Here is a 288,358-nt window from a genome sequence, read left to right on the forward strand (position 1 = left end):
GAAAAATTGTGATTTGGAGTGCACTGGAAAGACCGGCGCGGAGGATTCTCATTGTCTCATCATTATGCCACTTAGAAGTATTTGGGGGAAATTTCACCAGTAATTTCATTGGAGGCAGTTTACAGAATGTTCATTAGGATGATCCCCAGTAGGAGGGATTGTCTTATGAGGAAAGGTTATACTGGTTGGGCGTCTACTCATTAGAATTTAGAAGAATGAGAGGTGATCGCCTTAAAATATGCAGAGAGCGATCTTACCGGCTCATAACACGATATTACCAGCTCTGTTCTGCCGGCATAACCAACCTCGTTCCTAGGTTGTTCATAACCTAATTTTAATATTATTAATAAACTCAGGACACAATCATCTGGGCTCACTTGCCTTAACGGTATTGACGGTGGAGCTCCTCACTGGCAGGGATCATGTATGGATCCCCCACCAATGTGGACGAGACGTATTACCTCACCAGTCAGTCTGGAAGCATTTGAAGCCCACCTGGGTGGAAGGGGGCAGGGGCAGGCACTGCCAGTCTGGCACTGCTAGTGTGGGACCATGGCAGTGCCCACTGGGCATCCTAACACTGCCCACTAGGCACCTAGCAGTGCCAAAGGGTGGGGTCTAAAGCAAGGGGCGAGGCTTAAGGGAAGAGCAACACCTGAAGGGTGCAGGGCCTGAAGGGGATGCGGTGAGGAACAACATATTCTGCATCAGAGATTGCCAAGATGGCAATCAGCTGGGCAGGGGAGGGTGACAATCTCCCACAGCACTGTGTACTTCTATTCACAGAGTGCTGTCGAAGCAGAGTCCTTGTGTATTTTTAAGGCTGAGATGGATAGATTTTTGATCATTAAGGGAATCAATGGTTGTGGGGAAAGGGCAAGAAAGTGGATGTGAGGAATATCAGATCAGCCATGACTGAATGGCGGACCAGAGTAGCAAGGCCAAATGGCTTACATCTGTTCATATTTCTCAGTCTTATGAAAACTATTTAAATGTCCCAAACCTTTTCACTGTATTTATGAATGAGGATTACCAAAATATGGCAACTAGTGTGAGGTGGTCCACTTTGGTAGGAAGAATGATAGGAAGGACTATTACTTACGGGGCGAAAAACTGCAGCAGGCGACGGTGCAGAGGGACCTCGGGGTCCTTGTGCATGAGTCGCAAAAACCCAGCTTGCAGGTGCAGCAGGTGGTCAGGAAGGCGAATGGGATGCTGGCCTTCATAGCGAGGGGGATTGAATATAAAAGTAGGGAGGTCTTGCTGCAGCTGTATAGGGCATTGGTGAGGCCGCAGCTGGAGTACTGTGTGCAGTTTTGGGCGCCGCACCTGCGCAAAGATATTTTGGCCTTGGAGGGAGTGCAGAGGAGGTTTACTAGGCTGATACCGGAGTTGAGGGGGTTGAGCTATGAGGAGAGGCTGAATAAACTGGGCTTGTACTCGTTAGAGTTTAGAAGAATGAGGGGAGATCTCATTGAGACGTATAAGATGATGAATGGGATGGACAGGATAGAGGTGGAGAGACTCTTCCCGCTCAAAAAAGACAGTAGGACTAGGGGGCACAGCCTCAAGATAAAAGGGGGGCGGTTTAGAACGGAGTTGAGGAGGAACTTCTTCACTCAAAGGGTGGTGAATCTCTGGAATTCTCTGCCCGTTGAAGTGGTGGAGGCTGCCTCGCTAAATATTTTTAAGACGCGGGTTGATGGGTTTTTGATAAGAGAGGGGATTAAGGGTTACGGGGAAAAAGCAGGAAAGTGGAACTGAGCAGCGACAGATCAGCCATGATCTTATTGAATGGCGGGGCAGGCTCGAAGGGCTAGATGGCCTACTCCTGCTCCTATTTCTTATGTTCTTATGTTCTAAAATGGGGGCACTAGCAGTAGGCTTGGCTTTCCTCGATAATCTTGTCCTATGAAGGAGGAATCCCAAAACAGATATGGTCCACATTTCTGAAGAGGCTCAGTTTGGAAGCCCAGACTATAATGCAAAGATCCATTTTAGTGTAAAAGATAGAAGTGGACTGATAATCCAATAGTGATTGCCACTCCTTGGAAGATTTAGCCCGTTGTTACACTATAGGAAAGATGTGAAGGCATTAGAGAAGGTACAGAAAAGATTTATGAGAATGCTTCCAGTGATGAGAGACTTTAGTTATGTGGGTAAATTGGAGAAGTCAGCCAGTTTTCCTTCGAGGAGGTTGAACGGAGTTTGACAGAGGTTTTCAAAAGCATGAGGGATATGGACAGAATGAAAGAAGATTGGTTCTGAGCTGTCAAAATCACATGCTGCCCTCTCCAATCATCTGGAATCAACTAGGTAGATAACCACCATCCACCAGCCCTCGGGATACATACAGAACAAGTTTGATACAGAGTAAAGTTTTCTCTACACTGTTCCCATTAAATACTCTCAGAGAGTACAGCAGGGGTTCGAAACAGAGTGAAACTCCACCTACACTGTCCCCATCAAAACCTCCCAGGGAAGTATAGCATGAGTTGGATAGAAAGTTAAGCTCCTTCTATACTGTTCCCATCAAACATTCCCAGGGAAGGTACAGCATAGATACGGTACCAAATAAAACTTACTCTACAGTGCCCAGGAACCACATCCAGGGCTGGTACAGGGTAAGATTCAGATTAAAGCTCCCTCTATACTTGCCCTATTTATAAAAAAACTACTCCATTCTTACAATTACAAAGCCAATGCTCAGAATGGACCAGGCAAACTCAGATTCATTGCTTGTTTGCTCCAAAAACCAAATTCAAATTCTAGTTGAATCCAAATCAAGGTCCCCATAAAGGAGATGAACAAGACCCAAGCTGACAAGATAAGGCATTGCACCCCATCTTGGGCTTGATTTGACATGTGATCTTAGCCCAAAGGCCCTCTTGGAAGTTTCAATCCTGACCTCAGTGGTGTGCACCAAACCATAAAGCAGAAACTTTTGAACAGAGTTACAATAGACTTATTAAACCATAATATAATGAACCATTGAGAATAGCATCTGAAGTTCGAATATTCTCTTCCTTTTGTAACACTTTGCAATATGTTTGAGCGCTCTCCACATGATACTGTGTTTGTATTTGTGGTTAGACTGTGTTATATCACAGCTAGACTACGCCACCAGCAATCAGCCACAAGGAACAAAAAAACACAACCAGATCCAGTTTATGTTATTCCAGATTTTGTTTTCCTTTATGAGTAAAATTGGTACAACATTAATATCTTAGTTGATCTTTAGCATGTGAGTAACTATTTCCCCTGCCAATCTTTGGCATGTTAGGATATGACAGTGATGCTAACAATGAGGACTTACCACTTAATCTGTGTGAAGGCCTCAAATGTGCAGGACGTATAGTGAACCCTCTCTGTGACACAGCCTTTCAGCCTGTTGCAAACAAATTTTAAAGAATTGGGAATGTCTTGGAAAAATTCTTAAACTTCGTGCATGGGAACGGGAATGGAAAAATTTGGAGAATGGGGGTTTACATCACCCCTTCGCAGCGCCAGCCACAGCTCAATTGGTAGCCCTGTAACTCAATAGGTTGTGATTTCAAGTAACACTCCAAAACTTGAGCACATATTGCTGGGTTGAGATTCCAGTGCTGTAATGGGAAGCACTGGACAGTCATCTAATGTTGTCCTTTGGACGAGACGTTAAACTGAGGCCTAGCCTATGTTCCCAGCTAGGCATGAGAGATTCCACCACTTTTTTTTCAAGAACACCAAGGAAGGTTTTCTGGTGTTCTGGCCAATCTTTATAACTATGCCAATAGTTAAAACTGTTTATCAGATTATTATTTCATTCTTGTTTGTGCAAGCTAGCTATGTGCAAACTGGCAGCTGCATTTCCTACACTACAACAGACACTAACTACTCTTTGAAAGTACTTCATTGGCTGTGAAGGGTTATGGAATATCCTGAATGGCGGTATAGGCTTTCTATTTCCATTGGTCAGAACCTATACCTTTGAGATATGTAGAAAATAGTTTTACAATTGGGATATTGTTATAACCAGTGTCTTCATTAGAGTTCTGGCAATTTATGCGTGTATTATTATCAGTGTTGGAAGAGTCTACTGGGAACTTTCATAGGTTTTATCAGGGAGTATGACGTGTTGTTGGAAAATGTGAACGTCAGAGGGTGTTCACAGTTGCAGACATCAATCCATTGCCCTGCCCAATTTGTCCTCAAGAGGTAATATTTGTGCCTGTCTCCTGGAACCATTGCAGTCTGTGTGCTGATAATGTTTTCACAATGGTAATAGGTGAAGAATTCCAGGACATTGGCCTAAAAGGAATGGGCTGAATTTTAACACACAAGGGCAGCACAGTGGTTAGCACTGCTGCCTTACAGCACCAGGGACCCATGTTCAATTCTGGCCTCGGGTTACTGTCTGTGTGGAATTTGCAGATTCTCCCTGCATCTGTGAGGTTTTCCTTCGGGTGTCCCAGCTCCCTCCCATAGTCCAAAGCTGTGCAGGTTATGTTGATTGGTCATGCTAAATTCACCGTAGTATCAGGTGGATTAGCAGAGTAAATGTGTGGGTTACGCAGATAGGACCTGGGTGGGATTGTGATCAGTGTAAACTTGATGGACCAAATGGCCTCCTTCTGCACAATAGGGATTCTATGAGAACGGAGCAAGTTATTTTCTGGTGAGTTGTTAAAATGTTAAAAGTCTGAAACATGACCCAGCCTGCCAACCTCCAATTTTAATGGAGGCGGGACAAGGAATAGGCCAATCCACTCCAAGGAGGCCTATTGGAAGTTTAAATATTTAAATGAGCTGGCAGCCTCTGATCTAATCTGCATCCAAGGCCATGGAAAAGCAGACAAGAACAGCTTCAAAAAGCTAAATACCTTTACAGTACTGCTTGTGGACCAGGAAGAGCAGGAGCCAGACGACAAGCCTTGGGATCAGTGGCTGGGTCATTCCCCCTTCTGGGTCATTAATTGAACCTGCAGGCTGCATCCTTCTCCAAAGTGCTTCCAGCCTAACTGGAAACAACCTCTGTCACTAAGGCTAATTTCCAATAGAAAACTCCATTTAAAATTCTACATGTGGGGAAATTTGGAACTTTGCCACTTTACTGCCTATGTACCTCACTTCTGTTCATATCCTAGTCTGTGGAGTAATGGCAATCATAGAACCCTACAGTGCAGAAAGAGGCCGTTCAGCCCATCGAGTCTGCACCAAACACAATCCCACCCAGGCCCTAACCCCATAACTCTACATATTTTACCCACTAACCTACGCATCTCAGGACACTAAGGGACAATTTTTAGCACGGCCAATCAACCTAACCTGCACATCTTTGGACTGTGGGAGGAAACCGGAGTACCTGGAGGAAACCCATGCAGACACGAGGAGAATGTGCAAACTCCACACAGACAGTGACCCAAGCTGGGAATCGAACCCAGGTCCCTAGAGCTGTGAAGCAGTAGTGCTAACCACTGTGCTACTGTGCCGCCCAATATATATCCAAGTCAGGGTGATGTGTGAGATGTGAAAGCTTGGAGATTATGGACTTTTCACAATTTTGCTCCTCTTGTCCTTCATGGTGACGTAGATCACAGTAACTTAAGCAAGTTATAGAGTCATTGAAACATTGAATGTTATAGTGCACAAGCAATGTCCCGACATGTGCATGTCAGCTCTCAAGAACAACACAGTAAGCTCCCACTTCCCTGCTTTTTCTCCATAGTCCTTCAAATTTATTTTCTTCATAAAACTATCCAATTCCCTATTAAAAACCACAATTGATTCTGCCTCCGTCACACTCTTAGACTATGCATTTCACATCCTAATAATTCACTGGGGTAGAGTTTTTCCTCATGTTGCCATTGCTTCTTTTACCAATCATCTTAAACCAGTGTCCTCTGGTTCTTCATCATTCTACCAATGAGAACAGTTTCTCCCTATCTACTCTGTCTAACCCTCTTCATGGTTTTGAAATCTCCCCTTAATTTTCTCTTCAATAAGGAAAACAACTCCAGCTTCTCCAATCTATTCACACAACTAAAGTTCCTCATCCCTGGAACCATTCTCATGAATATTTTCTGCACCCACTTTAATGCCCTCACATCTTTCCTAAAGTGTGGTGAATAAAATTTGACACATTACTTCAGCTGGCGTCAAAACAGTGTCCTTTATAGTTTTATCATAACTTTCTTTCTTTTGCATTCTATTTATAAAGCCTCGAATTCCATATACTTTATTAACCACTTTCTCAATCTGTCCTGCCACCTTCAATGATTTGTCCACATATATCACCACCCCGGATCCTCCTGCTCCTACAGTCCCTTTAGAATATCCTTCCTTGTGCTTCTCATTTCTTTCACCAAGGTTGTAGATATAAATAGGAAAGGATGGAAATAAATTTGCCCAAAGATCTCACAAACAGCAATGAGATAAATTCCTAATAATCAGATTTAGTGATGTCTGTTGAACACTAAAAGATGGCCAGCATGTCAACTCTTCTGCGAATAGTGCCATGGGTGTTACTACATCCAACTGAGAGAGCAAAAAGGACCTTGGTACTGGGGTGTCAAATCAAATTCTGTGCTCAACTCTCTGACGTGGACTGTAACCAGCAACTTTCACAGAGATGGGAATGTTACTACTGAGGCAAAGCTGACTTCTTCATCAGAGGGTGCCATATATCAAAGAGTCTAATAAAATGTGCAGTAGATCAGAGAATGCTGAGAATCAGTGGGTTCAGTGCACTGAAGAGTAAGGAAGATAAATTGGAAGGTGTAGTATAATAGAGGATGAGAAGGTATATCAAAGGGTTTGATATATTTGAGGGTATGGTATAGCAGAAAGTACAGTAACTTGAAAGATGAGGGAGGTATATTGGAGAGTATGGTGTACTGGAGAGTAAGGAAAGTACATTGGAGGGTACGATGTAATGGAGAGTGAGGAGGATATATTGGATGGTATGGTGTATTGGAGAATAAGGAGGGCAGATTGGATGGTGCAGTATATAGGAGGCTGAGGAGGGTATATTGGATGGCATAATGTATTGGACGGTGAGGAGGCTATATTGGACGGTCCAGTATTTGGATGGTGAGGAATGTATATTGGAAGGTGTGGTGTATTGGGGAGTGAGGTGGGTACATTGGAGGGTTGGTATATAGGAGGTTGAGGAGGGTACACTGGATGGTACAGTATTTGGAGGGTGAGGATGGTATATTGGATGGTATAGTATTTTGAAGGTGTGGAACACATATTGGGGGGTACAGTATCTTGAAGACTGATATTACAGCTTCTCTGACAAGGTGATCAAGGGAGTACTGAAAAGGAAATGTTTCATTAGGCTGAAGGGTTGCGTGTCAGACACAAAGTTTTACAATACTAACGTGCTTTGTAAAATCTAATTGAAATTGGATATTTTCAAATCACAGTTCGAAATACACAATGTTAACAGATAACTTGCTGCATGCCAAATGCTTTGTCTGCTTATAAAAGTCCTGGAACCTGTCCATATTTACACTCTGTGTTCAGCACAGCTGTCAGGCTTACATAGACCACCACATTTTGTCTCATATGTTAGTCATAATAGGTAAAAACAGAGGTATGGCAGACTTTAATGGGGATAGCCAGCCAACCAATGGGTAGGACATGGTGAATATGTCCTTCTGTCAGATACTAACTGGGCTTTGTGATCAGACAATAAAGCTTCTGTAGCGGCCTGACCTTCACCCCAGAGAAAGAGACTCATGACCACATTTAGAAAAGGATTAAGCAATCTGAAAAGCACATTCAGCCAACAACTTGTGTAATGTGTTAAGCTGAATATCATGTTGTTTCCTGCCTCTAATTCACTCCTTATAGTTTAACGCCCTTCAGCCTGTTCTGAAGGTAAATATTTTGAACCCAAAGTGTATTTACATTGTGGCCCATGATGCTTCTCACAGAGTTTTTTTTTCGAATGAGTCAATCAGGCTTTTCCACATTTCCCTTTTTTCTCTTTGCGTTGGAATTTCCGAAGTCTTCTTGTCCACACATCCCGCCACTGAATGACAAGGCTATTCTTATCAGCCACAAGGCCTCCGAGCCTCTCGGACACGCTGTCAGTGTTCCCCATCACTAGATACTTTTTGGTCATTTGGATCTTTGGGCACTTGCATGCCAAGTCTTTCATATTAATCCACAGGAACTGGTCTGCCCGTTTAATCTTCTCATCTCTGCTTCGATAGACTGACACGATATTCACGGTGAACTTTGCCCATTCACTCACTGTCTCCATATCTAGGACATTAACCTGAACCGCTGGAAAAGGATAACAGAGAAGTTAGTCTGCTTTCAGTTCAGACACACTCGGGAGTTTTAAGGCATCTGAGAATCATTAACATCTCTTCACTAGCGTCCAAAAAACGCTTCACAAAACTCTGGGTCTGTTTTCTGGCAAAAAAAATCTTTAGAAATAAGTAAGAATTCTTTTGAGATCCTTATTAATTTTCTATTTTTAAACTAACTGGCACCATCTGTCGAAAGCTTTCTTATTACATCTTGATCTGGTCTGCAGCTGCTGAATAGCCAGTTAGTAAAAGGTAGAAAGCACAAAACTAGGTCCCAGCTTTGATCTCAGCTGGTGTGTGATAAACAGTCCTAAACCAGGGATAGGGAAATATATCCCGTCGTTGTGAGGAATCACAGGCTCTCATTAATATCCCATCACTCTGAGATAGGATATTGATTTGGAAGCTAATTAGCTAATGGTTATCAGATCATACCCGTTTATTTATATTTGCACCATCAATTAATCTATCCTGTCACAAGTGCTGCTTGTACTAAGATGAAGAGTATTTAATTATGTTGTTTTACCATGTTTCTCTACTATGACTCTATTTGGCAAGTGCACTGATTTGTTATAATGCACTGTCTCTTCCCGTTCTGGACTCTAAAAACATCATGGGGTATGGGGAGAGCATGGGAGTGTGGCGGTGAGGTAGAAGATCAGCCATGATTGTATTGAATGGCAGAGCAGACTTGAAGGGCTGAACGACCCACTCCTGCTCCTAATTTCTATGTTGCTATAGTTATCATTACCGATAATGTTATTCTGTATTATTGTCCTTTCACTTTCAGTTCCTAAAGCTCCGCTCACCTGAACCTCCCCCGCCCCAAAAATTAGTTTGAAGTCCTCTCTACAGCCTTGGCTATACAACCGCTATCTAACCTCTTAAACTTCTCTTTGCCTTAGAAAGAAGAGCCCTTGCCTTTTGAGTCTTCCCTGATAGTGAGAAACTTTCAGTTCCAAATCATAGAAATTTGTATCAGGGAAGGAGGACATTCAGCCTATCATGTTTGGCCTGAGCTGACTCTTTGAAATGTAGTCATCGTTGGTTCCATGCCACAGCATTTTGTCCCTGATATTGACCCACTTGCCAGATGGAATAGTTTTTCTCTCCCTACTCTATCAAAACCTTTCATCAATTTAAACATCTATTATGTCAGATCTTAACGTTCTTTGTTTTAATGAGAACAGTCTTAGCTTTTTCAACATCCTCTTATAACTGAAATCCCTGGTAACATCCTGTTAAACCTCCCAAGTGTATCCTTTCTAAGCCATTGCATCTTAAATATGGTACCAGAATTATGTTATTCTATCACAGGATGTGGGCTTGGTGACTAGGCTAGCGTTTATCACCAATTCCTCATTGCATTTGAGAAATGGTGATAAGCCACCTTCGTAAAGCTTTGCAGTCCATGTGGTATAAATATAACCACGGTGCTGTTAGGGAGGGAGTTTCAGGATTGTAACTCAGTGTCAGGGAATAGCGATATGGTTCTAAGTCAGGATGATGTGTAGCTTGGAGGAGAACCTTTAGGGTGTAGTGTTCCCATGCATCTACTGCCCTTGACCTTCTAAACGATAGAGATCGAAGTTTGGGAGATGCTGTCAAAGGAGCTCTGGTAAGTTGCTGCAGTGCATCTTGTAGATGGTACATACCGCTGCCACTGTGCGTGGTGATGGTGGGAGTGAATGTTTAAGATAGTGAATGGGGTTCTAATCAAGTGGGCTGTGTTTTCCTGAATTGTCCACAATACTGCATCTGTGGCCTAATCAGTAATTTATGAAGTTTTAGCAGGCTGTCTTTGCTTTTATATTCTATTACTCAATTTATAAACCTGAGTGACATCAATGCATTTTGGCCATGTGTTAACTTGCCCCGCCACCTTTAAGAATTGGTAAAAAGTGACACCATTTACATAAATGAGTATTTAAATTGCTCGTTTATACTCTTCAAAATCATAGAAATCAGGGATTTTGAATAAGTATTTTTAAATCTTTATTCTCAGTGGAAGGCGATAAAAAGATCTCAATGGCAGTAGAAAATTTAAAGGCAAAAATGCAGGGCGGTGTGCATGGAGGGTGCAATGTCCTGGACCTGATAATCTGCATCCTGAGATCTTAAAAGAAGTGGTTGCATAGTTAGTGGATACAATGCTTGTATCCTTCCAAAATTTCCCAGATTATGAAAAGGTCCCAGGTTGAAAAGCTGTAAATGTAACATCACTATTAAAGAAGATGGAAACAAAAACAGGAAATTATAGGTTTCAATAGGCTACAATTAGCCTAACACCTGCCATTGGAAAAAGATGGGATCAATTTATAAGGAACTAGTAGTAGGACGTTTAGAAAATCATAATACAATTAAGCAGAATCAACATGTTTTATGAAATGGAAATTGTATCTGACAAACTTATTAGAAGAGATAACAAACATGGTGGATAAAGGGAAACAAGCAGATGCAGGATGACAGTTTCTGATCCCATCAGAGGCAGGTTTCATGATGGGTGGAGTGGAACATTCAGAGAGACCAGATTCCTTCTAGCAAAAAAAAGTCAGAATTTTCCCCTCACCAATTTCATGGCGGTATGAAGTGGGCAGCTTTCCTGTCGATCCATGTCAGCAGTACCATTTGCATGCATTAATTACCATGTCGTGAACACCCATTAAAAATGCAACTCACTGGAATCATTTTCCTCCTCCCAATTACTTGCCATGCCTGTGTGATATTGGACCAGTTTAAATCACAACCAGATATATGTGGTGTGCAGCCGCCCACCCACACTTCGCTTGTGAATTCAAGGCTGAAAGATTAATGACAGTCCTGTAGCTTTGTGGACCTCATAGTCAGGGTGACAGATTAAAGGCAGTGCTACGCATGACAAGCACATTGTGTTCTCAACGGAAATTAGGTACAGCTTGGTATGCAGGGCATGGACTTTGTCTAACAGTCCGTGGTGATGGGATATCGGTTTCAGCACTGGGTTGCAAGTGGGATGGTCATAGTCAGAAGAGGCATCTACATCCTGTAAATGGGGAAAACCTAATGAAAGATGGGATGGGTTGGGAGGGTACTCAAAACTGTCCAAAGTTGAGGGAAACAGGTCACCGCAGTATGTAATCATGCACACAGCCTCAAGATGGAGAAGGGTGAAGTCTACATTGACCATTGGGATATCAACAGTGATGTGTTCAGCAGGGAGGGTTCACAATAATGACAATGGGAGCCGCAGATATTGAATGGGGCTAGAGAATCAATATAGGGAGCTCTACCTGCACATTGTGAGGTTCCAGGAAGATTGGGGACCCAAACTCTGACAGAGGGAGGGTCAAAGCTGGTCTTAAAGTAAAAATGCAGTACTGCAGTAGTTGAGGCGTTATGATTGGCACAGGCTTGGAGGGCTGAAGGGCCTATTCCTGTGCTGTACTTTGTTCTTTCCCCATTTTGAGACCTCAAAATTATGACGCAAAACTAAAATCAAAACTAAAAAAGAATCTGCAAGGGAGGAGCCTGAGGCAGTGAAGGAGAAGTCCATGATTGGACTCGGGGCCCTAATAGAAGGTACCCTCACACTGCTTAGAGTAACAACATGGAAACAGAATCTGCGGTGATAACACTCAGGGAGAGTTCACTAAGAAGCTGCAAGTGGAGTCATTGACATTTAGAACATTTTAATGTGAGATTGCAGGAGTCATTTGTTCACAGTGAAAGTTGATCAATTTGAGCTAAGGTGCTTTCCGCAATTGGCATGGCTAACAAACCAAAGGGCATCCAGTCATTCCAATAATCAATACATCAGGTAAGACATAGTAAGAGCACATTAAGGAAAGTTGAAAATATTCTGCATGAACTCAAGCTTCTTCCGACCTTTCTGGTGTGAAGATGTCAAGTAGCTCGGGTGACATCTTAGTCAGCTGTAAGGTTGCACCTCAGTTGGAATGCTTGATCAGGGAAAGTTAAGTAGCACAGACACAGCTCTAGGGTATGACAGTAGTTTTCTGTCCACGAAATCCACTATAGTTGCCCATTGTCTTCAACCTGTTGAATTTCTTTGTCCATTGGGAAAAGGAGGGTTGAATAATGGAGCCTGTGCTCAATGCTGCCTTCTTGATGGCAGTGAACTGATTGAGGAGAAGAAGAAAGGCCCAGTGCTGCCTAACACTGCTTCAACAAAAGGCTTAACTTGAGGACCATGGTTCAGAGGAGCCCCAGCAAGACCCATAGGATCACAAGGTCAAAGCTATCCCACAGAGGCAACTTGCACAACCAAGGTTCTACTGAAGATACTGTTCCAATCTGGAGATGAGCAAGAACAATACCGTGTACAATTATGCTTGTCAAGAGATGTAGTGGGTCGTATCTGCCACATTCTGCAGGAGGAGCTAATACTGCTTGGACAGGGAGGACATCCCCTACTAGTGCCCCTGAAGATCATCACCATATTCAAGTGTTTTGTCAGCTAACATTCCAGGGATCCATAGGGGACCTTTGGAATCTAACATCCTGGCTGTCTTCTTCCAATGTGACTTCACATCATGATGAGCCTTACTGTAGATGGCATCCATCATCTCTTTAATGCATTTATACGTTGAGGACTGAGGGATATCACAAAGGTCCCCTATGGATCCCTGGAATGTTAGCTGACAAAACACTTGAATATGGTGATGATCTTCAGGGGCACTAGTAGGGGATGTCCCCCCTGTCCAAGCAGTGTTAGCTCCTAAGAGTTCTGTGGCAATCTCTGGCTTCCCTAGAGCACAGAGTGTAATTGATTGCACACATGTGGCTTTGAGAGCTGCAGTTGCTGATTTTCATTAACAGAAAGGAGTTTCACTCACTAAACATTCAGCTGGTGTACAATATCAGAAGCAGATCATGCACATTTGTGCCAGGCACCCTTGAGTTCCCATAACTCATACACCCTCTTTGCCACAAAAGGCTGTGGAAGCCAGGTCATTGAGTGTCTTTAAGAAGAGATTGATAGGTTCTTGATTAATAAGGGGATCAGTGGTTATGGGAAAAAGGCAGGAGATTGGGGATGAGAAAAATATCAGCCATGATTGAATGGTGGAGCAGAATCAATGGGCTGAATGGCTTAATTCTGCTCCTACGTCTTATGGTCTTATCCTGAGGCACTTCAAGATGCTCACAGGGCTGGCTGCTTAGTGCTAAGTGGAACCCAGTGAAATTATGGCTTTTGACAACCATATATCATGTTCAAAGTGCCTTGGAAGAAAGATACTACATGATGCATCATTCAACAAGATCCATCTTTAAGTAGACCACTGGCATCCTAAAGTTACGCTTCCGATGCTTAGTCCACTCAGACAGGCTCTGCAGTACTCTCAAGAAAGGGTGTCCTGTATCATCATGGTGTGTTACGCCTCTGCAGGACCTCACACCAGATGGAGACATAGAGGAGGCTGAGAACTTCTCCAAAGATAAAGAACTGGAAAAGCAGGGACCTAAAAAGTGCGATGATGGGGAACGTCCATGTGAGGATGTGATTGAAGCTGCAAGGCATGGAAGATATACCCATGACATACTAATAGCACAAGGCACCTGGAGGAGTAAAGTACTGGCAAGGGTACCCAAGGGCATTTCTCATATCTCATAATGGCATGCCAGTGATCTGAGAGGCCTTTACAACCACTAGCATCGGGAAAAGGGTTAGCATTGGATCTTGGGCCTCCAACCCTCATGTTTCACCAAGCCCATCTTTGGATAGGTCAGCAGCCAAAACTGTATATGTAACCATTCTGGGAAGTGAAAGGCAGCACACCCGCACAAAACCTGCATCAAATGGACTTGATAAGTTTGGGCTTGCTGCCACAAAGATGTGCACATGGGTGGAGAGACCATCGCGGCTGAAAATCTTCTATAAAAATGTCATATGGACTTAAAATGTTAATTCTGTTTCTCTCTCCACAGAATCTGCCAGACCTGCTGAGTTTTTCCAGCATTCTCTGTTTATATTTCAAATTTCCAGCATCCACAGTATTTTGCTTTTATATGGTTGCCGATCTTGTACTTTGGCACAAGCTAAGGAGATAGCTTTTTAATGATGATGAGACAACATGAGTGGTAATCCTTTAATGCAGTTGAACACACATAAGTCCATGGTGTCTTTTAATGAATATCACTTCCTAATGCAATTTGAGTCACTTTCAATAAAGAGGCTGACACATCTCTCTGACATCAGGCAAGGAGTGAGTAACTAATGTGAGTCAGCTATACTTCAGTTGAACATGAGGCTCACAAAGGAAAGCAATCACCGAGTGGGAGCTTGGGTCAGCCTTGTAATAAATAAGAGGCCACATAGACGCATACGCACAAAGCATTCAGATGATGAGACCATTGTTTTGAACAGCAAACGTATTTACAAAAGTGTATGATTGAGTAAACACCCGTGATCCAAAAGTAATGTCAAAGTTTTTTTAATCTTTCAAACCCTATCACTACATCTTGGTGGATCCCCAACATGCGCAAAGGTGGAGACAGCCTGTTCACTGCTTCAACTGATGTCTTTGAATTAGGCTGATGTCTTCTGGAGGGTTAAGGCCAAGAGGGCCCTGGCCTGCTTAGGATCTCCTGCTTTAAAACAGACGCACTCTTCTTGGTCTGAGAAGCCAAAAGTGATGGGGCCACAGGAAGGTGGAATTGGGATTGGCTGAACATTTGCAGATTCACCTGAGTGGATGACCCAGGGTGTCCAACTACTGGTCCTCCATCCTGTGGGTTCTGAAGGCCCCTGCCTGACTCCTTGTGGAGAAGGGGCATCTTGACGGAGGCCCCCTCTTGCCTAGCAACCGATGGATCCACCAACGCCTATAGTGATGGAGTGAAGCTCTGAACACAAGTCCAGCAGAGCCTGTTGGGCCAAGATTTCAAAAATGGATGCCACTGTCCCATAGAGATCTGAGGTTCTTGCATGTCAAATTCATGGCAACAGACACAACACAGACAGACTGGTCCATCCTTCACTCTAATCTATTGACTGCCTCTCATAGCTCTGCTTGAAGTTCCTCTGCCTGTCTTTGCATCTCTGGCTTATTTGTAACTGCAGCTTCCAGAGGTTCTTCATCTGACAAACTCAGTGGGTGGCTACACTCCAGTAATCCTTCAAGTGCCAGAGATTTGGGCTGTCATTGCTCTCGACTGCTGTGGGGACACGTCAGTGGGGTATTCTCCAGAATGTGACCCTGAGTCTAATCTTTGTCTATGTGTCTCTGCATTGGTGGAGGATGCAGGTGAACACTGTGACAGGTTATCTTCAAATGGCTGCTCAGCAGCTTCCTCAGAGATGGCCTGAAGGCTGGGACTTATGTTGCCTATCCTGGCTTGCTGGGGGAGGCTAATATTGCCTTCACCACAGGAAGGATCTCTATCCTTCCCTGTCAACTTGGCAGCATCCTCTTCAAATCTGGAGAGGTCCTGGATGTTGGTCATTTCTTTTCCAGTCTGGGATCTCTCTCGTTGTGGGCAAGGTTGGCCTGCACGAGGACAAATGGATGGGATGTGATGAGAAGGAATGAAGCAGAGGTTTGGAAGCATGCATGGCTACTGTGTGTACTGAGACTACTCCCATTATGGGCTGAAAATGTTATTTGTACAAGATAATAGATGGCATGCTGATGAATAGGCTTTCAATTCGTATATCATCCCCATCAATATTATGTCTGATTCCTGGGCTGTGATGTTTTGAGTGCATGATACCATTATGAGATGAGAGTTTGGAGTGAGATGAAGATTGATTTATGCCTGTGTTGCAGGTGAGATCACTCACTCTCTTCCTGCACTGGATGCATTGCCTGGTGGTTGCTCACAGAGCTGAGTTTTTTTTGTGGCCACTTCCCAGGCTGACAAGATGAGGTTGAGGGATCTTCTGGATCCATCCCTGCCAGTGTTTGTGGACATGTCTAATTAAAGCCTCCAGGGAGCCATGGATAAACCTTGACACACTCTTCTGGTTATTTAGGACCATCTCACAGCCGGATGAAGAAAGTAATGTGTGTGTTCAGGTGTAATTTAAATATGGCACCAGGACCTTGAGCTCTTTGGTGAAAGCAGGAAGATGAATCAGTATCCACCCCAGCATGTGATTCAGTGAGCTGCTTACCTATGCATAATGAATGAGGTTTCAAGCAACAGATTAAGCGTAAGAACACAACCTGGTGATCAGCAGGATACCAGCTTCTAATCCTGCATGCCACCACACTTGGTCAATGGAGCAGAAAATTCCACCCATGGGGAGGATTTTCTGCGTCTGTTGTCGAAGGGGGCAGAAGGGTGGGAACGGAAGAAGGGGTAGAGAATCAAGCAGGATTCTCAAAACACTTTTATGCTGGTGGGATTCCCCACTCAATTGTCCTACACCCCGCCACTGATGCAACAGGAATCCCAAGTTTACAAGTCACAATCCCTATTTGCATTAATTTAAATATGATTATCAGGCATTTACCTGATAGTCCCCCTTGTTTCATTGTCCACTCATTGCAGCATGAGGGCACATCAACATGAATCACGTCAAGTCCCCCATGACAAACCTGGTGAACTAAACCCGCAGAGGCGTCCAGCTGAGTACAGCCCCTAACATCATGATGTTGTGGGCCCAACCTCTTCTATTTTTTTGACTAAGTATTTGAGGGAGAGGCAGTGGCATAGCAGTATTGCCATTGGACACCAGAGACTCAGCGTCTTTGGGAACCTGGGTCAGAATCCAAACATGCAGATGGTGAAATTGAAATTCAATAAAAATCTGGAATTAAAGTCGAATGACAATCATAAAATCATTGTTGACTGTCATTAAAAGTCATCCATTTCACTAGTGTCCTTTAGGGAAGGAAATCTGCCATTCTTACCTGGACTGGTCCACATGTGACTCCAGATCCACAGAATGTGGTTGACTCTTAATTGCCTTTAGGAATGGTCAATAAATGCTGACTCAGTCAGAGCTGCTCTGTGCTTTTCCCACCCAAGATAACATTTTGAAAAAAATTCAAGCCATAATGCATTTAGATTTTCAAAGGTATTTGATATGGTGCCGCATAAAAGATTACTGCACAAGAGAATATGTTGTTGGGAACAAGATTTTAGCATGCGTAGAGGATTGTCTAGCTAACAGGAAACACAGAATTGGGTTATTTTCAGGTTGGAAACTGTAACAAGTGGAGTGTGCTGAAGCCTCCATTATTTATTATCTATATTGATAATTTGGATGAAGGAACCAAGTGTATTGCAGCTAAACTTGCTCACCATACAAAGACAGGTTGGAAAGCAAGTTGTGAGGAGGATGCAAAGAGTGCAAAGGGATATAGATAGGTTAAGTGAGTGACCAAAAACTTGGCAGACGCAATGTTAAGTCAGAGAATCTGAAGTTGTCTACTTCAGTGGGAAGAATAGTACTGTAAAGCAGAATATTATTTAAATGGTGAAAGATACAACATTGTGGTATTGAAGGATCTGGGTGCCCTTATACATGAATCACCAAATGTTAGCATGCAAATACAGCAAGTAGTTAAGCAGGTAAATTAAATGTTGACCTTTATTTTGAAGAGGTGGAGCATAAAAGTAGAGAAGCCTTGCAATATCTGTATAGGGCATAGGTGAGATCACATATTGAATATGCCTAAAACTGCACAACTCAGAGATATATTCAGAATAAATTACATACAGATAATCAAAGTTCAGGACAGCATTCAGAAGATAAAATAATCCAAATTGAGACCTGGATATGTTGCTTGAAAAAATGATAACAGATGGACACAAAAGTTAATGGAGTGACAACAGTGATGAGAAGACAGAAACATAGAATTTGACGAAATAACAAAACATCAAAACTACGAACAACATGGATAAAACAAGCAAGGAATAGAGTAAAATGGATAATGAGCTATATCCTATATTAGATGAGCACAGCTTAAATGACGATGATAATACATGCATTAGAGGCAATTCAGAGAGGGTCATGATGTTGATCCCAGAGTTGAAGGAGTTACCTTATGAGGAAAGACTTTGCAGTTTAAGCCTACATTTTCATTGGAGTTTAGAAAAATGAATGGTGATCTTATTGAAATATGTAAGATTCTGAAGGGTCTTGGCAAAGTAGATGCTGAGGGGATGTTCTCATAAGAAATCTCTAACTCGGCGGTAAAATTTAGGGTCTACCATTAAAGACAAAGTCGAGAAGGAGTTCTTTCCAGTGAACTGTGGATGCTGGGTAATTAAATATATTCAATGCTGAGTTTTGATCTACCAGGGAAGCAATGGTTGTGGGGGACAGGCAGAAAAATTGAGTTGAGTCCATGATCAGATTTAGCCATGATCGTATTGAAAGGAGGAGCAGTCCTGAGAGGCGGAATGGTTTATTTGGTCTATTCTTGTTCCTATTGCTAATGTCCTTAGTTTGTTATATAATGGATGGCTCATTTGCTGAGAAATGCCTTTAAGAACAAAGTGACTGGGGAGTATTTTGAAAGAGGGTTAATTTGTTTCCTTAGCATCACAGCATTAGGTCCCAAGAAATGTTCATATGACCTGGGATTGCCATGAGGGTGAGCAGCTAAGAAGCAAAGGGCAAACAGAAAACTTTCTGTTTCTGACAGTCTTTGAAAAGACCTTGGTATTAAAGTAGATCTCTGCGAATAAAGTCAAAATTGCATTAGTGTGTGTGTAATACGGTTGGAAAAGACAGAACACTTAACACAGGAGGAGCAAGAGATTGTGAATTGGGCATTACGCACTGCTGCTGTTGAAGTATGCTAGAGCTCTTCAGGCTGTTTAAAAAAGTCAGAGAAAATTCTATGTCTCTGGGGATTCTTTGTCATTGGAATGCTTATGATCTGAGTGAGAGAGGGTTCACAGTTATGGACCTTGTGAGTGGTAACCATGTCTGTGCACATTTGATAGATACAGCTGCTGATAAATGCAACTCAAGAGCCAAAATGATTGGATGGGAAGTGAGAAATCCTACAAAATGGAGGCTGAGTTGGAAAGACTGTGAGGTTATATATGGGCCCATATTTATGTGGGAAATTATGAGTAAGTAAGTCATATCTGTGTTGTATCGACTAGTTTAAAGTGAAATTTACCTCTTTTTAATGTTTGAATTATCTTGATCTTAGTTGATTTGTTACAGTAAAAGTTTATAAGAACATAAGAACATAAGAAATAGGAGCAGGAGTAGGCCATCTAGCCCTTCGAGCCTGCCCCGCCATTCAATAAGATCATGGCTGATCTGTCGTGGCTCAGTTCCACTTTCCCGCCCTCTCCCCATAACCCTTAATCCCCTCTCTTATCAAGAACCCATCAACCCGCTTCTTAAAAATATTTAGCGAGGCAGCCTCCACCACTTCAACGGGCAGAGAATTCCAGAGATTCACCACCCTTTGAGTGAAGAAGTTCCTCCTCAACTCCGTTCTAAACCACCTCCCCTTTATCTTGAGGCTGTGCCCCCTAGTCCTACTGTCTTTTTTGAGCGGGAAGAGTCTCTCCACCTCTATCCTATCCATCCCATTCATCATCTTATACGTCTCAATGAGATCTCCCCTCATTCTTCTAAACTCTAACGAGTACAAGCCTAGTTTATTCAGCCTCTCCTCATAGCTCAATCCCCTCAACTCCGGTATCAGCCTAGTAAACCTCCTCTGCACTCCCTCCAGGGCCAAAATATCCTTGCGCAGGTGCGGCGCCCAAAACTGCACACAGTACTCCAGCTGCGGCCTCACCAATGCCCTATACAGCTGCAGCAAGACCTCCCTACTTTTATATTCAATCCCCCTCGCTATGAAGGCCAGCATCCCATTCGCCTTCCTGACCACCTGCTGCACCTGCAAGCTGGGTTTTTGCGACTCATGCACAAGGACCCCGAGGTCCCTCTGCACCGTCGCCTGCTGCAGTTTTTCGCCACGTAAGTAATAGTCCTTCCTACCATTCTTCCTACCAATGTGGACCACCTCACACTTGCCAACATTAAATTCCATTTGCCATTTCCTGGCCCATTCGCCCAGCCTATCTAGATCCTTCTGCAGACTCTCCACACCCTCCGCACAATTTGCCTTTCCCCCAATCTTGGTGTCATCAGCAAATTTCGACACCCTGCACTCGGTTCCCTCCTCCAGATCATGTATGAAATGAAATCTTGTCCAGCGATTTTCTTTTCATTATTATCATGGGGATCCCTTTCTTTCTAAAACATTATCAATCTCTACAGGGATCTTAACAGCATGTCCTCCAAACTGTATTATATCACACAACATGGCATTGAATTCAATTTGTCATACTGCTACCCATTTCACCATCCTAATATCTTGAAACCTATAATTATTTTCATCATCATTTACTCTGTTGCCAAGTTTTTTTTAATCACTGAAAACGTTATAATACTACTCCTTACACTCAAGTCTAAGTCTTTGTAAAAATTGAAGAGTGAAGGTTCCAGAACTGACCCTTGCAGAACTCCATGACCTCCCAGTCATAAAACACCCATCCACCACGATGCTCTGTTTCCTGTCATTGAACCAACTCTATGTCCATACCAACACCATTGCCTTAATTCATTTTCCTATCATTACTGACAACCTTTTTTTGTTTTCTATAACATAAAAATCGGAACTATATATCATTCAAGTATGGTGAACATAAGAATATATATCAGCTGGAGCAGGCTATCTCACCCTTTCATTTGCTCTGCCATTCAATAAAATCATGGTTGATCTTTTACTTCAACTACATCTTCTCACACTGTTCCAATACCTCTTCATTCTTTTAGTACCCAAACATCTAAGGACCTCTGTCTCAAATATACGCACCAATGGAGCATCCACGGTTTGCTGGGGTAGAGAATTTCAAAGATTCACAGCCTTTAAGTGAAGAAATGACTCCTCAGCTCAATCCTAAATGGGTAACCCTTATTTTGAGACTGATCGTCCATGCTCTAGATTTCCCATTCAGGAGAAAAGTTTTCTCAGCATAAATTTACTTGCAAATTTATGTATAAATGAGATAACATCTCATTCTTCTAAACCTCAAGATGTACATGCCCAGTCTACTCAATTTCCCCTGATCTTTGGAACCAGTCAAGTGCACTGTTGCTCTTCCTCTAGGGCAACATATTCTTCCTTTTGTAAGGAGATTATGGGTGGGATTTTCCGGCTGTGCTTGCCCCAAGGCTGGAAATTCCCATCCAAGGTCATCAGACCTTTGCATGGTTTGCCCTGCCCATTACAATTCCCAAGGGGGACAGGAGAGGGAAATCCTGCTCTAAAGCTGTGCATAATACTTCAGGTGTGGTCTCACTAATGCTTGGGATAACAGTAGTAAAACAGCTATACTCTTATACTCCATACCCTTTGTAACAATATCTAACATACCATTTGCTTTACTAATTGCTTTCTGTTCCTGCATGTTAACCTTCTGTGATTCAAGTGCAAGAATATTCACTTTCCTCTGAATTCAAACATTTCCCAGTCTCTTATTATTATATATGGTTTTTAATTTTCCTACCAAAGTGGATAATTCCACACATCACCATGGTATATTCCATCTGTCAGGCTCTCACTCATTCACACAACTTGCCCCTTTGCAGCCTCTACATTCTCCTCAGCACTTACTTTGAATACGTTACACAAAGTCTCCTCATCTAAGTTATTAACATAGATTATAAGTAGCTGAGGCCCAAGTGATGACTCTTGTGGTTCTTCACTCATTACAGTCTGCCAACCTAAAAATGTCTCCTTTATATATATTCTGTTTTCTGTCTCTTAACTATTCCTCAGTCCAACCACAAGTATCATAATCTCTTGTGTGACACCTCATTGAATGTTTTTTGAAAATCCAGATTCATTGATTCCTTTTATCCATCTTACCAGTTACTTCCTTAACAAACAAAATTTCCCTTTCATAAATCCATGTTGATTCCACTTAATCATATTTTGGACAATAACTTCTGATTTGCCTGGGGTGTGGTATTCACGGGGTATTCCAAAAAAGCACTGTGGAACTATTGTTTAAACCTCCATGGGACCCCAAACACCCAGGGGAACCCCACCCTCTCCCCCAAACCCCAGTTTACAGAGTTAGTGCTATAAAAAAGGGGCTGTCAGTTCCTTATGTGCAATGTACAGCCCTCAATGCTATGCCCTGGGGACATGCTGCACAGTCCATATCTCACCCAGTCTGAGTTGGAAGATAGGACGAGATAGGATTGCCTGGATTTCAAAATAAGCACTTTCGAGTGGGGTGGTCATAGGAACTTACAACCTTTTGATTTTATGAGTCCCTAATAATAGATTTTACTATTTTGCCTACTACTATTCTTTATTTAATATTGTTCCCTGTTTAACCAAGTTCAGAAATAAGATTAATATAACTTTGCTAATTTTCAGTTCTATCCAACCAGAAATAAACCCCAGTGTTTTGTTTGCATTTTATGGCTTTATTATCCTGCATCACTATTTTTAGTATTTTGCACATCTGTACCCCCAGATCCCTCTTGTCCTCTTGCCCACTTAGACTATGAACAATAGTCTAAGAACAATGTAGCCTCTTTATTCCTTCTACCAAAATTCCCCACCTCATACTTGTCTGTATTGAAGTTCATTTGCAAACTATTCTGCAAGTTTAATAAAATGCTCTGTGAGTCAGAAAGTCCTTTACAACACAGAAGGAAGCCATTCAGGCAAATCAAGTTCATGCCAGCTCACAATTCAGTCAATCCCATTGCTTCACTCTATCTGCACTGCCCTGCAAGTTTATTTCCCTCAACTTCCCGAAATGATTCCCCTTCAGTATGGGTAAAATGGGGGGTGCTTGATGATGAATTTGGAGGAGAGGTTTGGAAAATAAATGCAGGGACAAATGAGTTAGTTTGCTAACAAGTTCCCATCTCTGTCTGTTTTTCCCAGGAGCTGGCTGGGTTTGATGCTGACAACCTGCATAACTGCAATGAGAAGCCAATTTAGATAGTTAAGGGATTACTAACAGGTAGTTAAGATATCAATTTTCAGTGATTTTCAAGGCAATTTTGGCAGTGTTGCACAGGTATTGTATTTTGTTGCAGTCTTCCTCTGCTTTAAATATTCCTACCCCAGGCCAATTTTGAAATGTACTTCCCATTCATGAGTCCAACTTATTTATGGAAGTGGTGAATAACAGTTGTCCCAGCACTGATGCTTTTGGAATTCCACTTTCTATCTTTTGCCTGTCTAAGGAACTATCGTTAACCCCATTATCTATTTTTTCATTTGTAGTCAGCTTGCTAATCATTCTAATACTTGTCTCCTGACTTCACATGTTCTGATCTTAGTCATGAGTCTACTGTCTGGTAACAACAAAGGCCTTTTGAAAAGACAAATAGATTATATCTACTACATTACCCTTATCTAGTCTGCAGCTTTTTCTTCAAGGAGTTTATTAAAGCTAGTCAAAATGATCCTCATTAGTTTTTATTATATTTTTGATTTCCAGGTATGTTTATAATTGGCATTCATCACTGGGAGCTGCAAGGTCTGATCAATATACATCATTGGACAATGGCAGGATTAGTGTTATAATGTTACTCAATGCAAGCCTTAATTTGAGCATTACTGACATGTAACAGTTTATAAAATTATATGTAGCTTACCATAGTCTTTCTTGCAGTATTTTTTCATGTTGATCTTCAGGTTTCCTTTCACAGGTTTGCAGTAGGATTCACAGTCTGGGAAGGAGGTAAAGGAATATGTATATCAGGATGATGCAATGAACTAGGCCTCATCTTCCATGTGTTAGTGACATGCCTTAGACTCCTGTAGCCCCACATCCCATGATCTTGAATCTTTGCTCCATTTTCTTTACTCTGATATTACAAAGTGTTTAAAATCCTCCTGATGATCCATTAAAAGCAGATTAAAAGATGCAGCTCTCCACACCTTGTGTTACAGCCAACAAATAATCATTTATTTCCAATTATTCTTCAGAGATTTTTTTTTAAAAATGCTATTATTATTTCCCTCCCAAAAAGAACTTGCAGTTTTACTGGCACACACTGCGTCCTATAAATGCACCTTTTGTTAGAGGCAGCTGCACTGAGCCTGAAGGTATTTGTGTGGCTTATTCACATTACAGGCAATGCACAGTTTGCCAAGCTTTGTTCAGCATTAATTACTGGACCTTTCACTCATAATTTGTCATTAATAAGCTCAATGCTGCCTGGTGAAAAGAGAGCGAGTGATTGATACCTGGACAGTTCCCTTCTTTCACTGCTTGTAAGTCTGCAGGCTTCTGATGTGGTGTGAGGTGCCGTTGTTACATCTTTCAGCTGAACCCAATTAGGGTTCTTGTGCTGTGACGCTGGAATGAGAGCCCTGGTATTGGCAATGCTGTGTGAAGCACTTTATCTTCCAAAGCTTCCTTTCCCTTTTTAATATCGGTCTCCACAGTTATAGGCAATAGGGGTCCAATGCCATGGTGCGGCACACATTCCTTGGTCCTCACTGTATTTTCTATTCTTTATATCTAAATCTGATAATAAATGTTTCAGGCTATCTGATTCTCTTTCTCCAGCACCATCAATGCACTCTCATTTTTCGGCAGAGAAACTTGACTTGTAATCAGGTTTCCACTGATTCCCACCCTCTCACCCAGTAATAATGAAAGGAATTGCGATGAATATAATTTCAATGCAATCAGCTTGCACTAAACTGAACAGTGGAAATAACTAACACCCAGGAAGCCATCAGAGGTTATTACCATTTGTTTCTGAGCTGAAATAAAAGAAAGATACAGTAAGAACTCTCAAAACACCAGGTTAAAGTCCAACAAGAAGCAATGCTCCTTCATCAGACTCACCTGATGAAGGAGCAGTGTTCCAAAAGCTCGTGATTCCAAATAAACCTGTTGGGCTTTAACCTGGTATTGTGAGTTCTGACGTGCCCAACCCAGTCCAATACCAGCATCTCCACATCATAAAAGAAAGATAAACACAGCATAATGATTTCCAACACCATAAATTATTCAAATAGTTAAAAAAATAGAATCAGGGTTATTATTGGATCAATAATATGTCCAAAATAGAAATGTAGGTCTGAAGCAACCTGACTGTTGCATAATAGTTTATTAAAATTATTCATTCACAGAATGTGGGCATCACTGGTAGGACAGCATTTACAGGCTATTTGCCCTTGAAAAGATGGTGGTGAGCTGCCTTCATGAACTGCTGCAGTCCATGTGTTGTGTGTACACAGTGCTAATTGATCCAGTAATAGTAAAGGTTAAGTGCTTTTGTTCCAAGTCAGGATAGTATGTGACTTAGAGGGGAACTTGCAGGTTGAGGTGTTCCCATGCATCTGCTGCCTTTATTGTTCTAGATAGTAGTGGTTATGGTTTGGAAGATGCTGTCGAAGCAACATTGTTGAGTTGTTGCAGTGCATCTTGTAGGTAGTACACACTGTAGCTGGGGCTGCTGGTGGAGACAGTATATTTTTAAGGTGGTAGATATGCTGCCTTCAAGAGACTTGTTTTGGTGTCAAGCTTTTTGAGTGTTATTGAAGCTGTACTCATCCAAGCAAATGGGGAGCATTCATTCACATTCCTAACCTGTGTCTTGTAATAGGTGGACAGGCTTTGTGGAGTCAGGAGGAGGGGTACTTACTGTTAAATCCCCAGCCTCTGAACCGCTCTTGTAGCCACAATATTTATATGACTAGTCCAGTTCAGTTTTTGGTTGATGGTAAACCCAAGATGTTGAGGGATTTAACAATAAAAATGCTGTTGAATCTTTCCTGTTAGAGATGGTTATTGCTTACCACTTGTGTGGCACAACTGTTACTTGCAACTTATCAGCTCAAGCCTGAATGTTGCTGAAGTCTTGTTCATGTGGGAATGGCCTGCTTCACTACCTTAAGAGTTATAAATGAAACTGAACTCAATGAATAGTGAACATCTGCACTTCTGGCTTTTGATGGAAGTAAGGTAATTGATGAGGCCGCTGAAAATGGCTGGGCTTAGTACACCACCCTGAGAAACTCCTGTAGTGATGTCCTGGGGCTGAGATGATCAGTCTCCGAAAACCACAACCATCTTCCTGCCAGGTATGACTCCTGCATATGAAGAATGTTCCCACTGATTCACACTGACTTTAAATTTACACAGGGTTTTGCGTGCCACATGCAGCCAAATGCTGCCTTGATGTCAAGGGCAGTCACTCCTCACTTCTGGGAGTCAGCTCTTTTGTCCGTCTTTGGATTAAAGCTGCAATGAGGTCTGCAGCCAAGTGCCCTTGGTGGGACCCAAAAAAGAGCGCTAGTGAACAGGTTATTGCTAAGTAAGCGCCACTTAATAGCACTTTTGCAGACATCTTACATCACTTTGCAGATGATTAAGACTAGACTGATGCAGCAATAATTGGCTGGACTGGATTTATATTGGTCAGTTTTTAATTTATGAAATCTAAACACAATTTGGCTCCAACTGAGAGTCCAATTCAGAGTCAACATCTTCACAGGCAACAGGAGTCTCAGCCAGAGTCCAAGATAGGGAGAGAGAGATAGACCATGTTAAATGTGGCATTGACTGAATGCCTAAACAGACCTCATCCAATACAGGAAGATTCTGGCTATGAATTCAGAGTGATTATCAATGGTTTATAGAATTTCTACTAGTTGCACATATTACTACCAGCTACATATAAACTAGCATGAATGAATGAATTACTGTAGATTTTGAGGAAAATTTTGAATGTTTAAGTTTTAAGTTTAAATTTATTAGTATCACAATTGGCTTACAGTAATACTGCAATGAAGTTACTGTGAAAATTCCCTAGTCACCGCACTCCGGCACCTGTTCGGGTACACTGAGGGAGAACTTAGCATGGCCAATGCACCAAACCAACATGTCTTTCGGACTGTGGGAGGAAACTGGAGCACCCAGAGGAAACACATGCAAACACAGGGAGAACATGCAAACTCCATACAAGACAGCGACCCAAGCCGGGAATCAAACCTGGGTCTCTGGCACTGTGAGGCAGCTGTGCTAACCACTTGCCACTATGCCACCCCAGTTAATAGTATTATCATTAGATATCAGCAGTATTTCAGGAAGTTACTATTAGCTTCTGGTGGAATCAATTTTCTTCCAACCTCTGGTTTCCAGGTTTATTTATTTCTGATAAAATATCTTTAACCCATATCAATGTCCTAGTTGAAGAGACAGAGAGAATCCAAGTTTGCTGATTATACAAAACCAGTGCGAGTGTAAATTGAGAGAAAGACTACAAAGAGAGAAAGGCAGCTTACATGAATGGGCAACAAAGTGGCAAATGGAGTGTATTGTAGGGAAATGTGAGGTTATCCACTTAGGTAGGAAAAATGCGAAAGAAGAATACTTTTACTCACAGGTTCACAGAATTATAGATTACTAAAGTGCAGAAGAAAGCCATTCCGCCCATCAAGTCTGCACCAACCACAATCCCACCCAGGCCCTATCCAGGAAGGCGAATGGGATGCTGGCCTTCATAGCGAGGGGGATTGAATATAAAAGTAGGGAGGTCTTGCTGCAGCTGTATAGGGCATTGGTGAGGCCGCAGCTGGAGTACTGTGTGCAGTTTTGGGCGCCGCACCTGCGCAAGGATATTTTGGCCCTGGAGGGAGTGCAGAGGAGGTTTACTAGGCTGATACCGGAGTTGAGGGGATTGAGCTATGAGGAGAGGCTGAATAAACTAGGCTTGTACTCGTTAGAGTTTAGAAGAATGAGGGGAGATCTCATTGAGACGTATAAGATGATGAATGGGATGGATAGGATAGAGGTGGAGAGACTCTTCCCGCTCAAAAAAGACAGTAGGACTAGGGGGCACAGCCTCAAGATAAAGGGGAGGCGGTTTAGAACGGAGTTGAGGAGGAACTTCTTCACTCAAAGGGTGGTGAATCTCTGGAATTCTCTGCCCGTTGAAGTGGTGGAGGCTGCCTCGCTAAATATTTTTAAGAAGTGGGTTGATGGGTTCTTGATAAGAGAGGGGATTAAGGGTTATGGGGAGAGGGCGGGAAAGTGGAACTGAGCCACAACAGATCAGCCATGATCTTATTGAATGGCGGGGCAGGCTCGAAGGGCTAGATGGCCTACTCCTGCTCCTATTTCTTATGTTCTTATGTTCTTATAACCTCTTTGGAGTGTGTGAGGAAACCAGAGCACCCGGAGGAAACCCATGTAGACATGGGGCAAATGTGCAAACTCCACTGATAGTGACCCAAGCTAGGAATCGAACCTGGGTCCCTGGCACTATAAGACAGGTTCTTCTACCTTTGTGCATGAATTACAAAAACTAACATCATGGTACAACAGGTAATTAGGAAAGTAAATGATATGTCAGTTTTCATTACAAAGGGATTGTAGTATGAATAAAGGAGTTAAAATTGGATAAGACTGATAAGCAAACACAGAGATCATGATAAGAGATTATCAAATGCCCTCATTAAGTGATAGAGGCAGCAGCCAAACTTCATGCAAGGTTCCAAGGTTAAGCGAGCTGAGCATGCTGCTTAGTAAAGCTGCACTTCTTAAGCTTGGATTGCATTCTGGCTGCAGAGGTGGGAAGTGCCTAGGAGAAACTTTGCAATCAGGAAGAAAGGTGAGAATTTGAACAGCAGGTCAGAGTTCTCTGATTCTCTGTCTTCCAGCTTCTTGGATGCAGCGCTGGTGGCCTTAGTGATAAAATGGAAAGGAAGAAAAAACGAATCTTTCCACAAGTGGCCAAGAAACTGCCAAGGCCGACACTGAAAAGGTGGAGTCACTACCCACTGCACCACAAGACCATCTTCCGCATACTTCTGGCTACTTCAGCTATGCAGCCAGAATGCACCCTTACTTTGAGAGGCCGAAACTCACTCAGCTGTGTCCACAGAGTTTGTGAGATGCCTACATGACTTTGCTAGAGCATTGGGTAATTGTTCAACACAATCTCTGTGTCCTCTTATGGGTGCTATAAATTATTTGGCCAGTAGAGACTGAGGTCATTCAATGGTGTGGATAGGAACAACCAGATTGATGGCATGTTCCTGCTTTATGTATCTTGTTAAATCCCACCTCAATCTCATCTTGATATCTGGTATGAAGGACAAGTTGCAGATGACGTGATCATTGCCTCTTGTTTTCCACTCAACTTCCCTCTCTCACCAGAACCTTTCTCTTCCCCATTTTTGCTTTCTGATAGTGATGCCACCTGACCAGCCTTTTTTAAAAGTCTTTACTGGGATTTGGGTGTCGCCGACTGGCCCAGTATTTATTGCTCATTATCCTAATTGTCTTTGAGGGGTCAATATAACAGTCAACGACATTGCTGTGGATCTGGAGTCACATGTAGGCCAGACCAGGTAAAGATGGTATATTTCCTTCTGGGATGTGTTTTTGCGATAATCAACAATGGTTTCATGGTTACAAGTAGACTTTTAATTCAATTCAAATTTCACCATCTGTCTTTGCAAAATTTGAACCTGGGTCCCCAGAGCATTACCCTGAGTCTCTGGATTACTAGTCCAGTGGCAGTACTACTACGCCACTGTCTCCCCTTGCAATGAAGTGTGCAAGCAAGAGAAGATAGCTGAAGGAACACTGTCAGTTGATGCCACCAACTCAGATACTGGAACTGTGCGCACTTTGGTGGGTAGTATAGAGGTGTGATCAGCATGGTCTGAGTCAACAGCAGTAAGGCTGCGGGAAAGGATTGAGCACCTTGGTCCTTGGGAGGCAAAGTTACAGGCAAGTTCTGCTGCAGCAAAATCAGATGAAGACTTTGATGGGTACAGGCAATACTTGATGCACTGACATGTCTGCCAGTTTGCTGACACTCGAGGAACATGGAGGAACCTAACTCAACTTGACACAAAATTTTATGTGAAGCTTGGAACCCAACGTTACCAATATGGAAGTGGTGGCCAATTGAATGGCAATAGAAGACCTAGTCTAGATGCAGTGTTTGGTGCCTATGTCTCAGCTTCCACTGCAGCACAGGCAGAAGCAATCTAATATCTGAGTGCTGCAGTAGAAATTCAGAATGAGATCATGAAATCTCAGCTTGGTGCCATCCAGATCAGACTTCTGCCATTATGGCTGCAAATACCATTTTTCAAGGGAGTGTTCAAAGTCTCACAGCAGTCCAGGAATCTTTGCTCATACTGATTACTTGGATTGCTGTGATGGTTTCCCTGGGAATGCCAGTGATTCTATAGAGTACAAACATGCTGTCATCACTCAGGGTTTCTGCCCCACCACCAGGATTATATCCTTGCAGTTCCCTGTCAGGTAGCCAGCCCAGACCACAGCAGTCCATGCTGAGCTGGTGTAGTCTGATTCCAGGCCTACCAAGATCAGTATTAGTCGAGGGTGTCTGAAAAGCCATCTGCCCTCTCTGTGATTGAAAGTCAATGGGCACGAATCTCCCAGTGTGCTGTGCTGCTGGGAGACTCAAGCAGAGGCCACGTAACGGACTTCCCACTGGGTATCATGGCATCCGCATCTCTCAGGCCGCCATTATTCCGGTGCTGTAAGAAATCAGTGCAGAGCTGTATAAATTATGCTAATGGTCATTAGCATAGCACTAGCGGGCCCGGCACTGAATCCTCTTCCCCCATTGCCAGGAGTGTTTCACTCCATTGGGGTTTACAACAGCTTTCCCCTAGCAGGGAGCTGGCAGCCTGACCCTGCCCAGGAGGTGGGAGTTAAGGGGGGTGCTCCCTGGGCATTGTCAGATTAGCAGTGCCAGCCTGGCCTCCTGGCATTACCCAAAGGGCAAAATGGAGATGCCCGGGGGAACCCTGGCATAGCCCACCAGGCATTAAGCAATGCCAAAGAAGGCGGAGCCTCTGGGAAGGAGATTGGTGGAGGTGGTGGTCCCGCTCCCAGTCTGCACTCAGCAGTGACAGAGAGAGAGAAGTCAGTGATTGGGACTGTCCATTGGGGTGGAGTGAGGAGGGGTGGGGTTTGGCCTGCTGGAAGAGTTGAAGCTGCAGTGGAGCAGAGGGGAATTGGGAGATCGGGATTGTTGGGGTTAGGTGAGGTGGTTGAGGCTGGTCTGGACACATCCAGGGTGGGACCAGCTACCGGGGTGGGGGGCTCTGCAAGGCAGTGATCCAGGGTTGTGCTGGCCAGTGATCAGGAGGCTGGCAATGCGGGCTACTGCGCATCTTCTCATTTCTGCTCTAACAGATCAGCGCATGCGCAGTGGCCAGCTCAGTGCTAAGCTAATGGCCTCTCCAGCGGAAATGGGCCCTACCTCCAGCTTTTTAATGAGATTCACACTACTGCACACTGCAATGCATGGAATGTGGGAGATTCATTTTAAAACTCCTGCTGAAAAAAACCAGTGGGATTTACTCAAGTTTTTACACAAATTCGGCACTCAAAATTTTTTTGGGAGACTCCCACCCAACTGCTTTCCACCTGCCGTGCTGTAGCCACTGGGTCAGCAATGTTTAAGAACATTAGGAGAGGCAAAGAAACCTGCAAAACAAGTTCCAAGGAAATGTGTAAGAGTGATTTGTTGAATATTATATGTATGGTGGCACAGTGGTCAGCACTGCTGCCTCACAGCGCAAGGGGCCGAGATTCAATTCTGCCCTTGGGTGTCTGTCTGCATGGATTTTCCACATTCCCCCTGTGTCTGTGTGGGTTTCCTCTGAGTGCTCCAGTTTCCTCCCTCAGTCCAAAGATGTGCAGGTTAGGAGGATTGGTCATGGTAAATGCATGGGGTTACAGGGATAGGACAGGGGAGAGTGCATGGGTGGAATACCCTTGCGACGAATTAGTGCAAACCTGATGGGCCAAATGGCCTCCTTCTAAACTGTAGGGATTTTATGGTTCTAACACTGGAAATTTTCCCAGATGTTTGCTGTAATCAGGAAAGTGCTGCTTTAGGGAGTGGTTGACTGAAGGACTATTGCAGTTATTAGAGAAAATTGGACAAGTAGTAAAACCAGAAAATATAGGAGTCTGGGTCAAGAAAAGAATGCAGAGCTGGTTTTGACGCTTGAACAAAGAGGCAAAACAGGCACATTGGGCCATGTAGCGACCTTCTGTGCTGTAAACCTCTATGGTTCAATAGTTGTATCAGACATACCAACTGTGAGTCAGGATCTAAGGACTTTCCTACGCCAGGACAGGCTCCACCCAGTTATTCATTTCCTTTGTGTCCAGCAGGTGTTTTATTTCTGCAAATGTGCTACAAATTTTGTTCATACCCCAGGGAAATGTTACCCAATGTCTGAGTATATTTTGGCATTGACCATTGTTATTACTGAAGGGTATGTCATGCCTACATTCCTGAGGTACACCTGCTCACCATATCTGCCCGGAAAAAGCTCTGTGAATGATGGCTTTGTGTTTTGTAGCCAAACTCACACTGTTTGCAAAACACTCGCACAAAATCAGCTTTTTTTTTCCTTTATGCTCAGCAAGTTTGTTGATTTCTCCGCGTTTAAAAAGATAACCAGCTTACAAGATTTTCAAATATTTAATCTTTCTGTAGGGGAGGGTGAGTGATGTCAGAGCTAAGGATTGAACATTTTGCAATTAGTGTCTCTATCAAACATTCTGTAGGTAGGTACAGCACATCCCCATTAAAAAACTCCAGAACAAGTGCAGCTTGGGTTAGATATGGACTAACTCTCCCTCTGCACTGTCCCCATCAAACACTCCCAGGGCAAGTGCAACATGGGTTAGATTCAGAGCAAAACTCCCTCTAAACTGTCCCTATCAAACACTCCCAGGGCAAGTACAACACTAGGTACAACACAGAGTAAAGCTTCCTGAGCTGGTCTCATGGACAGAATGATTTTGGACAAAGCAGAAAAGGGAGACAGATGGGACTGGGGGAAACATCAATAATGAACAAGGGAGACGGGGGAAGCAGAGGTGGAAGATGAACAGATATTTGTAGCCTTGGTGATGAACAAGTCCATGAGTTCCTGACATTTTTCACTAGAGAATGAGAAGGCAGGCTAGAGTCAGTTATGGAGGAATGAACCTGCCACTTGTTCTGCACAATAATCCTCAAATAGCCATTAGTTTTGGTAGCAGAGAATGAGGTCTGATGGAATTTGCAGTGGGCAAGGACGTCTGTCATTGATTGCTAAGCTAGTTGCATGCCAAGCTGGCAGCCCCTGAACTTCAAGGAGTTGAAACGGACATTGTACTAAATTAAATGGATTGGAGATAGTGCAAGTTCTACTGTGGACGAGGACATCGAAAGTAGGTTTGATGAAGTTGTTGAGTTGATCAAATTCAGCAGTTTTGAGGTGATTAGGTGAACAAAGTTTAGACAATTGGGTGTTAAAGTGTGGGGTTGGAAGCAAATTAAGAAGAGAATTTATCCAAAGAAGTGAAAGGAAACATGATTGAAGAAATTGTTGGCAGCGAAGAAAATGAAAAAAAATTTAGATATAGCCTACTAAGAAATCAAGTGAATCATGATTTGGTCCAACAACTTTGGGCATTTTATGAAACATTAACGTGAATTACATCCCAATCTGATGTTGCAATCTGTTACACAAATGTAAATGGACTAAGGATTGAAAATATGGTGACTGTATTCTTTATATATTAGACAGGATTTAGAGGTGAATGGTGGGATACAGTAAGGAGATGAGATTGATGGATATGGGTGAGAAGGTGGGGTAAGTAGCAATCAGGGTCTGAGCTCTTTTCTTGCCGGTATGTGAAAAGTTTGGACAGAATTCATCCCTTCAAATAACTGGTATATAGTAAACAACATTCGCTAACAGACATTCCGTTTTATCGGGTGAGGGGAGTCCAACACCTGATCATCAGCATGACCCTGGAACCTCTGAAATTGGCAGCAAATAGATCTTTGAGCTGAGGTATATCATTTATAACCAGCCTTTCTCTCTCACAATCAGGGATGCCTGTGTCACCCTGCATCTTCTCCAGAAGGCAGAGGGTGTCAAGACTACCACTGTCATTAGCCAGCCAGTACAGCACAGTCATCAGTTCTCAAACACTAGAAAGTATCCTGACTCTCATTTTGCTCTTGATTTCTCTTCTTTCTCCACAGAACGGATCTGTCCATTATGATTCCAGGTCATGGAAAGTCTGCAATGGTTTTTTAAAAAAATTACTCAAGGGCTACGGGCTCCCCTGGCTAGGCCAGCATTCATTGCCCAACACAACGTGCCTTTGAGAAGATAATAGTGAACTACCTTCTTAACAGGCCGAAGGGCCTGTTTCCCGTGCTGGGTTGTTCTTTGTTCTTTGTTCTTAAACTGTTGTTGTCCTTGTGGTGTAGGTACATCCAGAGTGCTCTGAGGGAGAATCCCAGGATTTTGACCCAGCAACAGTGAAGGAACAATGATATATTTACAGCTAGAATGGTGAGTTGGGAGCTTCCAGGTGGAGGTGTTCCCACGGCTTTGTCCTTCTAGATGACAGTGCTTGTGGGTTTGGAAGGTGCTGTCTAAACAGCCATGGTGAATTCCTGCAGTGCATCTTCTAGATGGCAGACACTGCTGCTGCTATGCATCAGTGGTAGAGGAAGTGAATGTTTATGGAAGGGGCTGCCAATTAAGTGGGCTCCTTTGTCTTAAAGGAAACAATTAAGAGTAACAGCATCCATGGACCAAGTGTGGGTCAATATAAGACAATGGAAGAAAAGACTGAAGCACATCCAAATGTCAGTCAAACATCCAAACAATCAAAAGAACAAGAAGCAACTGGCCTGCCTCTCTTCCAACAAAATAGTAAACAAGATGTGTAAGGGTTATAAAGCCATCTGAACCTCTATCTACAAGGGTGGCATGGTGACACAGTGGTTCGCACTGCTACCTCACTGCGCTAGGGACCTGGATTTGATTCCAGCTTTGGGTGACTGTCTATGTGGAGTTTACACAATCTCCCTGTTTCTGTATGGGTTTCCTCTGAGTGTTCCGGTTTCCATCCACATTCCAAAGATGTGTAGGTTATGGGGTGTATGGTGTGTCAGGGAGGGGTAGTATCTCTGGTGGGGGAACATGTTGCTTCCTTTCAGGGCAGTTTGTCCACCCTTTGGCCCCACCTGGCACTCAGCTCTCACCTGTGGCTCCCCGTAGCTGTTTGCATGTGACAGCAGCCACATCCCAGGCAACAGCTTCAACAAGCTGGCTAAACCAGGTGAGGGTAGCCGACGGGTCTCAACCCTTGGTGAAATAGGGAGATGCCTATCCCAGCGTGTGAAGACAGACTCCGGCAGATTGAGCGGACGAGACCAATGGAAGGTCCAACAGTCAAGAAGGCAGTCTCTGCAAACATCATGGTATGCAAAGAGCAGGACAAGACACAGAAGACGTCCTGGTCATCCACTGCACCTAGTCCCATCTCCAGCTGTCTTGACTCTTGTCTTGCCACTGGATCTAGATGGGAATTGGGAAGAAAGAACGAGGCTGACGTTGCGCAGCTCTCCCTCACTTTAATCCAAATCAGGTGCCAGTCTCGACACCATCATCATCAGTATCCTGTTCAATCCTTGAAGTCCTGTGGCGATGGGCGAGCAACAAAGCAGCAGGTGTGGATACACTGGGAGCTGTAATCACGGACCTGCACACAGGCGGCTCAGGTCTAATGGTCATTTTCCGCTGACCGAAGCAGCAGTGGAACTTGGCGTCTACCTGAACGACTGAGCACTCCTCAACAGGAACGCACTGCTCACCTCCGTAGAATGAGGAAGGGGCTAGAAAAGATGCCCTAAACATTGCCTGCTTTACTACACCCTGGCCAGTTTACCGCGACTTGCGGGAATCCCATCTTGCAGTCAAACAAACAAAATAAAACACAAGGTGACACCGCTCACCATTGGCACTTGGAACATGTGCACAGTTTCGGACAACCCTACAGCTGACAGACCAGAGATAAGGACAGCCTTAGTTGCCAGAGAGCTTGCAAGATACAACACTGACATTGCGGCCCTGAGTGAAACTCGTCTTGCCAACATAGGTCAGTTAACTGAAACTGGAGGTGGATACACTTTTTTCTGGAGTGATCACAGCAGCGATGAGCTTCGTGATGCTGGAATTGGATTCACCATCAGGAGTCACCTTGTTTGGAAACTTGATAGTCTAACTAAGGGTGTGAATGACCGGCTTATGACATTACAGCTTTCGCTACAGAACATAAGTCAAGCCACCCTGATCAGCGCCTATGCCCCCACAATGAACAAGCTGGGTGCTTGCTGATCTTGCTTGGCGATTTCAATGCAAGAGTAGGGTGTGACTCTGCAATCTGGCAGGGAGTCATTGGGAGGCATGGAGTGGGCAAGTGTAACAGTAATGGCCTACTCTTAATGAAGACCTGTGCAGCACACAACCTCCTCATCACCAACACAACCTTCCGTCTGCCTACCAGTAACAAGACCTCCTGGATGCACCCCTGCTCTAAGCATTGGCATCTTATCAACTACGTCATTGTCAGGAGAAAAGACAGGCAGGATGTCAGAGTGACCAAGGCCATGTGTGGTGCTGACTGCTGGACAGAATCACAGGCTCATTATCTCCAAAATGAGGCTCCACATCAGACCCAAGAGGTGACCACAAGGAAGCAAGGTTGTGAAAAGAATCAACGTGGCCAAGCTAAAAAACATCAGCATAGCTTCAGCACTAGCTGAAGACTTAGAGATCAAGCTTGCTGGCATACATCTCGCAGGCAGCGCTGAGGACGACTGGGAACGCTTCAGGACGACTGGGAAGATGCTCGGGCTCTCTACCCACAAGCAGCATGACTGGTTTGATAAGAATGATGAGGAGATACAGGCTCTACTTGTTGAAAAGCACCGTTTTCATCCGGCCTGACAGGATGACCCATCATCAGCTGCCAATAAAAATGCTTTCACTAGTGCTCGCAGGGCATTCTAGAATAAACTGTGTAAAATGCAGTATGCCTAGCTGAGCTCCAAGACAGATGAAATACAGAGATACGCTGACAGAAACGGCTTGAAACGGTTCTGTGAAGCCCTCAACACTCTCTATACACCTCAATCTCTCAGGAGATCCCCCCTTCTGAGTACAGATGGTACAGCTCTCATTACAGAGAGGGCTCAGATCGTGCAGAGATGGGCTGACCACTTCGAAGCTGTCCTCAACCGACTGTCATCTATTAATGACAAAGGAATAGACAGATTTCCCCAGGTCGATATCAACAGCGCCATGGATGACCCACCAGTAGTGCTGAAGTCACAAAAGCTGTCAGCCAGCTATCGAGTGGCAAAGCCCCAGGGGAAGATGCCATACCTGCAGAGACCTACAAAGCTGTTGGTCCTGTACTTATTGAGAAGCTCACCAAGTTGTTCCAGTCCTTTTGGAAGCAAGGATCCATTCCTCAGGAACTTAAAGATGCTTCCATCATACACCTCTACAAGAGGAAGGGCAATCGGCAAGTATGCGACAACCATCGAGGAGTCTTGCTGCTCTCCATCACAGGAAAAACCCTCGCAAGAGTCCTGCTCACACTGTGGCTTCTGGAGATGTCACAGGATTATTGACATGATCTTTGCTGCGTGCCAACTTCAGGAGAAGTGGCAGGAGCAGAATCGCGAGCTCTACACAACCTTTGTTGACCTCGCGAAAGCCTTTGACACTGTATGCCAACAAGGCCTGTGGAGGATCATGTCAAAGTTCGGCTGCCCCACCAAATTCATTCAGATTTATGCCAGTTCCATGATGGCCAGAGTACTGGATGGCGGGGAATCTTCTGAGGCATTCCAATCACCAATGGCATCAAACAGGGCTGTGTGCTCGCACCCACACTGTTTAGCATGATATTTACTGCCATGCTGAATGACGCCTTCCAGGACAGTGTTGCTGGAATCAGCCTCAAGTACAGAGTGGATGGGAAGCTCTTCAACCTGAGCAGACTTCAAGCTATTACCAAAGTGAAGGAGACTGTTCTAAAAGACTTCCTCTCTGCCGATGACCAACCTGTATACTGACTCAGAGCCAGAGATGCAAGTCAGTATGGACAAATTTTCCATGGCTTGTGACAACTTTGGACTCACCATCAACATTAAAAATTCATGCACCAGCCTGCTCCTCATGCGCCGTACACAGAACCCATAATCACAATCAAAGGGCAGAAACTACAGGCAGTGGACCAGTTCACTTATCTTGGCAGCACTCTCTCCCAAGCAGTGACTATTGATACAGAACTTAACTGCAGAATAGCAAAGGCAAGTTCTGCCTTTGGCAGACTGCGCTCCACTGTATGGGAACGTCGAGGAATCAGCCCGGCAACAAAACCGAAAGTGTACAGTGCCGTGGTACTCACTACCCTCCTGTATGCCTGTGAAATGTGGACTGTGTATCAAAGGCATGCAAGACAGCTCAATCAGTTCCACATGACTTGTCTTCACAGAATATTACGCATCAGATGGCAAGACAAAGTACCAGACACTGAAGTTCTCTCTAGAGCAAGTCTACCATCAGTCCACACACTGCTGGTGAGAGCGCAGACCCGGCGGGCAGGTCGTGTCATCTGTATGTCAGACAAGCGCATACCTAAGCACCTACTTTTTGGGGAACTCTCTGCTGGAAGGCACTTGCATGGAGGGCAGAAGAAACGTTTGAAAGACACACTCAAGGCCTCCCTGAAGTCGCTTGACATAGACACGACCACCTGAGAAACGCTGGCACAAAACTGCCCTACCTGGCGCTGCCTAATCCACAAAGGCTGTCAAGCTTACGAAGCAAGGTGTATTGCTGAAGCACAACTTAAGCACGAGCTGCGCAAGTCCAGAGCCACCAGCGCAATAACTACAGTACACAAGTCTGTCCAATATGTGCCAAGACATTCCGTGCCTGAAATGGCCTGATCAGTCATCTTCAGACACACTACAACCAGCTTCGAAATGACTAATGGTGTCGAGGTCCTCATCGATGACGATGGACGAGCAACAGGTTAGGTGGATTAGCCATGCTAAATGCACAGGGTTATGGGAACATAGTGGTGAGGGCCTAGGTAAGGTGCTCTTTTGGAGAGTTGGTGCAGACTCGTTGAACCAAATGGCCTTCTGCACTACCTATGGATTCTATGGTTCTACAAGAACTTGAAAGGGGGAGATAGTGAGAATGTTCTTAATGCTTATACGGTAAAAGCAATAATTTGAAATAGCATTAATATTGTAACAATGAACTAAACGTGGAAGACTTATAACAGCTTAAGGACTAATGTAACTCTATATCCATGGGGGAGGTGCAGTATAAGTGTCACTGAGTACAGTATTGCCCGATGTAACAAGGCACATGACCCAGACCTAGGGTCAGTGGGTATTGGCAAAAGACATGTTAAGATCTAGATATGGAGATATCTCCTTGTTGAAAACTTTACTGTATATATGTATATAGTTACAAGTAGTAACAAGGCTATCTATTAACATACAGAAGACTTCCTTAGCAGAAATGGTCTGTAACCAACACCATCACAACCCTCACCATTTTTGTAAGTCAGTGCCTTGCTGGGGCATAGTTTCATTCCACGAATGCCAACACCTTTGACCTATTCTTCTGGAAGGAGTCTATTTAATTGTTGATAATATCACCATCAGTAGCTGTGCTCACCTATTAAAAACACACTCATATTTCCCAGTTTATTTCCTCTCTAGCCCAAGAGGTATTTGAATGGATCAAAGTGCAGGCTCACTTTAGTGCTTTTATACCAGTTCTATTCTGCATACTAATACTATAAACTGGAGATGGAATAAGACAAACACACACTCAGAACTTCAATATTGTGTAAAATTATATGTAGAGATCTTGTTTCCTATGATTTTTGGATGCAGGGGTCCCAATTTGTGAATGGCCCATGCCTGATCCCATTAAGACAAGCAATCCACAAATTTTATATGCCTTTCTTATTTGCCTGATTATGCTATTCAGTCAAATAGAACCCATATGATTGGTTGGCTGGATGTTCAACAGGTGGCCCAACAGCTGGTGACGTGAACACATGTCCCAGCAGACCTGTCTCTCATGAAGGCAGCCTGGCCTTGTAAAGGCAACCTTTGCCTCTTAATGGCTGCCTGGCTCTCTAAAAGGCAGCCTGGTTAATGTGGAACCTCACTCATTAGAAGGAAGCTGCAGTTGGTTGCCAACACCGTCAAAGGCTGGAAGCAGAAACCGAATAAGTGAAGTACCAGTGAACGATCAGGGATTCAAGAATGTGACGATGGAGGCCTTGGTGATGGAGCTTAATCGGAGGAGAGGTGGTTTTTTGGCACAAAATTGGATGGAAAGCTGTCAGGGACCATCCTCCGAAGAGAATGAGAGAGGTGGCCAAGGAGGTCAATTCTTGGAATCTGGCAACACAGACTTTGCAGGTGTTACCTACAATCTATAATTTTAAGTTGTGTATACGTGTGTTAAGAAAGGTAGAAGATGGTTTCCATTTCATTTAGGTTTTGTTTATGAACCTTGGTGCCTGGGAGTCTGGTTAAGCTTGTGACTGGGGTTGCAGGTCTTTTCTACACATCCATTTTTAGTGAGGTCTTACAACTCCTGATGTGAAAGAGATGGGTTGAAAGGAGTTGAAAATCCAGTTCTACTGAAAACATATAGGAAAGTTTCACTGTTGCATAGCAACACTGATCCAATGACACAGAAAAGACAAGAGTTGAGAGGGTGTTCAGTATATAGTCAGAAAGAGGACACGGGGGTTTGAAGCTCTCTGAGAGGTAAAGTGCAAGGTTAGCGGGACAGTTAACTGAATAATACTGGAACTCAGTAAATTGATTGGTTCAGTTGGAGGTGCTATTGGAAGACTGAGTTTAGGGACCTCATTTGTTTGCCCTGCAATTGAAGAAAGAGTGAACTTAGAGTATGATTTTTAGTTAGCTTGGGGAGTGATATGAATTGGGTGAGAGGCATCAAGTGAATGCTCAGGAATTCACTGGAAGGAAACTGCAACTCTGTCAGTCCCCAGCAAGCAGCCTGTGTGTCATGCTAGTGGTAACTCTTCACTGATTTAGGTGTCTATAGAGATATTGCTGGAGTAAAGGAATAGTAGGAATGTGAATCATCTTCTTGTATTGAGACATTTCCAAACATTTTGTTTGGAATAATATTGTTCACTTGTCTTGTTTTAATAAATATTTTATTAGTTGTATTAAAAATTCATCAGCAGACTCCTGTGAACTTGCTCAGTAACTTTCCTCCATGGTCTCTAAATCACCATCCATAGCTCCAGGACTACAACATGCATGTATGTTGCCACAGCAACTTGGACTCCTTAGGGTTAGGGGCTGGGGCATTTGACTGGATAGCCTGTAAGGATCAGATTGGTGCCAATAGCATGGGGATCAATCACTGTTCTGGCTGCGTGGATTTGGGATCTGGCACCTTGCCCCATCCGTGGTGGAGATTATGGCATTGTGGGCCAGACCTGCCTTTGAGAAAAAACTGAAGAAGTAGATAGGGCATCTGCAATATTTCTAATAACTTCCTTTTGAAGCTCTCAGATAGAAACCATTTGGTCCTGGAGATTTATCACACTTTTGTGTCATTATTTTCTTAACTACTGTTATTTTTATTATGTTAATTCAGGTGATCCCCTGCCCTTACTTAATATTAGTTTCCTTATAATGGCCTGTTCCATCAGCAACTGGAGAATTGGCATATCAACAAATCAACTCCAGTTGCAAAATCCAGCAACTCGCCACAACACCGCTTTAAGAAAGCCCCAAAGTGCTTCCCCAAACTTTGCAATAGCAGAAGGAAGTTAAAAGCACTTCAACTTCAAGTTGGATACCTCTCACTTTAAATAGCATGAGTTGGTGGGCATGGAGGAGTTTCTCTTCCAGCTGAGAATGTGAATGAGAACACAGGTCTTCACCGGCCTGTGTGTTCCAAGTTTCTAAACCGTGTGTCAAACAGGTAGAATGAAAGATTCTGATATATGCAAGGCACTCGTATGCTAGCTGTCTTCCCAGCAGGCAATGCCATCCACGTCAGAACAGAAGGAGAGGAAGTGCCAAACATGCCATTTTTGAGTTTGGGGCTTATGTAGCAACACAATCAGCACTGATAAAGAATGCGATTTCAGAGTCCTTAAATTCACAATTTCAAATTTGTAGTTTGAAATCTTTGTAACCACCTGGAAAAATCACTTGGAAAATAAATCAAGATGGTGTCAAGAGGTGAGAAAAGGAATATAGAATTGTGGTTCACAGAGTCACCCAGTGGCCAATATGTGAACTTCAATACGGATCAATCTACTATCCAGATGTGGTGAGTCCAATTCTCACTATGACAAGTTGACAATTTGAATTCAATAAATCTGGTAATTTATGGACTGGCACTTGCGCTGCCACCTTCAAAGCTTTGTGAATTTGCACCCCTGGGGAGTCCACTTTGTGCTTCTCTCCAGTCAGGGAAGCATCTGTGTACCACAGCTCTCTAACTTCCATCCCTTCCTTAATTACACACCCAAGTATAACTGTCTATTTAATGCCTTCTGCTTCTACCTTTGTAGGAAGATTTTGAAATCCAGAGAGAGTGTAAAGTGTACCTTCACCATACTGATGCCATAGTGTAAGGAGGGAATTCAGATACTGAGACTATTTCCATTAATACAGCAAAGATTTAATTAAAGTTTTAATATCGTGAAGGATTTTGATAGAAAGAACAATTAGAAGAATTTTCCAGGTATGTCCTGGAGAAAGTAGGAAAAATCCAGTCTGGTCAATGACCACCCCATCAGTCTACTCTCAATCATCAACAAAATGATGGCAGATGTAATCAGCAGTTCTACCAAGCAGTGCTTAAACTGCAATAAACTGCTCACTAATACCTAGCCTGGGTTCTATGAGGGTCACTCAGTACTGGCCCTCATTACAGCCTTCATCCAAACATGGGCAAGAGAGTTGAATTCCAGAAGTGAAGCCAAGAGAGACTGCCCTTGGCATCAAGGCAATATTTGGCTGAACCTGACATTCAGGATCCCTGAAATCAATTGGAATTGGGGTGAAAACTCTCCAGTGCAAGGAGTCATGCATAGCACAAAGCAAGTGGTTGCTACAGGCAAACTATCTCTGTCCCAGATCAGGGTTGCAGGAGGTCTTCAGGTTTGTTTTTATGGGCCCAGATATCTTCATTTGCTTCATTAGTGACTTTCCCCTCCATCATAAGCGCAGAAACAGGGTGTATACTGATGATTGCACAATATTCAGCTCCTCAGGTACTGAAGCAATCTGTTCTTGCATGCAACAACTGGATAACATTGTGCTACACTAGTTCCAGGCAAATAACTTTCGTCCTTAGCATTAACGTATTACCATCACTGCACCATTGAGCAGAAACTTAACTGGATTAACCACATGAATACAGTGGTCACAAGAGCAGGTCAGAATCTGGGAATTCTGCAGTGATTCTCCTAAGTTTGTCCACCAACTACAAAGTGCAAATCAAGATTTTGATTGAATATTCTTCACCGACTTGAATGGATGAATATTCTTCATTTACTTAGACGGGTGCAGCTCAAACAACACTCAAGCAGCTCAACACTACCCAGGACAAAGCAGCATTTTTGATCGGAACCCCATCCACCACATTAAACATTTACTCCTTCCACCACCAGCACACAGTGGCAGCAAAGTGTACCATCTACAAGTTCCTTTAATGACACCTCCCATGCACAAATATAAATAAAATCTTGTGGATTGCGGAAGCATGAAGTAGAACGTAGAACATTACAGCGCAGTACAGGCCCTTCGGCCCTCGATGTTGCGCCAACCAGTGGATCCAATCTAATGACCCTCTAACCTAAACTATTCCACTGTTATCCATATGCCTATCCACTGACCATTTGAACGCCCTTAAAGTTGGTGAGTCCACAACTGCTGCAGGCAGGGCATTCCACGACCTTACTACCCTCTGAGTAAAGAACCTACCTCTGACATCCGTCCTATAATTACTACCCCTTAAGTTAAAGCTATGTCCCCTCGTGTTAGCCATCACCATCCAAGGAAAAAGGCTCTCACTATCCACTCTATCTAACCCTCTGATCATCTTGTATGCCTCAATTAGGTCACCTCTTAACCACCTTCTTTCTAACGAAAATAACCTCAAATCCTTCAGCCTTTCCTCATAAGACCTTCCCACCATACCAGGCAACATACTGGTAAACCTCCTCTGTGCCCTTTCCAATGCCTCCACATCCTTCTTATAATGTGGTGACCAGAACTGTACGCAATACTCCAAGTGCGGCCGCACCAGAGTTTTGTACAGTTGCAACATGACCTCACGGCTCCAAGATTCAATCCCTCTACCAATAAAAGCTAACACACCGTATGCCTTCTTAACAACCTTATCAACCTGGGTGCCAACTTTCAGGGATCTATGCACATGTACACCGAGATCTCTCTGCTCATCGACACTGCCAAGAGTCCTTCCATTAGCCCTATATTCTGTACTCCTGTTACTCTTACCAAAGTGAATCATCTCACACTTTTTCGTATTAAACTCCATTTGCCACCTCTCAGCCCAGCTCTGTAGCTTATCTATGTCCCTCTGCAAACTGTAACATCCATCCTCATTCTCTACAACTCCAGGTTGAATACTTCCCATCAACCACCACCATCTGTCTTCTATCAGCTAGCCAATGCCTGATCCAAACTGCTAAATCACCCTCAATCCCACGCATCTGCATTTTCTGCAGTAGCCTACCATGGGGAACCTTATCAAACGCTTTGCTAAAATCCATATACACCACATCAACTGCCTTACCCTTATCTACCTCTTTGGTCACCTTTTCAAAAAACTTGATAAGGTTTGTGAGGCACGACCTACCCTTCACAAAACCGTGTTGACTATCCCTAATCAATTTATTTCTCTCTAGGTTATTATAAATCCTATCCCTTATAATTCTTTCCAAAACTTTGCCCACAACAGAAGTAAGGCTCACCGGTCTATAATTCCCAGGATGGTCTCTATTCCCCTTCTTGAACAAGGGGACAACATTTGCTATCCTCCAGTCTTCCAGCACTATACCTGTAGCCAATGACGACATGAAGATCAAAGCCAAAGGCTCTGCAATCTCCTCCCTAGCCTCCCAGAGAATCCTAGGGTAAATCCCATCCGGCCCAGGGGACTTACCTATTTTCACACTCTCAAGAATTGCTAACACCTCCTCCTTATGTACCTCAACTCCGAATAGTCTAAAAGCCTGTATCTCAGTATTCTCCTCGACTACATTGACTTTTTCCTGCGTGAATACTGACGAAAAATATTCATTTAGTGCCTCTCCTACCTCTTCAGGCTCCACGCACAACTTCCCACTACTTTGTCTGACTGGCCCTAATCTTGCCCTGACCTATCTTTTATTCTTGACATACCTACAGAAAGCTTTAGGGTTCTCCTTGATCCTATCCGCCAAAGTCTTCTCATGTCCTCTTCTAGCTCTTCTTAACACCCTCTTTAGCTCCTTCCTGGCCAATTTGTAACTCTCCAGTGCCCTAACTGAGCCTTCATGTCTCATTTTTACATAAGCCTCCTTCTTCCTCTTCACCAGAGATTCAACTTCTTTAGTACACCACAGTTCCCTCACTCGACCACTTCCTCCCTGCCTAAGAGGTACATATTTATCAAGGACTCGCAGTAGCTATTCCTTGAATAAGCTCCACGTTTCAGTTGTTCCCAGCCCCTGCAGTTTCCTACTCCAACCTACGTATCCTAAATCTCACCTAATAGCCTCATAATTACCTTTCCCCCAGCTATAACTTCTGCCCTTCGGTATATACCTATCCCTTTCCATCACTAAGGTAAACATAACCAAATTGTGGTCACTATCACCAAAGTGCTCACCTACCTCCAAGTCTAGCACCTGGTCTGGTTCATTACCCAGTACCAAATCCAATGTAGCTTCACCTCTTGTTGGCCTATCTACATACTGTGTCAGGAAACCTTCCTGCACACATTGGACAAAAACTGAACCCTCTAACATGCTTTTCCAATCGATATTTGTAAAGTTAAAGTCCCCCATAACAACGACCCTGTTACTTTCACACCTATGCAGGATCATCTTTGCAATCCTTTCCTCTACATCTCTGGAACTTTTTGGAGGCCTATAAAAAACTCCCAGCAGGGTGACCTCTCCTTTCTTGTTTCTAATCTCAGCCCATACTACCTCAATAGACAGGTCCACATCAAACCTCCTTTCTGCCACCAAAATACAGTCCTTGACTAACAATGCCACGCCTCCCCCTCTTCTACCACCTTCTCTGCTCTGACTGAAACATCTGAACCCCAGAACCTGCAACAACCATTCCTGTCCCTGCTCTATCCATGTCTCTGAAATGGCCACAACATCGAAGTCCCAGGCACCAATCCAGGCTGCAAGTTCATCCACCTTATTGCGTATGCTCCTCGCATTAAAGTATACACACTTCAACCCACCCTCCCGCCTGACAATACTCTGCTGTGACCTAGAAACCTTATCCATGACCTCCCTATTCTCATCCTCCTGTACATTGGAGCTACAATTCAGGCTCCTGTCCCCCCTCTGAATCAGTTTAAACCCACCTGAACAGCATTGGCAAATTCTCCCCCCAAGATATTAGTACCCCTCTGGTTCAGGTGCAGGCCATCCCTTTTGTAGAGGTCCCACCTACCCCAGAATGAGCCCCAACTGTCCAAGTATCTGAAACTCTCCCTCCTGCACCATCCCTTTAGCCACAAGTTCAAATGTTCTCTCTCTCTATTCTTCTCCAAGCTATCCTGCAGCACAGGTAACAAACCAGAGATAACAACTCTGTTTGTTTTAGCCCTAAGCTTCCACCCTAACTCCCTGAATTTCTGCCTTACATCCCCGTCCCTTTTCCTACCTATGTCATGGGTGCCTACGTGAACCACAACTTGGGGCTGGTTCCCCTCCCCCTTAAGGTTCTCGAACACTTGAACAGAGACATCAGGGCCCTGGCACCTGGGAGGCAACATACCAACCACGAGTCTCGCTCATTCCCACAGACTCTCCTATCTGTCCCCCTAACTATGGAATCCCCAATCACTAATCCTGTTCTTTTTTTCCCCCTTCCCACCTGAGCATCAAGGACAGGCTCTACTCCAGAGACCTGTACCCCATGGCTTACCCTGGTTGAGTCTTCATCCCCAACAGCATCCAAAACAGAGTGCTTATTTTGGAGAGGAACGGCCTCAGGGCTCGCTGTTCTGACCGCTTCTTACCCCTTCTAGCAGTCACCCATGTATCACTTTTAGGAGTAACTATCTCCCTGTAACTTTTGTCAATAGCTGCCTCTGCTTCCCGAATGGTTCTTAGTTCCTCCAGTTCCAGCTCCAGGTCCCTAACACGGTCCTCAAAGAGCTGGAAATGGATGCACTTCCTGCAGGTGTAATCAGCCGGGACACTACCGGTGTCCCTCACCTCAAACATCCCACAGGAGGAACATCGCACTGCCTGCACTGCCATCCCTTTTATGTCCCTTACCAAGAAACAACAAAAAAAAACTTACCTGCTCTCACTCCGAGTCACTCTCCTTTTTTTTAGGTTAGAGGAGGGGGCAGGGTGGGATACTCTACACATGTAGAGTATAGTGTGGAGTGTCCATTATTGAGTCATTGACCTTACCTAATCCAGCAATATTGTTGTATTGGTAGGAAGGAAGAGACAGAAAGTAAAATAAGACAAGACAAGGGAATGAGAGATAATATGGAGAGAAAGAATAAAGGAGAGTAAATGTGGAGAGACAGAGAAAGAATGGGACAGTAGTAATGTAGCAAGGGAGCAACAAAGAGAAAGAGCTTTAAGTACCCAGTGACAGATGAAATGGGCTCTGCCACTAAGTGTGTGCTCAGCAACTACCCGCTGCCTGAAACAACTTCTCCCTTCTCTCTCCCCATTTTCTAAGTCACTCTGAGTGGAACTTTTTTGTTCTTTCTATAAAAATCCTTCTCGATATTAAAACTTTAATTAAATCTTTGCTGCATTAATGGAAGTAGTCTCAGTATCTGAATTCCCTCCTTATACTGTGGCATCAGTATGGTGAAGCTACACTTTACACTCTCTCTGGATTTCAAAATCTTCCTACGATGGAGCCCAAACTTGCACAAGGAATCTAACTGCAAGGGGACAATGGACTGTAAAATAAAAATTGAGAAAGAAACAGGGAAAAAACAGGTAGAGAGAGTTGCAGAGAACGTGCGTAAGGGGGAGATTTGAAAGTGGGGAGAGGCAGAGAGATAGGCGGAGAGAAAAGGAGTGGTAGCGAAGGGCAGGATGAAAGGGGACAGAAAGGAAGAGAGCAACAGAAAACACAGTGAAGTGTTAGTTCCACATGGGGCATCACTGACAAATGAACTAAAATACTATTGTTCAACAATTTATAATCTGCATAATTTATTCAGGTGCAAAGATTGGGGTTAATTTGCACGCTGCCAAGAATTGCCTGAGTCACAGTTCCAAAAACAGCATATTTTAATACTTTATCTGAGCTATGTCTCTCTGGCTCACAGCCACCATAAACAGATGTAAAACTGGGAGGTTGAAAAGGAATCAGAGCCGATCCGTGCACTCTGCTTTAGTGGAAGAGTACGGGAGCCCCTGCAAACACAGCTACACCTGGTTGCAATATTCAGGCATGCAAAAACATCATGGCCGTGAAATTGGGCTCTCTAGCACTCTTCATGCTGGCCATTTCTGGTGCATCCTGTATAGTGTCTCATGCTGCGTAGGATGCAACCACTGGGGTGCAGTGATGCCCAGGTAGGGTGAGGAGAGGTCAACAAGAACATAGGCACAGGGACAGACCATTTAACCCCTCAAGCATTTTATTTATATTTGTTTATGGGATGTAGGCATTGCTGGCAGAGTCAACATTTATTGCCCATCCAAAATAACACTTGAGAAACTGGTCGTGAACTGCCTCCTTGAACTGCTGCAGACCATGTAGTGCTCTGCAGTTCAATTAGATCCTGGCTGAACTAATTTGTCTTGATACATACAGATAACAAAAGCTGATTAAGCTAGTTTTAAAGTTTACAACTTATCTAGAATTAATTACATAGAATATATAGCATTGAAACAGGCCATTCAGCCCAACCAATCCATGCAAGCATTTGTGCCATTTATGGAAGAGAGATTCCAACTTCTATCATCATAATGGACTTGAAATGTTTCTCCCTCCTGAGTTTTTCCAGTACTTTCAGTTTTTTTTATTTGTAGGAGTGTTTCCTAAAATACCTTTAGAGATACACAAGGGCAGTCAGAATAAAAATGGAAACTTTCATCAGCTGTACCTTCCTTCAGGCTCTGTGATGCCAGGAGCCTGTATCTGTTGAGAGTGAGAGAAAAGGGTGGTCAGAAACAATATGGGCCCCTTGTAACTGATAACAGTGATATGGTCATTGAAAATAAGGAAATGGCCGTGATAAATAATCACATTGCATCAGTATTTACAATAGAGGAAGGGATCAGAGTTTCAGACATCCCAAAGAAACTTAAATAATCAATGGTAGGAACTCAACAATATTAACATAAGCTAGATAATAGAAATGGAGCAATTAGTGGAACCAAAAAGAAACGAATCCCAAGGACCAGATTATTCTATTCCAGGGTTTACATGCAGAACTTGCTATTCCTCTAGCCAAGCTCTTCCAGTATACTTACAACACTGACATCACAACAACAATGTCAAAAATTGCCCAGGCATGTCCTGTACGCAAAAAGGAGGATAAATCCAACCCAGCCAATTAATGCCCAGTCAGTCTACTCTCATCAGCAAAGTGATGGAAGGTGTTATCAACAATGCTATCAAACAGCACCTGCTGAGCAATAACCTGCTCAGTGACACCCAGTTTGGGTTTTGCCAGGTTCACTCAGCTCCTGACCCCATTACAGCCTTGGTTCAAACATGAACAAAAGAGCTGATTTCCAGAGGTGAGGTGAGAGTGATAGCCCTTGACATCAAGGATGCATTCAACCGAGTGGGGCATCAAAGAGCCCTAGCAAAAGTGGAATCAATGGGTATCAGGGGGCAAACTTTCCGCTGGTTGGAGTCATACCTGGCACATGGAAAGATGGTTGTGGTTGTGGAAGGTCAGCCATCTCAACTCCAGGACATCTCTACAGGAGTCCCTCAGGGTAGTGTTCTAGGCCCAACCATCTTCAGCTGCTTTATTACCAACCTTCCTTTCATCATAAGGCCAGAAGTGGGAATGTTCACTGATAATTGCACAATGTCCAGCACCATTTGCAACTCCTCAGAAACTGAAGCAGTCCATGTTCAAGTGCAACAAGATCTTGACAATATCCCGGTCTGGGCTGACAAGTGGCAAGTAACATTGTGTCACACAAATGCCAGGCAGTGACCATTATCAATAAGAGACGCTCTAACCACCATCCTTTGACATTCAATGGTGTTGCCATCTGTGAATCCCCCACTGTCAACTCCTTGGGGGGTCACCATTAACCAGAAACTCAACAATGGCAGATGCAGTATAACATTAACCCAGTGGCTATAAGAGCAGGTCAGAGCTAGGAATACGGTGGCAAGTAACTCGCATCTTGATTTCTGAAAGCCTGTCCATCATGTATAAGGCACAAGTCAGGAATGTGATGGAATACTCCCCACTTGCCTGGATGGGTGCAGCTCCAACAACATTCAAGAAGCTTGACACCATCCAGGACAAAGCAGCCCACATCCACAAAGATCCACTCCCTCCACCACCGACATTCAGTAGCAGCAGTGTGTAATATCTACAAGATGCACTGCAGCAATTCACCAAAGATCCTTAGACAGCATCTACCAAACCCACAACCATTTCCATCTAGAAGGACAAGGGCAGCAGATACATGGGGCACCACCACCTGCAAGTTCCTCTCCAAGGCATTCACCATACTGATTTGGAAATATATTGCTGTTCCTTCACAACCACTAGGTCTAAGTCCTGGAATTCTCTTCCAAATGTCATTGTGGGTCAACCCACAGCACATGGACTATAGCGATTCAAGAAGACAGCTCACCACCACCTTTAGAAAGCAGTGGCAGCACCAGACAGAGTCAGCATGGATTTATGAAGGGGAAACCATGCTTGACAAATCTGTTGGAATTCTTTGAAGATATAACTAGTAGAGTTGACAAGATGGAACCAGGTGATATGATATATCTGGACTTTCAGAAAGCATTTGACAAAGTCCAGCACAAGAGATTATCATGCAAGATTAAATCACATGGGATTGGAGGAAGTGTATTGAGGTGGATAGAAAACGGGTTGGCAGAGAGGAAACAAACAGTAGGAATTAATGGATGCTTTTCAAATTGCCAGCGGAGTGCCACAGGGAGCAGTGCTGGAACCCCAGCTATTCACAATATATATTAATGATTTGGATGAGGGAGCAAAATGTACCATCTCAAAGCTTGCAGATGATACTAAGTTGGGTGGGAGGATGAACTGTGACAAGGATGCAGAGATCCTTCAGCATGATTTGGACAGGTTGGGTCAATGGGCTAATCACTGGCAGATGCAGTATAACTTGGATAAGTGTGAGGTCATCCACTTTGGAAGGAAAAACAAGAAGGCAGATTACTACCTGAATGGCTGTGAATTGGGAGAGGGGATTTTGCAGTGGAACCTGGGTGTCCTTGTACACCAGTCACTGAAGGTAAGCATGCAAGTGCAGCAGGCGGTAAAGAAGATAAGTGGCATGTTGGCCTTCATTGAGAGTGGTTTTGAATATAGGAGCAGGAATGTGTCGTTGCAATTGTACAGAGTCTTGGTAGGTATTGTTGCTCTTCTTTACTAAGGAAGAACAGATTCATAGAACCCTACAGTGCAGAAAGAGGCCCTTTGGCCCATTGAGTCTGCACCAAACACAATCCCACCCAGGCCCTACCCCCATATCCCTACATATTATACCCATTAATCCCTCTAACCTACGCATCCCTGGACACTAAGGGGCAATTTCTTAGCATGGCCAATCAACCTAACCCGTACATCTTTGGACTGTGGGAGGAAACCAGAGCACCCGGAGGAAACCCACACAGACACGAGGAGAATGTGCAAACTCCACACAGACAGTGACCCAAACCAGGAATCAGACCCAGGACCCTGGAGCTGTGAAGCAGCAGTGCTAACCACTGTGCTACCGTGCCGCCCTGTTCTTGCTCCTGAGGGAGTGCAGTGAAGGTTTACCAAGCTGATTCCAGGAACGGTGGGACTGATGCATGAGGAGAGATTGACAAGATTAGGATTGTTTTCTCTGGAGTTCAGACGAATGAGGGGGTTCTGATAGAGACTTATAAAATTCTAACAGGACTAGATAGGGTAGATGCAGGAAGGATGTTCCCAATGGTGGGGGAGTTCACAACCAGAGGGTCACAGTCTGAGGATTTAGGGTAGGCCATTTAGAACAGAGATGAGGAGACATTTCTTTACCCAAAGAGTGGTGAACCTGTGGAACTCATTACCATTGAATATATTCAAGAGGCGGCTGATATAGCACTTGGGGCAAATGCAATCAAAGGTTATGGGGAGAAAGCAGAATTAGGCTATTGAGTTGGATGATCAGTCATGATTGTAATCAATGATGGAGCAGGCGCGAAGGGCTAAATGGCCTCCTCCTGCTTCTATCTTCTATGTTTATGATAGGGTGGCACGGTAACACAGTGGTTATCACGAGGGACCAGGGTTCGATTCCCGGCTTGGGCTATTGTCTGTGTGGAGTTTGCACGCTCTCCTCATGTCTGCGTGGATTTCCTCCAGGTGGTCCATTTCCTCCCACCTTCTGAAAGACATGCTGGTGAGATGCATTGACCCTAACAAGCACCAGACTAGGGGATTTTCACAGTAACTTCATTGCAGTGTTAATGTAAGCCTTACTTGTGATTAACAAATAAGCTTTACTTTACTTTCCATGTTTCTCAAGGGCAACCAGGGATGGGCAATAAATACTGGCCAGCCAGTCCATGTTCCATGAACGAAGAAAGAACAGTAGACAAGATACCGCAGCTGCTCGAACTATAATCTTTGGCATTCCTACTGGCTCCTACTGGGATATGGTTCCCTAGCTCCCACTGGGATGAAATTCTGTGTGTGCTGACTCAGGTATAGTTCGCTGTGCATAACTTCTATTGGAATGCATTTTCGAGTGTGCCTCTCTCCCAGTGGGATACCTTTCCATATGTGTTGGCTTCCACAGGTAGACAGCCGGAGTTGTCAACAATTTTGGGGGTATCGATACATAAGAACATAAGAAATAGGAGCAGGAGTAGGCCATCTAGCCCTTCGAGCCTGCCCTGCCATTCAACAAGATCATGGCTGATCTGAAGTGGATCAGTTCCACTTTCCCGCTTTCTCCCCATAACCCTTAATTCCCTTGTCTATCAGAAACCTATCTACCTGGGACATAAATATATTCAGCGAGGTAGCCTCCACCACTTCAATGGGCAGAGAATTCCAGAGACTCACCACCCTTTGAGTGAAGAAGTTCCTCAAGTGCGAGGTGGTCCACTTTGGTAGGAATAATGGTAGGAAGGATTATTACTTACGTGGCGAAAAACTGCAGCAGGCGACGGTGCAGAGGGACCTCAGGGTCCTTGTGCATGAGTCGCAAAAACCCAGCTTGCAGATGCAGCAGGTGGTCAGGAAGGCGAATGGGATGCTGGCCTTCATAGCGAGGGGGATTGAATATAAAAGTAGGGAGGTCTTGCTGCGGCTGTATAGGGCATTGGTGAGGCTGCAGCTGGAGTACTGTGTGCAGTTTTGGGTGCCGTACTTATGCAAGGATATTTTGGCCTTGGAGGGAGTGCAGAGGAGGTTTACTAGGCTGCTGCCAGAGTTGAGGGGGTTGAGCTATGAGGAGAGGCTGAATAAATTAGGCTTGTACTCGTTAGAGTTTAGAAGAATGAGGGGAGATCTCATTGAGACGTATAAGATGATGAATGGGATGGATAGGATAGAGGTGGAGAGACTCTTCCCGCTCAGAAAGGATAGTAGGACTAGGGGGCACAGCCTCAAGATAAAGGGGGGGGCGGTTTAGAACGGAGTTGAGGAGGAACTTCTTCACTCAAAGGGTGGTGAATCTCTGGAATTCTCTGCCCGTTGAAGTGGTGGAGGCTACCTCGCTAAATATTTTTAAGACGCGGGTTGATGGGTTTTTGATAAGAGAGGGGATTAAGGGTTATGGGGAGAGGGCGGGAATGTGGAACTGAGCCACGACAGATCAGCCATGATCTTATTGAATGGCAGGGCAGGCTCGAAGGGCTAGATGGCCTACTCCTGCTCCTATTTCTTATGTTCTTATGTCCTCAACTCCGATCTAAACTGCTCCCCCTCCCTTATTTTGAGGCTGTGCCCTCTAGTTCTGTTTTCCTTTCTAAGCGGGAAGAATCTCTCTACCTCTACCCTATCTAGCCCCTTCATTATCTTATATGTCTCTATAAGATTCCCCTCAGTCTTCTAAACTCTAACAAGTACAGACCCAGTCTATTCATTCTCTCCTCATAGGCTAATCCCCTCATCTCCCATATCAGCCTAGTGAACCTTCTCTGCACTTCCTCCAAGGCCAATATATCCTTTCGCAAATGCGGCAACCAAAACTGCACACAGTACTCCAGTTGCGGCCTTACCAGTGCCCTGTACAGTTGCAGCAAGACCTCCCTGCTTTTATATTCTATCCCCCTCACTATAAAGGCCAACATTCCATTCGCCTTCTTGATCACCTGCTGCACCTGCAGATAATGTCTAGTTTCCTCAAGTGAATCTGGACAGTTTCAACTATTTTGTCTTTGATGAAAACTGTTGAAATTGGTGCCCAAGTATTGAAACTCACATAAACTTTACATAAGTATTTACTGAGGTGTAGTACATCTGGCTTCATTTTCCAATTCTTCCCTCACAATGACTAAGGCTACTTGTAGACACAGCTATCCATCTTAAATTAGCTTAGCCAATGTTGCCCAGTGGAAGAATAAATTTCATCCTGAGAGTAATATGGCACAATGTTGGGGTGCAACATCCTGTTGAACAGCAGCAGTTACCCACTGGGCTGTATCTGCTGGGCTCCCTCAGAATGTCAATCAGTGAACAAGACATTTAGTTGCATCTACCAGTTGAGTCTGTTCTGACAAGAAGTTCCTGTTTCTGTTTTTTCACGAATGGCTGACACAGTCTTAACTATCTGAGCGAAACAGAGCGAAATGGTGGCATAGTGATTGGCACTGTCTCAAAATGCCAGAGATCCAAGTTCAATTCTGGCCTCGGGTGACTGTCTGTGAAGAGTTTGCATGTTCTCCCAGTGTCTACGTGGGTTTCCTTCAGGTGCTCCTGTTTCCTCCCACACTCCAAAGGTGTGTAGATTAAGTGGATTGGCTTTGTTAAATTGCCCCTTAGTATCCAAAGGTCAATAGGTTAGGGGGATTAGAAGGATAAATATGTGGGATTACGAGGATGGGGTCTGGGTGGGATGCTCTGTCAGAAAGTCAGTGCAGATGTGATGGGCTGAATGGCTTGCTTCTGCACAGTAGGAATTCTATGATTCTGCTCTGAAGATCACCGCTGCTCAATTCATAAATAAAGGCTTTTCAGAGGCTCTCTTTCATTTCATGCATAACTTTGCCAAAAAGGAATTTGCAGATTGTCTGAAGTGGTCCATCACTAAGTCCCAAATGTTGAGATTGGTGTGTCTGGGTCCTGCCAAAAACAGCACAGGCAACGCAGAAGGAAACTGCTGATTCATGGTGAATTCTCTGATACCTTGCTCACAACATGCCTCACAGGCCAATGGCATGCTTTGGGAAATTTTAATATGTTGCAGCAAGAAATGTCCTAAAATGTCAGCAACTTCATTTCAGTAAGTTCCCATAATTCATGCTGACTGTTGTGATTAAAAACTGAAGACATGATTTCCAAATCTTGCAAAATTCCAATCAGCACATTGTTCATTCCACAGAAAGAGAGGCTTGCATTTCTATAGCATTTTTCACATCCTCAGAAAATCTCAAAACTCTTTATAGCCAATGAAATACTTTTGAAGTGTAGTCACAACAGCAGCAGCCAATTTCCCCATAGCAAGGTCCATGAACAACAATAAGATAAATGACCAGCTCACGGCTATAAAATTCAATTGCCCCTGCAAATACTTCCTGGGATTGTGATAGGCAATATGCAAAATCCATTTGAGGGATAGCAGGCAGCAAACAAACTTGTCACAGCCTGCTAATTAAAACATGTGCAGTCCAGTGCTGAACATTCTGGTGAGTAACTGCATGTCTCAGGAGGGGGCTCAGGTATATGCAGGGAGGGCTGCCACCATTTCAAGTTAGTGTAAACTACTTAAAACCACCCTGCACTCTTAAAAGCAAGGTGAATTCTGGTTGCACCAATGCACTGAAGTAGTTAAATTGAAGTTTATGAGCAAGAAGAACCTTGAAAGATGCGCATCAGTGTGTGCCAAGGTTCTCTGTTGCAACTGGAGGAGGTGGACAGGAGGAAAGAAGTGCTTTTCCCTCAAAGAGCCAGAAACCCTCAAGGAACGTATTAAAAAGTGCAAGGTTTGGAGCAAGTAAATGGTGTAGTCATTGCCAGCAGTCTGGTCAAGAAGACTTTAATGTATTGCCGAAAGAAATTTAATGATCTCACATGAATGGCAAAGGTCAGTGAATTCATCTTTAAAAGCCATTTCTTTACAAATGAGCCATTGGCCTCACCCACTGCTCAATATATTACACCCTCCTTGCTAACCTGAAAAAATTGTCCATCAAGCATGACACATACTTCACATTCATTGCCTCACTGAGCACTGCTGAAAATTTCGTACCTTGCACATACTCCCAATTATTCAATCATGGCAGGCTCATCTCTCAAACAAGTTATAAGAACATAAGAAATAGGAGCAGGAGTAGGCCATCTAGCCCTTCGAGCCTGCCCCACCATTCAATAAGATCATGGCTGACCTGAAGTGGATCAGTTCCACTTTCCTGCTTTCTCCCCATAACCCTTAATTCCCTTGTCTATCAGAAATCTATCTATCCATGACTTAAATATATTCGATGAGATAGCCTCCACCACTTCAATGGGCAGAGAGTTCCAGAGATTCACCGCCCTTTGAGTGAAGAAGTTCCTCCTCAACTCCATTCTAAACTGTCCCCCCCTTATTTTGAGGCTGTGCCCTCTAGTTCTATTTTCCTTTCTAAGCGGAAAGAATCTCTCTACCTCAACCCTATTTAACCCCTTCATTATCTTGGAAGTCTCTATAAGATCCCCCCTCAGCCTTCTAAACTAACGAGTACAGGCCCAGTCTATTCAATCTCTCTTCATAATCTAATTCCCTCATCTCCGGTATCAGCCTGGTGAACCCTCTCTGTACTCCCTCCAAGGCCAATATATCCTTTCTCAAATGCGGCGACCAAAACTGCACACAGTACTCCAGTTGCGGCCTCACCAGTGCCCTGTACAGTTGCAGCAAGACTTCCCTGCTTTTATATTCTATCCCCCTCGCTATAAAGGCCAACATTCCATTCGCCTTCTTGATCACCTGCTGCACCTGTAGACTGAGTTTTTGCGATTCGTGCACAAGGAACCCCAGATCCCTCTGCACCAAAGCATGCTGCAGCTTTTCACCCTTTAAATAATAATTCCTCCTACTATTATTTCTACCAAAATGGATAACTTCACATTTGCTAACGTTATGCTCCATCTGCTAGGTCCTCGCCCACTCACTGAGCCTATCCAGATCTCTCTGCAGACTTACCGCGCCCTCCACGCAATTCGCTTTTCTACTCATCTTTGTGTCATCAGCAAATTTTGTTACCCTACACTCGGCCCCCTCCTCCAGATTGTCTATGTATATGGTAAACAGTTGAGGCCCCAGCACTGATCCCTGCGGCACTCCACTAGTCACCAACTGCCAACCAGAAAAGCATCCATTGATTCCAACTCCCTGTTTCCTGTTAGATAACCAATCCTCAATCCACGCTAACACTCTACCCCCAACTCCGTGTACTCTGCAGCAACCTTTTGTGAGGCACCTTATCGAACGCCTTCTGGAAATCTAAAAACACCGTATCCACCGGTTCCCCTCTGTCTACCGCACTAGTCACATCTTCATAGAAATCCAGTAAATTCGTTAAACACGACTTCCCCTTCACGAATCCATGCTGCGTCTGCTTAATCAAACCGTTGTTTTCTAGGTGTCTTGCTATTTCTTCTTTATTGATGGATTCTAGCATTTTTCCAACTACGGGCGTTAAGCTAACAGGCCTATAATTCCCTGCCTTTTGTCTGCTACCTCACATTTGCTGACATAGAATCAGAGTCAGCGAATCCCTACAGTGCAGATGACGACCATTCGGCCTATTGGGTCTGCACCAACCACAAACTCACCCATGCTCTATCCCTGTAACCCTTCATATTTACCCTGCTAATTCCTCTGACATTAGGATTAATTTAGTACGGCCAATCAACCCAACCCACATATCTTCGAACATATTTCAATCTTTCTTGCTAGATAAGTTGGCATACAACCAGAGGCAGCAGCAACTAGCCAGAGGGAGACATGCACAACTGCCTGTATCCACCTTCATGGAGGAGACAGTGGTAACAGAGACTGTGACCTGTGGCAGGGCTGAGACTCAGCCCTTATCACAAACTACACCATTTACTTGTTCCAAACCTTGCACCTTTTAGTAAGTTCTTTGAGGGTTTCCTGGCTCTCTGAGGGAAGAGCACCTCTTTCCTCCTGTCCACTTCCTCTAGTTGCATCAGAGAACCTTGGCACTCACTGATGTGCATCTTTCAAGGTTCTTCATGCTCATAAACTTCACTTATCTCAAAGTCCAACTTCCCCTGTCCCACAAACTATTTTATCTTGTTGGTGATGGTCATTGCCTGATACTTGTGTGGCATGAATGTTACTTGCCCCTGCCCAAGCCTGAATGTTATCCAGGTTTTGCTGCATATGGACATGGACAACTTTTGTATCTTAGGAGTTATGAATGGTTCTGAACACTGTGCAATTACCCAGACATCCCCAATTCTAACCTTCTGATGGAAGAATGACTATTGATAAAGCAGTTGAAGATGTGGTGGGTCTAAGACACTGCTCAAAGGTACTCTTATAGAGTCATAGAGTCATAAAGTGTAGAAAAAGCCCTTCAGCCCATCAAGTCTGTACTGACAATAACTACCACTAAAGTCGCACTAATCCCATTTTCCAGTACCTGTACCATATCTTTGAATGCTATATTTCAAGCGATCATCCAAATACTATTTAAAGGTTGTAAGCTTTCCAGCCCCCACTACTTTCCAAGGCAGCGCTTTTCAGATTCTCACCACCCTCAGTGAAATTTTTTTCATAAGTTCCCTCTGAAACTCCTGCCCCTCACCCTAAAACTATGCCCCCTCATGATTGATCCCTCAACCAAAGCAAACAGATGCTTCCTATTCACCCTGTCCATATCTCTCATAATCTTATACACCTCAATCATGCCCCCCTCAGCCTTCTCTGCTCTGAAGAAACAATCCAAGTCTCTCTTTATAGCTCAAATGCTCCATCCCTGGCAACATTCTAGTGAATCGCCTGTGCACCCCCTCTCATGCAATCATATCCTTCCTACAGTGAGGTGGCCAGAACTGCAGACAGTACTCCAGCTGTGGCCTAACCAATGTTCTGTATGGCTCCAACAAACCATCTTGTTCTTGTACTCTATGCCACGACTAATAAAAGCAAGTGTCCCGTATGTCGTCTTAACTACTCTTACACCTGTTCTGCCACCTTCAGGGAGCTGTGAATAAGTACCCCAAGATCCATCTGCTCCTCTGAGTTATCTAGTGTCCTACTATTCATTAAATATTACCTTGTCTTGTTACTTCTTCCAAAATGCATCACGTCGCACTTGCCATCTGCCACTGCTCTGCCCAAAAACCAAGCTATCCATATCTTCCTGCAACCTACAACGTTCTTCTTCACTATTAACCACACTACCAATCTTGATGTCAGCTGCAAACTTGCTTATCATTCCCCCCCATGTTCTCATCTATATCGTTTATGTATATAACAAAAAATAAGGAACCCATCACTGGACCTTGTGGTACTCCAGTGGACACCAGCCTCCAGTCACTCAAACGGCCTTCTACCACCACCCTTTGTGTCCTCTTACTATGAACATATTTATATGTAGCCCTTTGTACTTGCAGCTGATGAGAAAGCACACATTGGGTGTCAACCAAGCCCCATCGCAGCTCATCCTACAGCATAGTGCATAAGTAAGTGACCACTTCTCCGGAGAACTCTTTTACCAGATTAGACGTTTCTTGGTCTAGCCAGCTGCTGGTGCATTACCCTGCAGCTCTATGGCATGCCCATTCAGAGGCTTGTCTTTTTTCTCTTCCTGCTGTTGTTATTGTGGAGCCTCTGGAGCCTGGACCTCCTTGTATCTGTGCTTCTCCCCTTCCACATGATGTCCACAAAGACTGGGTGGATCATAGTCGTAGAAGAATACAGCATAGAAAAAGACCCTCCAGCCCATCACAACTGCAACAATCAAAAACAAACCATCTACCTATTCTAATCACATTTTCCAGCACCCCGCAGATACTTCAATCACTTGTCCAGCTTCATTACCTAAAATTAAGTGCAGGACCACCCCCACTCTTGTAGGGCATTCTATGTGCTGGCTTAAAAGATTCTCCTGGACGCATTTAAGAATTATACTCCCTGTAAACACTATCGCTATCCTCTTAATTTTACACTATTCTAAAATTTGCCTACATGTCTGCTCTTCTATTACTCTCAGATTGTTAGGGGTCTTATAGAAGACTCTCAGCAATGTGATTGCTCCTTTTTGATTTTTAAATTCTACCCATGTGACTTCATTTGAAGAGCCTTCTAAGATGCCGTCCCTCTTTACTGCTATAATTGATTCCCTGATCAAAGTCATGACACCCTCTCCTCTTTTGCCTCCTTCTCTGTCTTGTCTGAAGATCTAATATCCTGGAATATTGAACTGTTAATCCTGCCCCTCTTTCAACTATATCTCAGTGACAGCAATGACATCATACTCCCATATTTAACCTGTGTCCTTAAGTCAACTACCTTGTTTGTCAGACTTCTTGCATTACAACAAATACCATCCAAAGTTGCCAAACTCCCTTGTGCCTTAACTGGCCTATAACATCTATGCCTTCCTGACTCATTTGCTTGCCGTCTTCTTATTTTGGCTGTGCATCTCCTCCGACAAACCTTCTTTCAAGGTCCCATCCTCTCTCCCTCCCCTCCCCGCCTTCCCAAACAGCAAATCTCCCTGCAAGGACGTTGGTCCCATTTCAGTTCAGATGCAACCCACCTGCCTTGTACAGGTTGCACTGTTCCCAAAAATATTGCCAATGTCCCAAAATTCTAAAGCCCTCCCTCCTCCACCATCTCTCCAGCCACACATTCACCTAGACTAACATCCTATTTCTATACTCATTAGCATGTGGCACCAGAAGTAATCCACAGATTACTAACTCCTGGGTCCTGTTTTCTAATCTACTTCCTAGATCCCCAAATTCTGCTTGCAGGACCTCAAGCTTTTTTCCATCAATATCATGGGTACCAAAATAACCACGATTTCTGTCCTCTACTTTCAGATTGCCCTGCAGCTGCTCAATGACGTCCCCGACCCTAGCACCAGATAGGCAACATACCATCCTGGAGTCACTTTTACGGCTGCAGAAACGCCTGTCTGTTCTCCTTACAATTGAATCCCCGACCACAATAGCCCTGCCATTCTTCTTCCTCTCCTCTTGTGTAGCATACCCACCCATAGTACCATGAAGCTAGCTGCCACGGCTTTTCACCTGTACAGTCATCTCCCCCAACAGTATGTCTGTTAGGAAGGGGAACACCCATAGAGGATTCCTGCACTACCTGCCTTCTTCTACTCTGTCTGGTGGTCACCCATGTCCTTTCTGCCTGTTCAATCTTCACCTGCTGTATGACCACCTCACTAAATGTGCTATCCACAACTTGCTCAATATCGCGGATGCTCCACAGTAAATCTACCTCAGCTCCAAAATGTGGTTAGCCAGCAGCTGCAGTTGGACACATTTCCTGCACATGCGCTCACCAGGGACAAGTGAAGCTTCCATGATTTGCCACAAAGCACAGGAGAAGAACATTACAGGTGTGAGCTCTCATGCCATGACTACCCTTAAGCCCCTTATTTACTCCCTTTTTAATTAAAAAAGGCTAATATAACTTATCTCCCTTAAGCTAATTTTACTTCTACTCTACTTTGCTTACTAATATTACTTTATTATAATGACCCTGACTTCCATTTATTTGTGTTGTTTCTCAGTTAATCCCTTCTTCAAAAAAAAAACTTTATAAATCATGGCTGCTTCACTACACTGCTGATTGTAAGGACACTGTTCCCAGACTGATTCACTACAACACTGGCTGCAAGGACATCATTCCGAGACTGGTTCACCACAACACTGACAGCAAGAACACCATTCCCAGACTGTTTCACTACAACGCTGACAGCAGGGACACCATTCCCACCCTGCTTCACTACAACACTGACAGCAAGGATATCGTTCCCAGACTGCTTCACTACAACACTGACTGCAAGGACATGGTGTACTGGCATGATGTACTGGCATTCATCAATCGAGGAACTGAATTTCGGAGTCGGGAGATAATGTTGCAGCTGTATAAGACCCTGGTCAGACCCCTGATGGAGTACTGTGCTAAGTTCTGGTCGCCTCATTACAGAAAGGATTTGGAAGCCATAGAAAGGGTGCAGAGGAGATTTACAAGGATGTTGCCTGGATTGGGCGGCAGGCCTTATGAGGACAGGTTGAAATAGCTCGATCTTTTCTCCTTGGAGAGACGAAGAATGAGGGGTGACCTGATATTTGCAGGCTCTCTACCTTAGACTTTGTTTGCAAGGAGTTTGATTCAACAAATTATTGGTCAAAAAGGGTGTTAAGCATTATAGGGCAGGTAAGAAAATGGAGTTAAAGCCACAATCACATCAGCCATGAGGTAATTGAAAGATGGAACAGGTTTGATGGCCTGAGTGGTTTACTCCTGTTCCCATTTCTTATCAAATTGTGATATAAATGGTTTCAAAGATGAAGAATTACAGTTGCACAGAAGGATTGGAGAAGCTGGGGTTGTTTTCCTTCCAGCAAAGCTAAAATGAGATTTAATAGAGGTATTCGATATTATGAAGGTTTTAGACAGACTAAGTAAGGAGAAATTGTTTCCAGTACCTGAAGATTGATAACCAGTGGGTACAGACTTAAGGTGATTTGCAAACAATCAGAGAAGATATCAGAGCAAATGTATTTTCTCAATGTGATGTTATGGTCTGAAATGCACTGTCTAGTAGATAAGTGGAAATAGATTGAGTCATGACATTAAAAAAATTAGATAAATACTTGTAATATCTGAAGAGAAAATAATGGTGTATTACTGCAGTGTATCCATGGGATTGACAACATTGTGGATGGCATATTTATAGATATGGTTACCCTGCAGCTTAAGAATACCCAAGCAGAGAGGGAATGGATGACCCCAATCAGGCAAGTTGTGGAGGAGTTTCCTGAATGTATCCCATTCTGCAACAAATATTAAGTTTTGAATACTGATGAGAGAGATGGTTCATCTGAAAACTGTAGCGAGATCCAAGTAATTGGCACTATGGGTTGCTCAGCTGTGCAGGGCAGAATATAAGGAAGGCTAGAAGTGCATTACTGATTGATGATTCAATAGGGGAATTGACAGCCTTTTCTGAGGTCACAGATGTGAACCTAGAATGATGTTCATGGTCAAGGACGTCACTGAACAGCTGCAGAGTACCCTAATGCTGGAAGGATGAACAGCCAGCAATCACAGTAAACAGTGGTACGAACAACATAGGCAAAAAGAAGGATGTGGTTCTGCAGTCAGAATTTAGGAAGCTATGTAGAAAATTAGCAAGTAAAACCTCAGATGTAGTAACCTCTGATTACTCCCAGTGCCACATGCAAGTGGGTATAAAAATAGTAGGATAAAGCAGCTGAAAGTATGGCTGGAGAGTAGGTGCAGGGAGGAGGGCTTTGGGATATTGAGACCAGATCTGGGGAAATGAGATTTAGAACACAAGAACATAAGAACATAAGAAATAGGAGCAGGAGTGGGCCATCTAGCCCTTCGAGCCTGCCCCGCCATTCAATAAGATCATGGCTGATCTGAAGTGGCTCAGTTCCACTTTCCTGCTTTCTTCCCATCACCCTTAATTCCCTTGTCTGCCAAAAACCTATCTACCCATGTCTTAAATATATTTAGCGAGGTAGCCTCCACCACTTCAATGGGCAGAGAATTCCAGAGATTCACCACCCTTTGAGTGAAGAAGTTCCTCCTCAACTCCGTTCTAAACTGCACCCCCCTTATCTTGAGGCTGTGCCCTCTAGTCCTGCTGTCTTTTCTAAGCGGGAAGAATCTCTCTACCTCTATCTTATCCATCCCTTTCATGATCTTATATGTCTCTATAAGATCCCCCCTCATCCTTCTAAACTCCAATGAGTACAGACCAAGTCTATTCAGTCTCTCTTCATAGTCTAACCCCCTCATCTCCGATATCAGCCTAGTGAACCTCCTCTGCACTCCCTCCAAGGCCAAAATATCCTTGCGCAAGTGCGGCGACCAAAACTGCACACAGTACTCCAGCTGCGGCCTCACCAGTGCCCTGTACAGTTGCAGCAAGACCTCCCTGCTTTTATATTCTATCCCCCTCGCTATAAAGGCCAGCATCCCATTTGCCTTCTTGATCACCTGCTGCACCTGCAGACTGGGTTTTTGCAACTCATGCACAAGGACCCCCAGGTCCCTCTGCACCGTAGTATGCTGCAGCTTTTCGCCCTTTAAATAGTAATCCCTCCTACTATTATTCCTGCCAAAGTGGATAACCTCACACTTGCTAACATTGTACTCCATCTGCCAGGTCCTCGCCCACTCACTCAGCCTATCCAAATCCCTCTGCAGACTTTCCACACCCTCTGCACAATTTGCTTCTCCACTCATCTTTGTGCACAGGCCAGATAGTTTGCACCTATATAGAACTGGAAGTGAATTATTTGTTGCTGCTACTGGGAAGGGTTTTGTTCCTCTACATCCTTCCCAATAGTTGGTGCCCTTTAGACTATACAATAGCATACCATTGAATCCACACAATGCAGAAGGAGGCCATTTGGCAAATCGAGTCTGCACCAATTCTTCAAATAGCGACTTACCCAGACCAACACCCCTAACCTTTCCCTGTCTTGTACCCGTAACCCCGCGCATTCACCATGGCCCATTTAATCCACTTAACCGACACATCTGTGGACTGTGGAAGGTAACCAGAGACCCACACAATGCGATACAATTACTTTGCTCAACATCATTTATAGGGCACAAACTAGTGGGAGGATGTAAGGAAATTACAGAGAGGTGAAAAATTATTGAATAGCTGTAATGGGGGACTTTAATTATCCAAGTATCGGCTCCTATAGGAGTAGTGTAAAGGTCAGAGTGGAGCAGGAAAATTTTCTACAGCAGTATGTTTCCAGTCCAATGAGAAAGGAGGCACTGATAGGTCTGATTATTGGGAATGGGCTGGGGCAAGTAGATTGTGTCATTTGGAGGACATTTAGAGAAAAGTGGTCATTGTATCATGAGATTTAGGTTAACTACGGGAAAGTACAAAGAATATCCAGAGTATGAAAAATTAACTGAGGAAAGCTAACTCCAATGGAGTAAGAATGAATCTGGACTGTATAAATTGGAGTCAAAGATTGGCAGAAAATCGGTAGCTGAATAAGAAAGAAGAGATAATTCTGGCACAGTCAAGGATATTCCTTTGAAAGGGGAAGGTTGAACAAACAAAGCCAGGGTTCCCTGGATGACAAAAGAGATATAAAGTAAGAAGAAAAGTTGTATTTCTGACAGATGTCAGGCAGAAAACATAATTGAGAACCAAGCTGAATATAGAAGATTCAGAGGGGTGGTGAAAAAGCAAATAAGAGAAGCAAAGAGGGAGCATGAAAAGAGATGGACAGATAACATAAAAGGGAGTTGCAAAGTCTTCCACAGATATATAAACAGTAAAATGATAGTAGAAGGTGAAGAGCCAATAAAAAGTGAAAAGGGGGTTTGTATATATGCATGGAGGCAGAGGGCAGAGCTGCAGTATTAAATTAATACTTTGCATCTATCTTTACCAAGGAAGAAAACATTACCCAGGCCACAGCGAAAGAGGAATAATTCAGATACAAGAAGGATTTAAAATTGACAAGGAAGAGGTATTGGATAGGCTGTCTATATTTAAAGTGGATACGGTACCAGGATGGAATTAGAGGCACCCAATGATACTGAGGGAATTGAGAATGGAAATTGTGGACATAATTGGACGGGTAGCACAGCAGCACAGTGGTTAGCACTGCTACTTCACAGCTCTAGGGACCTGGATTGGATTCCCGGCTTGGGTCACTGTCTGTGTGGAGTTTGCACAATCTTCTCGGGTCTGCGTGGGTTTCCTCTGGGTGCTCCAGTTTCCTCCCACAGTCCATAGATGTGCAGATTAGGTTGATTGCCATGCTAAAAAAAAAATTGCCCTTAGTGTCCTGAGAGGTGTAGGTTAGGGGTATTAGTGGGTAAATATGTAAGGATATGGGGCTGGTGCCTGGGTGGGATTGTGGTCAGTGCAGACTCAATGGGCCGAATGGCCTATTTCTGTACTGTAGGGTTTTTATGATTTCTATGAATTCTTCAGTACTTCTTTGACTCAGGGAGGTGCTAGAGGACTAGAGAATTGCAAATGTTACAACCCTTATTCAAAAAGGGGTGTGAAGATAAGCCCAGCAACTGCAGGCCAGTTAGTTTAACTTCAGTGATGTGGAAACTTCTAGAAACTTCAGTCCCATTGCAGTGAATGAAATTTTGGCTGAGCACTAAATTCTCCATTCTCGCTAGCAGTGGTGGAGGGACAAATGGGATCGGAGAACATGGCCATTGTTTTTCTCTCTCCACAGATGCTGCCAGATATGCTGAGTTTTTCCAGTATTTTCTGTTTTTATTTTATATGTTTACAATACCACCAATTTTTATATCATTAGAAAACATGGATGTATATCTCTCTACTGTGTTGTTTCAGGAATTATTAAATATACTGAAAAATGAGAGACCAACCCAGATCTTTATGGGACATCACTGGTTACTTCCTTCTTACTACAAGACCAAAAGATATAGGAGCAGAATTAGGCTGCCTGGCCCATCAAGACCGCTCCGCCATTCAGTCATGGCTGATATTTTTCTCGTCCCCATTCTTCTGCCTTTTTCCTATAACCCCTCATCCCCTTATGAATCAAGAACCTATCTATCTCTGTCTTAAAGGCACTCAATAACCTGGCCTCCACAGCCTTCTGTGGCCTTCAGCCTCTCTAGCTGAAGAAATTCCTCCTCATTTCTGTTTTAAAGGATCATCTCTTTATCCTAAGGTTGTGTCCCCTGGTTCTAGTTTTTCCTACAAGTGGAAACATCCTCACCATGTCCACTATATCCAGGCCTCGCAGAATCCTGTAAGTTTTGGTAAAATCCCCCTTCATCCTTTTAAACTCCAACGAGTACAGACCCAGAGTCCTCAACCGTACCTCATACGACAAGCTCTTCATTCCAGGGATCATTCTTGTGAACCTACTCTGGACCCTTTCCAAGGGCAACATATCCTTCCTTAGACATTGGGCCCAAAACTGCTCACAATACTCCAAATGGGGTCTGACCAGAGCCTTATACAGCCTCAGAAGTACATCCCTACTCTTTGTATTCTAGCCCTCTCGACATGAATGCTAACATTGTATTTCCTTCCTAACTGCTGACTGAACCTGCCCACTAACTTTAAGAGAATCTTGATCAATGACTCCTAAGTCCCTTTCTGTTTCTGATTTCCTAAGCATTTTCCCATTTAGAAAATAGTCTATGCCCCTATTCCTCCTTCCAAAGTGCATAATCTTTTCCACATTGTATTCCATCGCCATTTCTTTGCCCACTCTCCTAACCTGTCCAAGTCCCTCTGCAACCCTCCTGCTTCCTCAATACTACCTGTCCCTCTACATATCTTTGTATCATGGGCAAATTTAACAACAGTGCTTTCAGTTCCTTCTTCCAAATCATTAATGTATATTGTGAAAAGTTGTAGTCCCAGCACTGATCCCTGAGGCACACCACTACTCACCAGCTGCCATCCTGAGAAAGACCCCTTTATCCCCACTCTCTGCCTTCTGCTAGTCAACCAATACTCTATCCATGCCAGGGTCTTACCCTTAACACCATGGGCACCTAACTTATTTAATAGTCTCCTATGTGGCATCATGTCAAAGGCCTTCTGGAAAACTAAATAAATCATGTCCACTGGCTCTCCTTTATCTAACTTCCTTGTTACCTCCTCAAAGAACTCTAACAGATTTGTCAGACATGACCTCTCTGTCTTCTATTATGTAACTATCAATCTAAGCTATTCCATAATTAGCCTTCAATTCCATGAGTTTTAATTTATTTAATAGTCACTTTTAAGCAAACTTTCTCAAAATCCTATACCTGGTATGAATTATATTTTCCTGTATTTGGGTTATTTAAATATGACATTTCTTTGCTTAATCCATTTGTCATCATTCCCAACATTTGCTTTGCCAAGTGTACAACGGCACCCAAAATTACTCAAAATGTCTTCCTGACAACTGATATTAAATTTACTGGTCTTTAGTTAAAAATTTGTCCTGACACTTTGTAGTTAATGCAGCATTGTTAGCTACTTTCCAACTCTGAGGAACCTCTTACCAGTTTAGCAGACTTTCATTTATCATATTCCTATCTTTATTAGAACATGAAGGTACATATAATTTTGTAGCCATTTATCTGCTATTATTGGCTGCTATTTTTCTCTTTCTCTGCTATTCCTGGAATATATCCGTCTCAGGCACCCTTCCCTCCTTTTCCTGAGCTGTTCCCTGACATGTTCTCAGTAACCTCACATTCAGTGTTTATCTTGGCTACCTTCATTACTGTTTTCATCTACTTTTGCTTACTTTATAATTGGCTGAATTCTCCTACCCACCAGGACTTTGAATGTTTTAAAAGCTTTTTTCCTTATCCCTAATGCTACACTTTATATCCCTACTGAATCACGTTGGCTTTAATGTGTTTTGATTTCCAATTGTATGTTTAGTATTACCTCCTCACATATTTCACGGAAATACGAGGAGGCCATTCAGCCTCTCAAAACTGTTCATTCACTCAATGAGATCATGGCTGATCTGTGTCTCAATACATAATCCCACTCAATACACAGTCTCACACTGTGCATAAGTCTACACAGGACACAATCCCATACAGTACACCGTCATACAAAGTATACTGTCCTACACAGTATACTGTCCTACACAGTAACCAGTAACAATATAAGTTCCATAGGGCACACTGTTCCACACAATCCCACCCAAAACACTGTCCCACACAATTACACACAGGACATGACCCTACAGAGTACACAATCCCACACACAACACAGTGCTGCATAATAACACACCAGCCTGAATTTTTAGGATGGTGAGCACCCACCATCCTAACACTCAGCAGGAAACACATTGTATCAGCTCCGATAGGCCCTGCTGCCATTTTTGGTCAATTGAGCATTGACTGGCAACAGATAGGACTTCCGTCTGCTTTTGGACTGAAGTCCTGCCCTGGAGAGCTGTCAGCTAATCAAATTGGCCATCAGCTCTCCAGCCTTTCCAAGCACAGTGCTGCAGTGGCCAGAAGTGGTACTGCAGCACCTTGCCAAAGCCTAAGTTCCACGACTGCACTTCAGGTAAATACCAAGAGTCCTGGGGTTGGAGGGTTGGGGATGCCCTCAGAGATTGGAGGGGGGTGCAGGGAGGTGGGAGGACCCAGGGAGGAGGGAGATGGGAGGGCCCAGGGAGGAGGGAGGTGGAAGGAAAGGGCCAGAGCTCCCTGGGGGAGGCACCCCAGATCTGAAGAGGGCTTTCAGATTGAGATGCTCCCCCATCATCCCGAGCTGAAGAAAGTTTACTTTTTCTATTCGGCACCCTGAGACAATCTAAAAATTATGGCTAGGCAGGCAAAGGCCCTCAAGTGGCCATTAAGTGGATACTTAAGGGCCTTAACAGGGGTATGAATGGACTTCCCAGCCAAAGCACAGTCCACCCTGACATGAAATTGTGTGTGGTCAGAGCAGGAACCCAGAGGGAATCCCATTTGTGCTATTTTATGCTCTCCCCTGCCTCCTCCTGCACCCCCCCGCCCCCCCCGCCAACCCCGCCCCCGTCAACCCCCCCACCCCCCAAGCCTTAGAACTCGCCTGGATGGAGCATAAAATTCTGGTCACAAAGGCCCACATGCTGACACATAGTATTTTGTCATACCACATGGTGTGAGACAGTACCACACAATGAAAACATTGTACATTATATTGGTGTCACATGGTAGATCAATAATGCCATTTTAACACAAAAATTTCCCCAGTGTGCTGAAGTTTCCTAATGGAACAATTTGTACTGTTTATCTCTCCTCACTCTTACCAAACCTTTTCTTGTGGCAGCTCTATATGCAGATTACCTGTCTGTGGGTGGGAACTGAATGAACTTTTGTGCTTCTGCATACCAGGCTGTGCACTTGCTGCTCACACTGGGAAGGCTCCTTGAATTCCCTTTCCGCCTGTTATAGAGAGGCCTGGTCAGCAGTCAGACCAGAATTGTAACCAATTGATTTTCTAATCAAAACAGTAACACAGCAGGCATGTCAGCAGCACATGCTGACTGACACAAGGACCTGTTTACTCTCCCTTCCTCATTTTTGGGAAAACATTCTCACAGCTGGTGACTCCATGCCCTGAACAAACAACTTTCTCCAGTCAGATTTAATCCGTGTTGTGTTCAAGTATAGCAAAAATAATGGTCTGCAGTAATTCTGGGGTCCTCATGTTGGATTTGGCTACAGTTCAGCCTGTAGCTGTAAAACAACTGCAAACAGTTGGTGTACACAGTAACAAAACCACACAAAACCACACATTAACACACAGCAACACCAAGAATTACACAGTACCACAAAGTAACACACAGAACCACACAGATTCAAACAGTAACACACAGTAACAGACAAAATCAGATTCACACAGTAACAGACCACACAATAAGGCAAAGAACCACACAGTAACTCAGAATCACACAGTAACACATAGAAACATGCAGTAAAACACAGAGAACTACATAATAATACACACAACCACATAGTCACGCATAAAATCACACTGCCACACACATAACTATATGGTAACACATAGTAACACAAAGAACCACGCAGAAGAGAACCACAGGGAAGATTTAAACTAGCTTGGCACCATTTCTTTGCCCACTGGGGAGTGGCCAGTGAAAAAGGGGCAGGACTTAATGGGACAGAACCTAATGGGGTGGGAGAGATCCTTGGGGGTGGGAGGGTCCTGATGCCACTCTGCATTCAGCAGTGACAGAGAGGGGGGAGGGGTGCCAGTGATTGGGTCTGGCCATCAGGGCAGCGAGGTGGGTTGGGATTTGGGGAGGCAGGGGAAGATCAGGACTGTGGGGGGAGTGGGGAGATTAATGCGGGTGAAGGAGTTGGCGAATGAGGGGGTCGAGATTGGCCCGGACATGTCCAGGGAGCCAGCAACTGGGCCGTCGGTAGGTCGGAAGAGCAGCAATGTGCGGGTCGCGGGGCTGGCCAGCAATCAAGCCCCACCAGTCTGTTCTTCATCAAACTGATTTGGAAGTGTCACTGACAGTACTCTCAAGTGACACTTACTCAATGATAACTTGCTCACTGACACTCAGTCTGCTGTGCCACTTGGCTCCTGACCTCATTACAGCACTGATCCTAACATGGACAAAAAAGCTGAAAGGGAACTCAGATAGGAGAGAAGCAAAGCTAGTTCTGGTGCTTGTGATGATTGTCCCTTTAAAGTCGACACAGCAGAAGATGGTCGCCTGACTTGGGGTACCAATTCAGACTGAGAATGGGTAATCACCCAGTAAGTGGAGCTCGGTCTCTTAGGCAGAAGACATAGAACACTACAGCACAAACAGGCCCTTCGGCCCACAAGTTGCGCCGATCATATCCATTCCTACAAGGCCATAGAACTATCTGTAACTCCCAATCCCATTAAATCCCATGTACTCATCCAGAAGTCTTTTAAAAGACCCCAGCAAGTTCGCCTCTACCAACACCGACGGCAGCCGATTCCACTCACTCACCACCCTCTGAGTGAAAAATTTACCCCTGACAGCTCCTCTGTACTTGCTTCCCAGCACCTTAAATCTGTGTCCTCTCGTAGTGACCATTTCAGCCCTGGGAAATAGCCTCCAAGAATCCACCCTATCTATTCCTCTCAACATTTTATAAACTTCTATCAGGTCGCCTCTCAACCTTCGTCTCTCCAGGGAGAAGAGACCTAACTCCCTCAACCCATCTTCATAAGGCATGCCTCCCAATCCAGGCAACATCCTTGTAATTCTCCTCTGCACCCTCTCAATAGCTTCCACATCCTTCCTGAAGTGAGGCGACCAGAACTGCGCACAGTACTCCAAGTGCGGTCTGACAAGGGTCTTATAAAGTTGCAGCATTACCTCCCGGCTCCTAAATTCAGTCCCTCAATTAATGAAGGCCAGTACACCATACGCCTTCTTGACCACATCCTCTACCTGTGAGGCCGATTTGAGCATCCTTTGGACCCGGACCCCAAGATACTTCTGCTCTTCAACACTGCTAAGAGTCCTACCCTTGATATTATACTCCTTCATCTCATTGGACCTGCCAAAATGGATCATTACACATTTATCTGCGTTAAAGTCCATCTGCCACTTTTCTGCCTAGTCTTGCATCCTATCTATGTCACGCTGCAGCTTCTGACATCCCTCCAAACTATCCACAACATCACCAACCTTCGTATCATCGGCGAACTTACTAACCCATCCCTCCACTTCCTCATCCAGGTCCTTTATGAAAATGACAAACAGCAAGGGTCCTAGAACAGATCCCTGGGGCACTCCACCGGTGACCGACCTCCATGCAGAAAAAGACTTGTCCACAACCACTCTCTGCCTTCTGCAGGCAAGCCAGTTCTGGATCCACAAAGCCAAAGCCCCTTGGATCCCACATTCTCTCACCTTCTCAGGAAGTCTTGCACGGGGGACCTTATGAAATGCTTTGCTGAAGTCCATATAAACCACATCCACCGCTCTTCCGTCGTCAATGTGTTCAGTCACATTTTCAAAGAACTCAACTAGGCTCGTAAGGCACGACCTGCCCTTGACAAAGCCGTGCTGACTATTTCTGATCATACTAAACTTCTCGAAATGCTCGTAAATCCTGTCCCTCAGAATCCTCTCCATCAACTTACCGACCACTGAGGTTAGCCTCACCGGTCGGTAATTTCCCGGGCTATCCCTGTTCCCTTTCTTGAAAATAGGAACCACATCCGCAATCCTCCAATCCTCCGGAACCTCTCCCATCTCCATCGATGATGCAAAGATCATCGCCAGGGGCTCTGCAATCACTTCCCTCACCTCTCACAGTAACCTGGGGTACATCCCATCCGGACCCAGCGACTTATCTATCTTGATAGAACTTAAAAGTTCCAACACATCCTCTTTCTTAACGTCCACATACTCAATCTTTTCAGTCCGCCACAAACCTGTAGTACAACCTCCCAGATTACTTTCCACCGTGAATACCGAGGCAAAGTACTCATTAAGCACCTTTGCCATTTCTTCCGATTCCACACAGACTTTTCCCCCTTCACCTTTTATAGATCCTATCTCTTCCCTTCTCATCCTTTTACTCTTCACATATTTGTAGAACGCCTTGGGATTCTCCTTAATCTTACTCGCCAAGGCCTTCTCATGACCCCTTCTGGCTCTCCTAATTTCCTTTCTACAAGCCTTATACTCCTCTAGATCCTTAACATCTCCTAGCTCTCCGAACCTTTTGTACGCCTTTCTTTTCTTCCTGACTAGGTTCATCACAACCTTTGTGCACCACGGTTCCCGCGACCTACCAAAACCTCTTGTCTCATCGGAATGTTGTTGTGCAGAGCTCCAGACAAACATTCCTTGAAAATCTGCCACCTTCCTTCAGTACTTTTCCACAAGAAGACCTCCTTCCAGTTTACTCGTCCAATTGTCTGCCTGATGTCTTCGTATTTCTACATCTAGAAAACATATAGGGACTGGGGCAACTTGGGGGCTGCTGGTCTCTGTACAGTTTTTCCTTGCTAATGAATACCATTTGTGTTCCTGATGAAATCTTTAGCATGCATCATTACACTAGTAATGGTAGAAAGAAAAATAATAAGCAAAACTGGAAAACAGTAGCAACAAAGGCTAAAAGTAACTAAGATCAATGTTTGGAAAAATGTCAAAAAGGCAGAATTAAATTCACTTGGGTGGTGGGGGGGAGGGGGGGGGGGTGATACTCCCAGCCCACTCTGCTGCTGGGAGACTCAAGTGGAGGCCGTTTAGCGGGTTCTCCGCTGGGCGCCATGGCCTCAATGAGTCTCTGGTAGTCAGATTTCCAGCATCGTCAGCTCTGCACCAATTTCTGGCTGTATGATGTATTCAAATCAGGATTGCCATCTCATTAGTGGGCCCGGGACTGAAGTCCCCAGGCCCGTTACAGTCTCTGCCTCCATCAGATGTGTTTCATTTCAGCAGGGTTTACAACAGCTCCCCACTTGCGGGGAGCTGGCAACTGGACCCCACTGGACTGAAGGGAGGCCATCGAGGCCCCACAGGAGATTGGGGATGAGCGGAGTACCCACTAGTCACTGCCAACTGGCAGTGCCAGTCTGACCCCTTGGTACTGCCCAAGGGACAAAGTGGCAATGTCCCGGGAGCATCTTGGCACTGCCCACCGGGGAGTGGGCAGTGAAAAAGGGGCAGGGCTTAATGGGACAGAACCTAATGGGGCGGGAGAGATCCTTGGGGGTGGGAGGGTCCTGCTGCCACTTTGCATTCAGCAGTGACAGAGAGAGGGGGGCCAGCGATCGGGTCTGGCCATCAGGGCAGCGAGGTGAGTTGGGACTTGCGGGGACAGGGGGAGATCAGGACTGTGGGGCGAGTGGGGAGATTAATGCGGGTGAAGGAGTTGGGGAATGAGGGGGTCGAGATTGGCCAGGACATGTCTAGGGAGCCTGCAATTGGGCCGTGGGCAGGTCGGAAGAGCAGCAATGTGCGGGTTGCGGGGCTGGCCAGCAATCAAGCCTCACCAGTCTGTTCTTCATCATCAGCAAACTGATTTGAAAGTGTCATTGAGTAAGTGTCACTTGAGAGTACTGTCAATGACAACTTGCTCACTGACACTCAGTCTGCTGTGCCGCTTGGCTCCTGACCTCATTACAGCACTGATCCTAACATGGACAAAAAAACTGAACTCAAAAAATGAGGTGAGAGTAACTGTCCTTGATATTAAGGTAGCATTTGGCATCAAGGAGCCCTAGCAAAATTGAAGTCAACGGGAATCTGGGAGAAAAGTCTCCACTGGTTGGATTCATCCTGAGTACAAAGGAAGGTGGTTGTGGCTGTTGGAAGCCAATCACCTCAGCCCCAGGACATCATTGCAGGAATTCCTTAGGCCCAACAAATTTAATTAAATCATCTCAGATTCAGAGAATCTAATTATCTCCCTTTGACATTTAATGACATTGCTGTCACTGAGTAACTTACCTCCTGAATCCCCAAATCCTGTCAACCATCTACAAGGCACAAGTCAGGAGTATAATGGAACACTCTTCACTTGCCTGGATAAGTGTAGCTCCAATATCACTCAAGAAGCATGACGCAATCCAGCACAAAGCAGCTGACTTGACTGACACCCCATCTGCCAGTTTCAAAAATTCACTACCTCCAATACTGGTACAAATTGGCAACAGTGCATACAATCTACACTGCAGCAACACACCGAGGCTCCTTCGACAGTACTTTCCAAACCCATGATGTCTACAACTCTACCACCTAGAAGGACAGGACATGGAAAACCACCATTTTCAAGTTTCCCCTCCAAATCACACACCACCTTGACTTGGGACTATATTATTGTCACTGAGTCAAAATCCTGGAACTCCCTAACAGCAGTGTGGGTGTTCCTACAATACATAGACAGCAGCAGTTCAAGAGAGTAGCTCACCACCATCTTCTCAAGGGTAATTAGGGATTAGAATAACAAAAAAATCCCAACAAGGTAGAAGTAAATCTATAAGGCTTAACTGCCTTTACGGACATGAGGATGCAGGGGTGCCAGTCCTGCAAACTAAATGTTCAAAGTGTTCAACATTTCAGAAGGATAAACAAAAAGGAAAAAAGGAGGTGATAGTACGATTAGTAAAATATGAGATCAGTGCATTGGTGAGAGAGGATGTTAGATTGGAATAACAAAATGCGGAATTTGTATGTGTGGAGCTAGGAAACAGCTCTGCATTGCAATGAGGTTGGAGGGAAGTACTGCCGGCACTCTGCAGCTCCGATCTGTGGCAGGGAGGGGGCATAAGAGATCTGAGCTGGGGGGTGGTGGGGGTTGCATTTTCAGGTGATGTGGAGCTTGCAATCGGCCACAGGCCCCCACAATTGCAAGGGGCGGAGGGACGGGGGTGGTGGTCGCAGTTGGTTCAGGCTGCCTGGAGCAGCAATGGCCTGACAGCTCTCTCTCTCTGTCCATCAGACCCCTGCTGTTGGAACTGTGCATGTGCAGAATCAGAGTTGTGCACATGTACATTAGCTTCCTCTACACGCTGTCTGGCGAATTAAGCCCAGCCTGCTGTCTGCAGCAGCTAGAAGCAGTCTACATCATTTTTTCAATGTTTAAGTACATCAGATTGGACATGAAAACTTGCCCAAAAAGTGGATCAAGAACTCTCCCATTTTCACGCTAGCTGGACATTTAGAATCATTTTTGTAAAATTCTGGCTACGGTAACAGAAGCCCACAGTTACATACAGAAAACCACATGGAACCAAAATGAACCACACAGAACCACACAGTCTCACAAATAATATAGTGAGGCTTGTGATCATCTCTATTAGATTCATGTTTATGCACTCAATGTTGCTGCCATCTTATCTTTCTTTAAAGGAAACCTCTGCATTTCATTTTGCTGTAAGACTGGAACCATCTGCTTTTCACTCACCTGCAGGCTCCTCTGTGCTACTTGCTACCCATCGTGGAGACACAGTTGGAATTTCTGTGAAAACAAAAATTGAGAGATGCGTGTGATAGGCAACATGGAGAAAATGCACAGCAATCTCTTAAACTCCTGACCAATCTTATTTTGAAACTTATTGGTCATTCAGAGCTGACCCCAATACCCAATTACACCCTTCCTTCCATGGTGTCTGAATCTTGGCTTGTGGTCAAACTGGATTAGAGAGTGAATGGTCAATTGAAAGGGATGGAGTGAGGAATGGAGTAAGTGGCCAGAGAGCTGAGTTCTTGGTGAAATAAAAATAAAAAATTCTGGAAATACTTATCAGATCAGGTGGAATCTGTGTAGAGAAAAACAGAATTAATTTTAGGTTGATGGCCTTTCATTGGAACTGGAAAAGTTAGAGGTGTGACAGGTTTTAAACAAAGCCAGGGGAGCGATGGAGGTTGAAACACAAAAGGAAAGGGTGAAGACAAGGGAGATTAAATGACAAAAGAGATGATGGTGCAAGGCAAAAGAAGATGGTAATGGGACAAGTAACAAACTAGAAGGTAGGTCTAGAGGAGATCAAAATACAGATCCTGCTGAAAAATGGGAGGACAGGTTTCAATCTGAAATTGTGGAACCCAATGTTGAGTCTGGAAATTGTAAAGTGCCCACTTAAACAATGAAATACTGTTTCTCGAGTTTGCATTGAGCTTCTTTGGAACACTGCAGGAGGCTGAGAACAGAAAGAACAGAGTAAGAGTAAGGTGGAGAATTGAAATGACAAGTGATAGGAAGCACAGGGTCATGCTTGTGGATTGAATTGAGATTCTCAGCAAAGCGGTCACCTGGTCTGTGTTTGGTCTCCCCAGTGGAGAGGAAACCACATTGCAAATAGTGAATATTGTACACTAAACTGAAAAAAGTACAATTATATCACTGTTTGCATAGAAGGAATGTTTGGGACCTTGAACATTGAGAAAGTAAAAAGGCGGGTGTTGCATTTACTGTGCTTGCATGGAAATGTACCGTAGAAAAAGGAGGGAATATTGGGAGTGTCTGAGGAGTGGATCAGGTGGCATGGAGAGAATGGACTTTCAGAATGCTGAAAGGGAAGTGAAGAGGAAAATGTATTTGATGGTGCTTCACACTGGAAGTGGTGGAAATGGCAGAGAATGATCCATAAAATGAGGAAGTTGGAAGATGAGAACAAAGGGAAACCTATTATTATACTAGGAGTGAGGGGGAATAAGTGAGAACAGAAATTTAGGAAAAAGCGTGGAGCTTCCAGTTCTGAGAAAAGATTATCAACCTGAAACATTAACTGTATCACCACAGAAGCTGCAAGAATTATTGAGTATTTCCAACATTTTTGATTTTATATTCATTTTTCCAGCATCTAAAGAATTTTCATTTTGTTCTGCATTTCCTGATGGGAATAATAATGATGGCTTCAATTCTTGCTGATGTCCAGATGAAGAGACCTGTGATTCCTTCCTAACACAGCGGTGATAGGAGCACTGAAGGTCAGTGTCACACAGCGAAGGTGCCACACCACCTATGCACAATTGCCACCAGGTAGTTGTGGAAAGGGAATGGATGGATCTTCAGAAAAGCTCCAAAGATGATGGGAGGAGTATTAGGGAAAATAAACCATTGTTGAAGATGCATTCATGGCATTCAGCTAGTTAGGAATGGAACCATGCAAATTCTCGCCCACAAAGGAAAGAAGTTATAGGATGATCAGTAAAACTACACCTTCTACTATAACATTTTATAAGGTACCTCAAACATTGTGCCCTCTCCAGCTTCCAAATGTGCTATCATAACCCCCTTTAAAAATAAATCATAAACCCCTCTGTCCTACTGTCCATTCACACCTCCCTTTTCTCTCCAGATTCCAGGAACATACTGCCCTTTTTCCCTGCAATTTCATATTTGAATCTGTCTGGTCTAGGATGATATGGTGAATGGGACTTGCTGCCAGTTAAGACATGGTTAGGACAGAGTTTTGACTGACCTCAAGTGTACAGAGGTAGAATCTTGAAGACCAGCCAGGAGTGTGTTGGAATAGTCAAACTGAAGGGTAACCAAGGCATAAATGAGGTTTGAACAGAAGATGAGTTGAGGTAGCAAAGGGTCTGGGTGATGTTAGAGTTGGAAATTGGTTGAAAGTTCAACTTTAGCTCAACTATGATACCAAGGCCGTGAACAGTCTGGTGTAGCCACAGATAGTTGCCAGGGAGAGGGATGGAATTGGTAGCTAGGAACAGAGTTTATACCCACCAACTCAGATAGAGACAGAGGCAAGCTTAGCAGTGGGAGCTGCATGTGATGAGTCACCAGTAATGTGTCTACTGCAGTCAGGGTGTGGGTCAGTGCACATTGGTGCCAGCGCAATGGAGGATGAGGTTACACACAGAGAATGTGATGAGGATGTCAATGGGCCAGCACGTAGGAGAAGGCTGATGGGTAGACAGATACAAATGTTTGTTGCATAAGCAGGTCTGATAGAAAGATGAAAGGTTTTTGACCTGAAATTTTAACTCTCTTTCTTCCTCCACACATGTTGCCAGACCTGTTGAGTATTTTTTAATGTTTTCTGTTTTTATTTCAGATTTCTATCATTTGAACTAATATGTTCTTGAGTTTGATGGAAGGTCAGAGATCACTGTCATGGAGCAGAGAGAAGTCTGGCTATGATTTGGCACAGGGCTTCACACAAAGTATGGAGTTCATCCTTTCCAGCATAGAATTCCTGGCCAACTCCGAGATCCAACCATGATATAGCATCTGATGATCAATGTCTCAGCTTCCACTGCAATACAGACAGGAACCAGATGACTTCTGAGTATTGCAGTGGAAGCTCAGACTGCTGTCATGTATCATCACTGTGGATACCAATATGGAAAGGGTGTCACCACAATCCAGCAATTTAACTTTCCATAATTGCTGATGTTAGAAGTGACAGTGGCTCCATGGGGCACAACTTTACTGTCTACTCTCAGAATGATATCCTCCAGCCACTATCACTCTGCCAGTATTATTGCCTGCAAGCCAGCCATCTTAGATCTCTACCCCCATGCTGAGATGATACAACCTAAATCCAGGCCTTCAAAGACCACATTGTCCAAGGCCCCATGCAGTCTCCCTACTGAATGTCAACAGCTGCCCACCAGTCAATGCTTCAACCATGGGGGTGCACTGCTTAGGGATATTAGAACAGGTCGGGGGTCGTGGGGGAGGGGGGGGGGTGAGGGTGGGGGAGGGTCAGACAGAGAGAGAGGGGAGGAGAGGGGTGTGGAAGGAGGGGTGGCGATGGTGGTGGAGTGGTGTGGCCATGGGAGGCTGCTTAGGTATACTAGGTCAGGCAAGGGCACATGGAAGATGGACACAGAGGAAATCCACAGGTTAAGGTGACTTATAACTTTGGATTAGAAAGGTTATTTTGTGGTGGCTTTTATTTTATTAGTGTGTTTAAGCAGATGAAGTGATGGTCAATAACGGAGGGAAAATAAGTTCTGAGATTATTGCTAAATAGGGAATAGAGGTCATGTTTGCTGATATCACAGTTAGAATCATTGAATCCCTACAGTACAGAAAGAGGCCATTCAGCATCAACCACATCCCACCCAGACTCTATGCCCATAACCCCATGCAATTACCCTAACTAGTTCCCCTGACACTAGAGGGCAATTTAGCATGGCCAATCCACTTAACCTGCACATCTTTGGATTGTGGGAGGAATGATGTGGATATGCCGGCGTTGGACTGGGGTAAACACAGTAAAAAGTCTGACAACACCAGGTTTAAGTCCAACCGATTTATTTGATCGAAACTCACTAGCTTTCAAAGTTTCCCTCTTCTTCAGGTGAATGGAGAGTTCTGGCCTCAGACAGAGCATATAAAGCACAGACAGTTTACAGATTACTGATCAGAATGCAAATCTTTACACCTAACCTGCTGTTCAAGTCCTAAAGTGGCTGACAATGTGAGTGGAAGGAGCACTGATCACAAGTTAAAGAGATGTGTATTGTCTCCAGACAGTATAGTAAGTGAGGTTTTGCAAACCCAGGCAAGTCACGGGGGTTACAGATAGTGCGACATGAACCCAAGATCCCTGTTGAGACCATCCTCATGTGTGCGGAACTTGGCTATCAGTCTCTGCTCAGCGACTCTGCGCTGTCGTGTGTCGTGAAGGCCGCCTTGGAGAATGCTTATCCGAAGGTCAGAGGCTGAATGCCCGTGACCACTGAAGTGTTCGCCAACAGGAAGGGAACAGTCTTGCCTGGTGATTGTCGAGCGATGTTCATCCATCCGTTGTCATAGCGTCTGCATGGTCTCCCCAACGTACCATGCTTCGGGACATCCTTTCTTGCAACGTATCAGGTAGACAACGTTGGCTGAGTACTGCGGATTCTCCAAGGCGGCCTTCATGACACACGACAGTGCAGAGTCGCTGAGCAGAGACTGATAGCCAAGTTCCGCACACATGAGGACGGTCTCAACAGGGAACTTGGGTTCATGTCACACTATCTGTAACCCCCATGACTTGCCTGGGTTTGCAAAACCTCACTTACTGTACTGTCTGGAGACAATACACATCTCTTTAACCTGTGATCAGTGCTCCTTCCACTCACATTGTCGGCCACTTTAGGACTTGAACAGGTTAGGTGTAAAGATTCGCATTCTAATCAGTAATCTGTAAACTGTCTGTGCTTTATATGCTCTGTCTGAGGCCAGAACTCTCCATTCACCTGAAGAAGAGGGAAACCTCAAAAGCTTGTGAGTTTACTATCAAATAAATCGGTTGGACTTAAACCTGGTGTTGTCAGACTTTTTACTTGTGGGAGGAAACCAGAGTGCCCAAAGGAAACCCATGCAGACACGGGGAGAACATGCAGAATCTGCACAGACAGTCACACAAACCAGGAATCAAACCAGGTCCCTGGCGCCATGAGGCAGCACTGCTAACCACTGTGCTGCCTGTAATGAGCCAATCACAGGAACCCCAAAGAGAAGGAGATTTGTTGTTTGTCTCCTCCTTCTCCTTGCTTCCCTCCCTCCTTTTCCTCTTTTCAGCTGGTTGCCATGCAACTGGTAATTTGTATTTTATTGTTTTTTGGGTCTAAATGAATTGTATCCTTATGCAATTTCTTTTGCTGAGCATTAACCTCTTGACCAAGCCATTATTGTAAATGAGAATTGGTTTGCAATTCACTCACTTAGCTAAATGAAGGTTAAATAAAATAATTAAAAATGCCCTCATGTTGGCAAGGCTGGGCAGCATACTACAGACCACAAAAAATCTTGACATGTGCTCTACCAAGTGCTGCAGGGCTCGTCTAGACTGGATCATTAGGGGATGCATTGTTTAAGCCACCCAATGGTCCGCTCTATCACATTGCATGGCTTTTCCTATGTGCATGCTGCCCACGGATGCATAGGATAGAGTCGTGTGCTATGAGGTCAGCAGATAGTCCTTGTCATCCAACAGCTACCCTCTAGTTTGTCAAGTGGCTCATTTTAAAATGGGGCAGGCAAGTGCCACAGGATGAAGGCATCACGTGTTGCCAGAATGCTGAGCACTGAGCCGTTGTATGGATATTGAGGGAGTAGAATTTGTTTTGCTTCAGGTACCACTCACAGCTGACATGCAGCACCTGCAAATCAACATTTGTGCAGTCAGTGGCACCCTGCACCATGAGGAAACCTGCAGTCCTCACAATGCTATGTGCTCACACTGCTCTTCTCTTGGGAGAATGAAATGCATTCAGGCATCTTTGTTATATATTTAATTAGCTGCATGATTGTTTTAAGAGATGGTCACATGATTTGATGGTGATATCATTAGGGTGTTTCACAGGCTGCTGTTTAGTTTCAGTTTCTGTTCTGTGCAGAGAACATCTCTTTCAATGAATCTGTTGTGTGTTACTTTGAATCCACATGTGCAAACCACACATTTTCATTTTTTAAAACCCAGAAACGCGTAACATAGCCAGGACATTACATAATGGAAATTGGCAATGAGGATGAGATTTGGTTTCAGTGAGAACATTGAGAAAAGATCCTAAGTAGAAGTAAAACCATTGTGCACCCTCACACTTTGAATACTAGAAGGCTAGGGAAGAAAATACGGGCTTAATGATTGAAGTGCCAGTGCAGGAAGACCAATTAAGAAATAAGTTCTCTGCGTAGTTTTAAAACCAATGGTTATTCTGATCAGAGAAGGATAAGATTCCAGGCAGTATCTAGCATAATTAAAAAGAAGGGCTGTTTTGCTATACATCTGAGGTCATTTGAATAAAAATACATCAAGTCAATGGTCTCCAGGGTAAAAACAAGAGTACAGGGAAGACAGTTAAGAAAATATATACTGAGCAGTCTCGAGTCACTACAGCCTGCAAGAGAAATGGCAGGTCAATTAGGATCCATGTGCCCTTTCGATTAAGAAAATGAATCATGAAGTTCCAGAGCATTTTCAGTACTTCGTATAGACAAATAAAAATGCAGATGTGTTGCTTTTATCAGCTTTCCTCAGTCCAGTGGGAAGTAAAAGCCTAAATATGCCCCAGTGCTTTGTTCATCTAGCACAGTCAGGAACCAAAATATGATGACAAATTGATAGATATCCTTGAAGGCCACTACTTTCCAAAGCTATTTATCATTGTGGAATAGTTCAAGTTCCACCGAAGGGATCAAGTGGAAGGTAAAAGCTTGCTTAGTTTATGGCAACCTTAAAAAGATTGGACATTGTGAGTTTGGCGAGTCATTAGAAGATGATCATCTATGTGTGGTCTCCAAAATGAGGCTATCCAAAAAAATTGCTTACTGCACATCTTTGGCTTTAAAGATAGCAGTAGAAATTGCAGCGTCAATGAAACTGGCTGCCAAAGAGACTTCAGAATTTGGTGCAGGAATGAAAGTCCACAAGTTGGAAACCGCTGATAAGAAGTCAAAACAGCAACACGCATGTCACAGACGTGCCAAAATGGGCCATTCAGCGAGTGAATGCTGGACCAAGGATAGTCAATGCAGTAATTGTAACAAAAGAGGTCACATTGCAAAAGTTTATTGGGCTAGACAGCTTGCCCTGAGAAGAATATTCAAAGGGAGAATCTGGGTATCTTCAAGAAGAGGAACAAGTTGCATTCTACAAAAATAATTGGCAACATGGAAAAAAAGATATTGGTGCTGCTGTATCTTTAATTCTTGAGACTACTTATCAACAAAAGCTGAAGCTGCTTCTTTTAAAACCATGTGCACAGGACATGCACAGAAGAGATTGTGCCATTAAAAGGTCAACATACAGTTGAGTAGACAGACAATGAAGTTGTCTCTTCATGTGTTTGTGATAATTTTACAGCTCTATTTGGGAGATCATGATTGGAGAGAATAAAGCTTAACTGGAATGCCGTCAACAGATTGGTCAATGTCAAAACAGACCTACAACACTTTCTGGATGAATACAAGGGTGTAATCAAAGAGGCACTTGGCTCAATTAAGGGAGTTCAAGAGACTCAACACAAAGCCTAATAGTCAACTAAAACGTCTTAAAGCAAGTGCAGCCCCATATGCAATTTGTCCCAAGGTCAAAGAAGAATGAATATGACTTGTGAACACTGGTGCATTAGAGCCAGTTACAATGAATGAGTAGGCTACCCTTATAGTACCTATCATGAAATTAGATGATTCAGGTCATTTTTGTAGTGATTTTAAAACAACCCTAAATCCTGTGTGGATCAATATTTGCTTCCTTTAATTGAAGATTTGTTTGTGTTATCAGGTGGGCAGAAATTCAGCAAGATGGATTTTCATGAGCATATTTATAGATGAATGTAACAGCTGAATATCAACCATTGCTTATCAACAATACTCATAAAAGGTTGCTTCATTATAAAAGATTGCCTTTTGAAATAATATTGGTCCATAATATAGGACCATACCGGTCCTATTCCAAAGATCAATTGATCAGATATTAAGTGGTCTCTCTGGTGTACAATGTTACATGGATGATATTCTAATTACAAGGTACAATAAACAGGGGCACTTGAATAGTTGAGAAACAACATTGGAATACCTTCACAAACAAGGACTATGTATCAAGTGTGACATTTTCCAGCCACCAATCTAATATTTGGATCATATTACCTACGTACATCGAGCACCGAAAAGACGGATGCTATTTCAAAAGTAACACCAACTAGTTTTGCGAATATTCTTTATTTTTCACTGTTGGATTATTTGCCTGTGATAGCTTCTTAGGTTCAGAATGTGATGATGTTGTACAATTGATATGGATACATACTTTTTTTGTGTCTTTAAGTGGAATGTTTAAAAATTCAGTTTTATGCTACAGGCAGTTGGTATGTCTGGAGGAATGCAACTGAGAAGCTGAGAGAGTAGGATAATTACTCACTTTAGCCTTGCAAGTGGTAATGTGAACTTTTGTTTACCTAAATTCCACTGGGGTTCCTGCTTAGAGTGATTGATAGGGTCATGTGATGATGTGATTTATGTGCAGTTGTTCACTGTTGTATGAGGAATGTGAAAGCAGAGTAATACTTAGACAAGGACGATGGTAGAATGTCGAGGTTCAACGGGATCTAGGTTTTCTAGTAAATGAGCCATAAAAGGTTAGTATGCAGGTACAGCAAGTAATTAAGAATGTTACTATAATGCTATCCTTCATTACAAGTGGGATTGAACATAAAAGTAAACATGTAATACTTCAGTTAAAAAGGGCATTGATGAGACCATACCTTGAATACTATACAGTTTTGGTCTTCTTACTTAATTTCTATTCCAATGTTCTTCTTGTACCTAGTGGTACATTAAGGCAGACTTTCATCTGTTTCCATAGCTGGTTATTCCTGGAACAGGTCACAACACCAGAGGCCTATAGCTTGAGGGGCACCACTCTGCATTAAGCGTGGCTGAAGTCTCTTCCACTCTCACTGCCAGCCATCGGAATGTTGGAAGATTTTCAAATTGATACTCAACCTGTTTGGCCATGTTACGAATGCACCTTCCTGGGTGGGACTTGAATCCGGAGCTTCTGGCTCAGAATCAGCAATGCAACCCATTGCACCACAAGACCTCCCTCCTTCTTTAAGGAAAGATGTAAATGCATTGGAGGCAGTTTAGAGGAAATTTACTTGATGGCAGAACAGGCTCATGAGGCTAAATGCTCCTATTTCAAATGTTTGTGTGTTCACAACCATCAGATATCCCAAACAGCCTTGCAGCCAATCAAGTGTAATTACTATTGTAATGTAGGAAATCCAGCAGCAAATTTGCATTTGGAAGGTCCCACAGACAGCAAAATACATGATTAGATAATCTGTTTCTGTGATGTCGATATTGGTCAGAAAACTGGGGAGAACTTTTCTTTGAAATAGTGGCTATGGGATCTTTTACATCCACCTGAGAGAACAAATAGGATCTTCATTTAAGGTCTTATCCAAAAGAATAGCATCTTTGACAGTGCAGCACTCCCTTAGTTTTGCACCGGTGCACCAGCCTTGATTGTGTTGAAGTCCTAGAGTGGGTTTGAACGTGAGGCCCCAGAACATATGGGCCAGGATTCTCCCAAAAATAAACTAAGTGCCCAACGGGTAGGAAAATTGGAGAATTTCCCACCCGTTTTTTATGCATATTTAGTGGAATGAATCTCTGGCACTCTACGCATCACAAAGGGCCCCAGAGAGATTCACTACGGTAAGGGGGGATGGGCCACATCTCACTTATGAGGCTGGCAGCATAGTGCATGCGCATTGGCACACTCCATCGCCTCCCGATCGATGGCCCACATGATTTCATCCCAGGCCTCCTCCACCCTCCAAATGCAGACAACCCGATGCCACCCCACCTCCCCCCGCAGATCGCCGGCCCACCCACCCTCCCAACCCCTCTGGGCCTGTCCCGATCTCCCCCCCCCACCCCCCGACAACCATGGCCAGCCTGATCCTCCCCCCCCACCCCACACACAACATATTCTGCTCTAACTCCATTTTCAAGTTTGCTGACAATATCACTGTAGTGGGTCAAATCTCAAACAATGACAAGAAAAAGTACAGGAAAGTGATAAGGGTGCAACGACAATTACCTGTCCTGCAATGTCAGTAAAATGAAGGAGATATTTGCCCCAATCACCTCCCCCTTCCCAAAATCACCGATCCCTAATGCAGAGTACACAGCAGGCTTTCCAACCACTGCCAATCAGCCCTGCCCACTGCCGGAAGTTGGTGGGCAGTGCCAAGGTATCAGGCTGGCACCTCACTGCCCCCAATCTCCTGTGTATGCTTCAATGGCCTCTGTCCCCACAAGCAGTGAGAGCATTTCTGGTCCCCATCGTAGGGGAACAGTTGTAAACCCTACTGTTTGGAACCTCTCCCAGCCTCCCCTTTCTCTACATGGATACAAGGAGGTGCCATTATTGACTGAGGAGGAGGAGAAGGTATGCTCCCTAGGTGTCCTGAAATCATTCTTTCAGGGCACTCGCAGGGTGACCAGGTGCTCCTCACCCCCTCTGCTGATGACTCCAGAGCCTCCAATTTGGCTATCAGATAGGAGACAGAGGGTGGTGGTGGATGGTAAATATTCATCATGGAGTGCAGTTACGAGTGGTGTGCCTCAGGGATCTGTTTTGGGGCCACTGTTGTTTGTAATTTTTATTAATGATCTGGATGAGGGTATAGTTGGGTGGATTAGTAAATTTGCTGATGACACCAAAGTTGGAGGTGTGGTAGATTGTGAGGAAGGGTGTCATAGTCTGCAGGGAGACTTAGATAGGTTGCAGAGCTGGGCCGAGAGGTGGCGGATGGAATTTAATGCGGAGAAGTGTGAGGTAATTCACTTTGGTAGGAGCAACAGATGTGTCGAGTATAGGGCTAACGGGAGGACTTTGAATAGTGTGGATGAACAGAGGGATCTAGGTGTGTGTGTACATAGATCCCTGAAAGTTGGGAATCAAGTAGATAAGGTTGTCAAGAAGGCGTACGGTGTCTTGGCGTTTATTGGTAGGGGGATTGAATTTAGGAGTCGCAGTGTAATGTTGCAACTGTACACTACTCTAGTGCGGCCGCACTTGGAGTACTGTGTGCAGTTCTGGTCCCCGCATTACAAGAAGGATGTGGAGGCGTTGGAGAGGGTGCAGAGGAGGTTTACTAGGATGTTGCCTGGTATGGTGGGGAGGTCCTATGAGGAGAGACTGAGGGATCTAGGGTTGTTTTCGTTGGGAAGAAGGCGGCTAAGAGGGGATCTTATTGAAACATATAAGATGATTAGGGGTTTAGATAGGGTGGATAGCGATAGCCTTTTTCCTCGGATGGAGAAAGCTAGCACGAGGGGGCATGACTTTAAATTAAGGGGGGGTAGCTACAGGACGGATGTCAGGGGTAGGTTCTTTACCCAGCGGGTGGTGAGGGATTGGAATGCCCTGCCTGCTGCAGTTGTAGATGCGTCTAGTTTGGGGGCGTTTAAGAGATCTCTGGATAGGTTTATGGACGAAAAGGGATTGGTATAGGCTAGTGGGTCATTGTTTTTGTAACTGGTCGGCGCAACATCGTGGGCCGAAGGGCCTGTTCTGCGCTGTAATGTTCTATGTTCTATGTTCTATGTTCTAATAGATGATGCTTCCTTTGAAGAGCATATTGTACAGTCATGCTTCATGTCGCATTTTCTGTACCTATAAAGACTTGATTATTTGTAAAGACTTGCATTCCAACCATTATCTTGGAATTGAGTCTCTGTCTATATATGCCGTGTTTGTGAACCCACTACTCCATTCACCTGATGAAGGAGCTGTGCTCCGAAAGCTCATGATACCAAATAAACCTGCTGGACTTTGACCTATGAGACTTCTTATTGTGTCCACCTCAATCCAACACTGGCATCTCTACATCATGCATCATGATTGAGTTGTTACTGAAAGAAGACGATTGAAGGATGTCTCATTTGTGTCGGCAAGAATGAGGAGGTGTGTTAAAAATCAGTCTTTATTGGATGGTAATATGCATGGCTTGATTTGTATTTTCAGGGCAGTATGACACGGCTGCACATGCACATCTGCTTACTTTCCCATAAATGGCATACCAAAGAGATTGACCAAGGTCACTGATGAGCATGAGAAGTCACATGCTACTCCTGTAATCATGGTGCTGTCAATATGATTTGATTTATTGTTAGATATACTGGGATGCAGTGAAAAGTATTATTTCTTGCTGCTTTATAGACAAAACATGAAGTACATTGCGGAAAAGGAAAAGGATAGAGAGTGTTGCAGTCACAGGCAGGGTGAAGACAAAGATCAGCTTAATATATGATAGGGCCAAGGTTTGATTACAGCAAGGAAGAATCTGTTGGTACATGTTTTCAGACTTTTGTGTCTTTTTCCCAGAAGAAGGTGGAAGAGAGTATATCCAGGGTGCATGGGACCTTGATTATGCTGACTGTTTTCCCGAGGCATCAGAAAGTGTAGATGGAGTCAATGGATGGGAGGCTGGTTTGCATGATGGACTGGGCTACGTTCATAACCCTTTGTAGTTTCTTGTGGTTTTGGTCAGAGCAGGAGCCATACCAAGCTGTGATACATCTGGACAGGATGGTGTCTGTGGTGCATCTGCAAAAATTGGTGAGAGTCATAGTGGATATGTCGAATTTCCTTAGCCTTCTGAGAAAGTAAAGGCATTGGTGGGCTTTCTTAACTATAGCATTGGCATGGAAGGTCTAGGGCAGATTGTTAGTGATCTGAACACCTAGCTCTGATGTAGATAGGGACATGTCCTCCACTACATTTCCTGTAAGTAGGAAACTACAACTATCTCCTTCATTTTACTGACATTGATGGAGAGATAATTGTTGTTGCACCCTTATCAGGTTCCTGTAATCTTTCTTGTCATTGTTTGAGATTTGACCAACTACAGTGGTGTCATCACCAAATTTGAAAATGGAGTTAGAGCAGAATTTGGCCACACAGTCTTAAGTGTATAAAGAGTATAGTAAGGGGCTGAGGACACAGCCTTGTGCAGCACCGGTACTGAGAAATAATCATGGAGGAGGTGTCATTACCCATTCTCATCGATTATGGTCCATGGCTTAGGAAATTGAGAATCCAGTTGCAGAGGGAGGAGCAGAGCCTGAGGTCACAGATTTGGAGATGAGTTTTGTTGCGATTATGATGTTGAACACTGAGCTGAAGTCAATAAATAGGAGCCTGACGTAAGCGTCCTTTTTGTCTAGATGTACCAGGATTATGTGTAGGGCCAGAGAGATGGCATTTGCTGTGGACCTGTTACAGTGATAAACAAACTGTGGTGGGTGCAGGCAAGCTGGAAGACCGGAGTAATGTGTGCAAGGGCAATATGGACAATAAGCAGGGATATAGCTCATAGATTAACTGACTTAAGTATCAATTCAAAGCTGGTATCCTAAGGGGAGTCATCACTTTTCCTCCTGTATGAGAACAAGCTATTCCACTTGTCTTCATGGGAATAGAGGATGCGTATACTGAGGTAGTTCCGAATGGAGGCTAGCAAGGTGTGCACACATTCGAAGCAAGCAGAAGTTTACAGGTAAGGAAGTGATTGTCATGTAGATGCCTCATTCCTGGGCAAAATTAATGAAGATAAGGCACTAGCAGGTCTCTCCATGGCTTTGGTAAATGGAAAGCTGCCATGATATCTTTGTCCTCTTCCTCATATTTTTCTCTGTCATTGTCATCTGTGGAGATTAGCAGATCCTCCATGTCTTTGATTAACAATTATTTACCCCTTTGCAACGCAATGTTGTGCATGAAACAGCAGACAATGACAATCCTGGACATCCTCTGTACTGCACTGCTCCAAAAAGTGGCTAAGACATCAGAAGCAAATTTTCAGCAATCCTATGGTTTCTTCTATGACTGCTCTTGTTGAGCCAAGTGCAACAATGTAGTGTTCCTCAATGGTGCTGTGGGAACAACGCCCAGGTATCATGGGCCACATCTAAGGGGATAATCCTTGTCACCCAAGATCCAACTCTGCATTTGTGCAGGGGGCTCAATTGACTAAGGCAGCTGGGAGTCCATTAAAACATATGTGTTGTGAGAGCTCCCTGGGAAATGAACACCCACCTTTTCTGGTGGTCACAGACAACTTGAATGTTGAGGGAGTGAAACCCCTTTCAATTGACAAATGCAGCAAGCTGTTCCCAGAGAACCACTGTTGCAGAAATTTGGGGCTGAAGTCACCTGCTTCAGATGATGAGGAGGAATTTCTTCAGCCAGAGAGTGGTGAATCTGTGGAATTCATTCCGCAGAAGGCTGTGGAGGCCAGGTCATTGAATGTCTTTAAGTCAGAGATAGACAGGTTCTTGATTAATAAGGGGATCAGAGGTTATGGGAAAAGACAGGAGAATGGGGATGAGAAAAATATCAGTCATGATTGAATGGCGGAGCATACTCGATGGGCTGAGTGGCCTAATTTTGCTCCTATGTCTTAGGGTCTTGGAGTGACTGGCATGGGGTTCCCTCCAAAGCCATGGGGCTACAGATTTTGGGAAAGGAACATACACAGTTCAATGACCTCCCAGGGAAGCATTAGACCTCTCCAGCATTTCCTGTCAAACATCTGGAGGTAGTTGGTGTGCATTCAGAAGTGCCAATGCTCTTTGGCAATGAATCCCTGATTGCATTTCTCCAATGCTGGCTGATGGCCTTGTGGCCTAAGTTGTTCTGTGACCAAGGCCAACTGCTGGTGAATCCTCTCCTCCACAGCCCAAGGTTCCAAAAATATTGGATATATGAGACCTACAGCGAATCAACAAAATGAACTGTGTAAAGAAGGCATGCAATAATATGAAAACCTCTGTTGTCATGGCCTTCACCCGCAGAGCAGCGGCAGCTGATTAATGGGAATGCATGATGCTCCCAAGAGCATCAGAACTCCTCGCATCCCACAGTTGCCTCTTCCCACACAGCCTGATCCCCTGCAAGCTCAAACCTTCTTAGCAGCAATGATGATGGAACTAATACTGTGATCCTGCAGTTGCAACCCCTCCACCTCCATCCTTGCTCCATCACCCTCTAGTTTCCTTTGATCTCGCTTGACCCTCCCAACCTCACCCTCAACTTTCCTGCCATGATTTTGGAGCCTCCATCCATCATCCCTGACCCTGCAGTATCTGTCGTCCTTCCTAAGATACCACTGACCTGCCTGCCCTGCAGCTGGATCTGTCCTCTCTGACTGTTGAGCTGCCATATTATGGAATAGCTGCCTCCCTTGGACACAATGGACCAGACCATGCAACGCTGCCCTACAGGTCAGATCTTAGCTCCTTCTGCCACCTCCTTCCCCTCCACCCCCACACATGCTAGTGACTTGCTGTGCTGCCATTTGAAACTCCAACCACCACCACCCTAATGCCTACCCAAACTACTGTGCTGTTTGAGGATCTGAATACTATTGCCATCTCTCTGACATCTCCTCCTTGTCACTGCTATACTGTCCAGCTTCACCTGCTCCCTTCCCCTACACTGTTGAGTTAGACAAACACCAAACCTCACCTCGGATCCAAAGATTGAACAAAGTCACCTGATGCACAATACCTTTAAGCTATTGAAAAACAGGAGGCAGACGATTCCCATGTGCCACAGATTTAATCTTAAGGTAGGGCTTTTCATTTAATGACTATACATGATTAGCAAATGCATGGTCAATAGGTTCTGGGCATTGGATGGAGTGATGCCTGTTCCACTAACAGCATTTCTCACACTCAACCTGATAGCAGAAAACATTGAATTTGGTGTCAAAAGTGATCTGGAGTCAGGAGAAGCAGCAGCGCTACCTCAAACCTTGCAATCTCCCAATCAGTGCCCCTCCAAACTTCACAAAACTCCAAACACTCCCATACAAACTCCACAGTACTCCAATCAACATCCCCAAACTCCACAGTAGCCCCATCGATTACAGCTTCTCAACTCTGCGATCTGGACCCCATCTCTGTGTGGGCAGCTGTGAACTATAGCCCATGCCATACTGAATGTTCAATAAATATTAATGAGGCACAATATGAACTTGTCAGTTTGGTTGGAGTTGTGTCCATAATAACACTTCACCAAAAATATAAGGGCTGATGAATTTCTGCCTCTGAGTGACTATTAGAGTCTGTGATAACACATAGCTAGAGGCAAGTGGGGTTGTGGGAGGAGATTATATGGGTGGGTAGAGTCAATGATAGGGGAGAGTACACATGGGCTATGGGAGGGGTAGCAGTCCAATCTTTGCTCCAGCCTCTGGTACACAGTAAAAAGGTTAAGGATGAGTCATGCTAACACAGTGTGTGGATGGTGCTGCTTAATTAGTCTATCATACGGAGATTAATGTCCCTCTCACAGCAACCAATGAGTTAGCAAGTGTAAGTAATACTTTGACATTTCAGCTTTGAATCTCAGCCAGTCAAGAAAGGAATATATCCAAGTTATTGTCGGAAAGTTTTGACAAAATACAAAGTGCAGCTGGTGTGCAGATCTGAGCCAAGCCTGGAAGCTGTTAAGCAGCCTCTAGTATACAATATGAAATGTAATGAAAGTGCAAGGAATTTTGGGAATGTTGGAACCTTTTGAAAAGGAATGCCGTGCTGCTTTGATTTTTTGATGACTTTGAATCACAGTCAAGGCTGGCCAACAGTAAAGGGATTTTGTCTGTTGGAATTAGCTGGACTCTTTTGGGAAGCACACTGGAGTGAGTGACTGTCAGCAAGCTCTTTAAAACAAACATGAATAACAGAGGGGAAAATGAAAAAATGCAGAAGCAGAGCCATTTTGTGAAAAGGCTGTTTGCAAACACACTCTGGATATAGTACGGAGGTGGGTGCAAATTACCACCGAGTCATGTGAAGTTACAGAATTGTAGCAGGATGAATAATAATTGAAACAAATATATTAATTAGAAAGTTAATGGAGATAATACCTGAATCATTGAATAATTATGTGATCTGAGCACCTCAGTACTTCAGGAACCTGAAGGGGGAGAGAATAATTGCACAGGATAACACTCTTCATCACTGCTCCAACATGAAGAACGAGATAAAACTGAGACGCAGGTGATTTCATTTCTCTTCACTCTCCCATCAAAAACTCTCAGGGAAGTACAGTGCAAGTTACATATTACAGTAAAGCTCCTTCCGATGATGTCCCATCAACACCCCAAGGACATGAAGAGAATGATTAGATACAGTGTAGAGATCCCTCAAAATATAGAATTGCACTGTATTGAAAGATACCTTTCGAACTATTATGGTACACATCTGTACCAATGATGTAGGAAGGAAGAGTGAGGAGATCCTGAAGAGTGAGTATAGAGAGCTTGGTAGGAAGTTAAAAAGCAGGACCCCAAGGGTAGTAATCTCAGGATTGCTACCTGTGCCACGTGCCAGTGAGGGTAAGATGAGGATGCTCAGGCGGATGAACAGGTGGCTGAGGAACTGGTGTAGGGGGCAGGGTTTCAGATTTCTAGATCACTGGGACCTCTTCTGGGACAGATGGGACCTGTACAAGAGAGACAGGTTGCACCTGAACAACAAGGGGACCAATATACTTGCAGGGAGGTTTGCTAGTGTTATTGGGGAGGGTTTAAACCAGATTTGCAGGGGGATGGGAACCAGAGTGCCAGAGCAGATAGTGGAGCGAGAGTGAAAATAAATTATGTTAATAGTTCATACAAAATCACAAATAGAATGGTTGTGTGTGGTGGTAATAATCTGAGGTGTGTTTATTTCAATGCCAGGAGTATTGTGGGGAAGGCAGAAGATTTGAGAGCATGGATTGACACATGGAATTATAACATTATAGCCATTAGTGAAACCTGGCTACAGGAGGGGCAGGACTGGCAGCTCAATGTTCCAGGTTTCCAATGTTTCAGACGTGACAGAGGTAAAGGGATAGAGGGTGGGGGGGGGGGGGGGTGTTATTGCTAGTCAGGGAAGATGTTGCAGCAGTGCTCAGGCAGGACAGATTAGAGGGCTTGTCTACCAAGCCCATATGGGTGGAGCTGAGAAACAGGAAAGGTATGACCTCATTAATGGGGTTGTATTATAGACCACCCAATAGTAAGTGAGAATTGGAGGAGCAAATCTGCAGAGAGAAAGTAGACAACTGCCGGAAACATAAGGTTGTAATAGTAGGGGATTTTAATTTTCCACATATAGATTGGGACTCCCATACTTGTTAAAGGTCTAGGTGGGTTGGAGTTTATCAAATGTGTTCAGGGAAATTTTTTAAATCAACATACAGAGGTACCAACTAGAGAGGATGCAATAGTAGATCTCCTATTAGAAAATGAGTTAGGACAAGTGACAGAAGTGTGTGTAGGCAAACACTTTGGCTCCAGTGATCATAATGCCATTAGTTTCAACTTGATCATGGATAAAGATAGATCTGGTCCTCGGGTTGAGGTTCTAAACTGGAAAAGGCCAAATTTGAAGAAATGAGAAAGGATCTAAAAATTGGGACAAGTTGTTCTCTGGCAAGGATGTGATTGGTAAGTGGGAGGCCTTCAAAGGAGAAATTTTGAGAGTGCAGAGTTTGTATGTTCCTGTCAGGATTAAAGGCAAAGTGAATAGGAATAAGGAACCTTGGTTCTTGAGGGATATTGTAACTCTGATAAAGAAGAGAAAGACGTATGACATGTATAGGCAACAGGGAACAATTACGATGCTTGAGGAGTATAAAAAGTGCAAGAAACTACTTAAGAAGGAAATCAGGAGGGCTAAAAGAAGACATGAGGTTGCTTTGGCAGTCAAGGTGAAGGATAATCCTAAGAGCTTCTACAGGTATATTAAGAGCAAAAGGATAGTAAGGGATAAAACTGGTCCTCTTGAAGATCAAAGTGGTCGGCTTTGTATGGAACCAAAAGAAATGGGGGAGATATTAAATGGGTTTTTTGCATCCGTATTTACTAAGAAACCTGGCATGGAATCTATGGAAATAAGGCAAACAAGTAGGGAGATCATGGAACCTATACAGATTAAAGGGGAGGAGGTGCTTGCTGTCTTGAGGCAAATCAGAGTAGATAAATCCCCAGGGCCGGACAGGGTATTCCCTCAGACCCTGAAGGAGACTAGTGTTAAAATTGCAGGGGCCCTGGCAGATATATTTAAAATGTCAGTGTCCACAGGTGAGGTACCAGATAATTGGAGGATAGCTCATGTTGTTCTGTTGTTTTAAAAAGGCTCAAAAAGTAATCCGGGAAATTATAGGCCGGTAAATTTGATGTCAGTAGTAGGTAAATTATTGGAAGGAGTACTAAGAGATAGGATCTACAAATACTTGGATAGACAGGGGCTTATTAGGGAGAGTCAACGTGGCTTTGTGCATGGTAGGTCATGTTTAACCAATCTATTAGAGTTTTTCAGGGCGGTTACCAGAAAAGTGGATGAAGGGAAGGCAGTGAACGTTGTCTACATGGACTTCAGTAAGGCCTTTGACAAGGTCCTGCATGGGAGGTAATTAGGAAGGTTCAGTCGCTAGGTATACATGGAGACTTGGTAAACTGGATTAGACATTGGCTCAATGGAAGAAGCCAGAGTGGTAGTGGAGGATTGCTTCTCTGAGTGGAGGCCTGTGACTAGTTGTGTGCCACAGGGATCATTGTTGGGTCCATTGTTGTTTGTCATCTATATCAATGATCTGGATGATAATGTGGTAAATTGGATCAGCAAATTTGCAGATGATACAAAGATTGGAGGTGTAGTAGACAGTGAGGAAGGTTTTCAAAGCTTGCAGAGGGATTTGGACCAGCTACAAAAATGGGCTGAAAAATGGCAGATGGAGTTTAATGCAGACAAATGTGAGGTTTTGCACTTTGGAAGGACAAATCAAGGTAGAACATACAAGGTAAATGGTAGGACAATGAAGAGTGTAGTAGAATAGAGGGATCTGGGAATACAGATACATAATTCCCTAAAAGTGGTGTCACAGGTAGATAGGGTCGTAAAAAGTGCTTTTGGTACATTGGCCTATATAAATCAAAGTATTGAGTATAAGAGTTGGAATGTTATGATGAGGTTGTATAAGACATTGGTGAGGTTGAATTTAGAGTATTGTGTGCAGTTTTGGTCACCTAATTACAGGAAGGATATTAATAAGGTTGAAAGAATGTAGAGAAGGTTTACAAGGATGTTGCCAGGACTTGAGAAACTGAGTTACAGAGAAAGGTTGAATAGGTTAGGACTTTATTCCCTGGAGCATAGAAGAATGAGGGGAGATTTGATAGAGGTGTATAAAATCATGACGGGTATAGATAGAGGGAAAGCAGGCTTTTTCCACTGAGACTAGGGGAGAAAAAATCAAGGGGACATGGGTTAAGGGTGAAGGGGAAAAGTTTAAAGGGAATATTAACAGGGGTTCTTCACACAGAGAGTGGTGAGAGTGTGAAATGAACTGCCTGATGAAGTGGTGAATGCGGGCTCACTTTTATCATTTAAGAAATACTTGGACAGGTACATGGATGAGAGGGGTGTGGAGGGATATGGTCCAGGTGCAGGTCAGTGGGACTAGGCAGAAAAATGATTCGGTACAGCCAAGAAGGGCGAAAAGGCCTGTTTCTGTGCTGTATTGTTCTATGGTTCTATTGGGTGCAAACTTTCTGATCAGTTTCACTTTGCTGCTCTTTGGTTATTGTAGTATAAAACTGCCCCTTTAAATAGTCCCTGATCTATTATATTGCTGAATGTTAGAGGAGGCTGAAATAGCTATGCGTATACTGATTCATAATTAACATACTCTGGCCTGCACTGCAACAACATGCTGGAAACAACAACAACAACATGCTGGAAACAACAACAACAACTTATATTTACATAGCACCTTTAACGTTAGCATCCCAGGATTATTATAAAACAAAATCTGACACTGAGATACATAAGGAGATTATGGCGTGGAACTTATTGGGGTTTTAAGATGTAACCAGTCTGAGCTACAACTCATGCTTTCTGTAGTCATGTGACCATGTCATAAGTCTGCCTTTGGAAGTAGACCTGAAGTCTATATAATTGTAACATGGTATCAGAAGTGGGATTCAAACCCATGCCTCCAGTTATAAGGAGCAGTGAAGATACTGAGAACCCAGGAATGCAGTAAGGTTCAAAATCAGGAAAGTGGAAATCTGCAAAAAAGTTGCTAAAAAACAAGGACAAAGAAAATCACTGTCTACAGAGAAAAAGGACAAGGAAAAGCAGACAGGAGCTGCAAGTAAATCATTGTGCGAGTGAAAATGACTGCAGTAATGTTCCACTCCCACCTCCGACCAAATGAAAAATCTTGCATAGCAAAAGTGACAGTTTTTCCAGTTGTGACTATGAGATTGCAATAGAGTAATTAACAAACCTGAAAAGGTAAGAGTAGGTACACTTTTAACACTGTTGGGGAGGGTTTGCTACACCTTATATCTAACAAACAAGCAAAGAAAAAGACGACAGATTTGAAAGCCTTGAATGCATATTGTGAAACCCTGAGTGAATGTTATAAGTGTACATAATGTATGGAACACCAGAATTCAGAGTGAAAACAAGACCATTGAGTGACATTTGACCCCATCCCACTTGCCTAGGACCCGAACAACTGCAGCCCTTCTCCAGCCCATCCCCTCAGTCCTACCAATGTCAGAAACAGTACTTGGCGGAGGGGTTTTTCCATTTTTTTTGAGCAAAGCTAGAAATGCTGAGGGGTTGGGGAAGTCGGTGCCAGGGGTAGGGGGCTGTAGGAACAGCCCTAAATAAATCAACATAAAGATGGGCTTACATTCCCACACGACATGTTCCTGAGGAACCATCAGCGTGGGCTCCTCTGGAGCCTATTCAGGTGCACTAAAATCTCCGGATTTGAGTGCAGATGGGCTCCCCAGAAGTTGTAGTTCTGTTGGAGCCCTGAATAGCTGCAAAGCTCTCAGCACTGGGGGGATTTGAAAACAAAGATTAGAATTGTAAAATCAATATGTTACTTAACCGAGAACCAAAGTTATGTAGGTCAGTGAGCACATGGGTGATAGGGGAATGGGACTTGGTACAAGTTAGAACACTGACATTGGAGTTTTAGATGATCCCAAGTTTACAGAGGGCACAATGTGGAAGACTAGCCAGAAGTGTGTTGGGATAGTCAGGTTTAGAGATAATGAAAATATGAATGAAAGTTTCATCAGCAGCTGAGCTGAGACAAGAGGGAGGCAGCAATATCACAAAGGTGGAAATAGGTTATCTTAGCGCTAGCATGAATCTGAGGTAGGAGGCTCATCACAACCAAGGAGACAGTGGGATTGAATGAGACAGCGACACTGGGGCCTGGGATTAACAATTCCAAACTCCCTCCAGAAACACACATGCCAGCTCTCACAAATCGTAAATAAAATTAAACCTTTCTCAGAATTTCATGAGGAAATCTGCATGCATTGCGAAACTGGAGTGATTTCTTATACAAATGTTTCTGCACATGTGCAACACCATTATACAATAAATTGTTGACCCCCAACTACCAAAGAGAGGACCACATCAAAATAAATTATTCCCACCCTCAACCCCAGCTACCTCTCTGCCCAAGTGTTGTATTCACACAGCTTCATCACCGATAAAGCCCAACTTCATCCAATCATTAAATCAGCCTGAATTTGTTTCCAGAATCACACTCTTCACAAGACAAAACATCAAATATCTTACAATCCATCATCTCCAACTTTCTGTCCCTTTGTGTGTCTCGCTGTCATTGTGCTTCATTCTTGACATGGACTGAATTTTTATAGGATTTCTCATTCCCTGGCCATCAGCCAGACTGCCTCAAACCTGACTGTCCCTTTCATTGATATTACGTTGGGAGTAGTCTTAAATGTTTCTGAGTGGGACCTCCTGCCAAATCTGGGAAAACGTCCTGCCTTAGAGAGCTGCCAACCAATCTGATTGGCCAGCAGCTCTGTAGTCGCAGCAACGCCAGCTTTGAACAGTGGTAACTGCTCATACAACAGGCAGGCCTCAAGAAAGAGATGACAGAGCCGGACTGACAGACAAGTCCAGAACATCACTAGGGATTGGTTAGCAAAGTGGGGGGTGGTGTGAAATGAGAAACAGGTCTGAGAGGCAAGAGGAGAGTGTTAAAAATGGAGATCAATCTTGGACCTCTGATGGCCACAGGAGACTTATAAATAGGTACATCCTCCACCCCATATCTCCTTCCCCCACATCCCCATCCTCTCCCCACCCCCGACTTCCTGCCCAGTGAAAGCTATAGAGCTACACACTTTGCTCCACCTTCCCTTTCTGCATGTAAAATAGAGGCCAAGGTGATATGAGTCCTTTATCTGGCCATTAACTGGCTACTCAAAGGACTCAGTAGGCCCTGGGATAAGCATGGCTGTAAAATACCTTCCACGCATGCCATAATATGGGAAACAGGTGGTGGGTGATTGGGAAGACAGTGAGAAGGCCACCTCCTTCATTTGATGAGCCCTCCCATCTTCAAATAGACAGACAGGGGTTCATTAAATCCAATTCCATGTGTCCTGCTCTCTCCCACTCTTGCTATGTGTATGCGCATCTCGCTCTCTCAGTCAGTCTTGTTTTTTATTTGCTTCGTTCTCTCTCTCTCTCTTTCTGTTTGTTTTTTTCCGTCTCTCTCTGGTCTGCCTCCAAATTTTTATCTTTGCCTCTCCTTTCATTTCTATCATTGAGATTGCTATGATTGGTGGTCCTCTAGTTTGGTCTCTTACTCCACATTACCTATTATCCTCACTATTGAAATGAACCAGATTATGAAAGAAAACTGAGAAAGAAGTAAGTAAGAAAAGACATGCCACCAACTTTGACAAAAACTTCTTAAAATTGGGTATGATTACTATTAATTTATACAATCAAAATAGAATACCCATCAGAAACTTGCCTCATTCATTGGTTCCACAAATCAGAGATACTAGGCTAATATACCTAATGCCTCTATCTTTTGAAAAAGAATGGACAACTGATAAAAGGAAGGATTTTTCAATGATTTTTGTAAAACTCTTGACTTCCACCACCTAGAAAGACAATGTCAGAAGATGTTATAGAAGATTGTTCGTTGGAGCGAGTGGAGAGAAGGTTAAAGAGAGTAAAGGTAAGCGATTGACTTTGTAAAGTTTTTCGCGGGCTTTTTAACGGAAATCCAGCTTTAAAAGTTAAACAGGAAGTGGGCCGCGGGGTCTTCCGGGAAGGGATTTCAACCACGCAAAAGTATAAAAGGAGGGCTGCAGTAGACTGCGGGCAGCGGAGTGAGAAGGGAGCAGAGTGTGAGCTGTAAGGGCTTTAGTTCACAGGGCTTAGGCGAAGCAAGGTAAGTTTAAACTCTTTACTGGGTCTAGAATACACTAGGTGACTGAGATGGAGGGACATGTGATGTGCTGTTTCTGCATGATGTGGGAGCTGGTGGACCCCAAGGTCATTCCCAGTGAGCATGTCTGCAGTAAGTGTTGGTTGCTTGAAGAGCTCCAGCTCAAAGTAGACGAGCTGAACTCCAAGCTTCAGACAATGAGACAAATCAGGGAAGGGGAGTGTAACCTGGATAATGTGTTATAACAGAAAGTCACACCCCCTAAACTGACAAAATCTGAGGGTCAGGCACAAGAGGGGGTAGCTGAGGGGAGGATGGAGTGGGGTGAGGGAAGGAAGGAGGGGGGTGGCGGGAGGAAGGAAGGGGTTGGGGGGAGGAAAGAGGGAGGAAGGAGGGGGGGGTAGGAGGAGGAAGGAGAGGGGGACCCAACAGCCTCAGCCACTGAATCTGCACAACAGGTTTGAGGTTCTTGCTCCCAGTGTGGACAAGAATGAGGACTGCAAGGTGGACAAGCAAACTGCCCACGGTACAGTGGTGCAGGGAGAGGCCAAAGCAGAAGGAGTAAAGAGAAATGTAGTGGGAATTGGGGATAGCATAGTTAGGGGCATAGACACTGTCCTTTGTGACAAGGATAAAGAATCCCGAAGGGTGTGTTGCCTACCTGGTGCTAGGGTCCAGGATGTCTCAACTGGGCTGCAGAGGAACCTGGAGTGGGAGGATGTGAATCCAGTCGTTGTGATTCACGTAGGTGCCAACGACATAGGCAAAATAGGAACTAAGGATCTACCGAGGGAGTATGATAATCTGGGAACCAAATTAAAAAGCAGAACCAACAAGGTGGTTATCTCTGGATTACTACCTGAACCACGCGCAGATTGGCACAGGGTAAATAGGATTAAGGGCGTGAATGCATGGCTCAAGGATTGGTGTGGGAGGAATGGGTTCGAATTTATGGGGCACTGGCACCAGTATTGGGGCAGATGGGACCTGTTCAGATGGGATGGTCTTCGTCTGAATCATGCTGGGACCAGAGTCCTGGCGAATCGTATAACTAGGACTGTAGATAGGGCTTTAAACTAATTAGTGGGGGGGAGGGTGCAGGGGTGGGGGAAATTACAAAATCTAAAGTAAAGGAGAGGGTACGTGTGCAGGTTAATGTTGAGGATGTTCCGCTAATTAAAGGAGTAGGGGGCACAAGAGAGGTTAGTAGCGTTTCTACAAATATGGTGCAGATAAAGGTTGGTATAAAGACACTTTACCTGAATGCATGAAGCATTCAGAACAAAGTGAACGAGCTGATGGCCTAAATCAGCACAAATGGGTATGATCTCGTGGCCATTACGGAAACGTGGTTGCAGGGTGACTGGGACTGGGAACTGAATATCCAGGGGTATCAAACATTTAGGAAGGATGGTCAGGAGGAAAAAGGAGGTGGGGTAGCTCTGTTAACAAAGGATAATTTCAGGGCAGTAGTAAGAGAAGATATAGGGTCCAAAGAGCAAAACGTGGAATCGTTGTGGGTGGAGATAAGGAATAGTAAGGGAAGAAAGACATTGGTAGGTGTGGTCTATAGGCCCCCAAATAATAACTTTGAGGTGGGGCGGGCTATAAACAAGCAAATGATTGATGCGTGCAGAAACGGAACAGCAATAATTGTGGGGGATTTTAATATGCATATTGATTGGTTGACCCAAGTCGGACATGGTGGACTTGAGGAAGAGTTCTTGGAATGCTGTTGGGATAGTTTCCTTGAACAGTATGTAACAGAACCTACGAGGGAGCAAGCTATCTTAGATCTGGTACTGTGTAACGAGGCAGGTAGAATTAGGGATCTTCTTGTGAGAGATCCTCTTGGGACGAGTGATCATAGTATGGTTGAATTTCTGATGCAGATGGAGGATGAGAAAGTAGGGTCCCGAACCTGTGTCCTCTGTTCGAACAGAGGGGAGTATGATAAGATGAGGACAGAATTGGCTAATGTAGATTGGGGGCGCAGATTGGTTGGTAGGACGGCTGAGGAACAGTGGAGGATTTTTAAGGAGATTTTTTTGGTACTCAGCAGAAATATATTCCGATGATAGAGAAGGGGTGACCAGCCGTGGTTATCGAAGGAAATAAAGGAGAGTATTAAATTAAAAGCTGATGCGTTCAGAGCAGCTAAAAATAGTGGGCAGTTAGAAGATTGGGAAAGTTTTAAAAAACAACAAAGAATGACTAAGAAAGCGATAAAGAAAGGAAAGATAGAGTATGAGGCTAAACTAGCTCTAAATATAAAAAATGATAGTAAAAGTTTTTACAAATATATAAAGAAGAGGAGAGTGGCTAGAGTAAATGTTGGACCCTTGGAGAACGAGAGGGGGGATTTAGCGGTGGGTAACGAGGAAATGGCTGAGGCTTTAAATAAGTTTTTTGTGTCGGTCTTCACAGAGGAGGACACAAATAGTTTGCTGAATATTGAAGATAGAAGGAGGGTAGGAGATGAAGTCCTTTATGCAATTACTGTCACTAGAGAGGTAGTGCTTGATAGACTAATGGGACTGAAGGTAGACAAGTCCCTGGGACCAGATGGAATGCATCCCAGGGTTCTGAAAGAAATGGCAGAAGTGATAGCGGATGCCTTAGTAATTATTTATCAAAATTCGCTGGACTCTGGGGAAGTGCCGGAAGATTGGAATGTTACGCCGCTGTTTAAAAAGGGTAGCAGACAAAAGGCAGGGAATTATAGGCCGGTTAGCTTAACATCCGTAGTTGGTAAAATGCTAGAATCTATCATTAAAGAAGAAATAGCACGACACCTAGAAAAGAACAGTTTGATCAAATAGACACAGCACGGATTCGTGAAGGGGAAGTTGTGTTTAACAAATTTATTGGATTTCTATGAGGATGTGACTAGTGTGGTAGACAGAGGGGAACTGGTGGAAATGGTGTTTTTAGATTTCCAGAAGGTGTTTGATAAGGTGCCTCACAAAAGTTTGCTGCAAAAGGCTAGGGTGCATGGAGTTGGGGGTAAGGTGTAAGTGTGGATTGAGGATTGGTTGTCCAACAGGAAGCAGAGGGTTGGAATCAATGGGTGCTTTTCTGGTTGGCAGTTGGTGACTAGTGGGGTGCCGCAGAGATCGGTGCTGGGGCATCAACTGTTTACCATTTACATAGACGATCTGGAGAAGAGGGCTGAGTGTAAGGTAACGAAATTTGCTGATGACACGAAGATGAGTGGAAAAGCAAATGGCGTGGAAGGTGCGGAAAGTCTGCAGAGAGATCTGGTTAGGCTCAGTGAGTGGGCGAGGACCTGGCAGATGGAGTACAACGTTAGCAAATGTGAGGTTATCCACTTTGGTAGAAATAATAGTAGGAGGGATTATTATTTAAAGGGTGAAAAGCTGCAGCATGCTACGGTGCAGAGGGACCTGGAGGTCCTTGTGCATGAATCACAAAAACCCAGTCTGCAGGTGCAGCAGGTGATCAGGAAGGCGAATGGAATGTTGGCCTTTATAGCGAGGGGGATAGAATATAAAAGCAGGGAAGTCTTGCTGCAAATGTGCAGGACACTGGTGAGGACGCAGCTGGAGTACTGTGTGCAGTTTTGGTCCCCGCATTTGAGAAAGGATATATTGGCCTTGGAGGGAGTACAGAGAAGGTTCACCAGGCTGATACCGGAGATGAGGGGGTTAGCTTATGAAGAGAGATTGAATAGACTGGGTCTGTACTCGTTAGAGTTTAAAAGGCTGAGGGGGGATCTTATAGAGACTTACAAGATAATGAAGGGGCTAGATAGGGTAGAGGTAGAGAGATTCTTCCTGCTTAGAAAGGATAGCAGAACTAGAGGGCACAGCCTCAAAATAAGGGGAGGGGAGCAGTTTAGAACGGAGTTGAGGAGGAACTTCTTCACTCAAAGGGTGGTGAATCTCTGGAATTCTCTGCCTATTGAAGTGGTGGAGGCTACCTCGCTGAACGTCATGGGTAGATAGATTTCTGATAGACAAGGGAATTAAGGGTTATGGGGAAAAAGCGGGAAAGTGGAACTGATCCACTTCAGATCAGCCATGATCTTATTGAATGGCGGGGCAGGCTCGAAGGGCTAGATGGCCTACTCCTGCTCCTATATCTTACGTTCTTATGTTTGGGAACACCAGCACCTGCCAGTTCCCTCCAAATCACACATCACCCTTGTTATAATGTAACCAAGGATAACATTGGACAGAATGGTCATAATGGTTATAATTGGTTATAATGTGACAAAGGTAACATGCTGTGAGGGTCATCTGACCAGCTGACCTGGTAGACAATGTAACCAATGGCAAGTGATGTGATGGTTAGTTGACCAGGTGATCCAGTATAAATAGAAAACAGATGGGAATCGTGGGAATTTTGCATGGTCCAGGGCATAGCTTGGGGGTTGGTATAATGAAGTTTCTTCATTAAATCTTTTTCTTTGATTTACTTTGTGAAGTTAGTTCTTTTATTGCTTGCAACTGAAGTATCCTTACTGCCGGATGAACAACCCTGTCTTGGAACAATATTGTCATTCTTTCACTGACACTAGGTCAAAATTGTGGAACTCCCTGCCTAATACTACTGAACATGTACCTATATCTAATGGACTGCAGCAGTTCAGAAAGATGGCTCACCATCACCTTCTCAAAGGCAATTAGAGATGGGAATTAATGTTGGATTTGCTACCAATCCCAACATTCCAAAAACAAATTCTTAAAACCATGATTGGGAGTAATAAAGATATTATTCTGCATTGCTAAAATATTATCTCTGTATGAATGTAGTGGTAACCCTGAAAGATTCTTTCTCCATTAGCATTAATACTCCATTAGTCCACCTGACAAAAATGAACCATTTTCTCTGTTTTTTTCTCTTCTATCTCCTTCTGACTATTTAAGGGTCTAAAATATTTTCCCTGCAGTGTGACTGGCTTTTTGTTGTTCCTCAGTTCAACCCATATGGACTAATTTGATGTTCCTTCTAACATATATCTCCTCATAGCTCTAATTTTTTTTTGATATTATGACCCTTTGTTTTATCCCATTTGCTACCACTTCAGAAAATTTCATAGCCAGGAATGTTTAGTTGTCTTTCCTGTTCTTCTTTAAGCTGTGTTTCATCACAGGTACAATATCATTCTTCCAAGTATCCATCTTGCCCTCACCTCATCTGTTTTATTCATGATTCTCTTTATATTAAAGAATATATCATTAATCACTAAACTCATTTGTTATTTATTTTCTGACTTTTGGTTTCTCCATCTTCCACGTTTGTTTACAAATGTTGTGCCTTCTATTTCCAGCTTTCCTTTTCTCTTCCTCTTCTGCATGATGTTCATGCTCCCATTCCCCTGGAAAACTAATTTAATGCACCCCTCCTCTGCTCCACAACAACATGTTGCACCCCTACCATTAATTATTGGTCCTGGCTCTGTCATGATAATCCATTCAGCTTGTACACTTCCCCAGGATTCACCTCAATGTCAAAGGAATCTCAAGCTCTCCCTCCAGTACAAGCTCTTTTTTTGTTTTGCAAAAATATTCTGCTAAAGTACTTTGACAGACTGCTCAGGAAACCATCCGACAGGATTCACCATCTCCTTATCCCATAGGAGCTCTAGGATGTTACATGCAGACTACTACCTGATGGATTAGTGGTCAAAGATGTCTCTTTGCATAGATTTTTTGGCACAGTCCAATTATTTGGAGCATTCCACGGTAGCATGACCAAACCCATCCTTCGCAACACCAGGGACAGGTAGAATCTCAGCACAGTGACATTTGGAGTAGAATTTTCCTGTCCCATACCCCACAGGAATTGTAGTGGGCGGAACACGGACCGTGCAAAGGTCCATTGACCTCGGGTGGGATTTTCAGTCCTTGGGGCGAGCATGGCCAGAAAATCCCATAGTTGACATTTGCATACTAAGGAACTACGCACACACAAAGGTAGCCATCAGGATTAGGGCAATGTTGGGCTTTTTTTCCCTCTTTATCTAAAGGTGTGTACTTTTCATCTCTGTGAATACAATCCATTTTCAACCTCTAGATGAAGCGGAAAATGGCTTGGGTCATTACCACAGAGCAGGAGTGAGGAATGAGTCAGACCTGTGCCACGTGCAGTAACAACCAAGAGTGCCTCATACCTGATGACCAGGTTCTTATCTGCAATGGAGAGGGAACACCGCACCCATATGCCGAGTTTTTATTTCATTACACATACTTGCTTCTTCCAGTTTCTAACACATGGCCTGGTATCTCCAAATCATATACCCAGCACCTTCAAGCCATTGATCTGACAGTGAAGGGACAAGGGATTGGTCAGCCCATTTTCCAAAGAACATGGCCTCACTTTTGCAGCAACTTGCCTTGGTAGTAGACCAGTTTGAACTAGTTAATCAGCCTACACACTGACAGCAGACCTGAGCAGAAAATGCGACGTCATCCATTGACAAGGAGGCTTTGACTTGATTGCATCTACTGCCTGGGATCACCTTTCTAGCTACACATGCATCTGCTCCATTGTCCTATTTCCATACTCAGTAGTGGGGATGGCACTGGCAGTAATCGGGAATTACTACCATTAAGGTCTCGTTAATCTCTCTTTCTACATATGTTGTTGATACTAATATGGACTAAAACCTCTGGCTATTCATCCACCGTCTCAGAATGTCCTGTGTTAATTTGGTCAGCTGAGGTCAGCTTCTGGCCAGTAGTGATCCCCAAGGTGTTGATGGTGGAATCTCAATTATGGTGTTACCATTAATGGTCAAAAGGAAATGACTGGGTTTTCTTTTGTTCATGCTCATCATTATCTTACATGTGGTGAGTATTAGCTGGCACTTGATAACTCTGGATAATATCCAGACTGTACAATAGATTGTACTAGATGTTTGATTATTGGAGGAGTTCTGAATAGAATTGAGCACTATGGAACTGATAGTGAAAAGTGTGACTCCTAACCATGTGATGCAGGATAGGTCATGAGTAAAGCAACTGAAGATGGCTGGAGCAAGGATGCTTGCTTAAGAAACTCCTAGTGTGATGCTGGAGATTTACATGTTTGTCCTCCAACAACAACAGCCACTTTCTTTGGTTACAGGTACGACTTCAAATAATGAGGGATTTTCCTTTCACACCACCACCGTCACCTCCCCCCCCCCCCCCCCCCACCACCACCACCACCACCACCACTTCCAATACTGTCCCACTTTTTCATTCAGTTTTTCAAGAGTTCTATGGTGCTATACTTGGTCAAATGCTGCCATGATGTCAAGGACAGTGAACCTCACCTCTCCTCTGGAATTCAGCCCCTGTATTCTTATCTGGATCAAGGCTGCGCTGAGGTCTTCAGCTGAGCAGTTCTGATGAAATCCAAACTTAACAGCAGTAGGCAGATCATAGATGATTAGGAGCAGCTTGTTTATATTATGGATGATTTCTTTAATCAATTTCATCACAGGCAGCATGGTGACACAGTGGTTAGTCCTGCTACCTTACAGTGCAAGGGATCCGGCTTGGATCCCTGTCTGTGTGGAGTTTGCATGTTCTCCCTGTGCCTGCATGGGTTTCCTCCAGGTGCTCCAAGTTTCCTCCCACAGTTCAAAAGACATGCTGGTTAGGTGCACTGGCTATGCTAAATTCTCCCTCAGTGAACCCGAACAGGAGTCGGATTGTCGCAACTCGGGGATTTTCACAGTAACTTCATTGCAGTGTTAATGTAAGCATTCTTGTGACACTAACAAAATAAACTTTAAACTTTGCTAATGCTTTTGAAAAAGCTGATATGATAATAGTGCACTGGATTAAACATATGGAAAAGCTATACCTGGGCAATCATTCACATTGTTATGTAGATGGAAGTGGTATAACTGTACTGAAACAGCTTAGCAAAGTGAGCAGCTAGCTCTGAAGCCCAGATCTTCAGTTTGAGGCAAAATGTTGTCAGGGCTTGTGAGCTGCTTCTGAATGCCACATGGAGTAAATTGGATTTTTCGAAAACTAAAACCATGAGGATGCTGAATGGGATCATCCAATTGACACTTTTGGCTGAAGATACTTACAAACAATCCAGCCTTGAATCTCAACCATTCTCAATGGGAAGTAGTAGGACAAGCAAGCATTACTCTGATTCATTGGTTGTGACATCAGTTACTCTGTCTACAGCTGCTGCTGTGAGTGTTTAGCTACAAGTAGCCATGTGTAGTAGCTTCTTCCGTTTGAACCTCCTTTGAAGTTTTCCCCTGCTGCTCTTTCCCCTGCCACTCATCTGATGAGTGCTCTGAAAGTTTGTGATAGCGAATAAATCTGTTGGACTTTAATCTGGTGTTGTGAGACTTCTTACTGTGCCCACCCCCATCCAATGCCAGCATCTCCACATCATGCCTGCTGCTCTTGACACATCTTCGTGTGTCCATCAATGGATAAGGGAGGTAATTATTGAGGGAATTATGTTGGACCATGAGGTTACAGATCATGATGATTCGTACTTCTCTTACTGTCAGGCCCACAGTATCTCATATACACACAGTAACGTTACATTGGTCCAGAGTCATACTAAACACAGTAATAGTTCTACATTACGTATTGGAAAGTATAAAATTAATGAGTATATTTGGAAATTGCAAGGAGCTGGATATTGTGAGCAGTGTTACAGTGATATTGTGTAGTGTGTCAGCTTGATGCTGTGTATCAGTCAGACATAAAATGGAGTGTTAGTTGGATGTAGCCAAATTCAATACATTGTTCACAAAGTTATTGTCTACTTTCTAGAAATAGTCCATAGGATTAAGACAAGGCAATGTGGGAATTTTTTCTCTGACCTGCTCCTCACTTGAAGTGAACCAATGACTGTCCAGGCTTGACTAGGCACCAGCTGCAATGCAATACCTATGGTAATGGCAGCAAAATGAAACAAATGGAGACTTACTGATACAAGGAGCAACTGGAGATCGGCTCTGCTGGTAGCCTTTAGCACAGCGGTTGCATGTGATGCCGGTCACACCATCCTTGCACGGACACTGTCCTGTTGTTTGATTGCAGGTTTTGCCAGCAGCACCAACAGGATGGCAATCACAAGCTGCAGAAGTAAAGAAGTGGTTACCAATCATTCAAAGTGTTGCATAAATATAATCAGTCCTTTGGTAGTACACTACATGAATATTGCTGAAAAAAGAGACATGCTGTCAAAGCTTTTCATCTTGCACTCATCAACATAGTTTACTTGAAATTATCAACAGTAACAGGGGAACAACAATTTATATTGCATGAGAAGAATGTGCTGATTGGTTGGCAAATGGACTCTGATTGGTGGAGCATAACCATGAAAATGCAGCATGGAACAACTTTGTTCAAATTCAAACCTGACAGGTTGACTCTGATTGGTCAAAATATTGCCCTGGGGAATGAACCAGACAATGAGTGCTCCCTAAGCTTTTGTTTAGTTAAAAAAACACCTAATATGGATATGTTCCTACTGCCTGCAAAGGATAGAACCCCGTGTGTGAACGTATGTGGCTTCTAGCATGCATAAGTGACTGACTGACGATCTTAAACTGGTCACCAGTGTAGTTACCAGCACAATCAGAATTATTCTGCAGGTGTTGTCCAATCTCAGCATTACACCTAATGTTGGACATTGAGTTTTGCAAGCACGGGCCAATTGGATACAGTTAGTACTTTGCCTGTTTCAGACAGCAAAGGGACGCTGTGTTTGATGTGATTCATAAACTGTTGAGACATATGGCCTATATGCATGGCATCACACTGGCACTGAAATACATAAACTGCATTGCTCATTTGTGTGAAAGGCAGAACACCTTTTTGGTTTAATGGCAGCATTCTGCTGGTGGAGAATATCACTTGTGTTGTCACTGCATAATACCAGCGTGCAATAGCTAGCTTCACCTGTTACTCACATTTTTGAGACGCTTATATATTTCCCCTTGGTTCTTCCTCCAAAACATTTCACTTCACATTTCTCTGCATTAAGTTTCATTTGCCATGTGTCTGCGCATTCCACCATCCTATCTGTATCTTCTATCTCTGTCCTCCTCACAGTTCACAATACACTCAACTTTTATGTCATCTGCAAATTTTGGACTTTAATTCTGTACGCCCAAATCTAGGTTTTTTACATTGATCAAGAAAAGCAGTGATCCCAGTACTGGCACTGTATTCGTACTCCAGATAAATAAGTTTAGCACCATGTTTCAAGCTTACCCAGAGCTCCATGTGAGACACTTTGACAGAAAGCAACCTGTCATGGGTCATATTCCCTCTCCAAGGTGCTGAACGACAATCAGAACAGATTGACGCCTTCTGTCCCTCTGTCCTTTATGTTTAACATCTTTACCAATCTCCTCAAGAAAAAAACCCTTGACTCACTGTCCTTGCAAACTACTTTTCCAAAGTCCCTTTTCTCTCCAAAGTCCTTGAATATGCTGTTGCTTCCCAAATCCGTTACCACATTTCCTAGAACTCCATGTTTGGAATCTTCAAATTAAGTTTTTGCAGTTGCCATAATAGTGAAATGGCTATTATTGACGCTACAAATGACATGCTATATAATTATGACAAAGGGTAAACTTTCCCTCAAAATTTGACTTGTCAGCACCTTTGAACTCAGTTGACTGCCAACATCTCGCCACTGCCTTCCAGCTGGGTGGTACTGCTCTCACCTGGTTCCATTCGTATCTACCTAATCATAGCCAGAGAATCAATTATATTGGCTTATATCTTTCCTGCTTCCACACTTTTATCTCTGCCATCTCCCAAGGATCTATCGTTGGCTCCATCCTATTTCTTATTTACATGCTGCACCATGGCAACATCATTCAAAGCGCAGCTCTAGCTTTTTACATGTATAATGACACCCAGTTCTACCTCACCATCACTTTTATGAGCAGAAATTTCCTCTAATTAAATATTGAAGTAATTGTTTTCCATCTTCATCCCCAAATTCTAATTAATCTATAATTAACTGCATTCTTCTAATTAAATACTGAAGTCATAATTTTCCATCCCAAACTCCTGTTGCTGACTCCATCCATTTCCCCAATAACAGTCTGAAATAACAGTCTGTTCACAATTTTTGTGTTACATTTGATCCCAAGATGAGCTTCTGACCTCATTGCCATACTATCACTAAAACTCCCTATTTCCATAACATCACTTGACCTCATTCCCATCTCAACTCAACTGCTGCTGCAACCCTAATCATACTTTCATTACCTCTAGATTTGGCAATTCCAGTGAACTCCTGACTGATTCCCATATTCTACTCTCTGTAAATGTGCAGTCACCCGAACTCTGCTACCTTGTCTTAACTCATGTCAAGTTCCTTTCTCTATCACTTCTGCACTCAATGATCTGCACTGGCTCCTGCTCAAATAACATCTTGTTTTCAAATTCTTCCATGGCATTGTTCCTTACTATCTCTGTAACCTGCTCTAGCCTTACAACCCTCCAAGATATCTGTGCTCCTCTAATTTTGGCCTCCCACTCATCCCCAATTTTAATTGTTCTGCCATGCTTTCAGTTATCTCAGCTCTGGAAGTCCCTCCCAATACCTCTTGGCCTCTTACCTCACTTTCCTCCTTTAAGACACTCCTTAAAATCTACCTCCTTGATGAAAATTTTTGGTCATCTGACATAACATCTCTTTACGTGGGTCAGTGTCATACTTTGTTTTATGATGCTCCTATGAAATGACTTGGGATATTTCATTATTTTAAAGGAAACTGTAAAGATAATGAGGCTGTACCAACGACACATGGACTGCAGCAATTCAAAAAGGCAGCAAACCACCATGTTCACAAGGGCAATTAGGGATGATTAATAAATGCTGGTCCAACCAGCAATATCCATATCCCATGAACAAACATTGAAAAGGTGCTGTATTAATATAAGTTATTATTGTTGTTTCCATCATTGCCATTATTTTCCCACACAGCTATGTGTGTTTGCAGCTCACTAACCTTATTCACAACACTTTGTGCATTTACATGTCTGCCATATAACCTGTAATTGTACTCCTCCAACTTCCTATTGGTCTGTTTCCACCTATATCTATAAACATAATGGTAGGAATTTATGGCCTCGCTCATCCCAAAACCATAAAATCCCACCTGAGGTCAATGGATCTTGCCATTGTCCACCCCTTGACAGCTCTGATTCCTGTGGTGGGTGGGGTAGTAAAAGTCCAGCCAATATTTAGTATCTACTTTCTTCTCTAGCATTAATCAACTCTCTCAGTCCTTTATACACCTTAGCCCACTTTTTTACCTCTATAAGCTGATATTCACCCCAATCAATTTAGCTTAAACCCTCCCCAACCATACTTGGGAACCGAACCCTCCCATCCCACTGGTGAAGACATTGATCCCAATTCGATTGAGATGTAACCTGTCCCTTTTGAATCAATTCTCCTGCTCCAGAAACTGGTCCCAATGCCTAAGAATTGGAAACCCTCCCTCCTATACAATATCTTAAACCATGCACTGATCCTCCTTATTTTTCTGTTTCTACTCTCCTTGGCATGTAGCACTGAGAGTAAACCAGAATATAGACTTATCAGGCCCTGCAGTATGACTGGAAGCCTTTAAGAAGCAAAAGGAAAGAGGGCTGAATTTTCACAAAAATAGATTAAGTTTTTACTTATAGAAAGAGATGCAAGTTTTTTCTGGATATTATAACTGGAAAAACTATTAGATTCACAAAATTATGTCAGATTCCACAGGGAGCCATAACTGTATGCAGAAACACGGGCCACGATTCTCCCATCCGTGCCCGCCACTTTTTTGGCAGATCCAGCCCGGAGATGCACATCCGCGGCCTTGAATGGGGATTTGCATATGCACAGGGAACGCATGCATATCTCCCAGAGCTGCTGAGCAGTCTCCCGCCAGACCACGCTGGAAACTGGTGGGAAGGCAGGTAAGTAATTTAAATCTTTCTTTAATCTATTTTAAAAATATGTTAATCATTGGGAACTTTCATATCCCAATTCAATCTCCCACCCCGCCAGGAGTACTCCATTCCAGCTGGGTTCAGACTAGCTCCCCACGTTCAGGAGTGAAGGGGGGGGGGGGCAATAGGGCACCCCCCAGGGGGTCTGGCAGTGGGGTGGTGCCACCTGGGCATGAGCACCCTGGTGGTGGCAGCCTGGCCCCCTCTGCATTGCCCAAGGGGCAAAGTGCCCATGCCCAGGGATACCTTAGCGCTGCCCATTGGGCACTGGGCAGTGCCAAGGGAAGGCTTATTGTGGATGAAGCCTGGGTGTGATCTCAGGGAGAGGAAGGGGAGGGCTTGCCTCCAGGCGGGTCTGACCCTGCAGGAGGTTAAAGGTGGGGGGGGGGGTGGGGGGGGTGGTGGTGGACTGCCAGGGTGAGGGGGATGGGGGAAATAGCCATTGCGGGGTGGGGTGGGCTGGATATCGGAGCATTCCAGGGTAGGGGGTGGGTCAGGGCTGGCCTGAGAATTGCTGTGGGAACCGCGATCGAGCCGTGGGGGGGGCTGGGGGGGCAGCACCGCGTGGGTCCCCAGCTGGCCAGTGATTGGGCTGGCTAGCAACCGGCTGCCAGCAAATGGGAGATTGACAGTTTGGGGCCACTGCGCATGCGCAGAATTCCAGAACTGTCAAACTCTGGAGCAAATAGGCCCCACCCACCTGGGTTTTTAATGACATTCATGACTGGGCCCTCTACATTGCACAGAGTGTGGAGATTCAGGTGAGAAGTTGACCTGTCAGAACTGGCACAATCTAGAACAGTTTTGCTGCCACTTCAGCACTTTTGGGAGAATTACACCCATGATGTTTGGCCCCAAAATTGTTTTGTTTTGACTGCCAGGTTATGGATAGAGGCTGGATAGAACCAAACAATCCATCATCCATGCAGGTACATGTCTCCAAATAGATCAATGCCCTTGCCAACCTCATCACTTCTGTAAAAGTTTGATCAGCCTTTTATTTTTCAAGAGACACACATTGCACTGATGAACATGTGATCCAATTTCTGATTGGCTAATTACATAAGATTGTCTTTGAATAAGGTTTGAAAGTCAGCTGTAGACTGCCATAAAATGATGGGGTTGAAGGAAACTGCAGGATTAGGGCAGCTGACTCTGGCAGGAACAACTAATATCTCATTTTCCAGATGAGTGCACTGTTATATGATTATCTGATGAATGTAAAGCAATGTAAAACCAGCCAATTTATGTTTACTGAGCTTTTATATGCTCTAAGCATATAAATTTCTGTCCTTTTCTAGCTTTCACACTCGGAATTTTCAATATTGAGCTTTTAAACATGTACATTACACCTACCGTCACCCATTGTAATATTGGAAGTTACAAGTGAATAATTGGGTGAATTTGTTAAACAGAGTGCTGGGATGTGGGTAGATTAGATAGTGTATTATTATGAAACTAAAATTTAACCTAGTTTTTTTCTCAAAGGAAACATGGGGTCAATTAAGGATCAAAAAAAGAGATATTCTTGGGCATGTCTGAGGTACTAAATAAGTACTTACATCTGTTTTCACTAAAAAAGAGAATTCTTCCAATGTCACAGTAAAGGATGATAATAGCAAAGAACTTGGATGAGTTAAAATTAGATAAAGATGAGGGATTCAAAGATTGACAGTGCTCAAAAGTTGAAATGTTACTCGATCTGAATGGGATGCTAAGGGAAGGTGCAGGGGCTCTGGGCAAAGTCTGCTCATTTTTCTTGGATATGAAAAACCAAAGGACTGGATGGTTGTGAATTTTATGCCCCTATATATCGAGGAAAAGAGTCATAAACTCAACAAGTACTGATTAGTCTACCTAACTTCAGTGATGGGGAAGTTTTTGAATACGCTTGAAACTGATACTTGGCACTTGGAAATGTTTGTGCTAATAAATAAAAGTCAGCATAGAGATGTTTCAGCTAAGTCATGATTGACTAGCATGATTTGTAGCAGAGAGGGTTAATGAGGGTAGTGTGATTGTGTATAGGGGCAGATGGAATTCTCCCAGGTTTCTGCGTTGCTCTAGCAGTGTAACGGGTCAGGAAACATCAGCAGAGGCCATTTAGGGGCTTTCTAGTGGGTGCCTGGGCCTCCACGCATCTCTGCAGCAAAGTATCAGTCATCAGTCAGAGTCATCAGTTCTGTGCCGGAAATCGATACAGAGCTGATTTAAATATTGAAATCCCTATCTGCATCCAATTAGCAGGCCCTGGACTGAAGGCTCCGTGCCCACTACCGTTTCTTCCTCCCACCCCCACCAGGAGTGGTTATCTCCAGCAGGGTTTACCACTGCTCCCCACTAATAGAAAACAGGTGGCCGAGCCCACTGGAGGAAACAAGGAAGCGGAGGCCCCCCCCCAGGAGATCAGAGGTAAGTGGGGGGGGGGGGGGGTTAGTGCTTGGCCCCAGCACTGCCCAAGAGGCAAACAAGCAATGCCCAAGGGACACCTTGGCACTGCCCAGTGGGCATAGGGCAGTGCCAAAGAGCAGGGCCTATTGGAAGGGCAGGGCCTAGTTGGGGGTGGTGGATATCGGTGGAGGTTGGGGATCCCGTTGCCACTCTGCCAGAGAATTGCTGGGCGAGGGAGGGAAAGGTGTGTACAGGGTTGGCCAACTGGGTGGGGGCTGTTGGGTGGTCAGGGCTGCTGGGGTGGGGGTGGGAAGGATGAGTGGGGGGAGTGGGTCAAGAGAATCAGGGCTGGCAGGGGTGGGAGTGCAGGACATCGGGGCTGGACCAAAAAGATCTGGGAAGCCAACAATTGGGGGTGATGCAGTTGGAGCAGCAATAGGAGGTCAGAGGGCTGGCCAGTGATAAAGCTGACCAGCAATCAGGAGGCCAGCAATGCGGAGCCACTGTGCATGTCTCAATTTCGGCTCCGACAGATCGATGATTGTGCAGTGGCCCGCTCAGCGCTATGATGTCAGCCTCTCCAGTGGGAATAGGCTCCACTCCCTGCAGCACTTTGCACTGCTCAAAGTGTCAGGGATTCATTCTGAAAATCACACTAAAACAATTGGCGGGTGTTCCTCCAGTTTTCACACAAATTGAGCATTTAGAATTTTCTTAGGAGAATTACCCCCATGGACTTTCAAAAGGGATTTGATAAAATACCACAGGAGTGATACTCCCACCCTGCTGACTGCTTTTTGCTTTTTCACAAGCTCCCTGCTGGGCACCACGACCTCCGTGCATTTCCAGCAACCGGATTTCTGGTAGTGTCAGCTCCACACCGGAAATCGGCACAGAGCTGCATAATGAAAACAAATACTAATGTGCATGTATTTTAAATAATATTAGCAAACCTGGGATGGAAACCTCTGGGCCCACTAGCCTCTCCCCCACACTGCCAGGACTGGTTCACTCCAGCAGGGTTTACTATAGCTCCCCACTTGCGGGGGGCTGACAGCCCAATTTCACTGGAGTGAGAGGAGGGCAATTGAGGTCCCCAGAGAGTCCGGCACTAGGCAGTTGTCCCTGGAAATTGCCACCTTGCAGTGCCAGCCTGGGCCCCCTGGTACTTTGCCAGGCAATAACCATCTCCAAAAAAAGAGAATATAACAATCGCCCTTTGGCATTAAATGGCATTATCATTGCTGAATCCCCCAGTATTGTAACCTGGAGATTACTATTAACTTGGAACTGAACTGGGCTAGCCATATAAATGTGGCTACAAGAGTAGGCCAAAGGCTTGGAATCCTGTGGCAAATAGCTCATTTCCTCACTTCCCAAAGCCGGTCCACTACCTACATAATGCAAGTCAGGAGTGTAATGGAATATTCTCCACTCACTTGCATGAATGCAGCTCTAAAACACCCAATAAGCTCAACACCATCCAAGCCAAAACAGCCCACTTGTTTGATACCTCTTCCACAAATATTCACTCCCTCTACCATCGATGAACAGTAGAAACAGTAGGTACCATCTACAAGATGCACTGAAGGAACTCATCTAGGCCCTTAGGGAGCACCTTCCAAATCCACTGCCACCCAGAATGACAAGAGAAGCAGATACCTGAGAACACCACTTCCTGGAAGTTTCCCTCCAAGTCACTCACCATCCTAACTTAGGACTATATCACTGTCACTGGGTCAAAAATCTAGAACTCCCTCCCTAAAAACACTGTATGCATACTTCCACCTCAATGTAATCATAAATGAATATTAAAAAAGCCAATTCTGGGCAACACACTGCAGAAAGGATGGCAAAGTTTTAGAGTATTGGAGAGGAAGTTAACTAGAATAGTCCCAGGAATAGTGGACTTCAGTATTATTTTGTTTATTCTTTTCATGAGATATGGGCATCACTGGCTCTGCCGGCATTTATTGCCCATCCCTAATTCCCTTCAGAAGGTGAGCCATCCTTTGGAACTGCTGCAATCCAGATGGTGTAGGTATACCCACAATGCTGATGGATAGGGAGTTTCAGGATTTTGACCCAACGATAGTGAAGTTAAATGGGGAAATTGAGTTTTGTTCTCCTTAGAGCAGAGAAGGTTAAAGGGAGATTTAACAGAGCTGTTCAAAATCATTTTCAAACGTGAATTGGATAAATTCTTGATAAGAAAAAGAATTACAACACTTGAAGCAAAGTGCTGGGTTGTGGGACTAATTGGATAACTCTTTCAACTTGTCGGTATAGACATGATGGGCTATTCCTGCTCCATGATAATAGCAGAGAAGCTGAAGCCAATAGGAGTTAGCCCAGGTGCCCTTGACAATCTCTTCTTCTAGAATTTACCAAAACTATTCAATGTCAAACAGAAACCCTTGTTTAACGTTTCTCCAAAGTAAATGAAGATACATTCCAATGCTATGGTTTCCACCTGCATTGCACTTGTGCACTCCTTTGGAAAGATGAGTGTAAAAATGGATATAATGATTGTCAATAAACTGAAATTTGGTTCCTGGATGCTATGGAACTTTATTCCAGTTGTTATTTTTGTGAATGGCCTCAATATAAATTCACACAGTTGCTAAGATGCAAAATATTGAAATAATCCTAAAGATAACAATCAGGCCTTGTTAAAAGCAAGTGGCATAAAGACTTTCACCTGTCCATGGAACAATGTTCAGCTTTCTTTAATTAGTCACAGTGTGAAGGTTCAAGTCCTGTTACTGACAGCAACATCACTGCAAAGATATTACAAGAATGACCTGGCAGCACCATGATTGGCTAATTGAACCAGGCAGCTGTCTAAAAGACATACATTCACAAAACTACTTTGAATTCCTTCAGTTCTCAGCCAGCCAGGCTGCATTGTGTGTAGCTGTTCGAGTGGCTGATCGGCTGCACGCGTTAGGCCTGCAACTACTCATTGTAGTAACATCACTCGAAACAGGAAGAGTTACATCACAGTGAGCATGCAGTGTGGACAGATGGATCACTGCTTCTACAGACCTGAGTCTAAGCCACAGCTGGATATCTGCGTTTGCTGCAAATGACAGCTGCTACATATTAAAGATGAATTATCACTGTATCAATGAGAGTTTTACTTCACTCTGCTGGGAATACTTTGAGATCTTGGGCACAAGGGCAAGATTGCTCTCAAGCGTAAATTCTTTATAATTATTTTAAGCTTCAGTTTTTAAAGTTTAGATTAATACCATCAGCAGTTGACATCACTGAGCTCCCTGCCATGAGTCCACCTGCAGACACAGACTTGTCAGACACTTTACAAGCAGTTTTAGCCTCCAATTTCACTTGGCCTCCAACACCAGCACACATACACTATTTCAGTCTTGGTTTAGCGCCATCTGCTCAGAATTGTGTGGCAGAAGGTGTACGTACTTAGCCCTGGGGACAAGGTTCCATCTGTGGGATTGATATGGTCTCCAGCCACCCTGTGTCATAGCTAACCAGAAAACCAATCAATGTGTGGGATGGGGGAGGAGAGAATTGAACCTGTATATTTGCTCCAAAGCTGTATGTTTACTCATGCTGCACCGCACAACACCACACACTAAGCTCCTATTAAAGTGAATTGAATCAAAATGATAGGAAGAATATTTAATCAAACTCTGTCAAGCCAGACTTTGAACTGGCTTGTACAATTAGATTCCATTAACACATTGGCCCAGGAAATGTGTGTGATGATGTGCTGAGAGACACACAGCCTGGACTTTTACTGTTAACTCCATCATTGTTCACAGGGTCAGGGAGAAGTAACATGAATTGCATGGCCTTGACTGTGTCAGGTTGGTAATGCATCTGAGGTGTCTGGTTTCCCTAATGATGCAGGGAGTTCAACCAGCCCTTGCAGGAAAACTAGAATTTCTCTTACAAAGGATATTAAAATAATTTTGTGATTCTAATCTTTAAGGTTTAGGTCTCAAGTGTTGGTCAACCATTTAGTTAGTTAGTTAGAAGGTATGCCTGGCTTTTCCACATTTACCATTAGTGACCATAGTTTCCTAATCACACCTGCTGTTCCTGCATCCAGATATGTAAGGCCATTCACAATCTCACACTTGACAGTCTACCTGAATCTCAGTCTAGTTTTGGCACATTCCCATTGCGTGTCCAGCAGATAACCGTCAGGCTGATCACAAACTGATCTTAATTATTTTGCAACTGGCATCTGAGCTTCATTCTGTGGTACTTTTGGAGAATTCAGTACTTGATTGAAATACCATGGAGAGATTAAGTTCACTGCATTCATATCTCAAGGGACTCAGGAGGTGAAGATGCCCATTGGAATTTGTAAGATTCTGAAATGAATTGTCAAAACTGATCCAGGCAAATTGCTCTTCATGATGAGAGATTCAAATATCCTGTAATGCAAGTTTAAAGAGAACTAAAGTTTCAGAGTCCTGTGCAGTGTGATAGGAAACTCAGGTAAACAGGCGAAAAAATTGACAGCTGCAGACAATACCCTGTGAGACTGGTGGAGACTGACCAATTATTGGACACTGACCAACAAGTGGAAATTGATGATAAATAACAAAGGAGACAAGAGCTATTCTGGGTAATTATAGAGCAGCTAGTTGAAAATCTCTGATTGGAAACATTTCGGAAAACTTCAGTAAGAATAAAATTGCCAGCTATCTAAATAAAGAGAAAGTAATTGGATGGCAGCAGTAAAACAGACAATCAACATAGCTGAGAATTATTGGAGGAGGTACAGATGGTTGTTGCAGTGCATGAGGTGTGCATGGACCAGAGGAAAGCCTTTAACAAGGTACCAGATGGGAGATTACTAGAGATGATTAAGCAACAGGAAATTAGGGTGAGGATAGAAACTATATTAAACATTTGTTGGAAGGAAAATAGTGGACAGCAGTCGTTAGGCAGTTTCCTGGTTTGGGTCAGAAGTCAATTGTAGGGCCAAACTCGGGATGGCAGCAGGTTCTTTTCTATTAGTGGACTGTCAGACTTTTACACCAATTTGAATGTATCATTGTCACTTTTTTCTGATTACCATATGTTTAAAATTTTATTCCTATATCTCTTTAAAGTCAAATTCTCAAAATGCATTGATGAAATCTGAAGTTGTTTTGTCTGACTGTTGGTATATGCCATCAATAGATTACATGTTGGTGTGACTTATTCTATACAGACATTTTCAGCCATTCACCACCTGATGTTTGGGCAGGGAGTCCATTCATTCAGTACGTTAAGGTTATAGTTGGATCAGGAACAAAGTACATGACTGGGATGTAAGGATCACTGACAAGGTCAGCATTTTCTGCCTATCCCTAATTATCCCTGAATGGAGAGGCTTGCCACACCATTTCAGAGGGAAGCTAAGAATCAATGATATTGAAGTGGCTCTGGAGTCACACACAGTCCAAACTAGTGAGGAATGCCAGATTTCTTCTAAGGACATTGTTAAATCCGATGAGTTTTTATGACAATTACAATGGATTCATGATCACTCGCTTTTCAATTCCAGATTGAGTGGCTTAATAAGAACTAGGAGCAGGAGTAAGCCATCTGGCCCTTTGAGCCTACTCTGCCAATCAATAAGATCATGGCTGATCTATTCATGGACTCAGCTCACTTACCTGCCTGTTCACCGTAACCCTTAATTCCTTTACCGTTCAAAAATGTATATATCCTTGCCTTAAAAACATTCAATGAGGTAGCCTCAACTGCTTCACTGAGCAGGGAATTCCAGAGATTCCACATTTTTTTTGAGGAATTGACGAAGATGATTGATGAGGGTAGAGCAGTGGATGTTGTCTACATGGACTTCAGTAAGGCCTTTGACAAGATCCCTTATGGTAGACTGGTGTAGAAGGTGAAGTCGAATGGGATCACAGGTGAGCTGGCAAGGTGGATACAAAACTGGCTCCGTCAAAGAAGACAGAGGATAGCAGTGAAAGGGTGCATTTCTGAATGGAGGACTATGACATGTGGCATTCCTCAGGGATCAGTGCTGGGACCTTTGCTGTTTGTAATATATATAAACGATTTGGAGGAAAATGTAACTGATTTGATTAGTAAGTTTGTGAACAACACAAAGGTTGGCGGACTTGCGGACAGTAATGAGGACCATCAGAGGATACAGCAGGATATAAATCAGTTAGAGATTTGGGCGGAGAGATGGCAGATGGAGTTTAATCCGGCCAAATGTGAGGTAATGCATTTTGAATGGTCTAATACAGATAGGAAAGATATAGTAAATGACAGAACTCTTAAGGGTATTGATAGGCAAAGGGATTTGGGTGTACAGGTACACAGGTCACTGAAAGTAACAATGTAGATGGAGAAGGCAGTCAAGAAGGCATACAGCATGCTTGCCTTCACTGGCCGGGGCATTGTGTCTAAAAATTGGTAAGTCAAGTTGCAGCTTTATCGAACATTAGTTAGGCCACACTTGGAATATAGTGTTGAATTCTAGTCACCACACTACCAGAAGGATGTGGAAGCTTTGGAGAGGGTATAGAACAGATTTACCAGGATGTTGCCTGGTATGGAGGGCATTAACTACGAGGAGAGGTTGGAGAAATTTTGCTTATTCTCATTGGAACGATGGAGGTTGAGGGGCGACCTGATAGTAGTCTACAAGATTATAAGAGGCATGGACAGAGTGGATAGTCAGAATCTTTTTCCCAGGATGGAAGAGTCAATTACTAGGGGGCACAGGTTTAAGATGCATGGTTTAAAGGAGATGTGTAAGGCAAATCTTTTACACAGAAGGTGGTGGGTGCCTGGAACTCATTGCTGGGGGAGGTAGTGGAAGCGGATACTGTGGTGACTTTTAAGGAGTGTCTTGACAAATACATGAATAGGATTGGAATAGAGGAATATGGTCCCTGGAAGGGTAGGAGGTTTTAATTAAGTCGGGCAGCATGGTCAGCGCAGACTTGAAAGGCCGAAGGGCCTGTTGCTGTGCTGTAACTTTCTTTGTTTTTTGTTCTAGATTCACAACCCTTTGGGTGAAGAAGTTCCTCCTTAACTCCGTCCTAAACCTGCTCACCCTTGTTTTGAGGTCATGCCCCCTAGTTCTAGTTTCAAACCAGCCCTGAGCCATGTTTGGATCCTGATCTGGATCTCTCTTTAGATCACTTGGTGTAAGCTGGTCTTATATGTTGCTCGATTCAATCTGCCTCTGACTGGAAATAGGTTTTGTGTTTGCCTCATGGGTCCTTTCCTAGGATAGCTTTTGCTTGGCCAAGTCTCTCTGATCACCTTCTCAGGCTAGGTCCAATCCAGCTTGACATCCTCTGGTTGAACACCCCACCCCCTCCCAAGCTGCTGAAACAGGGTTTCCATCATGTGCCTCTCCCTCATTGACTCGTAAACTAATCCCACATCCCAGATTTACAGTTTGGAACTGTATTGGCAATGAGTGTAACAAATTCTGTCAGTCTTTCCAATGTAATCTTGTACAATAAGGCTGAAATCTCAGGGGATTTTTTTTGCTTACATACTTTTTAAATTCCCCTCATTTAGCTGGAACAGAGCATTTGAAGGAAACCCCCAGACTTGGACTTTACAGCTGCTTCTTTCTGTGCAGCTGCCTCACAAGCCTTTATTCTCATTTCTATTTTCCATCAGAACTTTGTCAGGAGATGACACAAAAAATGTATTAGAGGCAATGGTGGAATAGTGGTAATTTCACTGAATTAGTCATCTGGAGGCCCAGGTTAACATCATGGTCACAAGAGTTCAAGTTCTAGTACAGAGACAGACTCAGATCAGGATCCAGAGACAAGCTCAGATAGAGTGAGATCAGGATCCAAAGACAGATTCGGATCAGAGTGAAATCAGGATCCAGAGACAGACTCAGATCAGAGTGAGATCAGGATCAAGACCCAGACCAGCCCTGTGATCAGCATCCAAGCACAGCTCTGGGGCATTTATTAAACTAGACAAGTTAGTTGGAAAATCAAGGAGCTGGTTGTTCTAGGGTCTGTGGATTTGGTTTCATGTCTCACACTCCATTAAACTTTCTGAGCTGCTCCAATAAAACATTAAAACATTCCTGCAGCATTATCTAAGAGAGCCTTCTTTAAATACAGCACCTACAAGTCTGGAAGAACAACTCTCATTTTATTTGTATTTGTAAGATGGAGGAGGGTGGATAAGAGATTTACTAGATTGATACTGGAATGAGGAACTTCAGTTACTTGGAAAGTCTGGGATTGTTCTCCTTAAGGCAGAGGAACTTAAGAGGTGATTAAGCAGAGATGTTTGATATCATGGAAAATTTTGATAAACTGGAAAAAACTATTTCCAATGGCAGGAGGCTCAGTGTCCAAGGGACACAGGTTTAAGGTAATTGATAAAAAGCCCAGTGGGGAGATGAGGAGAACTATTTTTACACAGCAAGTCATTGTGCATCATTACTCTGCTAGCTCCAAGGATCTATTCCAGCCTCCTCGCATTTCTCATCTACATGTTAACCCTCAGTAACATCATACAAAATCACAACATTAGTTTTCACATGTACACTGATGATACCCAGCTCCATCTCACCACCACCTCTTGCCACTCCTCCACTGTCTCTGAATTATCAGCTTGCCCATTTGGTACACAGTACCGGATGAGTAGAAATTCTCTCCAATGAAGTACTGGGAAGCAGAAGCCAATGGAGTGAATTTTCCCATTCCATGTGCTATGGGAGTCACAGCGCGCAAGGGGCAGGCCATGGAAAAGTCCATTGACCTCGGGTGGGATTTTCTAATTTTGGGGCAAGCGCAGCCCAAAAATCTCACCCAATATTTTTGGTCCCCACTCCAAACTCCATTCCCCCGCTTCCGACTGCATTCACCTCCCTAGCTATATTAAGAGGCAAAGCCAGTCTGTTCACAATCTTGGTGTCATATTTGATCCCAAATTGAGCTGCCGAATACATATCCACACTGTCAATAGGACCACCCATTTCCAGCTCAGTAACATTGTCCAACCCCACTGTCTCAGCCATCCACTACTCAAACCACTGTTCATGCCTTTATTAGCTCCAGACTTTTCCACATCTGGCTGGTTTTCCACATTCTACCTCCATAAATCTGACATCATCCAAACTGTGCTGTCCATGTATTCACTCGCACCAAATCCTGTTCATCTGTCACCTCAGCTGTGCTGATTTACATTGGCTCCCATTACGCAATATCTCAATTTTAAATTCTCATCCATGTTTTCAAACCTCCCCATAGCTTCACCCCCCCCATCTCTGTAACCTATCCAGTCCTCAAAACACTCTGAGATATCTGTGTTCCTCTAATTTTGTCTTCTTGACTATCTCTGATTTTAATTGCTGCATCAAAAAGGTAGCTCACCACCATCTTTCCAAGAGTAATTAGGGATAGTCTGGTCTAGACAATGACATCCATATTCCCATGAATGGATAAAGGAAAAAAAAACATTGGTGGCTTTGCTTTCAGTTGTCTGGACCCTCAGATGTGGAATTTCTTCCCTAAACTTCCCCACCTTGCTTTCCTCCTCAAAACTTTGACCATGATTTTGGTCATCTGACCTGACATGACCTTTATTGGCTCAATTGAACTTTCCTTTAGAGCTCTCCCATGAAATGCCTTGGGTTGTTTTGTTACTTAAAAGGCATTATATAAATACAATTATTGTTGTTGTTCTGATCTGGAACAGAGCATCTGAAGATGCTAGTAACAGGTTCAATAATAACTTTCAAAAGGGAAACGGACAAATACTTGAGAAAACTTTGTGGAACAATGGGAAGGAACAGGTGAACTGGAACTCATTGGATAGCTCATTCAAAGAATTAGCATGGGCAACTGTGGCTGAATGGTCTCCTTCTGTGCTGTATAATTGCATGAAGGCAGAAGATTTCAACGAATGCCGTTGAAAACTGGAAGATTCAAATTTGTGACCATTTAAATATCTATCCAAATGTTGTTATTTCTCAGTAATTTCAGCACACAGCAGGTACATACACACTGCATCATCATGGTAACTGGTATACACACATGCACACACTGCATTACCAGAATAACTGGGACACAAAAACACAAACACAAATATACACTGCATCACTATGGCAATGAGTACGCACACGCTACATCACCATAGTACTCGTCCTTGGGTTACCCGTGTGAGCGGGTATTGAGCAAATGTCTGCTTGTCTGTTCGTCTAGACAACTCAGTGTCTGGGCATCTGAGTGATTCAATGTCTGGGTGCCACGGACGACTCAGTGTCTGGGTAGCTCGGTGTCTGAGTGACGGAATGCCTAGGTGTCTGAGTGACTGAGTGTCTGGGTGACTGAATGTCTGAGTATCTGGGTGACTGAATGTCTGAGTTCTGGGTGTCTGGGTGACTAAGCGTCTGGACGACCGAGAAGCAACTGTGAAACTGGACAACTGAGTCTCTGGGTGTCTGACATGTGCAGGAATTTAGTTTGTTTCCTCTTGGAGTTCTGTGAACATCCAAGTGTAAAATAGGTGATAAGTAACTTAACGTGACATTAATACCATTGGTTTGGAAGGAGACAGATGCTAGCTGATTCAGAGTTGGGCAAACCTCACAAATTTTCTTAGAGCTGATATCCTCTCAGTATAAAATGCAAAGATTGGGGCCTGTTCTGGGATCAATCAGAATTATTCACTTTGGTCCATTTCTCTGACTGAAATCGTAGAACTTTCAGCTATGGAAAAAGTACAAATTTAAGAAGAAACTCAAATGGGTGCCACAAATAATATCAAGAAACTGAAACAAACTTGAAACAATTCCAGTTTGTTGGATCGATGTTTGCAACCTAGAATCTTTCCACACGTTCCATTTCAAACTCCTCATCTCAGATGTCAGTTTGTTCTCTTTAATCAGCATTACAAATAAACACAAGTGCATGGGACTCCTTGTTGTTGTTTGCCCACCCAGGCTGTGTTCCAGATATTAAACAAAGTGAACACCACTCTGCCTCAAAGTTACAGGATTTTATTCAAGCAGCATTAATGTCTGGAGCAGAATTTCTCACTGTTTGGTTTGCTGGTAAACTCCATCTGTTCTGTCAGATTCCACTACACAACCATTACCAAATCTCACACACTTTAAATTTTTCTTGTATTTGTTCCGTTGTTCCCCTATTCGGAATCTCACTTGGAGAGCGATACCAGTTACCAATCCTATCTCACAATGAAAAATAAACCCAGGCTTTCCTGACCACCAAGGCCAGGAGGCCCATTATACACAACGGCAGGTGATACGCAACAACAGCAGCTTATATTTATATAGCACCTTTAACATGGTAAAAAAACACTGAAAATAGATTTTAAAGGGATCTTTTGTTAGAGGTAAGTAAGGTAGCAAGACAGAGAGGGTTAGGGCGGGAACTTCAGAGCTGAAGAATCTGGGCAATTGAGGGCAAAGCCATCAATGGCGAGATGAAGGAAGTCATGAATAACCCTGGATTCCAAAGCACTCTTTCTTCCATGCATTTAACCTTCTAATCTGTTTCTCAACAGTGAGGCAGGTCAAGGATTGAGGCAATGGAAAGCTGGACTGATGCCAACTCCAGTAGATTGTGGAGCTTTGAAAAAGCTCAGCATTACTGACCTGCCTGACCCCACACATTTCAAACCAAGTTCAAACCCCCTCAGTTCCACTGACCACCAACAGGTTCCCCTGATCCCATCTCAACCAGCCCGACCTCCCTTAACCCCTAGTGCCCCTCCTCAACTGATCACCAGCCCCACAAACAACACCGCAGATGGTATTAGTGGGCTACACAGTGCGGTGTATCTGAAGTTAATGAGCTTCACGTAGATGCAGATGGAGCTAATGTAATTGATAAAGAATTTGGCACCTGGAACAGGAGAAACAAGAGAGGTGATAATCTCTGAGGGTTCACTGCCAATCAGCAATCATTGTACAATAAAGGGCAGGAGTCAGCAGTCAAGGATAACTCAGAGATTCATTTAATTCCCAACGTCTGGAAGTTGGCTGATTCTGTGGCTATTTAGTGAGAATGCGAGGAATGGTAAAATTCACAGCCTTAGGCCAATACACCATAACAAACCTTTAAAAGTGGAGAACACAGGTGAAGGGCTGGACTTAGACTATAGCACACAGCACATAGCAAGGAGATTGCAGCACGTACACTGCAGCACACAGACCGTAGCACACAGACCGCAGCACACAACAAACAGGCAGCACACAACAAACAGCACACAGACCATAGCACACAATAAACAGACAGCACACAGACCGCAGTGTGCAGCAAACAGACAGGACACAGACTGCAGACCACAGCACACAACAACAGATAGCACACAGACTGCAGACCACAACATGCAGACTGCAGCATGCAGCAAACAAACAGCACACAGACCGCAGCACAGAGTGCAGCACACAGACCAGAGCACGCAGAGCGCAGCACACAGAGTGCAGCACACAGACCAGAGCACGCAGAGCGCAGCACAGTGTGCAGCATGCAGCAAACAGACAGCACACTGACCGCAAACTGCAGCATGCAGAGCGCAGCACGCAGACCGCAGCACAAAGATCACAGACAACACACAGACCACAGCATATAGACAACAGACCGCATTGCTGACCTGCAGACTGCAGCACACAGACCACAGACTGCAGCACACAAACCGCAGCATGCATTCCGCAGCACACAAACTGCAGCATGCATTCCGCAGCACACATATCGCAGCACACAGACTGCAGCATGCATTCTGCAGTATGCATATCACAATACAACAGACTACAGCACACAGCCCGCAGCACGCATACCACAGCACGCAGTGCAAGGCATACTGAACACAGCAGACACAGACCATGGCACACACGGCTCAGCATCACACAGCAAGCAGACAGCAGTACACAGAACACAGCACACAGTTACACAATTTAGATACTGTGACTAAATGTTTGAGTTAGAGACTGGATGAGGAGTGTGAATTTTAATACAGTGTGGAAGAAGGAGCAGGATAAAACTACAGGAAATGCTACTAATTGAAACCAAAGAGAAATGTTTTGAAGAAACAGAGTGGAGTGAAGTTCATGGAATTAACAACTCAGGGAACCTGATTTGAGGCAGTTGGGAATTTCAAATCTGGAAATTGACCATAAGGAATTACCCTAAAATCCCAAATACTTCCTTGTAACAACCACATATTTATAACGCCTTTAACCTAGTTAAAATGTCCCAAGATTCTTCACAGAAATGATTATCAAACAAAATTTGACACTGACCAGGTATGGAGATATTAGAACAAAGCTTGGTCAAATAGGCAGGTTTTAAGAATTGTCTTAAAGGAGGAAGGTGAGGTCAAGAGGTAAAGAGATTTACAGAAGGAATTCTAGCTCTTAGCGCCCAAGTAACTGAAGGCACAGCCTTCAATAGTGAATGATTAAAACTGGAGATGAGTAAGATGCCAGGTTTAGAGGAAGTTACAGATATATGAGAGGGGCCAGCACAGTATTCAAGGATGTAAAAATCAGGTGAGTAGCAGCTGAAAAGCTTCCCCAGTAAAACACAAGCAAAAACAATGAAAAAGTCACTCACGGAAGAAATAAACATGGGTATAAAAAGATAGCAAGAAGAAAGAGAAAGAGAGAATGTGTGTGTGCAAGTAAAAGAGAGAAAAAAAATCTGAAGAGTATCCTGACCCCAGCAATAAATTGTCAGGAATGAGTGATCGAGTAATGACGCAGGACACCATTTCTAAACACTTTTCCTCTCAGTTTCTGATCTCCAGCTGTGCATACCTATAGCCCAATGCCATTTAGATTCAACAGATATCCTGCACTTCGCACATACTAGCTCGCAAGTCTCAAAATTTCTTCCAAGTTTTCCAAATTTTTCTAAATCCTTGAGCCAATCTATTTTACTTCAGGACAATACAGGATCCTGGTAGAGTACTGCAAAACCCCAGCACGTACTGGCAAGTATATATTGGTGCAGCTGGTGTGAAGATGGGAACTGCAGAGTGTAGCTTCACAGTCATCTCCCACCCTGCAATCAGATTAACGGCTGTTACAGGAACCCCAGTGTTATTAATTTCAGCACATCCATCTGCCGAGTAGCTGCACTGGGTACATAGTGACTGGCTAGCTAGGAATGAGTTACAGGCTGGAATCTAATCAAGGGGTTCAGGGGTTTGCATATAGCAGACACCCAGCAGTGAATTAAGTGCTTGAATTTAATAAATGGATTTGAAGGAGTGTACATATAGAATATCTTGGGGGTTAATAACGGGCTGGAATCTAAACAAGGGGTTCAGGGGAATGGAGTTTATAGATAGAATAACTGATGTTAGGGACTACGATGTTGTGGCCATTAGGGAGACATGGTTAGAACAGGGACAGGAATGGTTGTTCCGGGGTATAGATGTTTCAGTAAGAGTAGAGAAGATGGTAAAAGAGGTGGAGGAGTAGCATTGTTAATCAAGGATAGTTTAATGGCTGCTGAAAGGCATTTTGAGGGGAATCTGCCTACTGAGGTAATACGGGCTGAAGGTAGAAATAGGAAAGGAGCGGTCACGTTGTTAGGAGTCTTCTATAGGCCCCCAAAGAGTAATAGAAATGTGGAGGAGGAAATGACAAAGCAGATTATGGATAGGTGCGGAGGTCACAGGGTAGTTATCATGGGTGACTTTACCTTTCCAAATATTGATTGGAACCTTTATACGTCAAATAGTTTGGATAGGGCACTTTTTGTGCAGTGTGTGCAGGAGGGGTTCCTGACACAATATGTGGATAAGGCGACAAGAGGTGGGGTCACATTGTACTGGGTACTGGGAAATGAACTGGGCCAAGTGTTAGATTTGTTTGTGGGAGAGCATTTTGGAGATAGTGACCACAATTCAGTGTCTTTCATTATTGCAATGGAGAGGCATAAGGTCACATGGCAAAGGCAATGTTTATAATTGGGGTAGGGGTAATTATGATGCGATTAGGCAAGAATTAGGGGGCATAAGATAGGAACAGAAACTGTCATGGAAAGGCACAAATAAAAAGTGGAGCTTGTTCAAGGAATAAATTCTGCGTATCCTTGATAGTTATGTCCCCATCAGGCAGGGAGGAAATGGCCGAGTGAGGGAACCATGGTTCACAAAGGAAATTGAATGTCTTGTCAAGATGAAAAAGGGAGCGTATGTAAGGATGAGAAAACAAGGTTCAGTTGGATTGCTTGAGGGTTACAAGGTAGCAAGGAATGAGTTAAAAAAAGGGCTTAGGAGAGGGCATGAGAAGTCCTTGGTGGGTTGGATCAAGGAAAACTCCAAGGCTTTTTACTCTTATGTGAGATATAAAAGAATGATCAGGATGAGGTTAGGGCCAGTCAAGGATAGTAGTGGGAACCTGTGCATGGAGTCAGAAGAGATAGGTGAGGTGTCGAATGAATGCTTTTCTTCAGTGTTCACTAAGGAGAGGGGCCATGTTTTTGAGGATGAGAGTGTGATACAGGCTGATAGGAGGTAGATGTTCTGAGGGAAGACGTATTAGCAATTTTGAAAAACCTGAGGGTCGATAAATCCCCTGGACCAGATGGGATACATCCTAAGATACTTTGGGAGGCAAGGGTTGTGATTGCGGAGCCTTTAGCTTTGATCTTTGGGTCCTCACTGTCCACAGGGATTGTGCCAGAGGACTGGAGAGTGGCAACTATTCCTCTCTTCAAGAAAGGAGGTAGGGATAACCCTGGTAATTATAAGCCAGTTAACCTTACTTCGGTGGTCAGTAAGTTAATGGAAAAGGTCCTGAGGAATAGGATTTATGACTATTTGGAAAGATGCAGCTCAATCCAGGATAGTCAGCACGGATTCATGAAGGGTAAGTCTTGCCTCACAAATTTGATTGAATTCTTTGAGGAGGTAACTAAGTATGTAGATGAAGACAGAGCAGTTGAAGTTGTATACATAGATTTTAGTAAGGCGCTTGATAAGGTTCCCCATGGTAGGTTCATGAAGAAAGTAAGGAGGTGTGGGATAGAAGGAAATTTGGCCGATCGGATAAGTAACTGGCTATCTCATAGAAGACAGAGGATGGTGGTGGAGGGAAAATTTTCAGACTGGAGGCCAGTTACCAGCGGTGTACCACAGAGGTCAGTGCTGGGTCCTCTTCCAAGTCATTGATAAAAATCACAAATAGCAGACGGGGCTGAAGGGGGTGTTTGTAAATTTGCTGATGACACCAAGATTGGTGGAGTAGTGGATGAGGTGGAGGGCTCTTCTAAGCTGCAAAGAGACATTGATAGGATGCAGAGCTGGGCAGAAAAGTAGCAGATGGAGTTTAACCCTGATAAGTGCGAGGTGATTCATTTTGGTAGGACAAACTTGAATGCGGATTACATGGTCAACGGCCGGGTTCTGAGGGATGTGGAGGAAAAGAGAGATCTTGGGGTTCATATCCACAGATCTCTAAAGGTTGCCACTCAAGTGAATGGAGCCGTGAAGAAGGCTTATAGTGTGTTAGCGTTTATTAACAGGGGGTTTGAGTTTAAGAGCCATGGGGTTATGCTGCAACTATACAGGACCTTGGTGAAACCATATTTGGAATATTGTGTGCAGTTCTGGTCAGCTTGCTATAAGAAGGATGTGGAAGCATTGGAGAGAGTGCAAAGGAGATTTACCAGGATGCTGCCTAGTTTGGAGGGTAGGACTTATGAGGAAAAGTTGAGGGAACTGGGGCTTTTCTCTTTAGAGTGGAGGAGGATGAGAGGCGGCTTAATAGAAGTTTACGAGATGATGAGGGGGATAGGTAGCGTGGACGTTCAGAGACTATTTCCTCGGGTGGATGTAGCTGTTACTAGGGGATGTAACTATAAGATTCATGGTGGGAGATATAGGAGGGATGTCCGAGGTAGGTCCTTTACTCAGAGTGTGTTTGGGGTGTGGAATGCACTGCCTGCTGTGATAGTGGAGTCAGACACTTTAGGAACTTTCAAGTGGTTATTGGATAGCACATGGAGCACACCAGAATGATAGAGAGTGGGATAGCTTGATCTTGGGATTTGGAAATATAGAACATAGAACAGTATAGCACAGTACAGGCCTTTAGGCCCTCAATGTTGTGCCAAGCTATGCCCAAACCCAAGATCAAGCTATCCCACTCCCTATCATTCTGGTGTGCTCCATGTGCCTATCCAATAACTGCTTGAAAGTTCCTAAAGTGTCCGACTTCACTATCACAGCAGGCAGTCCATTCCACACCTCAGCCACTCTCTGAGTGAAGAATCTACCTCAGTCATCCCTCCTATATCTCCCACTATGAACCTTATAGTTATGACCCCTAGTAACACCTACATCCACCCTAGGAAATAATCTCTGCACGTCCACTCTATTTATCCCCCTCGTCATCTTATAAACCTCTATTAAATTGCCTCTCATCTTCCTCCGCTGTAAAGAGAAAAGCCCCAGCTCCCTCAACCTTTCCTCATAAGACCTGCCCTCCAAACCAGGCAGCATCCTGGTAAATCTCCTCTGCACTGTCTTCAATGCTCCCACATTCTTCTTATAGTGAGGTGACCAGAACTTCACACAATATTCCAAATGTGGTCTCACCAACGTCCAGTATAGTTGCAGTATAATCCCGTGGCTCTTAAACTTTAACCGCCTGTTAATAAACGCTAACACACTATAAGCCTTCTTCACGACTCTATCCACTTGAGTGACAACCTTCAGAGATCTGTGGATATGAACCCCAAGATCTCTCTGTTCCTCCACATTCCTCAGAACCCTGCTGTCGACCCTGTAATCCGCTTTCAAGTTTGTCCTACCAAAATGAATCACCTCGCACTTATCAAGGTTAAACTCCATCTGCCATTTTTCTGCCCAGCTCTGCATCCTATCAATGTCTCTTTGCAGCCTGCAATAGCCATAGCTCAGCGCAACATCGAGGGCTGAAGGGCCTGTACTGTGCTGTACTGTTCTATGTTCCATGTCTGGGGGTGTGTTACAGCTGAAATCTAATTGAGGGATGCAGGGTTTATGGGTTTACTTGTAGAATAACAGATATCTGCAAGTGAGCTATAGGCTGGAATCTAATTGGAAGTTCACTTGGTGGTGTTGTTCATTGGAAATGCAGTGCAGTCCAGGAAATGTATAATTCTGAGATCCATTTCATTTTTTATTGTATGTATATGCTGCATTTGTGCAGCAGAAAAACTCAGCATTCCAGTTCATATAAGAAGGTACGTAAAACTTTTATGTGACAGCTATAAGGAAATCAAAGAAACTTCGATATAACACTTCAAAAGAGAGTACTGAAATTAAAAGCTGATATCATCCTGGTTATCAGAGGTTCTTTGTCAGGACTGGTCTGTGCTCAGTTACTGGCTGGGATTTTCCAGCCCCACTCATTGCTGGATCTTCTGGTCCTGCCAAGGGGCTTTTGGCTGGCCCGCTACATCCCTCATGGTGAATCCCACTATGCAAGGCCAGAAAATCATAACCACAGAGTAGACTTTTCCACCCATCCCATTGGCATATTTTGCAGAGTTACAGACAGCACAGGATTGACTGGCAGCGGGATTTTCTGGTCCTGCCAGTGTCAATGGGGTTTCCTGTTGTTTATACTCTCCACCACCGGACAACCCATAGCAAGGCACTGCAGTTGGCTGGACTGAAAGATCCTGCCGGCGAGAACAGGTGGTAAGTCCAACCTACGGTTTGAACACTCCGATAACACATCACATTTCAAAGTGAGTTGAACATTGCTTAAGATTGCTGGACTGGGTGAGCTGGTCATGTCCTGCTCAATGATATGAAGGAAAGGAGTGTAAATGACATTTTCCCATGGTTTTAGACAACCTGACTTGAGCCAGTCCATTTGATTGACATTGTGAAAGGATCTACGTGAGAGTGTTTTTGATATCTATTAATTAGTAATTGTTTGATCCTTTAAGTGGATTTGATTTAATAAAAATAAAGCTATTAATGATTCCCAAGGCTATTTTTTAGAATGCTTCCAAGAGGTGCTTTGCAGCTTTTGTGAAATGACAGCTGTAAGGATATCAAAGCAACTTTGAAATAATACTTCAAAAGAGAGTACTGAAATTAAAAGCTGCAAGATTGAGAAATATTCAGTGATGAACCTATGTAATATTTACCAAGGGTAAGGGACCCGTGTCCAATACCGGTCTTGGGTCACTGTCTGTGTGGAGTTTGCACATTCTCCCCCGTGTCTGCATGGGTTTCCTCCGGGTGCTCCAGTTTCCTCCCACAGCCCAAAGATGTGTGGGTTAGGTTGATTGGTCATGCTAAATTGACCCTAGTGTCAGGAGGATTAGCAGGGTAAATATGTGGCGTTGCAGGAATAGGGCCTGGGTGAGATCGTGGTTGGTGCAGACTCGATGGGCCAAACTCCTTCTGCACTGTAGGGATTCTATGATTCTATGATATTGCACTGTCAGTTACTAGCATATATCTGAAAGTAAAGTAACTTGGCACAGATAACAGGAGCGAGATTTATTAAATCAGGCTTAGGCAGCAAGTACAAATAGGAAATAATGGTTCGTTACATGTGTCAAAAATGACAGGTCTCACTCAAGAATACACTGGAAGAGGTGTGTTTGTTTAATGGAAATGTTCAGGGCAACAATGGCATATTAAATATAAACTGTAAACTTAACCTGGCTAACTGAGTTTCATTCTGATATTGTAATGAATAAAACTCATAATTGCTAAATTATGATGCTTTAGATTATTAAACAATAAACTCGGAGTAAACTTTTTATTTTTTATTAACCTTTGTGTCTAATTTTACCTGCAATGACTAACAAGTAGGAATTAGTTGCACTCCAGTTAGCACAGTACTATGTTCCTGTTGTGCTGAGGTTGGCTTGTATAATGATTAACATAATTTAGACCAGGTTATATAGCTTCAATCTAAAGGTGAGAATTAATTATATTCATAAACATAGGGATTTCAACCCAATTTTGTAATATGTGCTTGTTAGAAGGGGAGTGGGGACCAGTACTAACTCCTTTTTTTTTGATTTAGTGTTTATTTACAGCCAGGAGGCTGATAATGGACTTAAAAGTTCAAATGACATAGTCCCTTTCCCTAAGTGACTTTGAAAATAGTGATCCATAATGCCACAAAATGGTTTCTTCCAGTCTTATTGCACTCAGCACAGAAGAAGCAATGAGACACACTGTGGAATGTAACTAGCACCCTGACATTTTAATCAGCAATAAGGCATGGTCCCCAATTCTTTGAGTCTTCTTACGTTGCTTATTAGAGAGATTTGCCCAGAAACCAAGCCTGAGCAATACAGGAATTTTACAGTCCTGATTGTGTGATTTCTTAAAACTGCAAAACCAGGATTGAAAAATTCCACGCTATCTGTTTGTCTTGGGGTGAGTGATCATTGTATGGTGGAGTTTCTGGTGCAGATGGAGGAGGAGAAAGTGGGTTCCTGGACACGCGTCCTTTGTTTGAACAGAGGGGAGTACGGAAGGATGAGAGAAGAATTGGCGAATGTTGACTGGGGGAGCGCGTTGGAAGGTGGGTCTGCTGAGGAACAGTGGAGGATCTTTAAGGAGATCTTTCTTGGTGCTCAGCAGAAATTTATTCTGATGCTTAAAAAGGACCGTAGGAGGAGAGGTAATAAGCCGTGGATAACGAAGGAGGTGAAGGAAAGTGTTAAATTAAAAGTGGAGGCATTTAGAGTAGCTAAGAGTAGTGGGCGAGAAGAGGATTGGGAGAGGTTTAAATGTCAACAGAGATTGACAAAGAAGTTGATAAAGAAGGGTAGGAGAAACTATGAAGCTGGGCTAGCGCTTAATATAAAAAAGGATAGCAAGAGTTTTTATAAATATATAAAAAGGAAGAGACTGGCTAGGGTGAACGTTGGACCCTTAGAGGATGAGAGGGGGGACTTAGTGGTAGGGGATGGGGAAATGGCTGAGGTCTTGAATAACTTTTTTGTTTCGGTCTTCACGGAGGAAGACGTGAATAATTTGCCGGGTGTTAGCGATGGAAAGGTGGTAGGACTGGAGGGTCTCAATGACATTATTGTTACTAGAGAGGCGGTGCTCAACAGACTGGAGGGACTGATTGTGGACAAGTCCCCAGGACCAGATGGAATGCATCCGAGGGTTCTGAAAGAAATGGCGGAGGTGATAGTGGATGCCTTGGTGGTTATTTTCCAAACGTCGCTGGATTCCGGGGAAGTGCCGGAAGATTGGAAAGCGGCTAATGTTACGCCGTTATTTAAGAAGGGTGCCAGGCAAAAGGCAGGGAATTATAGGCCGGTTAGTTTAACGTCTGTTGTAGGTAAAATGTTAGAATCCATCATCAAGGAGGAAATAGCAAGGCATCTTGAGGGGAATTGCTTGATAGAGCAGACACAGCATGGTTTCGTTAGGGGGAGGTCGTGTCTGACAAATTTACTGGAGTTCTATGAGGATGTGTCTAGGGCGGTGGATAGAGGAGAGCCGGTGGATGTGGTCTTTCTTGATTTTCAGAAGGCGTTTGACAAGGTACCTCACAAGAGGTTATTGCAGAAGGTAAGGGGGCATGGAGTTGGGGGTAGGGTGTTAGCGTGGATAGAGGATTGGTTGTCAAATAGGAGGCAGAGAGTGGGGGTTAATGGGTGCTATTCGGATTGGCGGTTGGTGACTAGTGGAGTGCCCCAGGGGTCGGTGCTGGGGCCTCAGCTATTTACCATTTATACAGATGATCTGGAGGAGGGAACCGAGTGTATGGTGTCGAAATTTGCTGATGACACCAAGATTGGTGGAACGGCAAATTGTGCGGCAGGTGTGGAAAGTCTGCAGAAGGATCTAGATAGGCTGGGCGAATGGGCCAGGAAATGGCAAATGGAATTTAATGTTGGTAAGTGCGAGGTGGTCCACTTTGGTAGGAATAATGGTAGGAAGGACTATTACTTACGTGGCGAAAAACTGCAGCAGGCAACGGTGCAGAGGGACCTCGGGGTCCTTGTGCATGAGTCGCAAAAACCCAGCCTGCAGGTGCAGCAGGTGGTCAGGAAGGCTAATGGGATGCTGGCCTTCATAGCGAGGGGGATTGAATATAAAAGTAGGGAGGTCTTGCTGCGGCTGTATAGGGCATTGGTGAGGCCGCAGCTGGAGTACTGTGAGCAGTTTTGGTCGCCGCACTTACGCAAGGATATTTTGGCCTTGGAGGGAGTGCAGAGGAGGTTTACTAGGCTGAAACCGGAGTTGAGGGGGCTGAGCTATGAGGAGAGGCTGAATAAACTAGGCTTGTACTCGTTAGAGTTTAGAAGAATGAGGGGAGATCTCATTGAGACATATAAGATGATGAATGGGATGGATAGGATAGAGGTGGAGAGACTCTTCCCGCTCAGAAAGGACAGTAGGACTAGGGGGCACAGCCTCAAGATAAAGGGGGGGCGGTTTAGAACGGAGTTGAGGAGGAACTTCTTCACTCAAAGGGTGGTGAATCTCTGGAATTCTCTGCCCGTTGAGGTGGTGGAGGCTGCCTCGCTAAATATTTTTAAGACGCGGGTTGATGGGTTTTTGATAAGCGAGGGGATTAAGGGTTATGGGGAGAGGGCGGGAATGTGGAACTGAGCCACGACAGATCAGCCATGATCTTATTGAATGGCGGGCAGGCTCGAAGGGCTAGATGGCCTACTCCTGCTCCTATTCCTTATGTTCTTATGTTCATTCCTTTACAATGCATAAGTATCTACCAATTTGTATTAATATACCTTTCAGAGTGAAAGTTTATGTCAAACAAATCCCGTCTGTGTTTGTCTGTCTGCCTATGTGTCACAGAATCATAAAATCCCACAGTGCAGAAGGAGGCCACTTGGCTCATCAGGTCTGCACCGACCACAATCCCACCTAGGCCCCATCCCCCGTAACCCCATGCATTTACCCAAGGTAGTCCCCCTGACACTAAGGGGCAATTTAGCATAGCCAATCTACTTAGCCTGCACATCTTTGGGCTGTAGGAGGAAACCTGGCACCCGGAGGAAATCCACGCAGACATGGGGAGAATATGCAAACTCCACACAGACAGTGACCCAAGCCAGAAATCAAACCAGGTCCCTGGCGCTGTGAGGCAGCAGTGGTAACCACTGTGCCACTGTGTCACCCATCTGTCCATCAGTGTCTATCAATCCTTGTGCCTCCGAGTCCACTCACACATGTGTAGGCCCATATGATTGCAGCCTGGACATAGTCCTTTGGTTGGATAGAAAGTCCTGACATACCTCTGCATGCCTTTCGGTGAGTAATGACTTTGGTGAGGTCTCGGTAAAATCCTTCCTTACAGTAATGGCAATGTCGACCTGCAGTGTTGTGCCGACAATTTAGGCAAACACCTCCACTCTTTCGGCCAGAAAGTTTGTACAGCTCCATGTTGAATCGACATCTCCGGGCGTGCAGGTTGCAGCTACAAGCTAAAGAAGAAAAAATAAGGCTTGTGTCAAAATCACTTTGAGACATATGGAGGCGATTTGGACTTTATTCAATCTCGTAGTATCCGGCAATACATATCAAGAGAGATGATCTAATGTCAGCCAAAATTACTCCTAATGTCTAACTAAAGAAAAAGGATGAACTCAAATTTATATAGTACCTTTCACATCCTCAGAATATCAAAGTGATTCACAGCCAACGAAGTACATTGAAGTTTAGTCACTATTATAATGTAGGGAAACATGGCAGCCAATTTACACAGAGCAAGATCCCCCAGAAAGCAATGGGAAGGTAATCTGTTTCAGATGGCGTTAGTTGGGGGATAAATATTGGTCAGGGCAAATCTTAATAAAAAAGAACACTGCAATATTGGCAGACCTATACTAAAGAAGTGTTGCACTGGTGAATGGCAGTATTGAGGGTGTGCTGCACAGTTGGAGGGGCAGTACTGAAGGTGCATTACACTGGTGGACAAGTAATATTGCATTGTCAGGCAGGTAGTAATGAAAGAGCATTGAATTGACTAAATAGCAATACTGAGGAAATACTGAAAGGTCAGCGGGAGTGCTACACTCAGGGAGGTATTGCTGAGGGAGTGCCATCCTATGTGTGACAAATATGTTATTTTTAAGTTTGTTTTATTTTGGGACTCTGTTAATTTAAGGTAAAATAGCAGTGACAGAGGTCATGTGACCTGCTCTAAATGCTGCTCAATAACAAACCTGGATGACCTGGTTGCTATGGGAGGCCCAAATGGTCTTACTGGGAAGAAGGTGCAAGATAATGTCATAGATATTTGCAATGAATGAGGGTCTCCAAAACGCACTGGAAGGCGTTAGGAATGCTTAGCTTTATAAATGGTTATACTTTTACTGTATACTTAATTCCAAGATGAAATGAAGTTCGGAGTTTAGAAGATAGTTAATTGGCATTTTTACCTCGCTACAAGCCCATATGATTATGTGGAAATGGGCCTTGAAAGGGAACAGGCCATAGGAAACGGTGGGAGCGCATGCTCGAATTGAAGAGACCAAATTTGTGAGAATTTAAACAAAGTTGGACAATTGACTAAACTTTGGTCTTCAGGGTAACCCTTTGTGTAAGTAAGCTCAGAGTACCACAGTGGTTAGCACTGCTGCCTCATAGCACCAGGGGCCCGGGTTCAAATCTGACCTCGGGTAACTATGTGGTGTTTGTATGTTCTCCCCATGTCTGCGTGGGTTTCCTCCGAGCGCAGGGTAGATTGATTGGCCACGCTAAACTGCATCTTGGTGTCAGGGAGATGAGTGGGTAAAATGCTTGGGGTTATGGTGAGATTGTTGTCAGTGCAGGCTCAATGGGCCGCATGGCTCCTTCTGCACTGTAGGGATTCTATGATTCAGAGAGTAGACATCATCTGGCTGGAAAAGTGAAAAAGGAAGCACGCCAGCGGGAGCTAAGAATAACTTTGGACTGATTCCTGGAGAATGAATTCCACATAAGGAACAAGGTATAATCATGGGGAACAATTTTGGTTGTTTTAAAAGTTAAATGGGGGAATCTTTTTCTGCAATTTACAGTATAAGTTGCCTATTGAATAGTGTTTACACGACAAAAAAGTCATACAGACTTGAAATGTTAACTCTGTTTCTTTCCCCATAGATTTGCCAGACCTGCTGAGCTTTTCCATCATTTTCTGTTTTTATTTCAGATTTCCAGCATCCACAGTACTTTGCTTTTATCTTAGTGCTTATACAATGTGGCTTTTAGTTTGTTTAATATAGCAAAAGTCTTAAAACTTTAACTCTTATTGTGTGATATTTTCAGTCAGTCATTGGAATTCAAATACCTTTTTTAAAAGTTATCTGTCTGTACAGGGATCATCACATGTAAGAGAGATTGTGCTGAAGGAGCACTCCACAGTCAGAGGGGTAATACTTAGAGAGTTTTACACTGTAGAACAGGCAGTGCTGAGGAACTGCTGCAATGTTGGAGGTGCTGGCATTCAAATTAGAAGTTAAACAGAAGCTCTGTGCTCTCAGATGGACATAAAAGATAATTTTTCATTATTTTGCAATCAAGTTAAGGTTGTTAGCTCTGATGACTGAGTCAATAGTTATCCCTCAACCACCATCTCTTAAAAACAGATAATTTAGTTGATATCAGCTTGGGGACCTAGCTGTATGAAATTATCTGCTGTGTTTCCTACAATAAAAAAAATTACACTTCAAAAGTACTTAGTTGACTGTTATCGCTTTGAGACATTCTGAGGTAATGAAAGGTGTGATAGAATTCACACAATCAACATGGTTACTGCACAGAAAGAGTTCATTCAGCTTGTGTCTGTGCTGGCTCTCTGAAAGAGCAATTGCCCCCTCCCTTGACTTTTCCTTGTAGCCTGGCATTTTTTTCTCTTCAGATAATATTCCCTTTTGAAAGCCATGATTGAATCTACTTCCATCACACTCTGAGGTAGTGCATTCCAGTTTCTAACCACTTGCTACATCAAAAGGTTATTCCCCATGTCGCCATTGCTTCTTTTCCCAATTACCTTAAAGTGATGACCTCTGGTTCTCAATTCGTTCACCAATGGGAACAATTTCTTCCTATCTACTCTGTCTGCACCCTTCATGGTTTTGAACATCTTTAATGAATTTCTTCACAACTTCTCTCCTCCTGGGAGAAAAGCTCAAATTTGTCCCATCTATCTATGCAGCTGAAGCTCCCTGGAACTATTCATGTGAATCTCTTTTGCAGCCTCTCAAATGCCTTTCCACCCTTCTTAAGATATAATGCCCAGAACTGGACATAAAGTTGAGGCTGAACCAGTACTTTACAAAGGTGGTCAGAACTTCCTTGCTATTTATGAAGCCCAGGGTCTGGTAATGCTTTATTAACAGCTCTCTCATCTACAATCACTTGTACATGTATAGCCCAGGTTCCTCTACTACTGCACCCCTTTACATTGTATCCCTTTTTTTTATCTTGCCTTTTTCCATTGTTCCTATCAAAATTGATCACTTCAGCCACGATACTCACATCCTGTGAATGAACAAATTTAAAAAACTGCTCGATACAGTGTGAATATATTGATCAATATATTATTCGATATAATGCTCTATATACTGCTCAACATACTGCTCAAATGCTGCTCATATGGTACTTAATATACAATTTATTATATTGTTTGATATACTGCTTTATATATTTCCAAATGTACAGCTCAATATACAGTTCAATAAACAGCTGAATAAACTACTGAATATGATTTGATTTATTATTGTCACATGTATTGGTATATACTGAAGAAAGTTGTTTCTTACACTCAATACAGACAAATCATACCATTCATAGCGAAGGAAATGAGAAATGAGAGAGTACAGAATGTAGTGTTACAGTCATAGGTAGGGTGTAGAGAAAGATCAACTTAAGGTAGAGGCATTGGTGGGATTTCTTAGCAATGGTGGGGGCATGGGGGGGAACAAGGACAGGTTGTTGGTGATCTGGACACCTAAATACTGGAAGCTCAACAATTTCTACTTCATTCCCACTGATGTAGACAGGGGCATGTTCTCCATATTTTGCTTGCTATAATGTTAAAAGTACTGCTTGATATATTGTGTGAAAGACTGCTCAATATAGTATGATATACTAATAGAGCTCAATATATTTCACCATTCACTATTGGATATAATGCTTGATAGACTGCTCGAATATACTGTTCAATATGCTACTCAATACTTAAGCCTAATATACAGCTTAATATATTACTCAATATACCACTCAGTATATTGCTCAATATTCTTATTAATATATTTCTCAATAAGCTGCTGATTATACTGCTCACTATACTGTTCAATATACTCCTCAATACACCCTTCAATGGACTGATCAATATAAGAACATAAGAAATAGGAGCAGGAGTAGGCCATCAAGCCCTTCGAGCCTCCCCCGCCATTCAATAAGATCATGGCTGATCTGAAGTGGCTCAGTTCCACTTTCCCGCTTTCTCCCCATAACCCTTAATCCCCTTGCCTACCAAAAACCTGTCCACCCGTGTCTTAAATATATTTAGCGAGGTAGCCTCCACCACTTCAACGGGCAGAGAATTCCAGAGATTCACCACCCTTTGAGTGAAGAAGTTCCTCCTCAACTCCGTTCTAAACTGCTCCCCCCCCCTTATCTTGAGGCTGTGCCCTCTAGTCCTACTGTCCTTTCTGAGCGGGAAGAACCTCTCAACCTCTACCCTATCCATCCCCTTCATCATCTTATACGTCTCTATAAGATCCCCCCTCATCCTTCTAAACTCCAACGAGTACAAGCCCAGTCTATTCAGCCTCTCTTCATGTATAATGCTCCATATACTGATTTATATATTTGCCAAAATAGTGCACAATATACTGCTCTATTTACTGCACAATATGTGCTTTGTGATTTGATACAGGCTCAATATATAGCTGAATATTCTCCTCAATATATGCGTCAATATGTTGCACTGTTTTCTGTTCAATAGACTGCTCAATATCGTGCTCACTTTCTGATCAATATACTATCATATGCTGCTCAATCTACTGTTCAAAATACTGTTCAATACACTGTTCAATATCAACTTCAATATCCTGTCCAATACACTGCCCAATATACTGTTCAACATACTGTTCAACATACTGCCCAATACACTGCTCAATATATTGTTCAATATATTGCCCAATATACTGAACAGTATATTGAACAGTATATTCAACAGTGTATTGGGCAGAGTATTGAAATATGTTTGAACCGTATATTGAACAGTATGTTGTGCAAACATATTTCAATACACTGCCCAATACACTGTTGAATATACTGCTCAATATACTGTTGAATATACTGCGCAATACACTGTTCAATGTATTGCCCAATATACTGCTCAATATGCTGCCCAATATACTGCTCAATATGCTGCCCAATATACTGCTCAATATGCTGCCCAATACACTGCCCAATACACTGCTCAATAGTCTGTTCAATATAAACTGTTCAATAGACTGCCCAATATACTGTTCAACGGACAGCCCAATACAGTGATCAATATATTGCTTGATATACTGTTCACTATACTGTTGAATACACTGCTCAATACAGTATTCAATATACTCTTCAATACACTGATCAATACACTGATCAATACACTGTTCTGTATACTGCCCAATACACTGATCAATATACTGCCCAATACACTGTTCAATATCCTGATCAATACACTGTTCAATACACTGTTCAATACACTGTTCAATACACTGATCAATATACTGCCCAATATACTGATCAATATCCTGTTCAATATACTGATCAATACACTATTCAAATACACTGTTTACTATACCGCTCAATACACTGCTCAATATACTGTCCAGTATTGTTCTATGTGTTGATCAATGTGTTGCTCAAATAAATTGTTTTATATGAGGCTCAATTTACTAATCGATACATTGTTCAATACACTGCCAAAAATGTACAGTTCAATATATTGTTTGACATACTGCCCAATTTTTTGCTCAATTCACTCTTAAATGTACAGCTAGATATAATGATCAATATACTGCCCAATGTACTTCTCAATATACAGCTGAATATACCATTCAATATGCTGCATAGTAAATACAGCTCAATTTACTGCTCAATTTACTGCTCATGTATTGATGTACTGCTCAATACCCTGCTACTATGCAACTTGGTATAACGCCTGAAATACTGCTCAATGTACTGCTACATACTCTGCTCAGTGTAGTATATATTACAACAGCCCAAATAGTGTTTTATATATTGCTCAGAGTGTTTCTGGTTGATGCATCAAGCTTGTTAGCATGGTGGGTGGTGCAGAGTGGCCAATCTGCTTGTCACCTTTTGCTTTCAGCCCTCATTGCTAGCTAGCAGTATAACTATTGAAAAAGAGAACCAAGTGCGTAAGCCTTTCTTGCCAATACGTATCCTCTTTATCAGCAAGTGCCTCCCCATGCAACATAGATCAACTGGATCCCTCACAGACCCAGGCTAAACTACAGGGGACTTGGAGGAGGCCTGCATCCCAATGCATGGCATACAGATTCACCAGCATGATTATCTCTTTTGTGCCCATAAATGAGGCCCCATGCTTTGGGTAAATAGTCCTACTACCTTGTGGATGTCTCAGGAGAGAAGAAGGCTAAGGAAGTAAACCCTGACAGAAAATCCAAAATGGAATCCCATTGGCAGTTTCATCTGTCATCCATCAGATAATTTTCCAACAGCTCCTTCAGTAGAGCTAGTACCAAATGGTACAATTTTCATTCTTTCCTTTGGACAATACTCACAATGTTGAAGAGGGGACCTGATGCTGAGCAAAACAAAGCCTCCATAATCATTGCCCAGACATGCGCCCTGGAGAAGACATGCCAGCTTTGTGGGTAATATTGTCATAACATGGGGAGAAACAGTTACCGGTTATAAGTTCTTGCCTGATTTGCAGAGAACACAACTGCCAGGGGTTATTACCAGCTGTGGGAGAGATCATTGTACGTCATTGGATAGCTACTGCGCCCTAAAGCTGGGCAGCCTCAGTCAGCCTTGGCCTGCATGTTCATTGGCTGTTTGGAGCTTAGAGAGTCATTGCTGAACAGGCGGGTTGCTAATCTATGCACCAGACAAGACACGCTCAACAAAGAAGACATTCGTCTTTTACATTACAAGTTGGAATGTAAGGCTCATGCATCCTTGCCTTACCTGACATCTGAAGATTGATGATGCATACAAAACAGTTATGATCGACAAAGAACTTATAAGTCTCAATGCACTGTGATAAACAAGGCTCCTCCAAAATGGATCCTTTAAAGAAAAACATTACATATTTTGGTCGGGGAATATGCAAAAGGCAATATGCGAGAATGGAATAGGTTTCAGAGGAAAAAAAGATTATACCATTAACGATTGAAATCCCCCCACAGAAGGCTCAGAGAGACTTCTTACACTTTGCTTGTCAACAAGTGTGGGATTAGTTAACCTCATGTGTACCAATACCCCAGCATTCAACTCCACCCCAGATGATGAGGGTCAATTCTATAAGGCACTAGACGCTGCCATCAGCAGAATTCCCAGATCCAAAGGACTGTACTTTCTAGGGGACTTTAACACAACGGTATGTATCGAGTATACAGTTTGATCAATGTGGTAGGGAAACAGCAAGATGAACAAAAATAGATCAAGGTTACTGGAGTTACGCTGTTAACCATGGACTCTGTGTGATCAACAGCTACTTCAAAACCAAGCTGTGCCACAAAGTACCCTAGAGACAGCCAACATCACACCATGTGGCACCAGCCACAGGCCACCCTCAACAATGTCCCCATCATTCTTGGCTATCACATCTAGGTGGCACTGACCACTTCCTGGTACATAGTAAGGTTAGGCTTCATCCAAGGAAACTATACACTCTAAAAAGATTGTCCTCAGATCAACACTTACAATACGACTGACCCAGAAAGGACCCAAGGGTTCCTTAATATTCATAATCAGGCTCTTGTGAACAACAAAGTTCAAGAGCAGAGTGTTGTGTCAAAATGTGATCATCTGCATAATACCATGCAAAACTCTTGCACTCACTGCATATGGGAAAAGAGATCAGAGGAATGCTAAGGTTTGAAGCTTATTGCTTCAAATGTATCTTATTGGCCTGAAATGGAGCCAGTTACTGCAATCAAGGGAAGAGTCTTCATGAAGCACAGGCAAATCAGTAGCAAACAAAATCTAGATGCTCCCGAGCTGCCAGAATCAAGTCCCAACAGACCGCTCATCACTGTACCAATCAACACTGATTGAAACTCTACAACAGCAATCTGCTGTTGAATCCAGGGATGCTAGAGGGATTTATGAAGGAATCAAGAAACAACTGGCCCAGCAGCAACCAAATCAACCCCCTTGAACCCAAAGATAAAAACAGATGGAAAGGTAGGTGGAGCACTGTCTCAAACTCTGCAACAGAGAGACTACGGTCACTGTAGAAACTCTCAGTGCCATTCCAGTCTTGCCTGCCATGGAGGAGTTGGACTGTGAGCCCACCTTAGTAGAGTTCAATCAAACAATGGCACTTCACCTGGAACCACCAAAAACTAGGCTGATTCAAAGTCAGCAACATGTAAGCAATATGTAAACTTAGAGTGGAAAACTAGCACAGAAATAGAATGTTCTGTGTGTACCAAGCTTGTGTTCTCAGCACCCTCCTTTACAGTGGTGAAGCTTGGATAACTTATGCGAGGCAAGAAAAATGGCTGAATGCTTCAACCTCAGCTGCCTCAAATGAATATTGGACTCTCCTGGCAAGACAGAGTGTCAAATGTGGGAGCACATCAGTTTGCAAGGAATCCCAGCATGGTTTTCCCTCTAGAATCAGCGGCAACTACATTGACTGTGTCAAGTGATCTGAGTGGGTGCAACTTTCGCATCTCTGATGGAAGGAAAAATTACTGTCTCAAGACAGGTATGATGTAAAAACAGTGACCCCAGAAAGAATGGGGGTCACAGTGACTTCAACAATTACCAAGGCTTCTTCTTGCAAAGTATTGTGGGGGAGATCTTTTCTTGTGATGCAGACCTTGTGAACACAAATTTACGCTGAGTCTCAGAGCTGGCTGATCGATAATTGAAATGATTTTCTCACTTAGTTACAGAAGAGCCATGCACAGTATTGAACACTCTACACTACCTTCATAGACCTTGCCAAGGCCTTCAACCTCATCAACAGAAGCAGACTCTTTAAACTGCTGTGATAATAGGCTGCCTACCTGCAATCATGGGCATCATTTCTTTTCTGCACGAGAACATGTAGAATGTCATCAGTTATAATGGAACAGCATCGGAAGCTTTCAAGATCAGCAATGGGGTAAAGCAGAGCTGCAGCCTAGTGTTCCTTTGGCATATTTTTCTCGATGCTGCTATTGTGCACTTTTGGCAACTCAAATTAGGTTGTCCATTTGTATGCCACAGTTGATATCAAGCTGTTCAACTTGCCAAGACCAAAGTGCGTAATGTGCTAGTCTGTGAGTTGCTGTTTGCTGTGCTGGCATCCCGCTCTGAAGTCCACTTTCAACAGCTTGTAGATTGGTTCTCCTGGGCCTGCAAGGATAATCTGTATCAGGAAGAACGAAGTTATGGGCAAGAACGTCGAGTCTCTACCTTCATCAGCATTGACAACTTCACTGTGGAGTTCATCAACAGTTTCATATACCCTGGATCAACAATCACCAGTAACCTGACTTTTGATACTGAAATTAGCATGAGGACTGACAAGACCACATGTCAAATGAGAAGATGAGTATGAACCAACAGTAATCTAATCGAAAATAGAATGTTCTGTGTGTACCAAGCTTGTGTTCTCAGCACCCTCCTTTACAGTGGTGAAGCTTGGATAACTTACGCAAGGCAAGAAAAATGGCTGAATGGCCTCAGCTGCCTCAAATGAATATTGGACTCTCCTGGCAAGACAGAGTGTCAAATGTGGGAGCACATCAGTTTGCAAGAAATCCCAGCATGGTTTTCCCTCTAGAATCAGTGGCAACTACATTGACTGTGTCAAGTGATCTGAGTGGGTAGCCGCATCCACAAAGACATGCGCTATGGTGAGCTTGCTATCAGCACGAGACCAACAGAACATCCATGTCTGTGATACAAGAATATCTGCAAGCAAGACATCAAGTTGTATCGATGTACAGAACATCTTCACTGCTGATCACAGTGCCTGCAGACTAGCAGTCAGGAAGGGCGTGGAGAAAGCTGAGAACAAAAAAACTCACCAAATGGTGGGAAAGAGAGCCCGCTGAAAGGAAAAAACATCTGGCAACTTCAGGCCAAAGCAATTCATCCGTGGCTGTTGAATCAGCCTGTGCAGCCACAACAAACAGAAGTGATATACACCCCAGGCGAGTCTGTTGTCTCCCAAAACAGTTGGGTGCCATCACACTGCTCAATATACTGTGCGATATATGGCTCAATATACTGCTCATTGTACTATTCATCATATGTTGCAATATACCACTCAATTTACTGCTCAGTATGCTACACTGTTCACTATATGGCTTATTATAATGCTCAATATACTACTTGATAGACTGCTCAAGCTGTTGTTCAATACATTGCTCAATTTGCCTCTCAAAATTTGCTGTTAGCTTAATGCTGAACGTGCTGTTTGATATACTGCACAGTATACTGATCCATCTACACTGCATATATTGCACCATATACTGAACCATGTATTGCTCCATATGCTCTCCATGTGCAGCTTGAAATACTGTTCAATGTACCATTCAATATATTGCTCATTATATTGTTGAATATATGGCTCTTTATACAGCTCAATATACTTCTTGATATACTGCTCAATAAATTGCTCAATATACTGCTCGATATCCTGCCCAATATACTGTTTAGTATACTGCTCTATATATTGTTCAACATACTGCTCAATACATTCTTCAAATATATTACTCAATATATTCCTTAATAAACTGCTTAATATATTGCTTAATCTCAAACTCTCCAAATTAGTGATTGTTTCGAGGAAACTGAGTCATTCTGTCTGCCAATCATTGCTTCCCAAGCTCGTCATGACCTCAAGGCAATCAGGAGAGCTGTGCTGAAACTCAATGCCTTCATTCTAATCTGTTCAACAGATGTTGCTGCTCCTCATACTGGGGAAAACACTCCATTGGTGACACACTGAGCATGTGCAGTTTGGGTCAACAGCACAGGCACGCATGGAGTAAGGAATGAGTGCAAGGCCCAGGTCATTGTTCAGAAATTATATCCAGATGTTGTGTTTGGAATCCAGCTTTGCTGCACCAGCTTTGGGCTGTAGACTACACAGGGGCCAGAACCCATACTGACAAAACTAATCGACTCCTGATTTCTGTTATTGGAGCTCACACAACAATACAGACAATCCCAGCTGCAGTCAGAGCTGAAGAAGCTTCCAGAAAGAGTCGGAGGCAGGCGAGGAAGAAATAAAAAGAGGTGGCCAATTTGTCCAACAGATTAGAATCGAGGCCCCTATCTCAGTCTCTGCTCTACATTTATGATCAAGGTGACGAGATTTGGATTGTGGGAAGAGGGACAAACTAACTCAACCTTTCAGCACTGCCACTCCTGCCAGTGATCGACATCATTTCTACTCAGTAATCCAGCAAGCCTAACTGCTTGGTGATCTAGTAATGGCAGCTGCCTGGTGAACCACTGCTCTCTGATGCCCAGTAATCCAGTGATGATTGTTGCTTGCTTAATGATTCAGTGATCTTACCTACCCAATGATTTAGCAATCACTGCTGCCTGTTGAGATAGTCATCTCTGCTGCCCAGTAATTCAACAATTGGTGTTGTCTGTTGATCAGAGATCGGTGCTGCCTGATAATCAGCAACTGAGTGATTCAGAACATAAGGAGGCTATTTGGCCTATTGAGTCTGTGCCAGCTCTCTGTAGAGCAATCCAGTCAGTCTTGCTCTATTCCCAAAGACATGCAAATTTATTTTCCTCAGATTCCCATCTAATTTCCATTTCAAATCACTGATTGTTTCTGCTTCCATAGCCCTCACAGGCAATGTGTTCCAGGTCATTTGCCATTTGCTATGTAAAAAAAAATCATCCTCACACCAGAACTGGACACAATCCATTAGTGTGGTCTAAACAGCATTGTATGTGTTCAGCATAGGTTCCCTGTTTTTCTACTCAATACCCCTATTCCTGAAGATCAAGATCCCATATACTTTCTTAATTACTCTCTCAACAAGTAATTAGGGATGGGCAATAAATGCTGACCTTGCCCACAGTGATGCTCACAGCCCTAAAAAGTCGTGCCACCTTCCAAGATACATGAACTCCCAGGTCCTTCTGCCCCTGTATATTTTTTAAAACTGTGCCATAAAGGCCATATTGCATTTCCCTGTTCCTTCTGCCAAAATGCATCAGCTCACAACTTTGTATTAAATTCCATCTGCCACTTGTTTGCTTATTCTGCTAATCTATCTATGTCTTGTTGCAGGCAATTGGTATCAATCATACTCACTGTACACCACACCTCCAAGTTTGATATCATCAGCAAATTTTGAAATTTTGCTCTGTATTCCAATATTCAAGTCATCTGTGTAGATCAAAAAGCACAGTGCTCCTAGCACTGAGCCTTGGGAAACACCATTGTCTATTATCTTCCTGTCTGAAAAATAACCATCTACCATGACTCATTGTTTTCTCTTCTAAGCCATTTTTTATCCAAGCTGATGCTAACCCTTTTATTCTTTGTGGCATTGGTATTCCCTATCAGTGTATTATTGTCTGTGGAAATGTTTACTGCCAGTGGTTGTGTTACTGTATGCAAGTGACTGTATAACTGTTGACGAACCTAAGAGGCAAGATGAGAAGTAGACCATTTGGCTCCTCGAGTCTGCTCCACCATTAAATGTAATCATGGCTTCTTCCTCAACTTGATATTCCTTCCCACTGCAGTTCTCTTGATTTCCTGAGAAACCAAAAACCTGTGCATTCCAATCCTGAATATACTCAATGATGGAGCATCTGCAACCCACAATTCCAAAGATCTACAACCCTTCAAACAAATAAATATCTCCACCTATCAGTATTAAATAAGCAATCCCTCACCCTGAGACAGTGCCTGGACCAGCCCCTTCCCTCAACCTGGGATTTAGCCACAGGAAACAACCTCTCAGCGACGATTCTGTCAAACTATTTCAGAATCTTGTAGGTTCAATGAGATCACCTCTCATTCTTTTAAATCATCAGAATAAATAAGATGAACCAGTGGATGTAGTCTACTTGGATTTTCAGAAAACTTTTGATGAAGTCCCACATAAGAGGATGGTGTGCAAAATTAAAGCACATGGATTGGGCCTAATATATTGGCATGGATTGAGAATTTGATAGCAGACAGGGGAATATGAAAGTGGCAGATGATGATTAGTGGGGTCCCTCAGAGATCAGAGTTTGAGCCCCAGATATTGACAATAAACACAATGAGGGAACATAAGAACATAAGAAATAGGAGCAGGAGTAGGCCATCTAGCCCTTCGAGCCTGCCCCGCCATTCAATAAGATCATGGCTGATCTGTTGTGGCTCAGTTCCACTTTCCCGCCCTCTCCCCATAACCCTTAATCCCCTCTCTTATCAAAAACCCATCAACCCGCTTCTTAAAAATACTTAGCGAGGCAGCCTCCACCACTTCAACGGGCAGAGAATTCCAGAGATTCACCACCCTTTGAGTGAAGAAGTTCCTCCTCAACTCCGTTCTAAACCGCCTCCCCTTTATCTTGAGGCTGTGCCCCCTAGTCCTACTGTCTTTTTTGAGCGGGAAGAGTCTCTCCACCTCTATCCTATCCATCCCATTCATCATCTTATACGTCTCAATGAGATCTCCCCTCATTCTTCTAAACTCTAGCGAGTACAAGCCTAGTTTATTCAGCCTCTCCTCATAGCTCAACCCCCTCAACTCCGGTATCAGCCTAGTAAACCTCCTCTGCACTCCCTCCAGGGCCAAAATATCCTTGCGCAGGTGCGGCGCCCAAAACTGCACACAGTACTCCAGCTGCGGCCTCACCAATGCCCTATACAGCTGCAGCAAGACCTCCCTACTTTTATATTCAATCCCCCTCGCTATGAAGGCCAGCATCCCATTCGCCTTCCTGACCACCTGCTGCACCTGCAAGCTGGGTTTTTGCGACTCATGCACAAGGACCCCGAGGTCCCTCTGCACCGTCACCTGCTGCAGTTTTTCGCCTCGTAAGTAATAGTCCTTCCTACCATTCTTCCTACCAAAGTGGACCACCTCACACTTGCCAACATTAAATTCCATTTGCCATTTCCTGGCCCATTCGCCCAGCCTATCTAGATCCTTCTGCAGACTCTCCACACCCTCTGCACAATTTGCCTTTCCCCCAATCTTGGTGTCATCAGCAAATTTCGACACCCTGCACTCGGTTCCCTCCTCCAGATCATCTATATAAATGGTAAATAGCTGAGGCCCCAGCACCGACCCCTGGGGCACCCCACTAGTCACCAACCGCCAATCCGAATAGCACCCATTGACCCCCACTCTCTGCCTCCTATTTGACAACCAATCCTCTATCCACGCTAACACCCTACCCCCAACTCCATGTCCCCTGACCTTCTGCAATAACCTCTTGTGAGGTACCTTGTCAAACGCCTTCTGAAAATCCAGAAAGACCACATCCACCGGCTCTCCTCTATCCACTGCCCTAGACACATCCTCATAGAACTCCAGTAAATTTGTCAGACACGACTTCCCTTTAATGAAACCGTGTTGCGTCCGCCCTATCAAGCAATTCTCTTCAAGATGCCTCGCAATTTCCTCCTTAATGACAGATACTAACATTTTACCTACCACAGACGTTAAACTAACCGGCCTATAATTCCCCGCCTTTTGCCTGGCACCCTTCTTAAACAACGGCGTAACATTAGCCGTTTTCCAATCTTCCGGCACTTCCCCGGAATCCAGCGACGTCTGGAAAATAACCACCAAGGCATCCACTATCACCTCCGCCATTTCTTTCAGAACCCTCGGATGCATTCCATCCGGTCCTGGGGACTTGTCCACAATCAGCCCCTCCAGTCTGTCGAGCACCACCTCTCTAGTAACCCAAAGGTGATTGAGCCAAATTGGGTGAGTGGGCAAATACATTTGCAAACGCAATATAACATGGATAAATATGAAGTTATTCACTTCAGATGGAGAAACAAAATTTGCTAATTATTATTTAATTGATGATAGCTTGGAAGTGTCTTTGTACACTGATCACTTAAAGCAAGCATACAGTTAGGAAGACAAATGGTATGCTGGCCTTCATTGCAAGAACACTTCAGTAAAGGAGCAAGGATGTTCTACTGCATCAGTACAGGGCCTTAGTGAGACCAAAACTGGAGTATTGTATGTAGTTTTGGTCTCCTTTTCTAAGAAAGGATGTATTACCATATAGGGAATGCAATGAAGGGTCACCAGACCAATTCCTGGGAAGGCATGATTGTCATACGAGGAGAAATTGGGTTCTTTGGGCTTGTATTCACTGGAATTTTGAAGGATGAGAGGATATCTAATTGAAACGTATAAAATTCTGACAGGAAAGGACAGAGACGATGCCAGCATGATGTTCCTCTGACTGAGAGGTCTACAACAAGTCGTCACAGTCTAAGGATATTGGGAAGGTCATTTAGGACTTAAATGAGGAGAAACTCCTTAACTTATGGTGGTGAACCTGCAGAATTCCCTACCTCACAGGCCGTGGAGGCTAAGTCATTGAATATTTCTAAGTAGGAGGTAGATAGATTTCTACATTCTAAAGGTATCAAGGGGTATGTGGAGTGTGCGGGAGTACGGTATTGAGATAAAGGATCTGCCATGAGCATATTGAATGGCAGAGCAGGCTCAAAAGGCCGAATCGCCTACTACTCCTATTTCCTGTTTCAATGTAACTACACAGAATTTAGACCATCGGAGGCATTTTACAGTCTCGCTCATCCCAAAACCGTAAAATCCCACCCAAGGTCAATGGATCTTTCAATGCTCCACCCCTCACCCATTCCAATCCCTATGGTGGGCGGGCCACTAAAATTCTGGCCCATATTTACACATCCTCTCATGATAGAGAAAGCTTCCCCTCACAGGGACCAATCTAGTGAACCTTCCTTTATCACTTCCTATGCAATTATATAATGAGAAATGGAGCCCAAAACTGATTCGACCTCTGCCCTAAAAATGAGTACATGATTGTGCTACTGTAAGAGTTAATCACTTTGGAAACGTGACTCTTCATGAAAGTCTGACTCTCTGCAGAGGAATGGCTCCCCGTGGGAGTTTGACTCTCTGTGGCAGAGTGACTCCCTGTGCAAATGTGACTCCATGTGGGGGTGTGACTCCATGAGAGGGTGTGACTCCACGTGGCGGTACGCAGACAGGTTTCTCTCTGTGGCTGGGTTACTCTCAATGAACGTGGGTATTCTATTCCAGGAGATGGTTACACTCTGGGGTATGTTATTCCATGTGCAAATGTTACTCTCTGTGGCGGTATAACTGTCTATGGCAGTGCTACTCTATGTGACTGTTACTCTGTTGTTGTGTTGGTTTCTGGAAAGGTCCTATTCTGGGTGGGTTACTCCATGTGGGCGCGTTACTCTATTTAAATAATGTGTCATTTTAAGAAATAAATATACCTATGTTTGTGTTCAGGAAGATAAAAATAGTTTCAGTTTCATTTAGGTTTTGTTCATGATCCTTGGTGCCTGGGTGTTTGGACAGATTTGTGACCAAATGCTTTCAGGTTTTTTGGGGTTAATTTTGCATATATACATTTTAATGCGGTTTTACAACCGTGGCAGTTAAAGAGATGGGTTGAAAGTTCAGTGATTCTGAAAACTAAATACAAAGTAGAAAAGCTTTATTGTTGCCTAGCAACACTTATCCAGTAACACTAACACAGAAAATACAGAGTAGAGAAGGGTTCAGTGTGCATGTGTCAGAGAGATAAGACAGGGACTTACAGCTCTTTGAGAAGAAATTATGCAAGGCTGTGGGACAGAAGTTAACTGAATGATCAGTTATAAGACTCAGTGAAGTGATCAGTTTGATGGGAGTGCTACTGGAAAACTGAGTTTATGTTCCGCACTTGAAGAAAGAATGAATTTAGAATACAGTTTTGGATGCCTCAGGGAGAGACACAAGTTGGTGAGAAGCATCAAGTGAATGTTTAGAAAATCACTGGAAGAAAACTGTTTGCAACTGTACCAAGTGAAAAACCTTTGTGTCAAGCTAATGATAATGCTCAACAGGGTTAGGTGTCTGTAAAGGTATTTCTGGGGTAAAATAATAGTGAGAATTTAAATTGTCTTCTTGTGTTTGTATTGAGAACTTTCCAACCTTTTGCCTGGTGGAATGTAATTCCCTTTTCTTGATTTAGTAAATATTTTATTATTTGTATTAAAAGTTCACAGGAGACTCCGATGAATTTGTTCAGTAACTTTCCTTCACAGATTCTAAAGAAAATTTAGGAACTATCTCGTCAAGTTTCACTTTGAGATCTGATTTGTCCAATATTAACAGCAGCTAGGATCATTACCCGGGAAGTATTAAGTCTTTATGCAAGTGCTACTCTATGACTGTGTTACTCTTGAAGGAATGTTACTCTCTGTGAATATGTTACTCTATTTAGGAATATTACTCTATGTGTATATTCCTGTCTGTGAAAGTGTTATTCCCTACGCATGTGTTTGTTCACTCTATCCAGGTCTTTCAGTATTCTGCAAGTTTCAATGAGATCACCCCTCATCCTTAACTAAACTCAACAAGCACAGATCCTAGAGTCCTCAAATGCTCCTCAGACATCAAGTTTTTCATTCCCAGGATGATTCTCGTGAATCTCCTCGAGACCCCCTCCAAGGGCAGCACACCCTCCTTTAGATACGGGGCCTGAAATTGCTCACACAATATTCCAAATGTTCTGATCAGAGCCTTATAAAGTCTCAGCAGGATATCCCTGATTTTGTATTCTAGTCCTCTCAAAATAAATGTTAACATTGCATTTGCCTTCCTACCTATTAACTCAACTTGCAAGTTAACCTTAAGAGAACCTTAAACTAAGATTCCCAAGTCCCTTGGAGCTTCCAATTTCTGAATTCTCTCCCTATTTAGAAAAGTCTATGTCTCCATTCTTCCTACCAAAGTGCATACCCTCACACTTTCCCATATTGCATTCCATCTGCCACTTCTTCGTCCACTCTTCTAATCTATTCAAGTTCTTCTGTAGCCTCCCTGCCTCCTCAGTTATACCTGTTCTTCCACCTATCTTTGTACCATCTAGAAACTTATCCACAATGCCCCAGTTCTTTCACCTAGATCATTGATGTATAAAGTGAAAAGTTGTGGTCCCAACACTAACCCCTGCGGAACTCCACTTGTCACTAGCTACCATTCTGAAAAGGACCCCTTTATCCCCACTCTCTTCCTTCTGCCAGTCAGCCAATCTTTTATCCATGTTCATGCCTTGCCTCTAACACCATGGGCTCTTATCTTACTCAGCAGCCTCCTGTGCAGCACCTTGTCAAAGGCCTTCTGGAAATCCAAGCTCTTCTTTGTTCAACCTGCCCGTTATCTCCTCAAAGAATTCTAACAGATTTGTCAGGCATGCCCTCCCCTTGATGAAGCCATGCTGACTTCACCCGATTTAACCTTGCACTTCCAAGTATTCCAAAATCTCATCCTTAATAGTGGACTCAAAAATCTTACTAACGACCGAGGTCAGGCTAACTGGCCTGTAATTTCCTATCTTTTGCCTCCCTTCCTTCTTAAACAGGGATGTTACACTAGCCATTTTCCAGTCCTCTGGGACCCTGTCTGACTCCAGTGATTCCTGAAAGATCACCACTTCTGCCTCCACTATCTCTTCAGCTACCTTCTTCAGAACTTTGGAGTCCATCTAATCCAGGTGATTTATCCACCTTCAGACCTTGTAGCTTCCTAGCACCTTCTCCTTAGTAATGGCCACCATACTCACTTCTGCCCCTTGACTCTCCTGAAATGTTAGAATGTTACTGGTGTCTTCCACTGAGAAGACTGACACAAAGAACCTATTTAGTTCCTGTGCCATTTCTTTGTTCCCATTACTACTTCTCTAGCATCATTTTGCAGCAGTCCAGTGTCTTCTCTTGTCTCTCTCGTCTCTCTCCTACCCTTTATATATCTAATAAAACTCTTGCAATCTTCTTTTACATTACTGGCTGCTTAGCCTCATATTTCATCTTCTCTCCCCTTATTGTTTCTTTAGTTGTCCTCTGTTGGTTTTTAAAGGCTTCCCAATGCCCAGGCTTCCCACGAATCTTTGTCATATTTATGCTTTTTCTTTTGGTTTTATGCCATTCCCGACTTCCCTCGTTAGCCATGTTTTCCTCGATCCCCCATTAATATGCTTCTTTCTTGGATGAAATTCTGCTGTGTCTCCCGAATTACTCTCAGAAACTTCTGCTGTTGCTGCTCCACCGTCTTTCCTGCTGGGCTCATCTCTCAGTCAACTCTGGCCAGCTCCTCCCACATGCACCTGTTGTTACCTTTATTCAACTGTAATATGGTTTCACCCTCACAAACTGCAGAGTGAGTTCTATCATATTATTCTCACTGCTTCCTAAGGGTTCTTTCACCTTAAACTCCTTCATCAAGACTGCCACATTACACACCACCAAATCCAGAATTGCCTGTCACAGAGGGTGATGCACATGGGGCTATGGTGGCATATATGGAATGGAGAGTGGTGTATATAGAGTGAAGGGTCTTGTATATGGATTGGATTGAAGAGTGATGTTTATGGAGTGAAGAGCAATGTATGTATAGTGAAGGCAAAGTATATGTAGCAAAGCTTCTGTATTCGAGATGCAGCAAATAACAAACTGGAACAAAAGCAACAGTGATGAACAGAGACAACGTCATGGTGTAGGAATTTTCGCACAGCAGAGCATCCTCAGAAGTAGCCAATGTTGACCCACTGACAGTGCAGCACTCTCTCAGTCCTGTCCCTCTGACAATGCAGTACTCCCTCAGTACTGACCCTCTGACAGTGTAGCACTCCCTCCATACTGATTTTCTGATAGTCCTCGGTACTGTAAGAAGTTTCCACCTGAATTCTATGATTATATTATCTAGTTTTTGCAGTGAGGTTCAAACCTCTGGGACTTGCACTGAGCCAGGCTGACACTACAGTTGTAATGGGTCTGAAATTCAGTCTAGGGTGAAATAAAACCTGAGGCCAACTAATACTGGAGTCAATCTCAGAGTGCAGCATCCCAGTGCGGAATTCCAAGAAGAGATGTGCAATCCAAAGTGGTAGGCTTCAGTTTGAATGATCTGAACTTTATCACTTTGGGGCCCCAATGCTGTGGTAAAAAGTGGGCTCCAAGCCCAGCATTAGGACCATTTAACTGGCTGCTTCCAACCTTGCCATCAAATTAAAGATGAAAATGGGCTCTCCATGCTGCTGCCTCTGTCAACTTTCAGCAGTGTCACCGGGAGGGTAAAGTGCTGCTGAGGAAGGACAGTGACCTCAAGTGTCCAACAGGTAAATAACTTAAAAATAAATAATTAAAGGGGTCGCGAGTCAGAGATGGAAAACTTCCAGGGAATCACTGGGGTTCAGCCCAACTACATTCCCTGTGGCTCCATTTATGTTACTTTAAGATTTCAGTTCCATCAGAAGATTGTTTCCCAGTTTGGGGCAGGAGCCACTCTGTTGTTGATTAAATGCTACAGCCCCATGAAATGGCCATTATGAAGCATGTAAATCAGCTGTCTGTCTCCTTGAAGTAGGGAGCCAACCTGTCTCGCCACCTGCTGCTGGGAAACGTCCCCAGCTGTGGGACCGTTCCAATGCCGTTCCCCACTGTTTTAACACGTTAGAGAGGTCCATGGAAATGGATTTCAGGGCAGGTACCCTGTGTGAAGTCAACTGTGCTGAACATTACAAAGCAAGGATCAGGAAAGATAGTATATGACAATTATGGTCATAAGGAATGCCACTGATGACCAACCTCTGTCTCTGTGCTGAGGGAATCTGGAATAAAAAGAGAAGTGAATAGAAGTGAGTTGCAATGTCATGTTCAGGCATTTTATAGAGGAAAGGATAAATGAAAGGTGTTAACTGAAGGACTCATCCAAATCAACATCAGGAGCCACATCAGTAAGAGCACAAGACCCAATCAGTGATTATGTAGAACAACATAGAATATACAGCATAGAGACAGGGCACTTGACCCAATCAGTCTGTGCTGGAGTTTAAACACTAGGTTAAAGAGACTTCTTACTGTGTTTACCCGAGTCTAACATCGGCATCTCCACATCATCAGTTTTCTATCTCTGACTCTGGACCTCTTTAATTATTTATTTTTAAACACTACACAGTCTTTGCCCCCATTGCATCAACCACTGCTCTGCCTTTCAGCATATCTTTCTATCCCCTGTACTCGTTTCAAAACATTTAAGCTATTTCCTTCAACTACTCCCTGTGGCAGCAAGTTTCACATTCTAATCCACTCTCTGAAGAAATTTCTCCTCATTTTCCTAGCAGATTACAGTGCCTGGTTTTAGATTTTCTCGCAAGGGGAAATGTTGTCTCCATATCTCCCACATTCAAGCCTTTTATAACTTGCAGGGCTCAGATTTCCCCTGAATAAGAAACCCCAACCTGTTCAATCTTTTCTGAAACCTCTAATCTGTCACCTCTGACACCATCTGAGTAAAACTCTCTTTTTTACATTCTTCAGTCCTTCTTTCCTTCTCTTAAATATAAAGATTAGAACTGTGCATAGCAATAAATATCATCCAATCAAGGTCCTTCTACAAGATAACTTCACTACTTTCAAATTCTAAATCCTGATTTTTTTTTGTCAGCATTTACTTTGCTGATCTGTGAAGCTGCTTTAAATGATTTGTTCACTTGGATCCCTCTGCTCTTCTGCCCATTCAGTTTCACATTTTCAAAGATGTTCCTGTTTTTCTAACAAAAGTGCATCACTTCACATAAGCAACAATTTATGCTTATCTAGCCCTTTAACATGATGAAACTCCCCAAGGTTCTTCGCAGGAGCATTATAGAAAAGTATGACAGTGACAGGGGGAGGCGGTGGTGGAGTGGATTATCACTAGTTATATAGAGACCCAGGGTAATGCTCTGGGGGTCCAGGAGATGGTGAAATTTGAATTCAAGAAAAGTCTGATTCACATAAGCCCTTAAGGGAAGGAAATCTTCCAGTTTGAGTTGGTCTGGCCTACATGTGACTCAAGATCCACAGCAATGTGAGTGATTCTTAAAATGGCTCAGCAAACTGCTTAGTTCAAGGGAGAATTAAGAATGGATGATACATGCTGACCCAGCCAGCGATGCCCACATCCAGTGAATAATAAAACAGCCACATTAGGACATATTAGATCAGAGGACCAAAAGCTTGGAAGGCAAAGAGTTATAGGGAGAGAATTCCAGAGCTTGGAGTCTAGGTCATTGAAATATAGAAACATAAAAGATAGGAGCAGAAGGAGGCCATTTAGCCCTTCAAGCCTGCTCTGCAATTCAACACGATCATGGCTGATAGTCCAACTGTGAAGGTACAGTCGCCAACTAAGTTAAAATTGTGAATGCAGAATGCCAGAATCAGAAAAGTGCAGATATTTTAGATGGTGTAGAACAGGAGGGGATTACAGAGATAGGGAGAGAATGAGAATTTTTAAATTAAGATGCTTCTTGACTGGTAGTGTAGTCGGCAAGCACAGGGAAATGGAATTTGTTGCAATTAGAGACACAGGCTGAAGAGTTTTGGAGGACCTCAAGTTTAAGGAGGATATAATGTAGGACAGCAGACAAGAGTGCATTGGAATACTAAGTATAACACTAATAAAAACTTGAAGTAAAGTTTCAAGAGCAGATGAGCTGAGTCGGGGTAGTGTTGGGTGATGCCATGGAATTGGGGATAGATGGTCTCAGTGATGGCAAGAATATGAGGTCAGAAGCTCATCACTCGGTAAAATACGACACCAAGATTGCGATATACTGGCTTAATCTTCGACAGATGCCAAAGAAAGGAATAGTGACAGTAGTTTGGGAATGGATCAAATGGAGACCAAAAATAATGGCTTCTGTCTTTTCAATATTTAAACTTGTGTCATACAATCTTTGTACTCCCTTTTCTCCCAAAGGGAACAATTAAATAATTTAGTAACAATGGTATAATTACACTGTGCCTACCATATCAAATTTTAATTACGATTGCTGCAATGTAACACTTTTATGCTGCGTCTTCCTGGAGCGTTACTGATAAACAAATCCACTATCATACCTGACACAGCACATCTATGGCATAATTCAAAGGATGTTATAACCATATGGCTTTGTAGGTTGGTTTAGTCCTGTAGCCTAACAAGAACACTGCAGCAAATCCAGCAATAATTTCATTCAGACATCACTGGACAGCTACTGTTGGAAAACAGAACTCATGTATAGTGATGATCCAAGATGGTGAGGGAGAAGTACATTCTTGTAAAGTAAATTAGATCTTTACTCTATATCTAACCATGTGTTGTACCTGCTGTGGGAGCATTTGATGGGACAGTCTGGATGGGGGCTTTATTCTGTACTGTGTTGTACATGCTGTGGAAGTGTTTGATGGGATATCATAGATGGGAGTTTTATTCTGTATCATTGTGCTATCAGCTGTGGGAGCATTTGATGGGACAGTCTGGATGGAAGCTTCATTTCTGTACCTAGCCTTGTTGTACCTGCTGTGACAGTGTTTGATGGCACAGTGTAGATGGGAACATTATTCTGTATCTATTCTGTGCTGTATCTTAATTTAGTTCAGTGGGTATTGCTGGCTAGGCCATCAGTTATTGTCCATTTCTAGTTATTCTTGAAAAAGTGGTAATGTGCTGCCTTTTTGAACATTGCAGTTCCTGAGGTAAGCTACATCCACAGCACTATTCCAAAGGGAGTTCCAGGATTTTGAACCAGCAACAGTGAAGGAACAGTGATACATTTCCAAATCAGGATGGTGAGTGGCTTGTAGGGGAACTTCCAGATGATGGTGTTCCCAGGTATTCGCTGCTCTTGTCCTTCTACATGGTAGCAGACGTGGGTTTGGAAAATGCTGCCTAAGGAGTCTTGGTGAGTTCCTGCAGTGTATCTTGCAGATGGCACACACTGCTGCTACTATTTATTGGTGGTGGAGGAAGTGAATGTTAAGGGATACCAATCGAGAGAGCTGCTTTGTCCTGGATGGTGCTGAGCCTCTCGAGTGTTGTTGGAGCTGCATTCATTAAGGCTAGGAGAGAATATTCCGTAACACTCCTGATTTGTGCCTTGTAGATGGCAGACAGTCTTTGGGGAGTCATAAGGTGAGTTGCTCACCACAGGATTCTGAGCCTCAGAGCTGCTCCTGTTGCCACAGTACCATGTTTATCGCACTTGTGTCGCATGAATGTTGTTTGCCACATGTCACTGCAAGGCTGGATATTGTCCAGGTTTTGCTGTGTTTGAGCATGAACTGCTTCAGTATCTGCAGAGTTATGAATGGTGTTGAACCTTGTGCAGTCAAAAGCAAACATCCCCACCTCTGATCTTATGATGGAACAAAGGTCATTGATGATACAGCTGAAGATGTTTGGGTTTGGGACACCTGCTGTGGGAGTGTTTGATGGGAGCTTTATGCTGTATCTAACCTGTGCTGTAACTGCTCTAGGAGTGTTTGATGGGGACAGTGCAGAGAGAATTTATGAGCAGAAAACTTAGGTAAAAATGTAATAGATTTGTTAATTTCACATCAAGCTGTCAATTGAACCATTTGCAATATTGTTTAAGGAACCCAAGTGGCAAACTACTATAACTAACGACTGCATCACTCAGGAAATTTTTTCACAGCAACCATTGGTTTCCACTTTACAATGTTATATGAAGCCCAGTTGATGATTATCATCTGTTAAAGTGCATATTGAGCTGGCCCAACAGGAGGCTTTCTATGGTGAGAAATGAAATGAAGGGCCTCTCTTAAAACTGTCGGTTGTTAAAGTGGATTTATTTGAAGATTTTATGACTTTCCTGAGAAAATCATTACTGTCTGAATCTAGAATTCAGACCGATTTTGTCAAATCTATTTTATAAGGTTCTGTGCCTGTTTGGTTTTACCTTGGCTGCTAACCTTGTTCCTTTTGCACGCAAGCATCTGCTACAAACTGTTCCTGCTGTACAACAAAGCTCAACTTTACTTAATTTCAAACGAAGTAGCTAGGAAAGGCATTTCCTTGGATTTTCCCAACGATATCCTAGGGACACCTCACTGTGCCATGACTCAGTAAGAATCCCATGGTTCCTTTGGCAAAAGCTAGCATGCAAATTCAGCAGATAATAGGGAAGGCAAATGGAATGTTGGCCTTTATTTCAAAGCGAATGGAGCATAAAAATAAGGAACAACTGCTAAAACTATACAAGGCACTAGTTATATGACACCTGGAATACTGCGAAGCGTTTTGGTTTGCTTGTCTAAGGAAAGATATACTGGCATTGGAAGCAATCCAGAGAAGATTCACTAGGTTGATGAAGGGTTTTTTTTATGAGGAGCAGTTGTAGGTAGGGCCTGTAATCATTGGAGTTGAGAAGAATGAGGGGCAACCTCGACACTTACGATTCTCAAGGGGTTTGACAGGATAGATGCTGAGAGGTTGTTTCCTTTTGTGGTCTAGGGACCAGAGGTCATTATCTCAGAGTATGGGGTTGCCTACTTAAGACAGAGATGAGGACGATTTTCTTCTCTCAGAGGGTAGGGAGTCGATGAAATTCTTTACCACAGAGGGCTATAGAGGTTAGGTTGTTTAATATGTTCAAGGCTAAAATAGATAGATTTTTAATCAGTAAGGGAATCAGGGTTACGAGGATAAGGTGGGAAAGTGGAATTGAGAATTATCACATCAGATTAGTCATTATCTCATTGATTTGCGGAGCAGACTCAATGGGCTAAATGGCCTACTTCTGCTCCTAGATCTTGTGGTCTTAAGTGCTTGGACTCGGAATCCAGGGAACCTGAGTTCAAATTCCAAATACAAATAAATTAAGCTGAAAATCAAAAGTGATCATGAAGATGTGAAAATAAAATCTAATCTGATTCACATGTTCTTTTGGGGAAGATATCTGCTGTTATTGCCATCACATGGCCTGCATGTCACCCCAGACCCATAGCAATGTGGTTGATTCTTAACTGCCCTCTGAACTGTCCTAGTGAGCCACCATGATACAGCATAATGCAAATAAAACAGGATAGACCTTCCAGCTGTGATCTTGGCATAAAATTTAAACAAAATACACTAACATTGAGGGAAATGTGCCACACAGAAAGTCAAGTAACAAACTGACACAGTCATACTGGAACAAGCTGCCAGAGGTAGTAGTAGAGGCAGGTACAATTTTGTATTTTAAAAAGCATTTAGAAAGTTACATGGGTAACATACCCTAAAAATGAGGTGCCAACCTGATGAAGCTATGACACGATACTGCTCACATGCTAAACAACAGAATCAACATGCTGTAGCCAGAGCTAAGCAATTCCACAAGCAACAGATTAGATCAAAGCTCTGCAGTCCTGCCACACCCAGTCATGAATGGTGGTGGACAATTAAACAACAAACCATACAACGAACTCAATACTCTCAGTCCCAGGACATTGCCGCAGGAGTTTCTCAGAGCAGTGGCCTAGGCCCAATTGTCTTTACAGCTTCATCCATGTCCTTCTCTCCAATGTATGTTGGTCTCCAAAATAGATATGTTCGCTAATAATTGCATCATATTCAGTTCCATTCGTAACTCATCAGATACTAAAGTAATCCATATCCATATATGGACTATATCCAGGACAATATTCAGGCTTGGGCTGATATGTGGCAAGTAATATTCTCATCACACAAGTGCCAGGCAATGACCATTTCTAATAAGAGAGAACCTAATCATCTCCCCTTGACATTCAATGGCATTACAATGGCACTACCAGCATCCTGGTGGTTGCAATTGACCAGAAACTGAACTGAACCACTCACACAAATACTGGGGCAGCACGGGCAGGTCAGGGGCTGGGAATTTTGCAATAAGTCACTCAACACCGACGTCCCCAGAATCTTTCTACATCTGCAAGTCACAAGTCATGAGTGTAATGGAATACTCTCCACTTGACTCGATGAGTATAGCTTCAACAACACTCAAGTTCCACATTATCCAACCCATTCCACCATTTTAAACATTCGCTCCTTTCACCGCCAATTCATAGCAGCAATGTTCCATCTACAAGATGCACTGCAGCAACTTGCCTAGCCACCTTCAACTTCAATTTCAAATCTGCAACCCCCACCACCTTGGAGGACAAGGACAGCAGATGAATGAGAACATCACCATCTGCAAGTTCCCCTTCAAGTCACACACCATCCTGACTTGGAGCTACAGTGTCATTCCATTCCTATCACAAGGACAAAAACCTGGAAATCTTCCCTTAATCACACTTCGAGTGTACTTGTACCAGAGGAACTACAATGGTTCCAAAAAGTGGCTTATATAAATACGAACGTACAAATTAAGAACAAGTATAGGTTATTCGGCCCACAGAGCCTGCTCCATGGTTCAATAAGATAATGGCTGACCTGATTGTGGTCTCTCATGACTTAGCAGACCAACCATGATGTAATTAAATGGTGGAGCAAGCTTGAGGGGTCAAATGGCTTACTGCTGCTCCCATATTCCTATGAGGTGAAAAAGCAGAAAGAACTCAAAACAATAACAATCACTAGAGAAAAATAATAGATTGTGAATTGTTGAGGTCCTAGCACTGACCTCTATGGCACTCCACTCATTCCATCTTGCTAACCTAAAAATAATCCATTTATGCCATCACTGTCTTTCCTATTAACTAACCAGTTGTCAATCTATGTTAATATGTTACCCCTATACCTTGAGCTCCTATTTTGTGTAGTAACCTTTAACGTGGTGTCTTGTCAAGTACCTTCTGGAAATCTAAGTAGACCACATTCACACGTTTCCCTGTATCCATGTTCCTTGTTACTTCCTTAAAGAATTCTAATAAATTAGTCAAACACAATTTCCCTTTCACAAAACCATATTAATTTGGCCTGATGGCATTGCAATTTTCTGACTGCCCAGCTATAACTGCCTTAATTTCTGGCATTTTCCCTAAGACAGATGTTAAGCTAACTGACTGTTCTTTCCTGCTTTCTGTCTCTTTCCTATCTTGAATACAGGATTCTATTTCTAATCTGATGAGATGCATCCAGACTTATCCAATCTGATGAGGCCTAACCAGCAGTGAGGAAATTTTGGAAAATTAAAACTAATACATCCAGTATCTCAGCAGCTACTTCTTTTAAGACCCTATGATGAAGTTCATCATGTCCTGGGGACTTGTCAACTTTTAGTTCTCACAATTTTCTGAGTACTCTTTGGTGATTGTAACTGTTTTAAGTTCCTTCCGCTTTTTCACCTCTTAGGAACATGGGAGCAGCAGTAAGCCATTTGGCCTCTCAAGCCTGCTCCATCATTCAACTAGATCATAGCTGGTCTTCTAAATCAATGCTCTCTTCCCACATTATCCCCGTATCCCTTGATGTCTTTGTACAAAATCCACACAGATACGGAGGGAACGTGCATTGCCCATTCACTTAGCCTGTCTACATCCCCTTGAAGCCTCTTTGCATTGTCTTCTCAGCTCATATTCCAATAAGTTCTCTGTCATTGGCAAACCTCGAAATGTTACCATTGGTTCCCATATCCAAGTCATTGATACAGGTTATGAATAGCTAGGCCCAAGCACTACTCCTTGAGATTCCCCACGAGTCACAGCGTGCCAATCTGAGAATGATCTGTTTATCCCTACTCTGTTTTATGTCATTGATTAATCATCATTCCATGCCAATCCCATGTGCTCTAATAATTAACCTCTTGTGTGGGATCTTCTTGAAAGCCTTCTGAAAATTCAAATACACCACATCCACTGGTTTTCCCTTATCTATCCTGCTGATAACTTCCTCAAACTTGATTTCCCTTTCATATTGACCCTGCCCAATCCAATCATTATTTTGTAAGTCCCCAGTTATCACATCCCTCATAATAGATTCTAGTATTCTCCTTCCTACTCACGTCAGGCAGCTAACATGTTTGTAGTTCCATTTTCTCTCACCTCCTTTCTTACATAGTGGGATTACATTTCATACCTTCCAATTCTTAGTCACCATTCCAGAATCTATTGAATTTTAAAAGATGATCACTAATGTATGCACTATCTCTATAACCACCACTTTGAACACTCTGGGATGTAGATCTTCAAGTCCAAGGCAGTTATCATATCAACTTTCAGTCCCATTAATTTCTCTAGCACTAGTTTTTTATGAAGAATAATTTCTTTCAGGTACTTAATTTTATTGATTTCTTGGCTCCCCAATATTTCATGGAGGTTTTTTGTATCTTTCTCCATGAAGACAGTCACCAAGGGCTGAATTTTACATGCACCCAATAAGTGCATTTGCATTAGGGGGCACGTAAAATATTGTGGGAGTCCATCCTACCATCTTCCCACACATCCCCAAGCTCCTTTGGGGCTGCCCAACCACTCCCTCTCTTAAACCCAACCCCCAACTCCTGGGGCCTCTCACTAACCTGTCCGAATGCTCCTAGTCCAAGACCCGGACTTAGCTACTCTGGGGATACATGAATCATGAGCTTTGGCCGCCTTCTTCTGCTGAAATTCCAGCAGTGGCCACCAACACCCTCCTGGTGCTGTCGGAACTAATGGGACATACCATCATCACACGTGAGCATACCATCCACCAGGTACACGGCAAATACTCTTGCAACTCGGCCAATGTTGTCTACCTGATACGTTGCAAGAAAGGATGTCCCGAAGCATGGTACATTGGGGAGACCATGCAGACGCTACAACAACAGATGAATGAACATCGCTCGACAATCACCAGGCAAGGCTGTTCCCTTCCTGTTGGTGAACACTTCAGTGGTCATGGGCATTCAGCCTCTGACCTTCGGATAAGCATTCTCCAAGGCGGCCTTCACAACACACGACAGCGCAGAGTCGCTGAGCAGAGACTGATAGCCAAGTTCCGCACACATGAGGACGGTCTCAACAGGGATCTTGGGTTCATGTCGCACTATCTGTAACCCCCATGACTTGCCTGGGTTTGCAAAACCTCACTTACTGTACTGTCTGGAGACAATACACATCTCCTTAACCTGTGATCAATGCTCTTTCCACTCACATTGTCGGCCACTTTAGGACTTGAACAGCAGGTTAGGAGTAAAGATTCGCATTCTAATCAGTAATCTGTAAACTGTCTGTGCTTTATACGCTCTGTCTGAGGCCAGAACTCTCCGTTCACCTGAAGAAGAGGGAAACCTTGAAAGCTAGTGAGTTTACTATCAAATAAATTGGTTGGACTTAAGCCTGGTGTTGTCAGACTTTTTACTGTGTTTACCCCAGTCCAACGCCGGCATATCCACATCATGCCTGCCAGCCAATCCAGAAGTCCCTCTCAGCCCTCATTAGTCCACCTGCAAAGCTTTATATCTGCGGGGTGGGTTAGCATGGAATATGTTGGCTCCACACCAATTTTGTTTTCAAATGGGTGGGGGGGTGGAGGGGGAAATGTGTCTTCTGCACCCGGTATTATTCCATACAAAGTATTTATTTAGTTTCTTAGACATTTTCTCCATCATAAATTCTCCATTCTCTGCCTGTAATAGATTTACATTTGTCTTTACTAACCTATTCTTTTTTACATACCCATAGAACCTTCTGGTCTGTTTTTATGTTCCTCCACACTTTATTTTCACATTCTACTTTCTCTCTTTTTTGCAATTTCTTCACGCTCCTTTGCTGAATTTTAAAATGCTCCCAATCTTCAGGCTTATTACTTTATACCAACTTTACATGCCTCTTCCTCTGATCTAACAGAGCCCTTAACTTCTTTTGTTAGCCATAGTTGGATCATTTTTCTTGCTGGCTTTTTGTGCCTTAAGGAATGTAAATTTGTTGTAAACTATATATTAATTCTTTAAATGCTAGCCATTGCCTGTCTACCATCATACCTTTTAATGTATCCCCCAATCTGCCTGAACTATCTTGCTTCTCATACTTCTACACTTTGTTGAGATTAAGGACTCTAGTTTTGGATTGAACTTTCAAATTTGGCAGAAAATACCATATTATGGTCATTATTCCCTAGAAAACTGCTTTACAAGATTATTAATTAGCCTTTCATTGCTCACTACAAGATATAAATAGCCGATTATCTAGTTGATCCCTCATCTAACTGTTCTAGCCAGCCATCGCTCTCATATTTCTCATCCTCAGCATTAATGCTAATTTGGCTTAGTTAATCTATATGTAGATTAAAGACCCCCTTGATTACTGTACTCCCTTTGTTACATACACCTCTACTTCCCTGAATTAAACTGCGCCCTACATTACCTATTTGGTGGACCACAAACAACTCATACCAAAGTCCCTTGCTGTTTCTTAGCTCCACCCAAACTGATTCTACATCTTTATCATCTGACCTGAGATCCTGTCTCCTTTATTAACAGTATGACATCACCAGCTTTTTTTTAACCTATCCTTCCTAAATACTAAATACCCTTGATCTTTCAATTCCCAACCTCAGTCACCCTGCAGTCTCTGTAATGACATTAGACCATATGTGTTTGCCATCAATTCATCTGCCTTGTTGTGAATGCTGTATGCGTTCAGATGGACTAACTTTATTTCTCTTATTATTTTCACAATCTCTAGCCATAACGGCTGCATGCACTTATGTTTGTATGTCCCTTCCTGCTACACTCTGAAAACCATTTCCATAAGATCCCATTGGATCCTCCCCTTCTCATGGCAAGTTCATCTCCTGCTCAGGGTAGATACACAAACCCTCACATCAGGCAGGCAACACAATCTTCTGGACTCCAACTGATTATCCCATTCTCTACTACCACCACATTCCTGTCAGCTCCCCCTATTTGAGTGGCTTCCTGTACCTTGGTCAGTTTGCTCATCCACTCTGGGGTCCCTACTTTCGTCTGTACAAACTGCGTGCAGCTCGAACCTGTTGGACTATTGCAAGGGCTTAGACTCCTCAACTTTTACCTTCCTGATTCCTTAAATGCCTTTCTTGCAGTCACACACTCCTACCCCTGACAACTGACCAAAACAGAAGACCATATCATAAGGCATGCAAACAAAGTGTCTCAGTTACATTCCCCCACCCTGATGTGTCGCAGTGTCCACAGATTGCCTCCATCTCAATGACCCTGAGCCAAAGTTCCTAAAGTTCAAATGTTTTGTTTACCCTGGAACACAACGACATCCAGGAGTTCCCACATCCTGCAGTTGCATCACATCACCTGCTCTGCTATTATATCTTAATTAAGTAACTAATTAATTATTTTCTTAATTTTAAGTTAAATTATTACCACCTCTAACCCCACTTATTGTACTAATTTAAACCAATTATTAATCCAATGATCGCTATAAGTTAAGATTAAAATAAATAACAGGCTCACTCGGTTCTTACTTCCTTTCTGATGCACCATTATTTCTGAGTTATTTCTATCCTCTACACTGAAGAAAGGTGCAAAATATCTGTTCAAATCATCTGCAAATTTCTTTTTCCATTATTAATTCCATTTTATTTACTCTTTTCCCTTTTAAATACCTGTAGAAACTCTTACGGTCTATTCATATATTTCTAGCAACCTCCCCTCATACTCCAATTTCTCCCTCCTTGTTATGTTGTTAACCATTCTTTGCTGATTTTTATATTCTGTCTAATCTTCTAACCTGCCACAAATCTTTGAAAAATTATAGACCTTTTGCTTCAATTTGATACTATCCTTAACTTCCATATTTAGCTTCGGTTGGTATGTCCTTTCCCTAGAATTTTTTGTTCTCACTGGAATATGCCTTTGCTGAGTGTTTCAAAATATTTTCTTAAATGTCTGTTATTGCATCCCCACTAAGCTATCCCCTAACATAATTTCCCTGTTCACTTTAGCCAGCTCAGTCTTTGTACCCTCATAATTGCCCTTATTCAAGTTCAAAATATTCAAACTGTGTGTGAAATTCAATCATATTATGATCACTGTTATCTTGGGGTGCCTTTATGACAAAGTGTTCTCAAGGGCAATTAGGGATAGGTAATAAATGCTGGCCTTTCCAATGACATCCATATCCCCCCAAAAAAAAATTATTTCCAGGGATACTAACTGCACCTATAGAGCTACTGTGTCCCAGGGACACCATTCAAGTTCTGCCATCCCAGGGACACCCAGTGAGCTGTTCCATCCCAGAAACACCAACTCAGCTACTCCACCTCCATCAAGCTATTTCACTACAGGGCATCCAGCAAGGTGATCCACCAATCAAATGATTTTCATGGCAGGGCCAACGCCAAGCATAGACCATAATGTTCTTATTTTGAGAGTGTTCATTTAAGAAAATATCAAGAGCTTCAATCACAGTTCAGAACTGTAGCAATTTTGAAAAAAAAAAGCAGTTTTCATATTTTAGTCTGAGCTTATTGTTTCCCTCCAGCATCTCTGAGGGTCCCAAATTTACCTCTAGTCTGGTACAAGAGCAAAATGTTGCAGCTGCTGAAAATCTAAAATACAAACAAGAAATGCTGGACATACTGAGCAGGTCAGGCAGCATCTGTGGAGAGACAAACAGAGTCAATGGGCGCGATTTTCTTGCAGTGGTCGATAGGCGTAGCGGGTGGGAAATTTCAGCGAGAGTCCGGAACTCACAATGGCACCCGGCATCTGGCAGGTCATGATCTACCCGAGCCAAATTTATTGAGATGATTATCCTCGTGCCAGGAAGGGCATGAGGCTGACTTAAATATTCAGTGGCTGAATGCAGTGTGTTTAGTGATCTCCGGACACTATTGTCCAGGCTCACTTAGTTTCCAACCCCCTTTTTTGGAGCGGGGGGTGATGAAGGGAGGTTGACAGATCTGCCATATACTGTGTAGACTGTTAGACTGTAGAATTGTACACAATGGTCAGAACCTCCCCAAAAATATTCTAAGTGTCATAAAAGTCTGAAAACCAGAGCTTAGATTCCACGCCCATCCCCCCATCCCACCACCACCTCTCCCAATGGCATGAAACTCCCTGCTGCCAAAGAAAAATGAGAGAGTGTGGGAAAATTGCATTTGGCAGCTCGCTGAAAAAACCAGAATGAAACTCTCCGGATTTCAGACTTTAGTTGACATTTTTGTGGATATTTTTTCGGAAAATTCCGCTCAAAGTTTTGACCTTTGAGCTAATGCTAACTCTGTGTCTCTCTGCATAAATGCTGCTTGAGCAGTCAAATGTTTTGCCCTTTTTATTTCACATCTTGTTCTTAGTGTTCTGGTCTCAGCCACAGCAGTAAAAGTACCATATTTGGATTCAGGATCATTGCCTAGTGACTGAAGGCAAGAGAAAGAAACTGTTAAATACATAGGGTCTTGTTCTTGTTTATCAGCTGTAGTCAGTGGGAGAACATGAATTTTGAATCAATGATGGGATATCACCCAAAATCATTCCCTGAGAAATTCACCATCAGTAGTGATGACCTAACCATCAAATTTGGATCTGCCCCATTACTTCAATTTAAAGCTCAATTTGACTTCTCAAATCGATTCTGCTTTAAACGTGATTTCGTCCATTGTCCTCAACATTAAACTACTTTTTTGTAACATCAATCAGTGAGGTGGATTAAGGGGAACAGTAGATTAACATTATACCCTATCTCTTTAAATGAAAGGAGAGGAAATGTTAAGCACTCCACATGTGTGGAGCATGAGAGCAAATGAGGTTTGAAAGCTTTTTGCAGGTATTTTCTGTTTGATTCCAATGTTGCAGACTTGTGGTTCTGCTGCAGTCGTTGCTGTTGATGTAGATTGTAAAATCACACACTTAAGCTGAACATACCCTCATTATACACTTATAACAGGTGCCCGTAATAAACGGAGACAAATGTTAGCTCACACACTGAAGGCTGAGTATCAACTTACAATTAACATCAGCACACACAAGTGGAGTCCACTGCACATTTAAAAGAACTCTGGAATGTGCAAAGGAAACTAAACTTTCCCCTCTTATGGCCCCTTCACATCTTACAATTGCTGCTTAGGTCCAAGACTGGAGCTGCCGTTAACAATCACACTGTCATATAAGGCAGCGCTGCTATGAACTTTAGTGCTTTCTCAAGTGTTCTAAATATTTATCAACAGTTGCATTTAGGTCATGCTGTCAAAATAGGAAAACGTCACACAGAGTTTCTGAGGGAAAAATCCAATGCCAAACCAGTAGAAACTGAAGTGCAGAGTAAACGCATGGTCAGAGATGGATTTTAAGGAGGTCTTGATGGCGATGTGATGGAGTTTAAGGAAATAATTTGAGAGTATGGCACCTAGGTTGCTACAGGGAGAACAGAAGGAGTGAAGCATAAATTATCAGAGTTAGTGGGTTTGTAGAGAAGCTTGAAGAGAAGTAGAAGAACTTTAAATTCCAGGTAGTGGGGAAATGGGAGCCTGTAGGTCAAGAAGGACATGGGTGATAGGTGAGCAGGACGACATTGCAAAGTTTTGGATGAGTTTATGGAGAGTGAAAGATGATGTGTGTGGGGGTCAGTGTGGTGGTCAGTGAGTTGTGGGATGGGATGGGGAGGGGAAAACAGTGTCTAGGAGAATACTGAAGTAATCAAGTTGAAGGTGGTAAAGACGTGGATGGACAGTGACATATAGGTTGAAGTAGAGAGAGAAGTCAATCATATTAGAGATCGAAACAGATGTTCTTTGTGATGGAAAAGACTAGGAATCAAAAGTTTAGCTTGGACTCCAAGAGGATGGTCTTGCGGCAAAGAGGTTGGTGCTGCATAAGACAGTGATAAAAAAGAGATATGATCATGTCAAGGAGCATGGGAAACAAAATGTGAGGTCAAGGACAAATCTTTAGGAAACTCCAGAAGGTAAAGACCCAAAATTGGAAGTTTTGAAAAAATGGGATTGGAACAGCTGCAGGAGAGCTGGTCATGAATATGTTCTCTGAGGAGTTGAGAAGAACGGTCCTGCTCCTTGTGGCTTCATAGGAAGTATCTATATTCTCAGTGGGTTAAGATCCTGGAATTATCCAACCCCACCCCACCAAACCTCTTCCTTCCCCTTCTTTGCAGCACTTTGAATGGACTTCAGCAGTTCAAGACAGCAGCTCACCACCACCTTCTCAAGGGCAATTTGAGATAGGCAATAAATACTGGCCTTATCTGCAATGCCCACATCCCATGAAAGAACTTTTTAACAATCAGCCAGCAAGACTCAAGTCTTTTACGTTTTTGATGCCACATTATTCCAAATTTCACTAACTATATATCACCCCATTTATCCAACCTCGACAAGTTCCAGAAATGTGAACAGTTTGCTGGGCCTGTCATAATCAATCAAGGTTTAAATTTCACTCATTTCTTGTGTTTCTGAGATGAGGATCTGTATCTTGTACATGTACAATGGGTAAAAGTTGATAATTGGAACAGTCCATGTGTTTTTGCACTTGTATAGCTTAGTAACCTTTTGATTAAACCCCTCAACGCATCGATTGAGCCTCTTGTTGCATTGATTGAATCCCTCGCCACATTGGTTGGGCCTCTCTTAGCATTAATACATGCTACACGCTACTTATCTAGTTATTTTGCATTCATTGGGACATTTGATGAAAGGAACTGGTAAAATAATCTATGGGAGTTAAGTTGGTTAATGCCAAAAAACTTGGGACCGTGGTACAAAATAAACCCATGCTCATTCATTGTGTTGCAGGCAGCATGTTAATTTTTTATTGTCTGCTTTTTTTTAAGCGTTTGCTGGGCATGAACTGAAATTGCTGCCCTGTTCATTGGCTGCACACATCAACAGGGGGCCTGATATTGCGAGTGGCTGGCACTGGTTAAAGGTGGTTTATATCTTTGAGAAGAGATGCATTATGCTGCAATATGTGATGTGAGTCTTTCAGACAAAGCACTGGAGGTCTTGGTGGTCGAGGTAGCAAGATAGACTTTTCAATATAATGTCTTGTTCATGACACTCCTGTGGGAATTAACACAGAGATGAGGAGAAATATTTTCTCTCAAAGTGTCATAAGTCTCTGGAATGCTCTTTCTCAAAAGGCAATGGCAGCAGGACATTTGAATATTTTTAAGGCAGAACTAGATAGATTTTTGATTAACAAGTGGGCGAAAGAATATTGAAGGTAGCTTTTTTGACTGATTAATCATACAGGCCTCTTCCAGTTCTCCATTTCCTCCATTTTACAACAGACTTCGACATTTTAAACTTCAGTGGGTGTTGCTGAGCAATACAGACCAGGTTATGTTTGCTACTTTTTAAGGTCTGCGCTGATCTCACTGACTGCCAATTGGAGAACTGCAATTCACCTCAACATCCCTGGCCATAAGCAGTCTCAATTTTCCTCCTCCTTGTTACTGACTGTCCCTGATAGACAATAATTTATAGAATAGTGTTGGAGCACCAATGTGATATCTACATGGTTGAATAGTTTTGACATACATCACTTGGACAAATATCTTGAGGAGTTCTATGTCAGAGGAGGAAACAGAAAGCAAACTGTAGCCAGGGCAAGGTGGTGCTTGTTTAGGCTGTTTCTCTCCCTCATCATGTGAAGCGTATCGTTCCCTATGAAGTCATATGTTGTTGAACAAGATTAAGTCCTGCATGAGTGATTTTGCCAGAACTTCTATTTAATATAAACATGAAATGTTACACTTTTCATCGTATTACCTGTGTAATCACTACCCACAGAGTAGCAGAACTGGAAACTACTGCAGATGGTGCCAAACATTCAAATAAAGAATCTTCAATCAAACTTTGTAAAAGGCCCAAATTCAGCAATGCTTTAGGTTTGGGCATGTGATTGGTTGCACGGTCTGATTGCCTTTTTGGGCAAGAGGGGATTTTGGCTGAGGCTGAGGGATCAGTGAATAAAGATGCCTGCTATGTTCAGAAAGGTTTTAGTCCCACCAGTGTCACACCACTGTATTATTCCCATCAGGAAGGGATGTGTCGATTAAAATATTGCCAATTTTAAGGTTCAGAGCAAGGGCAGCCGAACCTGGGGATAGTGTGAGAATGTCCCTGAGATCAGTTATTCATCTGCATTCAGATCAAAGAACACTTGAGTGAGATGTGAAAGTTCCCTGCACCCGAAACAGATTAGCAACTTTTGGAGTTGTACGTTCAGAGAAATCAAACAAGATTTTTGAGAGAAAATATGAAGTGAGTAGAACCTCAACACATTCTTGTGAGTTGGCTACATTCACCTCTAGCCAATCTGGGACAGAGTTATAGCAGCAAGAGGCCACAACACCTCTGCTCAAACTTGACAAAAATGAGATTCGGATCGAGGGGGATATCACACTTGCTCGAGCACAAAGAATTTGTTATTCACGCTTGTACATATTCAGATTGAGTTTCTGCATACGGATCTTACACTCTACTAACCATTATTCTATGAACCACGATAAGTCTATAACTTCTTCCTCAGACAGTTGCAATCACTGTCTGGTGTGTTACTGTGGAATACTGTGCAAAATCTGCAGTGATGAATGAATCACTCGAGGACAAGCTGTGCTGACTGGAGTTATGGGTCAGCTATGCAAATTGACAATGCTTTCAATAGATGCAGAATGGGATGTATTCAACTTCCCAAAACACATGGGCCATCACCTTGAGAAACATGCACAGCAATCACCTCTGCTATCATCCTCTTGCATTCCACTTGCCAGTTTTTTATGGGCTTGTGGTATTTATATCGAAGTGCGGATTGATGTTTTCTTCTACGTGACACATTTAAAACTTTCATCAGGTAAGCTGCAGTTCTGCACCTGTGCCATCATCTCCAGAGCAAGCATCATTTAGGAAAGTTATCTGTCAGTGTGTCTTTCAAACAGTCTCATCTGAGTGACGGCTTGAGCAAACACCAGCCTACTTTGTTACATTAAGTTGCTCATGCAGAGCCCCTTTGTACAACAACTTCACTCTGGATAGAAACCAAATGGATTGTCCCTGTTATACTCAGATCACAACTGGGTGACACAATCAAAAAAAAATCTCTTACCAGGATCCTAGATCTTTGCCAAGCTGATAACTTGAATTTACTCCAACATGTATATTAACTAAATCTGAGAGGAAATGACATTTATTCTGCAGAATAGTTAAATTTTTTCCATTGTCGTGCAGTTCCAGTGAATGTAATCTGACAGAAACTTCAATAACACTTTCACAAAAATATTGCACTTTCATTTATTTAACTTATTGCGTACATTTTATTGATTAGATCCTAGCTACATATATAAAACCAGCCTCTACTATAATTATGTTTTATTTATTTGGAGGATTTAAATAGCTACAAGAGAAAAATAAACCTGACACCTAATATTTCCATCATGTTCCACTGATCACATTTCAAGGTGTCAGTAAAGAAAGAAAGGTTGTCATTTCATGCTGGCTCCACCTGATTTATAGCTGGCCAGTTACAAATCCCCACTGATCTACCCCACTTCCTTCAACCTCAATTAATGTCTCATGTTTTGCACTAGTGTGACCATTAAGGGAAAGGGCACATCTGCTACACCTTAGCAGCAGAATTAGACTTAAGCTTAACGTCCTTAAGCCTGAACTTTCTATCTAATTCAACATGGGCAACTTCAGCAAATATGCTGAGCACTTCCCACATCTTGGCAGTCACTGCAAAAGGCCACCATTGACGAGGAGATCCAACACTGGGTCAGCTGTGCCAGCTCAGCCTTCTACAAACTGCAGCAGTGAGTGTTTATCAACAAAACAAGTTAACAAAGTCCTCGTGTATGAGCAATTGTCATCACCACACTCCTGTACTGTGGAGTACACAGTACTGGACTGTGTGTCAGCAACCTGTAAGTGTAGCAGAGGAATTCCATCAGCAATGCCTCTGCCACATCGTCCAGATTCAAACAGGACCATCAAACAAATCCTAGGGTCGTTATTGGAGCCAGCTCCACAACCATTCAGAGGAAATGCCTGAAAAATCAATTATGATAGACTGGACACTTTGTCTGAATGACCAAAAAGGTCCTGTTTTCTCAAATTCATAGAATCATAGAATCCTGCAGTGCAAGAGGCGGCCATTCAGCCCATCGAGTCTGCACCGACCACAACCCCACCCAGGCCCTATCCCCATAACCCCATGCATTTACTCTAGCTAATCCCCCTGACACTAAGGGGCAATTTAGTATAGCCAATCCACCTAACCCACACATTTTTGGACTGTGGAAGGAAACTGGAACACCCAGAGGGAACCCACGCAAACACAAGGAGAATGTGCAAACTCCAGACAGACAGTGACCCAAGCTGGGAATCGAACCCAGGTCCCTGGCACTGTGAAGCAGCAGTATTAACCACTGTGCTACCATGCCACCCTATAACCAATGTTACAGAGGAGGACCAAGAAAATGCTACGATGGCTCTGTGAAACTCACCTCAAAGTGTGGCATCATTGACATTAATGACTGGGAGGAGCTTGCAACAAATTGTTCAAAATGAGGATAATTTATCCATTAAGTTGCATCATGCTTTGAGCCCGAAGACCTTAATGATGAGGAAGAGTGGTAGCAGAGAAGGAAAGAATGGGAAGCAAATCCAGCACTTCGAATCCCATTGCCTATTGGGCTTCCTTCCCCAAGTACCCAAAGATCTGCAGGTAGAGAATCAGCCTGTTCAGTTTTATGCAGCTCTGTAGCAGAAATTCACAACCCTAAGTAGATATCATCCTCGAGTCAAGGGATAGCTCCCTGGTTCAATCTACCAAAATGCATCACCTCACATTTGTCTAAATAATTATAGGGAGTGGGATAGCTTGTTCTTGGGTTTGGACATAGCTCAGCACAACACTTTGGGCTGAAGGGCCTGTACTATGCTGTACTGTTCTATGTTCTATGTTCTAAACTCCATCTGCCATTCATCAGATCCCAATTGATCAAGATCCTGTTGCAATTGGAGATAACTTTCTTCACTGTCCACTATGCCACCAATCTTGGTGTCATCTGCAAACTTACTAACCATGCCCCCTATATTCTCATCCAAATCATTAATATAAATGACGAATGATCCCTGAGACACACCGCTGGTCACAGGCCTCCAGTTTGAAAAAGAACTCTCTACAGCCGCCCTCTGGCTTCTGTCAAGAAGCCAATTTTGTATAAGAACATAAGAAATAAGAGCAGAAGTAGGCCATCTAGCCCTTCGAGCCTGCCCCGCCATTCAATAAGATCATGGCTGATCTGTCGTGGCTCAGTTCCACTTTCCCGCCCTCTCCCCATAACCCTTAATACCCTTGCCTATCAAAAACCTATCAACCCGCATCTTAAATCTATTTAGCGAGGCAGCCTCCACCACTTCAACGGGCAGAGAATTCCAGAGATTCACCACCCTTTGAGTGAAGAAGTTCCTCCTCAACTCCGTTCTAAACCGCCCCCCCCCCCTTTATCTTGAGGCTGTGCCCGCTAGTCCTACTGTCCTTTCTGAGCGGGAAGAGCCTCTCCACCTCTATCCTATCCATCCCATTCATCATGTTATATGTCTCAATGAGATCTCCCCTCATTCTTCTAAACTCTAACGAGTACAAGCCTAGTTTATTCAGCCTCTCCTCATAATTCAACCCCCTCAACTCTGGTATCAGCCTAGTAAACCTCCTCTGCACTCCCTCCAAGGCCAAAATATCCTTGCGTAAGTGCGGCGACCAAAACTGCACACAGTACTCCAGCTGCGGCCTCACCAATGCCCTATACAGCTGCAGCAAGACCTCCCTACTTTTATATTCAATCCCCCTCGCTATGAAGGCCAGCATCCCATTTGCCTTCCTGACCACCTGCTGCACCTGCAGGCTGGGTTTTTGTGACTCATGCACAAGGACCCCAAGGTCCCTCTGCACCGTTGCATGCTGCAGTTTTTCGCCATGTAAGTAATAGTCCTTCCTACCATTATTCCTACCAAAGTGGACAACTTCACACTTGCCAACATTAAATTCCATTTGCCAGTTCCTGGCCCATTCGCCCAGCCTATCTAGATCCTTCTGCAGACTTTCCACGCCCTCCGCACAATTTGCCGTTCCACCAATCTTGGTGTCATCAGCAAATTTCGACACCATACACTCGGTTCCCTCCTCCAGATCATCTATATAAATGGTAAATAGCTGAGGCCCCAGCACCGACCCCTGGGGCACTCCACTAGTCACCAACCGCCAATCCGAATAGCACCCGTTGACCCCCACTCTCTGCCTCCTATTTGACAGCCAATCCCCTATCCACGCTAACACCCTACCCCCAACTCCATGCCCCCTAACCTTCTGTAATAACCTCTTGTGCGGCACCTTATCAAACGTCTTCTGAAAATCAAGAAACATCACATCCACCGGCTCTCCTCTATCCACCGCCCTAGACACATCCTCATAGAACTCCAATAAATTCGTCAGACACGACTTCTCCTTAACGAAACCGTGCTGCGTCTGCTCTATCAAACAATTCTCCTCAAGATGCCTCGCTATTTTCTCCTTGATCACGGATTCTAACATTTTACCTATGACAGACGTTAAACCAACCGGCCTATAATTCCCTGCCTTTTGCCTGCCACCCTTCTTAAACAACGGCGTAACATTAGCCGTTTTCCAATCTTCCGGCACTTCCCCGGAATTCAGCGATGTTTGGAAAATAATCATCAAGGCATCCACTACCACCTCCGCCATTTCTTTCAGAACCCTTGGATGCATTCCATCCGGTCCTGGGATCTTGTCCACAATCAGTTCCCTCCAGTCTGTCGAGCCGTCTGTCGAGTATCCATTTAGATGCCTCACCCTGGATCCCATGAGGTTTAACTTCATGCAACAACCTACCATGCGGTACCTTGTCAAAGGCCTTGCTAAAGTCCATGTAGACAACATAACTGCACTGCCCTCATATACCTTCTTGGTTACCCCTTTAAAAAACTCAAATTTGTGAGACGTGATTTTCCAATCACAAAGCCATGCTGACTGCCCCTAATCAGTCCTTGCATCTCTAAATACTGTCTCTCAAAATACCTTCCAACAATTTACCCACCAAAGATGTAAGGGTCAATGGCCTGTAGTTTCCAGGTGTTTCCCTGCAGCCCTTTTTAAACAAAGGCATAACATTTGCCACTCTCCAGTCTTCAGGCACCTCACTCATGACTATTGATGATTCAAATATCTCAAATATCTCGACTCAGTGGCCGAATCCTTGAGTATATCCCCTCTCAGTACGGTCATTTGCTTTCCCTAATCAAAAGTGCAACTCCCCCTCTTCTCTTACCTCCTGTTCTATCTTTTTTATAGCATCTGTACCCTGGAATATTAAGCTGCCAGTCCTGTCCCTCCCTTAGCCATGTTTCAGTAATTGCTATAATATCCCAGTCCCATGTACCCATGAATGCCCTGAGGTTATCTGCCTTGCCCATCAGGCCTCTTGCATTGAAATAAATGCACTTTAATCTGGACATCCCTTGCTCTCAGTCTTGCTTTTGCCTGATCTGTCTGGTACTAGGATTACTCCTAGTTCTAAAAGGTTTACTCCTTACCTTCAAACTGTGACCCCTAGTTCTGGACACCCTGGCCATAGGGAACATTCTTTCTGAATCTACCCTGTCTAACCCTGTTAGAATTTTATAAGTTTCAATGAAATCTCCTCTCATTCTTCTAAACTCCACTCCCAATCGGCTTAGACTCTCCTCATAGACAGACCTGTCATTCCAGAAATCAGCCTGGTAAACATTCGCTGCACCCCCTCTCCACAGATAAGGACAACAAAACTACACATAATACTCTCAGTGTGACCTCACTAATGCCTTGTACAATTGCAGTAAAACATCCCTTTTCCTATACTCACATCTTTTTTTAAGAATATGCCATTTGCCTTCTTTACTGCCTGCTGTACCTACGAGCTTACTTTCAGTGACTAACGCACAAGGACACCAAAGTCTCATTGAGTATCCATCTCTCACAATTTACATCCTTTCAAATAATAATCTGTCTTCCTATTTTTTAGTCATGGCATGCCTTCATCTATGCAGATCAAGATGGATAAGACACAAACTTTCACTTATCTGAATGATTTCTGCATGTTCTTATGCCTAGTCTTCCCGATGTTGCCATCAAACTCTGCATACAATGAAAGGCTCTATTAGTGTTGTCACAGACCATGTGATTCAGTCAGCCTGCTCTTTCTTAAAGGCTGATTGCCTCTTAAAAAGAGGTTGCAATGTATATTCTTGTAAACAGATCCAAACATTAATGGAGCAGATGGGCAGGAGAAGAGAAACAATGATTTTGTCAAAGTGGGAAGCAGGGGTCATGAGCACCTCAAGGGTCACATTCACGATTAACATCTAGATACTCTGTGTCACCTTCACACACTTACCAATACTGCCAGTGTCACACCCAGCTCTTGCTGCCTCCACATACCTCCAGCTGTTTAGCTGTGGCATACACATCGTACAATCACAGGACTACACTAACATTCTGTGCTGTCTCTTGCAAGACAAAGTGGTTCATAACAGAAGGGAGCAGGTCAGCCAGTAACAAACAGACAAAGACACCTGCACCTTCTGATTGCTTTAGAGGAGTTGCTACTCTTTATCATGGGGCCAATGTTGTAATGTGCCTTTAAGGAACAGCAGCATGACATCATTAGAAGTGAAACAAGAACAGAAAGTGCTGGAAAATCTCAGCAGGTCTAACAGCATCTATGGAGAGAGAATAGAGCCAATGTTCAAGTCTGATGAAGGATCATCCTGACACCCTGGTGACAAAGGTGCAGGGCAGATCGATAGTGAGTGAGGGAAAGTCAAACAAAAAAAAATGTTATGATTAATATTGATTTTTGGTAGCTGCACTAAACACTGTATTAATATATTCATATGTACACCAGAAGTGACATCACAGGCCATTAGCATGGGAAACTGCCAGAGTGAAGAAGCAGCCACATAGTGAGCATCACCACTCTGTTATTTTTAATGCTCCGTTCTTCCTATCATTAATTCTCCAATACACAACATAAAAACTGTTGAGGAGGACTTTGAAAGGAGCTTGCTAGCCACCTGAGACGAAGAAAATTACTGAATAAGTTGGGAAAAGAAGTTCTTTGCACGTATTCTGGACAACAGGTGAGATGGATGTGAGAAAAGATCCTCCATGGATGAATTAGAGATCTGGGTGTGGTTAAAAAGAGGATGGAGTTCAGGTTGTTGCCTTGTTGAAAAAAAAGTCAAGGCAGCTGATGGAAAAGTGATACAAAGTTTGCATACTGGAAACCTCCATTAGTAACAAAATGGCAGGGAGCTTTTAGTGTTGTGGGACCTTTTGATGAAAATGTGGAGCAGTGGAGCTCCTATACTGAGCGTTTTGACCGTTTTACATAAGCAAACAAAATAGCAGATGATATTCAGGTGCCCATGTTCCTGAGCATGATGGGGATTGGGGAGAATGTTTAATCTCCTCATAGGTTTACTGCAACTAGGGAAGCCAGGCACTAAAATATATGAACAAATCGTAGATATTTTGCAAGCACATTTTTCACCATGTGCTTGCAAAATATCTACCCTTGGTGATTGCAGAGCATTTCAGACTCCACAAAAGAAATCAAGAGGGGGAGACAATTGTGCAATCCGTGGCTGTGTTAGAAAGATGTGTAGAACATTGTGATTTTGGTGATGTGCTGAATGATGCAATTCAGGACAGATTTGACTGTGGTCTGCAAAGTGAAGCAATACAGAAACAAAATTGGAAGGTAGTACCGAATGTAGCCTTAGTTAAAATGTTTATTTTATTAGTGTCACAAGTAGGCTTACATTGTGTGCCCTGGTGCTCTGTTTACAAGAATTTACAATGCAATGAAGTTACTGTGAAAATCCCCCAGTTGCCAAACTCCGGCACCTATTTGGGTACACTGAGGCTTTAGCATTGCCAAGCACCTAACCGGCACATCTTTCAGACTGTGGGGGGAAACCGGACCATCCAGAGGAAACCCATGCAGACATGGGGAGAGCATGCAGACTCTGCACAGAGTCACCACAAGGCTGGAATTGAACCTGGACCCCTGGTGCTGTGAGGCAGCAATGCTAACCGTTATGCCACCATGCCACCCCTAAAAAGGCCAGGAAATTATTGTTTTGATGGAGCTAACTGTGAAAAAAGATCAGCAACTCAGTTTGTGTATTCAAATACACAAAATGTTGGCTGAGTCGACACCAAAACGTTTTGAAACTCATACATATCACTGATGTGCGAAACCAGGGCATTCAGCTGCAGAATGCTAGTGTAAGGACACAGTATGCACAAGTTGTGGATAAAAAAGACACATAGAGCATGCTAGCTCTAAGAAAAAGCAAGCTACAAGTAAGAATAATAAGAAGCCAGAACAAACCAAAACAACATGTAAACAGAATGAAAGTGTTCATGCTGTGCAAAAGATTCGAGAGAAACAAAGTGACTCACAGTCTGCGGACAAATTACCAGTGAAAGCCCTAGCCATTGCTGGTACTTTGAATAAATACTGGGTCCCTCCATTGCTGGATGGACAGCCAGTAAGTATGGAAGTCGACACTGGGCAGCAGTCTCACTGGTGCCAGAGACTGTACATAGGAAAAACTCAGACATATTGGCCGGAACTCTACCACCTCGCCTGCCATGGAATCAGAGTGGGCGAGTGTCCAACAACAGAAATCATCATTCACCTTAGGCAGGAATTTCGGGTCTCGCCCAAGCGAGGCAGTGAAATTCTGCCTATTCTCTTGAAAGCTTCAAGGATAGTGTTAAAGGCATGCACAGGTGAAGAGGTTCCACTGAACAGCTACAGTGAAGTATCTTGCAACTTAACAAGCATCAGATTTGTTTCTACATATCGCAAAGAACAATTATTCAGCATTGATGGGTTGACAATGTACAGAAGATTCCACTGAACTGGGCTGAAGTCAACCTGATGACTAATGGAGCATCAGGCTTCACAAAAATCCCAAAGAAACACACAGTTGTGTTTAATGGAGAACTAGGGAAGATGAAAGACATCAGTTATATTGGAGATTTAATAAGGAAGCAAAGCGAAATGTTTGAATGCAAAGTTGGTACCCTACGCAATATGGCCTAAAGTTGAGGCTGACTTAGAATGACTTCGGAAGATGGGTGTCTTGGAACCAGTCAGCATTAGTGAATGGGCCACACCATTAGTACCAATCTTCAAAAAGGATGGATCAATAAGGATTTGCAGAGACTTCAAAGTCACCCTAAATGCAGTATTATGTGTAGAACAACACCCATTACCCCACAGCAATGATCTGTTTGCTGTATTGGCAGGAGGTCAACATTTTAGTAAAAGTGACCTAAGCTAGGTTTATTTAAAGGTGAATATAGACAAGAAGTCACAGGAACTTCCGACAATTATATCTACCACATCTGCATTGTTTCAAAGAGCAATGGATCAGATCTTGAGTGGACTAAACAGAGTCCAGTGCTATCTGGATGACATCCTAGTCACTGGAAGAGATGAAGAGGAATATTTTTGGAATATGGATGTCATTCTTCAGAGATTGGAAGACTGTGAACTGAAAGTCCACAACTCTGAGTTCTTCCAGTCCTCCATTGAGTATTTGGGACATGTGATTGGTGTCACGGGCCTTCTCAAATCTCCTTCAAAGGTCAAGGCTATCGCAGAGGTACCTGCATTTCAGAGTATTAACCATTTAAAATCCTTCCTAGGATTGCTGAACTATTTCAAATTTGTTTCAAATTTGGCCACCATTTTAAAACTACTGGATAACCTCTTGTGCCAGAATAAGAAGTGGAAATGGTCGGATTAGATCAATTCAATAACATTTTTGTGCAAGCCAAAGAAACATTGCTCAAATCTGAAGGTTTTACCCATTTTGATCCTACCGTACCTATACAGTCAATGTATGACAACACATACCCTTATGGTGTTGGAGCAGTGCTATTTCACATTTTGCCATCGGATGAAGAAAATCCAATTGCTTTTGAACACTTGAGCAAGACTGAATTAACTACACACAAATTGATAGGGAAGCATTACGGATTATCTTTGGAGTAAAGAAATTCCACCAATTCTTGTATGGAAGGAAGTTGACATTACTGACAAGCCATCATCTATTAACTACTATTTTTGGACCACACACACAGAAATTCTGACACTGGCAGCAAGTAGAATGCAGAAATGGGCATTGCTATTGTCTGCACATACTTATTTCATCAAGTATAGACAATCAAGTCTACACTGCAATGCGGATGAACTGTAAAGTTTACCAATGTCAAATAGTTTGTCAGCTAATAATTTGTCAAATTACTTAAGTGGAAGTATCTTCCACTTTGAACAGGTAGAGAGTACACCAGTCACTGGACGAGTGAGAAAGTACACACGGAGCAATACAATACTCTCAAAAGTGATGAACATGGTACTATGAGGGAAGACCTCAGAACTAACACCTGACTTGAAACGTACTCCTCTAGAAGATTGGAGCTGTTAGTACAGTCAAGATGTCCTCTTTGACGGCCCACGTGATCATTTCACCTCCACTGAGAAGATGAATGTTGGACAAGTTACACAAGGATCATTGCGGAATTGTACATATAAAGGAAGTAGCCAAGAATTATTTCTCAATGCCTGGACTGCATGCGGAAATCGGAAAGTTGGAACATGTTCTTCACGTAAAGGTAAGAAACCAGCCACCCTTAGCACCACTGTATCTATGGGAATGATAAGGCTTGGCAATGAGTGCGTATAGACAATGCAAGAACTTTTGAAGGACATATATTCATAGTAATGTTCAATGCTCATCAAAGTAGCCAAAAGTCATTATAATGAAATCTACTTTATTGGAAAAGACTATCAAGAGGCTAGGAGAAGTCTTTGGTCAGTTTGGATTCCCTAAATGATTGATAAGTGGCAACAAACATCAAATTGTCCCCCAAGAATTCAAAATTTTCATGAAAGAGAATGGTATCCAACATATTTGGTCTGCATTGTACCATCCTGCTGTGAATGGACTAGCAGAATATTTTGTCCAAACCATGAAACATACATTGAGAGCAACCAAGGAACAAGGTTTGCTGATCAGACGTCTTAACCAATTCCTACGAATGTATAGGAATATTGCTTATTCTACGACCAAAGCTTTCCTGCATTATTAATGATGAAGTGACTTTCAGCATTCAACTTGTTGAAACTTCCGAAAACAAAATAAACCATACAACAGCAACAATGACGACAGATATAATGGCGGGAAAACAAAGCAAACCATTGGGGTTTTGGCTAAGAATTACTCCACAGCAGAGAAATGGGTTCCTGCCACATTCTTGCGCAGACTGGACCTGTCCTGTATACTGTCCAAACCAGAGATAGTGTCATCTGGAGGAGGTATGTGGACCAGCTGTTAGCAGGAAGAAACGATCCGGCAGAATTAGAACCTGCTGAAAATTCGGGTTCAATCCTACAAAGTCCTGATCTGAATCTTCCTGCAACCTTGCCTTGCCCTCTAGTCCTGGGACTTAGGCTCATGCATGTTCCTAACTTTCTTCTACTGTCCAGTACAGCTTTGTCACTGCAGGAATTAAACAGCTGCCAGTTCAGCAGATTGGCCAGCAAATCTCTAAGGCAGGACTTTCTCCTGAGTGGGGAGTGGAAGTCCTACCTGCAACCAATTGATACTCATCAGAGCATGAAATGGCTCTGGGCCACCTAGAGTCAGTGGGAATATGTTCCCCACCAACTCTTTGGCTGGTGGGAAGGAAATCCTGCCATTCAAATTATTCTGGTCATAGTTTCTTGATTTATGTCTGAATCAGACAAGCAAGCCATAAAAATTCTCCCAGCAATTGGGAGTAATGGTTTACTCAGGGTGAACGTATCAGGATTAACTAAAGAAGAGCTAAATGAACCCCAAAAGATTGGGACTACATTGGTAGACCAATTCAGAGTAAGGTTAAACTTCTGAATTAATCAATGAGAGTTCATGTCACTATAACATAAGCCTAGAGAATACATAGACCATTTCATCAGGAAATGCAGAGGAAAGGGTATGTAATGTGATTTTTCTGATGCATGAGCTGACTGTTTCTAATAGTCTGAACTGTGCCATCAACATGCAGCAGATGAATTTCTTCAGTTTTGTTTATTACTACTGGAGTCTGTCCCAATCCAAGTAAATAGAGGAAATTAAGTCTATGCCAACTGCTCAAAGTAAGAACGATCTTGATGATGTCTCAATTTCTTTAATTTATTGTCTCACTGCATTCTCAATTTTACTCAAAAATCTTCATCATTAAGGGAATTGTTGAGGAGGAATATGCCTTTGATGTGTCACGAAGACCACCAATACCTGTTCAAAGCACTGAAACAATCCATAAGACCATTAGATGTCACAGCAAAAGTAGGCCATTCAGCCCATTAAGTCTGCACATCCATTCAATGAGATCATACTGATTTGACATGATAATCGTCAACTCCACTTTCTTGCCTTATCCCCAGTTATTATAAGCAGCATTGACATTGCAGCTTAATTCTCTTGGGGAGAGAACTACAATGGAAATAAATGCTTTACAAACAGGTCTGAGAGCAACCAGTTTGTTTCAAAATTTCTGTCCATAATTCAATCTAATTTCTACGACTCCAAGTGAGAAACATTATTTTTGATGTTTGGAATCATGTGTTTTCATATCTATCTATTTGGCAAAAGATTTATGGTAAAGACAGACCACAAATCACTGGAGATGATTTTGGCAAAAACCATTGTCCAGTGCAATGAAAAGACTGCAACGCCTCTTAATAAAGGTTGACAGTTATGACTGTGAGATTAGGTACAAGCCAGGTAACTTGATGGTCAGATCCACTTAGCAGATTGCCTAACCCAGCAATATAGAAGATATATTCTTAGATATACAAGTTGACTTCATTGAATTTGAACTTGAAGATGTTCTCCAAATTGATCTGGCACAATTCGTGCAACTCAAATGCTAGCAGCTAAAAGAAAAAACAGCAAAAGATTCCACTCTAAAGACATTGAAAAATAATCATTGAAGGATGGTCTGATTCAATTCAACATGTCCACATAAAACTATTTTGGCCTTATCGGGATGAGCTAGGCATCTCCCTGGGAGTTATTTGTAAATATAAGCAGGTCATCATCCTGATATTCTCCTACAACTTCATCACTCACACATGAGCATAGATCAGAAAAGACTCACAAGAAAGATAATCCATTGAAGTCATTGTTAAGAAATGCAAGGCATGTCAGGAGTATATCCTTTTGTCAAGTCAGCACGAAATACCATTGATTCCACATGAAATTCCTATCCATTCCTTAGTCCAAAATCAAATCTGTTCTCTTTCATATCCATGGCACTAACTTTATGATTATTGTTGGCTACTTTACTAAGTACCCAATTATTCAACAATTGAACAATATGTCAAGCACAACTATCACATACATTGTGAGTACTATTCACAGTTTATTTGCCTAGAGAGATTATTACAGATAACGATCCACAATTTATTGGTAAGCTGTTTTACCATATGTGTAAGAAGTGGAATATCGATCTCATTACCCTAGATCTAACAGCCTGGCTGAATGAATGATTTGCACAGTGAAATCCCCAATTCTCAAATCCAGACAAACCAAGCAAGACCGACAGATTTCAATGCTAAATCTAAGAGCGACACGTTTAAATGCAATTATTTAATCAATGGCATAGCTCATGTTTGGCAGACAAGTGTGTACCAATGTACCTATTCTTCCAATTCTATTCGCTTGGAAACTAGAAAGCAACTTGTGAAACTATAAGAAAAGATGACTAACATGCATGTTAAAAATGCAGTATTGCCAAGTTTAAAATTGGGACAAGTTTGCACACAGAAGGAACATGGCAATCAGTCGCAGTAACAAGGATTTGCTCAGAACAAGATCCTATGACGTCACTAAGACAAAGGTACAATGGTGAGACCTAACTGAAGACAAATTAGATCTATTCCAGCTCCTCAACCACCATGCAATCCTATTGCATATAGGACAAGATCCCAATTGCAACCCGGGAATAACATCCAAGAATGACAACCTCACAGATTACTGTGAGCAATTAAAGAACCCTTCAGACAAGATTACCATTTCAAGGTCTGAATGTACCAGCAGGTTATCTCTATGTTTTAGAGACTCTTAGATTTATCTGTCCTATGCACTTATGTAATGGTAACTAAACGTATACTGTAAATAGTTAAAAGCAAAATACTGTGAATGCTGGAATCTGAAACAAAACAGAAAATGCTGGAAAATCTTATCAGGTCTGACAGCATCTGTGGGGAGAGAATAGAGCCAACATTTCGAGTCTAGATGACCCTTCATCAGAGCTGTAAATAGTTATACTTCTTTGGAAGGGTGGGGAAGTGTCTCTACAAAAATAAGGGGATGTTGTAATACACCTTTAAAGAATAGCTGCAGGACATTACTTGAAGGGAAGGGTGTCATGCAATCCAATCTTAGTTTCACTTTTGCTTTTGAGAAGAGCACACAGGCACAAGGCTCAAGCTTTTACTTTTGCATAAATAGTCCCATGTGCCTAATTTAAATAAATGAACACACAACATTTTATATAACCCCTTAAGAGGGCAACACAATGGCACAGTGGTTAGTACTGCTGCCTCACAGCTCCAGGGACCTGGGTTTGATTCCTAGCTTGGGTCACTGTCTGTGGAGTTTGCACATTCTTCCCATGCCTGCATGGGTTTTCTTTGGGTGCTCCAGTTTCCTTCCATAGTCTGAAAGACTTGCTGGTTTGGTGCATTGGTCATGCTAAATTTTCCCTCAGTGCACCTGAACAGGTGCCAGAATGTGGCAACTGGGGGATTTTCACAGTAACGTCATTGCCGTGTTAATGTAAGCATACTTGTGACATTAATGAATAAACTTTAAACTTTTAAACTTATGAGTGATTGATGCCTTTATGTCATTATAACAACATGACAACCAGTTGCAACGGGGTTCACAATATCCATCATTGAGAACATTGAGGGTGGCCTTACACCCCTCCTCAAAAGCCAGCACACCTTAATCCTGAGATCTGGCATGATGTATAACCTTGTTTCCTGCCTCAACATTCCCTTCTAAGTTCCAGTTATCAGACACACGAGTTGTTTCCTGCCCAGTCACAGCAGCCTAAAGAGGAAGGGAGTGAGCAACAGCAGCGCATTGACAAAGAGACTTTGCTACATGATCTGACACTTGCAGCCACCAACTCAGACATTGGCACTGTATTTGCCTTGGACGCTAGCACAGAGTTTGGATCAACACATGGTGAGTCACTATGGTTACACCCAGGCCAGAGGTAAAGCAGGGAGAGGAAACTTTGTATATTTCTCTCTGCCAAGTTGGACCAGACTTCTCCATGCTCCCTGATAATGACAGAAGGTTGTCTGACAGGCCAGTGTGCCCAGTATCTTTTGGAGAGAAAAACTGAGTGAACATTTCCGTTCAATTACTTGTTCTGATGAAAGGTCATTGACCTGAAATGTTAATTCTTTCTCTCTTCAGATTTCCATCATCTGCAATGTTTTGCTTTTGGACCCAGCATCTCTGTGTGCATGCCATTCAGCTTCTCTGATAAGTTGCCTCATCGTGGTCCCCTTCCCAGTTCTCTGTAGGCATGCTTGCCTGCCACCTCTCCCTCTGTGCACACTGTTTCCCAGTTGGCATGATGTATACATGATAGGACAGGATGATAGTGCTCTGCAATGTTACAGTATGATGTTATAAATTAGATTCATGCAGTTTTAGTAAGGCAGTTAACCAAGAAGTCAACTTGCAGAAGTTTGCACGCTTCAGCCATAAGACAATGCCAGCTCAATTGCCTCATTGCTCATCTGTCCAGCATACACACTGTTCACCACATATGGCCTCAATTCTATTGAGGTGTTGAACAGATAACAAGGGCCACCCTTCACAACAATGAACAATTTGTCTCTTTGTCAATTATCTTAATCTTAAATACATACGTAATTAGACAAATACATGACTGGATTACTTAATAGCAATCCCATTTCCAAAATCTAAATCAAAAGCCTCACAAAACCTAAGTCATGTCTAATATCAATAACATTTCTTCATTACTGTATCCTTGAAATATGCCTAAATTTAGGTGTCAGCTTGCAGACTATAATCTGAATGGTGGCAGTTTAGGAAAAGGAGAAGTGCAGCGTGACCTGGGTGTCATGGTGGAACAGTTGCTGAAGATTAATGCAGGTACAGCAGGAAGTGAGAGAAGCTTATGGCATGCTGGCCTTCATAGCAAGAGGATTTGATTATCAGGATGTCTTGCTGCAGTGATACAAGGCCTTGGTGAGGCCATATCGTGAGTATTGTGTGCAGTTTTGGTTTCCTAGTTTGAGGAAGGACATTCTTGCTTTTAAGGGAATCCAGCGAAGATTCACCAGACCGATTCATGGAATGGCAGGATTGACATATGAAGAGAGGTTGGATCGACTGGGCTTGTACTCGCTGGAATTTAGAAGAATGAGAGGGGATCTCATAGGAATACATAAAATTCAGATGGGACTGGACAGGCTAGATGCAGGAAGAATGTTCCCAATTTTGGGGAAGTGCAGAACTAGGGGTCATAGTCTAAGAATAAGGGGTAAGCTATTCAGGACTGAGATGAGAAAGAACTTCTTCACTCAGAGTTGTGAACCTGTGGAATTCTCCTCCAAAGGGAGCTGATGGGGCCAGTTCATTACATATGTTCTAAAGGGAGTTGGATGTGGCCCTAGTGACTAAGGAGATCAAACGGTATGGAGAAAAGGCGGGAGTGGGATACCGAAAGTGCATGAGCAACCATAATCTATTGAATGGTGATGCAGGCTTGAAGGGCCAAATGGTCTACTGCTGCACCCAGTTTCTATATTTCTATGACAGTGACCCAAGCTGGGAATCGACTCAGGTCCCTAGCACTGTGAGGCAGCAGTGCTAACTACTGTGCCATTGTGTGCCCCATTAGGATACCATTAGTCACATCCCACCAATTTGAGTACCTACCAATTATCCCTACTTGCTGTTGCCTGCCACTCAACCAATTTCCCAGCTTTGTCAGTTATTCCCCTTCAATTTCATGAGCTTCAACCTTATGTGGGACTTTATCAAACGCCTTCTGGAACACCAGATAAACAACAGCCATCGACATTTCCCTGTCCACTACCTTAGTCACCTCTTCAAAAAATTCAGTGATGTTTGTTAGGAATGAATGCCTGTCATGAATGCATGCTGGCTCTCCCTGATTAATGGAACATTTTTGATGTGTTCAATTACTTTTTCCTTGATTATAGGCACCAATAATTTCCCCACCACCAATGTTAGATTAACTGCTCTGTAATTCATTGGTTTTCCTCTTTCACCTTTCTTAAAAAGCAGACTGACATCAGCAATTTTCCAATCCAGAGGGATAACTCCTGAATCTAGGGAACTCTGAAAGATTATAGTTAGGGCATCTACAATGTACTCCCCTACTTTCTTTAACACCTTTGGATGGAAAGCATCACTTTCTGGTTTATTTTTTGATTTCCTCTTAATCGAGATTTTACTTATGTTAATTTTATTTAGACCCTGTCCCCGAAAATGCTGGAAACACTCAGCATCAGTAGAGTGAGAAGCAAAGATAACCCTTCAAGTCTGCAACTTTTTGTCATGATATTTGACCAGTCTGAAGAAGGGTCATTGACCTGAATTGTTAATTCTGCTTCTCTCTCCACAGTGTTGTATCACTGATACACTGCATATTTCCAGCGTATTGGGCTTTTATTTCATATTTCCAGCATTTGTAGTATTGCATTTTGCTTTGTAATGAGATTCATTTTGGTATGAAGAATCAGGAGGCACAATATAACACAAACTGATACAATTCTAAAGGAGGTGCAGGAACAAAAAGACCTCAGGTATATTTGTACATAAATCTCCGAAGTACAAGTTAAGAAGGCTGTTAAAAAACAGGATTCTTGATAGAAGACTAGAGTACAAAAGTAAGGAAATTACACCAAACCTTCAGAAATTACTGCATGGGTCTCAGCTGATGTTTGTGGCTAATTCTGGATAACAAGAAGAATGGCAAAACCTTAGAGAAGATGCGGAGAATATTGATGAGAATCGTACCAGGGATGACAGACTTCAGTTATATGGGGAAACTGTGATTGTTCTCTCTAGAGCAGAGAACATTAAGAGGAGATTTAATTGAAATGTTCAAAATCATAAAGAGTTTTGATGGTGTAATTAAGGAAAAACTGTTTCCAGTTACAGGAAGGAAAGTAACCAGACACCATAGATTTAAAGCGATTAACAAAGGAATATGAGGGAAAAATATAGCGTACTGTTAAGATGGAAACAAAGATATTGGGTATGATTCCCCCAAATTGGGACTAAATGCCATGCCAGTAGGAAAGCTGAAGCATTTTCTGCTGGCACTGGCAGCACTTATCAGGTGGAATTCTCCCACCTGATGGATGCAAACTCATGTATCCTACAAATCACACAAGCCAGCCTTGCCTTTTAGAGATCAGGGTGTCATTTTTAAATAGTGCCCCAATCTCTGTGGTTGCAGACAAACTCCTTCCCCAGCCAAAAAGGAAATGGTGACCCTCCTCGCTGATCAGGAGAGCTGCAAGCAACTTCAAAGGAACCAAGTTTTGTTCACTTCCTCTTTTGTGTAAACATTGCTACTAGGAACACCTGGGCTACTTGAGATGCATTCAAGCATGGAAGGAAAGATGAATAAACACAGCTATCTGGAGGCTGAGTAGAAAACCATTGAGCTGTAAATCAAATGAGAGTTAAAAGAACTGGACTGAAATTGAATGGAAACAAGGGTTTTCAAAGGGTTGGAAGGTATTTCAAAGACTCTGAGCACTCTAAGAAGGCTCAGGGACTTCAAATGAAAGCTGTGTGAATAGAATAAGGCTGAGTGAACAAACGTGGAGAAGGGAACCCAATCCCCTCCACCCCCATGAAAGTGACATTTTGTTTATGTCAGAAGACTTCAATGGGGTCTGCTCACACCTGCAGCTTTTGAGGAAGAAAGAGAAAGGGAAATCCCTGATGCAAAATGGAATGCTGTTGTGATTTAAACGTCTGCCAGGTGACTAGGGGGCATGCAGATTAAGGTCACCAGGCCACTTCAAAGTTGTCACAGATGACAGACAGGAATGAAGATGTTGAGCAGAGAACTGCCTGAAATGCCCATGCCAGGGTGATCTTCAGGTCTGCCAGGGCTAGAAGGGGCAATCTAGCAACAAACATCATTCTGAAGGACAGTGTTGAGATCCACCCCTTGTACTCAGCCTGAGACCATTCAACTCCAAAGACCCTTGGGAGACCCTTCTTCTGCAGCTTGGCAGCAGCAGAAGACAAATGGCCTGAACCTATCTCCTTGACCACCCCCTCAGTATCCAACATGCCAGGTCGAAGCTTGTCATTACTAGCACCAAAGCCTGCCCGGCACATTTCTCACTGGGGAGGTGAGTGCATGGTGGGAAGACAATGAATGGGCCATACAGATCGCAAGTTGTGTTACAGTTAGGCAAGTTTGCATAATTTTCGGATATGGGCAAGAATGCAAACAAGTTTAGCAGGGCAGGTCAGGTGAATCCAATTGCCTCCATGCTCAGCTGGAATCCTGATTTTTGGCCAATGTCCCATTCTGCGGGGCACCAAGATTCTGTGCGTCGTCTGACAGTGCTAGTGGATTCTCTCGCTGACCACCTCCTACCCCAAAGAGGAGACTTCATGACAATAAACCCACAGCTTTTGTCCAGTACTTATTTAAGAAGCTATCTGTGGTATGTGATCCTCATATTAATGGCTATTTGCTAATGGGATGTCAGCCCAGCTGATTGCCCTCACATCCGAATCAACACTGCCACTACAGAGAAGGCTATTTAATGATGAGGAACAGAAACGCTGACCATCTGACCCCTTCCTGCCTCTCTGACCCAGGGGCATTACCATAGCAGTGGTTAAGGTCACAAGATACAGCAAGAGTCAGACCCTTTGCTCTGTCACTTACTGGCCGAATGTATCCATCAGGGGCTGAAAGGATTTATTTAGTAAAAGAAACATTTGCAACAGTCCTTTTTCTACAATTCTCTTTGAGAAGGGATATAATTCAAGGGATTGAGAGTGGTATGCACTATACTTGAGTTTGAATAATGTCACATGAGGCCCCTGTTTATGTGAGCAAGGCCTGTGTTAAGGTCCGTTCAGTGATGTACTGAGCCAAACTCACAATAAGACTCAAGGGCTTTTGTTGAGGCACTGAGTAGATGAGACAGTAGAACTAATAATAGCAGGGCCAATGTTTCTCAACAGCTGGGAAAGTCATTAACAATCTGCAGTTTCCTCTCAATCAACTGCTGCCTATTTTCAACAGGAATTTTTTTTAAAATTGATAGATAAAGGCTATTTTAAAGACAGTGAAATTAGTTGATTGATTAATAAAGGCTTCCGATCAAGCACAATGTTTCATGATGTGAAAGGTTTTCAATACAAGTTGTTTTGAAAGCTGTGCTTTTTAGTCCCTGTAGGAGACATACATTGCACCCTGGCTCTACACACCCACTTTGGAATGATGCCAGCAAAGTTCAGGTTGGGGTCCAGGAATTGATATAATGAAAAATCGGGCACAAAACATTTTCTAAAAAGACTGTGTGCATGTGTGAAACAGAGGCAATCAGAGGCAAAAATGGGGCCCCAATCACTCACGTCAGTGAAATGGGCTCATTTAGTGTCTGTGCATAAAAGGATTAGAATTCTGCATTCGAATGAACGTGCACCGTAAGTACATCAACAAGGTACAGAGGGAAGCAGGGACAAATAGACGCAGGACCCATAAACTGGGGATGGACAGAGAGTGCATTAGACAGCGGCCCAGGGACAAACAAACTCAATTTCAGACACAAGGGGGCCCAAAGTCCCAAAGACAGAGGGACCTAAAACAGAATAAGTCTCCTGAGGATACACAGAGACTACAATAATGTCTGCATTCTAGTTAAGTAAACAATAGTGAAAGTGGAGAATGGAAAAGAGGGAAGGAAGAATAGTGAAGGAAAAATAGTAATTTTGATCCCATCATAAAGCGTTTGTCTTTTTAGAAACGAAGTTCAAAATCAGAGCTTTAAGGGACCATGTTTCTGGAAACACAAGAAAGGCACAAAATATTAAACAAGATTACAAGGCTCAGTGTAAAAACTTCTCCCATCTCAGTTTACCCACCCCACCCCTTCCATCCACCACTGTGTAGCTATTTTCTCAAAATAAGCCCCCGACTCAGTTTACTCCCTTGCTCAATGTAACTACCCCTGCTCAGTATACTACATGCACCCCTGACTCAGTGTAATCTTCAGCTTTCAGTGCACCTCCATCCCTGCTTAGTATATCCCAAGCCCCCACCCCTCTGGTCAGTGTGTCCGCTTTGCTCAGTTTATTCTCCCACTCAGTGTACATTCCACTCAATGTACCCACCCTCCACTCAGTGTAAACCCCCATGTTAGGTGTAGCCACCCCACCACTCATTTTATCCTCCATAGTCATTTGGTGTACCCCTGCCCACTCAGTGTACCCTCCTGCTCAGTGTAACCCCCACCCATGCTTCACATGTTCAGTGTATCCCCCACACCTCAATGTATCCCCTTCAGTCTACCACAATACTCAGTGAATTCCCCCTGCTCAATGCACCCCCTTCAGCCTACCACAATAACAGTGTAACCCTCCCTGCTCAATGTACCACCTCACTCAACGTAGCTCCATCAGTGTAACCCCACAACAGATGTAACCCCACACCTAAGTGCATCCTCCACTCGTTCAGTATGCCCTCCCACCCACTGTATTGCCCCTCTCAGTGTAACAGTGTATTCCCCCTTGCTCAGTTTACTCTGTCTGCTCAGTGTACCCATCCCCACTCAGTGTGCACCATGCTCAGTTTATACTGCTGCTCAGTGTCTTCCCACATTCAATGTAACCCTCCGCTCAGTTTACCCATCCTGCTCAATGTATCTTTCGCTCAGTGTAACCACCTGCTCAGTGAACCCCACCCCACCTCTGCTACCAAGGTATACACGGACTGGGGTATAAGTATGCAAACGTTATGCTGCAGCTATACAAAACCCTAGTTAGACCCCACTTGGAGTACTGTGATGAGATCTGGGCACCACACCTTAAGATGGGTATATTGGTCTTGGAGGACGTACAACATAGATGATACATGCACTTTGGAGGTTAAGTTATGAGGAGAGATTGTACAAATTAGACCTGTTTTCTCTAGAATTTAGAAGGTTAAGGAGTATCTGATCAAAGTCTTTAAAATATTAATAGGAAAAAACAGGGTAGATAAAAATAAACTATTTCCATTGGTTGGAGATTCTAGAACTAGGCGGCATAGTCGAAGAATTAGGGCTAGACCGTTCAGGGAAGATGTTAGGAAGTATCTCTACACACAAAGGGTAGTAGCAGTTTGGAACTCTCTTCCACAAATGGCAGTTGATGCTAGACCAGTTGCTAATTTTAAACCTGAGGTAGATAAATTTTTGTCAAGCAACGGTTTAGAGGACGTATTAGTGAGAGGCAACATGGTTTTGTGAAGGGGAGAGGAAGTCCAACTAACTTGATTGAGTTTTTCGAGAAAGTGACGAAGTTGATTGATGAGGGTTGGGCAGTGGATGTTGTCTACATGGACTTCAATAAAGACTTTGATAAGGTCCCTCATGGCAAACTGGTGCAGAAGGTGATGTCACATGGGATCAGAGGTGAGCTAGCAAGAACTGGCTCGGTCATAGAAAGAAGTTTCACAACACCAGGTTAAAGTCCAACAGGTTTATTTGGTAGTAAACACCACTAGCTTTGGAACACTGTTCCTTCATCATGTGAGTGGAGAGTTCTGATCACAAACAGGTCATATAAAGGCACACACAGTTTACAGAACACTGATTAGAATGCAAGTCTTTACAGCTAATCTGCTATTCAAGTCTTAAAGGTGCAGACAATGTGAGTGGAGATAACGTTAAGCATAGGTTAAAGAAATGTGTATTGTCTCTAGACAGGACAGTAAGTGAGATGTTGCAAGTTCAGGCAAGTCATGGGGCTTACAGATAGTGTGACATGAACCCAAGATCCCTGTTGAGGCTGTCCTCGTGTGCGGAACTTGGCTATCAGTTTCTGCTCAGCGACTCTGTGCTGTCGTATGTCGTGAAGGCTGTCTTGGAGAACGTTTACCCGAAGATCAGAGGCCGAATGCCCGTGTTCGCCCACAGGAAGGGAACAGTCTTGCCTGGTGATTGTCGAGCGGTGTTCATTCATCCATTGTCATAGCGTCTGCACGGTCTCCCCGGTGTACCATGCCTCAAGACATCCTTTCCTGCAGGATATCAGGTAGACAACGTTGGCTGAGTTGCAAGAGTATATGCCATGTATCTGGTGGATGGCGTTCTCACGTGAGATGATGGCATCCGTATCGATGATCTGGCATGTCTTGCAGAGGTTGCTGTGACAGGGTTGTGTAGTATTGTGGTCACTGTTCTCCTGAAGGCTGGGTAGTTTGCTGCAGACAGTGGTCTGTTTGAGTTGTGCGGATGTTTGAAGGCAAGAAGTGGGGGTGTGGGGATGGCCCTGGCAAGATGTTCGTCTTCATCAATGACACGGCGAAGACGCCAGAGAGGATGTAGTATTTTCTCTGCTTTGGGGAAATACTGGACAATGAAGGGTACTCTGTCCGCCATGTCCCGTGTTTGTCTTCTGAGGAGGTCGGTGCGGTTTTTCATTGTGGTGCGTTGGAACTGTCAATCGATGAGTCGAGCGCCATACCCTATTCTTATGAGGGCATCTTTCAGCATCTAGAGGTGTCTGTTGCGATCCTCCTCATCTGAGCAGATTCTGTGTAGGTGGAGGGCTTGTCCATAGGGGATAGCTTCTTTAATGTGTTTAAGATGGAAGCTGGAGAAGTGGAGCATCGTGAGGTTATTTGTGGGCTTACGGTACAGTGAGGTGCTGAGACGACCGTCCTTAATGGAAATGCGTGTGTCCAAGAATGCAATCTGATTCCGGAGAATAGTCCATGGTGAGTCTGATGGTGGGCTGGAACTTGTCGATGTCATCATATAGTTGTTTCAGTGATTGTTCACCATGAGTCCAAAGGAAGAAAATGTCATCGATGTATCTAGTGTATAGCATTGGTTGAAGGTCCTGTGCAGTGAAGAAGTCTTGTTCGAGCCTGTGCACGAAGATGTTGGCATATTGAGGTGCGAATTTCGTCCCATTGGCTGTTCCGTGTGTCTTGATGAAGAACTGGTTGTTGAAGGTGAAGACATTGTGGTCCAGGATAAAGTGGATGAGTTGTAAAATTGCATCTGGAAACTGGCAGTTGTCGGCGTTGAGTACTGAGGCAATTGCAGCAATGCCATCGTTGTGGGGGATGCTGGTGTAGAGTGCCGAGACATCCATGCTTAATGCTATCTCCACTCACATTGTCTGCATCTTTTAGACTTGAATAGCAGATTGGCTGTAAAGACTTGCATTCTAATCAGTATTCTGTAAATTGTGTGTGCCTTTATATGCCCTGTTTGTGATCAGAACTCTCCACTCACGTGATGAAGGAACAGTGTTCCGAAAGCTAGTGGTGTTTACTACCAAATAAACCTGTTGGACTTTAACCTGGTGTTATGAGACTTCTTACTGTGTTTACCCCAGTCCAACGCCACATCATGGCAGTCACAGAAGACAGAGGGAGCAATGGAAGGTGTGTTTCTGAATGGAGGGCTGTGACAAGTAACATTCCTCAGGGATCTGTGCTGGGATCTTTGCTGTAATATATATATATAAATGATTTGGACGAAAATGTAACTGGTTTGATTAGTAAGTTTGCAGACAACACAAAGGTTGGTTGGATTTGCAGATAGTGACGAGGACCATCAGAGGATATGGGAGGATATTGATCTGTTGGAGACTTGGATGAAGAGGTGGCAGATGGAGTTTAATCCAGACAAATGTGAGGCAATGCATTTTGGAAGGTCTAATATAGATAGGAAATATACAGTAAATGACAGAACCCTTAAGAGTATTGATATAAAGAGGGATCTGGGTGTACAAGTACCAAGGTTATTGGAAGTGACAATGTACATGGAAAAGGTAGTCAAGAAGGCACACGGCATGTCTGCCTTCATCAGCTGGGACATTGAGTTCAAAAATTGGCAAGTCATGTTGCAACTTTATAGAACCTTAGTTAGGTCGCATTTGGAATACAGTGTTCAATTCTGGTCGCCACATTACCAGAAAGATGTGGAGGCTTTGGAGAGGGTACAGAAAAGGTTTACCAGGATGTTGCCTGGTATGGAGGACATTAGCTATGAGGAAACATTGGAAAAACTTGATTTGTTCTCACTGGAACGATGGATATTGTGGGGCGACCTGATAGAAGTCTACAAGATTTTGAGGGGCATGGACAGAGTGGATAGTCAGAAGCTTTATCCCAGGGCGGGAGAGTAAATTACTACAGGGCATAGGTCTAAGGTGTGTGAGGCAAGATTTAAATGAGATGTACGCGGCAAGCTTTTTACCCAAAGGATGATGGGTGCCTGGAACTCGCTGCCTGGGAGGTAGTGACTTTTAAGGGGTGTCTTGAAAAATACATGAATAGAATGGGAATGGAGGAATATGGTCCCCAGAAGGATAGGGAGTTTTAGTTCAGTCTAGCAGCATGGTCAGTACAGGCTTAGAGGGCCGAAGGACCTGTTCCTGCGCTGTAATTTTCTTTATCTTTGTTCTTTGGATATGGGCAAAGACAGGTATATGGGGTTGGACCACAAATCAGCTATCATTTCATTGAATGATGGAATAGGTTCAAAGGATTGAATGGCCTATTTCTGTTCCCATGAACCACTATCTAGTATACTCAGCTATATAGTAGGGCTATTTAGTATACACCACTTTTCAGTGTATCCTACTTCCTCACATACCCTCCCTAATCCATGTACCATTTATCATTATCCCCCTTTCAGTGAACCCACCTTGCAGGGTATATCTCCCTGCTCAGTTTATGCCTCTCACCCCACCCCCTACCTTCTGTCCAAGAGGCTTCACCCACTTACTGTCTGCTCAGTGTACACCCCACCCCAGAAACCTTTGCCAATTGACACACCTAAATTACCAGTGCTCCAACCTTTCGTGATTTGAAAGATGTTTCATTCTATTTATATTCCATGATCTGCACTTGCACAGGGAGTGTTTGGTAGGACAATGTAAAGGAAGTTTTACTCTGTATCTAACGCAGGTTGTGCTTGCCCTATGATAAACTGATGGCCCTCATTCCCATGAACTCTCCTTGCCATCAACACTTTACACAGTCAAACTATTCGCTTAGAAATAGGAATGAGAGAGCAATTGGATTTTGTTGCAGTGCAGGGTCCATAACGAGAAACTCTGAGAAAATCATTTCTGCAAACATAAAAGAGCCTGTTAAAGCAGCACATTATCAGCCAGCCAGTATGTGAAGTTGGTTCAGCAGACAGCTGGGCCATGGCATGAAGTGGGTAATGAGCTATATACTGGCACAGAGCTGGTAGCAGGGCAGATTGTTCTGTCTTATACATAATTCGCTGGTGAAGTCTGCTATCAGCTGCTGCATCTTTTAACTATCATTTCCATGCAGACCGGTAATCAGGAGAACAGTGTGACTAACCTTTCACAGTGCCTCCATGTGATTTGAACTCACCCATTGATTATATTAAGCTCTAATCCTTCTTTTCTCTTTCCTTCACAAGAGTGTATTGTTGCCTGTGCCCCTCTCCAACAAAAGTATTCCCAGACTTATTTAAATAAATATTCTAATATTGTGACCCCTGTGACCTTCTAACTTTCTAATCCCCCCTGAATGTATCTTGAGGAATGACTCAACACCAACCGTCAAAACAACACAGAAACCACAAAGCCTCCAGGACCAGGACAATGTGAATCAAAAAGGCCCCAGCAGCTTCATTAACTCTTCCCCATCAGTGGGTTTTGTGTGTTACTCATGGCAGATTACCAATGGCTGATAGCCAGAAGACAGTCACAACCACCGATTGGTTAACCAGATACCAATCACGGCAACCAGCTGGCTAGCTAGAGTCTGCCACAGATTGGTTAACCAATGGCCAATCAAAGCTAAAAGCTTGTTAGCCAGAGGCAAATCACAGCCATTGGTTAGTTAGCCATAGATCACCACAGCCACCATTGCCAGGTGAAGGCCAATCGCAGCCTCCAGGTAGTTAACCAGATACCAACTGTAGCCACCAGTTTATTAACCAGAGGCCGATCATAGCCACAGGTTAATTAGCCAGAGGCCAATCATAGCCACAGGCTGATTAACCAGTGGCCACACACAGCCACCAGTTCATTGGCTACAGGCCAATCACAGCCATCAGTTGATTAACCAGAGGGCAATCACAGCCACCACTGGAATGTTCACATTCAGACATTGTCCCCACAACTCCGTCCTAACCTGAGCTACAAATAAATTCCTCCAATAACAATACAAATTATCATTTATTTCACTGAATTTTGATCAATTTTTCCTTTTCTGAAAGTATCAGTTCCTCCCAGAGTCCAAAGTTCCAACCTCACAGTATCAGCTCCAGTTGACCATTCCTCAATCCAGATAGTGAATGTCACCAGGAATTCACAGCCACATTCTCCAGGAACTTGAGTCCAGTATGATCAGGAACAGCGCAATAACAGAGGACCTTGAATTGTTAAATTACCGAGAGTAGGTGACAGGAAGATAATCAAAGAACAAAAACAGAAAAAGCTGCAAAATCTCAGTTAGGAAAGAATAGATCTAATGTTCAAATTGAAATTCTCCAGCATTTTTTGTTTTTTTTCAGATTCCAGCAATGCAATGTTTTATTATAGGTAATCAGAGAATTCTGTTGATCTATCTCTTTAAAATGTTCTGCAGATTTTAGCTTGTGATTATTTAATCATCACTGCCGAATGTGCAACTCAAAAGAGAAACAGACCTTCTCTCAATTTTCATCAGGAAGGTTCAAAAATGATCCCATTCACTGCCTGTCAATGTATGAATCTCATTCACTGTATATCAGTGCATGGATCTCATTCAGTGTCTGTGTATCCAGTGTATGATCCCCAATCTCATTCAATGTGTGTACCAGTGCATAAAGCCTATTCAGCATATGTGTATCAATGTCAGAATCTAATTCAATATATGTGTATTGGTTTGTGAATCTGATTCACTATATGTGCATCAGTGTATGAATCGCATGCGTGCATCAGTATATAAATCTCACTTGAATCAATGTATTACTCTACTTAAAGTGTGTGAATCAATGTATGAATCTCATTCAATGTGTGTGCATCAGTTTGTGTGTCATTCAGTGAATCTTATTCAATGTGTTTATCAGTTTATATTTTCCATACAGTATGTATATCCCATTCAGTGTGTGTATCCTATGCAGTGTGTATGCAAACTCAAAGTGGCAGCCTCTGCTTCCACCAACTTCAAATTTCCTCAATCACTTGAAGAAAGGCATTAGCTTCATGGATAAACCTCATAAACAGATTAATAAATTTATGCAAAATTCCATTATAAATTTATGCAAAATTCCATGGCCCCTTGCAAATCAACAAATATCAATCAACAGCAGTAGTTCATAGTTATATAATACCTTTAGTGAAATAAAACATCCCACAGTGCTTCACAGGAGTATCATTTAGCAAAATTTGACGGCAACCACATAAGTGGATATGACAACAGTTAACCGAAAGCTTGGTCAAAGAGGTAGATTTCAAGGAGAGCTTAACGTAGCCAGGCGGAAAGTGTAGGGTTAGAGTATTCCAGGGTTTAAGGTTCAGGCGGCTGAAGACACAACCACTAATAGTGGAACAATTAAAATCAGGGATCCTCAAGAGATAAGAATTTGATGACGGTTGTGGGCTGCAGCAGATTACAGAGATGGAGAGGGTGAGGCCATAGATTAATCTGAAAAAAAGGTGAGGATTTTTAAAATTTGGGTGCTGCTTAGCGAGGGGTTAGCAAGTACAGCAGTGATAGTGAATGGAACTTAGGGCAAGTTAGGACATGGCCAGCAGATTTTAGATTACAGATGAAAAGATATGGTCATGGGTAAATTATATTATGCTGAAATTAACAAAGACCTGAATGAGGACACCAACAGTGGATGAGCTGAGTCAGAGATGACACGTGCACACGCACACAGGTATACATACATTCAAATGCATGCATGTACATAACACAAATAGAGACCCACTCACTCATGTGCAAAGAAACATATACACACACAAAGAAGTGCACACATACAAACATTCACTCAGGCCCATACAAACATGTACTCAGCCATACACAAGTGACACATGCACAGAGGCATACACAAACTCTGGCACATATGCACATGCTCACACACACATGCACACAAGCATACATGCAAGAAACATAGACAGACAGACACACAGATGACAGGCACAAGTACACATAGAGACATATCCAAACAAACACATAGACTGACACAGATACAGATAGACAGAAAGACACACATACTGACTCAACACATTCAAAAGTCAACTTTTAATGGGATGAAGGCAGCTAAGTTCCTCTGTTTCCCAGACCGAAGCACCACCGTCCTCCCCCACCCCCATCCCCACCCACACAGCTTCCCCCTCCCCCACAGACTCGACAGAGTAGAGAAACAGAAGAAGCAGAATGGTTGTCAGTGGACTGAATGGCAAATGTTTTAACATGACAAAGACAGGCTAGAACTGAGAGAAGCTGTGAGTATGAGCTACTCAGTGCATACTAAACACTAAAATTAATTAAATTAAGAAGGTGTGAGTGAGGTGCAAAGGTGATAGTGACCTCTGAGCTAATGGAAAATATTCACTGAGTGTTGTGTACAGAAAGTGTGATGACTCAAAACTAGCCTTCTAAATGCCCACCTAAAGAGATAGTGAGCAAAGTTTATCCATAAATACACCTTCATTAACATTTCAATAGGATGGCATCTGCCATGAGCAGCATAACAAAGCTGTGAACTCTTAAAATCTTCAACAGCCCTCACTGACCGTCACTAAATTAAATCCTTCCCATGCCCCTTTCTATTTCATTGTAAATGCCATGCAGATACTTGGTGCCCACAATTCCAGTCCAAGTATCAGCAACCCTGAAGCCACAAGGTGCTCTTCAGTAGCTAGTGACAGATTACACCTGGCACAGACCAGTTCTACAAATATTTAGCAAGCAACACATTTATCAACATCACTTATACCTGGAGATGTCTTTTGCCTGCAGGTACAACAAAAGCAATCAGAATAATCTGACATCACAAATCCACAATGGGAAAACTCTAAAATGAAAGTAAAATACTGCAGATGCTGGAAATTAAAACAGAAAATGCTGGAAAAGCTTATCAGATCTGACAGCATCTGTGAAGAGAGAAGTGAAATTAATCGCTGGAATTTTACCACCCCGCCCACCACGGGAATTGGAGCGGACGAGGGGCAGATTTTCCAGTCTCGGGTCAAGCAAGGCTGTAAAATCCCGCCCCATGTTTCAAATCCTGATGATCCTGCTCCAAAACATAACTCTATTTCTATCTCCATAGATGCTGTCTGATTGCTGACTTTTTCCAGCATTCTCTGTATTTATTATGAGAAAAGTCTTCATGATTTCACTCTGTATCGAGTGCCTTACTCAGACAAGATACTCATAGAATCATATAATCCCTATAATGCAGAAGGATGCCATTTGGCCCATTGAGCCTGCCACTGACAACAATCCCACCCAGGCGCTATGCCACTAACTCCATGTATTTACCCTGCTAATTCTCCTGACACTAATGGGCAATTTAACATGGCCAACCAACATGCACACCTTTGGAGTGTGGGAGAAAACCGGAGCACCTGGAGGAAACCCCACAGACATGGGGGGGAACTGTGACATGAGGCCGGAATCGAACCTGGGTCCCTGGTGCTGTGAGGCAGTAAGGCCACCCAAATATTAATAATGTCGTACTGTTGTACTAGAAACAGCATTTAAGAGGGACTGTTGGGACAGAGCGCAACCAGCTTTGCTCTGTATCTATCTTGTAAATAATGCTCCACAGCTGTTAGGTGTGAATTCTATGGGGTAGCATAGAATCCCACTATGGTCCCCCATCAAACACTCCCAGGGCAAGTACAGCACAAGTTAGATTCAGAGTAAAACTCTCTCAATGCCATAACAACAATGTGCCTCTGCCTCAGACAATGCTCTTTCAGGCACCAATTTAACACTTTTTCTATTTCCAGACAAGGCTTCCTGTATCCTGCATGAATGAAATTGCTAATTAGTGTTGAATTCATACTAGTTTTGCACAGTGGGCTAATGCCCTCTAGGAAATGAGTTGTGACTGCCGGAGTTAATTTCACACAGCATGATTACTGGCAGGAGAGAAAGCGGGCTCATCCCATTACTCTGCTGGACTTCAACCCAAATCTAGAGATTGAAATCTAACTACAGGAATAGTAGCATTGTGGTAACATTGCTGGATTAGTAACGCAGAGGGTGGGATTCATAATCTGAGGACACAAATGCAAATACAATTGTGGCACCTGCTTGAATTTAAATTCATTCAATTAATATATCTGGGATTAATAAATTAGTCTCAGTATTGGTACAACGAAACTACCAGATCACTGTAAAAACCCATCCAGTTCATAATGTCCTTTAGGGAAGGAAATCTGCTGGCCTTTCCTGGTCTAATCTACATGTGACCAGTGTGATTGAATCTTAACTGCCCTCTGCAATGGCCTAGCAAGGCATTCAGTTCAAGGGCAATTAGGGATGGACAACAAATACTGACGTTGCCAGTGATATCCACTGAAAGAATAAAAAAAGATATTTGTGGTTCTTACCTGGTCTGACCTAGGTGTGACTCCAAACCCTACTTGATAGAGTTGATTCTTAACTGTCCTTTGAAATGACCTAGTAAGCCACTCAGTTGTATCAAATTGCTACAGAAAAGTTGAAAATAAATAAAACAGGTAGACCATCAATCACAAGGACTTGAAACAGAAACAAATCATACCCTGCCCAGGTGATCTTGCAAAATCCTCCTCATTAACATCTGGTGACTTGTGCCATAGTTGGGAGAGCTGAGAAGACCAGTCATATTGGCCAAATCATTTCTTACAGCCAATACCAGGATTCCTCCATCACCATCCCTGTCCCATTTGTCCTGTGTCCCAGCAAAACAGACCCAGAGATGGCGACACAACAATATATTGTCTGAAGGGAGTAGCCCTGGGAGTCCGAATATTGAATCCAGACCCCATGAAATCTTACAGCATCAGGTCAAACTTAGGCAAGGAAAGAACATAAGAACGTAAGGAGCAGGAGTAGGCCATCTAGCCCTTCGAGCCTGCCCCACTATTCAATAAGATCATGGCTGATCTGAAAGTGGTTCAGTTCCACTTTCCCGCCTGCTCCCCTTAACCCTTAATTCCCTTATTGATCAGAAATCTATCTACCTGTGACTTCAACATATTCAACTAGGCAGCTTCCACCGCTTCAATGGGCAGAGAATTCCAGAGATTCTCTACCCTCAGAGAAGAAGTTCCACCTCAACTCTGTTCTAAACTGACCCCCCTCCTTATTTTGAGGCTGTGTCCTCTAGTTCTTGTTTCCTTTCTAAGTGGAAAGAATCTCTCTGCCTCTACCCTATCTAGCCTCTTCGTCATCTTGTATGTCTCTATAAGATCACCCCTCAGCCTTCTAAACTCCGAGTACAGGCCCAATCTACTCAATCTCTCCGCATAAGCTAACCCCCTCATCTCTGGTATCAACCTGCTGAACCTTCTCTGTACTCCCTCCAAGGCCAATATATCCTTTTGCAAATAAGGGAACCAAAATTGCACACACTACTCTAGTTGCGGCCTCACCAGTACCCTGTACAATTGCAGCAAGACCTCCCTGCTTTTACATTCCATCCCCCTCGCGATAAAGGCCAACATTCCATTTGCCTTCTTGAAAGCTCCTGCTGTTTATCATTTACTCACCCGTAAACTGACAAAACAGTATTCCTTCTTGTTGAAGTACTGAGGTAAGTAATTTGGATGGGGTCCTCGATGTCTATAATCAAGTGGTGGCCTGATGGCACCACTACTGATTAAACTGGCTGAGACCTGAAGATTGTGTCTGCCAGATTGGGCCTGAAGCAGGATGGTGAAAAAACCAACAGGAGGGAAAATTCTATTTGGCCACACACTCAGCAATCTACCTGTCACAGATACATCAATCCATGAAAGATGGAAGACATCACAACACAATCCTGTGGAGATGACGTCCCATTTTCATACTGATGATATTGTCTACTTTTAAGGTGGCATTATCACCAAGCTAAATATAATAGATTTCAAACAAATCTAGCAGCTCAAGACAAGGGATTCATAAGGTGGTGTGAACCATCAGCAGTAGCAGAATTGTATTCAACCATACTCTGTAATCTTCTGGTCCAGCAAATCCTTCATTCCTTTATTACCTGCAAGCCAGGGGACTAATCCTGCTTCAATGAAGAGTATGTAATAGCATGCCAGGAGCAGAAACAGGCACGCCTAAAATAAGATGTCAACTTAGTAAAGCTGCAGCATAGGATAACATGCATGCCAAATAGTAGCGGATAAATGATCCCATAGCCAAAGAATCAGATCAAATCTCTGAAGTCCTACATCAGTCATTAAGGGTGGTGGACAATTAAACAACTAGCTGGAGGAAGAGGCTCCATAAACATATCCATTCTTTATAATGAGGTTCCCAGAACATCAGTGCAAAACAGAACACAAGCATTTGTAATAATCTTCAACTGGAACTGCGTACTTGACAATTTCTCTTAACCACTTCCTGAGGTCCCAGCAACATAGATGTCAGTCTTCAGCCAATTCAATTCACTCTACACAATATCAAGAAACAGTTGCAAACATTTGATATGGAAAAGCCCTTTACAATTTCCCAACTACAGTCCTGAAGACTTTTGTCCCAGAATCAGCCACTCCCTAGCCAAGCTGGTCCAGCACAGGGATAAAATTGGCATCTACCCAACAATGTGGAAAATTGCCTCAGCATGTTTAGCCTACAAAATGCAGGATAAACTTAACCTGGCCAATTTCTACCCAATCAGTCTACTCTCATTCATGAGCAAAATGGTGGAAGGTGTCATTGACACTTTTGCTTGAGTGGCACTTACACAGCAATAACTTGCTCACCAATGTTCAGTTTAGGTTCGGCCAGAGCCATTCAGTTGCAGACCTCATTGCACCTTTGATTCAAACATGGAAGTGAGGCAAGAGGAAACGCCTTTGATATCAAACCAGCATTTGAACAGTGTTGCACAATGGAGCCTGGGCAAAGCTGAAGTCAATGGAAATTAGAAAGAAGAATTTCCACTGTGTGGAATCATATCTAGCACAAATGAAGATGGATGTGATAGTTAGAGACCAATTACCTCACCCTGAGTGATTGCTGCAGGAGTTCCTTAGCATAGTGTCCGAGGCCCAGCCATCTTCAGCTGCTTCATTGATGACATTTCCTCTAACATAAGGTCAGAATTGGGGATGTTCGTAGAACTTGTACAATGTTCAGCACCTTTCACGACTCCTCAGATACTAAAACATTTCAGGTCCCACTGAACTGAACAACATTTAGGCATGGATGAATATTTGCAAGCAATCTTATGTGAAACTAGTGCCAGACAATGACCACCACCAACAAGAGAAAAGGCCAGATCAGAGGTTATGAATTCTGTGGTGAATGACTCACCCGTGACTCCTCAAAGCCTGTCCAGCAGGAATGTGCTGAAAACGCTCCAGTTGCCTAGATGAGTGCAACTCCTACAACACTCAAGAAGCTCGACACAATTATAGACAAAGCAGCTCGCTTGATTGGCACCCTATCCACAACTTAAACATTTAATCCCTACTCCACCAGCACACGGTGGCAGCAGTGTGTACCACCTGTAAGTTGCAATGCCTCTTTTGGCAGCACATTCCAAACCCTCGGCCGCTATCATCTAGCTGGACAAGGGCAGCAAATGCATGGGAATACCACCACCTGCAAGTTTCCCTCCATGCCATAGTCCTTCCTAACTTGAAACAATGGAGGTGATTCTCCCAGCTCAGCACAACAGGCCAGGAGTTATCAGCAGGGGCATTTTGCAGGTTTCCCGCTGTGCATCACAACCTCCACACCAGAAATCAGCATGGAGCTGATTTCAAAAAGAAATCTTTATTTCCATCTGATTAGCGGGCCCAGGACTGAATTCTCCAAGCACACTAGCGTCTCTCACCCCACCGGAAGCAGTTCACTCTAGCAGGATTCCCACTAACAGGGAACAGGCAGCCAGACCCTGCTGGAGGGAAGAGAGGCCATTGAGGTCCCCCCAGGAGGTTGGAGATAAAGGGTAGGTGCCACTTGAGCAGTGCCAGCCTGGCACCCTGGCACCGCCCAAGGAGCAAACTGGCACTGCCAAGGAGCACCTTGGCACTGCCCATCGGGCATCTGGCAGCGCCTATTAGGGCTGATCGTTGGGGTTGGAGAGACTCGATGCTACTCCGTCAAAGGATTGTGGGTTGGGGGTGGGGAGAAAGAGGATGATCAGGGCTGGCCATTTAGATGGAGGGGGTGGTGGTCAGGGCTGTTGGAGGAGTTGGGGATTGTCATTGGTGGGGGGGGTGGGACAGGAGGGGTGGAGGCATCAGGGCTAGCTCAGGGAGGTCAGGAGGCCAGCGATGTGTGGGGGCGGGTGTTGAATCAGTAGGCCAGCGATTGGGCTGGCCAGCAATCTGGAGGTCAGCAAGGCAAGGCCAATGCACATGTGCCAACCTGTGCTGACAGACTGGCGCATGCGCAGTGGTCTGCGCTGCCGTCCTCTCCAGCAGGAATCGGCGCCGCCCACAGATTTTCAGAATGAATCATGCCAGAGTACTTTGTGTGGCACAGGGTGTCCAAAATTCATTCTGGAAATCAAGCTGAAAAAAAAGGTGGGATTTACTCACATTTTCCCACATTTTGGGAACTTAGATTTTTTTTGGAGAATCTTGGCCTATATTGCTATTCCATTGTTCTAGGCTCATAATCCTGAAAGCTCCTCACTAGCAACAACATGGGTGGACATCAGATGGACTGCAATGGTTCAAGAGGCTACTAAGTATCACTTCCTCAGGGCAACGATAGGTGCACCAGTAATGTCTATATCCAATGAACTAACAGAAAAAAATGTTTGCAGGCATAGAAGAAAAGTCGGTCAAATATTCAAAACATTAGTACAGGTCAGGGAGCTACCAATTCCTAGGAATGCATATGCAATTCTTAATTATTCTGCAAACATCAGTAAATTCTAAGATAAGTAATTCATTTGGATTCCATTCAAATGGAACGTTCTCTGAAAACTTACACTGAATTTTAACATTTTCCAAAATGTGTTGTTTCCATTGGATACTTATTTAAAACTCTGGTTGTCAAAAGAATATGAACCAGCATTTTAAGGATATATCAGCTGATCCAGTGGAATTGCCCCGAATGACAAATTCTGGTAACTTCCAGAAGCTAAAACTGTCACTCTCTCATATTGTCCAACCAATTGGTTGACTCTGGAGGCTGAAAGATGTCAATAGTTACATTAATACCCATGGGTTGGACTTACCCAAGCACTCATTTGCCTCTCGAGCAGTTGCTCTCTGCCACGGTCGGTCATAGTGAAAGGGTTTGCACTTGTCGCACTCTGGACCAGCTGTGTTGTGCTTGCAGTCACAGATCAGATTCCCTTCTTTGTCCTTGACACAACGTGAAGCATGCCCATTACACTTGCAGCGACCACCGACCTGCAAATCAGCCACCGCATAATGGTAGGACTCTCTCATCATACTAACCTCCTCCTCCTTCCCGTCTCTGCCACTGTAATGTCTGTCCAGGTCCCGTTGAAGGTGAGGTCTGCTGAAGACCACCCGAATATCTGTGGCTGTCACCCAGTCCTGCAGGACTGGACTGTTGTCAAAGTCCTGGGCAGAGGGACGTCCATCGAGGGTACTGAATGCAATCAATCCCCCTGTCAAAGGATAGAGATCAGTGTATCCATCTGTGCAGAGAGCTTCTTGCTCATTCTGCTTGGAAATGATTGCTTTGTTTGGCTTATTGTACATTTTCCGGCACTGAGAGGAATAATACTGAAAGGGAACCCAATTCTTCCCATAGTCCATTGATTTAAATATCCCCATAGATTCTGGCCGAGGAGAACAAAACTGCAAGCTAACGTAAGTGATTTCAAATTTCTTATTCAGAGAGAGAGTGAGAGTGACGTTTTGCAGGGGATTATGAAACTCTTCCGATTGCCAACAGCTGAGGTTGTGAGCATTGTTTAAGTCAGTCAGGTAGGTGGCAGGATGAGCGCTCCTGGGATCTGAAGCATCACAGATTTGACACATCTTAGTCTTCACGCCCATCTTCTCATTGAAGAAGCAGTATCTGTTTGGAGGCTTCCCACACGTACTGGATACCTGTACCTCCCTGGCAAAGCCAGCATTGACAAAATCAGGAATGCAACGTTTAGGCTGCCCTCCTTCATCATAACAGGGATCTGTGGAGCCGTGCTGGGGGGCAAATGCATTGAGAGCGCAGGAACCCCCGAGAATGCAAGTAAATAGCAGCACTGGCCCAAACTGCATCATCTACAATTCAGGAAAGGGCTGTTTTCCAGGAACAATGCACACAGTAAGACCTACAAGGAAAAAAGATAGGACATCATCAAAACAAACACAGCTACAATTTCTTAAATGATAATTTTTTAAGAGGTTATCTTCAACAAACATTGATATTAAAAAACAACATTTGGAGTATTGTGAGCAGTTTTGGGCCCCACATCTAAGGAAGGATATGCTGGCCTTGGAAGAGTCCAGAGGAGGTTCACAAGAACGATCCCTGGAACGAAGAGCTTGTTTTATGAGGAACAGTTGAGGACTCTGGATCTTTACTCATTGGAGTATAGAAGGATGAGGGAGGATCTTATTGAAACTTACAGGATACGGCGAGGCCTGGATAAAGCAGATGTGGAGAGGATGTTTCCACTAGCAGAAAAAACTAGAACCAGAGGGTACAACCTCAGGCTAAAGGGACGATCCTTTAAAACAGAGAAGAGGAGGAATTTCTTCTGCCAGAGAGTGGTGAATCTATGGAACTTTTTGCTGCAGAAGGCTGTGGAGGCCAGGTTGTTGAGTGTCTTTAAGACAGAGATAGATAGGTTATTGATTAAAAGAGGATCGGGGTTATGGGGAAAAGGTAGGAGAATGGGGATGAGAAAAATATTAGCCATGATTGAATGGCGGAGCAGGCTCGATAGGCCAAGTGCCCTAATTCTGCTCCTATGTCTTATGGCTTTATGGACAGTCCCAGACAAGTTGCCTGCTGCTCTCAAAGCTCCTCTTAAATGTTTGTGTCAAAAGCTGGGTATAGGCAAAAATGTCAACACCAGGAAGACTGGAATAAATGCAAGAACAAAAAACTATAGATACTGGAAATCTGAAATAAAACTGAAAATGCTGGGAAAATTCAATAGGTCTGGAAGCAACTGTAAAGAAAGAAGGATTAAATGTTTCAAGTCGATATGAATCTTCCTCAGAGTTAGAGAAGCAGAAATGAGATGTTCTGCAGGACTTTGACAACAGTCCAATTCTGCAGCTCTGGATGACAGCCACAGATACGCGGATGGTCTTCAGCAGACCTCATCTCCCAGGCGCAGCGTTTTACACATTTAGAATAAAAATCCCCTAAGTGCCTAAAAATTGAGGTCCAGATCATACCACACTTTGTCATCTTTTCAGAAAATTTCACGCAATGTTCCAATTCACAGCACTGACAGACTTTACACTCACAGGCACATCAGCACAACAAATGAAGCATTCACTAACTGGGAGAGTGAGAAGCTTGCTTAAAAAGTTAGGAAGATGGTGAGCTCCCAAATTTGGAAAAAGGGAAGGACAAAGAATCATAGAATTGTTACAGCACAGAAAGAGGCCAATTAGCCTATTGTGTCCGTGGAGGCTCTCTGCAAGACTGACTCAACTAGCCCTTACTCCCCCATCCTTCCCTATGTCCCTGTAAATTCTTTTTGCTTCAGATTCTTATCCATCTTTCTTTTGAAAACATTTAAATCTGCCTCCAACATACTCTTCGACAATACATTCCAGATCCTAACCACTCACCTCCTGACCTCACAAAGCTAGTCCACCAGCTACTACGCACAAGTCAAAAGTTTAATGGAATACTCTGCACTTGCTTGGATGAGTTTGACTCCAACAACACTTTAGAAATTCAACATCATCCAGGACAAAACAATCCACTTGCTTGGTACCCTTCCAGAAACATTCAATCGCACCAAAATACAGTGGCAGCATGTGCATCATCTACAAGATGCACTGCAGGGATACAGCAAAGTCCCTTAGGCAGCACCTTTAAAACCCGCACCATTACCATCTAGAAGGATAAATGGAAACACCACCACCTGGAAATTCTCCTCTAAGCCACACACCATCCTGAGTTGTGATTATATCACCATTCCTTCGTCAAAATGACCCACCGTACACTGGGTCAAAATCCTAGAACTCCTTAACAGTACTGTGGAGCCAAATGATGCCACAAGCAAGATCAATGTCCAACAATTTCAGTACAGTGTTTCAACTGCAACCTCTTGGGACACTTTGGAAAACTATGCAAAGTTAAGACACCAAGATGGGTGGAGGATCCCAAGACAATCCATGACATTGAGATACTATATCAGGAAGAGACCCAACTTCTTGGATGAGGTCAAGGATCCTGGATTCTCTTTTTGGAATGTAGACTTCTCTGTAAATGATCATCTCACCAATTTAGTTGGACAAGGGAGCCAACGTTACAGTCCTCTCAAATAAGTAACCATGATTGAGAGACTCTGGCTACAAACAACAGACAGATCATTCTACAGGCAGCGATGAATTCTACTTCCAACTCTAGCTACAAGCAGATATTCAAAGTCATGTGTGTCATCCGAAACCAATCTTTTTCCATCTTGAGCAAAATGCCTATCTTGCCCTTAACCTTTTCAAAATGGCAAAAGACAATCTCTAAAGTCAATTACACAGAACTATATGTTCCCAAGAGGCCCTCCGCCAGTAAAGAGATTCTCAACTGAGCTCAAAAGGGTAGCACAACTGTAATGTAAACAAGTCGGGTAAAAACTTGGGGGAGGTGTGATATAAGGATATCAGGGTTAATGTGGGAATGGGAAACAGTACCAACCACCCACCATGTGATGTATCATTTTACATGACTTGGAATTCAAGTCACTTGTGGACTAAATAGAAACCTGTGTAGAAGTAAGTTAGCTCATAACTTGGCCTATATACTGTGTATATGTACATAGTGATGTATTATAAATAAACACTTAATGTCCAACCATACATGACCCAGAATCTCGGCCTTATAATCCCGCTCCTGGCTCAACTGTTCTTTCCCCTCTACCATTTTCCACCAATGAACGATGAAGATGAGAATCCCCATGGGGAAAAAAAGGTTGATGACTTCCTGTCATTTAAAGAATGTTTCTCAATCAAGCAAGTGACCGAAGAGAGATTGTAAAAGAGGCAGAGAGAGGAAGACAGGGGAAACAAAGTGAGGGAATGAAAAGGAGAAGGAGAGGGAGAGAAGGAGGTGGAGAGAGAGGGGGAGAAAATGAGGGAAAGAGAGGAGTAGAAAGGGTGAGTGAGAGATAAAGAGGGCATGAGAGGGAAAGAGAGAAAGAGAGAGTGAGAGACAGAGACAGAGGAAGAGAAAGAGGGAGAAAAAGAGCAGGAGGAAGAGACTGACAAAGGCAGTAAATAATGATGGATGATTTGAAAATAAATAAAACTGACAAAAGGTCAATTTACAGTAAAGTTTTGTGCCTACCTCAAACAACACAATGATATACAGCAAATAATCAGCAAGATTCCAACATGAGGTTTCTTCAACATTAGGCAAGTCACCCTGACACCATCCCTACACACTATTAATGTGTTACAATAGCACAGGTTAGGCTATTTTCTAACCAAGGGTTAGAAAATATCAGAATTTAGCACTTACGGGGCTAGATTTTCCTCCATTTCCCCAATCAAATTCAGAATGTGAGCCAATGGAAAATTTGAAAGATACATCCTTGAAGCCAATAGGGTGTGGGTTCAGCTTTCTATTCTGTTGCCCCTCCTATGCAGCAATGCTCACTTATTCACTGCTACTTGTCCAATGCAGTAATGTTGATTCCCTTTTATTTTTCCTCTGTAGCAATGCTCATTCCCTGTTACCCCTCCCATGTAGTTGTGCTCACTCCCTGTTATACCTCCATGAATAAGACTTCCTGCCTTTGTGGCACTAGATCCTGATCTATGCATTTTACATAATACTTTAAAAAATATGAAGTTGTTCCAGATGTGCAAGGCAGGCTGAAGCTAAACAGACATGAAGCAAATGCCCCAAACCAGCTGAAATTAGACACAGTTCTCCAAGGGTAACAGAGTAAAATCATTGAGGGAGAGGGCAGGTGGGATTATTTAAAGTTACATTTAGTAACTTTGGCAAAATCTCAACGTGCATCAGGCACCAGCCACAATGAAAGGTGTCAGCTCCCACTGTTGAGCCAGGACCACAGGAACTCGGGGCTACACTGCCTCCAGGTGGAAGAGAGGGAAGTCAATGAATGACTGAGCATTGCTAGGTAACAACAAAACGATGAACCAAGCTCCCTGTAGGCTTCATGGCCCCATTGTCCAAAGTTTCCATTGGCGCAAAGCCTAAATTTGGTTGGGGAAATGGGTTCTTGTGCCTGATCAATATCCTTTTGGAAAGAGCAAGTGGATTGGCATTGAACAAAAACAGAATGTGCTGTACTGGGATCTGGCCGTTGCCACCATCACAGTCTGCAATCACAGTTGCAAAATAGGTTGAGAAATAAGTGGCTAAACTGTGATGAGACAATACACAATTAGAACAGCATAAAATAAATAGTGAGGCAACAGGATGAGAAAGCAAAAGATCAAGGTTGATATCATAGGTGGGCGAAGGAATGTGTAAGTAAGTGTGCAAAACACAGCATGCACGCAACAATAGAGTCAGAGATTCATAGAGTCTTTATGACGTAGAAGTAGGCTATTCAGCCATTGAGTACATGTCACCTCTCTGTAAAGCAATCCAATCATTCCCTTTCCCCAAATCTATCCTTGTAGCTCTCCTAGTTTATTTCCCTCTAGTGCAAACTAGTTTCCTTTTAAAACCACCTCCCCTTCTATCACCTTCAAAGAAAACTAGTTCCATAATTCTTTCTCACGTTCTTCCCGTCTTGCCAAAACTTTAAATCTGTGACTCCCAAGCCTTGTACGATCAGTTAATAGGAACAGTTTATCTTTGTCAACCTTTTCTAAACCTGCCATAATCTTGTACACTCCTACCAAATACCCCCTCAGTCTCCTTTGCTCCAAGGAGAACAACCCTAGTTTCCCGAACTTAATTTTGTTGCTAAAAGCCCTCATCACTGTCACCTTCAAAGATCTATGCACATAAACACCCAGGTTCCTCACTCCCTGCATACTCTATCGAATTGTTCCATTAAGCTTATATTGCTCTCACAATCCCTTTTGCCAAAATGCATCACTTCACACTTACCTGTATTAAATTTCATCTGCCACTTGTCTGTTTATTCTGCTAGCCTATCTATGTCCTGTTGCAGTTGATTGGTATGATGCTCACTATCTGCCACATCTCCAAATTTGGTATCATTAGCAAATTTTGAAATTTTACTCTGTATTCCAATATCCAAGTTATTTACATATGTCAAAAAATGTAATAGTCCAAGCACTGAGCCTTGGGAAATACCACTGTCTGCCATCCTCCAAGTCTGAAAAACAACCATTTACGACTGCTCACTGTTTTCTGTCTTGAAGTCATTATTTTTCTTTCCAACCTGACACTGACCCTTCTATTACAGTAGCCTCAATTTTGTTGACCAGATTTTTTAATGGGGTACTTTCTCAAACGCTTTCTTAAAATCCATATCAACAACATCTGTTGTGTTCTCTTCATCAAATTTCTGTTATTTCATCAGAAAATTCAATTAGATTAGTCAACTATGATCTGCCTTTTATAAATCCATGCGGGCTATCTTTAATGAACTCAAAGCTTTTCAAGTGCCTGCTAATTTTCTTCCTTGATTACTGCCTTACCAATCACTGATCTTAAACTGGCTGGCCTAAAATTACGAGGTTTGGCTTTATACGATTGCTTGAATAAGGGTTTCACATTCGCCACTTTCCAATCCTCTGGCACCTCAACCTATCTAGGGAATATTATAAGATTATGGTAAATCCTTCCACTATCTCCATCCCCAATTCTTTTAGCAACTTGGAATGCAGGTCATCTCGGTGAAACAACTTATCCACTCGGATCATTGTCAGCCTTTTCAGTACATCATGTCATTCAATTTTCTTCCCATCATTACCTCTGTCAATTCTGCTGCTACAGATATTTTGTCAGCATCCTTTTCCTTATTAAAAATACTCATTATATATTCTAGCTTTGCCCTGCGCCTTAAATATGTATCAAAGTCTTTTACCCTAATAGGCATCATCCAACCTCTTGCATTCCAATTTTCTTCCCAGACCTAGTGATGCACTAAGACAGACTTTCATCTGTTACTGCTAGTTATTATTGGAACAGGTTGCCAATCAGTCACCAAAGACTCATAGCTTGAGGGGCGCCAGTCTTCTTCAAGAATGGTTAACCAGGAATCTCTCCTGCTCTTAACACCAGCTATTGGTGTGTTGGAAGGATTTGCAGGTTGACACTCATCCTGTTTGGCCACATTGTGAACATACTTTCCTTGGGTGTCTTGGGGTGGGACTCAAACCCAGACCTTCTGACTCAGAGGAAGGAACACTACCCACTGCAGCACAAGACCTCCACAACCCACTTCTTACCACCAGCTTAATATTTACTTGCTGATAGGGGATTTTGGGGTTCCCTTTTGTGTTGACTGCAATTTTTTCTTTGCAAATAATAGTTTCCTCTTCACTTTCCCACTCAGCTTTTATATTTGACTTTGTTCTAAGTAGAAGAACTTACCTGACATATATCATAGACAGTTTTTTGTTTCATCATATTTTCAATCTCCTTTGTCGTCCAAGAAATCCTGGTTTTGGTTTCCCTGCTTTTCTCTCTTGTTGGAATGCACCTAGCCTGGACCTCAAACATTGCTTACTTAAAGAGTATTTATTGCTCCGTTACCGTTTTCCTGTCAAACTTTGGTTCAGTGTTACCCTTGCTATATTTCCTTCTTATTGCATTGAGGTTAGGCCTCTTCCAAGTGTGTGTAAGAATTTGTGTGTATGTGAGATATGTGCCTATTTAAAAATTAGTGTACACATGTGCATGTGTGTTAAAAGAGAGAATGAGTGTGTAAATGAACCAGGTCTGAGTGGGGACATAATTAAGAGCAAACATAGTTTGTGCCTCCAGAAAATAGTTTGTACAGTCTTACTTGAATAAACTCTCTCCCTGCTGAGGATAGCAGGAAAAGAAGCCCCACACAGCCATATATCTATATTCATTGTACATGTGGAAATGTTAGCGTGAATCCTTGACAAAATATTACCAGGATTTAACAACTAAATGTTGTTAAATATTTTAATAGCGTTTACCCACAGATTCCTAATCATATTTTATGAGGCTGAACATGATTCCATTGCTACACAACCTGTAAACTCTCTCTTTAATTCAATTTTTCCCCTTCTGCTTTGAAAGTATTGATACCCCCTGGTAGGCACAGATCTACAGGGTGTCCCTCTCAATCACACCAATGCAATCACTAGTGATCAATGAACCACAAAAGCAATTGTCAACCAAGCTGGGATCACATAACCAGACTACATAAGGATTAGTTAACTGATCATACAGTGAGAGCGCAATCACTTGAGCATGTAAACTAGACCTGTATTCCAGTGAAGTACTGAGGGAACATTGCTTTATAGAAGGGATATTATATAGAATTATAAGAGAAACATTGCACATAAACAGACCATTTAGCCCAACCTAATGCTCTGTTTGAGTCTCCTCCCATCTTTGCTCATCTAAATCTATGACCTTCACTATATGGAATTGAAGAAAATTAGCATTACTAAAAAAAAGTGCTGGAGAAATTAACAGAGACTAAAAGCTGATAAATCCCCAGGACTTGATAATCTACTTCCCATGGTACGAGAGGAGGATCCATGGAAACAATGGATGCATTGGTTGTCATCTTGCAAAATTCTGTAGATTCTGGAACAGTCCAGACAGATTGGAGGATGGAAAATATAACCCTGTTATTAATAACAAGTGGGGGGGAGGAAACAGGGAGTTACAAACCAATTAACAACATAAGTAATAGAGAAAATACAAGAGTGTATTATAAAGAATGTGATAACAGGACACTTAAAAAAATCAATGGGATCAGACAAAGTCAAAGTGGATTTATCAAAGGGAAATCATGTTTGGTAAACCTACTGGATTTTTTTTAAAAACCAATAGTAGAATAGATAAGGGTGAACCAGTGGGTGTGATGTATTTGGATTTTTAGAAAGCTTTCGGTAAAGTCCCACATAAGAGGCGAGTGAAAAATTAAAGCATATGGGATTGGGGTGACATATTGACATGGATTAAGACTTGGTTAGCAGACAGGAAACAGAGAGTAGGGATAAATTAGTCTTTTTCAAAGTAGCAGACAATGACTAATGGAGTCCCGAAGGGATCAGTGTTTGGGCCCACTATTCACAATATACATCAATGGTTTCGATGAGGGAACCCAAATGTAATATTTCCAAGTTTGCTGACAACATGAAACTTGATGGGAATGAGAGTGGTGAGGAGGATGTTAAAAGGCTTCAAGGTGATTTAGACAAGTTAAGCTATTGGGAATACAAGGCAGATGCAGTATAAATGGATAAAACTACATGTCCAAGATGGCCCCGAAGCGTGGCGTCTTCCTAAGAGCTGTCCCCAGAATACCTCTAATTCTATATTTTACTGTTTTTAAAACTCAATTGTAACCCTATTAAACTCTGTAGCAATGCACTATTGCAATCTCTTACAGATTTGGCACTGTCTACACTTGCCACTGCCTCAGAAAAACAGCCAGCATAATCAAGAACCTCATGAATCATGGACATAATTTCTTCCACCTTCCTCCTTTGGGAAAAAGATACAAAAGTCTGAGGTCACGTACCAACCGGCTTTGGTGAGACCACACCTTGGTGTTGTGTGAAGTTTTGTCTCCCTTTCTAAGAAAGGATGTACTTGCCATTGAGCGATTGTAGTGAAGGTTCACCAGATTGATTTCTATGGAAGCAGGATTATTGTATGAGAGATGTTGGATCAGCTGGGACTGTATTTACTGGAAATTCGAAGAATGCGATGGGATCCAATTGAAACTTCTGACAGGGCTGGAAAGACTGGATGCAGGGATGTTGTTTCCCCTGACTAGGGTTTTAGAACAAAGGGTCACTATTTCAGGATATGGGATAGGCCATTTCAGACTGAAAAGGGCAGAAACGTCCTCACTTAGAGGGTGGTGAACCTGCAGAATTCTCTACCACAGAAGATTGTAGCGGATAAGTTACTGACTGTACTTAAGAAGGAAATATATGTTGAGACTCTAAAGGCATCAAGAGACATGGGGAGAACATAAGAGTATGGTGATGAGGTAGAGGATCAGCCCCGGTTATATTGGATGGTGGAGCAGGCTCAAAGGGCAGAATGGCCTACTGCTGCTCCGAGTTCCTATGTTTCTATATTTCACCCTCTATTCTGTTCTCTCTCATGTGCTTATCTAGCTTTCCCACAAATGAATCTATACTATTCACCTCAATCACTCCCTGTGGTAGCAAGTTCCATATTCTCACTACTCTTTGCATAAATAAGTTCCTTCTGAATTCTTTATTGGGTTTCTTGGTGACCATTTTATACTTCTGGTCTTCCCACAAGGTGAAAATTTCTCTCTGTATCCATTGTCAAAATATTGCATATGTTTAAATATGTCTATTAGATCCAAATAAAGTATATCAACTTTATTATCACTGTATACTCACTCACTTACCCCCTCAAAAATCCAATGAAGTTGATCAGGCAAGCTTTTCCCTTTTAAAATGCATGCCAAATAGTCACTAACATATTTTTCATTTCTACTATTCTTTGGTACGGATTCCATTATCTTTCTTACTGCTAATGTTAAACTGACTGGATTATAATTCCCTGGACATGATTTGTCCCTCTTCTTAAATATGGAAGTAATCTGCAGTGTACCTGTCCTCTGATATTATTTTTTCTAATGAATTATCAAGTATATATATATGTATATATGCTTCTGTTATTTCTTTTCTACATTATTTTAAAATGCATGGATGCAATCCATCTGGGTCAGGAGTTTTATCCTCTGAGTTTGTTTAAGTTATTTTAATATTCGTCTTTTATTTTAAATGTACTGATCTTATTGCTCAATTTACCATTCAATGTCATGCGTTTTTTCTACCTCCCTGATAAATACCAAGGCAAAATAATCATTCATTTTATGCTATCTCTCAATCACTACTTGTCAGGTATTATTCCATCTATCCCTTAACGGCCCTACTCTTATCTCAACTATTCCTTTTATTATTACTCTGTCCGTAAAATATTTTTCTATTTTGTTTTCTGTTCCTTCATAATTTACTTCCATGGTTCCTCTTTGGTTTCCTAATCTTTTTGGCTTCTGTCCTAACCTCTTTGTTTTCTCTCCAATTATGCACTCCTCTACAGTCCACATTCTTAATTTATACCTTTTCCAAATCCATAATTGTTCCCTTATGCCTTTTTTCAGCCATGCAGTCTCATTCTTGTTTCATTTGTTCTTTCATATCAATAGAACATATTTATATATGTCGAACAGCATTTAAATGTTTTCCATTTGTGATGACAGTATGCAATTTCTACATTTTTATATTTTTATGTTTAAGGAGACTGTTTTAAAGCTTTGTTTTTTACTACAGGCAAACCATATGTCTGGTAGGAATACAGCTCAGCTGCTGCAAAGGCAGGATAATTGTTCATTTTAGCCATGTAGCATTTACTTAGGGGAGAGCTAATAGACTTTTGTTTACAAAAATAAAAGGTTCCCTGGGGTTTTTGATTAAAGGAATGGAAGGTGGGTTTAGGTAATAATGGGAGGAGTTAGGTATAGAGCAGAGGAAAAAAATAGTTTTTTGTGTTCTGGTTGGGGTTTGTCTAGAGACAGAAGTCTGCAAACAGCTCTCTCCATAAAATCTTTCTGGAAACTTCAGAACTGACATACACCGCTTAAAGCAAGTGTGTTTATGGTTGCTAACTGTATTTAAAGTAGTTTTTGAGTCTGCAAGAAGATTGTTGTATATGTGGAACTGAAACAGTAATAAATTAGAAATTAGAGTGTTGTTTCTTTACATGTTTAAATATTGTTCAAAAGGGTAATAGTTAAGCTACTTCATTTGTTAGACTTATGGTTAAACTGTGTTATTAAATAAAGTTTGTTTTACTATAAAAGATCCCCCTAATTTGTCAGCAGACTTATTCTTAGAGTGAAGCATCCTATCCTCATATTTATGCTAAAGTAGAAAAACTGCTGGGGTTTAGTCTAATGTAATTTGGGATCCTGGTCCAGGACCCTAACACGTTGTCATTCTGTATCTTTGTTTGCCAATATTTTTACTTATTTTGTTTTCCAAGTTTAATTCTCAGCCCCTCAAAATCAGCCTTTTCCAATTTTTTAACCTTGTTTCATCATACTTACGTCATTTTTTTCATCATCTTAAAACATATTATATTATGGTCACTATTACCTAAATGTACCCCTACTTTGACTCTTCTTGTTCCTGTTCATTTCCCATTAATAGATCCAATAGTAAATCTTCCCTTGTTGGGTTTTTCATTAGAAAGGAATCATGTCCATACTATAAGGATTACATTCCCTTACACTTTTTAACTATCTCTTCTGTTCAAGTAATATCAGAGTCTCCAAGATTATTATTTGTTTTTGTTCAGTTCCCAAATTTGTTTGCATACGTCTTCCTGTATGTCCCTTCCACTGTTAGATGGTCTGTAGACTGCACATATTCATGTGACTGATCTTTTACTATCTTGTATCTTTATCCATATGGATTCTACTTTTGTCCTGCAGATTGCTGTATTTTTTTTTCTACGCCATTATGTTATCCTTAACAGGTGCTCATGAAGTACCCTATTGTCAACGGACAATGAGGTAATGTTTCTCTGCCAGTGTCTGAGGGGGTGCTGTACTGCCAGAGAGTCAGCACTAAGGGAGTGCTGCACTGTCAGACAGTCAATACTGAGGGAATGCTGCATTGTTGGAAGGACAGCACTGAGGGAAGGCTGTACTATCAGATGGTCAGTACTGAGGGAGCACTGCACTGTCAGAGAATCAGTACTACAGTGTACCGAAGATGTGCTGCACTGTTGGAAATGCAGGGAGCGATTCTCCCATTTGACCCGCTAATTTTTTGTGGGTCAGGCTGGAAAATTCGCTTGTGCGCCATTTTGGGGATTCACGCATATGTTCCCAATGTATGAGCATCTCCTAGCTAAGGAAATCTGGCGCAGTCGGGACCATGCAGGAAAATGGTGGGAGCACCAGGTAAGTTATTTTAATCTGTTTTTAATGTGATTTGAATATAATTATCAGGCCTGGGACTGAATTCCCCTGGCCCGATAGCATTTCCCATCCTGTCAGTACAATTTCACTCCAGCCGGGTTTAGAATAGCTCGCCACTTTCAGGGAACTAGCAGGGGACTCTGCTGGAGTGAAAGGGACAATCGGGGCCCCCTAGGAGGTCAGGCAGTGGGGGTGGTGCCCCCTGGGCATGGGCACTGCCTAGTGGGCATGGGGCAGTGCCAAAGGGACAGGGTCTAGAGGGCAGTGCCAAGATAGTGGGGTCTAGGGATGGGGCCAGCTGGGGCATGGCCTGGGGGCAATCAGTAGGGGTGGGGGGTCCCACTGCCACTCTGAAAACAGGATTGGATCGGCTGGAGGGTGGCCTGGGGAGAGGGGGTCTGCCAGGGAGGCCTGCCTCCCACGGGGGGTGTCTGCTGAGGTGAGGGCTGTCTGCCTCCCAGAGAGGTGGGGATGCATCTGCTTCCTGTGGGGGGTCTTCCTCTTGAGGTGGGGGGGGAGGACTAACAGAGTGGGGATAATGGTCTGCCAGAGCGGGGTAGTGGGAGGAGATTGTCACTGCTGGGGGCAGCTAGAGATTAGGGTGCTCCGGGACGGGAGGAGGGTCAGGGCTGGCCCAGGGAATGGCCATGGGGTCCATAATTGGGTCATGAGGAGAGCTGGAGCAGCAGCACTGTGGGGGTCCCAGGCTGGCTAGTGATCTAGCTGGCCAGAAAACGGGGAGCTTGACAGATTGGAGCCATTGCGCGTGTGCAGAGTTCCAGAACTGTGAATAGGCCCCGCACCCCCCCAAGCTTTTAATGATACTCATGATTGTGGTCTCTGCATTGCACAGAGGGTGGGAGGTCCAATCTCCAGCCACCCCCAGCAGTGACAATCTCACTCCACTCCCCCCACTCCAGCAGACCACCACTCCGTTAGGCTCCTCCCAAGGAGGCAGACCCACCTTCCCAGAGGAAGCAGATACCCTGCCCCCGGGAGGCAGACAGCCCCCACCACAGCAGATCCCCCACGAGAGGCAGGCTCCCCCTGGCAGACCGCACCCCCCTCAGCCTGCCCCAATCGCTGGCCTCCCTCCAATCCTGACTGCAGAGTGACAGCAGGACCCCCCACTCCGACTGATCGCCCCCAGGCCATTCCCCGGTTGGCTTCACCCCATCTTTGCACTGAACACCCACTCAAAACAACAGTCATGATTTACACTATTTTTCCAGCGATTTCAGCACTTAGCTTTTTTTTGGGAAAATCATCCCTGCTGTCTTTCAGATGAGATATTAAATAGAAGCCCTATCGGCTCTCCCAAATGGACAAAAAGTTCCACAAAACTCTTTTCTCCCCAGTGTCCAGTGCCAGTATTAAATCCTCAACAAACATCGTTAAAACGAATTGTCTGGTCATTATCACACATTGTTTGTGGGATCTGCTATGCACAAATTGGATTCTTTCCTTTCCTACTTTGCAACAGCGTCTACATTTCAAAAGTTGTTCACTGACTATGAAATACTTTGGATCATCCTTAAAAAGTTTATTTACTTACAAATGATTTGTTTTCTTTTCTGTCACTTCACTGATATTTGAGCAATATGTTTGTTACTTTATTGCATTGATGAGCTGTGGGTGGTGTGTAGGACAGCTGAGCTGTGGTGGTGTGAGGGAAAGGTGAATTGTTGGTGGGGTATAGCACAGCACAACTGTCGGTGTGGTATAGCACATTTGAACTGTGGGAGGGATGTAGCACAGGCAAGTCGTATGCGATAATCTGCAGGCAGGTATAAGAAATGTGGGCTCGAGATAATGTAGGATAGCTTTATGTAGTGCTGGACAGTCAAAAACAGATAAATAAAAGATGGTAGAGAATAGGTACACCTGCAGACCACAAAGGATAGCTGCATTACATGCCGTGCAGGACAGGTGCACTGTTGGTGGTGTAGGACAGGTTCACTGAAGGCCATGAAGGACTGATACATTGCAAAATGTGCAGGATAGGTCCACTTGTAGGCAATATGGGACAGGTGTACTATCAACACTGCAGGACAGGTGCACTGCCGGTGGTGTAGAACAGGTTCACTGCAGGCCATAAAGGACAAGTGCACTGAAGACTATGCAGGATAGGTGCACTTGTAGGCAGTATGGGACAGGTGCATTGCAGGCTGTGCAGGACAGATGCACCTGTAGACAGACTGTGGACAGGTACATAAGAACATGAGAAATAGGAGCAGGAGTAGGCCATCTAGCCCTTCGAGCCTGCCCTGCCATTCAATAAGATCATGGCTGATCTGAAGCGGCTCAGTTCCACTTTCCTGCTTTCTCCCCATAACCCTTAATCCCCTTGCCTACCAAAAACCTATCTACCCGCGTTTTAAATATATTTAGTGAGGTAGCCTCCACCACTTCAACAGGCAGAGATTCACCACCCTTTGAGTAAAGAAGTTCCTCCTCAGCTCTGTTCTAAACTGCCCCCCCTCCTTATCTTGAGGCTGTGCCCTCTAGTCCTGCTGTCCTTTCTGAGTGGGAAGAACCTCTCCATCTCTACCCTATCCATCCCTTTCATAATCTTATACGTCTCAATGAGATCCCCCCTCATCCCTCTAAACTGTAACGAGTACAAGCCCAGTCTATTCAGCCTCTCCTCATAGCTCAACCCCCTCAACTCCGGTATCAGCCTAGTGAACCTCCTCTGCACTCCCTCCAAGGACAAAATAACCTTGCGCAAGTGCGGCGACCAAAACTGCACATAGTACTCCAGCTGCAGCCTCACCAGTGCCCTGTACAGTTGCAGCAAGACCAGGTGCACTGCAGACTGTGGACAGGCGCACTGCAGGCCATACCGGACAGGCGCACTGCAGGCCATACCGGACAGGCGCACTGCAGGCCATACCGGACAGGCGCACTGCAGGCCATACCAGACAGGCGCACTGCAGACGGTGTAGGACAAGTGCAATAACGTGATGGACAGGTGCACTGCAAGCTGTGTAGGACAGGTGCACTGTAAGCCATGTAGATAGGCACATTTTAAGCACTGTTGTGCAGGTGCACCTGCAGGACAGGATCAGAGTAGACAGTTAGGACAAGTGCAGCTGCAGATGGTCTAGAACAGGTACACAGTAGGCAGTGAAGGACAGGTGCACTTGCAGGCCATCTAGGACAGGTACACTTTAGGCAGTGTAGGGAAGGTGCATTTCAGGCTGTGTCAGACAAGTGCGCTGCAGGCCACGTAGGGCAGCTGCGCTGCAGGCCGCGTAGGGCAGCTGCGCTGCAGGCCGCGTAGGGCAGCTGCGCTGCAGGCCGTGTAGGGCAGCTGCGCTGCAGGCTGTGTAAGACAGGAACACCTGTAGGATCGGTGAACCTGTAGGCAGTGCAGGACAGGTGTACTGTAGGCAATGTAAGACAGGAGACTGGTGCACTGTCTGTAATGTGGGACTAGTGTATTGTAGGCCATTTGGGACAGGTAGATGGTAGGCAGTGTGATACTGGTGCACTGTAAGCGTTGCGAGACTGGTGTGCTAGAGGCAGTGTGGGGCAGGCGCACTGCAGGCAGCGTGGGGCAGGCGCACTGCAGGCAGCGTGGGGCAGGCGCACTGCAGGCAGCGTGGGGCAGGCGCACTGCAGGCAGCGTGGGGCAGGCGCACTGCAGGCAGCGTGGGGCAGGCGCACTGCAGGCAGCGTGGGGCAGGCGCACTGCAGGCAGCGTGGGGCAGGCGCACTGCAGGCAGCGTGGGGCAGGCGCACTGCAGGCAGCGTGGGGCAGGCGCACTGCAGGCAGCGTGGGGCAGGCGCACTGCAGGCAGCGTGGGGCAGGCGCACTGCAGGCAGCGTGGGGCAGGCGCACTGCAGGCAGCGTGGGGCAGGCGCACTGCAGGCAGCTTCATATTCATCCAATTCAACATGAGTTATAGCAAGATTAGAATTTGTTGTCCTAAGTGGCCTTGAGAACATTGTGGTGAACCACTGCAGCCGGTGTACTGGAGGTACATCCGTACTGCTAATAGGAAGGAAGTTGTGGGATTTTCACTCAGTGACAGTGAAGGAACAGCAATGCAGTTCCAAGCCAGATTGGTGAATAACTTGAAGAAATGTGCAGGTGATTCTGTTTCTATGCATCTGCTGTCATTGTCCTTCAAGATGATAGTGATTGTGGGGAGTAGTTTCCCATCCTGCCCACCATGGAAATCGTAGCGGGTTGGGGGGGTGCGGGGTTGGGGTGCCGACCATGGAATGGTCCATTGAGCTCAGGCAGGATTTTCCAGTTTTGGGGCGAGCGAGGCCAGAAAATCCCACTCAATAGATTTAGAAGATGCTACTGAAACAGCCTTGGCAATTTGCTGCTTAGCATTTTGTATGTGGTACATATTGTTGTCACTATGCATCAGGTGATGGATGGAGTGAACATTTAAGGTGATGAATGGGGCACCTGTTAATCAAATGGACTGCTTCCTAAGTGTTTCATAACTGTTGGCACTGTATTCATCCAGGCAAGCGGACTTGTGTCACCTCAATGGTGCACAGCTTTGTATGAGTCAGGTGGTGAGAATTGGCCTCAGAATTCCCAGTTTCTGATCTGCTCTTCTAGCCGCGATATTTATATGGTTAGTCCAGTTCAGTTGCTGGTCAATGGTAACCCCAGAAGAGGTGAACAAGTTATGGGTGAGGTGTAGTAAATGCAGAACAGTTACAGTGAAAGCAGTACAGGCCAGCATTTCAGAATTGTGCCGCTGGCTAACTGATGACCTGGCTTGGCTGGGTATGAAAAATTCATTAATTTCACTGATTATAATTCCAATTCTTACTTCAATCTTTTGCCTTACAATATTTTGAACATTTAGTCATCATCTTTAAACAGATGGTTATGTATTTTAAATGTATGGCGAGTGGTTGAAAACTCGATAACAGTAGAAATTGTAGGATTACAGGAGTGAGGAAGGGGTCGGAACACAGAGTCTGCGTGAAGCATTTCCCACCCAGGAAACACAGTCTGGATATAATCACTGACTCCCTTTAGAATAGCGGCTTAAACACCATGCAAACATTGGCTACACTGAACGCTTCATCCATACCGAGAGCAAAGCGAAAAGGGGGGATCTGGAATTTGTTGTTAATATTTCACAAGATTAGCGTGAGAGCGGCTAAATCTGCAGCCAAGGTCAAACCTCACATGAAACGAGGGCTTTCGGAAATGAAGATAAAATATTAAAAATAGTTAGCAAGAAAATAGGTGCGACCGGCCCGTGATCAATTTACTAAGGCGGTTAAACCACCACTGTCTCTCAGAGTGAAGGGTAACTCCGGCCCGGGACCTTCACTGAGGGGTAACTCCGGCCCGGGACCTTCACTGAGGGGTAACTCCGGCCCGGGACCTTCACTGAGGGGTAACTCCGGCCCGGGACCTTCACTGAGGGGTAACTCCGGCCCGGGACCTTCACTGAGGGGTAACTCCGGCCCGGGACCTTCACTGAGGGGTAACTCCGGCCCGGGACCTTCACTGAGGGGTAACTCCGGCCCGGGACCTTCACTGAGGGGTAACTCCGGCCCGGGACCTTCACTGAGGGGTAACTCCGGCCCGGGACCTTCACTGAGGGGTAACTCCGGCCCGGGACCTTCACTGAGGGGTAGCTCCGGTCCTGGACCCTCACTGAGGGGTAGCTCCGGTCCTGGACCCTCACTGAGGGGTAGCTCCGGTCCTGGACCCTCACTGAGGGGTAGCTCCGGTCCTGGACCCTCACTGAGGGGTAGCTCCGGTCCTGGACCCTCACTGAGGGGTAGCTCCGGTCCTGGACCCTCACTGAGGGGTAGCTCCGGTCCTGGACCCTCACTGAGGGGTAGCTCCGGTCCTGGACCCTCACTGAGGGGTAGCTCCAGTCCTGGACCCTCACTGAGGGGTAGCTCCAGTCCTGGACCCTCACTGAGGGGTAGCTCCAGTCCTGGACCCTCACTGAGGGGTAGCTCCAGTCCTGGACCCTCACTGAGGGGTAGCTCCAGTCCTGGACCCTCACTGAGGGGTAGCTCCAGTCCTCCTTGGGGAGTCCCGGGTGTGTAGGTGACCGCTCGGCCGTCGGGATCCGCACCTGCCGCCCGGAGGGGTTCTTACTTTCAGTGGCTTCACATTCCTGCACTCACACTGACTGCGGAGAGAAGGGGGGGGGGGGGGTGGGCGGGGGGAGACAGCGAGCTAATGACAAAAAAGGGCCGCACACGACGCGATAGGAAAGGGCAGAGTGGAGGCAGTGAGAGAGCAGATTGTGTAAGCGAGTTAGGAGAGAAAGCAGGTTGGAGGGGCAGATAGTGAGAGGGCATATTGAGTGTGTGTGAGAGAGAGAGAGAACAGGACAGAATAACTGGGAATGATGGAAGGTTCACGTACCGAGAGGGAGAGCAGAGATTAAAACAAAGAGCAGATGCAGAGAGGAGAGTCAATGGCAAAGGGATTGAAAGCAGAGAATAAGTTCGAGAGAATAACCTAGAGGAGGGAACAAGGACAGGTAAGAGAGACTGGAGATATTAGTAGAGAATTGGGGGGCGGGGGTGAGGGGACAGGGAGAGAGGGCAGGTACTGAGGAGAACCGAGAGTGTGGACATCCTAACGGGAGAGACTGTCAGAATGAAGCAACTTACTGCAGTCCGAGCTGAGAATGGGAGCCGCTCTGTCTTCACTCTTCCTGCAGCCCACCGAGCTGTTGTGAGCGGGGAGATAGTGGTCGCCGATCCGGTTACCTCTGTCCCGTTCCTCAGGAGGAGAAACGACCTCCCAGCGCCGCGGAACCAATGAGAGCGGGACTGGCAGCAGCTAAATAATGAAATGAAACGGGCGGCGGAGACTAACACAAAGTGCTTAATGTTTCACAGCTTTAAAGGAATTAAAGAGGGGAGGAACTGAAATAGCCCATAATATGAAAGGCTGATGATGCCAAAGCAGCAAATGAGAACCAGCTTTTAAAAACATCAAAATCAGCGTCGCAGCCTGGAACCGAACTGGGCGGAGGAAGCCAGAGCCGGGCTGGCCGCCCGTCAGCTGAGGGGAAGCCGGCACCGTCAGTGGCTCAGCCCGGGGGGTAGCGCACACCTGCCCGCCAACGGGATCCCGGTCCCCCCGCCGCCTGCCAATTGGCAAAGGCGGTGAATAGCAGAAAGAGATGGATACCAGTGAAGATATATCTTGCACAGATTAATCTCATATCACACCTCACTCTGTATCTCACACACATCCCCTGTTAGATTGCACTCCACTATTAGCATGGCACACAGTTACTTTATATATAATCATCAGAGGCTGGAAGCTCTCAGCGGTGCTTCAGTGGGTTACATTCTACCGGTAAATTAGAAAGTCATTTCTTCAAGATCCACGCCATTTCAGTCCAATATCCAGGCTGAAACTCCAATGCAGTACTGAGGGAGATCCGCACTGTCTGCGCGTCAGTACTGAGGGAGCGCAACATAGTCAGAGGTACAGTACTGAGGGAGCTCTGCACTGTCAGAGGGTCGGTACTGAGGGAGTGCTGCACTGTCAGAAGGTCGGTACTGAGGGAGCGCTGCACTGTCAGAAGGTCGGTACTGAGGGAGCGCTGCACTGTCAGAGTGTCGGTACTGAGGGAGCTCTGCACTGTCAGAGTGTCGGTACTGAGGGAGCTCTGCACTGTCAGAGTGTCGGTACTGAGGGAGCTCTGCACTGTCAGAGTGTCGGTACTGAGGGAGCTCTGCACTGTCAGAGTGTCGGTACTGAGGGAGCTCTGCACTGTCAGAGTGTCGGTACTGAGGGAGCTCTGCACTGTCAGAGTGTCGGTACTGAGGGAGCTCTGCACTGTCAGAGTGTCGGTACTGAGGGAGCTCTGCACTGTCAGAGTGTCGGTACTGAGGGAGCTCTGCACTGTCAGAGTGTCGGTACTGAGGGAGCTCTGCACTGTCAGAGTGTCGGTACTGAGGGAGCTCTGCACTGTCAGAGTGTCGGTACTGAGGGAGCTCTGCACTGTCAGAGTGTCGGTACTGAGGGAGCTCTGCACTGTCAGAGTGTCGGTACTGAGGGAGCTCTGCACTGTCAGAGTGTCGGTACTGAGGGAGCTCTGCACTGTCAGAGTGTCGGTACTGAGGGAGCTCTGCACTGTCAGAGTGTCGGTACTGAGGGAGCTCTGCACTGTCAGAGTGTCGGTACTGAGGGAGCTCTGCACTGTCAGAGTGTCGGTACTGAGGGAGCTCTGCACTGTCAGAGTGTCGGTACTGAGGGAGCTCTGCACTGTCAGAGTGTCGGTACTGAGGGAGCTCTGCACTGTCAGAGTGTCGGTACTGAGGGAGCTCTGCACTGTCAGAGTGTCGGTACTGAGGGAGCTCTGCACTGTCAGAGTGTCGGTACTGAGGGAGCTCTGCACTGTCAGAGTGTCGGTACTGAGGGAGCTCTGCACTGTCAGAGTGTCGGTACTGAGGGAGCTCTGCACTGTCAGAGTGTCGGTACTGAGGGAGCTCTGCACTGTCAGAGTGTCGGTACTGAGGGAGCTCTGCACTGTCAGAGTGTCGGTACTGAGGGAGCTCTGCACTGTCAGAGTGTCGGTACTGAGGGAGCTCTGCACTGTCAGAGTGTCGGTACTGAGGGAGCTCTGCACTGTCAGAGTGTCGGTACTGAGGGAGCTCTGCACTGTCAGAGTGTCGGTACTGAGGGAGCTCTGCACTGTCAGAGTGTCGGTACTGAGGGAGCTCTGCACTGTCAGAGTGTCGGTACTGAGGGAGCTCTGCACTGTCAGAGTGTCGGTACTGAGGGAGCTCTGCACTGTCAGAGTGTCGGTACTGAGGGAGCTCTGCACTGTCAGAGTGTCGGTACTGAGGGAGCTCTGCACTGTCAGAGTGTCGGTACTGAGGGAGCTCTGCACTGTCAGAGTGTCGGTACTGAGGGAGCTCTGCACTGTCAGAGTGTCGGTACTGAGGGAGCTCTGCACTGTCAGAGTGTCGGTACTGAGGGAGCTCTGCACTGTCAGAGTGTCGGTACTGAGGGAGCTCTGCACTGTCAGAGTGTCGGTACTGAGGGAGCTCTGCACTGTCAGAGTGTCGGTACTGAGGGAGCTCTGCACTGTCAGAGTGTCGGTACTGAGGGAGCTCTGCACTGTCAGAGTGTCGGTACTGAGGGAGCTCTGCACTGTCAGAGTGTCGGTACTGAGGGAGCTCTGCACTGTCAGAGTGTCGGTACTGAGGGAGCTCTGCACTGTCAGAGTGTCGGTACTGAGGGAGCTCTGCACTGTCAGAGTGTCGGTACTGAGGGAGCTCTGCACTGTCAGAGTGTCGGTACTGAGGGAGCTCTGCACTGTCAGAGTGTCGGTACTGAGGGAGCTCTGCACTGTCAGAGTGTCGGTACTGAGGGAGCTCTGCACTGTCAGAGTGTCGGTACTGAGGGAGCTCTGCACTGTCAGAGGGTCAGTACTGAGGGATTGCTGCACTGTTGGAGGTTCAGTACTGAGGGAGTGCTGCACTGTCAGCAGGTCAGTACAGAGGGAATGCTGCACTGTCAGTGGGTCAGTACTGAGTTAGTGCCGCACTGTCAGTGAGCGGGTCTGTACTGAGGGAATGTTGCACTGTCAGTGGGTCAATGCTGAGAGAGTGCTGCACTGTCAGCAGGTCACTACAGAGGGAGTGCTGCACTGTTAGCGGGTCTATACTGAGGGAATGCTGCACTGGCAGTGGGTCACTACAGAGGGAGCGCTACACTGTTCACGGGTCTATACTGAGGGAGTGCTGAACTGTCAGCAAATCGGTACTGAGAGTGCTGCACTGTCAGAGGGTCAGTACTGAGAGAGTGCTGCATTGTCAGCAGGTCAGTGCTGAGGAAGCGCTGCACTGTCAGTGGGTCAGCAGTGAGGGATCTCTGCACTGTCAGTGGATCACTACTGAGGGAGTTCTGCACTGTCAGGGGTTCAGTACTGAGGCTGCGCCACACTGTCAGTGAGTCAGTACTGAGAGTGCTGCACTGTCAGAGGGTCAGGACTGAGTGCCGCACTGTCAGCAAGTGGGTCAGTACTGAAGGAGCGTTGCACTGTCAGTGAGTCATCACTAAGGGAGCTCTGCACAGTCAATGGGTCAGTACCATGGGAGTTCTGCACTGTCAGCGGGTCAGTACTGAGGGAGCGTGCACTGTCAGAAGGTCAGTGCTGAGGGTGCGCTGGACTATCAGGGGGTCAGTGCTGAGGGTGCGCTGCACTGTCAGTGGGTTACTACTGAGGGAGCACTGCACTGTCAGGGGTTCAGCACTGAGGGCATGCTGCACTGTCAGTGGGTCAGCACTGAGAGAGTGCTGCACTGTCAGAGGATCAGGACTGAGTTAGCGCTGCATTGTCAGCGAGTGGGTCAGTACTGAGGGAGTGTTGCACTGTCAGTGGGTCAGCACTAAGGGAGCTCAGCATTGTCAGCAGATCAGTATTGTGGGAGCTCTGCACTGTCAGTGGGTCAGTACTGAAGGAGTGTTGCACTGTCAGCAGGTCAGTACTGAAGGAGAGCTGCACTGTCAGCAGGTCAGTACTAAAGGAGTGTGCACTGTCAGCAGGTCAGTACTAAAGGAGTGTGCACTGTCAGAGGGTCAGTGCTGAGGATGCGCTGCACTATCAGTGGGTCACTACTGAGGGAGCTCTGCACTGTCAGGGGTTCAGCACTGAGGGAGCACTGCACTGTCAGCAGGTGAGTACTGAGGGAGCACTGCACTGTCAGCAGGTGAGTACTGAGGGAGCACTGCACTGTCAGCAGGTGAGTACTGAAGGAGCACTGCACTGTCAGCAGGTGAGTACTGAAGGAGCACTGCACTGTCAGCAGGTCAGTACTGAGGGAATGTGACATTAGTCATAAAAACCAGAATAAAAACTAGTCATAAAAACTAGAGTGGCCTACTCCTATGGGAGTAGGCCATTTGGCCTTTCGGCCTGCTCTGCCATTCATCTTGACCACGGCTGATCAGTACTGAGGGAACACTGTGCTCTTAAAGGGTGAGTACTGAGGATGTGCTGCACTGTCAGTGTGCCAGAATTGAGGGAGCTCTGCACTGTCTGTGGGTCAGTACTGAGAAGTGCTGCATTGCCTGTGGATCAATACTGGGGGTACACTGAACTGTCCAAGGATCAGTACTGAGGGTGAGCTACATTATCAGAGCAGATCTGTATTTGGGGTGAGCTGCACTATCAGAATGGATCAATATTGAGGGTGACCTGCACTGTCAGAGGATCAGGATGATGATGTGCTGCACTGTCAGTGAGTCAATATTGTGGAGGATTGCACAGTCGGTACTGAGGGTGGGCTGCACTGTCAGAAGACCAGTACTGAGGTGGGCCTCATTGTCGGAAGATCAATACTGAGGGTGGGCTGTACTGTCAGAAAGTCAGTACTGAGGGTGGGCTGCATTGTCAGAAGATCAGTATTGAGGGTGGACTACATTGTCAGCGAGTCAGTTCTGAGGGTAGCTACACTGTTGGAAGATCAATATTAAGGGTGGGCTGCACTGTCAGAGAATCCATATTGAGGGTGGGCTCACTGTCAGAGAATCCGTATTGAGGGAGAACTGCATTGTCAGAGAGTCCATACTGAGGTTGGGCTGTACTCAGAAAGTCAATATGCAGGGTGGGCTACACTGTATAAAGGGAGTGCTGCAGAGTCGGAAATGCCAGCTTTCGGCTAATATGTTAAGCCAATGTCATTGTGGATATAAAAGATCTCATGGCTCTACTTCAAAGGAAAGCAGAGAGTTCTCTCCAGTGTCCTGGCCAATATTTAATCCTCAACCAACATCACATATGGTCAAAAGCAAAATATTGCTGATGCTATAAGAAATAAAAACAGAAACTGCTGGAAACAGTCAGTAGGTCATCCAGAGTTCTACTTCTCTTCACAGATGCTACCTGATTTGCCAGGTGTTTCCAACATTTTCAGTTTTTAATCACAAATTATCTACACTTGGTTTTGTGAAAATTGTCTGTTGTGTTTTCTACTTTACAATGTTGCACTTCAAAGATGTTTCATTGACTGAAATCACAACGTTCTGAAAGGTTCTATAGAAATATAAATTCTTTCTATCTTTCTTTCACATACCCATTCTGTCTATCACACTACATTATACATGATATGTCTCATAAATGGTATATCTTTCTATTGTCCACTCTACCATACACATATACATTATAGCATTCTACAGGTGAATCTTCTTTAAGCCATGCGTTAACTAAAATTATATTACAGATAGATTCAGTATATCATCGTATTCCACAGTCCAAACTATATCAGAACTCCACATATTATATCACACTCCTTATATTATTGAGTTGCATTAAGTCTTTGGCAAAGTAAAATCGCCAAAGTCCCAGATGACCATAGGTTGCTCTTCCCATTGATTTAACCTGAGGATGACCACACCTAAGGCAAGGAGCAAGGTTGAGAAGGCAGGCCTTCATGAGTAACCTCAGCCACTGGGGGAATTAAACCCACGTTGTTGGCCTCACTAACCAGCTACCTAGCCATCTGAGCTAAATTGACTCCTAAACTGATCTCCAGAGTACAGGACAGGCCAACTGGCCCAACTGGTCCATGCTGGTGTTTAGGCTCCATACAAATCTCCTCCCAATTACATTCAACGAACCATATCAGTATATTCTTTTAATCGTTTCTCCCTGAGGTGCTTGGCTATCTTCCCCTTAATTGCATCTACGCCATTTTTCTAATTCCCTCTGGTAGTGACTTCCACATTTTAATCATGATTATGATTAAAAAGGTTTCCCTAAAGTTTCCAAATGGATTTATTGCTGACCATCTTATACTTGTCAATCTGTTTCTGGTCCTGACTGCAACAGGGAATGTCTTCTCTGTGTTTACTCTATTAAACCTAATCATAATTTCAAAAACCTCTGTCAGGTCTCATTCACTGCCACTTTCCCAGCCTCCCCTCTCCACTCCCCCTCAATTCCTAAACATTATCTTAAATTATTTGATGCTTAAAGTGTAAATGCAGCTTCAAATATGGCTTAAAATAGAACATAAATATTGAGTACTACAGTGAAAAGTAGACAGATTCCTCCTGCCAGTGTGAGCTAGTGTTGTTTGAGCATTTCCATGGGCTCTTCAAATGGTCCTCATCTCCAAATTCACTATTACTGAGAGAAATAATCAGATTAACACCATCAATGTTTCTGGCTCACAATCATCCCCCATGATTTTTATAGTTTAAAATGCCCTCTTTCTATACAGTGTCTGTTACCACCAGATGTCTGGAGCAGACCTGCACTAGAGACTTGTTTTTCAGCAAAGTCATAGGCAAAAAAGATGCCAAAGCATTTGAACAGGAAATAAGGCAGGAACTGTTTACAACCTTTGTCACAGTTGGCCATAACATCATTCTCCAATTACCATCCAGTTGGGTAGGACTATGCTAGACTGGTTCGATTATTATCTTTCTAAGCACTTGTTATGGTTTCTCATCTCACTTCCACACAGTTATCTCTGTCGATACAAAGATCCAGCTTTGGTGCTCTCCTATTTTTCATCTACATGCTGATTCTTGCAGACATGATCCAAAAACACAGGGTGGATTTTCCAGCTGCGCTTGGCCCAAGGCAGGAAATTTCCACCCGAAGTCAATGGACCTTTGCACGATCCGCCGAATTTTCAGTCCCACCCGCTACGATTCCCATGGCGGGCAGGATGTGAAAATTCTGCTCATAATATCAATTTCCATGTGCATACTGACTAAATAAACCCAGTTCTACCTCATCACCTTGCTCAACTCTCCCACCAAATCAAAATTATCAGACTGCTTATCCAAAACTGATGAGCAAAAATTTCCTCCAATTAAACATGGTGAAGGCTGATGTCAGAGTCTTCAGTACATGGTGTAAGTTTTGCTTTCCTGTTACTGACTCCATCCCTTTCCCTGACAAATGTGTGAACCTGAATCAATCTATTCACAACCTTGGTGCCATATTTTTGCCTGAGGTGATCATCCAATCACATATTTGTACCATCACTAAGATGCCCATTTCCACCTCTCTATCAATGCCTAACTTCACTTCTGCCTCAGCTCAACTACTGAATTCCTCATTCATGTCTACATTATCTCTAGACTTCGTTATTTTCATGTACTCCTGGACAGCCTCTCACATCATAGCCTCAGTAAACCTGACGTATCCAAAACAGCTACCTGTGTTCTTACTCACACAAAGTGCCACTCATCATTAACCCTCTGGTCCCACTCACTCATTAACCCTGTGTTCACTAACCTGCATTTGCTCCTGGATAAGCAATTCTTCAACTTTAAAATTCACATCCTCCGTGTCTCTGTAATCTCCTCCAGCTCCAGCACACCCCAACATATTTGCATCTATCTAGTTCCGGCCTCTTGAGCATCCTCGATTTTTATCACTCTGCCATTGGCAGTCCTGCCTGCCTTCAGCTGGCTGAGTCCTAAGCATTACAGTCGTTCTATCTCTCCTTTAAGATATTTCATAAAACTTACTTCTTTGACCAAGCTTTTGTCTGCCCAAATATCGTGTCTTATAATGCTCATATGGGGACATCAGGGTGGCATATCTTATTACATTGGAAGCACTGTGCAAACAAAATTTGTTGATATTGGTAGCTTCCTACTACAGGTGTCCATTGATTCTGTGAAGAACCTCATACCATTTTTGGTTAAATGCAGAGCTTTTCTGCCAGGGTTGGGTACAGGTCTCTGGGGACAGTAACTCTGGGGATAGGGGTGGTTTGGAAGATGGAGATGCTTTGGTTTTGGGGGTGGTCTCTGTGGTGGGAGTCTGGGACTAGGACTCTGTCTTTGAGGAGGGGGATGGTTTGCGCTGCTGCAGTTCGCCGGGGTCTTAGGGTGTCCGATGTTTTTTCCAGTTCATTTTTGCTGCTTGGCTGAGAATTGGATGAATTTCGTAAATGCAGCGCAGTGTCAGAGCGCCGACCCGCGGCGGGGCTGGGACAGCCTCTGTCTCGGATACATAGTTAATACGAGACGGAAGGTCCGATCAGAAAATCGTGTCAAAAGAAGGTTTTATATCCGTTCGATAGTTGGTGTTTTTATGCCGATTATAAAGGAGCTTTAAGGAATCTCCGACACTATGTCTGGCCTCAGTAGTTCATGTGGAACTGAGAATGTAAACATGGATCAAAGAGGGAAAATTCCTTTTAGTAAGTCCAAATATTATCCTGCAGCTTCAAATTCTTCGCAAACGTTTTATAAACTGAGTTTATTTTTTTAATTTTAAATCAGCCAAAAGAACTCAGTGGAGTGAAGACTGCGCGATTGGTGTGTTTTCCAGAAGCTGTCAGGAGTGCAATGGATCTGGGTGGCCTGCATCACTTTCCCACATCTCCCTGTTACAGCATCCAGTTCATTACTGACCTAACATTTCAAACGAAAAAAATGTGGATTTGGAAAGATTTCATTTTATCAAACAGAAATCAGTCAACAGAAATTCTCATCACTTTTGTCTGCTCAGAAATGACGATTCTACTGACATACCAAATTAGGAGCAGGCGTAGGCCATTCGGCCCCTTGAGCCTGCTCTGCCATTTTTTGAGATTTTGGCTCAACCCATCGTGGCCTCAACTCCACATTCCGCCTATCCCCGATAACACTTGGCTCCCTTGTTTGCGAAGAATCGATCTACCTCTGCCTTAAAAATATTAATTGACCTTGCCTCCACCGCTCTCTGTGGAGGAGAGTTCCCAAGATTCAGGACGCTCAGGGGAAAGAGTGCTTCTCAGCAGGTCGTAAATGAGAGACCCCTTATTTTTAAACTCTATCCTTTAGTGCTAGCATCTGTGGAAAACAACTGGGTACTGGGGAGGGTAGCACTTCGATTCTGGGGAGGGTAACACCTGGACACAAGGTTAGTCAACAACTGGACACCGGAGGTTAACAGCTGTCAGAGAACAGCCTAAGCCTGCTTGTGAAGAAAACACAAAGACTAGAATGCTCTGCTAGTGACTGTTTATTGTTCACCACAGAACTTACTTTACTTCAGCACAATCTTCATGGTGCTGGCTGACTTCTTTATTTACACATCTGAGTATAATTAACTAATCCAGGGTTTCCCAACTTTGAGCTATGGAACCCCTAGAGACTTCCCATGAGCACTGGTAAACCCTAAACTTTCTCATCATGTCGACCTCCCTATTTTGCCGCAAAATAGATGTAAACACAGAAATCAAAAGTTTAAAAGTCTTTTCTAGCTGTATGTATACGTAAATCACCAATAAAACAGGATTAAAAACTGAAGACTGACCTTCCTGAAATCTTCAGTGTGAGGAGTGATGCTGCCTCCGTTTCTCCAAGTTTTCGCCAACTGTGTGGGCTTCTCCTGCAAGTGCAATGTAGTAACTTTGTTGGATGCTTCAATTGCTTTCTCGTTGTCTGTTTTCACAGATCCTCCCACTCCCATCATGGATTTCCTGCTCAGTAAATTAAGTTTCTTTCCTGAAGAAACTTATGTTCTTATTTTTACATTCATGATGATTTGTTTCCAGCTGCCTTCACAAGTTAGCTGGAACCATTGAACTGTTGGATAATATTTTGCAGCACACAACACACTGTGATTCAGATGTAACTTAGACTTCAGCGCTCATGAATCCCAGGGACAAATAGCTCTCACTGAACTTGTGCTTCTTACTTCCTGCCACCCCGTCAGTTAATGTGGGCAGTGAATGGTATACCTCTCATTGTTCGTCAGTGATTGCCTCAAGTGGTTCATCTTCATCACTTGTTTTCCGATTCTTTGAGCCATCCTTCATTAGCCACCGATCCATTGCTGAGCAGCACACCTAGATTAGCACAAGCAAGTGATGAGATATTATTTCACACAGTTAAACTCTCAGAGCCTGTGAGATCTGGAATTAGGAAGAGGCACACAATCAAAAATACATTCACTAGTTATATACTCTCCTCACATTAATTCCCCTGGCCATAGCTCCCCCCCCATGGCCCCGTCATATTAACCACAGTGGTCAAGCACCTTAACAGTTCCCCTCTACTTCAACGTAATTCTTACCCACACTGCTCCTCCACTGCTGACACCATTACTCCTCTGGTCCTCTCCTAGTTGCCTCTCCACACCACTGCCTCTCTTTCTCATCCTTACCACTGCCTCTCCTCCTAACCTGCCACCAACGGGATTGCATCACCTCACCTCCACCACTGGAATCATCTTGCCTGTCGCCTGCCACCTGTTGCTGCTGGGATTGCCTCACATGCCAACATCACCACTGTCGACATTTGACTCCACTTATCTTCTGCTTTGGGACTACTGCATGCTCAATTCAATCTTTACTGTTGGCCATGGGCTTTCTGCCCAGCGACAGCGAAGCAAATAAATGCAATGGGCCAATCAGAGCAATGCCCATTGGAGCACTGGACGCTAATAGGTTGTTCCTATCAGCATCCAATGATCCAAGGCACCTTGATCTGATTGCCCTATTTGTTTTCCCCAATTATTTAAAAATTCTGATCATTGGAACTAGCGTTTACCGATCAGGTGACAGCCACCAGCACCATGGACTCCTTCATAAACCCCTGAATTAATCAATACCCACACCTGTTCACCTTATTACCTTCAGCTGCTAGACATTTAACGTCCATCAACAGAACTGATTAGATATTAACGGATTCCCCTGTTTTCTTTCAGTTAAACGGATATGCAAACAAAAAATATTCATAAGGAAAAAATGCAAAATCAGAATAATGTTATTATACAATTAGTCTTCAATGTATTTCATATTTCCATCCCACCCCCATCATGAAAGCAACAAAAAAAGATTTACAATATGAAAATGTCCCAATTCTCATAATGCATCCAACACAAGGTGTCCTTTTTCAAGGACTACTTCCTGCTTAGAAAGGATAGTAGGACTGGAGGGCACAGCCTCAAGATAAGGGGGGGGTTGCAGTTTAGAATGGAGTTGAGGAGGAATTTCTTCACTCAAAGGGTGGTGAATCTCTGGAATTCTCTGCCCGTTGAAGTGGTGGAGGCTACCTCGCTAAATATATTTAAGTCACGGGTAGATAGATTTTTGACAGACAAGGGAATTAAGGCTTATGGGGAGAGAGCAGGAAAGTGGAACTGATCCACTTCAGATCAGCCATGATCTTGTCGAATGGCAGGGCGGGCTCAAAGGGCTAGATGGCCTACTCCTGCTCCTATTCCTTATGTTCTTGTGTTCTTATATCCACAATTTCTTTAGACAAGCAGTTATTTTTCTGAAATGTTCCATCAACTGTTAGAAATTTTATGTTAGAAATTTCCTTCCTTTCCAACATCTCTTTTATACTTGCAAGATCAATCCTCAACCTACTTTCTGTGATTCTCTTTGCCCAATGTTCATTGTCCCAGAGCAAACAGTTTTCTATATAGCATTCTATAGGCACATCTTTCCCTGGTTGTCTCTTAAAGAGGTCTTTTAAAATACTCATATGTAGGGCAGTACAGTGCACACTGGTTAGCACTGCTGCCTCACAGCACCATGTACCTGGGTTCAATTCTGGCCTTGGGTCATTGTCTATACGGAGTCTGCACATTCTCTCCATGTTTGCATGGGGTTCCTCTGGGTGCTCCAGTTTCCTCCCACAGTCCAAAGATGTGCAGGTTAGGTTGATTGGCCAGGCTAAATTGACCCCTAGTGTCAGGGGGATTAAATATGTGAAGTTATGAGAATAGGGCCTGAGTGAGATTGTGGTCGGTGCAGACTCAATGGACCGAATGGCCTCCTTCTGCACTGTAGGGATTCTATGATTCTATGTAGTTATATCTGTCTCTTCTACCAGCGCAAGTGTCTCTGTAGCCAAGTAGCTTTTAACTTTTTTTTATTCCCATGCTAATGGACAACATTTATTGTTCCTTCCCACTAAAAATATATTGAATTCTGATGTACTTGAATAATCATGGGGAAGGTTAGCATGTGAAGCATCACTAAAAATAATTAATTTCATCCCTTTTGGGTCACCCAGGTCTGGAAATCTGAGCATACATTCTTCTAAGCTTAATTTCTCCAATATCTTTTTGTTTTAAGCACTTCCCCAACAGCAGCATATTTCAGCAAGGTGCTCATAGCATTTGTCTGGTCTAGTTTGCGTGCTTAACCAGTTTAATTGCCCAATTAAGATTATCAATTAATCTGCTCCTCCATAGTTGGAAAATCTTCCTTTTGTGAGGATCTGGCCTGATTAATTGAGATCCTATTAACATTCTCTAGGCAAAACTGTTGAGCTATGGTTATTTCCAACTTAGTCTGCCTAATGTCTCATCCTATATATTTAAAAGATTTAGAAGCCCAACTTCCAATTTAGAATTCCTTTACAATTTTATCCATCATTAGTTTCTCAAATGTTGAAGATCCCTTCCACAGGAAATCATCTACATGCATTAAGAAAACGCCTGCTAGTTTTCCGTCATAGTTCCAATAAAACATTGCTGGATCTGCTTTTAACTGAAGACAGCCGCCTTTTAGTAGGATGAACCTAACTGAAAAATACCAGACAGTGGATGCATCGTCTAGCCAGTAACACATTGTTCAGCCTCCAAAATTTCCCCACCATATCTCCAGCTTCTTTGAGGTTTTAAGAATGCTTCTCTTTAAAACTGTTTCCCTTGCAAAATCTGCTGCTTTGGCATCAATGGATTTACATTCCCATGAGTATGTTATTCATTTTACTTTCCCTTCTGTTGGGGAGACTACCTTACCTTTTTGGTTGTCCAGTCATTTCTCAAATCCCTGAACCATAAGTCTAGCCTTAGGTTTACATGCACCATTGGTAGTACTTTCTCCATACACATCCATCTATGGAACAACACTGGCTGTCCTTTGTCCAGCACCTCCATGTAAAAGCCAAACTCTCTCCAATTGTCAAATAATTTTTGTTTTGCTCCCTTTTTCAATTTACCATTTAACTTGTTAGTAGTTTCTCCCACATATGGATCCTTGTCTTGTGTCACTCCCCGCCTGTTCTTTGATCCTTGTTCTTATTAAACTCCGTCCCCTAGCAGGTCTCCTCTCCCTATCTGTACTACAACTACTATTTGATCTGTCCCTCCTGCAACTAGACTTCCTTTCAAAAATCCTGGGGCTGTGATCACCATTAGGCTCATTGTCTAAACTTACACTATGTTTCCTGGTTTTCCATAATTTTACTTCTTTTTGCCAATCCATACATCTGATATTCTGTTGCTTGTCTTGTGCATTAAGCCAGTTTTTGTATTTCCCCGTGCTCTTTTCTGACCTTCTTACTATGGTGGCTTCCCTTTACTCACGGCATATGGGCCATCCTAGTTCCAACGTTTGGTAGTTTATCTCTATGATAAATGACCTTACCCCAATCTTCATTATCAACTAGTCTAACCTCAGTTAGCCCATTATCTGCCACAATCTGTTTTTCATACAGATCCGACATATACATGTACAAAGTGTATGGTGCATCTTCATTTTCTATCATCCGTTCAGTTTCCTTCAAGGTGAAGTCAGTGCCAATAAGCCATTTGGAATGTATTCCAACAGTTTGGTTACCATGTTGCAAGATTATCCTTTTGCCCTCAGTGCCGATTACTTTTCTTGGGTCTCTCCTTTCTTTCTGCCCTTCTCTTTTATAATACGCCATGACCCCCATTTAAAGCTTAAAATTTATTTCTGGTGGTTTGACTTAACAGCCCAAAGTTTTCTTGATTTTTTTTTTGAAAGCTCTATTGTAATAAATGCTCTCCTCTCTGCATGCATGGCATTCAAATGTTCCACAAAAATTGAACTAATGGTAGTCTCCCCAAAGTCAGGGAGGGATCCCACATTATCTTCACAAGCCTGTCAAAAACTAGTTGATAGAGGCAGTTGTCAATTTGCAATGCTGTTGGTTAGCTAAACTTTTTCAGAGCATTTTGTCAATCATAATGCAATTTCTCTCACATATCCCACTGCTAAAATAATTTCCTGCTGCATATGCATTGCCACAATATTCAAATTTTCACACAAACTCCTGAATGCATTTGCACTTGCAAATTCTCCTCGATTGTTTGTTAAGAATTTAGTTGGTATTCCCAGCCACATCCCTATCCATCCTTCCATTATCTGATTGATAAATACTTTTTTATCTTTACTGAGGCCCCTATCTGCTTCAAGAAGATGGCTATCATCCCCGTACCAAAAAAAAGGCCAGGCAGCATGCCTCAATGATTATTGTCCAGTGGCTCTGACATCGAACATTATGAAGTGCTTCAAAAGGTTAGCCATATCATGAATCAATTCTGGCCTCCCAGATTGCCTGGATTCACAACAGTTCGCCTATAGCTGCAACAGGTCTATCCATAATGGACACCATCTCCCTGGCCCTGCATTCAGCCCTGGAACGCCTAGATAACAAAGACACCTATGTCAGACTCCTATTTATCAACTACAGTTCAGCTTTCAACACCATTATTCCCACAAAACTCATCTCCAAACTCTGTGGCCTGAGTCTCATCTCTTCCCTCTGCGAGTGGATCCTGAACATCCTAACCCACAGACCGCAATCAGTAAGGATAGGCAATAACACCTCCTCCATGATCATCCTCAACACACTGGTGCCCCAAAAGGCCTCTGCCTCTTACTATACTCCTTATACACTTATGACTGTATGGCCAGGTTCCTCTCCAACTTGATTTTCAAGTTTGCTGACGATGCCACCATAGTGGGTCAGATTCAAACAATGATGAGATGGAGTACAGGAAAGAGACAGAGAATCTGGTGATCTGGTGCAATGACAATACTCTCTCCCTCAATGGCAACAAAAGAAAGCGTAGTGGAGGACATGTCTCTATCTACGTCAACGGGGATGAAGTGGAAATGGTCGAGAGTTCCAAGTTTCTAGGTGTCCAGATCACCAACAACCTATCCTTGTCCCTCCATGCTGATGCTATGCTTAAGAAAGCCCACCAATACCTTTACTTTTTCAGTAAGCTTAGGAAATTTTCATGTCCGCTATGTCTCTCACCAACTTTTACAAATGCACCATAGAAAGCATTCTTTCTAGTTGTATCTCAGCTTGGTATGGCTCCTGCTCTGTCCAAGTCCACAAGAAACTACAAAGGGTCATGAACAAAGCCATCACACTGTGGGAGATGTAGTCAGGATAATCAAGCACCCCATGCACCCCAGACAGACTCTCTTCCCTCTTCTTCCATCAGGTAAAAGATATAAAAGTTTGAGGACATGTATGAACTGACTCAACAACAGCTCATTCCCTGCTGTCATCAGATGTTTGAGTGGACATACCTCATATTAAGCTCATCTTTCCCTATACCCTAGCTATGACTGGAACATCACATTCTGCGCTCTCTCCTTTCCTTTTCTATGATCAGTATGCTTTGTCTTTATGGTGTGCAAGTAACAAAATTTTTCACTGTATACTAATACATGTGCCAATAATAAATTAAAAGAATAATTTTTTATAAATTTAACCAAGTTTCACCAAGCCTCATTGGCATTCAATGAGTCATATTCCATGTAAATTTTATCCATGAATTTTAAGAAAACAACCAAATCTACTTCACTGTCCTGAGCATCTAGTTCTGAGGACACTTTATATCAGATCTTGCTCCTGGCAGGATGCAAAGGATGCAAAGCCATAATCTGCTTTATTTTCATTAGAGACATAACTTGTGTCATACATCAACTGTACCATATACCTGGCATCAAGTCAAAGCCTCTGCAAGCCCAGTTTCATTGGAAGACTTCTGCCATCACTTGCTGAGCAGTCTGTATACCAACTTAATCTCACTATCTCACCATCAATTTTACCATTTCTACAAAATCCTGCTTAGCTAACTAACTGAACTGTAACTCCTCAATGAAGGAAATTTTCATGTCCGCTACATCTCTCACCAACTTTTACAAATGCACCATAGAAAGCATTCTTTCTAGTTGTATGTCAGCTTGGTATAGCTCCTGCTCTGTCCAAGTCCACAAGAAACTACAAAGGGTCATGAACAAAGCCATCACACTGTGGGAAATGTAGTCAGGATAATCAAGCACCCCATGCACCCCAGACAGACTCTCTTCCCTCTTCTTCCATCAGGTAAAAGATATAAAAGTTTGAGGATACGTATGAACCGACTCAACAACAGCTCCTTCCCTGCTGTCATCAGATGTTTGAGTAACTCCTCAATGAAGGAGTTACCTTCATTGTGTAAAAGTGTAAAAGGAGTCAATGAACTCGACTTTGTGGACTCTGGAAATCATGTGAACCAATATCCACAACTACGGTGCTTTTTCTTTTAAGTTATTCATGGTTGTAAAAGCTCCCCTTCCATACCTTCTTACTGTGTGCTTGTGTGTCTGTACAAAGTTGCAGCCATTCATTGGGTTTGAATGTGTGAAAAACTATACTTCTGACTTAACCCTAAAGAAAGTTTGCTGTGAGCCACTTTAAAAATTGACCTCACAAACAGAGGGAAAGTTGGCACAGCCTAATAAAATACTTCTGCTTATGGACAGATTGTGAGAAAATTAAGGAGCTCAGTTTTGCCTCCATTGCCTGTCCATAATAGTTGTATTTATTGGCAACTCAGAATAGGAATAGCTGCTCATTGAATAGGGAAGAGTTGCTCATTGGGAGGGTAAACTAATGAAGAGGCTTTTTATTTGGTGTGAAAGAAGCTCAGTGGTTGAAATATGTAACAGTTGTACACTGGGATAGCAAACAGTTCATTGAAGGGAAAAAGAGATAAACTAAGATACTAACAGTTGATCACTTAAACAGATAACGGTACAATTAAGTTTGGAGTGAAAACCGAAAACAATAGTTTCAATCCTAATTCTAATATTTTACTGGAAATTTTTGCTCACCCGATACTGGATATCAAATAAACAGTCTGATTAGTTAGAGACAGTGGAAGAATTGAGGGAACTGGTGATGAACTAAAGCTGTAGGGCAGCATGGTTGCACTGTGGTTAGCATTGCTGCCTCGTAGCATCAAGAACACAGGTTCGATTTCCGGGTTGGACCACTGCCAATGCGGAGTCTGCATGTTCTCCCAGTGTCTGCGTGGATTTCCTTCAGGTGCTCCGGTTTCCTTCCATAGTCCTAAAGACGTGCTGGTTAAGTGCAATAACCATGCTAAATTCACCCTCAGCGTACACGACCAGGTGCTGGAGTGTGGGATTTTCACAATAGCTTCATTGTGGTGTTAACAGAAGCCTACTTGTGACAATAAATAAATAAACTTAAACTTATAAGTACATGAGAAAACTGAAATGGCAGGTAAAATATTTGATTCCCATTGAAAGCTGGAAAATTGCCTTTGGTTTGCGAACATGTTCTTGCCTCTGTGCCATTTTGGTAGAAGCATGTTCACTTTGTGGGTGCAGGGGTTGGGGCGATGGTGGTATTTGGGGTGGTGATGATGCCTACCTGGCCACAAACAGTGGGCAGCCTATTAAAATAATGAAATAATTGAGGATAATGTCCGGCACCCAGCCTGGGATGGAGACAGACTCCCAGCAACAGGCTGGGGGATCAGCACTTCATCTACCGTTTCTGTGTTTCTGACATCAATCCAAGCCCACCTCCCTGTCCCCTGCCATGCCACTCACTGCCCATGATTATGAGATGGCTGCAGTCTTGGTACCAAGCTCCCCTATGGAGGGGCTCCTGTGATCTGGCAGCTGTAGCCAATTTTATTCTTCAGGGCAGGCATATTCCAGCCTCAAAAGCACGCCTGTCAGTTTATATTGGACAATGAGCATACCTACTGTCCACTAATTGGCTGGGTGTAAAAAAACTGTGTTAGGTGGTCAGGATCTGGAAATTTATCCAATAGCATGGTCCTGGTTCCAGAACAAAAGTCTGTCATGTGTTTTTGGATGAAATCTTCAAAGGGCAACAGACAGATGAAAATTAGGAAGGGTAACTGCAAGACCAGGAACCAAAACCAATGCAGGTGATTCTCTGGCAATGGCTAGGGAAGAATGGAATGAGGGGACTGAAGTTCCACTCAGCCAGACAACAGTTGAGGGGCATTGGAGCAGCATAGTGTGATCAAGCATACCAAAGGTTGCAGACAGATTGAGAAAGGTGAGGAGAGAGTTATTTGGTAAGAGTCATTTCAGTTCAGTAGTAGGAGGCAAAAATGTGATTGTAGCAGTTCAAACTTGGAGTTACAAGAAGATTGGGCACAGAGCTGGTAGTATGTTCAAAACTGTAGAGAGGAAAGCGTGCTTGGAGATGGGGCGGTGGTTTGCAAGGACAGAGGGGTCATTCGGGTAGCGGATGAGCTGGAAAAGTTACATTTCCAAAAATCTGTATATTACATGATCAGTGTATGTTACAGCTGCACTATGCAGTGAAACACTTATTACTGCCAGTACACAAATTAGTAAATTCTTAGTGAACTTCATTGGCTGTAAAGTTCTTATGGATTTTCTGAATCATGGAAGGTGCTACAGAAATGCAAAAGCCCTTCCTTTACTTCCCTTCATAAGGAAAATAGGGACCTAAATATTAGGTCTCTTTACATTTGAACACTATTACAGGACAATATAATGAAAGAATTTGCAATTTGAAAGGATGGGATAGAGTGGATAGAAACAGGCTGTTACCATTCGTTAAGGGATATTGATCAAGGATTTATTAATTTATGATTAAATGGTGTAGGCAAAATATCTTTACACAGAGTACCAACCTTGAGCTGCCCCCTTGGGTCTTCTGGCTTCTTTCAAGCCCACTTTGCTTTGATGCTGCACCCTGTAGCTTTCTCTTTAGCTCAAAGCTAACTGCTCTGCTCCTTTCTCTCAAATTTATTCAACAGGACCTCTGTCTTTGTCCTTCACCTAAAACTGCCCTCTGGAATTTGTTTCTGAATCCTATCTATGACCCTACCTGAGATCCTCTTCTGGGATGTTCTACCTATTACCTTCCCTGTATTCTGCTCTGTGGGATACCTTCTCTACAATGGCAGTTGTTTTCAGCTTATCCGACCTGTGGTTTTGGGCTTTCACTTTTCTTCTTTTCTTCCTCCTGCAGAGATGCATAGGACTGTTTTCCCAATCTGAAGAAATTAGAATGAACACATGGCCGGTTCCCACCCTGAAGATGGCAAAATCAACAAACTGCACTTGTGTGACCATTTTCTGGCCAGCCCATGAGTAGAAGCTATGAAGAGATTATTAAAAAAAACACAAATTGAGGACAGGCAGCCATTTTACAGCCGGCACATGTACAATAAACCCAAGGCCTGTTAAGAAATGTAGTTTCCAAACTCCAATCTTAATTGGCGATTAAGTTAAGCATCAGAGTTTGTCACAATACTAAGTGAGTTGGCATGGAGGGGCAAGGACAAAGGGTGGTGGGTGAGTTGCATGGATTGGCACAGAACAAAATTGGCTTAGGGGCTATAAAAGGCTATGAGTATCGTGGCCAAGAGTGGTTGGTAGAGGGGCATGGATTGACATCGGGGCTATGAGGAGCCATGGAGTGTAAGAGGGGATAGGGACTGGATGGCTGCCTGGCCCACTTCTGCACCTGACAGCCCCTGCACTAATTCCGGGGGGTGCTGGGCCTGACGTCAAAGAACATCCTCCCCTCCATACTGTCTACCACCCCTCAACCCTCCCCCAGCCTTGCTAGGACAAAAATCCCGACTATGAGTGACCATTTTCAAAGGTTAGCTTCACAGAGCTCGGAAATCTCCTTTAGCGAAAATTCCAGTCCTGTGTCAATATTCAAGATTAGATTGGAGAGGTGGATAAAGGAAAGATGGATGAAGGGATGTGATAGTAAAGTGGGAGATGTGCGAAATGTGATGTTTTCTTGCTTGGAAGATATATACCAACACGGACTGGATGGACTGAAAGGTCTATTCCCTGGTATAAATTTGGCATGTTTCCATACATTGTGAATCTACTCATTTCTCACTGCTTTTATATCCCTTTCAAATAAAAATTCCCAATTTGTTGGTTCCAGAACAGTTTTTGAATACCATAACTCAGGACATTCCAGAGAGCAGTTGTTCCCATCCCATCTGGCAGTAGTTAGAACAACTTATGATCATATAGCATCTTTGACATGGAAAAATGTTACAAGGTTCTTCAGAAGAGTAATACTGAGCAAATTTGAAACCTAGCCACACAAGGAGATATTAGGACATCCGAACAAATCTTGGTCGGAGAGGTAGTGTTGGAGGAACTCTTAAAGGAGGAAGAGATGTAGATCAGTGAAGGGAATTTCAAAGTTTAGGACCTCAGTAAAGGAAGGCAGAGTCATGTATGATGGAACAATTAAAATTTGTGAACTTGAGGAAGGCAAGACCAGGGTTGGGTGATCTTTGTACTTAATCTAGCCTCAGTAACATTCTGGTGAACCTGCACTTCACTCATTTCATGGCCAATATATCTTTTTTGTATAGTGCTCTAGATCCCTCCTCTATTCTTCTAAGAAAAATATAAAAGTTTTTTGTGTTAAGCTTGATATGCCTTGCACATTTCACATTTTCTTTGTGCAACTCTATCTTTTTTGCCTTTCTTTGCTGTTTTCTGTGTCTCATCCAGTTCCCTGAATCCACATTATTCTTTACACTTTTGAATGATTTTTCCTCTAGTTTTATGTTAAATGTAGTCCAGCTAAAAGTCTTACAGGAATTTAAACACCTCCTGATTTTATATTTTATACCTCCAGTTGCAAAACTCAAGGATTCCATATACCTGTGGATGAAATAACTTCCTTGCACTTGTTATGACCAGCTCTAGATGAAGTTCCCCTAAAGCTGCTGATCCAGGCAAGACCCCTTGATTTGCGTCGTTGGGCTGTGGTACCCAAAAAATCGTTATCAATCCAGGTGAGGAGGGATGACTGGCTCCATGCCTTTATTTGACCCATCTTGCACTGGTAGCACCCAAGGTTTAATCTAACAACGTTCCATTTCTCTTGGATACCTTTTCCAGAACCAATAGTTCTGTTTAAAATAGAACCAATTCAACCAGGCTTTCCTGAGTTAAGATAGAAGAAGTTTGTTACTAAAACTACTAAAATAGCTGCATTTACATTCATACAGATTAGAAGTAATAATTGATCCATGAGTAAGTAAACATAAATAGAAAGTTATATGGGACAGTCCTTGAGTTGGGAGAAGTAGATAATGATCTATTATGAGACAGGTTGATTCCGGTAGTTGGTTCTTCAGTTCAGGTGTTCTGTTCTTAGATAGAGAGATTTCAATTCTTTTTTCATCAGCATATTTTTGCTGGCTGACTACTTTCATACTCAGAGAGAGCGTTTTAGATTTTCTTACGAAAGCTGATTATTTTGCAGAGGTCCTGACCCGGTTATTGTATCACTTTCAGTGTGGCAAAATTCCAGCTGTGTTACTCACAGCACATCGACCAACAGATAGACCATGGGCAGCTCTCTCAGCTAGCTTTTGACCACCGTCTTTGTGTAATGGAACTGGAATCCACTAGTCTGTCCAGGCAATTATACACAGTCTCTTGGAAAGAGATAGCTATTATATTCCTTCGCCTTTACCGGTGATGGTAGTCAGGCTTTGGATTATTTTAGAATTCCTTATCTGGAAATCCAGTTGCTTTGCAGTGATATAGGGTGGAATTTTAAGGCCTTGCTCACGTGAGACTGGAAATTCCCACCCGAGATCAACGGAGATTTCTGTTTTCAGACCCTCACCTGCGCCGATTCCATGGCGGGCAAGGGGGTAGACTTCCAGCCTATGTATGTTATCTGACAGAAAATGTTCACCCTCATTTTCTCTCTACAATTTTCCCTCTTTATTGCTTGATTCTTCCTGACATTCAGATGCTCACATTTTTTTTATGGGATGTGTGTGTTGCTGGCTAGACTAGCATTTATTTAGCGATGATGTTTCCTGTGGCTGGGGGATCTAGAAGAAGGAGGTCACAGTCTCAGGATATGGGTTAGCCATTTAGGACTGAGATGAGGAGTAATTTTTTCACTCAGAGGGTGTTGTTCCTGTGAAGAAACTTGAGTGAACTTGTAGCATTCTCTACCACAGAAGTCTGTGGGACCAAATCACTGAGTATATTTAAGAAGGAAATTAATAGATTTCTAGGCTCTAAAGCCATCAAGGGGCATGAGTGGAGAGAACGTGTCCTGGGTGATATCGAACTTCTTGAGTGTTGTTGGAGCTGCACTCATCAAGGCAATTGAAGAGTATTCCATCACACACATGACTGTGCCTTGTACATGGTTGACAGGCTTTGGGGAATCAAGAGATAGGTTACAACTTGCAGAATTCCCAGCTTCTAACCTGCTTTTGTGGCCACAATTTATATGGTTGGTCTAGTTCATCTGGTCGATGGTAATAATGGAGGATTTAGCCTTGATAATTTTGTTGAATGTCAGGAGAAGATGGTGACATTCTGGTAAGGTCACTTGACTAGTAATCTCGAAACCCAATTTAATGCCCTGGGGACAAGAGTTCAAATCCCAACATTGCAACTGGTGAAATTTAATTTCAGTTAATAAATCTGGGATTGATAACCAGTCTCAGTTATTCAACTATGAAGAAAGGCTGAACAGAGCAGAAAGTTCTGAGGCAGGACCTCATCGATGTGTACAAAATTATGAAGAGTTTAAATAAGGTAGACAGAAATAAACCTTTCCCCTTAGTAGAGGGGTCAGTTACCGGGGGCATAGATTTAAGGTAAGGGGATTTAGAGGAGATTTGAGGAGGTCTGAAACTTACTGTGTGAAAGGGTGGTACAGGTGAAAACTCTCACAACATTTAAGAAACATTTACATGAGCACTTGAAGCTTCATAGCAAACAAGGTGATGGACCAAGTACTGGAAAATGGTAATAGAATAGATAGGGGTTTGATGGTTGGCACAGACATGATGGGCCAAAGGACCTTTCTCTGTGCTGTGGAAATGGTTAATGTTAGAGCTGGCCATTGCCTGGCACTTGTGTGGCATGAATGTTTTTTTACCACTTAGCCCAATGCTGAGTGTTGTCCAGATCTTACTGCATGTGGACAGGGACTGCTTCAGTATGTGAGAAATCATGCTGATCATTGTGCGATCATGCCCAGTTGTGACCTTATAATGGAAGGAAGGCCATTGATGAAACTGCTGAAGATGGTTGAACCTAGGACACTACCCGAGGAAATCCTGTAGTGATGTCCTGGGTTTGAGCTGATTGACACCATCAAAAGCAACCTGCCTTAATGCTAAGAATGACCTGTGCTAAGAATGTTTTCTCCCTGAAAACATTATTTATGGCTCGTGCTCCATCCAAGACCGCAAGAAACTACAAAGGTTCGTGAATGAAGCCCAGTCCATCACACAAAGCAGCCTCCCATCCATTGACTCTGATTACACTTCCCGCTGTCTCAGAAAAGTCGCCAGCATAATCAAGAATCCCATACACTCCAGACATTCTCTCTTCTACCTTCTTCTGTCAGGAAAAAGATACAAAAGTCTGAGGTCACATACCAACCGACTCAAGAACAGCTTCTTCCCCGCTACCATCAGACTTTTGAATGGACCTACCTCATATTAAGTTGATCTTTCTCAATACCCTAGCTATGACTATAACACTACATTTTGAAATTTCTCCTTTCCTTCTTTATGTACAGTACTCTTTGTTTCTGTAGTGTAAGAAACAATACTTTTCACTATACTAATGCATGTGACAATAATAAATCAAATCAAATCAAATGATTCCCATTGACTTCAGTTTTGCTAGAGTTCCTTGATGCCACACTCGATCAAAAGCTGCCTTGATGTCAAGAGCAATCATTTTCATCTCATCTCTTGATTTCAGCTCTTTTGTCCATGATTGGACAAAGATCGGGGCAGAACCTAAACAAGTATCAGTGAGCAGATTATTGCTGCATAAGTGCCGCTTGATAGCACTATCGATGACAATTTCCATAACTCTATTGATCGAGAGTCAACTGATGGGGCAGTAATTGGCTGTGCTGGATTTGTTCTGCTTTTTTTGAACAGCACATACCCAGGCAATTTTCCACATTGTTGGATGGATGCCAATATTGTAGCTGTACTGGAACAGCTTGGATAGGCATGTGGCCAGTTCTCAAGCACAAGTCATCATTACTGCTGCTGGATTGTAGTCGGCGCCCATAGCCTTTGCAATATGCAGTGCCTTCAGTTCTTTCTTGGTACTATGCGGATTGAATTGAATTGGCTGAAGACTGGCATCTGTGACACTGGGGACCTCAGGAGGAAGCCAAGATGAGTCATCCACTTTGCACTTCAGGCTGAAGATGGTTGCAAATGCTTCAGCTTTGTCTTTTGCACTAATGTGCTGAGTTCCGCCATCACTGAGGTCCTACTTGCTAGTTTCCCTAAACTCTGTCTGTGAGACCTAATCCTGCTTTCTACCTTTGTCAGTAGTACCAATACAGACCATGACCTCTGGCTGTTCACCAACTCCACTCCAGAGTACTCAGCAACCACTCATGATATCCTTGAACTTGGAACCAGGGATGATACACCATCCTGAATTCACATCTGCAATCATGGAAATGCCTGTCTGTTACCCAGTTTTTGACTCCCCTGTCACAACTACTTTCTCAATCTTCCTCTTGTCCCTCTGTATCACAGAACCATGCATGGAACTGTGGACTTTGCTCAAAATTACACTTCCCAGATGGACCATCACTCTCACTGGGGGTATTCAGAACTCAATAGTTCAAAGAGGAGGAACTTCTTCTCCCAGAGGGTAGTGAATCTTTGGAATTCTCTGCCCATTGAAGCAGTGGAGGCTACCTCATTAAATGTGTTTAAGTCACAGATAGATAGATTTTTGACCAATAAGGGAATTAAGGGTTATGGGGAGCAGGCGGGTAAGTGGAACTGAACCACAATCAAATCAGCCGTGATCTTATTGAATGGCGGGGCAGGCTCGAGGGTCTAGATGGCCTACTCCTGCTTCTTATGAATGCCCAGTTGGAGAGTAAGATGCACTCAGGGGTCTCCTGTACTACTTACCTGGGCCTTGTTTGACTGCCTGGCAGTCAGCCCCATTTCTTCCCTGCCTGCACACCCTTAATCTATAAAATGACCACATCCAGAAATATGCTAGATGAAACAAGAAGCTCACAACTTCATGGATATACCGCAATAATACCAGCTGCTGCTCAAGCTCTGAAACCCAGTTTTGGAGCTGCCGCAGCTGATAACATTTCCTGCACATGGGATTTCCCTGGCATGAGAAGCATCCTGGAGTTCTCATATGATACAGGGTGAGTATGGCTCTTCATGAGATTGATATGCCCAGCCATGCCTTTATTTATTAGATTATTAACTGACTTAACAGTAATAAACTTAAGACTTTAATAAATAAAGACTCACCAGCTCCTCACCAGTCAGCTGCTTCTCTTGTGGTGAAGTCACTTTATTGTATAGACAAATTAACTTATATACTTTCTGTAATATCAGTTCTAAAGGAATGGCTACAGCATCCCCAAGCATCATACTGCAATGCCCAGAGTGGAATTTCCCAGGTCTTTAACCAGTAATCTCAAAACACACTGCAAAATTCAATCTGATTGTTGAAATTGTATTGCTAACAGTCATATCAGAAATTTTAGGGGCGATCTTACCTTTTTTTTTAAGTGCTGGGCGGACTTGAAACTGGGAGAGTTTCAGATACGTCTTTTGGGCATGTTTTCAGGCACCCTCCCTGCTAATGCAGGCTGCCTGAAGCAGCTCCCCCCACCTGCAATCATGGTGGCCTGTGGCCCAAGATATAGCCCCCTCCAAGCCCCCCCCCCCCCCCCCCCAACCACCTAGACTGGTTGTGGAACCCCCTTCCCCACCAATCGTGGACCTGCTGCATCTCCCCCCAATCATGGACCTGCCACCCTCACCCCCCTCAATTGTAGACCCGCTGCCCTCCCCCCACTGATCATAGACCCACTGCCCTCCCCCCACTGATTGCGGACCTACTGCCCTCCCTCCACTGATAGCTGCAGAGTGACAGCAGGCCCCCTCACCTTCCTTCCCTCCATACCAATCACTGCAGAGTGCCCTTAGACTCCCTGCATTAGCCCTTCCCCCATATTAGCCCCTGACCCACATTAGCCTTTCCCCCATTGGCCCAGCCCCAATTATCCCTGTATCCCTGCATCCCTGCACCAGTGGACATTGTCCAGGTGCCAGGGTGGCACTGCCCAAGAGGGATTCCCCCCCCCCCCCTTGCCCTTGGCCTTCCCAGGGGACCTTAATGACCTCTGGTTCCACTGGCGAGGCCAAGTTGACTGCTGCCCATTCATGGGGAGCACGTCTATTCCTTGTCAGCAAGAACCTTCCCCGTGAGGTCATAAAGACAGGCGAGCTTGGACGATTGAGCGCCAAACTTGCTAAGCAGATATAAAACAGTATTATAATAAATTTCCATATATTAACCTGCCTCCCGCCCAAATCCAACACTCGTAATATGGTACCGAAAACCATTGCCAGTTGCGCTAAGTGCTTCATGCCTGACTTTACCACTGTGTCGAGCCCAAAAAATGGGCACAACGAGATGGTAAAATCACCCCCTTAGTGTCCGCTTCTGTGATGGAGTTGGGTAGATCTGCCAATAGTTTGCTATAGATGAAAGCAACATAATTTCTCCCTTCCCCAAATTAAAGCCAATCCATCTGAAAAAAAAAGTCACAAAGACGTGCCAATTTCAGATTGCGGAAGAGTAAATAGTAAGGATTTACCATCTGCGATTCTCCTCTTTGCCACTTGGTGGCGACGCTTTCCCATCAATCTCGAAACAAAGTCACACATTCAGTGAGTTGCAGCGTCTACGCAGTCATCGCTCATTCAACATTAAACGTGTTGAAAGGTTAATTGGCAAAGCTGCAATAGTTTGAAAAAAAAGGCTTTATTTATATGTGCATTAGATATAATATGATTAGCTAACACAGATAAAAATCTATATTAATAAAATTACATAGATATCCAGCACAAAAACAGATCATTTAAACCATTCAGTCTCTTCTGCTGTTTTCTCCTCATTCCATCGACCTGATAGTTCAACAACTTGATAGAGTTTTCAAAATTATCAGGTGTCTGTGAGGAGTAGATAGGGAGAAACTGTTCAAAATTGTGAAGGGATCGAGGACACAAGGGAAACGATTTAAATTAATTAGTAAAAATATGAGGAGAAACCTTTGTTTACACAGCAGGTGATCAGGCTCTGTAATGTACTGCCTGAGAGTGAGGGGGAGGCGTTCAAAAGAGAATTAGACTTATCGCAACAGGACGGATGTGCAGGTTTACAGGGAGAAGACAGGGGAATGGTGCTAAGTAAGTTACTCGTTCGGAGGGCTGGTACAGGCACAATGGACCAAATGGCCTCCTTCTGTGCCATAACAATTGTGTATGATTTCCTGTGGTTGTCAGTTCCGTATGCTAACCGCTGGTCCAGAAATTCCTCCTCATTTTCCAATTGGATTTGTTAGTAACTGTCGTGTAATTATCGCTTCTATTTGCCATAAGTGATAGCATTCACTCCACATCTAACTTGTCCACGATATTCAGGCTGTCAGGACCCCTAAATCTCTCATTTCATAGAGATAAACTAGTCAATCTTTCCTGATAGCAATAATCCCTCAGTCCTATATACCATCCCAGTAAATCTTTTCTACAGTTTCTCCAGTGTTTTTATGTCCTTTTTATAATATGCAGACCAGAATTATGCACAATGTGGCCTGACCAGTGCCTTACATCAATTCTAAATAACTTACTGAATTAAAGAATGATTATAACACTTAAGGAGACCATTCAGCACATGCTAGCTGTTTGCAAGAGTAGCTATTCTCCCTCCCTTTAGCACTGAAAACATTTCCCTTCTGGTGCATATCCAATTCTCTTTTCAAAGTTGCAAATGAACCTGCCTCCACCAATTTATTATTACTTGCAAATTTTGTGTTGCCCCAGTAATAAACCCCAGTGTTTTGTTAGGACTTTAATTGATTTGTCACCCTATCTACAATACTGCTTTTAGTGAATTTCTCACCTGTATCCATTTGTTCTCTATCTCATTGGGTGGAATTTTACGCTGGTATAATTTTACAAAATTGTCAAAGTCAATGGAATTTTGAATGACTCATCGTTTTTTACAGTCTGACCCCAACATGCCCTCCCTCCCCCTGCCACTGCAACAGAGCCAGAAAATTCCACCCATTTAGTTTTCCACGGTGAAAGTTGTGTTTCTATTTCTCTTACCAAAGCGCCTCACTTTGCAATTTTCTTTGAATTGTTCATGAGAAATGGGCAGCACTAGCTAGGTCAGCATTTATTGCCCATCCCTAATTACTCCTGAGAAGGTGATAGTGAGCTGCTTCCTGAACCACTGCATTCCATGTGGTGTACGTACACCACACTGCTGTTTGGGAGTGTATTTCAGGACTTTGACCCAGCGGCAGTGAAGGAACAGCAATATACTTCCAAGTCAGGATGGTGAGTGACCTGGAAATAACTTGCAGGTGATGGTGTCCCCTTGTGTCTACTGCCCTTGTCCTTCAAGGTGGTAGTGATTATGTGTGTTGCCAAAGTGACTACAGTGCATTTTGTGCATAAACTGCTGACACAGTGCTGGTGTTGATGGGGGTGAATGTACAGGGTGCTAAATGAGGTGCGAGTCAAATGGGTTGCTTCGTCCTGGATGGTGACAAGCCTCTTGTGTATTGTTGGAGCTGTATTCACACAGGCAATTGTAGAGTAATCCATCACAGTGTTGACTTGTGCGTGTAGACCGTGGGCAGGTTTTGGGGAGTCAGGAAGTGAGTGACTCGCTGCAGAATTCCTTTGACTTGCTCTTGTAGCCACAATATTTATATGGCTGGTCCAATTCCAATTCTGGTCAACGATAACTCCCAGGATGTTGATGGTAGATGGTTCAGTGATGATAATCCCGTGAAATGTCAAGGGCAGGTGTTTAGATGCCAGAGATAGTCATTGTCTGGTACTTGTGTGATACAAATGCTACTTGTTATTTTTCAGCCTGAATGTCATCCAGATCTTGCTTCATGCAGACACAACTGTTTCAATATCTGAGCAGTTGCAAATTGTGCTGAACGTTACCACCTCAGTCTACTTTCATTCATCATAAAGGTATTATTGACCTATTACCCTTCCTATCTTTTAACTCCATACATATGGATTTTGTATTTATCTTATTGGAAATTACATTCTTTTGATCTCCTAATACAGTTATTCCTCTTCACTTCCCTTTTGCTCCTAAATATGTTTAATTGACAATCATGTTGTCTATGTACCCATGTTCCAAGGATCCTTATATTGAGTTCCTCTCTCCAAATTATCATCTGCTGTTCTACCATGTTGTTTTGAATATTCTGCTCATTGATGGACCAACAGATTAAATTATTAATAAATTTTATATTATTTTACATTATAAAGAAATTTTATTTATTTTAAATAAATATTTATTTTATTTTATAAATAAATATTTATTTATTTTAAATAAATAAAATTGCTTTATTTATTGTTTCTTCCTTTTTTGCATTCGTTCATGGATTCTTACTTTGCTGGCAAGTTGAGAGCAATAGGGGCTCCTTAGAAATAGAGGCAGATAATACTGTACAGGAAAACTTCTTCAATAGCTAATAACAACGAAGAAAGCAGATAAAGTATCAGAGGTGTAAGTAAAACTAAAAATAAATCAAGGTCTAGAACTAAATAAATTCAAAATAATCTAAACATCTTGATGGCAAAACTCATGGGACTGAAGACGCACAAAGTTCCAGGACTCAATAGTTTTTATGTACTCCAACTGACATAATGTGACAAGTGGTGTCTACCATGGATCTATGCTGGGACCTCAGCTTTTCATTACATTTATAAGGGATTTGAACAGAGGAACAGCCATGCACCCAAACCTGCTGACAAAACTGAGTTGGATGGCACAGTAACTAGTATAGATGGAAGCAGAATGTTGCAAAGTTGAACAGATGGATTAAATGAATGGACTGCACTGTATTAGTTCATTATTGGGAAATGTGAATTTATCCCCTTTGGATCTTGTAATGACTTTAATCAGGACATTGAAGTTGGCCTATTGGAATACGAACTCCCTGATCAAGGGGCCAATTGATGGACCAATCAGGGAGACTTTACTTAGTATTTAACCAGGAGTGTCAGTTCCTCTGCCTCTCCTGAAGATAGACTGACAGCACTCTGCATGCTGCTGTTGGAATTGTAAATAAAGGGATTCTGGTGAAGAAACTTCTGCCTCTGTGAACTTATTACAGATCTGAGAGAGATAAATCAGAGTATTTTCTAAATGACAAGAAGCTACAACTTCTTGACAGGAGCTAGGAGCTGTGGAGGGGCAGAGAGGTTTAGGAGTCAAAGTACAGAAATCGCTAAAATCTATTGGAGAAATGCAAAAATACTTTTACAAGTTAATGGAGTGATCGCAAAGGGATTGGGAGAATTCAAGTTGCTATTGTACAAAGCTCTAGTTAGACTCCATCTAGAGTAACTGTCTTCAGTCTGGGCCCCACATCTCAGGAAGGATATATTGGCACTGGAGAGGGTATAAGTGCTGATTCAAGAGAATGATGCCAGGGCTAAAAGGAATAACTTATGAAGACTGGGCTGTATTCCTCCAGTTTAGAAGATTAAGAGATGTTCTGATTGAGGTGTTTAAGCTGATTAAAGGACTAGATCAAGAGAGAAGCAATTTCCTCTAATCCCACAACAAGGAGACATTACCTCAGAATTAGAGGCAAACTGCTCAAGGGTGGTGTCAGAAAGAGAAATCAGAGTATCACTTGAAGGATAGAAGAAATCTGGAACTCACTCCCTTAGAAAGCTGTGGTATCCGTGGGGTCAACTGGAAATTTTAAAACTGAGATTGATAGATTTTTGCTAAGCAAAGGTATTAAAGAATAAGAAGCCAAGCCAGGTGGATTGGGTTAAAATGCAGATTAGGCATGATTTAAGTTCAATGGCAAGAATGATTTGAGGCGCTGAATGGCCTCCTCCGGTTCCTAGGCCATCAGATGGTAGGCATTGCCTCACAGTGCTGAATTCCATATTGTCAATGTCAGCTAACAAAGTTTACCCTTATTTTTGCTACTGTCCCAGATAATGTTCAGCACTGATATGGTTTTTGCTATGAGCAACAGTTTTTGTTCTGAAAGGACACAGGTGGTAATAATATTCCTTGTGTATTTAATATTTGCTGGAGTCCCAGGGAGTCACAGGTCTGTGACAGTATCTACAAGAAGTCTTCGGTGGGTGGCTGTACTTACAGGGAATCCCAGTTGTGTGACAGTATAAGGAATCCCAGGTGTGTGACTGTATTTCACAGTCACCTCAATTTCAGGGGAATTTCACCGTAACTTTATTGCAATAATGTAAGCCTTATTTGCGACTAATAAATAAACATGTATTTACAGGGAGTCTCAAATGTGTGACTGTATTTACAGGGATCCCATGTGAGTGTCTGCATTTACAGGAAGTCTCAAGTGTGTGACTGTATTTACATGTGACTGTTTGTATTTACAGGGAGTCTCAAGAGAGTGACAATATCTGGAGATATTCCATGGAATTGTGACAAATTGAGGTATAAGAAATCATCACTGTTTATCCCAGCTTTTTATCCCTCTCAAAAGCTTTGAACCATGTTTGTATAAGGCTTTAGATTAAGGCTCCAGATTTGAAGCAGCCCTTTATTGCTTCACTTGCTTTGTTTACAGAAGTGAGTTGGTTTGGAGGAGGATGGTACTAGGTATTGACACAGACTCCTGGCTACAAGCCAGTGATTGGAAATATACTGGAAAAGATAAATTCCTATTAAGTAATCCTTCATGGTGAGGATGATATTTCATTGTGGATATTTGGGTTTAAATGCAATGTCAGTGTTAGCTGTGGATTCACTGATGGCTTCTGAACTCCCCAGTGACAATTTACAATAAACTGTTTATTTATATCAGCATTGTTTTAGAATGATCTTGCAAATCAAGTGGGAGGTCAAAAAGGCTAACATAAGCCTCCTTCAAGACACAGACATGCCAACTATAGAGGTTATAATAATCTCACATCAGCCGAGATGGACAGGTAATGTCATCAGAATGCCCAACTTAGGACAGCCCAAACAAGTGCTCTGTTCAGAGCACTGCCCATTTACACAACCCCTTCACACAGGGGCCAAACATTTCAAAAGCAGTCTGAAAGCCACCATGAATGTCTATTCTATTCACATTAACACATGAGAAGTAGATGCCCAATTGTGACTAAAATGACAATTCATCATCAAAAATTGTCAAGACCTTCTAATTATAAGATCTACAACCAAAAGAGAACAATGAAAGAGAAGGAATGAGAAGACAACTGCAAAAGCCAACAATCCCCCACCTCTTCCAGCTGACAACCAATGTCCTCACTCTGAGAGAATCTTGTGTGACTATGGGAGAGTTCAGAAGCCATCAGTGAATCCACAGCCAACACTGACATTGCATTTAAACCCAAATATCCACAATGAAATATCATCCTCACCATGAAGGATTACTTAATAGGAATTTATCTTTATTAAAGCAACTGTTGTTTAGTCCCCATCCAGTCCAACATAAAATTCATCTGTCATCTACCTACCCTTCCTCAATCAATTACCTCTCCCTCTCTTCTCATCCCACTCTCTATCTCTCCCCATACTCCCTCTCCCCATCTCCCCCTTTCCTCATCTCCATCACCCCTCTACATCATCCTCTCTCCATCACCATCTATGCCCCATCTCCCTCCCCATCTCTCTCCGATCTCAATTTCTCTACTATCTCCCTTCCCATCTCCTTCTCCATTTCCCTCTCCCTCTCTCCATCTCCCCATCTCCATCTCTTCCCATCTCCCTCTCCATCTCTCTCCGTTCCTATGTCACCTGTCATCTCTCCCCCATCTCCCTATCCATACAGCCCCCCACTGAGCTCCCTGACTTTGCCTTCTATTTCCTCCTATATTCCGCCCCCAACTCCCCCTCTAAGGCCTCAACTTTCCCCAATGTCCTACTCATAGACTTGAGAATTAAAATGTAGCCCAGTATTCCAGCGGCACTTGCACTCCACTCTCAGGGTGTGCTTCCCCTAAACACCCATCATCCACCAAAACCCCTTTCCATTCACAACCCATCCCCACTTCTTCAATCATCCATTCATCCCAAAAATATTATAAAGCACAAGAGGAAAAGAATATTAATGCTGTAAGCACTGGGACCCCCATTGTCGCTTCGCTACAACATATCACTGAGGATAGTTTGAGTTGGTCCAGCTAGGTCACTCCCCCTCCATTTCTGCTAGGTAAGGGCTGACACACACCCATCTGATTTCAGACAGCAGATTATCAGTTAGAGGTCCTTAACTACAGTTAAGGTCAGTTGCATTTGATAAACCATTTCTTGAAGAATTCAATGAAATAATGGACAGGATTATTCAGAGCCAGTGACTCTGATCTTATAGTTTTTCTCAGTTTCCACCATGTCTAGTCCCCTAATAATTTTATAAATTTCAACTGGATCATCTTTGGTAGAGCAAGATGCCATGCCACCTCATGTTCCTCTGCCCACTCCAACTTACTGAAAATGTGTGCCAAACCCCCTTACGGCTACCCACCACTATTTCCCTTTACACCTAAATGCCAATGTACCTAGAATTCACCCGGGTTATGCCTCTGGAGCCATGCTAAGGTGAAATAATATATAAAGTTCTAAGCATTTATTTTTAAAAAACTCTCCTTCATGAAAACCCACTTTCCTCATTTACCTTCGTTCAACGATATAATCTCTTATAAGAACAACATTTCATTTCAATGCATAATCGTTTACAAGAATAAGGTTGGAATCCATTGTCCTGCTTCAAACATTCAATCGAACAGCGAAAATATAGGCCCCTACTGTGATCATGGAAGGCTGTGAATCAGTCATGCAGCACCAATCTATGAATGGTAACCCTCCAGCTTCTGTCAACAGAGAGAAATAACAAGCTTTCTTTTAAAACACTTCAAACATTTATTTTCACAGATTTGAAGGGCAGGAGCTTTAAATGCTTTGACAACTTGACAATTGCCTTTCACAATTCATTTTGATGATTTGATAATTCTAATGAGCTTTAAGGTTAATAAATTTATGCACTTTTTACGCACATTCATGCCTAGTTTTAACAATCGTAAGGAGTATCTGGCATCCTTCAAAGGTGTATCAGTACCATATCCAAAGAGATACCCTGCCTCTCAGAAGGAATACTCTCCACCTCTCTGAAATACTCCACAGAGTTCAGACCTGCTCATACCAGGTCTAACATGTGCACATTGTGTTTCACACATCTAGGTCGTAAAAATTACACGAGTGGAAGAAGCTGCTGTTTTATATGGGTAGCTTTCTCTGCAAATTGTGCATGTGAAAATCCCCAAATACCTGCGCCCGCCATGTTTGAGGACAAGACTTCTGAGTTTTAGTCTCTTCTGCCATATTCACAATGATGGGGAAGTATGGTGATATTCTAGGCCTTAGTGCAAGAGCTTTGTTTGACCATGCAATAGCATAGAATATCAATAGTTGGTTGGTTTAATACTGCCCTAACCTAAGTGCACTGATATTAATCCTAGCACCGGAAGAACTCCTTCACTCAAAGGGTGGTGAATCTCTGGAATTCTCTGCCCGTTGAAGTGGTGGAGGCTACCTCGCTAAATATTTTTAAGACGCGGGTTGATGGGTTTTTGATAAGAGAGGGGATTAAGGGTTATGGGGAGAGGGCGGGAATGTGGAACTGAGCCACGACAGATCAGCTATGATCTTATTGAATGGCGGGGCAGGCTCGAAGGGCTAGATGGCCTACTCCTGCTCCTATTTCTTATGTTCTTATTAACGCAGCCACATCTGAGACAATTCCATCACTAATTGCGACAATTAAGTCCAGGGGAATTACTGCCTTCTTCAGCCAATACTTTTACAAATTTGCAACCCATTTTAATGTGAAATAACCATTCACATTGCCATGTCAAATGTAGCCAGGATTCAAAAATAATTTTGCTACAGGGTTATTACTTTATGATTAAGTATAATTGTAACTGAAACAAAAAATGTAAACATTTCCATATTTCCATATATGCTACCCCAGTAGTGTATTATTTTCCTTACATTTCTCTTACTTCCCCTCATTGTCCTACTTTTACTATATATCCATTAATTGCTTATTTTGTACTTTATCTATCCCTTCTACCATCAAATATTCTCTTAAAGTAAATGTAAATAAAACCTTTTACACCTTTTTCTCCTGACAAGCCAATTTAAAGATAATAGAAAGCAGCTTGGACAAGAGGGTTTGATATAGTTCCGATTGAATCATCTTTGATATATTTTGTACATTAAGACAGCTGAACAAATACAACAACTTCCCAGTCTCATGGCACCTGAACAAGGGAATTTGTTGCAGTTAGCTGTAATGGGGAGCAATTCAAGTTTTGCTTTCCGTGTTGAATTGTTTTCAAAGTTCAAAAGTTCCATTACAGAAATCACCCAGCACAGAAAAGGCAATTCTGACCCTCTCAGACATCTCTTTACACTGAAGGAATTAGCTTTGGCTCACCTTGCCCAGGCAAATTCCTTTCTGAACTTGGCGCCTCACTTTTCTGTTATGTTCTTGTTTTTCAATCATTTTGAGTTCAATTTAATGTCTGGAGCAGCATTTCAGAATATTTAACATATTCCTGTCTGATGGAAAATTCTTCCTTTAATTCATTTCCACTTTTACAACAAAACCTAATAAATATTCGAAGCTGGGGAGAGCACAGGGCAGTGGGATTTGTTTTGGATTGAACCAGCAGAAATGGTGGGCTGAATGAGCCCTTTTAATTCACTCATGATGACGTATTGTTAATGCCACTGGATTAACAATCCAGAGACTCAGGGATCCAGGTTCAAATCCCACCATGGCAGATGGTAAAATTTGAATTTGATGAAAATCTGGAACTAAAAGTTGAGTGATGACCATGAAATCACTGCCAATTGTTGTAAAAATCCATCTAGTTCACTAATGTCCTTTAGAAAAGGAAATCTGCCATCTTTACCTCGTCTGGCCTATATGTGATTCCAGACCCACAACAATGTCGTGGGTAGCACAATGGCACAGTGATTAGTACTGCTGCCTCACAGCACTATGGACCCAGGTTCAATTCCCAGTTTGGTCACTGTTATCGGACAACAAATTTTATGAAATTGGGCACACAATATGGAAGCAGGCTAAAATTACACTCAGAGCCTCTCCACTAAAAATCACAAAGTAACAGACACAGATTAGCAGGCAAGAGCATGCTTTTAGAATGTAAATGAGGGCTAGCACACAAGGGAAGCTGGACAGGATGGCACCTACAGGAACTAAATTAAAAAACACATCCCCACCCCACTAAATCAGCACTTCTAAAAGCAATCAAACAACCTATGGAGACACTTAAAGATTAACACAGCTAAGGAAGCATCCCTGGCCCCTCAAATTTCCCGAATAATCACACACCCATTGTTCAAACCCCGGAGATTCTAGACCATTAATAACCAATCAGACAAAAATGATTGACACACACTTAAAACAATTGTCCCAACACTTGAAAACATCGAGACAGGATGGCTAAAGTCAAATACTGTAAATAAAGTATTAGCATTTGAATCGCATACTACACCGAAGTGCAGGTATATCTATAGCCCGATGCGACGGGTCTTTAGAGTGCTTTCGGGACAGTCCGATTGTATGTCCTGTCTGCACCTCTCCGTCGACATAGAAGAAAATAAAGCTGTGCCGTTATTGAACTTCACCCTGAGTCTGTAGTGGTCGTTTCTCCCACTTGCGCTAACAGTCACTGTCTGTGTGGAGTTTGCACGTTCTCCCTGTGTCTGCATGAGTTTCATCTGGGTGCTCTGGTTTCCTCCCATAATCCAAAGTTATGCTGGTTAGGTGGATTGGCTATGCTAAATTGCCGCTCAGTGACACGAGGACTAGTTAGGGTAAATGCATGGGGTTACGGGATAGGCCCTGGGTGGGATTGTGGCCGGTGTGGACCCAGTGGGCCGAATGATGTCCTTCTGCACTGTAGGATTCTATGATTCTAATGTGGTTGACTCTTAAATGCCCTTTGCAATGGCCAAGCAAACCACTCAATTTGAGGCAATTAGGGATGGTCAGCATCCAGTGACACTCATATCTGATGAATTAATAAAAAAACTTTCTACCTCAGCTATTTTTCTCCCCTTTATTGATAAGATCACTGTCCTCTAAAAATTTCACTTAATTCCTTTAAATTGCTAAAGTAGCAACCTCCTACCACCACTGCCCCCATCCTTCACTTCGTTCTTTCTCCCTGCAATCTTACTACACTAATATCCAAAACTCTTATGACATCTCCTATTTTGACTATACATCTTAGACTACCCTCCAAGTGGCAATTACCAGCTTTTTATATATTGCCATCACCTAATCGCTACTTTCACATTTAGTTCATCCCTTTTGTCATTTGCAGTTTTGCTGATTTTCTGCACAATGACCTTGGCATTTCCAGACTTTTTTAATTTAAACTGATAATGCCTTTTCAAGGCTTTTCCTTTGGGCAAGTGGATATGAAACAGAAACCATTTATGTTTTAATACTGGAGTATGTTTAATTCTCATTACAGTTTTCATATCAGAGTTGGTCAGCTCAGTAGAAGATCCTGGTACCTGTCCCAGGTGTTCATTCTTCACTTGCCTGGTTTAAGTATAAATTTTAATTATATTTTTTAAATAATAACCAGAAATAGGGTGCACATTGCAAACATGTATCATGAAGCTACATAACTAGTGCAAATTTCTAAACAAAAAATAATTTTCTGGATGTCTGTCGGTACCAAGATCAGCATTAATTTTCTTTTTTTAATTCATTAATGGGATGTGAACGCATCACTGGCTAGGTTAGCATTTATTGCCCATCATTAATTGCACTTGAGAAAGTGGTGGTGAACTGTGTCCTTGAAATTTTGCATTTCATGTGGTGTAAGCACAACTACAGTGCTGTCAGGAAGGCAGTTCCTGGATTTTGACCCAGCAACAGTGAAGGTATGGCAATATGTTTCCAAGTCAGGATGGTGAGTGGATAGATTGGAGGCAAAATTCCTGGTAGTGGTATTCCCATGTATCTGCTGCCCTTGTCTTTCTATATGGTAGGTGCTGTCAAAGGAACTTGGTGAGTTCCTGCAGTCCACCTCCAGTTGCCCTGATAAGGTATTAGCAGACATTCTTCTTCAACCATTGAATCACATGTGGTGAAGGTGCTCTCACACAGTGCCATCACAAACTCCATTCCCTAACCATCAACTCAATCATCCTGCAACCTCCCACTCTCTCCACCAACTGTCATCCTTCCAGGCCATTGTGTTTTACTCACAATCAAAGAGTCTTTTTTGACTTTGAGCTGAGCTCCCATCCTCTGTCTCAGTTTATTTGCTTCAGAAACCCTTATCATGCATTTGTTACCTTTTCTTTGACTATTTTAAAGCTTCTTTGGATGGCCTCCAATTTTTCACCCTACCTAAACTTCAGCTCATCTAGCACTCTGCTATCTGTATTTTAAATCATCCTATTCACCCACATTTCATCAGATATCAGTGCAGCTCAGTTGGTTGCACTCTTGAATTTCAGTCAGAAGGTTATGGGCTTAAGTCCCAAAGCAGGACTTGAAGAAGTGCAGCATTGTGAGAGATGCTGTCATCCAAATGAGATGTTAAAACTGTTTACTTTCTCAGATGTGTGTAAAAGCCCCTGTTGTACTATGTTGAAGACGAACAGCAGAGTTCTCTTTGGTGTCCTGGATAATATTAATCTGTCATTCAACGTCACAAAAACTGTTCATGTGCTAATTATTTCCTACATTTACAACAATGACTGCACTTCAAAAGTGCTTCATTTGCTGCAAAACACTTTGTCACATCCAGTGGTTGTGAAAGGTGCTATATCAATGCTAGTTTTTTGTGTTCGCTGATCTACATTAGCTTCTAGTTCAGAAAAGCCTTAGTTGTAATCTTTCTTTTGTGTTCATATCATTCATAGGCCTTGCCCTCCTGATCTTTGTAACCTTCTTAAGCTCTACAACCCTATGAGAACATTGCATCTTCCAAGTGTTGTGAATTCCTTACTTTAATTGTTCAGCCATTGATGGCCATGCCTTCAGATGCCTGGACATTAAACTCTGGGATTCCCTCCATGGACCTCATCACTTCTCTGCCTTTCTCCTCTTCTTTAGGGCATATTATAGAGTCATAGAAGCTTACAGAATGAAAACAAGCCCTTCGGCCCAACTTGTCCATGCTGCCCTTTTTTTTAAAACCCTAAGCTAGTCCCAATGTCCACAATTGGCCCATATCCCTCTACACCCATTTTGCCCTTCTAACTTACCAAATGCTTTTTAAAAGACAAAACTGTACCCGCCTCTACTACTACCTCTGGCAGCTTGTTTCAGCTACTCACCACCCTCTATGTGAAGAAATTGCCCCTCTGGACACTTTTGTATCTCTCCCCCTCACTTAAACATACACCCTCTAGTTTTAGACTCCCCTACCTTTGGGAAAAGATATTGACTACCTAACTGATCTATGCCCCTCATGATTTTATAGACCTCTATAAGATCACCCCTCAGCTTTCTACGCTCAGCGAAAAAAGTCCCAGTCTATCCAGCCTCTCCTTATAACTCAAGTCCTGGTAGCATCCTAGTAAATCTCTTTTGCACTCCTTCTAGTTTAATAATATCCTTTCTATAATAGGGTGACCAGAAGTGTACACAGTATTCCAAGTGTGGCATTACCAATGTCTTGTACAACTTCAACAAGACTTCCCAATTCCTGTATTCAGTGTTCTGACTAATGAAACCAAGCATGCTAAATGCCTTCTTCATCATTTTGTCCACCTATTACTCCGCTTTCAAGGAGCTATGAACCTGTACCCCTAGATCTCTTTTCTCTGTAACTCTTCGCAGTGCCCTACCATTAACTGAATAAGTCCTGCCCTGATTCAATCTACCAAAATGCATCACTTTGCATTTATCTAAACTAAACTCCATCTGCCATTTGTCGGCCCAATGGCCCAATTGATCAAATCCCATTGCAATCTGAGATAACCTTCTTCACTGTCCACTATGCTACCAATCCACAAACTTACTAATCATGCCCCCTATATTCTCATCCAAATCATTAAAATGAATGGCAAATAACAGTGGACCCAGCACTGATCCCTGAGGCATACTGCTGGTCATGATGTGGGTATGCCGGCGTTGGACTGGCGTAAACACAGTAAAAAGTCTGACAACACCAGGTTTTAGTCCAACCGATTTATTTGATAATATTCATTTTAATGATTTGGGTGAGAATATAGGGGGCATGATTAGTAAGTTTGTGGATTGGTAGCATAGTGGACAGTGCATACTGCTGGTCACAGGTCTCCGGTTTGAAAAACATCCCTCTACAACCACCCATTGACTTCTGTCATCAAGGCAATTTTGTATCTATTTAGCTATCTCACCCTGGATCCGTGAGATTTAACCTTACGCTACAATCTACCATGCGGTACCTTGTCAAAGGACTTGCTAAAGTCCATGTAGACAACATCAATTGTACTGCCCTCATCCATGTTCTTGGTTACCCCTTCAAAAAACTCAATCAAATTTGTGAGACATGATTTTCCATTCACAAAGCCATGCTGCCTGTCCCTAATCAGCCCTTGTGTCTCCAAAAGCCTGTAGATCTTGTCTCAAAATATCTTCCAACAACTTACCACCACAGATATGAGGCTCACTGACCTGTAGTTCCCAGGCTTTTCTAATATTCTAGTAACTACCTTAACTTTCAATTCTCTCCTTATATTGCTTACCATCACATTTTGTGTGATTACATTCCTGTAAAGTGGCTTGGGATGTTTTCCTATATCAAAGGCACTAAATAAATGCAAGTTGTTGTTGTTAACTGCTGAATTATACTCAATGTGAACTGACACACCGGCAAAGGATTGAGATGGGGCAAAAATGTAAGTATTTGTCGCCATTGCAATAGAGTGAATAGCTCTAAATGTATATGCAAACTATGGGCAATAAAGGATAAAACAGTGGAACTACATTGCTGCAGAATATTAAGTTAATTTGATTATTTTAATTTAAATTAATTTGGTGAGTAATATCAGTGTCAATTGAGGTTTTGCACTTCCTATCATTAAATCCCTTACAGATATGGCAGGGGTTAGATGCAAACTGTAGATCCCTCCTTTATTGTGTGCCATTACCCACCTAGTGCAAAGCCCCTACCCTGGGATAACTCTTAATTATTTTCTTTATGCAAGCTTTCCCAGAAAAGAATGCATTTCAGACAGTTCATTCACCACCAGCACTAAAGATTTAAAACTGCTCCAATTCCTTTCAAATACAATCATTATACTTTTCATATTCCCCGTGTCCCTTCATCCCTCTATTTTCTTCCCTTCTGGTCAACAGAATTACCCAATTAAGGAAACCCTTGAAGCCTGATTTTGTATCATCTCTTTCTTTTGAAAATGTTTTTTGTTTTTTGTTAAGAAATGTAAGGTGAAATAAAGCTGGAAAATAAACATGTTCCAAATCAGTGTCAAACATTCCCAGGGCAAGTACAACATGGGTGAGATACAGAGAAAAGTTTCCTCTGCACCATCCCATGACACTCCCAGGCAGATACAGCATGGGTTAGATACTGAGTAAATCTCCCTCTACACTGCACCATCAAATATTCCCAGGGCATGTGCAGCACAAGTTAGATACAGAGTAAAATTCCCTCTGCAACATTCCATCAAACATTCCCAGGGCAGCTACAATGTCAGTTAGATACAGAATATATATAGGTCTCTCTATACGGCCCCAAAATTGTACATTTGCTGCAATTTCTGGGGAGTTTCTCTCTATAACAAATGAGGCATTTTCAATTTTTCATCCCAAGCTATGGTCTCTTTCAGTGACATTTCCAGTTTAAAGATAATCACTATCAAATAGGAAGATAAGGAATGGGAAAGAAGTCTTTCAACCCCTCAAGTTTGCTCTGCCATTTAGTCAGGTTCTGGCTAATCTGCACCTCAAATTCAATTTCTTGCCTTTACTCCATATCCTTTGATATCCTTCACCAACAAAAGTCTACTGATTTCAGCTTTAAGCATCCAATTATCCATAGCTATTTAAGGGAGAGGGTTTGACATGTTCACTAGCCTTAGTGATCCTAAAAGGCCTGATTCTAGTTTCAAAGTGATTGCTCCTCATTCTAGATTCTCCCCACGAGACGAAATGGTTTCTCTCTAATTCCCTATCAAATCCTTTCAACATTTGGAACACCTGAATCAAATCATCCCTCCACTTTCTACATTCAACTGAATACAAATCAGATTTATGTAACTTGACCTCACTACTTAACACTCTAAACTCCAGTATCATTATAAAAACATAAAAAATAGGAGCAGGGGTAAGCCAGTCAGCTCTTCAAGCCTACTCCACCATTCCATAGCATCATGGTTGATCTGATTGTGATCTTAACTCCACTTTACTGCCTGCCATCATAACCTTTAATTCCTTGGTCATACAAACAAGTCTGTCTAACTCATATATTCAATGATCCGGCTTCCACTGTTCTAAGTGGAAGAGAATTTCAATAAATGTAAGGTTATCCATTTGAGTATGGAAAAATAGGAAGGCAGATTATCATTTGAATGGGTGTAAATTGAGAAAGATAAGTACTCAGCAAGACCTTGGTGTCCTCGTGCATCAGTCACTGAAAGTAAACCCGCAGGTGCAGCAGGCAGTAAAGAAAGCTAATGGTATGTTGGCCTTCATAGCAAGAGGATTTGAGAATAATAGGGATGTTTTAATGCAATTGTATAGGGCACTGGGGAGGCCACACGCGGAGTATTGTGTGCAGTTTAGGTGTCCTTATCTAAGGAAAGGATGTTCTTGCCAAAAAGCGAATGCATCAAAGATTTACCAGGCAGATTCCTGGAATGGCAGGACTGTCATATGAGCAGAGCCTAAATTGGTTGAGATTATATACATTGAAGTTTTGAAGAGTGAGGGGATCTCATAGAAACTTATTAAATTCCAACAGGATTAGATAGCATAGACTCAGAAAGAATGTTCCCAATAGTGGGGGAGTTCAGAAATAGGGGTCATAGCTTGAGGATAAGGAATAAACCTTTTAGGGCTGAGGTGAGGAGAAATATTTTCATTCAGAGAGGTGAACTTGTGGAATTCACTACCACAGAAAGTAGATGAAGCCAAAACGTTGTGTGATTTCAAGAAGGAATTAGACATAGCTTTTGGAACTAAATAGATCAAGGGATATGACAGCAAAGTCAGGATTACTGATAATGAATGGCCATGCAAGTTCAAAGGGCTGAATGGCCTACATCTGCTTCAATTTTCTATGTATGTTTCTCTGTAAGCTCTACCAACCCTTTGAGAGAAGAGATTTCTCCTCATCTCCATCTTACATAGAAACTCGTCTTTAAACTGTGCCCCCTAGTCCTAGATTTCCCCACAACAGTGAAATCATTCTCCCAGCACCTACCCTGTCAAACCACTTCAGAACCTTAAATATTTTAATAAATTCACTGCTCGTTCTTCTAAACTCCAATGAATACAGGCCCAACTTGCTTAATATCTACCAATCAGAGTACAGAGCCTTTATGTCCATTCTCTGCCTTCTAACTCACAAACAATTTCCAATTCAAGTCAAAGCTACCTCCAAGTGTGTGCACTTTCACCTTTGCTAATAAAATGTTTACAATGAATTGGAACTATATTTCTCATTCATTCTCAACATGTAGAGTTCCAATAGACCAAACTCCTTATGAATCTAGTAGTGATGTGATACTATCTACAGTACAATCCCGATACCATGCAGATAGTATACAGCTGCTAATTTTATAGAAACCAAATATTTGGCAGCAGGAAACAGACTGATGTAGGGATGGGATTGTAGTTCTTGTACTCTGCATATGCTGCCATGTGACAATTCCTCAGCTGACTTTTTTAATTGTCAGGTAGAACACACTAATGTACAAATTCAAATTACCTAAAGGGCTGACTATCCTGGCAACTGCCCTCTCCCCTTAGAAACTTCACCCAGTGGTTGGTGGCATTACATGCATGTGTTGCAATACAGCGCTCACTCTGGCTCTGTTAACATCATTGGAAGCAGCTAACAGTCAGTTTGCATGTGTTAGGTTACAGTCAATATCTCAGCAATCCATGCATTGTAACTGAGAAATTATTGCACATTTATCCATTACTCCAGGGCTAGACTGCAGCTCAATCCATTTCCCATTTATTATAATTCCAGTGGATAAAATGACTTCCTATTATAAAGCATTCCAATGGTCTAAATCACCTCCAATTTATTCCCATTATGAAGATTTCTTAGATAATTACATTACAGCAGATATATTGTCAAAGACTAATTACAGCACCGAAGGAGGCCCTTCAGCCCATTGACAACTTATTAAAAGGGATGTTGTCCTGCTTTTAATTTGAATTATTCTCAGTTCCTTCCTGTTTCCAAGCACTGATCAATATTGGCATTATATTCTTCTTGCTCCAATTGTTTTTCCTCTTGTCCTCAGGTACCAATTTTCACTGCAATACAGTTCTATTATCAGAGTACCCTTTCTTCATATCTGATCCTTAACAAGGCATTGTTTTACTGAGGTGGGCATCATAGACATTTTATTCTCACTCTGATGTAGACACACCAGTTCTACCAAATGAAACTCACACATTAGTGAGCAGGAGCAAGAGCAGAAACACTGTCTGATTCTACCCATCCTACAAGAGGACTGCTTGAGCCCATTAATACCGGTATCCTTGGCTCAGATTGCCTAAAACAACCAAGATCAAAAATCCAAGCTTGGACTCTGGTCAGTAGGCCTTAATGCCACACTGAGCTAGGAGGCAGCTTATTCTTCCTGACTTTGAACTGCAGAGGAACAGTTTCCAGCATTTAAGCTGCTTTACATTATTACTGCTTTGAACTTGATGTATTTTGGCAGATTGTCGGCAAGATAGAAGTACAGTTTATATGGAAGAGTGTGCATGTGATCAAGAACCCTGGGATCTATCAACAAAGTAAAGACAAAGATTGACTGAACTTGAATGAAACAGCTAAACTGATTTTGCCTTCACTTGGGGCCACAGTAGGTGCGGATTGAGAGCACATTTGGGAGTTCAGTATTAATCTTTTAGACAGAATTATTTATGTTACCAGGAATTGTCTTAACAGAGGTTTGTATTTGCCTTTCAATGACCAGAATATTATGGAATAAAATTTCCCCTGTTACTTACTGAATGCTAAGCAAACATAGCTGGACAGTCCCAGATTTCAGCTCTGGTCTGTATGTTGTGTCAGTAACTTTTTGAAGAGATTGTGTCTGTCAGTGGTAATTTCATTGTGGAAATGTTCATGGAGTTATATTTTTAATTTGTAAACCACCTCTAATGAGCTGAGCACAGCAAACAGTTGTTATCCTAGTTTATCTCCCTATCAGTGGCTAGGGGTATTGAAAGTCCCTGCAGACACCCACTGCAGAGTCCACACAGAGCAGGGGCAGAATCCAGCACCTTTTCAAGTTTGTGTGGGTCAGGTGCAGACTTCCAATCTAGTACACCTTGTCCTTATGGAGAGTCAGTAATGTGAGTTTACAGCAATTATTGACAATACTGCATGCAAAATCAGAATACCAACCCCCATTGTTCTCTTAAAATGTTCCCATTAATCCAGATGACTGCTTATTTTTGAATACTGAAAAAAACTGTAACATCACCGGATGTAAGGGCAAAAAGTTTAATGAAGGAGAATACAGGATTGGTCAGTTATTATTGCCAGCAAACACATATTACAACAATAGCCATCATTATTTTACTTATTATTAGTGAAATCATTGTTTCTCATTCAATAAAAGCTGCCAGATGCCTGGGATTGTGTGTCATTTGGGGTGAGGGATTATAGTACAGGAGAATAAAGCAATTTTCATTTCTATCCCATCAAACACTCTCAGGACAGATATAACATGGGTTAGATACAGAATAAAGCTCCCTCTCCACTGTTTACATCAAACATTCCCAGGACAGATATAGCATTGTTTAGTCACAAAGTAAAGTTCATTCTACACTGTTCCATCAAACACTCCCAGGGCAGATACAGCACAGGTTAGCTATAGAGTAAAGCTCCCTCTACACTGTGTACATCAAACACTCCCATGACGGGTAAAGACAGTTTAACTACAGAGTAAAGTTCATTCTATATTGTCCCTTAAAAAACAACGGCATATAGAACACAAGTTAGAAATAGAGTAAAGCTTCCTCTACAATGTCCTATCAAACACTGATGTGGAGATGCTGGCGTTGGACTGGGGTAAACACAGTAAGAAGTCTGAAACCCCAAAAGCTTGCGAGTTTACTATCAAATCAATCGGTTGGACTTAAACCTGGTGTTGTCAGACTTCTTACTATCAAACACTCCCAGGGCAGACCTCTAGGCAAAATGGCACGTTAGGAGGCTGGTGAAGAAGGCATATGGAACACTTGCCTTATCAATCAAGGCATAGATCGCAAAAGCAGGGGAGTCATGTTGGAGTTATATAGAACTTTGGCAAGGCCACAGCTAGAATACTGTGTGCAGTTCTGGTTACCACATTATAGAAAGGATGTGATTGCACTTGAAGGGTGCAGAAGAGATTCACCAGGATGCTGCTTGGGATGGAACATTTAGTTTATGAAGCTAGGTTGGATAGATTTGGCTTGTTTTTATTGGAGCAAAGACTGAAGGGTGACCTGATTAAGGTGTACAAGATTATGACGGACATGAGCAGAATGGATAAGGGGCAGTTGTTCCCCCTTAGTTGAAGGTCAGTAACAAGGAGACATAGGTTAAAGGTGAGGGGCAGGTAGAGCGATGTAAGGAAAGGCCTTTTTACTCAGAAGGTGGTGATAATCTGAAATGCACTGCCTGGGAGGATGGTAGAGGCGGGTTGCCTCACATCCTTTAAAAAGTACCTGGATGAGCACTTGATACATCATAACATTCAAGGCTACGGGCCAAGTGCTTGTAGATGGAATTAGGTGGGAGATTAGGTGTTTCTTGCATGTTGGTGCAGACTCGATGGGCCGAAGGGCCTCTTCTGCACTGCATGATTCTATGATTTTAGATACGGCGCAGGTTAGATACAGAGCAAAGCTTCCTCTACAATATCACATCAAACACTGCTAGGGCAAATATAGCACAGTTTAGATATGGAGTAAAATCCTCTCTATACTGTCCCATTAAACACACCCAGGGCAGGTAGAGCACAGGTTACCGTTAGATACAGATAACGCTCCATTTACGCTGCTGGAACAATATACTGAACCTCAGAAAGAGCCCTTCAATGCCCCCACACCCACTCCACTACACCAATGTGATTTATTTCTTCATTTTCCAGCCCTCCTGTGGCCTCTCTGAACAAAAGTATCAGTTTAGTCCTGATTTAGGGAAAATATTGCACGATGGCACCACGCCCACGAGAAAATGGGTTAAGACTGGGTCAAACTCACTTCATATGGTTACTTCGGAGGGTTCGAAAGGTCTAGCCAAAAAGCAATTCGGTCTTTATAGAAGCTGCTTTTCAGTAGGGTGATACAGGACTGAAGGTCTAAGCCAGTCGCCACTGAAACTGGCTGATCCCCTCAGCTATCTGTGCATTTCCGCCAATCAATATACAGAAAGTATTGAAGCTTATAATATTGTAGATGATTCCTGTCAGCCTTGCTGTTTTGACTAAACTTCAATGTTCTGTTTCACATAGAAAAGAGAATGTTAATCATTCCGCCGCAAGCGTCTCCGAGATGTCACATCAGATAACCAGACTACAAACAAAACAAAAATAAAAATTGGCCCGTTCAATTTTCCAGAATTGTAGAGGCGCCGGCCATGCCTTTGACATTTGATAAAATTCCCCGGGTCTACACAAAGTCAGGCAGATGTAGTTAACAGGAAACGCTCGAGTGAAGGAACAACTAAAACAAACATTTATTAACAGTGAGGAAAGTAACCCCCCTCCGTGAGATAGCCCCCAGGATATCAACGAGAGAAGGGCTGACTGAGGAAGGTGTGGAGAGGGTTAATAGATTTTCTGTGTGTGTGTGTAGGGTCTTAGTGCTACATTCCGAGCTGTCGAGAGGGGGCGGCTGAGCGGCGCCTATGAGTCAGCCGACAGCATCTGCTCGTAGCCCAGCCTGAGACTCTCAATCCAACTGCACACAGGGATCAAGCTAGGGGCTTTGCAACGCCGTGATACATCAGAGAGCCTTTCACAGTCCCAGAAATACCAGGCGTCACTAGACTCTCCCTCAGAAAGAAAAAAAACCTGTATGAGGATTCTCTCTGCAGTAACTGGCAGCGCGCCTTGGCGTCCCCCAAAAAAAGTTTTCTTTAATAAATAATGGCATTTAGATATATGAAAAAGCAGCGAGTGAATGCTGTAATCAGGATCAGGTCTAACCTCACTCTGAACATACACTTCAAATTAGCAATGCGACGAAATTATTCGCAGAATGAGTTCCAGTCAGAGCAACAAGTCACGAAGCGGCACCTCAGAAAACACAGCCCAGCCGCGTAAAAATCTTTTGGTGAGCACCGCTTATAAACAGCTACAGTGTTTGGGCTTGCAGGAGATTGGAAAAACGCCGAGGGAGCAGACAGAGGAAAATGCTCCTATCAACTGCCTATTCCCATTCCGTACAGTTTTCCAATCTTTATCCATTTACTCCAGAGAAAGCGGCCTGTAAAGTTTCACCACATTTCTTAGCGAGTAACTCCGAGACAAGTCTGCAACGCTGTATAAATATCTGTGTTTGTGTGTGAGGGGGAGGGGTAACCCACTCAGATGCCCAGACAACGTGTCCCCAATCCTGCTGGACACATTCCAAATTAAAAACATCTTTTTGATGTTTGTTTTTTAGTACTCTTGATAGTTTTTTCACCTGTTTATGAGGGGATGTCCGCATACCTGCTCCCAAAGTCGGCTCTTCCAGAATCAGCACTGCAATTATTTTATTCATTCCCAAATTTTAAACCAAACGTTTGTACAACCAGTTAGATTCTGACTTGGCGAAGCGATACTGTTATCTTGGGTGACACAGATCTCTCTGCCTTATATATTGCGACTGATAGTAGTTCCCTCGACAGCCTTTAGACCAACTACGACATGCAATTATATAGACTGAATATTGGAGGGGACGCATATCTCTCGTGACTGGAATTTAAGCACCCGTTTGTAACAGAATGCTGCTTGTACCTGTGATAATATTTAGTAAATTGAGGGGATACGCAGTCGCTTCGCGTATACACATTCCCGACAGAACGGCCTGTGAATGAGTTTGCTGGGTGCAGGGAACGGGACATTTGAAAGGCAGCTCTAAGTTATTGGAATGATTAAGGGCTCTCTCCGTTTAGATAGCCCTGGATAGGACTGAAGGGTGTTTCTATTGTAGCGGAGTCATTCTCCCGCACCCAAAAAAGCCAAGGCTCTGAATGCTTTCAGATTTGCAAAATCTTTTGTTTTAAAGATGAGATTTTATTGCTAAAAACATTGAACCATTATATTTACATTGATATGTTTTTTTAGAAAGAATATTCAAGTAAACATCTCCAAATGTCACGATATCATCTACTTTATATCAACAAACGTTAAAGTAATAAATAATTGGACACAAGATTTTTACTCTTCTACACTCCTATAATGTATTGGAAAGCTGAGATTTCACTCTGTAATATCTTCACCTCAACTTTTTATAATCATTATTATTATTTTACAAAAAATATCTAGGCACATGGCAGTAAAGGCAGTTATTAGGATTCAGTGAATGGAAACCCAGGCTAGACTTGTTCGGAGCTCCTGATAATTCTCAAAGTCAGCGGTCGGGGCCCGCAGTGTGAAGTACGAATATCCCTTTCCTCTGAGTTGAGCTTCATTATGGTCCGTTAGTTCTCCCCCCACCACCACCCCCCACCCCCCACCCACCCACCCCAACCCCCCAAAAATCCATGATTTTCTGCAACTTTAAATCTCATTGTGTTATATAGATACAAAGCTGGCACTTCTTTAGAATGGATATATAAAAATAGATTTCACTATAGGGCGTTGTTATACTATAGACCATCTGTATATAGGATTCACCCAGTCTGCATGAGAACACTTCTCCCTTTAACAGGAACACTTGCACTCGGAAATGACTGGGTATTGGACAGGTATCCACGTGCAGTACTTAGGCTTTGACCATCCTTGGCAATACCACCTTAAGAAAGTCTTGCTGATAGATTTGACAGGTTTACACAGCATCCCTTCAGGGAATGAACAGGACCTCTCGTTGTAACAGTTCCCTTCTTTAACAAACCGAGGCCAGAAGCGGCCTCCCAGGTCCTTCCAAGTGTACATCACCGGACAGTATGTGTAGGACCAAAGCCATTGCTGAAACTTCCTTCTGGCCTTTTTGCCCAACTTCATTTTCCTCCCATAAGGGGTCTCAGACAAATCCAACCTCTTGATGTCGTTGGGCATGGCGCCCAAGGGTTTGAACCTGGAATTCGGGTCCCGGGACGGAGAATCGTCCAGTTGGGGCAGAGTGATGGACATGAAGTTGGGATCGAAGTGACTGCCGAGCTTCTTCCGCAAAGTCCGTTCGTCCAGATCGTTGTCCTTGGGGTCGTTGTCTGGGTCCGGGTGTTCGATAATGTCCACCACGGGCAAACTGTCACTGGGGACGGGCCGGAGGTGTAGATAAGGCTGGCAGAGTCCGTGCTGCAGTAGCAGCATGCAGAAACAGCTTAACATATACTGTGGCAGCTCCATGTTTTAAACGGGCCAGTTCGCCGAGCCCAGAGGTTTATAAATAGGCAGCAAAGCGAGCAGACTGATACTTTTAATAGAACACACTGGGCTTTGAATGACGGGCACGTACAGGACGTGCTGAGGTTTAACTTTGCTGCCGGATTAAGCTGATGTCTCTCGCAGTCTCTCTCTCTCACTCGCCTCCTTTCCCCTCTTGGCTTTTTACACCGAATCCACCTCCAGAAAAGTGAAAAGTTCCAGAAAGCTGTCCCCCTTTTTCCAGCTTCTTTACCCCAAAATTCACGTCGGGTTGCAGCCAGTCGCCATGGCAACGGCAGGACTCGCTGCCACAAGTTGTCTAGACGGGATGACAGGAGCCGGAGCCCGGGAGAGAGCGGGGCGGCTCCGGGAGAGACACCCAGCCCGGTCCGGGGCCGGCTCCGGGGGCTCCACTCCCGGGCTGAGCCGGCGTGTTGCCTGTCTGCCCGGGAGACTGTCAGCGGCGATCCTGGACTGATCCCGGTATTGATCCTGGTGTCACTCCCGGTGCTGATCCCGAATTTGACCCCGGTGCTGATCCCAGTGTAGAGCCTGGTGTCGATCTCGGTGCTAGTCCCGGTGTGGCGCTGACTTTGTCCTCCCTCCTGCTGCTCCCGCACTGATGTCGAGGCTCAGGCTCCAGGTTAAATATCCCTGTCCCGGAGAATTCCCGGGGCTGGCTCCTCGCTCCTGATTGACATCTTCCCCCGCCCTCCATCTGCTCCCACCCGCCTGAGCCTTCAAACTGCTTAATCCGCATCTTCCAGACTTCTGAAACCCCAAACCCGCAACCTCTTCACTCCCCACCCCCAAACCTGCATCCTCCCCACTCCTAAACTCCAAACCCGCACCCGTCTGGCTTCCCCACACAAACTCGAACTCGAACTCTCCCGACTCCTAAACCCCCAAACCTGAACCCGCCCGACTCCTAAATCACAAACCCACATTCTCCCCACTTCTAAACCCCAAGCCCGCACCCTCCCCACTCCTAAAGCCCAAACCCACATCCCGAGTCCTAAACCCCAAAACTGCACCCTCCTGCTTCCTAAACCCCAAACTCGTATCCTCCCCACTCCTAAACCCCAAACCCGAACCCTACTCACTCCCCAACTCCAAACCCAAATCCTCCTGCCTCCTGCCTCCTAAACCCCCAAACACACACACCCTCCCAACTCCTAAACCCCAAACTCACACACTCCCAACTCCTAAACTCCAAACCCCATCCTCCTGACTCCTAAACCCCCAAACACATACCCTACTGACTCGTAAACTCCAAACCTACACCCTCCTGACTTCTAAACCCTCAAACCCACATTTTCCTGGCTCCCCAACATTAAAACCCACACCGTCCTGCCTCCTAAGCCCCCAAACCTGCACCTGCTCAACTCTGCTTCCTCCCAACATCTTCACCCATCCTCCAGTTCCCAAGTCTCCAAACAAGCATATTCCCAGCTCTAAACATGCACTCTCCTGGCTCCCAAAATCCACAGCCCCATTCTCTCACTCTCAAACCCCTAACATATACCATCCCAGAACCTCAGCTTCCCAGTTCCAAAAGCTTCAACAGCACTCTCCTGGCCCCCCAAAGGTTCAAACCTGCATCCTCCTAGATCTGAAATCCTTAAATCTACACTCTGCTGTCTCACAGACACACAGAGTGGGAACAAAAGCATTACAAAGCCACTCTGCTTGCTTTCAGACCCCGAAACCTCACCATGTTGCAACTCAAATCTGCTTCCTCAAAGCTCACTGTTTCTCTTCTCAAAGATTCCACACCTGCACCTTGCAGTTCCCAGACACCAGACCCACACCATCCCCCAGATCCATCTTAAGGGGATTCCTGTTCTCGACCCTGCTCTCCAATCTGCTGGCCTCCCTACTCCTGGCAGTGGCCACCTGCTCTCCCACCAGGATGACAAGTTCAGAACTACACTGTCACTGCTGGCCTCAGCAGCAAGCACCTAAAGAGTGAGAAATGGGCAGCTGCCCAACAGAGTTAGTATCATAATTAATGTATTTGGTTATTTATGTTAATTTTAGTCAGTCTAATAAATGGAGACATGGTAGATACCTCAGTCCCACAAAATGTGTATTCTGTTCCATGTGGGAACTCCAGGATGCTTCCCATGTCTTTGACAATCGCATGTGTAAGAAGTGGCATCAGCTGGAGAAGTTCAGGCCCCAGGTTTCAAAGCTGTAGCTGCAGCTGGCATCACTGCAATACATCTGGAGTCTGAGACTTCAATGAATGTCAGGTTTTGGAAATGAATATCCCACAGCTCAACAGTACACAGACAGGGAGGGAATGAGTGACTGACTGTCAGACAGTTAAAGACAGCAAGGCAGGTAGTCCCCTGAGTGTAACTCTCCAACCGGTGTTCAGATTTGAATA

The 288,358-nt window shown here is 43.4% G+C and overlaps 2 protein-coding genes across 2 annotated transcripts; both read right to left on the reverse strand.

Moving 5' to 3' along the window:
* Positions 1 to 5,365: 5,365 nt before the first annotated feature.
* On the reverse strand, positions 5,366 to 234,929 carry LOC145354966 (netrin-3-like). Its single transcript, XM_080206665.1, has 7 exons — positions 234,703 to 234,929; positions 215,014 to 216,084; positions 140,375 to 140,563; positions 110,719 to 110,868; positions 77,475 to 77,528; positions 23,926 to 24,000; positions 5,366 to 8,277 (listed from the first exon to the last, which is right to left on the reverse strand). The coding sequence occupies exons 2-7, from the start codon at positions 216,032 to 216,034 to the stop codon at positions 7,946 to 7,948; spliced, it is 1,821 nt and encodes a 606-aa protein (XP_080062791.1). The 5' UTR covers positions 216,035 to 216,084; positions 234,703 to 234,929; the 3' UTR covers positions 5,366 to 7,945.
* Positions 234,930 to 285,140: 50,211 nt separating this feature from the next.
* Positions 285,141 to 286,540, reverse strand: nog2 (noggin 2). The gene has a single exon (XM_080206109.1). It carries the CDS (start codon positions 285,946 to 285,948, stop codon positions 285,304 to 285,306), a length of 645 nt encoding a protein of 214 aa, XP_080062235.1. The 5' UTR covers positions 285,949 to 286,540; the 3' UTR covers positions 285,141 to 285,303.
* Positions 286,541 to 288,358: the final 1,818 nt, after the last annotated feature.

The sequence above is a fragment of the Carcharhinus amblyrhynchos genome, chromosome 18 (genome assembly GCF_965287045.1).
Source record: "Carcharhinus amblyrhynchos chromosome 18, sCarAmb.v2.hapA, whole genome shotgun sequence".
Classification (NCBI taxonomy): Eukaryota; Metazoa; Chordata; class Chondrichthyes; order Carcharhiniformes; family Carcharhinidae; genus Carcharhinus; species Carcharhinus amblyrhynchos.

What these genes read in the sequence shown, in the direction of transcription:
- LOC145354966 (XM_080206665.1), bottom strand. Translation starts at nt 216,034, where the DNA reads ATGATGCAGTTTGGGCCAGTGCTGCTATTTACTTGCATTCTCGGGGGT. An exon ending in TAGCACAGAGGAGCCTGCAG is followed by an intron (nt 24,001 to 77,474) that starts GTGAGTGAAAAG and finishes CCTCCTTCCCAG; the next exon opens with ACTGTGAATCCTACTGCAAA. An exon ending in ATACTGCAAGAAAGACTATG is followed by an intron (nt 8,278 to 23,925) that starts GTAAGCTACATA and finishes ATCCTTTTCCAG; the next exon opens with CGGTTCAGGTTAATGTCCTA.
- nog2 (XM_080206109.1), bottom strand. Translation starts at nt 285,948, where the DNA reads ATGGAGCTGCCACAGTATATGTTAAGCTGTTTCTGCATGCTGCTACTG.